The 243,285-nt window shown below is 44.8% G+C and overlaps 2 protein-coding genes across 2 annotated transcripts; both read left to right on the plus strand.

Moving 5' to 3' along the window:
- Positions 1–50,920: 50,920 nt before the first annotated feature.
- On the plus strand, positions 50,921–221,700 carry LOC308171301 (uncharacterized protein; the record flags this gene model as incomplete). Its single annotated transcript, XM_080546134.1, has 6 exons — positions 50,921–51,382; positions 212,489–212,959; positions 216,075–216,359; positions 219,870–219,946; positions 220,516–220,665; positions 221,695–221,700. The coding sequence occupies exons 1-6, from the start codon at positions 50,941–50,943 to the stop codon at positions 221,698–221,700; spliced, it is 1,431 nt and encodes a 476-aa protein (XP_080402260.1). The 5' UTR covers positions 50,921–50,940.
- On the plus strand, positions 93,190–107,739 carry LOC308170881 (neuronal acetylcholine receptor subunit alpha-4-like; the record flags this gene model as incomplete). Its single annotated transcript, XM_080545735.1, has 8 exons — positions 93,190–93,210; positions 94,089–94,238; positions 95,180–95,224; positions 95,341–95,450; positions 104,473–104,689; positions 105,044–105,727; positions 106,334–106,609; positions 107,614–107,739. 8 exons carry the CDS (start codon positions 93,190–93,192, stop codon positions 107,737–107,739), a joined length of 1,629 nt encoding a protein of 542 aa, XP_080401861.1.
- Positions 221,701–243,285: the final 21,585 nt, after the last annotated feature.

Below are 243,285 nucleotides of genomic sequence, written 5' to 3' on the forward strand. Positions count from 1 at the left end.
GCTACCTACGACGTCCTTCCAACACCAGTTAACCTTGGCCAGTGGTATGGTGAAGACCCGGGGTGTGCCCTTTGTTCCACGCCAGCCACCCTCAGGCACATTCTTTCAGGGTGCAAAACTAGTCTCGCCCAAGGACGCTACACGTGGCGTCACAACCAAGTCCTGAAGATCTTTGCATCCACCCTGGAGGACAAACGAGCTGCCACCAACTCCCTACCGCCATCAGCATCCAACCACCAACAGGCAATTACCTTTGTCCGTGAGGGGGCAAAGGTTACCAGGAGCAGCTCGACACCATCTGAGCGAGGCCAGCTACGGTTGGCCCGCGACTGGAAGATGCTGACTGATATTGGACGACAGCTTGTGTTTCCTAAAGAGATCGCCATAACCACCCTGAGACCTGACTTGGTTCTCTGGTCCCCTTCTCAAAAAAAGGTGTACATCATTGAACTAACCGTACCCTGGGAGGACGCAGTGGATGAAGCTTACGAGCGGAAACATCTACGCTATGCTGAGCTCGCCGCCGAAGCACAACACCGCGGCTGGAACACTGAAGTCCGCCCAGTGGAGGTGGGGTGCAGAGGGTTTGTGGCAAGATCTACCACCAGATTGTTTACAGACCTGGGAATCAGAGGCCAAAGCCTGCGTTCAGCCGTCAAAGCTGCATCGGAAGCAGCCGAAAGAAGCAGCCAGTGGCTTTTTATGAGAAGGAAAGATCCCTGCTGGGCCCCGAAGTAGCCAACCAGAAGGTATGCGGTCAGCTTAGGCCTGACTCAGGGAAAAGGACGCCCCTGCCTTGCATAGTCTCATGAGACGTCAGCCATTCTCATGACGAATTAGGATTGACGCAAGTTCGGGGCTGATCCCCCTGAGCTGGCCACCTCTGGCGAGGGTGTATAGTGTGATGGCCGAAACACCCCATGACCTGGAGGAACACTACTGATGATGCGTCCGAAATTAAACCTAATTTTTTTCTAAAAAAAGACGTCAAGTGTGAACACCCCCTTAGAAGGGTTAAGTGTCTGGTTAGAAGGGTTAGGTGTCTGGTTAGAAGGGTTAGGTGTCTGGTTAGAAGGGTTACGTGTCTGGTTAGAAGGGTTAAGTGTCTGGTTAGAAGGGTTAGGTGTCTGGTTAGAAGGGTTAAGTGTCTGGTTAGAAGTGTTAAGTGTCTGGTTAGGGTTAGGTGTCTGGTTAGAAGGGTTAAGTGTCTGGTTAGAAGGGTTAAGTGTCTGGTTAGAAGGGTTAAGTGTCTGGTTAGAAGGGTTGTGTCTGGTTAGAAGGGTTAAGTGTCTGGTTAGAATGACAGGTGGAGGGAGTAGAGAGTTAAGTGTCTGGTTAGGGGTATTGTTGTTGGTATTGTTTGAGAAATATACTCTTCACTGTTTATGCTTCCTTTGTTTCCACTGCACAGATCCACCTCACAGCCCAGCTACCATGTCTGACCCCAGGTCCACACAGTCCCCTGGTTCTGGCTGTGGTTCTCCAGCCCTGGAAAGCACACACGGCCGATGGATGGTGGCAGTGAAGCTGGAAGACTGCAGGAAAACACTCAAACTCAATGTGGCAATTAAAGAGGAGGAGGAGGAGGAGGAAGGAGGAGAAGAGAAGAAAGATGTGATGGTGAAAGAAGAACAGGAAGAAGGAGGAGAGGACGAAGAGAAGAAAGATGTGATGGTGAAAGAAGAACAGGAAGAAGGAGGAGAGGACGAAGAGAAGAAAGATGTGATGGTGAAAGAAGAACAGGAAGAAAGGGGAGAGGAAGAAGAGAAGAAAGATGTGATGGTGAAAGAAGAACAGGAAGAAGGAGGAGAGGAAGAAGAGAAGAAAGATGTGATGGTGAAAGAAGAGGAAGTAGAGGAGGAAGATGTGGTGATGGAAGAGGAGGATGAAGAGCACAAGGATGGTGAAGATGATGAAGTTGATGAGGATGATGAAGATGGTGAGTTCATGCTATGTATTTGGCGAAGGCCAGGTTAATGAGTAGATCAAAGGGCGCTGGCAGATATTTAGGCTGCATTTACACCGCAGGTCCAAGTGACCCCATTCAGATTTTTTTCTCACGTTTTTTCTCATGTGGCACAGATGGGTTATGTAACATGCAGGTGTAAGCAGTAAACAAGCACATTGACTCTGATATTCTCAGATCCCATTCAGGCCTCAATCTCATGCCGGCCTCTATCAGATATGAATCTGATATGTGTCATGTCTACTGCGGTCTCAGCAGGCAGGTCGCATATACAGTGCTGTGAAAAAGTATTTGCCCCCTTCCCAATTCCGTGTGTTTTTGCATGTTTGTCACACTTAAATGTTTCAGATCATCAAACCAATTTTACTATTACACAAAGATAACCTGAGTAAATAGAAAATGCAGTTTTTAAATGATCATTCCATTTATTGAAGTCAAAGAGTTAGGGTTATACAGGTGAATAGTAGCAGGGTTATACAGGTGAATAGTAGCAGGGTTATACAGGTGAATAGTAGCAGGGTTATACACAGGGGTGCACACAACTGGTGCGCCAGTGCGCATGCGTCGCCAAAATGCATGCTGCGCGGCAGATCAGCCGCACGAAGGCGCTCTTGCGCACCAACAGCTGGAACCGCTGGGAGAGGAATTTACTTCCTCAAAATCCAACTGCTGACTGCTGCATCACTGAGGCACCCGACGAGCCGTCAAAATGTCCAAGAAGCCAGCCCCACTAAGTAACTATTTGCCGTCACCTCAGCCGAAGGCCTGACGAGTAATCCATCACAACAGTCGACCGACGACGACCACGGCGACTCCCCTCACGAAAACATTCGGAAAGTATCGTAACTCGTACTTTCATTCCGCGTATCGCACGGTTATCACGCCGCCACGTGAAAATTCAGTCCTGAACGACTCGTCGCTAAAAGGAAAAACAACACCAAGGGACTTCACGTTTCTTTTCTCTGAAGCTTTCAAACGTTCAGACGTTTGTTTTACAGCTTCATTATCGCACCTCGACCCCTGACCCAGGGAATATGGTTGGGAATTCTATTAGAAAAATGGAAAAAAAAGACTTTGTTGCACAATCAAAATAATGAGCTATTTAAAGTGATAGCCTATAACATCCTCTACCATGGTTGAAATTGAGGACAGTGATAACAGCAGTCAAGAGAGCAGTGATGATGATGATTAAGCTTGTAGCATAAATAAATGCTTAGGCTGTAACTTTTTGTTGAAAAGTTGATTTCAGTGTTTACAGAGCAGTGCTTTAAGAGATGTCCGTTTATTTCAGTGTGTTTAAAGAACAGACATTCAGTTAGTGCTTAAAGTGATGTCAGTTGATTTCATTGTATTTAAAGAAGTCTGACAGACTTTCATGCTTAAAGAGCAGTCATTTGAATTTGCATTTGTTTCTTTTGTTTTGCACACAATCATTTGTTTGTTCATCTTTATTTATGACTACATGTCGTTTTGCTAATATAAGTTATCCATGTATCCCTTTTTTATCCATCCTGTGGGACGGGTCGTGACTCGCGAGCTCGGGGAGCACCAAGCAGCATCACTAGGTGCTCCTCTGAGCACTGGCCCCAAAAAGTTATGTGCACCCCTGGTTATACAGGTGATAATAGATGATTCTCTGATGATGGGCGGAGGCCGAGATTTGTTGATTCCCCAAAGTAATTAATTAAAGCTTGCTCAAAGTAGACAATTAAGATACAAGTTTATTCACGGCGCCGGGTGTGTTCAGTCGCAGGCACAGACAGAGAACGCACACAGAATGACATTCACAGTGCCTCCTTATAATCTAGATTCCTGCTGACACAGGAATCAGCTGTACCTTGCAAATCATTATTCTCCTGTCAAACATGTTGTTTACACTAAAGTTAGATGTACGTTCGGCTCGTCTCCATCCCATAACGGGTTGGTCGTCATGGCAATTCAGTTACCTGACTCTGGTCAGCTGACTGGCCGGTCCTAAATATACTGACCTATTGACCCAGTCTCTCCCCTGGCCCCTTAGTCAGGTTTCCCTGCTGCAAGGTATACTGGCCCCACTAGCCGTGGTCTAAATCTGGCTCCGGTCCAGTTACAGAGAAAAGCATGGTCCGTTTGTGCATGACAGAGACAGAGAGAGGTTTGCTCAATCTCAACAGTTTAGATATTACAACTTGATTATAATTACCAATGATACAGTATTTAGAATTTACCTATGCACAATGGAAAAACACATCCTATCAGCTCACTCTTTTTTTTCTCCTCTAATGGACAGTAACTTTAATTATATGTCTTTCTTTCCACATGGCTGAGATCTTACATTCCTCCTCCGGAATTGTCATTAAATGATTTTCCCCACAGACAAATATAAGTCTTTAGTCATGTGGCCTGACAAAACGAACAAACATCTCATTCCACAATTGACTTGGCATGAGTAAAAGGTCACTTTGTGGTTAAACTACTCTGATTAATAATCACCTTCTTTGGATAAAAAAACTTTTGTTGTTTAAAGGAGAAAATATCCAAATAGGTTTCTCATTACTATGTCTAAATACTCATTACAAATGAAGTAGGTATCATTTTCATCATTAAGTCAAATCAAATGTTTTTCCATAGTTTGTTTCACAATTATACATTTTTAACAAATAGGGATATAGTCAATTAGTTTCTTTAGGTGGTGTCTTGTCTTGGTTCTTTGATATCCTAGGTCGATCTTCAACAGAGGGACCTTATGCGTTTCCGGTAGCAATAAGGCACTATCTGATGATGATGGAGCATTCTTCCATTATTGTCTGCTTTAGCCTTGTTGTCCTTTTGTCTTGTTGCTGTGTTATTGAGAGACTCACAGTAGAAATTATTTCATTCACCATCATGATGCTTACTCAAATGTTTTAACAGTGTTATTGAAACTCTAAATCCTCACCCCCTACTTTTCTCTCCCCTATTGTTCGTTGTGCTATGTCCCCATTGTCTGATCTTAAAGGTTTAATCCTGTTGTGGTGAATATGTACAACAATCTTTAACAACCTGACAAACTCCTGCAACTGAGTCTAGTGCGCTATTTGGTTTAAATCCCTGGATGTCACGACGCATGCGAACAAGATTAGTATCAGAGTCTTCAGTTAAAGTAATGTCTGTTTCGTTAGTTATCACCCAGATCATATACATAACCGATATTGTGGCTAGTATCCCCCTGATCCATAATGAGGTCTGGATCACACGGTTTCTCTCGGCACGCATCGTCTGTCCGGTATCTCTTGTCCTAGTTTCAATCTTAATACACAACAACATCAAGAATAGCTGTTAATAGCAGAGATAGTCATCATTATGGTACTGGAATCAGTAATCGTTTGTCATAATACGTGTCCGTTTTCCCCTTTGCTTGGGTCCTATCGTCAGAGTTGAGAGTGGGTTGGGCTTCCCGTGGTCCCCCCAGTCTAGTGAGTTATGCACTTGCCTGCTGAGACCGTTTTAGATACAAAGGTTGCACAATCGTTAAGTACAGTTAGACAGACACTTTAGTTTCTCGTAAATGGGTTAACTCGTCCTTCATCAATGCTCCTAGAGGAAACAAAAGGATTTGTCATTTGAGGTTCATGGGTATCAAACTAGGACGTGGGTTGTGAAAAACCGTGAACCGTCCCTTTAATTTCCAAATCAGTCTTCAATACTTAGTTTAGTCACTGTCAATGTGCAATCTGAGTCAATTCCCATAAGCATATTTTTTAAATGAGGTAGATAGGTTCTATTCTACCCGTATGTTAAAAAATTCTGATCACAATTATTACTGATAGCGTGGATACTTCCCCGTTGGTCTATGTACAGTATAAGCGTATTTTGCATTAAGGTTTAAGTTTGTTGTGAACATTTAAATGTTCTCTCCCTCTCTTATAATCAATATTTCTCAGTCAATCACCCGTTGGTTTTAGTATATTTATCAGAGACATTCTTGAGTCAGTGTGAATGGTTTATCATAAATGTTGCATCAACGTGTAATGCTCGTGCATTCAGCTGTTGGCCGATTAACACTGTTGATTGTGTGAAGTACTGTCATATTCGTATGTGTAATTGCTTTATCAAAGTCTGTAGTCTGTCATGTCATTATCATGTTTCCGCTTTCAAACAGAAAAACAACATCTACATTTACAGTTTACACAGAGAATTATCATTTGTGATTTCCACTTTCTCTCATCTGGTTCAATCGTTCAATATCTTTTTCGCCCCCACTTCTGTTTAGAGTGACCCTTCAGCAGCGACCCCGTTTTAGTCCGTCGCCCAGTTTCTCTGCATTTTCTTGGTTCTGTCAGGAGATAGAATTGGCAAGAGTTGTCATAATGTTCCAGGTGTTGTCCGTTTGGGATTATCCTCCCATCAAAATGTCACATATTCCTCTTTGCTTGTGTGAACATTAACAGTCATTAATGCGTGGTCTATGTCTCTGTTTACTAAGTAAATTCAAATGTTACGTTTGCTGAGTCAATGCAGAATTGTATGATAATTACAATAAGGGACAACTACATTTACATGTATGTGTGTAACACTTTTATGTGTTATCTGCAAGAATGCGTGTCTGTGTCTCTGTGTCACAGAAGCTGCGTCTTGTTTGCAAGAGCAGTTCTATTAATAGTGTAGGTTCACAGTGTTGTCTGCCTCTGGTGCAGCTTTGTGGAGCACAAATGCACTCGTCTCTTACCACTTTTTGAATGTTAGTACTAAGCTATTTCGCTTGTCCTGAAAAATGAAATGGTTATTCATTTCACTCTTTAGTATTTGTTTAAAATATGTTAATCAAAACAAGGATTATTATTACTTAACTCAATGATTTCGCTATAACTATAACTATATAACTATATCACACGACATGCATGTAAGACTTCATTACCCATAATGCTTAGTATCCATTCCATCCGTCTAGTTCTGTGTATTGTGCAAGCTCCAAAGCTTGTGCTTGGGGTTGCTTAAACAATCCCAGAGCGTCCAGTTCCCTTATCCGTTTTTCTATCAATGCTGGGGTCAATGAGAAAATGTCTGGTGTCGATAATTTGAAGTTTTTCGCATCGTCTCCAATACCATCTAGAATCATGTTTGTAAAAAATAAGTTTTGTTTGTCCTCTAATTCCAAATTTGCCTTTTCTTTCCAGGTCTTTTGGAATCTGATTACAAAGTCAGACATTGTTTCATTAGGCTTACGTTTACAGTTAAGAATTTGTGAGATATCACGGTTTTGGCTGGCATGGTCGTTTAGAAATTTGGTTAATTGTTCAATGTGAGTATTCTTGTGTTCCTTATCAAGCCATGGGAAACGTTCTTTTATTGTTTTTCCTTTACATGGTCCATCATTTTGTTCATTTAAAGTTTCGCAAGCATTTATCAAAGTATCAATTCCGACATCTGGCATTAAAGTGATCAGAATGTATCTTAAATCCGTGCCATTCAAATGACCATGTAACAACATTGTTTTATACCAATTTATGAATTCTTTAGGGTTAATCCAGGGTTTGGGTGCGTCTTCTATACTCTTAGATACGTCAGATAACGTTAATGGTTTGTACAGAACTTTCTCTTCTATATTTAGCAACGGTGCCTGCACCTGGACCACGCTGCATGTCACAGCCTGCTCAGCCCGTAATTTTATGGGAGAGACACTCTCTACCTCCCGTTTCTTGCTAGGCCTATCATGTTCCTGCTTTCTGACAATATTACCAGGCCATTGTTTAGACATTATTAACCATGCTTGATAGACTTCTTTCATGTAATCGGTATCCCATGTTGGATCTCTAATTGTTTTGTTTGATATCAAATATTCGTCAATAATCTTCAGTTTATTCTTTTCAAAACTCCCGATACTTGGGAAATTATCGTCACTCCATTCCGCAATCTTTGTTAGAAATGGTTCTGCATAGAATGGTCCTAATTTAAGTAAAATCCATCCTTTTTGTGTCACTGTATTAGTGTATTTTATCGGAATATCAATTATATGTGGATCAATTTTCAATAGTTTCTTAATGGCTTTCCTTTCTGCCCGTGGTAGATCTCTCTCAGATTTATATTTCAAGGTTCGTTTATCACAATTTACCGTCCTAGAAGTTTGATTACCCATTTTTTTCATTAATTAAAATGCACACAATGTTAGTAAAAGGGAATTATTTTATCTAAATTGTCTCGCTAGAGCTTTATAGTTACACAATTCGTGTTCATTACTTCTTGTATACTTTAATTCAGTCTGTTGTATTGCGTTTCATCAAGGTCATTTAAATCCACGTCTCATCTATTCTATCCTGTCTCAATTAGTCAATCTTGTCACTCAAATCTGTTACGCTTTAACATTTAACACAAATACCATATCTGTTCAAATTCTTATCGTCCTACAACTGTCTTTTTACCGCTGTCCTTTATTCCTTCATTATTCTATTTCTCTACAGAATATACCCACATTGCTTGACCTCTTATAAAACACTTTTCTTTAATCACACCTTAATTTACATACCATAACCACTTACGTGTTAATACCTTATTCATTTAACCGTCTTAATCAACATTCTACTTCTGCATAGTTTCAAATCCTGTGCTATAACACAATACCTTATTTCTGTACCTTACAGATAAACATAACTTTGTTGACTCAAGCGTGATCTGCAGTTCACCTTATTTCCTGTCAAATACCTCAATATAAGATCTGTACTGTAACCCTGTCCACAGTATTACCATTACTTGTTTAAATAAAAACCCACAGAATGCCCAATTCCGTTTAATCAATTCTTCTATGAATTAATCAATATCCAGTTTCAGTATATCTCCTCCAGAGTGACACCTAGCAGCTCTGTCCTTTTATAACGTATTATCCTATATGTGAATTAATGACCTTCATGTTTATCAACAGCAGTACTCAAACTTAGTTTAATATTAGTCCTTTAACTTTCAATTTAGTTATTATCCCCCATCATCACATCCATCCCATTTTCTCCTTTTAAGGAAAGAAATTACAGGTTTTTTGTACAGCTGGGAAGATAGTCAATATGGTTAGACATTTCCTACCTTTTGAAGCTGATCCTGTTCGAAAGCGCCAATTGATAATAGATGATTCTCTGATGATGGGCGGAGGCCGAGATTTGTTGATTCCCCAAAGTAATTAATTAAAGCTTGCTCAAAGTAGACAATTAAGATACACGTTTATTCACGGCGCCGGGTGTGTTCAGTCGCAGGCACAGACAGAGAACGCACACAGAATGACATTCACAGTGCCTCCTTATAATCTAGATTCCTGCTGACACAGGAATCAGCTGTACCTTGCAAATCATTATTCATGATTACATCCCATAACGGGTTGGTCGTCATGGCAATTCAGTTACCTGACTCTGGTCAGGTGACTGGCCGGTCCTAAATATACTGACCTATTGACCCAGTCTCTCCCCTGGCCCCTTAGTCAGGTTTCCCTGCTGCAAGGTATACTGGCCCCACTAGCCGTGGTCTAAATCTGGCTCCGGTCCAGTTACAGAGAAAAGCATGGTCCGTTTGTGCATGACAGAGACAGAGAGAGGTTTGCTCAATCTCAACAGTTTAGATATTACAACTTGATTATAATTACCAATGATACAGTATTTAGAATTTACCTATGCACAATGGAAAAACACATCCTATAGAATAAGAGAGAATTATGAGGTGGCCGCCTCCGTCATATTTCTTGCCGCCTCCAGCTCTCGTCAAAACTCTGACGGTCGTATTTTCGACAAGCGTTGCACTCGGTGGATTTCTGTCATTTCTAACTGCAATTGCGGCACTGCGCCCATGTGGTGGCAGGGGCGCTATTTAACCTTAACCCTGGTGGCGCTGTGCTGCAAATAAGCTTAGCTTTGGTGTTTGCTAGCGAAGACCAGCCAGCAACATGTGGAGCTTGCACACTCGTCACTTTGTCAACTGTCAGAATAGTCTTAGGTCGAAACGTTATTTCATATCAAAAATCCTGAAAGTCACATTAGTTGGCTTGCTGTTCCATTATCCAGAATGACAAGTTGAGCCTATACTAGCGTTAGTCAGTGCTCCTTTTAATGTATTATTTGCAAAATGATCAGTTTTTAAGTCTGTCAGGGGTTTCAATTGCTGAAAAGTTGTATTAATCAGACAGTCAACAATAGGTTTTGGATTTTATTTTTTATTTATTTTTTATTAAAAGATTTAACCTTTATTTAACCAGGCAAACATGTAAGAACAAATTCTTATTTGCAAATGCAGCCTGACCAAAAAGCAGTGGCTCTTTGGGGGGGGGGGGGGGAAATGACATGGTACTACTGTCATTAACAAGGACTAACAAACCTTCTCTGTCATAACCTCATTTTGTGGCAGGAAAAACCCTGAGTAGCAATGCTGTTCTTATTTATTTATTTATTTCCAGTTATTGTGCTTATTGTGCTGTTGGTATAGCCTAATGTCTGCTGGAGTGTTCAATAAAAGTGATCAATAGTGAAATGAAAAACTGCCGGTACGCATTCGGTATTCGGACAAATGTTTCCTTAAATTCAGCTTCGGCCAAGAAATTTCAATTGGGTGCATCCCTAATTTAAATGACACAGTTCTATCAAGGATGGAATATTACAGTTTTCCATTACAGGTATCCTAACACTCTGAACACTTCATGTTCCCACAGCGTGTGCAGACTCCAGAGATGTGGTGTTACTTCTGGCACTGCTGAGTCTATGGAAGCAGCACTTGTTCTCATGTTGTTTCTAATCCTGTATATGTTCCTATTCTTACAGGAGAGAGCTCCAACCCAGACTCAGACATGGAGCCCAGCTCCTCCGCATCAGGAAGCCATAAACAACACAGACGGAGGAGGAGGAGCTCAAGACAGAAGAATCACCACTGTTTAGATTGCAGTGAGAGTTTCATTTGTCCAACTCACCTTAAATCACAACCACAGACTCAAGGAGGACAGAAGACTCACTCTTGTCTTCAGTGTGGAAAGAGATTTGGTTATATGAGCAAACTAAAGAGACACCAGAGAATACACACAGGAGAGAAGCCATTCTACTGCTCCCAGTGTGGGCAGAGTTTCAGTCGGGTAGAACACCTAAAGAGACACCAGAGAATACACACAGGAGAGAAGCCATTCTGCTGCTCCCAGTGTGGGCAGAGTTTCCGTAAAGCAGGAAACCTAAAGAGTCACCAGAGAATACACACAGGAGAGAAGCCGTTCTGCTGCTCCCAGTGTGGGAAGGGTTTCAGTTGGGCAGGTGACCTAAAGAAACACCAGAGAATACACACAGGAGAGAAGCCATATCACTGCTCCCAGTGTGGGCAGAGTTTCAGTGAGGCAGGATCCCTAAAGAAACACCAGAGAATACACACAGGAGAGAAGCCATTCTGCTGCTCCCAATGTGGGAAGAGTTTCAGTGAGGCAGGATCCCTTAAGAAACACCAGAGAATACACACAGGAGAGAAGCCATTCTGCTGCTCCCAGTGTGGGAAGAGTTTCAGTCGGGCAGATGAACTAAAGAGCCATCAGAGAATACACACAGGAGAGAAGCCGTTCTGCTGCTCCCAGTGTGGGCAGAGTTTCAGTCAGGCAGGAGACCTAAAGAAACACCAGAGAATACACACAGGAGAGAAGCCATTCTGCTGCTCCCAGTGTGGGAAGGGTTTCAGTCAGGCAGGAGACCTAAAGAAACACCAGAGAATACACACAGGAGAGAAGCCATTCTGCTGCTCCCAGTGTGGGAAGGGTTTCAGTGAGGCAGGAAACCTAAAGAGTCACCAGAGAATACACACAGGAGAGAAGCCATTCTGCTGCTCCCAGTGTGGGAAGGGTTTCAGTCAGGCAGGAGACCTAAAGAAACACCAGAGAATACACACAGGAGAGAAGCCATTCTGCTGCTCCCAGTGTGGGAAGAGTTTCAGTGTGGCAGGACACTTAAAGAGCCATCAGAGAATACACACAGGAGAGAAGCCGTTCTGCTGCTCCCAGTGTGGGCAGAGTTTCAGTAAGGCAGAAAACCTAAAGAGACACCAGAGAATACACACAGGAGAGAAGCCATTCTACTGCTCCCAGTGTGGGAAGGGTTTCAGTCAGGCAGGATCCCTAAAGAAACACCAGAGAACACACACACTAGTTAACACGACTGCTCCCAGTGTGGGAGGAGTTTAAAGGAGGCAGGAGCCCTAAAGAAGAAGGGGGGGGTCTGCTGGCTGCACCATCATATACTGTATGGATATGTACTTGTTGATCGGATCAGGGAGAAGGTTGTGTCATGACATGAGCCTTTTCTAGATTATTTTCTCTCAATGTCTCCCTGTGGGGAACATGACGCGTTCCGACCGGCAGGGGGAGCTAGAGGACAGTTGGTGAAGGGATGAGGGTCCGAGGGGCATCGGCTGATGCCAATCGGGTCCTCATCAGGGTCCGATTGGCATCGGCTGATGCCAATTAGACCCTGATGAGGACCCGATTGGCATCAGCCGATGCCCCTCGGACCCTCATCCCTTCACCAACTGTCCTCTAGCTCCCCCTGCCGGTCGGAACGCGTCATGTTCCCCACACTCCCGTCCTCTCCTCCTACCCTCCCTTCCTCTCCCTCCTTCCTCCCCCCCTCCTCTCTATTTTACAATGTTCATACATTATAATATTATAACAGTTCTATCTTTTTGTTTCTTTTTCTTAATTATTATTCATTTAATTTCACTGAATTACTTTTTAATACTTGAATATTTCTTTCTTTTTGCTTTGAAAACTGATATCCTGTGTTAGACTACCTGTAGTACCACCCCACACCAGTAGGGTACCACCATAAGTGTTGGGCTTGAGTTACCTGGCGAAGCTTCGGTTTTTCTTTCTAGAAATTAGTTTGTCTTGGTAACAGTGGAGTCTGGTACTTTGCACAATAAAATGTTGAGAATTATACAGTTAACTGTGTCTGCTTGTTATTTCATGTCCCTCTCTGACATCGATTGAAGTTCGTTGCTGTAGAGCGCCATCTACTGGTGACAGTGTTGAACCTGTCTGCATGTGGCTCCTGTGATTAAATAAATGGCTGTGTTCGGAATAGCATACTAGCATACTAGCATACTAGATATGACGTAGATTTTGAGTATGTAGTACGTTCCGAACGTACAGTATGCGAGATTTGAGTATGCGAGAAATTTAGTAGGCGAGCAGTTATTTCCGGGAAATTTGAAGTCGGTTTTGATGGACACTATCTCGTCTCCTATTTCCCTAAATGCATTTCGCGTCCAGAATTGCAGAGTTGCGTCCAGGGTTGCCAGATGGGGCGGGTCACCGCCGAATGGGCTACTTGATTTTGAGGTTATAGAAAGTTTAGGCTGTAAATTGTCAATCCCATCTGGCAACCCTGTGCGCTTTCAGCCTCGTCAAACTGCGTCATACAAACTTGTCATACAGCTATTGTTTACATCGTCCGATAGCCTGGGGACCGAAAGCTTGCAATAAACATTGTTTTTTGCACATATTTGAGTGTGCAGATGCTGCTTTTTTGCACTCTATTTGATACTCTTCAGCTGCAGCACCCCAGCTAAGTCTGATCACGGATGAGCGGTGGTATTTTCACTATACTTGGAATTAACATGATGAAATGCATTCTTAGACATGACTACATCGTCATGATTACAAATATGCCACTTGAAATGCATGAAATCCAAGTTTATTTGTGTCTTACACACATGTTCGCCTAGTATTTGACTGTTTGTAGCCCAATCACGAATGATCCCAGTATTGTAGCTTCAGACGGACAAGTTGGTTGTAGTGCTTGTGTGACGGGGTGTATCTTTGCATGAATCACTCTCAGCTGGATGGCTCACGTTCATTTATTCTGTAGAAAACATACAGTGCATCAATTTGTGGACACGGTTGCAGGGTCATCAGGCTAGATTCCAGTCAGTGTTTTCAGATGAACTGAGCATACAGTAGTCACTCATACTACACAAATTATAACAATAATATGAAACAAAAATACAAAATGTGTAGACTACATAAATCCTCACTTGTGTGATCGTATAGTGGTATTTGAACAGTCAAACAATCAATTATATATATATTAACAATAACAATACAATGCATACAAAAACAGCGCAACTGGAATACACGCATGCACACCACGTGCAACACATGGCTGCAACCTGACTGCTAGGTTAGCTGCGAGCGTGGTGCAAACTAGTGAGATGGAAAACCCAACCTCCTACAATACGGTCTACTAACTTTGGCAGAACAACAGACATACAATAGCACAACAATAATAATATTACCTGTAGAAAACATACAGTGCATCAATTTGTGGACACGGTTGCAGGGTCATCAGGCTAGATTCTAAAATGATGTTACACACGGACATTCACGTTAGCGCCATCATTGTTAACAACAGAAAACTCACATTAACAAACTTGTGATATGTTCCAAACTAAAATACTATAAATGGGGAAACTCAAAACAGTTATCTTACTTATCAAACATTCAAATAAAACATAGGTACATTGATAATCTCTCAAACGATATTCGATCTCAGACCCTGTAGAAAACGTGACCTACCCAGTCAATGTTTTCAGATGAACTGAGCAGGATCATGTTGCGTCCCGCGCTATGCACTGTACAGCTGTATTTACATTAAACCCCTAGAGGGCGCAGTTTAGCTCAATTTTAGCTATAATTGAACTGTACTTTCTACTCCGTTACACTTGCCCACGATATGTTATTGCTCATATATATTTATTTTAATCATGTTATTTTACCAACTGTTAAGACAACAATATAGTAAGCTAGTAAGCTAGTAGCAGTATGCCGAGCAGTGTCGACATCGATGGGGGTCTCCAATCGACTCCATTCAAAGTGATTTACGATCCCGCCCCTCTCTCCTGTCCGGACACATTTGAATTTTCACCGTAAGCCCCGGTAAAGCGACGTTATTAACCCGCAAAGAGTGTGCCCCGGGCACCGTATTTGTCCATGAATAACACCGGCTAGGAAGGTGGTAAAAACACAATACTACTTTGCTAACTTCACCATACGGTCATTTTGAGCCATCAACCACCCCGCTGGCACCCCGGGAAGTTATGTTTCGAACCCCGAGAGCATGCATAAATGTCTATCCGGAAAGAGTACACTCTCCTCGGCCGCTGCACGCGCCTCTCCTCGGTAACGCGGAGGAACGAAAAGCTTACAGCACCGTGTATTCCCAGGCGGTCTCCCATCCAGGTACTAACACGGCCCAACCCTGCTTAGCTTCCGAGGTCGGACGAGATCGGGCGTATTTATTTATTTATTTTTCTTTTATTATCAAAAATACATTTCACAGATAATTTTTCAGTTGGTTATTTACATTATTCACAAAACACATACAGATACGATACGTAAATAACACAGTGAGACATGACAGACAGCACAACACAAAATGTGGGACAGACATAGAATAGACAAAAGACGACAACAAAAAAGACCACGTAGCATACCAGGTCTTATCTATGCCTGGCAGCCCTTGGTAAAATCATAAAAATCATAAAATCAACATAACAAATAAACCATACGCAAAATAATCCAAACAAAGAAACAATAAAGAATGCTGCAACAAATAAAGAAATGATAAAACAATAAAGAATGATAAAGCAAAAGATACGACACATAAAAAACACTGTGATTCATGACAGACAGCGCGAAAAGTGGGACAGACACAACCCTAACCCTAACCCTAAACCCTAAACCTAAACCAGAATAGACAAAACCAACATGAGACCAAGTAGCATACCAGGTCTTATCTATGCCTGGCAGCCCTTGGTCAACTCAGAAAAATCATAAAACAAACATAAACACTGACTCAAAACCAAACACAGATACTAATCCTCTATATTAAAACCTAACATCCCTGATCCCGTAATAGTCACCAAAGTGCTATTATTGACAAAGTGTTTACAAAAATCTGCTTTCCCCAGTGTGTGCACTAACCTAACATCCTTTTTAAATAGTGACACAAACAAATCCCACACCCTGGTAACTTTCCCCTCATAATGTGCTCCTACATACAATTGCATACCTTACGTGACTCAACAAAAAAATAACCAAATCTACGTTCACTTCTTTCTTTTTTCCCACCACCCCAAACAATAACAATTCCTTCCATTCAATCTCATTCATGACGGTAACCCCACAGTGTACACTTAACAACCCCTTTACTTTCACAAATAAGACAGACAAACTTGGACATTCAACAAAAAAGTGGTCAAAATGTTCATCCCTCCCTTTACATACATCACATACTGTACTGTCCAGTTAGGATGGGGTGTGTTCAGTGTGCATATTTTAGGCTATAAAATGGGACAAATGTGACATTTTATTTGAAATGTTATTTGAATAATTATTAGTTATTATTAATTATTAATTATTAGTTATTAGTAACATTATTTTGGGTTATGCCTCATAACTGCGTGGGAATTGTTTGAGTATAGAGACCAGTTGTGCGTAGGGATATTGGGGGCTGTGATTAGGTGCTTAAATAGTGGGAGACCGTGCGTAGGGATTCATTGTGTGATGCCAGGACGTGAGGGATGCCACGGTTAGTGTGTTTGATGCGTGCTTTGTGTAACATTTATATGCTTTGTTTTAGTCTTTGAATGTGTCAGAGCTGTGTATTCATGTATGTTTTTGTTGTCTGCATTCGCAGGTTTTACAATCTGTTCAATTTTCACTAAAATAAGAGAAAAACGAATTGAATGGTATCCGTGTCCTTCAGTCCAGCCTTTCGGTCGGCAAGTAGACCGAACAATTGTAAAACCTACGGCCCGGGCGTCAAAGAAATATCTTTGAAAAGATTCCCGAGGTGGTGGAGAAGTAAATTGACAGCCACATTCAGAGAGGAGTTCTCCGCGGGACGAATACAAGCGTCGAGGGAACTCGGAAAAGTGGCTGCAATTAACCGGAGCTAGCTAGCCAGGTGTGCTGTCTGTGAAGCGTGTCTGTGCAGAGCCTACTGGACATGTGACAGTGTCGGCAGCGCGAGACAGCGCGAGAGGACAGCAAGACCAGGAAAGCGGTCGGGTAAGCAACAGCACTGACCAGCGAACTAATTCAAGCTGGATGTTTAGAGACTTGCCTTGCTGGATGTGTATAGAGACTTGCCTTGCTAGCCAGAGTGATTAACGTGGGACTGACCGTGTCGGCTAAAGTGGCTAAAGTGGCTAAGCGGACTCGCGGAGTGATATTCTAACTGTGAGAGGAGGAGGAGACTAGTGCGTCACTGACGAGCACGAGAGGCTCACGGGAGAAGATCCGGAGTTTCAAAATAAGAGTCCCATTTATTCTTGCAGTAACCAGGAAGTAAATATACACAGAGGATCCGGAGTTTCAAAATAAGAGTTCCATTTATTCTGTCAGTAAATAAAGGAAGTAAATATACACAGAAGATCCGGAGTTTCAAAATAAGAGTCCCATTTATTCTGGCAGTAAATAAATGTCAGTTTTGACTGTAAAACGTCACAGTTGAATAAAACGAAAGTAAAAATACTAAGTGAGCAGTTTGAAGGGACTTAAATCTGTTAAAGAAAATAACAGCAGAGTTTGAATAAATATTTTAACATTGATAGCCTGTGAAAAGAGAAGGAAAATGGCTGAAGAGGACCAGTCCGTAGCTCAACTGAAAAAAGACAGAAATTCAGCTAAATCCAACTTTAACCAAAAATCTGCCTTCATGCTCCGCGTTACACCCTCCATGGTCGAGAGCGAATTAAAGGTCCAGTGGCAGGCTTTCTCTAATGAAGCTGAGAAGCTCCTGGAAGCCAATAGTAGCTATGAAGAGGGTCTGCTTGCAGAAGCGGAAGAGGACCCCACCAAACTATCGGAACAACAGACGAGAGACATCGAGAAGGTGAGCAAAGACTGCATGACTAAATTGTCGAAGGTTGGCGATCTCGTAAAACTCCATCTGTGGTCAAGATACGGTGAAAGAAGAGTGTTGTTCGCGATCAGGGAGGCTGAACGAGCTAAAGAAGAGACAGAAGAGGTCCCATTGGGCCAGCTAGACCATGACTGCCATGAGAGACAAGTGCACCATTTAGAGGAGCTCACTACAGGAGCAGAGAAAGAGCTCTCTGTCTGGAGAGACTGGGCCCCTGTCGCTGCTATAGAAGACGTGGAGGGACGGCTGCATCATTTGATGTCCTCAAAGAACAAGCTCAGGCGAGATAGAGACGCCGAGATAGGAAAAGCTCAAAAGGCAACTGAGGAAGAAGACCGCGCCCGCCGCACAATAGCTGAAGGAAAGCGCCAGAGGGCTGAAGAGGAAGAACGCGCCAGACGCGCCCAGCTTATCCTGGCTCAACAGGCGGAGACTGAAGCGCGGGCAGAGCTTGTTAAAGCCCAGCAAAAAGCGTTGGAGGAGACTCAAGCAGGCGCACAGGGTGGAAATGCAGCTACGAGAGGCATTCCAAAAGTGAGGCTGAAGCCTACAAGTCTCCCGACGTTTAGAGGTAGCATTCGGGAATACTACCGCTGGAGGAAGGATTGGGAAAGCCTACAGGAACAAGGCGATCCCTCCGGGTCTCCGGAAGTCAAGAAGTTTCAACTTCTGGAAAGTATAGAGGAGACCATAGTGAAGGATCTCAGGCTCGCGAGCCACAATACTGCCGAAGATGTCTTCAGGGTGCTAGAGAATCGTTTCGGAAACAAGAATGCAATCACCAACCTGATCGTAGCAGAGCTGCAGAAGATTTCTCCAGTCAAAGAGCACCAATTCAGGAAGGTGATTGATCTGATCCGAATCACAGAGAAAGCTCTAGCAGACCTTAAAGATCTTGACAATGAAGTAGCCATCAAAAACCCTCTGGTGACTGGAGCCATTGAAAACAAACTGCCACTCACTTTGAAAAAAGAGTGGCTTACTTTCAAACAAGACCCCCGAAATGGTTTCCAGCCGGAGAGATACTTTGACACCTTCCTGGACTTCCTACAAAAGCAGGAAAGCATCCTCGAACAGTTGGAGCAGATGGAGATCACGGAGATCCCAGAGAAGAATACTGGGAAGAAGTTTGCTTTCACTAGAGCCACTGAGAGAGGCAGCGCTGATGACAATTGTGTTCTGTGCGAAGATAAACACAGAAGTAGGCTGTTCACCTGTAAGAAGTTCAGAGGCCTCGACTTGGCAGCAAGAAAGGCCGCGGTGAAGAAGTCTAGAGCCTGCCGGCTGTGCCTTTCATCACATGGCGCTGACGGAGAGTGTAACCTTAAATTCCTCTGCACCAAGAGAGGCTGCAAAGAAGGAGAGTCGTCAGACCACCATTACCTTCTCTGCCCCAGTAGAGACAGTAAGAAGGATGGTGGGGAAAAGAGAGAAACTCCAAGTAGCGGCGGTGAACGTGCAAGGAGTTTGACCGTTGAACAGGAAGAGGTCTTGTCCCAACTCGCTCCAGAGATTGAGAGAAAAGTCAGGAGAGCCTTCACGAATAAGACAGCAGTTACGAGCTGCACTGAAGCAAAATCCGGGACGCTCCTGGAACCCTGTGGAAGCCTGTGGAACCCTGTGGAAGCCTGTGAACCCAAATGCGGGGGATGTCGTTGTGGAGCGTGCCAGCCGGGTGAAAAAGAGATGACCCTGGCGGAAGAAAAGGAGCTGGAGAGGATAAAGGAGGGTCTGTCCTATGTCGCCAGCGATCACCACAGCGATGCTCCACATTGGGATGCTAGTTACCCTTGGACAGAGGATCCATCCAGTCTACCGAACAACAGAGGAGCTGTGATGGCAACATTCCTAAGAACGGAGAAACGCCTCCTGAAACAGCCGGAGTGGCGAACTGCCTACGGAGAGCAGGTTCACGAGATGGTAAGGAGGGGCGCAGCAGTGAGGCTCACACCAGAGAAGATTCAAGAGTGGAAAGGTCCGGTTTGGTGCGAGAGCCACCTGGTTGCACCCAATCCCCATTCTGTGACAACACCGGTCCGGTTAGTGTGGAACAGTAGCCAATCATACAAAGGTGTCAGCATGAACGACCTTCTGTTAAAGGGGCCAGACGTGTTGAACCCCATCAGGGCTGTGCTCCTGCGGTTTCGGACTGGGGAGCATGCGGCCCTGGGCGACATCACCAAAATGTACAACTCTATGTGGCTGAAGAACCGAGAGATACACCTGCACAGGGTCCTTTGGAGAGACGATCCTGAAGAGGACATCGGGGAGTACGCCATCACGAGGGAGAACATTGGAGACCGTCCTGCTGGTTGCATTGCTCAACTAGCAATGAGGGAGACAGCAGGGCTACCTCAGTTCATTGAAAGGGAGGAAGAGCATCGTGTCTTGGAGAAAGACAGCTACGTCGACGACATCTTGACTTCCCATGATGATCTGAAGATGCTCGACACCATCACAAGTGGAGTGGAGGAGATCTTGAGCGCTGGAGGGTTCTTTCTAAAGCCGTGGGTCCGGTCTGGCCAAGGTGGGAGGAGAAAGGACGACGCCAGAACCTGTGGAGGGGAGAGGCCTGGAGCGACATCCAAAACCCTGGTGCTACCAAATCAGCTGAAACAAGAGGCAGGAGGCGGGAGCTCAGCCAAGGAAACGTGGGACCCTGGGAAGACAGGGTCTTCAACCGAGTGGTCGTGGATCCCCGGTGAGTGCAATGTGGCCGACATCAGCACAAGAGGAGCAGTTCCTGAAAAACTGAGCGAAGATTCTCTGTGGCAGAATGGACCTGGATTCCTGGAGAAGCCTTTTGAGGAGTGGCCCGTGAAATCAGCGGCAGAAGTGGCAGCTGATACTCGAGAAAGTGTGAACAAGCTCAAACGGAAGGCCTTCTCAGGAGCGCTCACCAGGGCCCTGCCTCTCCAGGAGGAGCCAAAACAAGAGAAAAGAAAGGCTCTGGCAAGCTGCCCGGGGTCGTCTTCCACCGGGATGTCAGGAGGATGGTTGTTCTCCTCCCCATTGAGGAACAAGGGACATAGGTAGCCTCCCTAGACTAGTAGCTAGATCGGCTAGGTGGGAGGTGTACTGTCCAGTTAGGATGGGGTGTGTTCAGTGTGCATATTTTAGCCTATAAAATGGGACAAATGTGACATTTTATTTGAAATGTTATTTGAATAATTATTAGTTATTATTAATGATTAATTATTAGTTATTAGTAACATTATTTTGGGTTATGCCTCATAACTGCGTGGGAATTGTTTGAGTATAGAGACCAGTTGTGCGTAGGGATATTGGGGGCTGTGATTAGGTGCTTAAATAGTGGGAGACCGTGCGTAGGGATTCATTGTGTGATGCCAGGACGTGAGGGATGCCACGGTTAGTGTGTTTGATGCGTGCTTTGTATAACATTTATACGCTTTGTTTTAGTCTTTGAATGTGTCAGAGCTGTGTATTTATGTATGTTTTGTTGTCTGCATTCGCAGGTTTTACAATCTATTAAATTTTCATAAAGAATAAGAAAAACGAGTTGAATGGTATCCGTGTCCCTCAGTCCAGCCTTTCTGTCGGCGTCAGTAGACAGAACACACACACACACACACACACACACACACACCACAATAATTTGCAACAAGTGTCTTACGTTTTGAGTTGTTATGTTTAATGAATGAAGCCAGGTGCCGCTGTTGTGCCTTCTTGATGGTGGCTGCTGTGTTGTTCTTCCAGGACAGGTCATCCTGTATGTGCACCCCCAGGAATCGGAGGGCTGAGACTCTCTCCACGCTCTCTCCGTCGATGAGCAGGGGCTGGACCTCAGACTTTTTCCTCCTGAAGTCCACGATGATTTCCTGGGTCTTTGACTTGTTCAGCAGCAGGTTGTTAACCTTGCACAGCTTGCTCAGTTGCTCTACCTCATCCCTGTACGCCGCCTCGTCCCCCCTCCGAGATGCAGCCCACCACGGTGGTGTCGTCTGCAAACTTTACGATGGAGTTGCTGGGGTGGACGGGGGTGAAGTCGTAGGTGTAGAGGTTGTAGAGAATGGGGCTTAGCACGCAGCCCTGGGGGGACCCAGTGCTGAGTCTGAGGGCTGTGGAGGTGTGGGAGCCCACCCGCACCCTCTGGGGGCGGTCGGACAGGAAGTCCTTGATCCATGCACATATAGAGTGTGATAGTCCCAGGTCTAGTAGTTTGGTCACTAGCCTGTCTGGAAGGATAGTGTTGAAGGCAGAGCTGAAGTCCACAAAGAGCAGTCTCGCGTAGCTGTTTCCCCTCTCCAGGTGGGATAGAGTGGCGTGGAGAGTCGTCGCGATGCCGTCCTCTGTGGACCTGTGGGCTCTGTAGGCGAACTGGTATGGATCCAGGTTGGGCGGGAGGCGTGTGACTATGTGGTCCCAGACTAGTTTCTCGAAGCACTTCATGATGATTGGTGTGAGTGCCACCGGGCGGTAGTTGTTTAGGCAGCTCACCGTGCTTTTCTTCGGGACTGGGATGATAGTTGAGGTTTTCAGGCAGGGTGGGATGGTGGCCTGGGACAGGGACTGGTTGAAGATGTTGGTGAAAACCCCGGCCAGCTGGTCGGTGCAGTCCCTCAGCACCCGTCCCAGGACGCCATCCGGCCCAGAGGCTTTCCTGGGGTCCACCGCCTTCAGCACGCGTCTCACTTCATGCTCTGTGAGGGTGAGGCTGCTGAGAGCTGGAGAGAGTGGTGTTTGTGTTGTGGTTACCTCCGTTCGCCCCTCGTCGAACCGGGCGTAGAAGGAGTTCAGCTTTTCCGCCAGCAGGGGGTCGTCCTCTGCGGCTGTGAGCCTGTTGGCTCTGAAGTTTGTCATGTGCTGAACCCCCTGCCACATCTGCCTGGAGTCGTTGCTCAGGAAGCATTCCTCAATCTTCTCTCTGTGGTCTGCCTTGGCCTCCCGGATGCCGCGCTTTAGGTTAGCCCTGGTGGTGCTGTACAGCAGTGTGCCCTTCCCTGCGAAGAAGGCGTTGTCCCTCTCATTGATCAGTTTTTGGACCTTCCCAGTCATCCATGGCTTCGTGTTGGGGTAGACCCGGACCCGTTTGTCCACGGTGACTGAGTTGGTGCAGTTCACTATGTGGTTCAGAACCGACGACGTGAACTGTTCCAGGTCCTCATGCTCATATTCCTGCCATGAGGTGTCATTTAGGCAGATCTGCAGTGGAGCGGACCCTTCTGGCCAGGTTCTGACAGTCTTAGTGGTGATGGGAGCACTTTTCCTCATGGTAGTGTAGGCTGGGATCAGGAGGATTGACACATGGTCAGACATGCCTAGATGAGCTAGCGGTCTAGCCTTGTAAGCACGCTTGATGTTGGTGTATACCTTATCCAGTGTTTTTTCTTAAACACAACAACAACAGGGAAAGCCATCCATGGTGGACTGTCTCACAATATATATATTTTGATATTATATTTTGATATTATTTGATATTATGTGGTATTCTAGTACTTTGAACTCCATACTACATTATGGTGAATAAACATTTTAAGAAAACAAAAGAGAAAGTACTTATTTTTATGTTTTTGTGGTGGGTAGTTTGCTAGCGAAACAACGTCATGTTGACGTACCGTTAACAACAACGCCACGTTGACGTACCGTTAAAGTCAACGTCACGTCGATCCTGTGGTTTGAAGCCTTTCACTTTTTTTGACATGATACATTAAACTGCTCATAACTTTTTAAAATAAAGGGCTATCTCAGTCATTCAACCAGTTATGAATAGCTGAGAACTTCTAATTTATGGAAATATAAAAAATGAAAATGTCAAAATGCCACCATGTGAAGGGTTTTCCCAGGCCGCCACACATATACTATATAGTAGGCTATATACACTGCAAGGGACTACAGATGAAAATTAGCCTTCTGTTCTGGCTAAATCTGGCGTATTTACATAAAATGCATTGTCCCTTTACAAATAAACGAAATAAACTAAACTACAATATAACTTAGACACGTTGTCTTTAAATGGGTCATTTACAAAGGGAGGCCCAGTATTACTAAACTGTTCCTAATATTACTATATTATATATATATACAGTACCGTTCAAAAGTTTGGGGTCACCCAGACAATTTCATTTTCCACATTAACAATGTATAGTGTATTTCTGATTAATTTAATGTTATCTTCATTGAAAAAAACAGTGCTTTTCTTTCAAATATAAGGACATTTCTAAGTGACCCCAAACTTTTGAACGGTAGTGTATATATAATAATATATATTATATTATAATACTATACTATAGTATTACTATACTGTTCCTAATCAAATGTTATATCAACGTTTCAATAAACATTTGAGCTTTTATTGTGACGTTTCCTCCAAAGCGGAAGTTGTTGTAGTAACTACTTCCTGGTCGTGAGGAAGTTGAGCAGCTCGATCATAACAAGGTGAATATCGCATGAGCGCAGGTAAGAAACATGAGCTTCTCTGTAATGCAGCTGTTTCATTCACCTGAAATGTCCGTGATGCTCTAAGTTACATAGCTGCTGTGTGCTGAAGTTGATATGGATGAAATGAACCGCTATGTGAAAGTGTCCGTGTAGGTTCTCTGGTGGAAGTTGCGCGTTCATGCCGTTTGTTGACAGTAAATAAACCTCCTCAGTCTGGACTACTAGGAGAATGACTACAGTTACATGACTGGAGGCTTCACATAGTTACAAGATTGACTTTACACTGGACGAAGACTAACAAGACTGTTATGAGATTGTATTTTTCTGTAGGCCTACTCAGTGTTTCCTCCAGGATTTTTCACATTAGTGGCGGAGTGTTCTTTTTTCGCCGCGTAGCGTATGCAACACGCACTGGCGCTCAATACAAAGACGTAATTTCACCGAAAAATAGAGGGTAGCAACATTTAAAAAAATATGTGCCCTGTTTACCCGTACCTCCGCCGTTCTGTTCGTGGTGATTTGGGAGGCAATAGATTATTTTTGCCCCGCGCATATTGCCCTGTAATTAGACCACGCGACCACAGCTCCGTTGTGTCTCTTATTGTCCCTGAATTTTAGCTGCATGTTTTTCCAGCATGTAAATCCGACTCCCCTTCTTTCCCCCTGCCAATACTGTGTCGTTTGTGACATTTACCAACGTTTATGCTATCAATAGTTCGAAGCTAGCGTTAGATGCGAGGCTGCTCGGGAACATTATTTGTTTCACAAAATAGCCTGATTTAGTTGACCATGAACATCAGAGACTAGACTACATTAATACGAATGTTCATTTAAAATACTCTATAGTGAACACTGGTATAAGAACATGAACCAGAGAACAGCAGTAAATGCAAGAACCCAAGGTCGTCGCTGATGATGTTGCATTTTCGATTAGGATACGCTTACGGGATTAAAGGGACGGGCGACGGGCTAAGAGAGAGGGAAGGGATTTCCAGAAATCCAAATGTCCCGCTAAATTCGGACCAATCACAAAACTGTTTTGCAAGCGCGTCTGAAAGCGGCCTAAACTAGCTTCAATCTGATTTTTTCTGTTCTCCGGTCATAAAGTGGACTGAATCAATTAGTGGCGGAGAAAATGTATTCGTGGCGGCCCGCCACGAATAAATGCATATAGAGGAAACACTGCCTACTGATTGTATCCCTTTCTAATTAATGTCATTTCAGAGTGTTTATTTCAATCTTGCAAGAGGAGCTTCTGTACAGTCAACATGGTGCCGCATCAATATGCCGACGGACCGTTGTGCCGACAGCCCTCCCTGCATGTGAATGCTCTCCGCTTCTCTGTCTAGGTGCATGTGGGAAAACTAGGGTTGGGGTTAGGTGCTACGTCGACTTGGTACATGCTGGCATGTCTAACCCTAACCCTAATCCTATCCCTAACCCTACCCCTAACCCCAACCCTACCCCTAACCCCAACCCTAACCTTAACCGTAGCACCCTAGCACCTAACACTAACCCTAGTTTTCCCACATGTACCGTCTTGTCAGCTCTCGCAGAAATCCGCTAATAAACTGTCGGCATCGTGGTCCGTCGGCACAGCGGGTGGGCCCCAGTCAACATAGGGTTCCAAAGCAGGGGTGGGCATCAATGATCGACGATCGATAATTGATCGATAAGGATCTTGGTCGATCACAAAATATTTTGCTCGATAATCGTTAATATTTGTATTTTTTTATTTTTTAAATAATAATAATAATGGAAATTAGTTTGTCCACGTGTCACCAGATTGCGTTCGTCTCTCACCCCTGAACATGTTAACATGATCATCTTTGAACAAGAACAAGAAGGCCTGCCGCCTACAGTCTCTCGCTGGAGTTTACATTTAAGTTAAGCTGGACGCTCTTAAGGACACTAACGTTTTCAGTCATCCTCCTATTTGTGAGTAACTGTTTTTTTACTGCTCCTATGGTGAGTTACTTATTTTCTATATTTTTATTTATAACGTAAAATGTGTTTTAAAGTTAAACAATTTAGGCTAAGAGGATTTGTTATCTGACTGTAGTGTCTAGTTTGAAAGTGAATGAATGAATGTGTGCAATGGCAACACAAATAAAGTTTTTTCCCCAAGGATTTATTTTTTGTTTTAATGAAAAACGTTTTTTAATTTTTTTTCCAATATTTTTAAATAATTTTTTTTAAATGAAAAAAAAAGCTTATCGATTAATCGATAATTGATCGTTAATTCTTGCGATTATCGAAAAAGAAATTTTGATCGTTTGCCCAGCCCTATTCCAAAGTACAAAGCCCACCTCTCTATGGGGTTGGTTCTTCTTATAGTTTCAACATTCAGTTCTTGTACAACATCACGTGGGTACAGATAACACAGAGCATAACTATTTCACTTTAGCCTTGGAGAGAAGGGAGTGAGAGTCTCTCTTTATCTAGCACCTGCACTTTTAGTCACATACCATTCTTGTTATTCATCCAGTCTTCAGTGAATGATAAGATCATCATTATTGTATAAAAGACATGTTTCTCCCCCGCCAGCTGGTCAGCGCAGTCTGTCAGCACGCGTCCCGCCACACCGTCTGGCTGCTTTGGCCCATTTTTCAAAATCTGTCAGTTATTTACAACTGACTGCATGTTATAAGAGTGTAATAACAGTGTAATAATAAGAAAAACACAAAATCGGAATTAGATTTTACATGTTTTTAGTCAAATAGATACTGTGATTGCACATAGACAACATATTTATCATGTTCAATTTGAAAGTATAATGGCGCTTTTCCATTTGTCGGCCCGGGTCAGCACGGCACGGTACGGCACGGTTCTTTAGCTACCCTTCACGAGCAGGAACTACAGGGCCGAAAGGTACCTTTTTGCCAGGCTGCGTGTGACGTGTGACGCTGCACACCGTTGATTGGTCAATGGAAATCGTCATCCCATGTTCATAGATTTCTTCGCTAACCGCCATCTTTAAATACCACAACAGATTTCGCTCTAGGAAAATGTCACTTACTGTTTCTGTAATAACCTATTAATAAAGATTAGAAAAGTTATGCTAACCATCGTATTATCTTAGTTTAATGTAATTTCAATGCATCATAGAACTTTTATTTACAACAAGTGTTAAAGGAGCACAGTCTAATACTGAGCTACTGAGATGCTAACCCGCGGACTCTGGTTGACACGCCGTGCGTTCTAGTTTGATGTGTGCTGTTGGTTATACACGATCCGTAGTCATTGGTTTGCTGCATAATAAACCTTTATTGCGTTCCTGATTGCCATCTATGGCTTAATCACTGATACAAAACAATAATAATCACAAACTCAGCGCCCTTGCGGTCAAACCTATTTGCCCTTCCGGGGTCAACACCTGACGATAACAACAAATGTACTACCTTATAAAGACCTGCCTCAGGTATTGTGACAGCGCCACCCCATGCCCACACAGTGAATTACAACACATATGACAGGACCATATCTGGCTCTTGCAACAAGCATAACAAAAAAATCGCTATTATGGCGATGTGCTGTGCCTATGCTGTTCCTCAGTCCAGCGGCAGTCAAATGCCGGTAGATTCGTGTCTTGCTCCCTTTAAGGCGTTTCCCTGGTTGCGAGATCTAAACTATTAGAACTGAAAGCGGCAGGTAACAGGCATGTAACATCCATATGCTGTATATATAAATATACAGTATATCTGAGTACACCCTTTAGATTTTTACAAATATTCTGTTATATCCTTTCAGGGGATAACATTATCCTACTGAAACTTTGATATAACTTAAAGTAGTCAGTGTGCTGCATGAATAACAGTATAGATTTATTGTCCTTTGAAAATTACTCAGTACACAGCTGTTAATGTCTAAACAGCTGGCAACAAAAGTGAGTACACCCCATAGTGAACATGTCCTAATTGTGCCCAATGATGTTGTTTTCCCGCCCTGGTGTCATGTGACTCGTTAGTGTTACAAGGATTCAGGTCTAAATGATAAGCAGGGCTGTTAAATTTGGTGTTTTGGGCACAATTCTCTCTGAATGCTGGACAACATGGCACCTCATGGCAAGGAACTCTCTGAGTGGCTGGAAAAAATTATTATTGCGCTTCACTAAGATGGCCTTGGCTATAAGAAGATTGCCAACACCCTGAAAATGAGTTGCAGCACAGTGGCTAAGATCATACAGCGGTTTTCCAGGACAGGTTCCACTCGGAGGCCAGGGTCGACCAAAGAAGTTGAGTCCACGTGCTCAGCGTCATATCCAGAGGTTGGTTTCCAAAAATAGACGTGCGAGTGCTTCCAGCATTGCTGCAGAGGTTGCAGAAGTGGGATGTCAGCCTGTCAGTGCCCAGTGCTCAAATCGGTTTGTATGGCCGTCGCCCCAGACAGAAGCCTCTTCTGAAACCGAAGCATAAGAAAGCCCGCAAACAGTTTGCTGAAGACAATGAATCCAAGAACATGAGTTACTGGAACCATGTCCTGTGGTCTGGATAAAGCAACAAGCCTTCATTGTCTTGACACATGTAACTGCATCAGAAAAAGCCATATATGCCTATATTTATACATACATATTATATTTATGTATTTTACTATTTTATGCCCCATTTTCTGGTCACACATCAAATGATATAGCAACATACTTGATGTGTGTGTGTTTTATCCTAGTAACAGTGAGTGTGTTCATGTCCTCCCTGTTAGGTTGTTGGTAGAGTTACTCCCAGGCTGGTTAGAATGACAGGTGGAGGGAGTAGAGAGTTTAGTGTCTGGTTAGAAGGGTTAGGTGTCTGGTTAGAAGGGTTAGGTGTCTGGTTAGAAGGGTTAGGTGTCTGGTTAGAAGGGTTAGGTGTCTGGTTAGAAGGGTTAGGTGTCTGGTTAGAAGGGTTAAGTGTCTGGTTAGAAGGGTTAAGTGTCTGGTTAGGGGGCGTTCACACTTGACGTCTTTTTTTAGAAAAAAGCGCCGCCTTCAGCGCCTTTTCACCGTCTTTTTACATACAACCCATGGGAAAAAAGCGCAGCCACCGTCTTTTTCCCAGAATGCATTTCGCACCGGCTAGCAGCGGGCAATTTAAATCGTCCATTTTAACTTCCATTGGCTAAAAGCTGTAATTTTGGCAATACAAGTGTTAACATGTCATTTTATGAATTTTTAATATGTTTTCAGGTGTGAAAGTAACCATATACATTCCCAAAATGTGTCCAGTTTATCAAAATAACCTGTTTATATATCTGATCTGACGTTTTTTTCGTCTTCTGTTCGCTAGCTGCGTTCGTAAATTCGCCCTGGAAATCTGATCAGCACTCATGGAATGCCTCTTGTCCAATCAAATTACCTGGTCCCTTTATGACGTTGAACCCAGTGTGCGCTCCGGCGCTCTCAGAGCGAATTTACGAGCGCACCCTGCGTTGCTTATATACCTTCAATGCGGAGAAACTTCGTAACATAATTAGGGATGCACGATATGCATTTTTCCCAACCGATACCGATACCGATATTTACCCGCTTCTCGTGGCCGATAACCGATATGATAACCGATATTTATTATTTTAAAAATCTTTCCTAGCACCAGGGGAGCCCCCCCTCCCAAATTTCATTGTTTGGTACTATATCAATGACAATAAAGACCATTCAGATATAATTTCACAGTTCATAACCTGTAGTTCATGCACACCTGAAGGTAAGAAAGGCTATGTAGTGAGCAAAGATTGATGATTTAATATTCCATAGTGATCTCACCAAATCTAACTTACATCACTATTGTTAACACAACAAAGAGAACACTTCTGACTCTTCAAATGTTCATTTATTATTTCCTCTAACAAACAGAATCTGTTATAGACAGTGCACAATGCTTTTTTTAGCCAAGATCTGGCCTCCTTTTATGAAAACAAAAAAGGCTCACCTAAGCCTTCTCCAAACATGGTTTCAAAAGCCCCGCGGATGGCTGTCGCAGTATGCGAACCGGAGAACTCCTGCGCATGCAGCAGTGTCTTCTTCATATTGAAGTCCTCATCCAGCCACTGGGCCGTCAAACTAAGCATACTGACTGGACTAACGTCAGAAGTCCATATGTCCGTGGTAAAACTTATCTGGCTTACGCTAGTATCGATCAGACTATGGATGTGTGTGGCGACTGTATCATACAGAGCAGGCAGGCACACGTCTGCAAAATAGCGGCGACTTGGGAGTGTATACCGGGGCTCTAAATGTGAAATTAGCTGGCGAAATCCTTTATCTTCTACTACAGAGAAAGGCTGGTCGTCGAGGGCCATCAACTCCATTATTTTTTCATTGATTGCTTGAGCCTTTGAGCTGTCTCTCGAGTGAACTTCCTGCAGTTTTCAAATGCGTGTTCAATAGGCACAGCAGCTTTTTTTTTCGCGGCTAGGCTACTAGGCTACTAGTGTTGATATTCCTTCCATACAGCGTGCTTGCAATGGTGAATCTTAAGGTGACTTATGAGATTCGTTGTGTTGTAACTCGTAGACCTTTGCCCTCCTCTCCGAACTTTTGTCGAACATGTATTGCAAGTTGCAAACGCACTATCTGCCTCAGAAACTGTGAAGAATGTCCACACCGGGGAGCGAATTTGCGGAACCTAGGATGGTAGGGGAAGGTAGGGCAATACCGCTACCTGATTGGTTGGCGAAGCACTCGTGAAGAGCCCCCTCATTGGCTGCCGACTCGCCTTCCCTGCTTCGCCAACCAATCAGGTAGCGGTATTGCCCTACCTTCCCCTACCATCCTAGGTTCCGCAAATTCGCCACCGGGGAAGGCATGTTTATATTTCCGGCTTCATATTATCGGTTAAATATCGGCTAAAATGTTATAAAACCGATAAATACCGATAAACATTAATTTCCCATTATCGGGCCGATAAATATCGGTGCCGATAATATCGTGCATCCCTAAACATAATTATAAGTTGTAAAATTATTTGGGGGGCCAATATCTTTAGCTAGCTAAAGTAACTAGTTTACTTTATTGTTGTCTTAACAGTTGGTAAAAGAACAGGATTAAAACAAAAATATCAGCAATAACATTGTGCTCTGCAGCAAGCACAATTACAACCCAACTGAAGCCACAATACTGGGACCATTCGTGACTGACAGTCAGTCAAATACTAGGTGAATATGTAATAAACTTGGATTTCATGCATTTCAAGTGGCATCTTTGTAATCATTACGATGTAGTCATGTCTAAGAGGCAGACAAGGCTTCCCTTTAACTCCCCGAGGCTACGACTATGCTATGTCCTGTGCCTATGCTGTTCCTCAGTCGAGCGCGCTTCGTCATCCCCCTTCTAAAACCCCTTTCCATCCCTTATGTCATTTTATCAATGAACATTGTAATACTATTACTGTTATTTCAACATTCAAGCCTCTTTCACACACGGAGATTGTATGAGCCCCGCGTCAGTCAGCCTTTCCGTAGAAATACATCGCTCCGTTATATATATATAACGTTACATGTTTTAAGGCTGATCTGTGCATGATAGTGCTGCATTATGTTGATCTATTTATATCGATCTATTCTTGTCAATTCCTTATTACCAGTGGAAAGGGGGAAGGCTAAAACACTTTGCATGGAATAGATAGGACTTTCCGTTCAATGGAGGAAGCATGATACTCGCGAGTTCATCTCGCTTTCCCCCGTTGATGTATTAAACAATCTAAGCAATCTAATCAGAGCAGTTGTTATTATGTAATATTATTGATGGATGTACCATTTTTGATGGAGAGCAGTGAGCGGATGACTGGATGTGAGCATGTATTTGACTAATGCCGATAGATTCGTGTCTAGAAAGGATTTTACAGCGTTCCTTCAAACTATCGTAATTCATGAACTATATGCCCAATCTAAAAAAATCAAACAGTTTCTGAAAGCAGAGAAGTTGCACTTTGTTTACGGATATGTAATAAACTTGGATTTCATGCATTTCAAGTGGCATCTTTGTAATCATTACGATGTAGTCATGTCTAAGAGGCAGACCAGGCTTCCCTTTTACTCCCAGAGGCTACGACTATTACCAAGTCTATCGCTGGGTATATTTACAAGGTGTGTTGTGTTGAACTGGGTATATTTGCAACAGTGTTGCGGAAAATGAAGATTTCTGCCGAATGCTGCTAACACTGGAACCACGTTATGAAACACCAGTAGCAATCACGAGTTCATTCTACAACATTCTACAACATGTGCTACATTGTGCTACATCTTGATGGGTCTGGCGTCTTGGAGTTCTTCTTAGTTCTTGTGTTCTTCAGTCACTGGATCTGTATCCAATACATTTACATCCCACATTCCCAACTAATTCAGTTGAGGTGTGGTCTTGTCAGTTATTATTTAAAGAACAAATGAACTATACAAATGTACAATACATATAATATTATGTTTATTGTTATTTTATAAATAAAATTAACAAATTAACATACAAAACATGTATACATACAAAACATATACAAAAGGCAAGGCAAGGCAAGGCAAGTTTATTTGTATAGCACATTTCATACAACAGGGGCAATTCAAAGTGCTTTACATGCATTATTTAAAAATACAGCAAGAGGAGCATAAGAAAATTTAGGGATGCACGATATTATCGACACCGATATTTATCGGCCCGATATTGAGGAATTAATGTTTATCGGTATCGGTATTTATTATAAAATTAGCCGATATTTAAACCGATAATATGAAGCTGGAAATATTTCTGCTTCCGGTTTCCGGTTTCCGCACTCTGCTTCCGGGTTCCGCGCTCAGGCACGCAGTTTGTATAGACGAGACGCGAGCGAAACATGCCTTCCCCTGTGTGGACATTCTTCACAATTTCTAAGGCAGATGTTGCGTTTGCAATTTGCAATACATGTTCAACAAAAGTTCGGAGAGGAGGGCAAAGGGCAAAGAGTTACAACACAACGAATCTAATAAGTCACCTGAAGAATCACCATTGCAAGCACGCTGTATGGAAGGAATATCAAGCACTCGTAGCAGAACACGTTAGCCCAGCCACGGAAAAAAAATCTGCGGTGCCTATTGAAAACGCATTTGAAAACAGCAGGAAGTTCACTCGAGACAGCTCAAAGGCTCAAGCCATCAATGAAAAAATAATGGAGTTGATGGCCCTCGACGACCAGCCTTTCTCTGTAGTAGAAGATAAAGGATTTCGCCAGCTAATTTCACATTTAGAGCCCCGGTATACACTCCCAAGTCGCCGCTATTTTGCAGACGTGTGCCTGCCGGCTCTGTATGATACAGTCGCCACACACATCCATAGTCTGATCGATACTAGGGTAAGCCAGATAAGTTTTACCACGGACATATGGACTTCTGACGTTAGTCCAGTCAGTATGCTTAGTTTAACGGCCCAGTGGCTGGATGAGGACTTCAATATGAAGAAGACACTGCTGCATGCGCAGGAGTTCTCCGGTTCGCATACTGCGACAGCCATCCGCGGCGCTTTTGAAACCATGTTTGGACAGTGGAATATACCTAAGGAGCGGGTGCACGTTGTGCTGAGGGACAATGCGCGCAATATGGTCAGGGCTTGTGATGAATGTGAAGTTGCAAGCTTGGGCTGTATGGCCCACAGTTTACAACTTGCCGTTAATGAGGCTGTACTGAGCCAGAGAAGTATATCCGACTGTGTTGCGATCGGGAGGAAGATGGTAGGACACTTTAAGCACTCCCAACTCGCCAGACTCAGAAGTGTTCTCTTTGTTGTGTTAACAATAGTGATGTAAGTTAGATTTGGTGAGATCACTATGGAATATTAAATCATCAATCTTTGCTCACTACATAGCCTTTCTTACCTTCAGGTGTGCATGAACTACAGGTTATCAACTGTGAAATGATATCTGAATGGTCTTTATTGTCATTGATATAGTACAGGTACCAAACAACGAAATTTGGGAGGGGGAGCTCCCCTGGTGCTAGGAAAGAAAAAATAAAATAATAATAATAATATCGGTATCGGTATCGGTATCGGCCACGAGAAGCGGGTAAATATCGGTATCGGTTGGGAAAAATGCATATCGTGCATCCCTATAAAAATTACAATGAATAAAAGCAAATATAAGAAGTAAATAGATAAAACATTTAAAAAGACAATAGTTAATGGAAAAAATACATTGATAGAAGTGTTTGTGTTTAATCATAACTGGTGCAAAACATGAAGGTTTTTAGCTTAGATTTAAATATTTTAAGGGTTTGGGCCTGTTTGATTTCTTCAGGGAGTTTGTTCCAGGAGCATGCAGCAGCGTGACTGAAAGCTGCTGCACCGTGTTTTGTTTTTACTCTTGGAATTATTAGCTGATTTGTCTCAGCTGACCTTAGGGACCTTGCGGGAATATAGGGTGGGAGGAGATCTGATATGTATTTTGGTCCAAGACCATTATGTGATTCGTATGTAATTAGGAGGATTTTGAATTCAATTCTCTGAGAGACTGGTAGCCAGTGCAGGGATCTCAGGATTGGTGTAATGTGTTCAAATTTCTTTGTTTTTGTTATGACCCTAGCAGCGGCGTTTTGGATGAGCTGCAATTTACGAACAGCTCCTTTAGATAGGCCTGTTAGTAGACCATTACAATAATCAAGTCTACTCGAAACAAATGCATGGATGAGTTTTTCAAGGTCTTGCTTGGACATGAAACCTCTCATTCTTGTTATGTTTTTCAGGTGATAGTAGGCTGATTTAGTTATTGAGTTTATGTGGCTGTTGAAGTTTAGATCGGAGTCTAGAATTACACCAAGATTTCTGACCTGTTTTTTACTGTGAAGTGAGAGAGAATCAAGTTTTGCACTGACTTTCGATCTTTTGTCAGGTGCACCGAATACAATTATCTCTGTTTTGTCCTTGTTTAGTTGGAGGAAGTTTTGTGTCATCCAGGCGTTTATTTGCTCAATGCAATTACAGAGATTGTCAAATGGGACTATAGTCGTTCGGTGAGAGGGCTATGTAGATTGAGTGTCATCCGCATAGTTGTGGTAGGCAATTTTGTTCTTTTTTATGATGTGTCCCAATGGAAGCATGTAGAGATTGAATAGAAGTGGGCCAAGGATTGACCCTTGGGGAACCCCACATGTCATTTTAATTTGGTCAGATACAAAGTTGCCAATGGAGACATAGTAGCTTCTGTCCTGTAGGTAGGATCTAAACCAGTTTAGGGCAGTGCCCGAAAGTCCTACCCAGGTTTTTAGTCTATCTATTAGAATGTCATGGTCTACAGTGTCAAAGGCAGCACTAAGATCTAGTAGTACCAAAACGGAGCTTTTTCCGGAGTCTGTGTTTACGCGAATGTCATTAAGGACCTTAATAAGGGCCGTTTCAGTGCTATGTAGGGGGCGAAAGCCTGATTGAAAGTCATCAAAGAGATTATTTAGGGTCAAATAATTGCTAAGTTGTTCGTGGGCAACCATTTCAATAATTTTTCCTGTACAGGGAAGGTTTGATTTGGGTCTGTAGTTGTTTAGTACAAATGGGTCTAGGCCGTTCTTTTTTAGTAGAGGCTTAATAACTGCAGTTTTCAGGGCTTCAGGGAAGATTCCTGATGAAAGGGAGGTGTTAATTATTTGTATTAGTTCGCCTGCCATGCAGCTAAATATGTTTTTTAAAAAGCTTGTTGGCAGGACATCAAGGGCACAGGTGGATGGTTTAAGACGTGACATGATTTTATCTAGGGTCTTGTAATCAATGGTGTTAAATTGTGACATGGTTGTTATGTCCCCCCTATTTGGGGTTGTTAATGGGGACATGTTTTTCATGCCTGACACAGAAGACCTAATGCCTTGTCTAATGGTTTCTATTTTATTGTTAAAAAAGGATGCAAGCTCATTGCATTTACTAGTTGAGTGAAATTCCTGAGCAATGGGTGTTGGGGGATTTGTTAGTCTGTCAACAGTTCTGAAAAGCATGCGGGCATTATTGATGTTATTGTTTATGATCTTAGAGAAAAATGATTGCCTGGCACTTCTTATTTCTAAGTTATAGTTCTGAAGATTCTCTTCATAGATATCATAGTGGACTTGAAGGTTTGTTTTTCTCCATCTGCGCTCTGCTTTACGACATTCTCTTTTTTGGGTCTTTACGGATGGGGCCGTTCTCCAGGGAGCTTTTTGCTTACCAGAGATGCATTTGGATCTAATGGGTGCAATATCATCAATGGTTTTTGTGATTTTTAAGTTGAAATCGTGTAGAAGGTCATTTACTGAGGTTGGAATAGAAGTTTGGGGGGGGGGGCTAGGGAAAAGGCCTGTGTGAACAGTGCACTGGTCTTTTCATTGATATATCATTTTGAAATAGTTTTAGACATAGTTTGAATACCAGGAAAGATAGATACGTCAAAGAATATGCAACAGTGGTCAGACAGGGCAATGTCAGTTACAACAACATTTGAAATATCTAGGCCTTTGGTGATGATAAGGTCCAGAGTGGATTATGAGTAGGGAGGTTCACATGTTGTTGAAGTTCAAAAACATCTAACAGAACAGAGAGTTCTTTGGCTTTGTTGTCCTCTGAGTTATCTACATGAATATTGAAATCACCAGCAATGATCAGACCATTAAATTCAGTAGTAATGATGGAGAGAAGCTCTGTAAGTTCATTAAAGAAGCTAGTAGAGTATTGGGGTGGTCTGTATACAATTATAAAAATAATTCGAGTGGAACATTTAAAAACAACTGAAAGATATTCAAATTATAAAAATTCCCCGAAGGATTTCTGTTTGCAGTTAAAACTGTCTCGGAAGAAAGAGGCGATTCCACCACCTTTTTTGTGGGATCTAACGACATCTAAGGTTCTAAAATTGGGGGGTGCTGACTCAATAAGAATTGGTGTCTTGTTATCTTTATCTAACCAGGTCTCAGTGATAAATAAGAAATCTAGTTCATAGGAGCTAATCAAGTCGTTGATTAAGAGAGAATTATTAGCTAAGGATCTGGCATTGAAAAGTGCTAGCTTGAGTGGTTTTGTGTTTGGTCTCTGTGGGCTGTGTGTGGCAGGGTACAGAAATTAAATTTGAGGGGTGTATAAAGCATTCAGACTTGCAATTAACTGTTCTGTTACTGATATGAACAGGGATAGCAAGAGTTGAGAGTCCCAGCTTTATATCAGGAATGTCAATGGTATCAACTCTATGGAAGCAGGGACTGTTAGAGCATCAACTGATTCTGGGTGTCATCCGGGGGATGGGGATGGGTGTTGTAGATAGCATCCTGTGGCGGGGTAGGGCGATGGGTATTGTTGATGAGGCTGGCATTGTTGATGAGGCTGGCGTCACAGGGAGTGTGGGGCCAGGTGTTGTAGAATGGAGAGTTGCCTGAGATGGAGCAGCTTTCGGGGTGAGCTCTACTCCTGTCTTCACCATTTTCTCTAACTTAGCTGAGAAAGGCAGGAACGGCGTGAGTTGGAGGAAGGAGAGCTCAGTGGACTCAGTGGATGAGTGTCTCTAGGAGTTGGGGGTAGAGTGGTTTGGGGGGTCGGGGGCAGAGTGGTTTGGGGGGTCGGGGGCAGGGAGGGTGCTTGCATACCAGGCAGCTAAAGGGACAGCCCCTGCCTACCTGAAGGAAATGGTAACCCCCCAAACCCCTGCCCGCTCACTCCGCTCCTCCACCTCGGCTGGCCGACTGGCCCCACCTCCTCTACACAGCAGTCGGGCTGCCCGATCACGTCTCTTCACAACACTGGCTCCCCGCTGGTGGAATGAGCTCCCCACGGCTGTCAGAACGGCAGAGTCACTACCCATCTTCCGTCGTAGACTGAAGACCCATCTCTTCAGGTTACATCTTAACTGCTCCTCCTGAGACATCTTCTGACCCTCACCACTACGTCTCCTAAAGACACCCGCTTTCCCCTCTTCTGTGTCCCTAAGAACTTCTATTGCCCCCCTTGTACTGTTTCTCAGTTTCTCCAGTAATATAAAAAAAAAATAAAAAAAATAGTAGAAGGCGATAATAGGGAGAAGGTTTTTCCTTCTATCAGTGGCCCCGGGCCCGAACTAGAGTACTCTTCCTGCAACGAATGGTGGACTGCTGATTCACATGCTTAGTATTCAATAGGGATGCACGATATTATCGGCACCGATATTTATCGGCCCGATAATGGGAAATTAATGTTTATCGGTATTTATCGGTTTTATAAAATTTTAGCCGATATTTAACCGATATTTTTATATGAAGCCGGAAATATTTCTGCTTCCGGTTTCCGCGCTCATGCTGCTGCGCCTGCGTACAGGCACGCAGTGTATAGACGAGACGAGATCGAAACATGCCTTCCCCGGTGTGGACATTCTGCAGAGTTTCTGAGGCAGATAGTGCGTTTGCAATTTGCAACACATGTTCGACAAAAGTTCGGAGAGGAGGGCAAAGGTCTACGAGTTACAACACAACGAATCTCATAAGTCACCTTAAGATTCACCATTGCAAGCACGCTGTATGGAAGGAATATCAAGCACTAGGTAGCCTAGCCGCGGTGGTAGCCTAGCCTTCTAAGGTAGCCTAGCCGCGGTGGTAGCCTAGCCTTCAGAAGCAGTAGCCTAGCCGCGGTGGTAGCCTAGCCTTCAGAAGCAGTAGCCTAGCCGCGGTGCCTATTGAACACGCATTTGAAAACTGCAGGAAGACAGCAGACAGCTCAAAGGCTCAAGCAATCAATGAAAAAATAATGGAGTTGATGGCCCTCGACGACCAGCCTTTCTCTGTAGTACAAGATAAAGGATTTCACCAGCTAATTTCACATTTAGAGCCCCGGTATACACTCCCAAGTTGCCGCTATTTTGCAGACGTGTGCCTGCCTGCTCTGTATGATACAGTCGCCACACACATCCATAGTCTGATCGATACTAGCGTAAGCCAGATAAGTTTTACCACGGACATATGGACTTCTGACGTTAGTCCAGTCAGTATGCTTAGTTTGACGGCCCAGTGGCTGGATGAGGACTTCAATATGAAGACACTGCTGCATGCGCAGGAGTTCTCCGGTTCGCATACTGCGACAGCCATCCGCGGGGCTTTTGAAACCATGTTTGGAGAAGGCTTAGGTGAGCCTTTTTTGTTTCATAAAAGAAGGCCAGATCTTGGCTAAAAAAAGCGTTGTGCACTGTCTATAACAGATTCTGTTTGTTAGAGGAAATAATAAATGAACATTTGAAGAGTCAGAAGTGTTCTCTTTGTTGTGTTAACAATAGTGATGTAAGTTAGATTTGGTGAGATCACTATGGCATATTAAATCATCAATCTTTGCTCACTACATAGCCTTTCTTACCTTCAGGTGTGCATGAACTACAGGTTATCAACTGTGAAATTATATCTGTTCTCATATCGGTTATCATATCATGTCCATGTTTGAATGAATGAATGAATGAATGAATGGTCTTTATTGTCATTGATATAGTACAGGTACCAAACAATGAAATTTGGGAGGGGGGGCTCCCCTGGTGCTAGAAAAAAAAAAATATATATATATATATATATATATATATCGGTTATCATATCGGTTATCGGCCACGAGAAGCGGGTAAACATCGGTATCGGTATCGGTTGGGAAAAATGCATATCGTGCATCCCTAGTATTCAAATGTATTGATTGTAAGTCGCTTTGGAATAAGGCGTCTGCTAAATGCCAAAAATGTAAATGTAAATGGAGGGAGGGTGGGGGGAGAGGAAAGGGACTGGACCGTCGCCTTAGTGGGGGTTCAACGAGTTGGCTAATGATTAGTTTTGCCCTGGCGACTGTGGAGCGCAGTTTAGGCAGTTGCGATGGGGAGATTGATAAGTCATCTGCAGCACGCACTAGGGATGGACGGTTTCCAATTATTGAAACCGAAAAACCGTCAAAGACTAAAACCGCGGTTTTCCGGTTAACCGAAAAGGTAAAAAAAAAAAAAAAACGACAATTTCAAATAATTGAGCCCTACTGCTACAATACACTCATGTCGAACACCATTAAAACACCGTAAGCACAGTCGCAACACATTTAGGCTACTTAGTTTCACAAATATAAGTGGAAAGGCAGACTTTTGTAAGCTACACCATACATGAAAACACATGAACACTTAACACACCAGCTCCGCTGATCCAGGGTGCACGCCTGCACGGAAGATCATCTCTTGGAACAGCGTCTTCATTGAATGAACTGCTTTCTCAATATCTTGGTTCTTAGACAAAGTTTCAGCTGCTGCTCAATGTATTTAAATATTTGAATACTGCTCAATAATCACTGAAATATTAGACTTATATTGCAGTGAACATACTTAAAGCTTTTCATAAAAACCACATGCCGCGAGACTGACTCGTCCTGAACTGTCGTAAGTCAATCAACAAAGAATGCCCCATCAAAATAAAAGTGCCCATGGTAGAGCTGTCAAAATAGAGCTTTCAAAATAAATGTACTAATACAGATAGAGATAAATACAGAACTACCTTTGCGTCACTAAGTGACCGCGTATCTTCTGAGTAATTGTAAAAAACCTTTCCTATCTACCAATAACTGAAGGCAACTATCTTTCCCATAGAGTGATTCGTTACCCTTAAATATAATCCCAATTAGATATTAATCCTCAGTTATTCTTCACAACTGACCAAACCTCTCACTCATTGCGCTGCAGATTCAGACTGTATCATTGTTATTTTCACACACGACAAACATGTGACATGTTCCAGTTTTATTCTTTGAACAACATGGAATATACAATAGAATAGAAAACGTAAACAAAAACATCTATAAATATAAATACAAACGAGTGCAAATTGAGTGCAAGCAGGTAAAACAATTGTGCAAAGATATCACTGATCACATTCATTCTAATTCTAATTCACAACCTATGGCTAATAACTAAATAACAAAAACTGGCAGTAACAAAAAATGAGCATAAAAGCTATTAAAGGCTATTAAATAGTCCGTTAATCGAGGTCCTTCGCAAGAAACACGAGCATGTTCACCTTTTCAGGATTCAGCTGCGCTCGGAACGGACTTAGAATTTTGCCTGCTGCGCTGAACACCCGCTCTGAAGGTGAACTTGTGACACACAGTGGCGCTGTGCACAAAGTACACTCTTGATCCGTATAGCTCTTGTTTTATTATATTGTGGTTTAGTAAATACTGCACTTGGAGTTACATTCAATGCATGATTTGTGCTATAGAACATAAATAAAGTTTGATTGATTGATATCAAATCAAATCACATTTTATTTCTATAGCGCATTTCTCACAAAAGTGACCCAATGCGCTTTACAGAGAGCAGCGAAAATGATCTTATTAAATGTAAGCGAGTAATTGTAAAAAAAACTTTCCTATCTACCAATAACTGAAGGCAACTATCTTTCCCATAGAGTGATTCGTTACCCTTAAATATAATCCCAATTAGATATTAATCCTCAGTTATTCTTCACAACTGACCAAACCTCTCACTCATTGTGCGGCAGATTCAGACTGTATCATTTTTATTTTCACACACGACAAACATGTGACATGTTCCAGTTTTATTCTTATTCTATTTTATTCTTCTAAAAAATAAAAAATAAAAAATCCGGTTTCAGACGGTTTTGATAAAAAACCGTTTCTAATTTTAGAAACCCCGGTTTTCGGTTTAACCGAAAAACCGTCCATCCCTAGCACGCACTTCAGCCAGCTGTGATGAGTTTGGAGGGGCCTTTACTGTAGGCTGTGATGAGTCGCAGGACTGTGGGGAGAGTTTATCCACTGTGAGCAGTTCAGCTGCCTGTGCTGAGTCTGAAGAATCCTGCGCTGTAGGCCTTTCAGTTGGTTCAAGAGCGAGGGAAGGGGGAGCAGAGTTTATGAGGTTGAAGAGTATGTTGTTCATCAAATGGTATTCTCCCGATCTGTTTAAGTGGAGGCCATCTCTTTTGAATAGGTCTCTCTGCCTCCAGAATATGTTCCAGTGGTCAATGAATTTCAGCCTTTTAAGTTGGCACGCACCAGAGAGCCACGTGTTAAGGCTTAGGAGCCGGCTGAATTCCAGGTTACCTCTGTCAACAGTGGGTAGCGGTCCACAGATGAATGTCTCAATCTTAAGCTTGTCAAGTCTATTGAAAAGTTCCATGAAATCACGTCTCAAGTCTACTGAGCCCATTTTACGTGAATCGGTTTGTCCCACATGTAATACAAGACGCTTTGTGTCTGGGTTTTTAGACAGTGTTTCTTCCAAATATTTTGTTATTTCTGAGACCGTTAGGTTAGGAAGACAGTGGATATGTAATTTTTTACCTCTTACGTTTCTGATCGCCGAGTCTCCAATCAACAAAGTATCTTTTGGAGGTGAAGTCTGTTTCATCCGCTGCATGTCACACAGAGAAGTAGAAGAAGGAGGGGGTGACCTTGAGCTCGTGTCTGCGGGCCGGGGAGTCACCGGGGGGGGCCGGGGAGTCACATGATTCCCAGGCCTGGGAAATCTTGGCGTGACTTTGATGTTCTTATCTCGGGCCTTGGGAGTCATGCCAGCTCGCTGCTCCGCGGGCCGGTGTCTCAGACTCCTATCTCGGCTCTGTTTAGTCATGCAAGCCCATGGCTCGGGCCTACCTGTTGCTAATGATGCTAACGGTGCTAACGAGGACTTCAGTTGGCTGCTTTTCAGTAGTTTCGGGGGATAATTCATCTGTCCAGTGAATTTTGCAGCTGTCACCTGCCTCGTTAGCTTTGGGAAGTGTGAATTTTGATTTAAATCCTCTTCAAAGGCTTGCGTGGGTGGAGAACCATTAGCGTAGCGATTCTCGAGTGCGGAGAGTCGCCCCTGGAGAGTATATTCCAATAAGTCTACTCTCTTTGAAAGATCCACACAACTTTGACAGATAGCAGGCATGGTAGGAATAACAGCTATATAGAAAAAATGTTAAAACTATAAAAAAGAAGCAAGAAAAAAGCTGGAAAGCAGTGGTATGAGAGGAGCGAGGGAGAAACACGTCTAATCTACTCAGAAGCAGGAAGAAGAGGACTACATACAAATCTACAAAATATATACAAAACATGGCAAATGTACTATATACATATGTATAGGCAACTGTACAAGGACAATAAAGTCTATTATATTCTATACAAATGTACAGTATAATAACAAATTATACACAAATCAGACCAAGCACACACACACCAACATACACCAAAAATGAACACTACCTGATCAGTGAACTCACTACTCTCCAAATTCAATATCAAATAAGGCTTGTTTGAAGCGAAGCCTCACCATGGCTTGCTTTCGGGGGTCAAGACGATCTAATGTGGGTGCCAAACTGAGGAGGTAGTGTTCATTTTCGGTGTATTTGGTCTGTGCTTGGTCTAATCTGTGTATAATTTGAGCCTGGTATGGGGTCAGCTCTCTTGGAGGTTCTGGAGGAGAGGCCTTCCTTTTCCCCCAGCCACTAGACCAGTGGTTCCCAAACTTTTTCAATCAGGCCCCCCTTGGGTAATTGGAAATATTTTCGAGCCCCCCCTAACCCGGTTCCCACCTAGATTGATATAATTAATTGTATAAAGTTGTAAAAACATTACATTTTCTCTTCTAATAATAACAAGACACATACAGTATATCCAACTATAGTTTTATATTTTATTATGGTTTGAAAAGGAACATACCGTATTTTCCGGACTATAAGTCGCGGTTTTTTTCATACTTTGGCTGGTCCTGCGACTTATAGTCAGGTGCGACTTATATATCAATAATTCATAATCTCTGACTGACATGAACTGACATACGGTAATCTCTGACTGACATGAACCAAGGAGTAAATCCGCTAGCGCCTCATACACGATAGAATAGCCATTATACTTGACAATGTGGACATTAAACACGACAATGTGGACATTAAACATGATGTTATGGACCTTATACACAATGTTATGGACGTTAGAAACGATATTAAAGTCATTTATTCCTTCCAGAGGCTGTTTAACGTTGCAATGTTGTACCCGCGAGTAGCATTTTGCTACTTCCGGTAGCGCTTCATACGCGATAGAATAGCCATTATACTCGACAATGTGGACATTAAACAAGACAATGTGGACATTAAACATGATGTTATGGACCTTATACACAATGTTATGGACGTTAGAAACGATATTAAAGTCATTTATTACCTTTTAGAGGCTGTTCAAAGTTTCATTTTTCCTCCGCGACGCCATGTTGTTAGCCCCGCGCTAGCTAGCGGACTTTACACTCGATAATACAAGTATTCCTTAACCTTTCAGAAGAAGTTTCAACGTGAATTATGTCCTTCCTGGGCTTACAAATCCTCTCATGTCTCTTCACAGTGCCAGACTAGAGTCAAGCTCAACAGGGTCTTCTTTCCCCGCTGATTCCGCCAAGCCCGTTCCCTTGAACCATGCGACTTATAGTCCAGTGCGACTTATATGTGGTTTTTTCCTCTTTATGGCCCATTTTTGGCCTGCTGCGACTTATACTCGGGTGCGACTTATAGTCCGGAAAATACGGTAAGTGCTTGGCAAATGATCCTGTGCCACTGAAATATTCAACATATCAACATTAACTAATTTCTACTGCATCACTATTCTTACTCCTCACATTTCTATCACAATTACGATCAGTGACTTGTGTGTGCTTGCTTTGCCTTGCAAATCTTCTCAAAGCGGGGTTGTTGTTTTGAGACTGCCACTCTCAGTTCATTCTCAATGTTCAACTTCGACCTGTATTTGCTTTTGATAGCAGCAACAGCAGAAAAGCCTATCTCACACAGGTACGATGTTGCAAAAGGCAGCAGTATTCCCACAGCTTTCTGTCCAATGAGAGGGTAGTCCTTCTCCACTCCAATCCAAAACCCAGCCAAAGTCGTGGATGTGAACTGCAGCCTCATGGTTGACTCTGAAGTCATGTCGATGTACTGTTCCTCTTCCGCAGTGCTGAACATGGCAGGTGGTGGTGCAACAAATGGATCTCTAATCCAGTCGTATTTGGCACTGTCATCCACAGAGAAGTATTTCTGGAAGCTTTGTTTCAGGGCTGAGATGTGCTCTCTCATACATGGAACCACTGTGCTCTGCAGCTCATTGGTCTCGATGAATGCCTTCAGATTCCCAAATGAGTCGATGTCCCCCTGTTCAAGTCTCCTGCCCCACATGTCCAGTTTCCGTGTGAAAGATTGTATCCTGTCTGCCAGATGTGGAAGGTGTGTGTTGTTGCCCTGCAACTGTAGATTCAATTCATTGAGCTTCTCAAACATGTCGCTTAGGTAGGCCAATTTCATGAGGAAGTCTTCATCATTAAACTTGCTGGCAAGTTCGTTCCCTTCCTCCTCCAAGTAGATTCGGATCTCATCTTTCAGCGATAGCACCCTGGACAGCACCTTTCCGCGAGAGAGCCAACGCGACTCGCTGTGAAATAGCACGGCTGTGTGCTCGGAGCCCATCTCCTCGCACAAAGCGGAAAAAATGCGAGCTTTCAGTGGTCTTGTTTTTATGTAATTGACGGTGGTGATAACATGAGACAAAACGTCATTCAACTCTGGACTCAGCTGCTTTGACGCGAGTGCCTCCCTGTGTATTATGCAGTGAGTCCACACTGCTTTCGGTGCAACGCGCTTGATGAGCGTCTGGAGCCCTCCCCGTTTTCCTGCCATGGCCTGGGCACCGTCGGTGCATATCCCCACACAGTCCTCCCATTTCAGATCGGCTTCACTCAGGTATTTGTCTATGATTTTGAACAGTTCATCAGCTGTTGCTCTGTTTGGGACATAGTTGCAAAATAGCAAATCCTCGCTCAAACCCTCCGCATCAATGTATCTGACATACGCTATTAACAGACAGTCCTTGTTACTATCTGTGGCCTCGTCTACCTGGAGCGCAAAGCGTTGGTCTTTTATTTTCTCAACAAGCTGCTCTTTCATGTCTTCTGAGATGTCATTGATGCGTCTCGCAATAGTGTTGTTTGACAGGGGGATAGCTTTGAGTTTTTGGGCTGTTGCCTCGTCTATCATATGTGAAACCATATCTATTGCAGCAGGGAGTATTAACTCCTCAGCGATGGTGTGTGGTTTTTTAGACTGGGACAGAGGACACACAGTGGTCGTTCCTCCGCACCGACCACATTAGACGTGAAGCCCAGGGAGAGGTATGTATCGTCATACTTTCTTGACTTTGGCTTTGGGACGTTTGTCATGGGCTCCTTCGCTTTTCGTTTAGCTTCTGGCTCTTTCATAAACGTATCCATTGTTGTTGTTGCTGCTAGATAGCTGGAGGAGGGAGTGCGCGCGTCAATGACGTGAATGGAGCGCGCGTCAATGACGTGAATGGAGCCCCCTCGCTGCCTCTTTGTTACAGTTTATGGCCTGCGCTCCATTCAGGTTCTCATTTTTATCATCCAACGCCCACAACACCCCTGATGGTAACCTTAAGCAAGCAGTGTTTGTTTACAGCTCTTGTGTGTGCATTTTTTTCCCCTCCCATTATTTCTGCGCCCCCCCTGCAGTACCCCCGCGCCCCACTAGGGGGTCGCGACCCACAGTTTGGGAACCGCTGCACTAGACTTAGTAGTAGGGTCTGTAGGGACCAGGCAAGTAGGGCTGGGACGACGCGTCGACATAGTCGACGTAATCGACTACGTCAATACGTCGACTACGTCAATACGTCGACTTGCGTAATGTGCGTTGGTGCGTCGCAAAAAAAAAAAATCTAGCTGCAATTGCGGCACTGCGCCGACGTGGTGGCGGGGGCGCTGTTTCACAAATAAGTTAGCTTTCGTTTTTGCTACCGAAATAGCTGATAGTATGTTGACTGCTCAAGGAGAATACATATTTGAAAGTACAGAATGCCTTATATTAATACATACAGAGCCTTATATTGCATTATATTACATTATATTTTGAATGGTCATCTGGTGCCTGAATATTGTGTTTTCCTTTACATAAATAATGACATTTCCACCATAAATTGATGCAGAAAGGGCACAAATTGGTGCATATCAATTCACCAGAATGCAAGAAATTAAGTGTTTGATGTTTAAGGACCCCCAGACAGCCCTGCTTCATGGGTCCCCCCCGTTGTCAAACACCACTGGTACCACCTCCGCCTCATTTTGAGCCAGGAAAAACCCTGATGGCCATGTTGGCATTCAAGTTGGCTAAACATAGCAGTGAGTCTGCCCTGTGTCTGGGGCTGTTTGACAGGGGCAGTTACAGTAGTAGTAGTAGCAGGTTGCCGAATTAAAGGTGTCTGTGTTTAATTGCGGGCCCACAGACAGCCCCCATACATCAGCTGATCATTTAAAGGGGCGGCCGTCTGAGTAATGTGCATGTCACACGCTGCTTTGTTTTATAAGAGCAGCAGCTATTACCCAGAGTGCTTTATAAAGACACTGTTAAACAGAGAGAGACAATACAGCCATTATTTTGGGGGAAATTAAGTGATACATTAATCGAACAGTAAAAATAATAATCATTAGACTAACCGGAAAAATAATCGCTAGATTAATCGTTAGAAAAATAGTCGTTTGGGACAGCCCTACAGGCAAGGACTGGTGTCACTGAGGGAGGCATGTGTAGATGTCACTGAGGGAGGCATGTGGTCTGTGGAAAGTAGACTATCCTCTAGGCCTAGGGAGTCCTCAGTTTGATCCTGTACGGAAAAACCCAACACAGCACTTGAACATTTACGTTTTCCAAGTTTATACATTTCTTAAACACCCGCCTAATCATACGTCCATAACAGGGCCAAATGCTGATAAAATATGAGAGTGGCTGGTAGATTTATTTCAGACACAAAATAATGATTTACTATTGAGTGGCTGGTGAATCTGAACGTTTATCTGTCAGTGGCTGGGGCCTCATTTATAAAAATGTACTTGGACGTCATCTTTGACTTGCACGTAAGCACATTTTTCTAAATGGTCGTAAGCATTATTGCAGGGCTTGACGCTTACCTTTTCCCCAGGTAGCACTGTGCTACCATGTTGAAAAATTTAGTAGCACACCAATAATTTCAGTAGCACAATGAAAATTGTGCAATTTTCGTCAACGACAACAAATGATCATAATCATAACATATCAAAATGATCATAACCGGCTCTTGGCCGTAATAAAAATGGAGACTCACACAATGTAAAGGGGAAGTAAGAATATTAATTTCAGTTGGCCCACGGTTCGGTATGAACCTCGGTTTTTGGGTCACGGTTCACGGTTCGTGTTTTTAATTTTTTGAAATGCTACTATTTATTTACAAACTGTTACTTTATTTTGCTTATACTTATGGAACTTTAACATTTAGACACATTCCATAATATGACTGGTAAATTGTATAATATAAATATATATAAACAAAAAACACTTTCAAATGTAAAAAAATTACATAAACACTTTCAAATGTGACGTGTTGTGGATTGGAACTACGGATCATAAGCTTTCAAATGATGTGTCATACATTGAAATCCGAAAAAATATGAAGTTAGTCATTTGAATGTTGTTAGACGTCAGGCACATATAGGGTTAACCTCTTTGTAATGAAACCGGAAGCACACAGCGCTACGAGAGGACTCGCGTGAAGCATTTCTGCGACACGCGTTTCTGTTCACTGTTTTCATTGACTCATCGCTTATACACATAAGTTTGACTGCGCATGACAGTAGTTCAGCAGTAGTCGCACTGGTGCGATTGAATGTATTTCCAAGTCGTACAGAAATATATTCACTCGCAAATGCGACCAAAACAGTCACACTGTCGGGCCCTGCATTATTGATAAAACCGCGCTTGTTTAAAATTGCGTACGTACTTCCTTCTATAAATAACAAATATACTTGAAATTGAACGCAGGTGAATGAGCCTTGTATTTACGCCCTGTGATAGCGGCTCAATTATAGCGGCTGAATTAAGCCAAGTGCTATAAATAGGCTTAATTGAGGTGTTGTACAGCACCTTTGACGAGTTCACATGTTGGTAGACAAACGAAAGAAGAAAAACTTTACTGAGGAGGAGATCGACAGTCTTTTATCAGAAATAGACGCGCGGTCGCAAACGCTCGCCCCCGAATTCCCCCGATCACATCATGCGGATGAAGGAGGGCTGGGATATACCCGACCGCCTTTATCACGCCTCAATCTAGAATGATTACATCATACAATAACCTATTGGCATATAAAGGAAGACTGAAATACAATCATAAACATCAGTTCCCTTTAAATCTTGAATTAAACTAATTTTCTCGGCTGATAAAAACATCGTTAATTTTATTACGAGCCGTCGCATGAATTACAGTAGGCAGTGCAGCTCACATGCCTGTAATAACTCTGCATAACCAGTAGGTAATGTGCGTTCGTCAAGTCAATACCTGACGTAGAGCTACGATCGTTTCCACGTACGACACGGGTAAGATCAAATTTGATTCAAAGTACTTTCTATAAATGAGGCCCCTGGTCTTTGTCTTTTCATTGGTCCATAGCCCACATACACAGTTTTTCTGCAAGACACATTACTAATAGCCTACTTAACTACTTCTCCTATCTCTGTTGGAGATTCAAAGTTGGAGGTGGTCTCCCTATCCTGATTGTAAGGCTCGAGGAATGCTAGGATGTCCATGTACTTCCACTTCCTCTCCTTGACACCACCCTCAGCACCACTCCTGGCCTTCTCCTGCTCTTCTCTCTTCCCCCTCTTATATTTATCTCGGAGATATTTCCATTTGCTGCTGCATACCTTTCCTATCTAGCGTTAATTTAGCAGTTAACTACCTAGCTGTCAGTGAATGAGTCCATTGTCATTACTTACCAGAAAAACCCAAAGATCTACCGATCTGTTCCCAGATTGAGTCTTTGATGTGAATGTTGCTGTATCTCTTGTGACTCATGTCATACAACTCGGTGTAATGTGAAACAGCAATCACGAGTTGCTCAACTGATACATTGTTTTTCTCCATCTTGATGGGTCTGACGCCTTGTAACACCGGTTGCTAGGAAGTTGGTTACTAGGGAAGGTACACGCGTACCTACTCTCCTCGTCCTGATTGGTCAGCTGTCAGAAAGGCGCTTGACGACACACAGCGCCTTTCTGAAAAGTTAAATAAATTCAACTGAAAAAGGCGGCGGCAGCTGCGCTTTTCTCACGCTTTTTAAAAGGCGGACGTTTTTTCCTTTTCCCATAGGGTTGTATGTAAAAAGACGGTGAAGGCTGTGCTTTTTGAAGTCAAGTTCAGTTCAACTGAAAAAGGCGGCGGCAGCTGCGCTTTTCTCACGCTTTTTAAAAGACGGCTGCTTTTTTTAAAAAGCGGCAGTTTTTTCCCTTTTTCCCATAGGGTTGTATGTAAAAAGGCGCTGAAGGTGCGGAAGGTGAACACCCCCTTAGAAGGGTTAAGTGTCTGGTTAGAAGGGTTAGGTGTCTGGTTAGAAGGGTTAGGTGTCTGGTTAGAAGGGTTAAATGTCTGGTTAGAAGGGTTAAGTGTCTGGTTAGAAGGGTTAGGTGTCTGGTTAGAAGGGTTAAGTGTCTGGTTAGAAGGGTTAAGTGTCTGGTTAGGGTTAGGTGTCTGGTTAGAAGGGTTAAGTGTCTGGTTAGAAGGGTTAAGTGTCTGGTTAGAAGTATTAAGTGTCTGGTTAGAAGGGTTGTGTCTGGTTAGAAGGGTTAAGTGTCTGGTTAGAATGACAGGTGGAGGGAGTAGAGAGTTAAGTGTCTGGTTAGGGGTTGTTGTTGTTGGTATTGTTTGAGAAATATACTCTTCACTGTTTATGCTTCCTTTGTTTCCACTGCACAGATCCACCTCACAGCCCAGCTACCATGTCTGACCCCAGGTCCACACAGTCCCCTGGTTCTGGCTGTGGTTCTGCAGCCCTGGAAAGCACACACGGCCGATGGATGGTGGCAGTGAAGCTGGAAGACTGCAGGAAAACACTCAAACTCAATGTGGCAATTAAAGAGGAGGAGGAGGAAGGAGGAGAAGAGAAGAAAGTGATGGTGAAAGAAGAACAGGAAGAAGGAGGAGAGGACGAAGAGAAGAAAGATGTGATGGTGAAAGAAGAACAGGAAGAAAGGGGAGAGGAAGAAGAGAAGAAAGATGTGATGGTGAAAGAAGAACAGGAAGAAGGAGGAGAGGAAGAAGAGAAGAAAGATGTGATGGTGAAAGAAGAGGAAGTAGAGGAGGAAGATGTGGTGATGGAAGAGGAGGATGAAGAGGACAAGGATGGTGAAGATGATGAAGTTGGTGAGGATGATGAAGATGGTGAGTTCATGCTATGTATTTGGCGAAGGCCAGGTTAATGAGTAGATCAAAGGGCGCTGGCAGATATTTAGGCTGCATTTACACCGCAGGTCCAAGTGACACAATTCAGATTTTTTTCTCACGTTTTTTCTCATGTGGCACAGATTGGTTATGTAACATGCAGGTGTAAGCAGTAAACAAGCACATTGACTCTGATATTCTCAGATCCCATTCAGGCCTAAATCTCATGCCGGCCTCTATCAGATATGAATCTGATATGTGTCATGTCTACTGCGGTCTCAGCAGGCAGGTCGCATATACAGTGCTGTGAAAAAGTATTTGCCCCCTTACCAATTCTGTGTGTTTTTGCATGTTTGTCACGCTTAAATGTTTCAGATCATCAAACCAATTTGACTATTACACAAAGATAACCTGAGTAAATAGAAAATGCAGTTTTTAAATGATCATTCCATTTATTGAAGTCAAAGAGTTAGGGTTATACAGGTGAATAGTAGCAGGGTTATACAGGTGAATAGTAGCAGGGTTATACAGGTGAATAGTAGCAGGGTTATACACAGGGGTGCACACAACTGGTGCGCCAGTGCGCATGCGTCGCCAAAATGCATGCTGCGCGGCAGATCAGCCGCACGAAGGCGCTCTTGCGCACCAACAGCTGGAACCGCTGGGAGAGGAATTTACTTCCTCAAAATCCAACTGCTGACTGCTGCATCACTGAGGCACCCGACGAGCCGTCAAAATATCCAAGAAGCCAGCCCCACTAAGTAACTATTTGCCGTCACCTCAGCCGAAGGCCTGACGAGTAATCCATCACAACAGTCGACCGACGACGACCACGGCGACTCCCCTCACGAAAACTATCGGAAAGTATCGTAACTCGTACTTTCATTCCGCGTATCGCACGGTTATCACGCCGCCACGTGAAAATTCAGTCCCGAACGACTCGTCGCTAAAAGGAAAAACAACACCAAGGGACTTCACGTTTCTTTTCTCTGAAGCTTTCAAACGTTCAGACGTTTGTTTTACAGCTTCATTATCGCACCTCGACCCCTGACCCAAGGAATATGGTTTGGAATTCTATTAGAAAAAAGAAAAAAAAAGACTTTGTTGCACAATCAAAATAATGAGCTATTTAAAGTGATAGCCTATAACATCCTCTACCATGGTTGAAATTGAGGACAGTGATAACAGCAGTCAAGAGAGCAGTGATGATGATGATTAAGCTTGTAGCATAAATAAATGCTTAGGCTGTAACTTTTTGTTGAAAAGTTGATTTCAGTGTTTACAGAACAGAGCAGTGCTTTAAGAGATGTCCGTTTATTTCAGTGTGTTTAAAGAACAGACATTCAGTTAGTGCTTAAAGTGATGTCAGTTGATTTCATTGTATTTAAAGGAGTCTGACAGACTTTCATGCTTAAAGAGCAGTCATTTGAATTTGCATTTGTTTCTTTTGTTTTGCACACAATCATTTGTTTGTTCATCTTTATTTATGACTACATGTCGTTTTGCTAATATAAGTTATCCATGTACCGTATTTTCCGCCCTATAAGGCGCACCGGAGTATAAGGCGCACCTTCAATGAATGGCCTATTTTAGAAATTTTTTTCATATACAAGGCGCACCGGCTTATAAGGCGCACCGGCTTATAAGGCGCATAGAATAGATACTGCAGTCAAACGTTTGACTGGGGTTGCGTTACGCCCAAGCTCCACCTACTGCGTTGCGTCACCTCTCCATCGGTGTTGTGTCAACTTCCCGTTGTCCAAGCTCCACCTGAGCGTTGTCACCATCAACGTTCTACCTGCTCCACTGTCAAAAATATATATTTTTCCACCTCAAGTATCAGCCGTTCGTCATCCATTTTTGCAACAAGCGTCAAGGACCTGCGGTGATTCACAGCTGACTCGCGTGAATAGCAATTCGCAATAGCTGCAACCACGAGATATAGAGTAGTTAGCTACAAGCATTTTCAATCTGCTATTATCTCTATTAGTGGATTAACCGCTGTGGTGATTTAACAGCTGATAAAAATACATCAAGTAGACTACAAACAGAGCAAAACAACACCAGAAAACAACCAATAGGCTATACAATTATAACCAACAACCAATATGTGACAGCTCCTGGTGAAATGTGCAACGTACTTTTTCAGTTTTTACACATGCTTAAACTGCAGATTGTAAGCTTTCAAATGATGTGTCATACATTCAAATCAGAGAAAGATTGAACACGACAGGCGTATTTGAATGTTGGTTCATCTCAAGCGGCTAACAGCTAACAAAACACATCGCTACGAAGGTCTAAACTGTATTTTTAATAACATGACAACATACTGGGAGAACATCGACATGCTAAAAACACATAACTACACATAACTAGATGAACACACAGTTCTTGCTTTTGAACACGAGCTAAAACGAAAGTATGTTTACAAATCAACCCTCCCTTACCGGTAGCCTCCGGCAAACGAGAATAATGAATCCAATACACAAATGATAAGTGTTTAGTGATCGTTAAACTGTTGTTTATTATATCGAGTGGGTACTTTAAAACTTCAAGTTGAAAGCACCAAGAATCTCACTTTGTTCCCTCGGAAACTCTGTTTAGTCTTCTTTATGGGGTCTTGTGGTGTGGGACTGTGAGTAAGCACAACACCGGTGTTTACTGATTACCGTAATGCTGCAAGCGGTGTGAGTGTCCGAATTGAACAGTTGGGTGAGTACGGCATCCATTCAGAGCACATGATAGAATAACAATAGCATGTAGTGCCGAGAGACGGGAGTCGGAGGCGGCGTATTAAATGTCACAGCTAGACGTTTATTGACAGACATGAACCAGTTGTTATCACACACTTAAAACAGGAACTAAAACTCAGTACCACCCACTTAACCCTCCGTACGGAACAATACTCCCAACTATTAGTTCCGGGGGTGAATTATGTTAACCCACCACAAGCATAGCATTCGCGGAGATTCCAAGATGGCGGCCGTCGTTTACTGATTACCGTAATGCTGCAAGCGGTGCGGCTTTGTAGTTTACCAGTCGTACTGAAACATTGTATTATTATAAAAAAAAAAATATTGGTCATGTAATTTTTACATTTTGATCCATATATAAGGCGCACCGGGTTATAAGGCGCACTGTCGTTTTTTTTTTTTTTTTGGGACTTTTAAGTGCGCCTTATAGGGCGGAAAATACGGTATCCCTTTTTTATCCATCCTGTGGGACGGGTCGTGACTCGCGAGCTCGGGGAGCACCAAGCAGCATCACTAGGTGCTCCTCTGAGCACTGGCCCCAAAAAGTTATGTGCACCCCTGGTTATACAGGTGATAATAGATGATTCTCTGATGATGGGCGGAGGCCGAGATTTGTTGATTCCCCAAAGTAATTAATTAAAGCTTGCTCAAAGTAGACAATTAAGATACAAGTTTATTCACGGCGCCGGGTGTGTTCAGTCGCAGGCACAGACAGAGAACGCACACAGAATGACATTCACAGTGCCTCCTTATAATCTAGATTCCTGCTGACACAGGAATCAGCTGTACCTTGCAAATCATTATTCTCCTGTCAAACATGTTGTTTACACTAAAGTTAGATGTACGTTCGGCTCGTCTCCATCCCATAACGGGTTGGTCGTCATGGCAATTCAGTTACCTGACTCTGGTCAGCTGACTGGCCGGTCCTAAATATACTGACCTATTGACCCAGTCTCTCCCCTGGCCCCTTAGTCAGGTTTCCCTGCTGCAAGGTATACTGGCCCCACTAGCCGTGGTCTAAATCTGGCTCCGGTCCAGTTACAGAGAAAAGCATGGTCCGTTTGTGCATGACAGAGACAGAGAGAGGTTTGCTCAATCTCAACAGTTTAGATATTACAACTTGATTATAATTACCAATGATACAGTATTTAGAATTTACCTATGCACAATGGAAAAACACATCCTATCAGCTCACTCTTTTTTTTCTCCTCTAATGGACAGTAACTTTAATTATATCTCTTTCTTTCCACATGGCTGAGATCTTACATTCCTCCTCCGGAATTGTCATTAAATGATTTTCCCCACAGACAAATATAAGTCTTTAGTCATGTGGCCTGACAAAACGAACAAACATCTCATTCCACAATTGACTTGGCATGAGTAAAAGGTCACTTTGTGGTTAAACTACTCTGATTAATAATCACCTTCTTTGGATAAAAAAACTTTTGTTGTTTAAAGGAGAAAATATCCAAATAGGTTTCTCATTACTATGTCTAAATACTCATTACAAATGAAGTAGGTATCATTTCCATCATTAAGTCAAATCAAATGTTTTTCCATAGTTTGTTTCACAATTATACATGTTTAACAAATAGGGATATAGTCAATTAGTTTCTTTAGGTGGTGTCTTGTCTTGGTTCTTTGATATCCTAGGTCGATCTTCAACAGAGGGACCTTATGCGTTTCCGGTAGCAATAAGGCACTATCTGATGATGATGGAGCATTCTTCCATTATTGTCTGCTTTAGCCTTGTTGTCCTTTTGTCTTGTTGCTGTGTTATTGAGAGACTCACAGTAGAAATTATTTCATTCACCATCATGATGCTTACTCAAATGTTTTAACAGTGTTATTGAAACTCTAAATCCTCACCCCCTACTTTTCTCTCCCCTATTGTTCGTTGTGCTATGTCCCCATTGTCTGATCTTAAAGGTTTAATCCTGTTGTGGTGAATATGTACAACAATCTTTAACAACCTGACAAACTCCTGCAACTGAGTCTAGTGCGCTATTTGGTTTAAATCCCTGGATGTCACGACGCATGCGAACAAGATTAGTATCAGAGTCTTCAGTTAAAGTAATGTCTGTTTCGTTAGTTATCACCCAGATCGTATACATAACCGATATTGTGGCTAGTATCCCCCTGATCCATAATGAGGTCTGGATCACACGGTTTCTCTCGGCACGCATCGTCTGTCCGGTATCTCTTGTCCTAGTTTCAATCTTAATACACAACAACATCAAGAATAGCTGTTAATAGCAGAGATAGTCATCATTATGGTACTGGAATCAGTAATCGTTTGTCATAATACGTGTCCGTTTTCCCCTTTGCTTGGGTCCTATCGTCAGAGTTGAGAGTGGGTTGGGCTTCCCGTGGTCCCCCCAGTCTAGTGAGTTATGCACTTGCCTGCTGAGACCGTTTTAGATACAAAGGTTGCACAATCGTTAAGTACAGTTAGACAGACACTTTAGTTTCCCGTAAATGGGTTAACTCGTCCTTCATCAATGCTCCTAGAGGAAACAAAAGGATTTGTCATTTGAGGTTCATGGGTATCAAACTAGGACGTGGGTTGTGAAAAACCGTGAACCGTCCCTTTAATTTCCAAATCAGTCTTCAATACTTAGTTTAGTCACTGTCAATGTGCAATCTGAGTCAATTCCCATAAGCATATTTTTTAAAGGAGGTAGATAGGTTCTATTCTACCCGTATGTTAAAAAATTCTGATCACAATTATTATTGATAGCGTGGATACTTCCCCGTTGGTCTATGTACAGTATAAGCGTATTTTGCATTAAGGTTTAAGTTTGTTGTGAACATTTAAATGTTCTCTCCCTCTCTTATAATCAATATTTCTCAGTCAATCACCCGTTGGTTTTAGTATATTTATCAGAGACATTCTTGAGTCAGTGTGAATGGTTTATCATAAATGTTGCATCAACGTGTAATGCTCGTGCATTCAGCTGTTGGCCGATTAACACTGTTGATTGTGTGAAGTACTGTCATATTCGTATGTGTAATTGCTTTATCAAAGTCTGTAGTCTGTCATGTCATTATCATGTTTCCGCTTTCAAACAGAAAAACAACATCTACATTTACAGTTTACACAGAGAATTATCATTTGTGATTTCCACTTTCTCTCATCTGGTTCAATCGTTCAATATCTTTTTCGCCCCCACTTCTGTTTAGAGTGGCCCTTCAGCAGCGACCCCGTTTTAGTCCGTCGCCCAGTTTCTCTGCATTTTCTTGGTTCTGTCAGGAGATCGAATTGGCAAGAGTTGTCATAATGTTCCAGGTGTTGTCCGTTTGGGATTATCCTCCCATCAAAATGTCACATATTCCTCTTTGCTTGTGTGAACATTAACAGTCATTAATGCGTGGTCTATGTCTCTGTTTACTAAGTAAATTCAAATGTTACGTTTGCTGAGTCAATGCAGAATTGTATGATAATTACAATAAGGGACAACTACATTTACATGTATGTGTGTAACACTTTTATGTGTTATCTGCAAGAATGCGTGTCTGTGTCTCTGTGTCACAGAAGCTGCGTCTTGTTTGCAAGAGCAGTTCTATTAATAGTGTAGGTTCACAGTGTCTGTCTGCCTCTGGTGCAGCTTTGTGGAGCACAAATGCACTCGTCTCTTACCACTTTTTGAATGTTAGTACTAAGCTATTTCGCTTGTCCTGAAAAATGAAATGGTTATTCATTTCACTCTTTAGTATTTGTTTAAAATATGTTAATCAAAACAAGGATTATTATTACTTAACTCAATGATTTCGCTATAACTATAACTATATAACTATATCACACGACATGCATGTAAGACTTCATTACCCATAATGCTTAGTATTCATTCCATCCGTCTAGTTCTGTGTATTGTGCAAGCTCCAAAGCTTGTGCTTGGGGTTGCTTAAACAATCCCAGAGCGTCCAGTTCCCTTATCCGTTTTTCTATCAATGCTGGGGTCAATGAGAAAATGTCTGGTGTCGATAATTTGAAGTTTTTCGCATCGTCTCCAATACCATCTAGAATCATGTTTGTAAAAAATAAGTTTTGTTTGTCCTCTAATTCCAAATTTGCCTTTTCTTTCCAGGTCTTTTGGAATCTGATTACAAAGTCAGACATTGTTTCATTAGGCTTACGTTTACAGTTCAGAATTTGTGAGATATCACGGTTTTGGCTGGCATGGTCGTTTAGAAATTTGGTTAATTGTTCAATGTGAGTATTCTTGTGTTCCTTATCAAGCCATGGGAAACGTTCTTTTATTGTTTTTCCTTTACATGGTCCATCATTTTGTTCATTTATAGTTTCGCAAGCATTTATCAAAGTATCAATTCCGACATCTGGCATTAAAGTGATCAGAATGTATCTTAAATCCGTGCCATTCAAATTACCATGTAACAACATTGTTTTATACCAATTTATGAATTCTTTAGGGTTAATCCAGGGTTTGGGTGCGTCTTCTATAATCTTAGATACGTCAGATAACGTTAATGGTTTGTACAGAACTTTCTCTTCTATATTTAGCAACGGTGCCTGCACCTGGACCACGCTGCATGTCACAGCCTGCTCAGCCCGTAATTTTATGGGAGAGACACTCTCTACCTCCCGTTTCTTGCTAGGCCTATCATGTTCCTGCTTTCTGACAATATTACCAGGCCATTGTTTAGACATTATTAACCATGCTTGATAGACTTCTTTCATGTAATCGGTATCCCATGTTGGATCTCTAATTGTTTTGTTTGATATCAAATATTCGTCAATAATCTTCAGTTTATTCTTTTCAAAACTCCCGATACTTGTGAAATTATCGTCACTCCATTCCGCAATCTTTGTTAGAAATGGTTCTGCATAGAATGGTCCTAATTTAAGTAAAATCCATCCTTTTTGTGTCACTGTATTAGTGTATTTTATCGGAATATCAATTATATGTGGATCAATTTTCAATAGTTTCTTAATGGCTTTCCTTTCTGCCCGTGGTAGATCTCTCTCAGATTTATATTTCAAGGTTCGTTTATCACAATTTACCGTCCTAGAAGTTTGATTACCCATTTTTTTCATTAATTAAAATGCACACAATGTTAGTAAAAGGGAATTATTTTATCTAAATTGTCTCGTTAGAGCTTTATAGTTACACAATTCGTGTTCATTACTTCTTGTTAGTGTTGTTCCGATACCGATACTAGTATCGGCATGGCCACCGATACGCACAAAAATGCTGGTATCGGTATCGGCGAGTACTAACAAATAACACCCGATACCAAACTTGTGATGCGCGTTTTGCACAGGCTGCATTCGTAATTCGCTCTTAGAACGCTGGAGCGCACAGTGGTATCAACGTCATAAAGGGACCAAGCAATTTGATTGGACAAGAGGCATTCCTTGAGTGGTGATCAGATTTCCAGAGCGAATTTACGAACGCACCCACAGCGTCCCGCAACTCGGTGAATGAATTGTCTCCGGTGACGGTGACGGTGTGAAGACACGAGAAACATTCAATTTTTAAAGTTGAGCAAAGTAAATAGGATTTTACAAGTCCCGTTAACAAGTATATCATCACCTGTGATCGGCAAGCATGGCCCCTAAGGATTATGTGGCAGAGAAAGGTACGTTTTGTTTTACCGGCGTTACTCATACAGACAGTGTGTGGTTGAGTTGCTGCTACTGTTCAATGAACAGAACATGCAAAGCGACAGGCACTGCTGGGGATGAAGAGCTATGTAATGTTATACGCGTAACTAATAACTAGCTATCGTTCTTGACTTTTGATTTCAACAATGGTGCCACGTTTGCCCACTTTTCACCAGGGTAACTAATTCTGTTGGCCAATGCATGGTAGCTAAAAAACCAACCCCGTTTCATGAAGCACACACCGGACTGTCAAAGTTATAAAAACCAGTGTCTAGAACTTTTAAGTCTACTTGCGTTTAGCTAGAAACTTTGCTAGGAGTCTCCGACTAGAAGGCTTAAACCCTAGCAGCATTCTTTGCTTGTCAGGCTTCAAAACTACCCGGATGGAATAACTCGGAAGAAGTCCGGGCCAGTCTCCGTGTCAAACCTAGTCGAATATGGAAGTGATTTCACAAATTCATTGAACTGCACTTTGACAAATCGTGTGCCTTCACATATATTAGTACCTGGCCACATTCTTCTTTTGATGGGCGACACCGCCTTCACTCCCCAGTCCCACAGGCCGGCCCTGCTGTTATGATTAGTTACAGAACCAAATGGTACCTTGATTGAGTTGGTTAATAGATTTTTGTTGATACTTTTCACGATACCAAACACCCGATGCCAGACTAAGTGTTAGCAATAATTTTACATCGAGGTGAGTATGCGACTCAAAAAACATGTTTTTTTGTTTTGTTTTTTCAAACGCCGTGGTATCGGATCGGTACTCGGTATCGGCAAGTACTGCACGGTCAGGTATCGGTATCGGTATCGGGATCAAAAAATGGTATCGGAACAACACTACTTCTTGTATACTTTAATTCAGTCTGTTGTATTGCGTTTCATCAAGGTCATTTAAATCCACGTCTCATCTATTCTATCCTGTCTCAATTAGTCAATCTTGTCACTCAAATCTGTTACGCTTTAACATTTAACACAAATACCATATCTGTTCAAATTCTTATCGTCCTACAACTGTCTTTTTACCGCTGTCCTTTATTCCTTCATTATTCTATTTCTCTACAGAATATACCCACATTGCTTGACCTCTTATAAAACACTTTTCTTTAATCACACCTTAATTTACATACCATAACCACTTACGTGTTAATACCTTATTCATTTAACCGTCTTAATCAACATTCTACTTCTGCATAGTTTCAAATCCTGTGCTATAACACAATACCTTATTTCTGTACCTTACAGATAAACATAACTTTGTTGACTCAAGCGTGATCTGCAGTTCACCTTATTTCCTGTCAAATACCTCAATATAAGATCTGTACTGTAACCCTGTCCACAGTATTACCATTACTTGTTTAAATAAAAACCCACAGAATGCCCAATTCCGTTTAATCAATTCTTCTATGAATTAATCAATATCCAGTTTCAGTATATCTCCTCCAGAGTGACACCTAGCAGCTCTGTCCTTTTATAACGTATTATCCTATATGTGAATTAATGACCTTCATGTTTATCAACAGCAGTACTCAAACTTAGTTTAATATTAGTCCTTTAACTTTCAATTTAGTTATTATCCCCCATCATCACATCCATCCCATTTTCTCCTTTTAAGGAAAGAAATTACAGGTTTTTTGTACAGCTGGGAAGATAGTCAATATGGTTAGACATTTCCTACCTTTTGAAGCTGATCCTGTTCGAAAGCGCCAATTGATAATAGATGATTCTCTGATGATGGGCGGAGGCCGAGATTTGTTGATTCCCCAAAGTAATTAATTAAAGCTTGCTCAAAGTAGACAATTAAGATACACGTTTATTCACGGCGCCGGGTGTGTTCAGTCGCAGGCACAGACAGAGAACGCACACAGAATGACATTCACAGTGCCTCCTTATAATCTAGATTCCTGCTGACACAGGAATCAGCTGTACCTTGCAAATCATTATTCATGATTACATCCCATAACGGGTTGGTCGTCATGGCAATTCAGTTACCTGACTCTGGTCAGCTGACTGGCCGGTCCTAAATATACTGACCTATTGACCCAGTCTCTCCCCTGGCCCCTTAGTCAGGTTTCCCTGCTGCAAGGTATACTGGCCCCACTAGCCGTGGTCTAAATCTGGCTCCGGTCCAGTTACAGAGAAAAGCATGGTCAGTTTGTGCATGACAGAGACAGAGAGAGGTTTGCTCAATCTCAACAGTTTAGATATTACAACTTGATTATAATTACCAATGATACAGTATTTAGAATTTACCTATGCACAATGGAAAAACACATCCTATCAACAGGTGAATAGTAGCAGGGTTTCAGGGTTTTTCCTGCATAGAGAATTATGAGGCGGCCGCCTCCGTCATATTTCTTGCCGCCTCCAGCTCTCGTCAAAACTCTGACGGTCGTATTTTCGACAAGCGTTGCACTCGGTGGATTTCTGTCATTTCTAACTGCAATTGCGGCACTGCGCCCATGTGGTGGCAGGGGTGCTATTTAACCTTAACCCTGGTGGCGCTGTGCTGCAAATAAGCTTAGCTTTGGTGTTTGCTAGCGAAGACCAGCCAGCAACATGTGGAGCCCTGGGCTTGCACACTCGTCACTTTGTCAACTGTCAGAATAGTCTTAGGTCGAAACGTTATTTCATATCAAAAATCCTGAAAGTCACATTAGTTGGCTTGCTGTTCCATTATCCAGAATGACAAGTTGAGCCTATACTAGCGTTAGTCAGTGCTCCTTTTAATGTATTATTTGCAAAATGATCAGTTTTTAAGTCTGTCAGGGGTTTCAATTGCTGAAAAGTTGTATTAATCAGACAGTCAACAATAGGTTTTGGATTTTATTTTTTATTTATTTTTTATTAAAAGATTTAACCTTTATTTAACCAGGCAAACATGTAAGAACAAATTCTTATTTGCAAATGCAGCCTGACCAAAAAGCAGTGGCTCTTTGGGGGGGGGGGGGGGGGGGGGGGAAATGACATGGTACTACTGTCATTAACAAGGACTAACAAACCTTCTCTGTCATAACCTCATTTTGTGGCAGGAAAAACCCTGAGTAGCAATGCTGTTCTTATTTATTTATTTATTTCCAGTTATTGTGCTTATTGTGCTGTTGGTATAGCCTAATGTCTGCTGGAGTGTTCAATAAAAGTGATCAATAGTGAAATGAAAAACTGCCGGTACGCATTCGGTATTCAGACAAATGTTTCCTTAAATTCAGCTTCGGCCAAGCAATTTCAATTGGGTGCATCCCTAATTTAAATGACACAGTTCTATCAAGGATGGAATATTACAGTTTTCCATTACAGGTATCCTAACACTCTGAACACTTCATGTTCCCACAGCGTGTGCAGACTCCAGAGATGTGGTGTTACTTCTGGCACTGCTGAGTCTATGGAAGCAGCACTTGTTCTCATGTTGTTTCTAATCCTGTATATGTTCCTATTCTTACAGGAGAGAGCTCCAACCCAGACTCAGACATGGAGCCCAGCTCCTCCGCATCAGGAAGCCATAAACAACACAGACGGAGGAGGAGGAGCTCAAGACAGAAGAATCACCACTGTTTAGATTGCAGTGAGAGTTTCATTTGTCCAACTCACCTTAAATCACAACCACAGACTCAAGGAGGACAGAAGACTCACTCTTGTCTTCAGTGTGGAAAGAGATTTGGTTATATGAGCAAACTAAAGAGACACCAGAGAATACACACAGGAGAGAAGCCATTCTACTGCTCCCAGTGTGGGCAGAGTTTCAGTCGGGTAGAACACCTAAAGAGACACCAGAGAATACACACAGGAGAGAAGCCATTCTGCTGCCAGTGTGGGCAGAGTTTCCGTAAGGCAGGAAACCTAAAGAGTCACCAGAGAATACACACAGGAGAGAAGCCGTTCTGCTGCTCCCAGTGTGGGAAGGGTTTCAGTTGGGCAGGTGACCTAAAGAAACACCAGAGAATACACACAGGAGAGAAGCCATATCACTGCTCCCAGTGTGGGCAGAGTTTCAGTGAGGCAGGATCCCTAAAGAAACACCAGAGAATACACACAGGAGAGAAGCCATTCTGCTGCTCCCAGTGTGGGAAGAGTTTCAGTGAGGCAGGATCCCTTAAGAAACACCAGAGAATACACACAGGAGAGAAGCCATTCTGCTGCTCCCAGTGTGGGAAGAGTTTCAGTCGGGCAGATGAACTAAAGAGCCATCAGAGAATACACACAGGAGAGAAGCCGTTCTGCTGCTCCCAGTGTGGGAAGGGTTTCAGTGAGGCAGGAGACCTAAAGAAACACCAGAGAATACACACAGGAGAGAAGCCGTTCTGCTGCTCCCAGTGTGGGAAGAGTTTCAGTCAGGCAGGAGACCTAAAGAAACACCAGAGAATACACACAGGAGAGAAGCCATTCTGCTGCTCCCAGTGTGGGAAGGGTTTCAGTGAGGCAGGAAACCTAAAGAGTCACCAGAGAATACACACAGGAGAGAAGCCATTCTGCTGCTCCCAGTGTGGGAAGGGTTTCAGTCAGGCAGGAGACCTAAAGAAACACCAGAGAATACACACAGGAGAGAAGCCATTCTGCTGCTCCCAGTGTGGGAAGAGTTTCAGTGTGGCAGGACACTTAAAGAGCCATCAGAGAATACACACAGGAGAGAAGCCGTTCTGCTGCTCCCAGTGTGGGCAGAGTTTCAGTAAGGCAGAAAACCTAAAGAGACACCAGAGAATACACACAGGAGAGAAGCCATTCTGCTGCTCCCAGTGTGGGAAGGGTTTCAGTCAGGCAGGATCCCTAAAGAAACACCAGAGAACACACACACTAGTTAACACGACTGCTCCCAGTGTGGGAGGAGTTTAAAGGAGGCAGGAGCCCTAAAGAAGAAGGGGGGGGTCTGCTGGCTGCACCATCATATACTGTATGGATATGTACTTGTTGATCGGATCAGGGAGAAGGTTGTGTCATGACATGAGCCTTTTCTAGATTATTTTCTCTCAATGTCTCCCGTCCTCTCCTCCTACCCTCCCTTCCTCTCCCTCCTTCCTCCCCCCCCTCCTCTCTATTTTACAATGTTCATACATTATAATATTATAACAGTTCTATCTTTTTGTTTCTTTTTCTTAATTATTATTCATTTAATTTCACTGAATTACTTTTTAATACTTGAATATTTCTTTCTTTTTGCTTTGAAAACTGATATCCTGTGTTAGACTACCTGTAGTACCACCCCACACCAGTAGGGTACCACCATAAGTGTTGGGCTTGAGTTACCTGGCGAAGCTTCGGTTTTTCTTTCTAGAAATTAGTTTGTCTTGGTAACAGTGGAGTCTGGTACTTTGCACAATAAAATGCTGAGAATTATACAGTTAACGGTGTCTGCTTGTTATTTCATGTCCCTCTCTGACATCGATTGAAGTTCGTTGCTGTAGAGCGCCATCTACTGGTGACAGTGTTGAACCTGTCTGCATGTGGCTCCTGTGATTAAATAAATGGCTGTGTTCGGAATAGCATACTAGCATACTACTCATACTAGATATGACGTAGATTTTGAGTATGTAGTACGTTCCGAACGTACAGTATGCGAGATTTGAGTATGCGAGAAATTTAGTAGGCGAGCAGTTATTTCCGGGAAATTTGAAGTCGGTTTTGATGGACACTATCTCGTCTCCTATTTCCCTAAATGCATTTCGCGTCCAGAATTGCAGAGTTGCGTCCAGGATTGCCAGATGGGGCGGGTCACCGCCGAATGGGCTACTTGATTTTGAGGTTATAGAAAGTTTAGGCTGTAAATTGTCAATCCCATCTGGCAACCCTGTGCGCTTTCAGCCTCGTCAAACTGCGTCATACAAACTTGTCATACAGCTATTGTTTACATCGTCCGATAGCCTGGGGACCGAAAGCTTGCAATAAACATTGTTTTTTGCACATATTTGAGTGTGCAGATGCTGCTTTTTTGCACTCTATTTGATACTTATCAGCTGCAGCACCCCAGCTAAGTCTGATCACGGATGAGCGGTGGTATTTTCACTATACTTGGAATTAACATGATGAAATGCATTCTTAGACATGACTACATCGTCATGATTACAAATATGCCACTTGAAATGCATGAAATCCAAGTTTATTTGTGTCTTACACACATGTTCGCCTAGTATTTGACTGTTTGTAGCCCAATCACGAATGATCCCAGTATTGTAGCTTCAGACGGACAAGTTGGTTGTAGTGCTTGTGTGACGGGGTGTATCTTTGCATGAATCACTCTCAGCTGGATGGCTCACGTTCATTTATTCTGTAGAAAACATACAGTGCATCAATTTGTGGACACGGTTGCAGGGTCATCAGGCTAGATTCCAGTCAGTGTTTTCAGATGAACTGAGCATACAGTAGTCACTCATACTACACAAATTATAACAATAATATGAAACAAAAATACAAAATGTGTAGACTACATAAATACTCACTTGTGTGATCGTATAGTGGTATTTGAACAGTCAAACAATCAATTATATATATATTAACAATAACAATACAATGCATACAAAAACAGTGCAACTGGAATACACGCATGCACACCACGTGCAACACATGGCTGCAACCTGACTGCTAGGTTAGCTGCGAGCGTGGTGCAAACTAGTGAGATGGAAAACCCAACCTCCTACAATACGGTCTACTAACTTTGGAAGAACAACAGACATACAATAGCACAACAATAATAATATTACCTGTAGAAAACATACAGTGCATCAATTTGTGGACACGGTTGCAGGGTCATCAGGCTAGATTCTAAAATGATGTTACACACGGACATTCACGTTAGCGCCATCATTGTTAACAACAGAAAACTCACATTAACAAACTTGTGATATGTTCCAAACTAAAATACTATAAATGGGGAAACTCAAAACAGTTATCTTACTTATCAAACATTCAAATAAAACATAGGTACATTGATAATCTCTCAAACGATATTCGATCTCAGACCCTGTAGAAAACGTGACCTACCCAGTCAATGTTTTCAGATGAACTGAGCAGGATCATGTTGCGTCCCGCGCTATGCACTGTACAGCTGTATTTACATTAAACCCCTAGAGGGCGCAGTTTAGCTCAATTTTAGCTATAATTGAACTGTACTTTCTACTCCGTTACACTTGCCCACGATATGTTATTGCTCATATATATTTATTTTAATCATGTTATTTTACCAACTGTTAAGACAACAATATAGTAAGCTAGTAAGCTAGTAGCAGTATGCCGAGCAGTGTCGACATCGATGGGGGTCTCCAATCGACTCCATTCAAAGTGATTTACGATCCCGCCCCTCTCTCCTGTCCGGACACATTTGAATTTTCACCGTAAGCCCCGGTAAAGCGACGTTATTAACCCGCAAAGAGTGTGCCCCGGGCACCGTATTTGTCCATGAATAACACCGGCTAGGAAGGTGGTAAAAACACAATACTACTTTGCTAACTTCACCATACGGTCATTGTGATCCATCAACCACCCCGCTGGCACCCCGGGAAGTTATGTTTCGAACCCCGAGAGCATGCATGAATGTCTATCCGGAAAGAGTACACTCCTCGGCCGCTGCACGCGCCTCTCCTCGGTAACGCGGAGGAACGAAAAGCTTACAGCACCGTGTATTCCCAGGCGGTCTCCCATCCAGGTACTAACACGGCCCAACCCTGCTTAGCTTACGAGGTCGGACGAGATCGGGCGTATTTATTTATTTATTTTTCTTTTATTATCAAAAATACATTTCACAGATAATTTTTTCAGTTGGTTATTTACATTATTCACAAAACACATACAGATACGATACGTAAATAACACAGTGAGACATGACAGACAGCACAACACAAAATGTGGGACAGACATAGAATAGACAAAAGACGACAACAAAAAAGACCACGTAGCATACCAGGTCTTATCTATGCCTGGCAGCCCTTGGTAAAATCATAAAAATCATAAAATCAACATAACAAATAAACCATACGCAAAATAATCCAAACAAAGAAACAATAAAGAATGCTGCAACAAATAAAGAAATGATAAAACAATAAAGAATGATAAAGCAAAAGATACGACACGTAAAAAACACTGTGATTCATGACAGACAGCGCGAAAAGTGGGACAGACACAACCCTAACCCTAACCCTAAACCCTAAACCTAAACCAGAATAGACAAAACCAACATGAGACCAAGTAGCATACCAGGTCTTATCTATGCCTGGCAGCCCTTGGTCAACTCAGAAAAATCATAAAACAAACATAAACACTGACTCAAAACCAAACACAGATACTAATCCTCTATATTAAAACCTAACATCCCTGATCCCGTAATAGTCACCAAAGTGCTATTATTGACAAAGTGTTTACAAAAATCTGCTTTCCCCAGTGTGTGCACTAACCTAACATCCTTTTTAAATAGTGACACAAACAAATCCCACACCCTGGTAACTTTCCCCTCATAATGTGCTCCTACATACAATTGCATACCTTACGTGACTCAAAAAAAAAAAAAAAAATCTACGTTCACTTCTTTCTTTTTTCCCACCACCCCAAACAATAACAATTCCTTCCATTCAATCTCATTCATGACGGTAACCCCACAGTGTACACTTAACAACCCCTTTACTTTCACAAATAAGACAGACAAACTTGGACATTCAACAAAAAAGTGGTCAAAATGTTCATCCCTCCCTTTACATACATCACATACTGTACTGTCCAGTTAGGATGGGGTGTGTTCAGTGTGCATATTTTAGGCTATAAAATGGGACAAATGTGACATTTTATTTGAAATGTTATTTGAATAATTATTAGTTATTATTAATTATTAGTTATTAGTAACATTATTTTGGGTTATGCCTCATAACTGCGTGGGAATTGTTTGAGTATAGAGACCAGTTGTGCGTAGGGATATTGGGGGCTGTGATTAGGTGCTTAAATAGTGGGAGACCGTGCGTAGGGATTCATTGTGTGATGCCAGGACGTGAGGAATGCCACGGTTAGTGTGTTTGATGCGTGCTTTGTGTAACATTTATATGCTTTGTTTTAGTCTTTGAATGTGTCAGAGCTGTGTATTCATGTATGTTTTTGTTGTCTGCATTCGCAGGTTTTACAATCTGTTCAATTTTCACTAAAATAAGAGAAAAACGAATTGAATGGTATCCGTGTCCTTCAGTCCAGCCTTTCGGTCGGCAAGTAGACCGAACAATTGTAAAACCTACGGCCCGGGCGTCAAAGAAATATCTTTGAAAAGATTCCCGAGGTGGTGGAGAAGTAAATTGACAGCCACATTCAGAGAGGAGTTCTCCGCGGGACGAATACAAGCGTCGAGGGAACTCGGAAAAGTGGCTGCAATTAACCGGAGCTAGCTAGCCAGGTGTGCTGTCTGTGAAGCGTGTCTGTGCAGAGCCTACTGGACATGTGACAGTGTCGGCAGCGCGAGACAGCGCGAGAGGACAGCAAGACCAGGAAAGCGGTCGGGTAAGCAACAGCACTGACCAGCGAACTAATTCAAGCTGGATGTTTAGAGACTTGCCTTGCTGGATGTGTATAGAGACTTGCCTTGCTAGCCAGAGTGATTAACGTGGGACTGACCGTGTCGGCTAAAGTGGCTAAAGTGGCTAAGCGGACTCGCGGAGTGATATTCTAACTGTGAGAGGAGGAGGAGACTAGTGCGTCACTGACGAGCACGAGAGGCTCACGGGAGAAGATCCGGAGTTTCAAAATAAGAGTCCCATTTATTCTTGCAGTAACCAGGAAGTAAATATACACAGAGGATCCGGAGTTTCAAAATAAGAGTCCCATTTATTCTGTCAGTAAATAAAGGAAGTAAATATACACAGAAGATCCGGAGTTTCAAAATAAGAGTCCCATTTATTCTGGCAGTAAATAAATGTCAGTTTTGACTGTAAAACGTCACAGTTGAATAAAACGAAAGTAAAAATACTAAGTGAGCAGTTTGAAGGGACTTAAATCTGTTAAAGAAAATAACAGCAGAGTTTGAATAAATATTTTAACATTGATAGCCTGTGAAAAGAGAAGGAAAATGGCTGAAGAGGACCAGTCCGTAGCTCAACTGAAAAAAGACAGAAATTCAGCTAAATCCAACTTTAACCAAAAATCTGCCTTCATGCTCCGCGTTACACCCTCCATGGTCGAGAGCGAATTAAAGGTCCAGTGGCAGGCTTTCTCTAATGAAGCTGAGAAGCTCCTGGAAGCCAATAGTAGCTATGAAGAGAGTCTGCTTGCAGAAGCGGAAGAGGACCCCACCAAACTATCGGAACAACAGACGAGAGACATCGAGAAGGTGAGCAAAGACTGCATGACTAAATTGTCGAAGGTTGGCGATCTCGTAAAACTCCATCTGTGGTCAAGATACGGTGAAAGAAGAGTGTTGTTCGCGATCAGGGAGGCTGAACGAGCTAAAGAAGAGACAGAAGAGGTCCCATTGGGCCAGCTAGACCATGACTGCCATGAGAGACAAGTGCACCATTTAGAGGAGCTTACTACAGGAGCAGAGAAAGAGCTCTCTGTCTGGAGAGACTGGGCCCCTGTCGCTGCTATAGAAGACGTGGAGGGACGGCTGCATCATTTGATGTCCTCAAAGAACAAGCTCAGGCGAGATAGAGACGCCGAGATAGGAAAAGCTCGAAAGGCAACTGAGGAAGAAGACCGCGCCCGCCGCACAACAGCTGAAGGAGAGCACCAGAGGGCTGAAGAGGAAGAACGCGGCAGACGCGCCCAGCTTATCCTGGCTCAACAGGCGGAGACTGAAGCACGGGTTGAGCTTGTTAAAGCCCAGCAAAAAGCGTTGGAGGAGACTGAGGGAGCAGGCGCACGGGGTGGAAATGCAGCTACGAGAGGCATTCCAAAAGTGAGGCTGAAGCCTACAAGTCTCCCGACGTTTAGAGGTAGCATTCGGGAATACTACCGCTGGAGGAAGGATTGGGAAAGCCTACAGGAACAAGGCGATCCCTCTGGGTCTCCGGAAGTTAGGAAGTTTCAACTTCTGGAAAGTATAGAAGAGACCATAGTAAAGGATCTCAGGCTCGCGAGCCACAATACTGCCGAAGATGTCTTCAGGGTGCTAGAGAGTCGTTTCGGAAACAAGAATGCAATCACCAACCTGATCGTAGCAGAGCTGCAGAAGATTTCTCCAGTCAAAGAGCACCAATTCAGGAAGGTGATTGATCTGATCCGAATCACAGAGAAAGCTCTAGTAGACCTTAAAGATCTTGACAATGAAGTAGCCATCAAAAACCCTCTGGTGACTGGAGCCATTGAGAACAAACTGCCACTCACTTTGAAAAAGGAGTGGCTTACTTTCAAAATAGACCCCCGAAATGGTTTCCAGCCGGAGAGATACTTTGACACCTTCCTGGACTTCCTACAAAAGCAGGAAAGCATCCTCGAACAGTTGGAGCAGATGGAGATCACGGAGATCCCAGAGAAGAAGACTGAGAAGAAGTTTGCTTTCACTAGAGCCACTGAGAGAGGCAGCGCTGATGACAATTGTGTTCTGTGCGAAGATAAACACAGAAGTAGGCTGTTCACCTGTAAGAAGTTCAGAGGCCTCGACTTGGCAGCAAGAAAGGCCGCGGTGAAGAAGTCTAGAGCCTGCCGGCTGTGCCTTTCATCACATGGCGCTGACGGAGAGTGTAACCTTAAATTCCTCTGCACCAAGAGAGGCTGCAAAGAAGGAGAGTCGTCAGACCACCATTACCTTCTCTGCCCCAGTAGAGACAGTAAGAGGGATGGTGGGGAAAAGAGAGAAACTCCAAGTAGCGGCGTTGAACGTGCAAGGAGGTTAACCGTTGAACAGGAAGAGGTCTTGTCCCAACTCGCTCCAGAGATTGCGCAAAAAGTCAGGAAAGCCTTCACAAATAAGACAGCAGTTACGAGCTGCACTGAAGCAAAAGCCGGGAAGCTCCTGGAAGAAAATGGAGTAAACGAGTGTCCGGTAATAATGATGCTCCTGAAGGTCACTGCTAACGACGGGCAACAAATTGGTGCTCTGATGGACCTCGCATCAGATACAAATTACATTACCCACGCGGCTGCAAGTAGGCTTGGCCTGAAGAGCGAGAAAATCACGCTAGTGGTGCAGGGCGTCGGAGGGATGACTGTGACAGCCAACACCAGAAGGTACCTCCTGAAGGTGAGGTTCAGGACCCCGGAAGGTGAAAGAGCCCACCAGTTGGTCTGCTACGGCTTAGATGAAATAGCCAAGGTGCACCATGCCATCGAACCACAGCAACTGAAAAGATTCTTCCCCGAGGTCAAGACCCATGAGTTAGTCCGGCCAAGGAGTATTGAGCTCCTCATCAGCCAAAGAGAGGGGCGGCTGGTTCCCTGTCCCGTGAAGGTAGTAGGAGACCTGGTCCTGTGGGAAGGCCTACTTGGAAAGATTGTGAGTGGGGCGCATCCCAATCTGTTTGAAGATGTGGAGACGGTGACCTACGAGTCCAAGACACACTTCGCCCGATCAATGAGAACAGCAGCGGCCAAGTATGAGGAAATCGTCAAGTGTATCGGGTGCTGCGAAGAGACCAGGGAGAGTGGACTGAGGCAGGAAAGCAACTCCAGAGTCCGGAGCTCAATGGCAACCAACAACGAAGTGTTGGAAGACGATCCTGAAGAGGACATCGGGGAGTACGCCATCACGAGGGTGAACATTGGAGACCGTCCTACTGGTTGCATTGCTCAACTGGAAATGAGGGAGACAGCAGAGCTACCTCAGTTCATTGAAAGGGAAGAAGAGCGTCGTGTCTTGGAGAAAGATAGCTACGTCGACGACATCTTGACTTCCCATGATGATCTGGAGATGCTCAACACCATCACGAGTGGAGTGGAGAAGATCTTGAGCGCTGGAGGGTTCTTTCTAAAGCCGTGTGTCCGGTCTGGCCAAGGTGGGAGGAGAAACGACGACGCCAGAACCTGTGGAGGGGAGAGGCCTGGAGCGACATCCAAAACCCTGGTGCTACCGAATCAGCTGAAAGACGAGGATAATAAGGCCCTTGGCATTGGATATCTCGTGGATTCCGACCAGCTCTACGTGATGACATCAGTAAACTTCTCCAAGAGAAAAGGAAAAGTGAGGACAGGCCTCAACCTCAAGGTAGAAGAAGTCCGGAAGAATACACCCAACGGCTTGTCGAGAAGAGAGCTGCTGAGCCAAGTGGCTGCTCTATACCAACCAATTGGCCTGGTGTCCCCGGCCAAACAAAAAGGAAACATCCTTATAAGAAGAGCCTTCGAAGAGGCAGGAGGCGGGAGCTCAGCCAAGGAAACGTGGGACCCGGGGAAGACAGGGTCTCCAACCGAGTGGTCGTGGATCCCCGGTGAGTGCAATGGGGCCGACATCAGCACAAGAGGAGCAGTTCCTGAAAAACTGAGCGAAGATTCTCTGTGGCAGAATGGACCTGGATTCCTGGAGAAGCCTTTTGAGGAGTGGCCCGTGAAATCAGCAGCAGAAGTGGCAGCTGATGCTCGAGAAAGTGTGAACAAGCTCAAACGGAAGGCCTTCTCAGGAGCGCTCACCAGGGCCCTGCCTCTCCAGGAGGAGCCAAAACAAAAGAAAAGAAAGGCTCTGGCAAGCTGCCCGGGGTCGTCCTCCACCGGGATGTCAGGAGGATGGTTGTTCTCCTCCCCATTGAGGAACAAGGGACATTGGTAGCCTCCCTAGACTAGTAGCTAGATCGGCTAGGTGGGAGGTGTACTGTCCAGTTAGGATGGGGTGTTTCAGTGTGCATATTTTAGGCTATAAAATGGGACAAATGTGACATTTTATTTGAAATGTTATTTGAATAATTATTAGTTATTATTAATTATTAATTATTAGTTATTAGTAACATTATTTTGGGTTATGCCTCATAACTGCGTGGGAATTGTTTGAGTATAGAGACCAGTTGTGCGTAGGGATATTGGGGGCTGTGATTAGGTGCTTAAATAGTGGGAGACCGTGCGTAGGGATTCATTGTGTGATGCCAGGACGTGAGGGATGCCACGGTTAGTGTGTTTGATGCGTGCTTTGTGTAACATTTATATGCTTTGTTTTAGTCTTTGAATGTGTCAGAGCTGTGTATTCATGTATGTTTTGGTTGTCTGCATTCGCAGGTTTTACAATCTGTTCAATTTTCACTAAAATAAGAGAAAAACGAATTGAATGGTATCCGTGTCCTTCAGTCCAGCCTTTCGGTCGGCAAGTAGACCGAACACATACCCTACCTACATTCCTATCCATTTGGTGCAATACGACATTTGTGTAAACCCTATTGTGCCTAATCTTAAAATCATTGTGCTCACATTCTACGCTATTATATTTCACACCCAAATTTGCCCATACCTTTCCCACATCAAAACCTTCAAAAACCCTTTCCGACACCTTCTCTGACGCTGGCCTCACCAACCCATCACCCAGTAAATCCATGTATATCCCTTTTGTTTTCACATCCTCAAACTTGACCTCTAAACCTTTCCTTTCTAGTTCTACCCTTAATTCTACCATCCTTTTTTCCTCACCTGCCTCTCCCTGTCCTAACATTAAAGTTTTCCATTCCCTACTTATACTGTCCCTAATTCTATTATACACTCCTGCAATCCCACCTATTCTTATATCCCTATTCACTGCCCTTATTCCCTGCACTATCTCCTGCTCTGTTTTGAAATTGTTCTCTGACACTTAGGGCCGGTTTCACAGACAAGGCTTAAGCCTAATCCTAGACTAAAAAACATCTTCAATGGAGATTTTACATTGAAAGTGTGATTTAGTCCAGGACTAGGCTTAAGCCTTGTCTCTGAAACCGGCCCTAAATGTTTTACCTGTCTAAACCCTGCCTGTTCAAAGTGCTTACTAACTATCATCTTGCTATTATACTTTATCTTCGGGTTAAAAAATATTGGCTGATTTAAAACCTCATCTTTCCCTACACACTTGTACCTTACCTGCTCTAAATATTTCACCCATGCCTCAAACACCTCTCTATAAAACAGTGACATTCCCTCATACCGTGGTTTATTAAAAACCATTAAAAGACCATTCACACCACACCCCCCATACCTGTGCAAATAATCCTCAAAGAAACCCATCCAACAATATTCATCCCTACCATACAAAAACTTTTTCACAATTTTGACCCTAAGTGCCCTTTTCTTCACCTCTATATCTATCAATTTTAACCCCCCATTCTTATAACTATTTATTAACACCCTGTGCCTAATTAGTGCCTGCTTGCTATCCCACAAAAAACTATTTATCACCCCATTCAATTCTTTCGTGACCCACAAAGGTAAATCTAGTGCACTTAAAACATGGTTCACCTTTGATAGGATCAGGCAGTTTATTACCGTCACCTTCCCCCTTAGTTTCAGTTTTCTCCTTCTCCATGAATTCAGTGTTTGTTTCACCCTGTTCAAAATCCCTGTCCATGTTACATCCCTTGCTTCTTTTTCATTCACACCCACATTCACTCCTAGCACTTTTATCATTCCTTTTGCCACTTTCAAAGGTAAATCGCATTCACTCATGTCTACACTACCTACACACAGTATTTCTGACTTCTCTACATTCATTTTGGCCCCTGATGCTTTCCCATATACTTCTAATAACTTGACTACTCTCTTCACACTATCTACGTCCCTAACTGTTATGTTTGTGTCGTCTGCATACTGATGTATTAAACTCCTCCCACCCCCTGGAATATGTATACCCTGAATGTGTCTGTCTGATTTTAACATCGTCGCCAGTGGCTCTGCTGTAATGCTATACAGCAGACTGGACAACGGACAAGCCTGCCTAACTGATCTTTCTAAACTAAAACTATCTGTCAAAACTCCACTACACTTTACCCTACTCTTTGCACAACTATACAGTAACCTAATCCACTGAACTATCCTCTCCCCAAAACCAAACTTCTCTAACGTCCTAAACATAAACTCATGCTCTACTCTATCAAAAGCTTTATTGAAATCTACACTCAACACTATCCCTCCCTCTTCCTTCATGTGTTTCACTGTATCCCTGACTGACCCTATTGTATCCGCTATATCTCTCCCTGGTATGCTATACGCCTGAGTCGATGACACTATGGACCCTACTACTGACTTAATCCTATTGGCTAAAATCTTCGCTAACACTTTGTAATCTGTATTCAATAAACTAATCGCTCTGTAATTCCCTAACTGTAACTTACTACCCTTCTTGTATAATAAAGTAATTAACCCTGTTGCCATCGACTCACTAACCTTCTCTACCCTTTCCATTTCCTTATAAACCATCAACAAAATCTTACTAAGCACTGCACTAAAACACTTGTAGAATTCACCTGGTAAGCCATCAGAGCCCGGGCTTTTGCCATTATTTGAGCTCTGAATGGCTAAGGTGACCTCCCCCTCTGATAAATCCCTATCACACCCTTCCCTGTCACTATCCGCTAACCTATGCTCAACTGTCCCCAAAACTTCTCCTACACTGTCATTGTCTACACTACCTTTTTTGAATAAATTCTCATAATACTCCTGCACTGTCTCCAAAACCCCTACATAGTCCTTCACTATCTCCCCTTTCTCATTCTCTATCTCTTCTTTGTATGTTTTCCCCTGCTTCTGCTTCTCTAACCCTAAAAAGAACGTTGTGCATTTCTCCCCTTCTACTGTATACTGTGCCCTACTCCTAACTATAGCCCCTCTACACTTCTCCTTTTCATACGCTTCTAATTCCCCCCTGATCTCCATGTATTTCCCTACGCTTCTATCTGGGTCCCTGTCTATTTCTTTTAGTTCCTCATCCATCCTCCCTCTCAATACACTTTCTTTTCTCTTTCTATCCTGACCTCGTTTTCTACAATAACTAATGCTTAACTGTTTTACCTGTCTCTTAACACACTCCCACCATTCACACACATTCTCTTCATACATTCCACACTTAATTCGCTCACTAATAGGCCCATTCACCATATCCCTATACTCACTCTCCCCTAATACCCTCGTGTTCAAACACCACACACACACCCCTTTTCCTGTGTGCCTACCCCCTAAGTGAAAAGTGATTGCTGCGTGATCGCTGTACCCCGTGAATTTGTGTTGTATATCCCCTATTTCCTTTTCTATCCCCTGTGACACTAAACATAAATCAATTCTACTCTGCTTCAAAACCCCACTAACTACCTGTCTTCTTGAAAACTCTCTCTTACTTGTGTTCCTAACTCTCCACACATCTATTAAATTTCTCTGCTCTACCATTTCTAATAACCCCCTCCTAGCTGAATCTGTCTTAAAACTATCTACTCTATAAACATCCATCTTAGTGCAAAATACATTAAAGTCACCCACCAAAATACAATTCCCTGTGCTGTGCAAACCCAGTTCTACAAAAAAATCCCTCTTTTCAACCTCTCTATTTGGTGCATACACATTGATTAATCTAAACATAACATTATTTATATTAAATTCTATCCCTATTACTCTACCCTTCCCGTCATTCAAAACCTCTCTTACATTCTCTACCCTATTCTCTTTAATTATTTTTGCTACCCCACATGATTTGTTTGTCCCATTATTTGCAAACAGCATACCCCTCCATTTCCCCTCGATTTCTGTCATTTTGGTGTCTGTCCACTTTGTCTCCTGCAGTATCAGAAAATCAGATGTGAAAGTCACCAGCACCTCCTCCAGCTTCTCCATATTGTTGAGCCCATTGATGTTTATGGAGGAAAGCGTGACCATTGAAAACAAGTGTAGGAGGATAAACATGTTTACTACCATTTTAATTTTATTTCTTGTTTCCCTCCGCTTTCTGCTGCTTTGACTTGCGCTTTAGTTTCCCCTCTAACAGCGCCCTCTTCCTCCCTCCCACTATCGTCAACAGCTCAGACTCGTCTTGCTCCCCGCACCCATCGTCACTGACACTTGTTAACATCTTTTCAGATGTTTTCGGGGGGGGGCTTACGGATACGGCCCCTCGCCATTCCGACTCGTTGTTCATGGGGGTTCCCTCCTTTGATTTGTTGCCTGCCTCTTGTGCTTCTTTCGGGCGCACGACTCTCGGGGGCAAAGGCTCTTGTTGGGAACCTCTCCCCCCGGTCGTCTGTGCGCTCCCTTGCAACTCCGATGCCTGGGTTACCCCCATAAAGCTGTCGAGGCTCGACCCCATGCCCCCCCCCCCCACTCTCTCCTGTCAGTCCCGACCACCTCGTACTCTGAGTTTCTGACACAGTCTGAGCTGTCAACGATACTCCCTCCTCCATCCCCTCTTCCTCCTCTCCCTCGCTCTTCTCTTCCTCTTCTCCCTCTCCCTTCTCTCCCTCTCCCTTCTCTTCCTCTTCCCCATTTCCCCCCTTCCCTTCTTCCTCCCTCTGTCTAAAAACAGTGGATGGACTCGTCACTACTTCCTCTTCCTCCCTACACTTACATTGGGATTCCAGGTCCCCACACCCCCTGCACTTGTTTTCAAAAGTCGCGCATTCCCTCGCATAATGCCCGCTGAGCCCACACCTTCTGCACCTGAACTCGGGACATTCCCGTAGGATGTGCCCTGGCTGCAGACACATCCTACACACCTTCACCTGTTTGTCATGAATCACCCGAAAGAAATCAGACCCATTGTCCGTCTCGAACTTGGTCGAGTACGGCAGTGACTTAACAACATCATTGAATTTCACCTTAACAAAACGTGTACCTTCGCAAATGCTGGTCCCCGGCCACATCCTCCTCTTTATCGGGGAGACCGCTTGCACCCCCCAGTCCGATAGTTTCCGTAAAATGTCCCCGTCTTTGGTGTAGACCGGCAGCCCGATGAAGGAAACCACCATCTCGTCCCCGCACAGCTCCCTCGCCATGACCCTCGTCTCCTTGATCTTGAAGCCGTCGAGCAGCCTCTCTTTCCCCTTCGGATGGCTCATCGTGACTTCGTATTTGTTTAATCTGATGTAGCGACAGCCCACGACGAGCCCGCACACCTCCTTCGTCGCCCGGAGCAGCGCCATCATCGTAACCTTCTCCTCGCCGACCAGTTCCACCGCCACCGTCAACTCCTTGCTGTAGGCCGGCTCCTCTCTCTCCTCTCTCCTCTCTCCCTCTCTCTCCTCTCTCTCCGCATTCGCCCTCGCTTCCGCCGCCTGCTTCTTCCTCGCTATTCTCTCTCTCTCCTCTCTCTCTCCATCTCTCCCTCTCTGTCTCTCCATCTCCTCTCTCTCTCTCTCCTTCTTTCGCCATGCCGGTGTCCGTTTTCTTAGTCGTGTCGTCTGTCGTTCCGAGTTCTTTTACCATGTTTGAGCCGTCCGTGTACAAACAAAACGAAAAAACAAAAATATCCCCCCTAACACCAAGCTGCTGGGGGAATAAACTCTTACACACTGACTCTCCTTTCACTCACACAAACTACGCAAATATTCAAACACCAAACTCTCATGCACACAATAATTTTCGAAACGCTCCCGCTGCTATCCCGCTCTACGACAGGTCGTATTCAGGCTAGTATGGCCGTGAGCAACAGGACCATGACCCTAAGCATCCATATGCCTGTGCCTGGAGCACTCTTGTTCATGGAACTTTATTATATAAGCACTCTATTTGTGGGTAGACTATGCACAAGGTGTCCTGGATGAAGGGAGAAGTTAAAATCGCTCTGAGAGCGCCGGAGCGCACACTGGGTGCAACGTCATAAAGGGACCAGGTAATTTGATTGGACAAGAGGCATTCCATGAGTGCTGATCATATTTCCAGGGCGAATTTACGAACGCAGCTAGCGAACAGAAGGCGCAAAAAATCGTCAGATCAGATATATAAACGTGTTATTTTGGTAAACTGGACACATTTTGGGAATATATGTGGTTACTTTCTCGCCTGAAAACATATTAAAACTTCATAAAATGACATGTTAACACTTGTAAAGCCAAAATTACATATTTTAGCTAATGGAGGTTTAAAATGGAGGTTTAAATTCGCCGCTCCCGGCGGATGCATAATGGTCGGCTGGTTTTCGGATACTACTATACTACAGTATTATTATGAATTTAGTAGGTAGTATGCAGTATATACTCATTGAGTATGCTAGTACGCTATTCCGAACACAGCCAATGTTTATCGGAGGAGAGAGGATGTGATGTCACCATGCCCTGAGCACTTCCTGTGCCCCCCTGAGACCACGCCCACCACTTCCTTATCATCTGTAGATGTTACCTCGATGGCGTTACCATGGAGATGTAATCTGTCAGAATATATCGACATTTATCCTCAAACTGACTCTAATCAAAGTATGGTTGCTTGCTCTACCATGGAGAGGCTTCTATCACGCATGTCTGTGTTTTGATGTTTTCTGTTTCTAAATTTGGGCTGGGGTAGGTCGGAAGGACTTAGAGAGGTTGAAGATGCTTTTGACACTCGTTTCTAGGTGATGGGGATTAGTACCGCTCTCCCGCTGGTCTGCGCTAGAGAGGGTCACTAGTTTAAAGACTTCTGCCAGAGAGTCCAAATGTTAGTTCCTGTAAGGGGTGTCCAATGAATCAGACCTTGGTAGGTGTGAAAGTCCTGTGGGGGGATTTGGGGGATGTGGCTCAATGGAGTTGTTTAGGTTGTTGAGTCTGGTTTTATGGTTATGAGGTAAATGGACAGAGTAGTTAATTTTAGGGACTTGGATTGTTTCCATTACTTAATTAGCAAATAAAGTAAATTAAACTATTAGAAAGTAAGCTTTACTTACCTATTATTGTGAAGAAAAAAAATTTAAAGGTTGAAAAAGGCCAGGAAAATATGTTTTTAATTGATTTTTGTGGACAGAAATGTCTAAGCTAATTCTTGTGGGAAGGTCTGGAATCGGTGGAATCTAAGTAATTGGGACTTTACTAGGCCTCTGAAGGTGTGGGGAGGATGGAAACTAGTTCGGTGGAGGAGGGAATGGGTATCAGTGTCCTTAAAAAACACTTTAATATCCAGTTTACCTGTTAGGGGGAAATTATTTCCTTTGAAGGTTGTGGTGTCTAGGAAATCAATGGAGTTAAAATCAAGGCTATGTTTGAGGGTAATGGATTTGTGGTGGGAATTTAGTATATTAGCGAATTCCTTGAATTCTTCCCTGGAGTAAGGCCAAATGCCCCAGATGTCGTCTAAGTACCGGAGGTAGTAAGATGGTTTGAGGGGGCAGAGGGGGAGGATGGTCCTTTACCATTCTGCCATATAGATGTCTGCCAGGGCTGGGGCAAATTTTTTGCCCATGGCTACTCCCTTGATCTGCAAGTAGGTTTGGCCATTGAAGTTGAAATAATTTTTGGTAAGTGCTATTTCCAGGAGTCTCATAATTTGAAAGTCCCGTCGACCCACTACCGGATTCTCCAATAGGCATTTGCGGACTGCCGCTAACCCTGGTGCAGTTTCGATGTTAGTATATAGGCTGTCTACGTCCATTGAAAAGAGTAGGTCATTGGGGCCCAACTGGGCTGATTTAACTTTGGCTATGAAGTCGTAAGTGTCTTTAACATAGCTAGAGTGAAGAGTAGCTAGGGGGTTAAGGAAATGATCAATATATTCTGAAATACCATAGGTCTCGCTGCCGCAGTCTGAGACTATGGGTCTGCCCGCTGGTATCTCAAGGGGCTTAGGCCACGAGGAAGGGGGTTTATGGATTTTAGGGAGGAGGTAAAAGCATCTGGCTTGTGGATCTACCTCACCGGCCAGGTAGCGTATTTGTTTGTCATTAATGTGGCCTGTGCCGTGTAATTCTGACAGTATGTCAAAGATTTCTAAGGCAGTGTTGGGGAAGATAGGTGCCGCTAGTTTTGTGTAATATTGTGGTAAATTTAATTGTCTTTCGGCTTCAGTGATGTATTGGTCTCTGTCCAAAACGACGACCACTGAGCCTTTATCTGCCGGTTTGATGATTATGTGTGGGTCATTTTGGAGTAATTTGAGGGCTGAGACTTCTTCTGGTAGTAGGTTGGGGGTTTCCCGGAGAAGGGGCATGGAGGAGATGGCTTCGTCATCCGCTTGCCTCAGACAGGATAGTAAATGGGGGAGTTGGGTGTAGGAAGGTTCCCAGGTGGATTTGGGTAGGAACCGGGGGATCTCTACTGTGTTTTCGGGGTCTTTATCAAAGAAGGCTATTAATTCTAGACGCCTGTGGTAGGAGAGAGCCTCCGTTTGTAATCGCGTGCGAGACCTCTTGGTTAAGTCGAGGGTGGGGATAAAGGAGAGGCCCCTTTTGAGTAGGGAAATTTGGGCTGGGGTAGGTCGGAAGGACTTAGAGAGGTTGAAGATGCTTTTGACACTCGTTTCTAGGTGATGGGGATTAGTACCGCTCTCCCGCTGGTCTGCGCTAGAGAGGGTCACTAGTTTAAAGACTTCTGCCAGAGAGTCCAAATGTTAGTTCCTGTAAGGGGTGTCCAATGAATCAGATCTTGGTAGGTGTGAAAGTCCTGTGGGGGGATTTGGGGGATGTGGCTAAGTTTCTCAATGGAGTTGTTTAGGTTGTTGAGTCTGGTTTTATGGTTATGAGGTAAATGGACAGAGTAGTTAATTTTAGGGACTAGGATTGTTTCCATTACTTAATTAGCAAATAAAGTAAATTAAACTATTAGAAAGTAAGCTTTACTTACCTATTATTGTGAATATATTTTTTTCAGAGTTGAAAAAGGCCAGGAAAACATGTTTTTAATCGATTTTTGTGGACAGAAATGTCTAAGCTAATTCTTGTGGGAAGGTCTGGAAGAAAGGGATGCTGCATGGCCTCCAGAGAGACATGTGACCAAAGACATATTACTGAACGGGCCTACCGGGAGATCAGGGGGCCCTTTGCATTTCTTGTCGCAGGGATGCCGGTAGAAAATGTCCTACTGTAACTGGGACAAATGAGATTCCTTATATGAACGTAAAAAAACTATTTTGAATATACTTTTGAATATACTATTTTGAACAATTTTATAGGGGCCCACGTCTTGCAAAAAAAGAGAAGCTTGTGTGGGCTACATAGTTTCTATAGCCTACTCAGATTCTAATGCGAATACAGGCTACATTCCCATTAGATTAATGAGTAGGCTATAGAAACTAGACACTAGAGGGCGCCATTAAAGTTTGTGGTCTTTTACAGATCTTTTATTATCATCATATGAAGATGATAAAAGCCCACAAGGACTACTCCGCGTAATTATCGATTGTGGCCTGCAATCTATGTTTCCAAATGTCTATGTTGTGCTGGGGCTATTTTTGACTCTGCCTGTAACCAATTGCCAAGGGGAGCGGTCATTCTCTGTGCTGTCCAGGATTAAAAACGAATTGCGGACTAAAATGACGCAAAACCGTCTCAAGGCTCTTTCTCTCATGGCAATTGAGAGCGAACTGACCAAATCACTGGACTTTAATGATATCGTGGATGGTTTTGCATGAAGCAGAGCCAGGAAAAAATGTATTGCATAAGGTAAGACTATTTTATGATTAATTTAGTCTTATAAAGCCATCCTGTGGTTGCTATATATGACACCATAGTGTTGCCAATTGTTTTTGGTTGAAAGCGGTGTATTTTGTTACTGTACATGTACTGTTGTTGGCTTCAATTGAGTGTGGCATGCCTGTGTTTTAAATCCTGTGTCGTTGAAATACAGGTGAATTTTTTCTAGTTATTGTGCTGTTGGCTTTGAGTGTTCCTCCGCTGTAAAACCTGTTGAGATGAAGGTAAACGTAGGCTATGTCTTATATGCTGTTGGCATTGTGTTTACTTGCGCTCTAAAAAAAATTTGTGTTTGCGCTGGGGAGGCGGGGGCATTTCTACACGTCCAGGCCCAGGGGCCCATTTTTTCATGATCCGTCTATGCATGTGACAAATTCAAACACTGCTATTGGTTCCTTATGGCCCTGCCTCTTTTTCTAAGTATTGCATCATAACTGGGGATGCATTGTGTGAATGTAAAAGGCCAATAATGGCTAGAGGCAACAAGGTGCCATAGATGGTTAAAGACAGTCACGAGCACATGTCTATGTGACCACAGCGCTTTGAGTTGCATTTCATGTACGAAAGGCGCTATATAAATAAAGCTTTACTTACACAGTCGTGACCACATACTGGCGCAAAGTGCTGCACGAGGCAAGAGACCAGCCTTAGCTAGCTAACTAACAACCACTTTGTACTTCATACATTAGCTAATAGAGTCATCGTTGCTTCTGTAGTCTACAGTTAAAATGCATTTCTTTAGATGTATTAATTACTAACTGGCTAATATTATTGAACATTTAAACATTGCGTTAGAACAGGCGGCCTGTCTAAACTAGCTCGCTAAAATCACAACTGGTGGCAACTGGACTTGAAACCATCTCATGTGGCTCAATTAAAAGCTTATATTCTTTAATTACTTTGACAGTGATTATCTGGCAGCATGTAAGGTCATAAACATCGTGTAGCTAGCTCTATTTCCTCACAGAACGCCTTAGATGTACTTACATAGAAGTGACTTCTTTCAAATCTGATCAACTGTCTGCGATACGAATTGTATCAGGTCATTTGTAGGGCTTCTCACCCCTGAGTATCACTGCGCACGTCATACAATTCTCGTGTCATTCATTGGTTCACAGAATACTGAATTCTATAAATATGTTATTTATTGAATACACGGGCAGCATTTTCGACTCAAAGGAAGTAAAACAAATGTCTTACTATACACTGTACACATACTCATTGTATAGTTATATAGTAGGCTATACAGTTGGGTAGGAGAGAGAACTACTTTTTGGTAGTATAACGGCGCAGTAATCACTACGACCACGGACATTTCGGGGAGAGCTCTACCTCCCCTTTTCGTAATCAAGTCACATGCGATTTGCTCCAATCTAAAATATGTCCACTAGTTGGTATAGTCCGGTTAATATGTGAAAAAATAGTTCACTTTTTCATAAAAGCACAAAACTTGGTACACTTGTACAGTTTGGGGTGCTGAACATTTTCAGACGTGGAGCCCTCGCAAAAACTCCTCCTAGTGGCCATGGCGGGCATTTTCCTTTCCGCCATAGCCCAATTGTGTATTTTGCTTCATATCTCCTGAACCAAACATGATAACACAGAACAAATGATGTATACCCCTATGTTTTGAAGGTCAATGATTAAAATGATACCATACACAACATCATGAAGTGTTCAGGTGGCCATGGCGGGCATTTTCCTTTCCGCCATAGCCGAATAATGTATTTTGCTTCATATCTCCTCAACCAAACATGATAACTTAACACTGAACAAATGATGTCTACCCCCATGTTTTGAAGGTCAAGGATTACAATGATACCATACACAACATCATAGTTGATAAGATGAATTACATACTGTATTCATTACAGTAATTGTCACTCAATATTTAATTTAATGTTTTCTTGTGCTACCCGAATTAAGAAATGAAAGTAATAATCAAATTATGTGGAATGTATATTTTTTTTTATCTTGTTATATGTATTAAGATGTACAGTAGCATTAAACTAGAAGACATGTTTTGATGCTGCTTATGATTGCATTCCGTAGTCCCTCTCTGGTCCGTCTCATCAACATCATTTGTTTTGATGTAGCCAAGATCAATGGGAAATGCCTGTTTTTGTGGAAAAGCACATAACAGAGCTGAACATGGATTCTGGATGGACATACTGCATCTAATTTCCTCTGGATGTTCAAAGGGGAAAGTGAAATGTGTGGTTACTTTTCCCCAGAAATTGATGTTCTGAAGTCAATGTTGTGCTTGTATGAAAGATATGATTTGAATTCACTATGTTGGCTGATAAGGATAATGGAAGGAAGTTTAGACAGTAAAACTACATATGTTACCTATGGTTGCCAGCCAATGCCCTCTTACTACTGAGTCAACTCTCTTTATTTGTGACAACCAGACTAGTGCAGAACACAAGAGGCAGATGGAGAGTAAAACCCAAAGCTGGGTGTATTTATTGATTCCGGGGAATAGGGGCAGAGCTTCTATGAAGCAGGCAGATCAGGAGGGTCAGCAAGCAGGGCAGGCAGGTAGAGAGGGCAGGCAGGGCAGGGCAGTGCAGGCAGAGAGGGCAGGCAAGTTCACTCCAAAGTGCTCTTCAGGTAGCTGCTCCCCTCTCACAGGTAGTAGAGGAAGTCATCAAGGTTCATGTTGGGCTCTCTGTGGATGCTCTGTCCCACCAGGAAAGCAAGCTTGTGGGCATACTGGCAGGGTGCAGGCACTCGGATGATCCCCTGAAATAATTGGGGGAGACAAAATCAACGACAATTTATGCATCAAAAAACAACTTGCATGCCTGAAATGGGAAAACCATATGTAAATACAGTATGTTTGATTTCATAACCAATATGGATACATCAGTAGGTTTAAGATGTGTTTCAATGTGAACTACACCCTGTTCATGCCTGCATTTGAATTACTGACCAAGAGAATAGTTTAAGCAGACTTTTACCCTGTAATTTTGTGCATTTGTTGTTTTCATTATTCTAAAGTAGACATATCCACACACAAAGAATCATGTTATAAAACAATCTCTGAGTAAATATATCTCGCTTTGAATGCCCTGATGTTCCAAACTCCCAAGATCCCCCCCTCTTTCCCCGTCACAACAGACCTCACGTTTTGATAGCTATGATGCAGCTGCACACGAAATAATGAAAGTTCGGGTAAACCTCCCCTTTAAAACTACTACTGGAAAGACAACCCAGCATACCTGCCAGTTGAAGTACATGTGGCAGAGTTTGTAGGTCAGTCGCTGCATGTGGTCAGGCTTCAGTCCACTGCTGTCATACACCACATTGTAGTGGGTTGGGGAGACGCTTCCCTGTCTAACAGCTTGGCTGACAATGAAGAAGTCGTACCTGAAAATGGGAAATTGCAACTGTAGCCACCGTTTTAAGACTGGATAAAGCAGACATAGCACATCTCTGAAAAAACAACATATTTTCTGAATTGCGTATTGAATCAATACGATTCTGGGCGGGTGACCTCAGTGTCGATGACTGTTCCAGGGGGTGGGTTGGCCATCTTGCCGCCAATTTGGGCAAAGAACCTGGAACTGATCCGCTTCTTCACAACCACCACTGTGAGTTTGGGTCTAGGAGGGGAAGAGAGAAAATACGATCAGAATGATTGGTGATTGAATGTGTTAAAGGGAACCCTGGTTATTAAGACACAGTGTTTCCTCTATATGCATTGATTCGTGGCGGGCCGCCACAAATACATTTTCTCCGCCACTAATTGATTCAGGCTGCGCAGCGAGGAATTATGATCGGAGAATAGAAAAAGAAAAAGCAGATTTAAGCTAGATTTAGGCCGCTTTCAGACCTACATTTCGTTCCGATTTTGTTCCGATGTTGCAATTAACCTCGTCGGCAACGCGCTTGCAAAGCAATTTTGTGATTGGTCAGAATTTTGCGGATTTCAGGAAATCCCTCTCCTCTCCCTTCGCCCGTCGCCGGTCCCTTTAATCCCGTATCCTAATCGAAAATGCAACATCAGCGACGACTGTGGGTTATTGCATTTACTGCTGTTCTCTGGTTCATGTGCTTATACCAGTGCTCAGTATACAAGTATTTTAAATGAACATTCGTAATGTAGTCTCTGATGTTCATGGTCAACTAAATCAGCCTATTTTGTGAAACAAATAATGTTCCCGCAAATGGGTTAACCGAGCAGCCTCGCACCTAACGCTAGCATCGAACTATTCATAGCATAAACGTTGGTAAATGTCATAAACGACACAGTATTGGCAGGGGAAAAGAAGGGGAGTCGAATTTTTATTGACAACGGATGCTGGAAAAACATGCAGCTAAAATTCAGGGAACATTTGGACAATAAGAGACACAAGGTGTGGTCGCATGGTCTAATTACAGGGCAATATGCGCGGGGCAAAAATTATCTATAGCCTCTAAAATCACCATGAACAGAACGGCAGAGGTACGGGTAAGCAGGGCTCATGTCGGTGTCATCAAAGGTAAAAGTTGGTTTTCTTTAACTCAGCTGATAGCATTACCTTGCTGTTGGTTGTTTACCGAATGCTCCATCTGACTGTCACACTGTGATTTTACTTGTGTAAACAGTTAATGAGTAACGTTAGACGGTTTTGTGCGTGTACTCTCATGTAGGCTTGCAATACTTTGTATTGATGAGCTGATCTTTCATTGTGACTGTCAGTCGCAAGTTTATATTCTACGGATGTTGTTCAGTGCTGTATGCGCGTTCCCGGTTCCCTGTGTACTTCATATTCGATGAGCTGATGATCTTTCTCTGTGTGTGTGTGTGTGTGTCTTGGGCGTATCTGTCAGTCACATGTATATGTTCAGTGCTGTATGCGCGTTCCGCATGTTCTGCTGCAGCTGTAGGATATCTTGGTATTTGATCACCTTCTATATAAAAATCACCGGTTAGTTTTTTTTTTTTTTATGTTGCCACCCTTTAGTTTTTGGTGAAATTACGTCTTTGTTTTGAGCGCCAGTGCGCGTTTCATGCGCGTGCAATTATTTATTTATTTACCACTCCGCCACTAATGTGAAAAATCCTAGAGGAAACACTGAAGACATGTAGGCCTTAATACGCTCTAATTGCCATCTCGTACTAAAATATGTTGGTAGAAAGACATGAAAAATGTTGATTATGTTAGAAATCCTCAATTAAGGTGTAGGTCCTTAAGGTCCTCTTACGTGTAGTCCTTTCCCATGGTGCTGATTGAGTCCATGATCTGTGGCACTTCGTAGTTGACCACACTCTGCAGCATCCCGTCTCCCACTCCGTCTCTGTAGATAATGATGCGTGAGGGCAGGCACTGGTTGTGCTTCAGCCAGGCCTTCAGTGCACCTGGGAAAGAGAGCCTGCACTTAGGATACTAGGGATCATTCTCATGCTTCTCTGAGGGATTATGTTGAAAAGAAGACTTGGAAGACATTGTTACAATGTGGCAGTCAGTGGTCAATTTTGATATGGTATCTTATTTGAAATGCTTTGTTGTTTCATTGAACTTGCCTTGCAGAGCCACTTTCAAGCCATCCATGATCTCCTGACCACGGCTCTGAACCACACACTTGGAGAACCACCTGGAAAACAAGAGGAATCAGTTGGTACTGGCTACCAACATTGGTGGTAAAGAGCACATTCATAACCCAAGGCCATGCTTCTCCATGCTCATCCACATACCTGGACATGCCCTTGTTGAGACTGGCCACCAGAGCTCCAATGGACCTCTTCCCTGCAGCCATGTCGTGGTAGCAGTCAATGCCCACGATCATCAGCTGCTGGAGCTGTGAAACAGAGGCAGGTGAAGTTACACCTTACAAAGTTTGGTTTAGAACATGCTTCTATTGAGATACATGGGGTGGAACATAAGATTGTGGATGGATATCACATAGGTGTGAAATGTGTGGTTGTAGAAATAGAACACGCTGTAAAAATTGTACCTGCACCCATGTGAGGTAGTCAGTCAGATAAATGTTATCCACATTAAAAAGGGAAAGTTTACCCAAAATTCATGTTCATGTGTATTTCTGGTCAATCCATAATGCATACCGTCTCAAACTATCATAATTTCAAAACGTATCATAGCTATCAAAACTCAAAGTCTATGTTTACTTCCTAAAAAAGCCCCAGAGTTAATATAATCTGGAATCGGGAATCTTGAGCAATTTGGAACATCAGGACTGATGACGGCAATCAAAGCGAGATATCTTGACCGTTTATATATATATATCTTCATCGTTTTTAATGTGTCTATTAAATAATGAAAACAACAAATAATAAAATTCCACTTTAAACTTATCATGAGCATTGGTCTGTATGTGCACAGCCGTTTTTTTATATATTGGGCCCCAACAACATTTGTGACTTTGGGTTTATTTCAATTCACTGTGCGACTTACTGGGATCTCCACACTCCAGAGCTCTCCTCCCATCTTGCAGTTCATCTGCAGGGCAATCTTGGTGGCCACAGTCATGACGACCTGTTGGGCGGGAAAGGGTGCGAGCCAACACACACTGGCTGGGGGTGGGACAGTCCACACACAGGTACTTCTTCACACTGTCATACTTATCCTTCCTGTTGCTGGGGAGGATCACCACCACCTGAGGAGGTAACACACATGCTTTAGTCCTCATTCAACACCTAGAGGTGGTTACCTGGACACAGATTAAGACGATTGCTAGACATGTTATGCTCAGAGACTAACCATCTGGGTGGTCTCTGTAACGTTGTGCTGCAGAGCCCTGAGCAGAGACTCCTGGCGGTCCTCGTACTCCACCCTGTACACAGACCAAAACTGTCAAAGCACTGGGACATCTAACCAATGGGACTTCCACTGATGATACCATGTTCATTTTGAGATAACACCCAAGTATGATTGGCAAAGAATACTCAAGGCTTTGTAAAACACTTGTGGTACAATACTGCAGCTTAAAGTGCTCATTAACTCAAGCTTGGAACCTTAATTCTAGCTGTGCCCATTCACAGCTGGACTCACTGTTGTAATTAACTTAGGTATCATATGTTGCTCCCTGCCACTAGGTGGTGCTATAGCAGTGTGTGTGTGTGTGTGTGTGTGTGTGTGTGTGCCTCCTTCCAGTCTCCTCCAACCCAGAGTGAGAACTCACATAACAGGCCTCTGCATGCGGATGCCCATGGGTGGGGACACCTTATTTAAGCCGTCCAGGAGGGCGTGGGCTACGTCAGCGTTGCGGTGGGTAAGGAACATGATCCAGTTGTCCAGTGGCCGGCTGCTGATCAGGGGGATCCCCCTAATTTCTTTGGACCAGTCTGCTGCCCAAGCGTTGTACTCGTACTGGGAGACAAAAGAAAAAGAAAAAAAAAGTTTTTGAGTTTGTTGCAATCACAGATTATGACATATAATTATGCATATACATGCAAATACATGACCAGCAAACATTCTTGTTTGGAGCTAGATCAGTACATGTTGCAGTAAAACATAAATGTTTAGCAAGAGCTTCAAACTGCAGGTAACAAGTACTGTAATAAGCCACACTGGGGACATCATTTCTGATGTATTCAATACTTTTCCACCCCCCCCCCCCCCTTAGAATGATAAGGTTCTATCTCCGTTTAGGGTAGTTCAGAGATATTGAGCGTCAACGTTTTTACATTCCATTATGTTTTGTGAGATGGAACCTTTGGATTTTATGAATTACTAACTCAAAAATGTCAACATTTAAAAAATAACACCACACAGGCATTAATAAACACCTAATGGATCAGATTATGTAAAAAACTACATTTTGACAAAAATGGAGATAGATCCTTGTAATTCTAACGTCATGTATTGTTGTGACTTAGATGAAGATCAGAACACATTTTATGACCAATTTTTGCAGAAATTCAGGTTCATTCCAAAAGGTTGACATACTTTTTCTTACACCTATAAGGCCTCGTTCACACGGCAGTGAAATGTGACCCAAATCCGACGTTTTTGCCGACATGCGCCTTATTCCAAAGCGTCTGATTTATTCATGACCGGTTGAACAGCACAAGTCACATGAAATCGGACTTTTTAAAATCCGACCTGGGTCGCGTTCAGAGGTGGTATTATATCGGATACATTTTTGATATTTAGCAATGCGCCCGTCGTCTGAACTGTCATGTCACGTTTAATGCGACTTTTATATCACAATTCTGCGCGGGTTCCTTGGCGGTAACTAAGCATAAGCATTTAAGCTAAGCATTTGGCTCTCTTTTTCCTCATCCTTCTTCTTTTGACCATTTTGCTCATATCTTTGCCGGCTTCCGCTGCACAAAAACTTGAAAATGAAACCGGTTGTAACGTTATTCGTCATGTTATCCATGGTTACTTCCGCAAACAGTGCGCTGCGCGTGACATCCTGACGTCATTGTTATTGTCCTTCTGCGCATGCGGGTCTGTTCAGGGCCGTGGAATGTTCACACGGGAGTCAATGTAGGTCAAATAGGTCACATTTTAAAAGTAATGTGAACTGCCAAACAAAAAAATCGGATCTGTGTAAAAAAAACGTAATTGAGCATCAAGACCTGCCGTGTGAACGAAGCCTAAGTGCATCATATCGGACCTACATTTACATTTACATTTTTGGCATTTAGCAGACGCCTTATTCCAAAGCGACTTACAATCAATACATTTGAATACTAAGCAAGTGAATCATCAATCCACCAATCGTAGCAGGAAGAGTAATCCAGCTCAGGCCCGGGGCCATTGATAGAAGGAAAAACCTTCTTCTATCACCTTCTTCTAAACTTTTTTTTTGGGGGGGGGAGAAACAGAGAAACAGTACAAGGGGGCAATAGAAGTTTTTAGGGACACAGTAGAGGGGAAAAGCGGGTGTCTTCAGGAGACGCAGTGCTGAGGGTCAGAAGATGTCTCAGGAGGAGCAGTTAAGGTGTAACCTGAAGAGGTGGGTCTTCAGTCTACGACGGAAGATGGGTAGTGACTGCAGTTCTGACAGCCGTGGGAAGCTCATTCCACCAGCGGGGAGCCAGTGTTGTGAAGAGACGTGATCGGGCAGCACGACTGCTGTGTTGATGTAGAGGTGGTGGGGCTTATCATCTTACCATCCGAGAGGAGGAACAGGAGTCTCCCCGTTCCCACACTAGCAGGCTCAGGAACAGCTTCTTCCCTGCAACTGTTCCTCTGCTGAACCCCCCACCCTCCCTCCACCCCCCAACAAGAGGAACATGATCTCCCAGTATCAGTGTACCCCCCCATACCTCTACTGGCTGCACACTCAGGACTTCAATTGAACTTTTTTGCACTACTGCTTGTTTACACATACCATACTTTATTATGGTCATAATTATTGGTCTCCAATTATACAACTTACATTACATGTAACATACCTCAATACCTATTGCCCTTGTTCAGCTGTACATATCATATTGATATTCATCTCATGTATATATTATACTCATTTATTTATACTCACTGTCTCGCACTGTCTATAATATCATGTCTTTTGCATTAGTTAGGTTGGTTGAACTGTTGGACTCTATGTTGTAACAGTGCCCTCTAGTGGGAAGAGGTAGTCTCAGTGGTGAATGAACCCAAATGATACCATCAATTATATTATTTTTGAGATCTTTTCAAACAACCAAGTCATGATACACACATGATCAAATGTATGAGCCACATGATGTAGCCAAAAGAACACACATCTTGCATCATGCAATTTGAATGTATGGCTCAGGGAGGCTGGTGGAGGTAGACATCGGAGGACGGGCTCAATGTAATGTGATGGGATGGAATAAAGAACCGTTCCCTATTCCGTTCCATTCATTTCAATGAGCCCCATCCTCCGATGTCTACCTCCACCAGCCTCCACTGCTATGGTTATATGACTTCGTTTTCTAGGTCATTCAAGTTCACGTACAGATATTACTGACGGGAAAGGCATCTTGGTATTACCATTATGGGATTACTCTAGTAGAGAACACAGGGATTACGTTGAAGGCCAGAGAAGGATAGATGAGAAGGTAGTGTATGCTCCCTGCATGCAAACTCCAAAGATGAAGAGCTCCATTGTGCTGGTATTGATCCATTATATTTGAGTAAGAGAGGAATATGAAGCAGATGGAGATTGGATGTTGGATGTTGCGGTTGATCAATGGTGGACATAAAATGGGATTGAACCATGAAGCGTGTACTGTGTCGTTAGTAAAACAATCCAAGCAGGTCGCATACACTTTACGATGAATACTGTATGTTTACGTGTAACGTGTAATTGTATGTAAAAATAATGTTTGTTTTTCGTCCTTCTCTCCCTCTTCCCCCCTCCCTCTAAAATCACTCATTTTTCCTTCCCCTCTTCACATCCCTCCATCTTCCATCTTCCTCTAATTTCCGACTGTCTCTCTGTCTCTCTTCCTCCTCTTTGTTTCTCCCCCTAATTCTCATCATTACCCTACTCATCCCAAACAACATCCTTCTACCCTCCTCCCCTCTCCCCCCTCTCCTCCTCCCCTCTCCCACCTCTCCCCCCTCCCCTCCTCCCCCTTCTACCCTCCTCCCCTCTCCCCCTCCCCTACTCCCCCTTTTACCCTCCTCCCCTCTCCCACCTCTCCCCCCTCCCCTACTCCCCCTCCTCCCCCTTCTACCCTCCTCCCCTCTCCCCCTCCTCTACTCCCCCCTCCCCCCCTCTCCCCCCTCCCCTACTCCCCCCTCTCCCCCTCCTCCCCTCTCCCACCTCTCCCCTCCTCCCCTCTCCCACCTCTCCCCCCTCCCCTTCTCCCCTCCTCCCCTCTCCCACCTCTCCCCCCTCCCCTCCTCCCCCTCCTCTCCTCTCCCACCTCTCCCCCCTCCCCTCTCCCACCTCCCCTCCTCCCCTCTCCCACCTCTCCCCTCTCCCACCTCTCCCCCCTCCACTAATCCCCCACCTCTCCCCTCCCCCCCCTCCCCTCCTCCAGAGTGTTCCCACCCCGGGGCCAGGGCCCAGGCGGAGGACAGGCTGTTGAACACTCTCTTCAGCCGCTACAACAAGCTAGCACGGCCCGTGGCTAACACCACTGACGTGGTCAGCGTACGCTTCGGCCTGTCCATCGCTCAGCTCATCGACGTGGTGAGGGACAATGACCCATTGATTTCACTCCTGGGATATTTACATTGACACTTTTGGCATTTAACAGACGCCTTTATCCAAAGCAACTGACAACAAATATATTTGTCTAAGTAAGTGAAACGTCTATCAGTCATCACAAGAAAAAGTAATCTATGTTAGGGCCATAGGCTAGTAATGCTAGAAGAAGTAAGAATTAGGATTACGTAGTAGTAGGAACAGTATTGTTATTGGTGGTTTACTTCTTCTTATTATTATTTTCCTGGCTTTGGTCAAATAGCTCAAAAAGTCCCAGACCCAAAAATGCTATGAATGTGCATGCGACAACTAGAGAGCATCAGTAACTATAGAAAGAATGACCATGATTAGACCATAGGTGGCGCTATAATAACCAAAAGTAAATAATTAACTTGAGAATACTGGCATTTCCACCCCGTTGGATGAGACAGTAAGGCTTCGTTCACACGGCAGTGAAATCCGTTTTTTTTGCCCACATGCGACTCAGGTCTGATTTATTCATGACCGTGTGAACAGCGCAAGTCACATGAAATCTGACTTTTTAAAATCCGACCTGGGTCGCGTTCAGAGGTGGTATTATATTGGATACATATATCTGATATTTAGCAACGCGCCCGCCGTCTGAACTGTCAAGTCGCGTTTAATGCGATTTTTACGTCATTCTAGCAGGGTTGCCAGATGGGATTGATAATTTACAGCCTAACCAGTCTAACCATCCAACCAACCAACCATCCCATCCTACGTTCCCTTATTATAATGAATTAGAATCTGTGGTGCTAATAGTACAGTATGACAGTTGAAACATGTGACCTTTCTTTTCAAGAGGTACCATGAATTTGCACTTTATCAGTCATTTAAGACCGTGATCATACAGTACATATCCCCTTCCAACAGCCAACTCTGTCTCATTGTTCTTTTTCTCCAAGGACGAGAAAAACCAAATGATGACCACAAATGTCTGGGTAAAACAAGTGAGTATCTCTCCATTGAATCATTATGGATACTGTCGACAGTAGCAGTTTTTGGGCAGCGATTTGGTGTCGAGGTGTCTGTTTGTTGCCATACTGTTGCCATACTGCTCTTTCAGGAGTGGTACGACTACAAACTGAGGTGGAACCCTAGAGAATATGAAAACATCACGTCCATGAGGATCCCCTCACAGCTCATCTGGAGACCAGACATCGTTCTGTACAACAAGTACGTTTAGGTTTTCACCCCAAAGTGTCATTATTGATACACTATAGCCCCCAACATCCAGGCTACCCACCACCCTCAAATACATGATAGTATATACATGTCAGGGAAGGCTGGTGGAGGTAGCTGATGCCTCAACCAGCCTCCCCTAATAGACATAAACTCCATCCAAATACCCTAAATACAGAATGCTGTACATATATATACATTCCATCCACATACTAACCATGGAGTTAAGATACTCTACCTCTCCATCTGCATACAATCTCACTCCAATCGAATCATGCTTGTAGCTTGAATGTACAGTACATGTGTGATTCGTTTGGCTCCTGTAGTGGTTTTATATCATGTTATACTGAGAAATGTAAGTCTCTCTAAAGTAAGGGCGGAATCTAGCACTCAAGGAAGGCCCATTTCCTTCCTGTAAGGTATGAGCCAAGATTTGTGGCGCAATGAATCATTCTGACTATGGACAGGGCCCATAACTTATGTAATCACAGATTTGTATAATATGATTGGTTCCCAAGAATGGTGACCTCATGACCAAGGACAGTTCTATAAATATGAGTCCCGCCCATCGTTGGGGGCTTTTTGCTTCCTGCTTGCTTCTTGCTGCTGCGTGTAACAGAGTTGGGAATGTATGTTTAGCTGTGGTGAATGTAGATGAGTTTCGCCGTGCTTTGAGCAGCCCTGGTTGTTGTTGGAGCCCCCCTTTGGAGTTTGGGTGTACTGCAGGTCTGCACGTTCTTTGTCCTTCTCTTGTTGCCGTACTTGCGGTGGTGCGTCAGAACATGGCCGCCACCTCAATGGGTATGTGCGCTATGTAAAATGCTCCTCGTGTTTTGTTGTTTGTATGAAGAATCTTGTAATGTAGGGTGAAGGTGTTGGTGTAGTACTGTGCTGTTTGTTTTTACATGTATTGTGATGATGTGATGTATTGTGATGATGTGAAACAGAACATTTATTGTATGTTGTTTTGAACATGCAGATTCACAAGCAGACCAGAGAAGAATTGTGTTCTATATGTCTTCTCTGCAGGTATGTCGCTCCACATGTTGTTTGTAATTGTTATTTGTAATGTTTGAGGGAAGTTTGTGTTCTTTCTGTGAACAAATTGTCCTGATGTGAAATGTACATAGACGGTGGTGGGAGAACATGGCCGCCACCTCAATGGATTCACAAGCAGACCAGAGAAGAATTGTGTTCTATATGTCTTCTCTGCAGGTCAAATAAACGAATTAAATGAAAGAAGTTTGGCTGTTTGACCATCGTTACACTGGTGCCGTGACACGTCGATCTCAAGATCAGCTGAACGCCGATCTCCGTGGATGCTGCGTGGATGCCAGGTCTTAGTGTGATAGATCAAGTGTGGTCAGAGTATTATAGTAAATGGTCATTCAGTCTGAGGTCTGTGATTATATCAGTTTAAAAAGTGCTTTGATTGTTTTGGTTTTTATGTCCTGCTGTAACTTTATATATTTTTTTAAACATTATTATTATTATTATTTTTTTCATTCAGTAATATTACACAACGCAAGTCTGTACCACTATGGCTCAGAGGCCAGGTTTTAATGATGAGATTTTTGCCAGTCCAGTGTTGCCTATGGGGAGGGGTGCATGGGGGGCATGTCAGAGCAGAGCAGACAGTGCTGTCATAGACATTGACAGTGCTGTCAATAGTAGGGAGGTGGGGTGTTCCCAGTTGTTTACTGACAGTGGTAGAGGCACAGGGTCAGGTCAGGACCCAGGTTGTGCTGCTGTCGGACAGTTTACAGGGGAGGCTCCTCCCACATCCACACCCAGTGTTAATGACACTGAAGCTCTTCATCACCTTTCAGACATGATGGGTCAGCTAGGTGCTCAGATTGGCGAGTCCATTGTAACCAAGTTAATTTCAGCTGGTGTAGTTCACTCAAGTAGTATGAGCAGTGCACACCTCAACTGCACATCGCCTCCAGATCCTGTAACTGATCCTAATGTTGTTAGACAGGAGGTTCCGTGCGTTACTGTGAATGTAACATCAGACAGGGAACCACCAATGTTCCGAGGTGATAGTTCTGATAAGTGTTCAGTCCAGGACTGGATTGACATGTCTAAAGCTTATCTGAGAAAGCAGAAATGTCCAATGCATGAACAGGCTGAGGAGATACTGGCAAGGCTGATGGGTAAGGCAAAGGATGTTGTGAGGGTTGGTTTGCGAAGCGATCAGACACTTGATGTGAAGCAGAACCCTGATCTCATCTATGATATCCTTCTCAAGTACTTCAGTGATGTGTCATCATGCCTCCCGTTGTCAGATTTCTATGCCACTCTACCCAGACCCAATGAGAACCCTGTAGACTACTGGTTGAGGATCAACAAAGCAGCTGATGTAGCTGGTGAGGGCCTTCGCAGACAAGGTAGGAGGATGGAGAACGTGGGTGAAGAGGTAGCACGGATGTTTGTCAGGCATTGCCCGGACTCTGGACTATCCCGTATTCTGGAATGCAAGGCTATTGAGGAGTGGAGCTCACGAGACATACAGTTGAAGATTGATAATTATCAGAGAGAGCTGAGAGCCTCTGGCAGGACCGGTAGTTCTGTGCCATTGAAGAGCCATGCCACCGCCCTCCACACTGTGCAGTCTCATCCAGAGCCTTCGATTCAGTCTGTGTCTGAGCAGTGTTCCACCCAGTACCCCCCTGCTCCTGCCCATAGTCCAGTGTACCACACACAGTGTCCGCCTTCTACCCTCATTCCTTCCCAGGGCCATGCTTTAGGCCAGCTTCCGTACCACTCCTCCGCGACTGCTGTGGCCCAGAACACTCAGCAATCTGAAGACAGGATTCTTGCTCGCATTATGGAGAGGCTGGAGCAGATGATGGGGAAAGTGCAGCAGCGTGACAGTGCTCCTCGTGGCGGAAGATACCAGGGTGGCGCCCGTGAGAAGGCCTGCCGAGTCTGTGATGACAGTAGACACACTACCATCTCACACTGCATGTCAGAGAGGCTGTGCTTTGTCTGTTTAGCCCCAGGTCACACAAAAGTTGAGTGTCCCACCAGGTCGTCCCGAGCACCTCAGCCTCAGGGAAACTAGGTGGCCTGTATTCAGAGGGAGAAAGTATAGGTCGCCAAGTAAACTCCCATTGTGAGGACGAATCTAGTGCTGAGACAGTGTATATAGCTCTCAAAAGCTCAAGTGATAACTCTGAAGATATTGTTTATCAGAATACGCATACAATTAGTGGTAGTGACAGCCTTTTCTACACACCTGTGACAGTTGGTAATACAGTGACTCTAAATGCTATGCTAGACAGTGGGTCTATGGCTTGTACAATGAGTAAGACGGCAGAGGGAAAGCTTAGAGAGGTTGGAGTTGCTACAGAGCATAACCAGTTCAGTTCAAATGTGGTGCTTGTTGGCTGTGGTGGTCGCCGTGTCAAGCCTGAGTCAGCTTTCAACGTGGAAATGGAGGTGTATGGCTGTAGGATTATGGTTCCCACTCTGGTAGTTGAAGGCCAGCATGATGAGTTGATACTAGGCACCAATGTTATTAAATATATCCTCCGGCAGTATAAGCAATGTGATGGCTACTGGAAGGCTGTGTCTACGCCCTGTCCTGCTGGCGATCCAGAATCTGAACAGTTTCTCTCGATGCTCGCTGGTCTGAACCGTTGGCGAGGTGACGTCATACCTGACAAGATAGGCACAGTCAGGTGCAACTCAGCCGTGTGTCTTGAGCCTGGTCGGGAGTACCTGATGTGGGGCAAGCTACCCAAGTCCACTATTGTGTCTCCTGGTAGCGCTGTGATGACAGAGCCCACATCGTGTCGCTCAGCTCCAAGAGGGGTTCTGGTGGCCAGAGTTGTTACTCCTTTGTGGGGAGACGGATGGGTTCCATTGAAGCTGATCAACTCGTCCGACAGGCCCGTCTTGGTAAGACGCAATGCTAAATTGGCCGACGTCTTCTCCTGCATTGCGCTCGAGGACATGGATGAGACCGGACCTGCTGAGGTCCCACTACTCAGTTGCTGTCAAGTAACCCCGTCCAGTGAAAATGCGGCCCGCACTGTTGATGAGGAACTGAAGTACATGGGATTGAGTGGGCTCGACATACACTCCTGTGACGTGTCTGAACAGTGTAGAAGCAAGATGGCTGACCTGGTTGTGCGCTACAAGGACATCTTCTCACGCCATCACCTGGATTGTGGAGAGGCAAAGGGCTTCATACATCGCATTCACCTCTCAGATCACAGGCCATTCCGGCTCCCATTCAGACGAGTGCCCCCCAGTCAGTATCAGAAGTTGCGCCAAGTACTGAGTGAGATGGAGGAGAAAGATATAATCAGGAAGTCAACCAGTGAATATGCATCTCCGTTGGTTCTTGTATGGAAAAAGAACGGAGATCTCCGTATCTGTACAGACTTTCGCTGGCTGAACAAGAGGACCCTGAAGGATGCTCACCCTCTCCCTCACCAGGCCGACTGCTTAGCTGCACTTGGAGGTAACTCCTTGTTTAGTACTATGGATCTAACCTCAGGGTTTTATAACATGCCACTACACGAGGATGACAGAAAGTACTCTGCCTTTACAACACCTATGGGCTTGTATGAGTATAATCGCCTCCCGCAGGGCCTCTGTAATAGTCCTGGGAGCTTCATGCGTATGATGACTAGCATTTTCGGAGACCAGAACTATCTGAGCTTACTGGTTTATCTGGATGATTTATTGGTGTACGCCCCTGATGAGAGGACAGCTCTGGAACGCTTGGAGATGGTGTTCAGTAGACTGCGTGGTCATAACCTGAAATTGGCCCCCAAGAAGTGTTTTTTTCTCCGGAAATCCGTCAAATTCCTCGGCCACATAATTAATGACAACGGTGTGTTGACTGATCCCAGCAAAGTTGAGAGCATCGCAAAGATGACAAGTGCTGACCTGATGGAAGCGGACGGTGTAACCCCCTCACAGAAACGAATCAGATCTTTCTTGGGGATGATCAATTATTACCAGCACTTTGTGCCTAGCTTCTCCGCTATTGCAAAGCCTCTCTTCTCTCTGTTGACGGGCCAGAAGAGAAAAGGGAAGGTGAAACAATCCAAACAAAGGTCACAAAGCAGGAAGTTGAAGGTTACTGACTGGACCCCCGAAACGGAGCAGGCTTTCCAGAAGCTGAAAACGGCGCTGGTTGAGACGGCTGTCCTGGCTCACCCTGATTTCAGCCGTCCCTTCATGCTGTCAACGGACGCGTCCCTTGATGGCATCGGTGCTGTCCTGTCGCAGATCCAAGAGGGTGAAGACCGAGCGAGGCCAATCGCATTCGCCAGCAAGTCCCTCTCTCAGTCTCAGAGAAACTACCCAGCCCATCGGTTGGAATTCCTAGCCTTGAAGTGGAGTGTCTGTGACAAGTTTAGCCATTGGTTGAAGGGGCATGATTTCACTGTTTGGACGGACAATAATCCATTGACTCATATCATGACGAAGCCCAAGCTGGACTGCTGCGAGCAACGATGGGTGGCTAAGTTAGCGAGCTATAACTTCGACATCAAGTACGTGCCAGGCCCACAGAATGTTGTCGCTGATGCCTTGAGTCGTGTGCCTTTCGTCAAGCAGAGAGTCAGTCACAGATTACTTGAAGAGCCCTACAAGAATCTCCTCTCCGAAGTCCAGGATGTGTCGAGTGCTTCTGTACAGGACGCCTTCCGGTCGTCCAATGATAGTGGTGACACTCCACGCCAGGCAGAGAGTTACGCTCAAAGTGTCCCATCACCTCTGCATGTCCACGCTCAGTCTATGGAGATGGATGAAGTGTCTGTTGTTCTACAGTCATATGACGATCTGTGGGAGGTCGGAGCAAGAACGCGTGCTGTAGCAGTCTTGCACCATTTGCCTCAGTTAGTCCCAGGTGGTCAGGACTCACTTCCTGCTTACAGTGAGAAGGAACTCCGGGATGAACAGCTCAGAGACAGAACTCTCTCTCGAGTCTTGTACTATGTGGAGAGACATCGGAGACCCTCCAGGAGAGAGAGAGATAAGGAATCAGTCACAGTCATGAGGTACCTGAAGCACTGGGAGAAACTTGTTGTGAGCAATGGGATACTCTACAGAGTCTCGAGGGATCAAGTCGTGAAGTCAAAACGCCGCCAGTATGTGGTTCCTGAGTCTAAGAAAGTTGAAGTTCTGAGAGGTGTTCATGACCATGCTGGCCATCAAGGTCAGTTCAGGAGTCTTGGCTTGGCCAGACAGAGGTTCTTCTGGCTCAACCTCGACAGAGACGTAAGAGACTACGTCCGTAACTGCCAGCGGTGTATTGTCAGTAAGACTGTTGAACCTGCTGCGAGGGCGCCTTTGCAGAGTATCACATCAACCAGGCCACTTCAGCTGGTTTGCATTGATTTCTGGTCAGCGGAGGACTCAAGGAACAAGTCAGTTGATGTGTTAGTTGTTACTGACCATTTTACAAGAATGGCCCAGGCATTCCCCTGCAAAGATCAGTCAGCCAAACAGGTGGCGAGAGTTCTATGGGACAAGTTCTTCTGCGTCTTTGGGTTCCCAGAACGTATCCACAGCGACCAGGGAGCTAGCTTCGAGAGTCAACTAGTGAGTGAGCTGCTCAGAGTCTCCGGTGTCAGAAAGTCGCACACAACCCCGTATCACCCGATGGGTAACGGTAGTGTGGAACGTTTCAATAGAACTCTCGGTAACATGATCCGAGCGCTTGAACCAGAGGCAAAAATCAACTGGCCGAGGCGTTTGCAAACTCTGACGTTCATGTACAATAGCACAGCGCATGAGTCAACTGGCTATGCACCTTTCTATCTGATGTTTGGGCGTACTCCTCGTCTCCCTGTCGATATACTCTTCCGGACAGTCCTGAATGATCCAGCTGTGGTCAGCTACGACAAGTATGTGATGTCTCTCACGAAGGATCTGAGAGAAGCTATGGTCATAGCCCAGGAACATGTCATAAAAGAACAGCACCGTCACACAGAGCTCTACAACAGACGAGTAAAAGGGCCCACCATTGACGTCGGAGACCGTGTGCTGTTGGCGAACAAGAGAGAGAGAGGAAAGAGAAAGGTGGCTGATCGTTGGGAGTCTACTGTATACACTGTGGTGGATAGGAACTCTGAGACTCACACATATAGGATACAAGACACTGTCACTGGACGAGAGAAGGTAGTCCACCGTAATCTATTGTTGTTGGTGAACTTTCTGCCGGTGTATGATACGAGTGTGATCTCTGACCCAGTTTCATCCCTGTCTGCTGTTCATACATCAAATGAGCCAAGTGATATGTCCGTGTCGGAAGTGGAACAGGATTCCTTGCCTGGGGAAGTGAGTAGAGGAACCGCGTTCGAGTCGGAGAGAGTGGATTCCTGTCCTGGGAGTGAGGGAGGGGAGGTTGAAGACATGGAGTATGGGGGAAGAGCTGTTCGGGAGAGGGATGTTCCCTTGACTGTTCCAGAGCCCAAGGATCCCAAGGGAAGAACCCTGGAGTGGGTCACCCAGTTACCATTCCCTGACCACTCACGGACAGAGGCTACTAACACTGTAGTGTCTTCAGTCTCGTTTGCCCCTCAGAGGGTTCCCGAGCAGATGGCTGAGGAGCAAATGGTAGATCAGTCCATTAACTCTGACTCTAGATTTGTGGTTAGCGCTGATGATTGTACTGATGTTTCTGGTAACACAAATCAGACAGATGATGCTAGTGACACACAGCGTACTGACACTTTAGCTTCTGTCACACAGTGTGAACATCCTAGTACAGTCACACAGGTCAAGTCCAAGTTTGGTCGCCTTATCAAACCGGTTGACAGATTGATATATACTATGTCAGGACAAGACATTATTCAAGACACTAAGTCAAACATTCGAGCTGTTTGCAGGTCAGTGTTCCAGGCTTCCCACAGTTAGATAAGCCGAAGCTCAGTTCAGTGCATGTATACACTGTGCACACTGACATCCTATGACATATAGGTTTGTTCGTTATTCTGATTGTTTCATAAGAGGTTGTGGCCTCTTGAAGGCTAGTAATACACAGTGAAAATAGGGTCTTGTGGGGTGTAGAACGCATCCTACCGCCAGTAGTTGGTTGGAGAGGTAGTTTACCTCTCTTTCCACTTCATCCTTATAGGATACTTTTCAAGTTGGCTGTCCTGTCCTTTGGCGGCCCTATGTAATAGTGTAAAAAGTAAAAAGTAGTATTTAAATGTATAGTTGCTGCTCAAGGTTGGCGAAATTCAGGGGAGGTGGGTGTAACAGAGTTGGGAATGTATGTTTAGCTGTGGTGAATGTAGATGAGTTTCGCCGTGCTTTGAGCAGCCCTGGTTGTTGTTGGAGCCCCCCTTTGGAGTTTGGGTGTACTGCAGGTCTGCACGTTCTTTGTCCTTCTCTTGTTGCCGTACTTGCGGTGGTGCGTCAGAACATGGCCGCCACCTCAATGGGTATGTGCGCTATGTAAAATGCTCCTCGTGTTTTGTTGTTTGTATGAAGAATCTTGTAATGTAGGGTGAAGGTGTTGGTGTAGTACTGTGCTGTTTGTTTTTACATGTATTGTGATGATGTGATGTATTGTGATGATGTGAAACAGAACATTTATTGTATGTTGTTTTGAACATGCAGATTCACAAGCAGACCAGAGAAGAATTGTGTTCTATATGTCTTCTCTGCAGGTATGTCGCTCCACATGTTGTTTGTAATTGTTATTTGTAATGTTTGAGGGAAGTTTGTGTTCTTTCTGTGAACAAATTGTCCTGATGTGAAATGTACATAGACGGTGGTGGGAGAACATGGCCGCCACCTCAATGGATTCACAAGCAGACCAGAGAAGAATTGTGTTCTATATGTCTTCTCTGCAGGTCAAATAAACGAATTAAATGAAAGAAGTTTGGCTGTTTGACCATCGTTACATGCGCTCATGTAAACATTGGCTTAATAAAAGGCCTCTTTGGAGACAATTGATCTAAGCTCTTTGTGCTTTGTAAGTTCTACTAAATCTATTAAGAATCAATTATATCCACAACACTCCCCTCTCTCTCCTCTCCAGTGCCGACGGTGACTTCACTGTCACCCACCTGACCAAGGCCCACCTCTTCCACGACGGCTGGATCAAGTGGGTCCCCCCGGCCATCTACAAGTCCTCCTGCAGCATCGACGTCACCTTCTTCCCCTTCGACCAGCAGAACTGCACCATGAAGTTCGGCTCGTGGACCTACGACAGAGCCAAGATCGACCTGGTCAGCATGGCCAGCAACGTGGACCAGGTGAGTGGGCCAGCCAATGTGTACCAGGGGAGTGGGCCTGCACCGTGGACCAGGTGAGTGGGCCAGCCAATGTGTACCAGGGGAGTGGGCCTGCACCGTGGACCAGGTGAGTGACCAGCACCGTGGACCAGGTGAGAATTCTGCTCTTTTCCCCTGTCATTACATTCCAGGCTGTGACGTTGAGGACACATTGTCTGTTATGGGTCAATATGAACGGAATGCCTTTATCATTTCTCATCTCTCTCTATCTCTCTCTCTCTTGCTTTCTTTCTCTTTTGTTCTCTCTCTCTCTTTCCCTCCCTCCCTTCCTCTCTCTTCCTCCATCTCTCCCTGCCCCTCTTTCTGGACCGCCAGATGAACTACTGGGAGAGCGGCGAGTGGGTGCTCGTCAGCGCCGTGGCCAACTACAACATCAAGAAGTACGAATGTTGCCACGAGGTCTACTCCGACATCACCTACTCCTTCCTCATCCGGAGGCTCCCTCTCTTCTACACCATCAACCTCATCGTCCCCTGCCTCCTCATCTCCTGCCTGACCGTCCTGGTCTTCTACCTGCCCTCCGACTGCGGCGAGAAGATCACCCTGTGCATTTCCGTCCTCCTCTCCCTGACCGTCTTCCTCCTCCTCATCACCGAGATCATCCCCTCCACCTCGCTGGTGATCCCGCTGATCGGCGAGTACCTCCTCTTCACCATGATCTTCGTCACCCTCTCCATCATCATCACCATCTTCGTGCTCAACGTGCACCACCGCTCGCCGCGCACGCACACCATGCCGCGCTGGGTGCGTGCCGTCTTCCTGGAGGTCGTGCCCGGCGTCCTGTGCATACGGCGTCCTCCGGCCGTGGTCAAAGAGGTCAACGGCGGGAAGCTCGTGGAGATGATGCGCACCAGGGTCGGCCGCGGCGGCGGCGCGCGGGGGGGTGGCGTCTGGGGTAGCGGTGTGTGTTCTGGGCCCGTGGCCGGGGACGAGCCCTACTTCTCCCCCTCCACCTCCTCCTCCGCCACCTCCCCCCAGGGTGCCCCCCAGGACAGCTTGGCCCGTTCGTCCTCTCTCTCCCTGGGTCGGCGCACGGAGACGGGTCTGGGCGGGTCACTCTCCTCCAGCCACAGCCAGTACACCATCCTCCTGGAGGAACCCCCACCACCACCCCACTCCTCCTCCTCCTCCTTCTCTTCCACCCGGCCAGGCTGCTCCACACCGCCTCCTCCTCCTCCCCTCCACCCCCACCTCCGTCGCGCCAGGGAGAAGCACCACCACCACCCCCACCCCCACCACCACCCCCACCACCACCACCACTGCCAGGGCAGGCCTAAGCTCCGTTCCCTCAGTGTGCAGTATGGCCTGGGAGAGAGAGAGAGAGGCCCCAGAGCTCTGTCCGCGGTCGCTCTCGCAGCATCCAGTACTGCAGCCTGCACGAGGTGGCCTCCAAGGTAATGCATGGATGCTGGTTCAGGACCCCCAGTTTAGAGGTGTGCGTGTGTGTGTGTGTGTGTGGGTGTGTGTGTGTGTGTGTATGAGTATGTGTGCGTATGTGTTGGAGGGTCAGCAAAGGCAGAAGACAAATATCAGCTTGTCCCCCCAAAAAATCGAAAATGCTCATTCTATTCTATTCAATTCTATTTTCATTGTATTCCATCGCAGAGCTTGAACGGTCAAAGCCTCAGTAAGCCACAGCCTCTCTCCCAGAACCAGCCCCACCCCCTGGGGGAGGAGAGGAGGCAGAGCTGTCCTGTCCTGTGTAGGCGTCACACAGGAGGCGGCGGGGGTCCAGGCCGGGCAGACGGCACCAAGGCTGGAGGCTCCAGCAACTCCGGGGATGCCCAGGGTCTCCTCTCCCTGTCCCCCTCCCTGTGGAAGGCTGTGGAGGGGGTGCAGTACATCGCTGACCACCTCCGAGCCGAGGACATGGACTTCTCTGTAGGTTTTGATTGATTGATTGATTGAGAATGTTTATTTTGATCAATTCATAATACAGATATTAAACATTAAAAACATTAAAAACATTAAAAATGTACACAGTCACAATGCGTAACACCAGGACCGAAAAGGTGTAGGCTGAAGGCATGGCTTATTGCGCCTACCCTTTTTACATGTATGGTTTTTCCCCATGAGTACATAATCAAAACATTGCAACTTTTATAAACAAAATGTCACGCATCTTAACAGAAAACTCAAAAGTACCAAACAAAAAACTATATTAATGCGCCTACCCTTTTTACATTAGGTGGATGAGTGACTGAATAAGAATATGGTTGACTAATAACAGTATGGTGTATGTTTTGTGTTGCACGCTAACATGCTTTGGAAGAGAAATCAATTCGTTCACAACCTTATGGGTTCTGTGCTGTTCTACGTTAAAAAACTAGTTCTAGTGCGAACGTGGGAGCTGGTGTTAGGGGGGGGCGTGTCTGTAATATTAGTGCTCATTTTAAGGCCAGAATTGTTCAGTGTTCACCTGACCGCTATTCAGCCCACCTGAGTGCATGCGAGACAGCGCCCCCTAGCCTAGGACTGTGGTAATTTCACCTGTTACTGCCGACGCAAACTAAACAATACACCTGCGTTTGGACCTGCTTCCGTTATATGCCGGCTGAAAATAGAGCCCAATCATTTTTACTGTCTGTATGAAATGTGTATTTAATGATTGACCATCTATGTCACACACACACACACACACACACACTCACACACACACACACACACACACACACACACACACACACACACCATAAATGATGCCAGTGAGTTCATGATGTGGCTACCTTTTTCAAGGTCACATGACCACTACAACAGAGTTAAAACCGGTTCACATAATAGGAAACATTATGATCATAATAACAGAACTAATAATCAACATTGTCTTGGCTAATTCTCTGACTGGACTGAGACACGGATGTATTGTTGTGTCCATTGCCTTCCAGGTCAAGCAGGAGTGGAAGTATGTCGCCATGGTGATCGACCGCATCTTCCTCTGTGTGTTCATCTTGGTGTGCATCCTGGGGACCGTCGGCCTCTTCCTGCCTCCGTGGCGGGCTGGAATGATCTAGAAACTCCATTCCTTTACTCAGGACTCAAGTTGTAAAAGACAATCAGGGGGGATGGTGGATTTTATCATATGGGGACAATTTTAGCATCCCCACAGTGTCAGTGACTTGGTAAAAATGTCATTGCATGTGTGCGTGCCCCCTCCCTCGCCCACAGTATTTTACTCAATATGCGCAAAACTAAATGTTGAAATAGCAGTAATGCCACGTTCATTGAAAAAATGACATAAGGGATAGAAAGGGGGGAGGGCAGTTTTAGAAGGGGGATGATTTTGACTGTTTTTATTTCAGGGGGGCCATGCCCCCTCATCCCCCCTCAACTTGAGTGCTGCCTTTACGTATCTCTTTGTCTCCTACTGTTCTTCTGCACTGACATTATAGACCTGAACAGATGAAACCATCAGCTGAAAGTCGTCCTCCCTCTTGTCTTCTTCTGTCCTGTGTTTCAGATTCAGATTCATTTATTTATTCAAGGGACAGTGCATATTAATAAAACAAAAATAAATTGGAAATACACCAGAGTTAGCCCGAAAGCTAGTTTTCATCCGCAGTCCCTATGCCATGATGTCTTATAATGAATGAATGAATGAATGAATGAATGAATGAATGAATGAATGAATGAATGAATGAATGAATGAATGGTCTTTATTGTCATTGCTACAGTACAGGTACCAAACAACGAAATTTAGGAGGGGTGGCTCCCCTGGTGTTTAGGAAAGAAAAGAAAAAAACTATACGGCTCCCTGGAGGAAAAAAAGTACATTTAAAAGATAAAATATAGGTAGACCTAGGCACAAAAAAGTAGACAGGACAAGCATTTAGCTTAAGGGCATAACATACATAACATAGGGGGTTAAAAGAGCAAGCAACATATACGCACGATAAGCAGACTAAAAACAAGCAACACAGACTGTACAGGTAAGACATGTTAGCGGTACACAGACAGGCGGTACACATGACATACAGGTATAGGACAGGACATTTCAATGTTGACAGATGTGTGTGTTGATCATCCACTGTTTTAGGTGCTTTCTAAATGATTTAAAGGTGCCTAATTCTTTCCAGGTCAGTTAGCATAAAGAACATGTAGATAGAGAGAGGAGGACGCTGCTGCTTTAGATCATTGGGACACACCTGGACTGGCTGTTGATACACAGGATATATTGAGGTCCATGAGCTATAAATAACAAATAAATGGCCAAAAAGGACATTCTGAAAGTAAGTGAATGTGTAAAAAAAAAAAAAAGGAAAACTAACTTGCCCTCATAGCTGGTGTAACCAGGGAGTAGCTAAAAGGACTGTAGAATTTAGGAAGGGCTGGTTATCTAACTAACTCTGAGCTAAATAGGCAGTGTAGGAGGATACAGGCAGGGGGCGCCAGCAACCCTTTAGACTAGCAGTACTATCGTTAGCATTAGCATTAGCATTAGCATTAGCATTAACATTAGCATTAGCATTAACAGACGACTAAACACACAGCAACGGTATCCCATATGAACAAACACATTTATTTACACAACTGATATATACATCCCCATATATATATACTCCCTCCCCGCCGGCCACACACACACTCAATCACTCACTCACAGTACCTAGCCTGGAAAAGGCTCAGAGTCCCGGACTGAAAGGAGCGCGTTGAGGCCTGGTTGGAGCTCGCATGTGCTTCGAGGAAGGCAGCAGACAAAGGGGGGGGGTGACGTAGCAACGCGAAGGGAAAGGGGCTTCTTCGTGGTCCACGACGAGGTGTGAATGTCTCAGGTCCGGTGGTCCACGGTCGGTCGCAATCCACCTCGTGAAGGCGACCGCTCTGTCCAGCTTGGGTCTCGCTTGGTCCAACGTTCGCAGCCGGCTGCTGGCAAGGCTGGCTAACGGGGACACAGCTAAACGGGCTATCACAGTTGTGAACTCAATAATCACTTGGCGTCTTCAGCTTCAGCACGGTGTGCGTTTTACTGACTCCGCCATCTTAGGTCGACTTCTCGTTACTTCTCTCTCGTTACTCTCTCTCGTTACTCTCATCACTCTGATTCTCGTCACACTGGCGCACAGACCACTTCCGTCGCTATATATACACCACCCGAACCCAGCATCCGGGTCACGGACACACCCCGGATATACCACGTCATCAAACATATACATAAACATTACAATAACAATACATACACTTCACGAAAACGTACATGAATAGTATGGAAAATAATAAAGTAAATAACAGGGGCAAAATAGGGCTGATTTGGGGAAACTAACTGGCTCTAAGTTGTGGGCCTTCATAACAGCCGCCCCATGAAACCCTCGGTTTCATTTAACTAGGGAAGGCACACTGGCTAGGCTGCTCTAAGCAGCGTGAGGTAGGAGGTGATAGTGTCCTTCGTAATTTGAGGGAGCTCAATCAGGCGTGCCACAGGTCGGGTGTAAGTGCGACCACCAACGTCCACGATGGCCGTCCGCACCCTTCCATCCGGACCCGGCAGGACCTTGGTCACTCTGCCTTTCTGCCAGGCGGCGCGTGGAAGGGACTGGTCGATCACCAGTACCACGGCACCTTCGGACAAGTTGTCTCTCTCCCTCGTCCACTTCTGCCTGACTTGCAGGGTCGGCAGGTAGTGCAGTATGAACTGCCTCCAAAACTGGTCCGCGAGCACCTGGCTGTGCCTCCACCATCTTCTTCCGGTGAGCTCTGCAGGGTCGTAGACTACCTGAGGCAGTGCAGAGTCTCGCCGCCCCATCAGCAAGAAGTTGGGCGTAATGGGATCCAGATCTGCTACATCACTGGAGGTATAGCCTAGGGGCCGGGAGTTCAAGATGCCCTCAATCTCTGCTAGTACAGTCCCGAGCACCTCATCGGTAGGCACCTTCTGTCCGAGAATGGTACGTAGGACGTTCTTTACTGAGCGAATCTCCCGCTCCCAGGCTCCCCCGAAGTGTGGAGCATTTGGGGGGTTGAACTCAAACTTCACTTGCTGGGAGGCGAGTCGGTCACGGGCCTCCTCAGTCATCGCAGCGTAGCTCGCCCTCAGCTCGGCCTCACCACCGACGAAGTTGGTGCCTCTGTCCGACCGGAGGGTCTTAGGGGTCCCTCGCCTGGAGGTGAACCTCTTGAAGGACATGAGGAAGCTGTCGCTTGTGAGCTGGTGCAGAACTTCCAGGTGCATTGCTCTCGTCGTCAGGCACGTGTAGATGATGCCCCACCGCTTTTCGGAGGCTCGCCGGTTTCGGACTAGGAGTGGCCCGAAACAGTCGACCCCAGTAGAGTGGAACGGAGCCTGTCTCAGTCGCAGCCGGTCCTCGGGCAGATCGGACATCATGGGCTGCGGCGGCGTGGCTCGCCACCTCTGGCAGTCCGAGCAGGACCTTTGATATCTCCGTACCGCCTCCCGTCCATGGAGTATCCAGAATCTCCGTCGTACCTCCGCGAAGACACGCTCTCCACCCGCGTGCTGCACTTTGTCATCATGGTGCTTGATGACCAATCTGGTGACCTGATGCTTAGTGGGAAGCACGATGGGATGCTTCGTGTCTAGGTCTAGATCTTGAGCGCGGCGCAGTCTGCCACCCACGCGGATGAGAACACCGTCGAGCTCTGGAGCTAAGCCGCGGAGTCTACTGTCCGAGGGGATCGGCTTCCCTTTCTCGAGACACTCCCGCTCTCGGGAGAAGGCATCCTGTTGGGCACTCTGCAGCACCAGGAGCTCCGCCGCGGTGTAATCTTCGGCGCTGAGCGTAGTATCTAGGGGTAGACCGGCCTTGGAGCAGAACATCCTCTTCTGCAGCTCTTCGAGCGTCTCACACTCCTCTCCCGGAGTAGTCTCAGGGTCTACGACCTGGGTGACTCCGCAGAACAACGTCTTACGCAGCTCTTTGTCCTCTCTGTCTTCTGCTAACGCCGGCGTGGCTGGCCACTCTGACTCCCGCTCCTGTAGGAAGTCTGGTCCCGTGTGATACAGGTGGGGCTCAGCCAGATCCTGGAGAGTTGCCCCTCTCGTGATGACGTCAGCAGGGTTCCTCTTGGTGTCTACATAACGCCAGCAGTTCACCTCAGTCAACTCCAGAATCTCTGCGACTCGGGTGCCCACGAACACCTTATACCGACATGAGCTGGACTTCAACCACTGTAGGACGGTAGTGGAGTCTGACCACATGGTGACGCTCATCAGCGGTAGCTGGAGCTCGTCGAGCAGGAACCTTCCCAGTTGCGCGCCGTTCAGGGCAGCACACAGCTCCAGTCTTGGGATGGACTGTTGCTTCTTCGGCGCTACTCGGGAACGTGCCAGGACAAACGAGACGTGGACTTCACCTCCAAGCTCTGCCGCTCTGACGTATGCCACGGACCCGTACGCCATCTCCGAGGCGTCGCAGAATACATGTAACGTGAGGACACTCCTCTCTAGGTCCGTGGAGGGAGGGAAGTAGCTCCGCTGCAGCTTGATGTGCTGAAGAGTGGGAAGTTCCTGCTCCCAGGCCTTCCACTTCTCTTCTAGGTGACGAGGCAGAGGATCGTCCCATCCTCGTTCTTGGGCCCACAGCTCCCGGACAAGTACCTTGGCCATCGTCGTGAAGGGAGCGATATATCCCAGTGGGTCGTACTGGCTCGCTAGAGTGCTGTATATCGTTCTCATCGTGACGCGTTGGGGCTTGGCAGGCTTATTGCGATAGCGTAGAGTGTCGGTCTGGAACTGCCAGATAAGTCCGAGCGTCATCTCCTGAGCATCATCTGGTGAGTGAGAGACCCAAGCCTCGCTGCTGGTCGAGGTGGCCTCCTTCGGGAGGTCTCTGATGACTTGCGGGTCGTTGCTGGCCCACTGGCAGATCTCAAATCCACCCTCCTGGAGATGAGCACGCAGGTCCTGGACTAGCTGACGGGCTTCCGTGGCTGTCTTCGAACTGTGAAGGCAGTTGTCCACGTAAAAACTCTTATGGACGGCGTCAAACACTCCAGGAGGTGCCGTCTCCTGTGCGGCGTGAGTCTGTAGCGCATAGGTGGCGCAACAGGGGCTGCAGGTCGTCCCGAAGGGTAGCACCTCCCACTGGTAGATAGAGGGGTCGGGGTCGCTCGGGTCCTCTCTCCACAGAAACCTCATGAGTGGCTTGTCTTCCTCCAACATCCTGACCTGGTGAAACATTCGCTTAATGTCACCACTGACTGCGATCGGCTGCTGACGGAATCGCACCAGAACTCCCAAGAGGGCTGGGGTCAAGGTTGGACCAGGGAGAAGATAGTGGTTGAGGTTGAGCTTCCCCACCTGGTAGCTACAGTTGAAGACCACTCGGTTCTTCCCGTTGTGGTGAACATTGTGGTGCGGGAGGTACCAAGACTCGGCACTCTGGTTCGCCTCGGCTGGCTCAAGCTTCTTCACCAGACCGGACTCCGTCAGTTTCTTCATCTCCGTTCTGTAAGAAGCAGCAAGGACCTCGTCCTTCCTCATACGCTTCTCAGTGCTGGTCAGACACTGTAGGACGGTTCGAGGGGATACTCGAAACTCCGGCATGGGTTCTCTTCGGAGTAGTGGTGTGACGTATCTCTTCACGCCCTGGACTTCGATACGCACCGTCTTTGCTTTAAGGAGGTCTATGGCGTAGACGTCCTCCTTTGACCGTACGTAGAGCTTCTCATTCTTGTAGGGCGCAACGTCTAACGTCCACAGCTTCTGGACGTTGTCTAGTAGCGCCGCATTCATGGAGTCCACACTGGTGTGAAGGCAGTTGATGGTCTGCACTTCTTCGGTGCGGACATGGAGGGATGACGTAGCTCTCCCGTCTCTATCTCTCCACTCGGTAGCGCCTTGGAGGGCCCACCCAAGCGCAGTCTTAACAGCCATCGGGCAGCCTCGTGGTCCTCTCAGCGGAGGACGGAGCGACACGATCAGTGCAGCGTTGTCCGAGCCGATGAGAAGGGTTGGCTCCGCTCCTTCTATCGGATGTAGGTCTACTCGCCGTAGGTGGGAATATCTTGCGCGTAATCTCTCCAGGGGGTAGTCGTAGCGGGAGAGCGCTAGCTGGTCTGCGGTGAAGACATTCTGAAGCCGATATCTATACGACGGCCGCCCCGCCGGGGAGATAGAGAAGTTGATTCTCGCCCCGGTGACCTCTTTAAGGTCGCGACGTATCGTGCGCAGAGTCAGCTTCTCCTCAGTCCCGTGGAGCCCCAACTGGCGCACTGCCTCCTGGAGGAGGATGGTCCGTTCCGACCCGTCGTCTAGAACGGCGTACGTGTCGTACACAGCGTTGTTGTGGTGCAGTCGGACCTTCACCACCTTCAGTAGGACCTTGGAGCCGCTGCTCTGGGTTGGATCTAGATAGTAGACAGGTGTTTCCTCTTCCGGTGCGCTACCGGACCTAGGGCTTCTGGTGCCCTCCGTGGACCTGGCGAGGGAGACCTCGTGTAGGATGTTGAGGTGAACCTCCTCACAGCGGTTGCACTTTCTCCTCAAGGTGCAGTTCTTAGCCAGATGGTCGCGCCCACAGTTCCAGCACCTCTTGTTCTCCTCGAGCCACCTCTGCTTGGCCTCGGTACTCAGGTTGTCGAAGTCACTGCACTCATTGAACCAGTGCTCGCTGGTGCAGTACGGACATGGCGGTGGACCTCTCCGTCCCTTTGGAGGGGGTTGAGAGGAATCCTTTCCCTCAGGTCGGGCTTTCCTATCTCTCCGAGGCTCCTCCTCCGTGTGCAGCACTCCTACTGGGCGTCCTCTGTTCGAGCTCGGCCTGTCCCAGCGGTCTCCCTTCTCCCTCTCCTTCTTCGGCTCAGCGTAACCCATGGCGTCTACGTTGGTGTCATGCACTTCCTCCAGTAGGAACTCCGCGAAGGCAGCCATGCTCAGACCCAACTTCCCGGGGTTACGAACGCGCTGCTGTCGCCGGAACCTCTCCTGCCGGAAGCGTGGGATCTTGCGGAGCAGCCGCTCTACGTTGGAGGTGCTGTTGATCTCGCTGGCGCCAGCTGGGCCCTGCGTCTTCAGCATCCCAACCAAGGTGTGCACGCGGAGCGCGAAGTCATCTAGCGCCCGTTCATCCTTGATGGGGGCCTGCTGTTCAAGGGCTTGCAGTTCAGCAAGGGCGTGGTTCCAGGGACGACCGTAGCGGGCATCCAAGTCGGCGAGCGCTCTGGTGTAAGGTGTCGGTGCGGAGGCATGGGCCAGAACCATGTTGTGGGCTCTGGGGTTCCTCACATGCTGAAGGAGAATCGCATATTTGTAGGACTCTGAGCAGGAGTCGTCCAAGAGCGTGTCTAGGCAGATGCGTAGTTCCACATACTGGCTCCTGTCCTCGTCCTTGAAGAAGGGGAACTTGGGTCCCTCCACCTGGGGAAACATCCTGTAGTGGATGATCGGGGCTGGAGTGACGGTCTGGGTGTCCGGCCTGCATGCATTTTGGTGCACTGGAGGACCTAGGGGTGTACTACGCTCTTGGGGAATGGCTCCCCTCCCGGGCAGCGACGCTGGCTCCCTCTGGGCCGCGTAGCGGTCGGGTCCCTGGTCCTCTTCCTTCAAGGTGGTCAGCTGGGCCTGTAGTTGGACAGTCATGGCGGGGGTCATGGAGCCATCGGCGGGGGGTTCAGGAGATGGCACTCGAGAGGGCCGTGCGGATGATGCTCTGGAGCTACGGGCCGACGGAGCTCTGCTGATGCACACGTCGCGCATGGTCTGCATCACTTCCGCCATCGTCTCCGCGTGCAGTTGCTTTCTCCCCATCTGCCTCTCCGCCGCGCGTTCCGCCCCCTCCATCTGGAGGCGCTCGCGCTCGAAATGGATGCGTTCCCTCTCTAACACCTCCTGGCGCTGTCTCTCCGCCGCACGTTCCCTCTCTAACGCCTCCTGGCGCTGTCTCTCCGCCGCACGTTCCGCTCCTTCCATCTGGAGGCGCTCGCGCTCGAAATGGATGCGTTCCCTCTCTAACGCCATCTCGGCCTGTTGGCGCATACATTCTGACAGCGCGGCACTACTCCCTCTGGAGTGCATGCTATCCGCCCCCGAGGCAGAACTGCCCACGGAAACCCTGGACCGGGAGGAAGCCACTGAACGGCAGGAGCTAGGTCTCGAGCGCGCCGTACTGGGAGGCAGATCGTTAAGGCTGAGGCCCTCCCTCTTCCGCCCGCAGGCGCTGTCAGACCGGGCCTCTCCTTCCTGTTCTTCCGTTTCTACGGCAAAACCCTGCTGTTCTGCCATCTCATCCTCAGGCTGGTGCTCTTTGATGGCTGTCTCGGTGCTAGCCACCCGCGCGCCGGCGGACACCTCGGCCTCTCCGACCACTGGATCCCGTGGAGTGCGCTCCTCACTACCACTCAGTGAGCTTTCGAGCTCAAGCTCATACTCCTGTAACCTCGGAGGCAACCGCGGGACTCTCTGTGGTCGTGGCTCTGGCTCAGGGGGCGGAGAAGGGGGGGTAACTGTCTGGTCTGGTTGGCTGCGCTCAGCCATGCTATCACTACACAACCTATCCGGCTCGAAGGACCAATTGTAACCAGGGAGTAGCTAAAAGGACTGTAGAATTTAGGAAGGGCTGGTTATCTAACTAACTCTGAGCTAAATAGGCAGTGTAGGAGGATACAGGCAGGGGGCGCCAGCAACCCTTTAGACTAGCAGTACTATCGTTAGCATTAGCATTAGCATTAGCATTAGCATTAGCATTAACATTAGCATTAGCATTAACAGACGACTAAACACACAGCAACGGTATCCCATATGAACAAACACATTTATTTACACAACTGATATATACATCCCCATATATATATACTCCCTCCCCGCCGGCCACACACACACTCAATCACTCACTCACAGTACCTAGCCTGGAAAAGGCTCAGAGTCCCGGACTGAAAGGAGCGCGTTGAGGCCTGGTTGGAGCTCGCATGTGCTTCGAGGAAGGCAGCAGACAAAGGGGGGGGGTGACGTAGCAACGCGAAGGGAAAGGGGCTTCTTCGTGGTCCACGACGAGGTGTGAATGTCTCAGGTCCGGTGGTCCACGGTCGGTCGCAATCCACCTCGTGAAGGCGACCGCTCTGTCCAGCTTGGGTCTCGCTTGGTCCAACGTTCGCAGCCGGCTGCTGGCAAGGCTGGCTAACGGGGACACAGCTAAACGGGCTATCACAGTTGTGAACTCAATAATCACTTGGCGTCTTCAGCTTCAGCACGGTGTGCGTTTTACTGACTCCGCCATCTTAGGTCGACTTCTCGTTACTTCTCTCTCGTTACTCTCTCTCGTTACTCTCATCACTCTGATTCTCGTCACACTGGCGCACAGACCACTTCCGTCGCTATATATACACCACCCGAACCCAGCATCCGGGTCACGGACACACCCCGGATATACCACGTCATCAAACATATACATAAACATTACAATAACAATACATACACTTCACGAAAACCTACATGAATAGTATGGAAAATAATAAAGTAAATAACAGGGGCAAAATAGGGCTGATTTGGGGAAACTAACTGGCTCTAAGTTGTGGGCCTTCATAACAGCTGGTATTGCACTTTTTGGCTGAAATAACCTCAATTAAATCTCTGACACAGTTTTTCCCCATCCCTCCATGCAGAATTATTCCAGATGTGTTTGAGGGGTGTCTTGTCTTGCATGCACAGCCCATTTCAAATCACCCCACAGCATCTCAATAGGATTCAGATCCGGGCTTTCACTTGGCCTTTCCAGAACTCTCCATTTCTTTCTTTTGAGCCGTTCGTTGGTGGATTTACTGGAATGTTTTGGGTCATTGTCATGTTGCATGGTCCACATCTGCTTTAGCTTCAATTTTGCATGGTCTCACATTTTCCTCAAGCACCCTGTGATACAATATAGAATTCATGTTTGGATACTGGATTCTGATTGGCTAGCAACAGTGGTAAATACCCCCAACTCCCTTCAGTTCAGCTCCGACCGCATTTCCAGTATCAATGCGCCTCCCAATCAATCTGATTAAGAACACCTGTGCTGACTCCGCCCACTGTTTAGCCAATAGCAGTCTACCAATCTGGAGTGTCATTCCAAGGCACCAATCACGAACAAGTTGGCTCAAAGGCCAGTGAATTGTGGCCAAGCCTACAATGCAATCGTTAACGTTGTTTATGGGACTATATTCTGTGGCGGAAGGATATATGTATTCTGAAATGATTAATCGTTTAAAGAAGTTGTGGAACAGCAGTCAGTCTTCGTCAAACGAAGAAGTGAGAGAACGTGCTGGTATAGAGATGGTAAGTAAGCACGCAGATCAGAAAGAGAAGATGGAAGTACATCGGCCACGTGTTGAGGAAAAGCCCGGATGACCATCAACGCACAGCCCTCAGATGGACCCCTGAATGATGGACGAAGAAAAAGGGGAAAGCCCCAAAGAAACCTGGAGGAGAACCGTCGAGAGGCAGCGTGACATGCCGGGTCTGAGATCCCGGGAGGCGGCGGCCGCTGTGGCGAGGGACAGAGACCGGTGGCGTCAATTCGTTGGAGGCCCTACTCTTCACACCCGGGGGGTATTCCATCAACGTTGCTAAAGGAAAATCCTGGCTTATTTTTGATAACTTCTCGCGAGACTTATCAGAATATGCATGGGTATTTTTAGGAACTCTCGTGAGACTTGTCAGACTAAACCTGGATTTTCTTTTAGCGATGTTGATGGAATACCCCCCTGAAGAAAAAGGACCTAAGTCAAGTAAGTCAAGAAATGATTAATGATTGTAAATAAATGAATTTAATGTTACAACTTACAACTGTGTATTTTTGAAATAATGTTACATCTGTGTATTTTTTATATTATGTGGTAGCTTTTGTAGAAAAGCAATTAACCATTCGAGGGCAGGGGGTTGTGGAGACATTTACCACTGGTACAGGGTACTCCACAACCCCCTTCCTCTCATGGTAAGTTGCTTACATTTCCACCCCCATGCTTCACAGCTGCTATGAGGTTCTTGTGCTCAAATGCTGTCTTTGGTTTGTACCAAACAAGTCTTCTGTTACTGTGCATAAATACTTCATCCAAAACACATTGTTCCAGAAGTCATGGTGTTTGAAAATGCTTGGACGGCCTGACCTGGCCATGTTGGCAGTTGTTTTAAATGTTCTCCACTTGTAAATTATTTTCAGGACAGTGGAATGGCTGATTTCTAATTGTTTGGATATCTTTATAAATCCCTTCCCAGACTCATACACATCTACAACCCTCTTTCTGCAGGCCTCAGAGAGCTCGATTTATCTCCATGGTGACACCACTCACTTCAACAATCAAGAGCAAACCAAACTAAATGTCTGAGGTTTAAATAAGACAGGCTCCTCCAAAATCCTCTCTAACAATGTTCTAATCATTTACACACAGAGTAGCAATACACAAAGTAGCAATACATGTGGGGGGTGTCTTGTTTTTGCTCACAAGAAAATTGCATTTCCATTAATTCCATTTTACAAATAGATTACATATTTAAGAAAATAATAATTTCTGTTTCATTTGATTAGTTATATTACCTCCATCCATCAATATTGTTCAAATGAAAATCAAATGTCCATATGTTTAAATATGTTGAAAAAGACAATGGTTTTCATGTAGTATCCTGTCTTTTTCACATGACAGCTGCCACTAGAACTGGGATACTTGTCTTAATTAGTGTTCCTACTACTACTACGTAGGAACAGTATTGTTATTGGTTATTAGATTATTAGATTGTTATTGGTTAATTGTTATTGTTATTGTTATACTCCTTATTATTCTTTTTCCCCGCTTTGGTCAAATAGCTTAAAAAGTCCCTGACCGAAAATGCTATAAATGTGCATGCCACAACTAGAGAGCATCAGTAACTATGGCAGAAAGAATGACCATGATTAAACCATAGGTGGCGCTATAATAACCAAAAGTAAATAATTAACTTCAGAATGCTGGCATTTCCACCCCGGATGTATGAAACTTGGTACATATGTGTCTTTCCTCATGGGGAACATATTTGCCTCAAGAACCGATAAGGTCCGCCATGATGGATTTTTCTGAAGGTGCAAAATCTGGCCAAACTTATAAAAATTAACTTAAAATCACCTGTAAGTCTGATTGGTCCAAAATTGCATATGGACATGCATGGTGCATGTCTCTCCTTAGGGTGTTAAAGGATAAGAGATCCATTCCAAGTTGGCGGAGAAAAAATATGACGGTCACTGTTGTGAAGGCCCACAGTTTAGAGCCAGTTTAGTTTCCCCAAACCAGCCCTATCTTGCCCCAGTTATTTCCTTTGTTATTTTCTATACTATTCATATACGTTTCGTGAAGTGTATGTATTGTTATTGTAATGTTTATGTATATGTTTGATGACGTGGTATATCCGGGGTGTGTCCGTGACCCGGATGCTAGGTTCGGTGGTGTATATATAGGAACGGAAGTGCTCAGCAGTGTTGCCACAGTTACTTTGAAAAAGTATTCTGATTACTGATTACTGATTACTCCTTTAAAAAGTAATCTAGTTACTTTACTGATTAGTTGATTTTAAAAGTAACTAAGTTAGATTACTAGTTACTTTTTTAGTTACTATTGGCAGCTGCCTAGGCACCCGACCCCCCCCCCCCGCAACATAAACATGAAAACTGGTTTTGCCAAAACTCACTTTATTTTAACAGTAACTTAAATTGCATAATTAAACTTTAAACAATAACTTAAAACAACAAAATAAAGAGTCTTTCTTTGCCTCACCCAACATAAATACTTGTTTTTAAACAATAAAATAAATATAATCTTTATTTAACAGTAACTAGCAAGGAGTGGTTTCACAAAACCTAAAACCTACCCTGACCATTCAGATATGATCCTAATATAATCCTAATCCTAAACTGGGTGAGTCTTATCAATTTAGTTTATCAATGATCAACATTTATGTTCTTGTCATCCTTTGCTGACACAAACTCAAAATAATCCTTATATTTCCAGCTATTTAACGCATATCTCTGTTCTCGCTCCATTGTGTATGCTACGCTTCTGTTTACACTGTGCAATCAGCGTGGTGATACACGTGAGCGATTCTGCTGCAATCTCGCGATAGTCGAGAGCCGTTTTTTGCGGGCATGGCCTTCCATAGTAACCTCGTGTTGAAAACGTGGGCACTGACGTCACTCCCCAAGACGCGAGAAATGTTTGTTTACTATCGAACATTACAAAGAAATACTGCATTTAGCCTAAGTTATGAGGTAGTAACGCAATAGTAACGCACAGCCACTTGAATAAGTAACTTTAATCCGATTACTGATTTGGAAATAGTATCGCGTTAGAATACTCGTTACTGGGAAAAGTATTCAGATTAGAGTATCGCGTTACTTAGTATCGCGTTACCGGCATCACTGGTGCTCAGTGTGTCAGTGTGTGATGAGAATCAGAACGAGAGAGACCAAACGAGAGAGAGTAACGAGAAGTCAATCTAAGATGGCGGATTCAGTAACACGCACCCCGTGCTGAAGCTGAAGACCAAGAGTGATTATCGAGTTCAGAGCTGTGATAGCCCGTTTAGTTGTGTTCCCGTTAGACAGCCTTGCCAGCAGCCGGCTGTTAACGATTGGACCAAGCGAGACGCCAAACTGGACAGAATCGTCGCCTCCACGAGCGGACTGCGACCGAACGCTGACTCCATCGGAGCTTCGACGTGGACCACCGGACCTGGGCCCTTCACCTCGTCGTGGACCACGAAGAAGGCCCTTTCCCTCCGCGTTGCTACGTCACCCCCCCCCTTTTGTCTGCTACCTTCCTCGACGCACATGCCATCCAACCAGGCCTCAACGCGCACCACAGTCCGGGACTATAAGCCTGTTCAGGCCAGATACTATGAGTGAGTGATTGAGTGTGTGTGTGGCCGGCGGGGAGGGAGTGTATATATCTGGGGATGTATACATCAGTTATGTAAATAAATGTGTTGTTCATATGGGATACCGTTACCGTGTGTTTAGTTGTTTGTATGCTAAGGCTAATGCTAATTCCAATGCTAATGCTAATGCTAATTCAATGCTAATGCTAATGCTAATTCCCATGCTAATGCTAACGATAGTAACTGCTAGTTTTAACGGTTTGCTGGCGCCCCCTGCCTGTATCCTCCTACACTGCCTATTTAGCTCAGAGTTAGTTAGATAACCAGCCCCTTCCTAAATTCTACAGTCCTTTTAGCTACTCCCTGGTTACAATTGGTCCTTCGAGCCGGATAGGTAGTGTAGTGATAGCATGGCTGAGCGCAGCCAACCAGACCAGACAGTTACCCCCCCTTCTCCGCCCCCTGAGCCAGAGCCACGACCACAGAGAGTCCCGCGGTTGCCTCCGAGGTTACAGGAGTATGAGCTTGAGCTCGAAAGCTCACTGAGTGGTAGCGAGGAGCGCACTCCACGGGATACAGTGGTCGGAGAGGCCGAGGTGTCCGCCGGCGCGCGGGTGGCTAGCACTGAGACAGCCCTCAAAGAGCACCAGCCTGAGGATGAGATGGCAGAACCGCAGGGTTTTGCCGTGGAAACGGAAGAGCAGGAAGGAGAGGCCCGGTCCGACAGCGCCTGCGGGCGGAAGAGGGAGGGCCTCAGCCTTAACGATCTGCCTCCCAGTACGGCGCGCTCGAGACCTAGCTCCTGCCGCTCAGTGGCTTCCTCCCGGTCCAGGGTTTCCGTGGGCAGTTCTGCCTCTGGGGCGGATAGCCTGCACTCCAGAGGGAGTAGTGCCGCGCTGTCCGAATGTATGCGCCAACAGGCCGAGGTGGCGTTAGAGCGAGAACGCCTCCAGTTCGAGCGTGAACGAGAGAGGGAACGCATCCATTTCGAGCGCGAGCGCCTCCAGATGGAGGCGGCGGAGAGACAGCGCCAGGAGGCGCTAGAACGTGAACGCTTCCAGATGAACGGAGCGGAACGCGCGGCGGAGAGACAGCGCCAGGAGGCGCTAGAACGTGAACGCTTCCAGATGGAGCGCGACCGCCTCCAGATGGAGAGAGAGCAACTGCGCGCGGAGAAGATGGAGGAAATGCTGCAGACCATGCGCGACGTGTGCATCAGCAGAGCTCCGTCGGCCCGTAGCTCCAGAGCATCCTCCGCACGGCCCTCTCGAGTGCCATCTCCTGAACCCCCCGCCGATGGCTCCATGACCCCCGCCATGACTGTCCAACTACAGGCCCAGCTGACCACCTGGAAGGAAGAGGACCAGGGACCCGACCGCTACGCGGCCCAGAGGGAGCCAGCGTCGCTGCCCGGGAGGGGAACCATCCCCCAAGAGCGTAGCACACCCCTAGGTCCTCCAGTGCACCAAAATGCATGCAGGCCGGACACCCAGACCGTCACTCCAGCCCCGATCATCCACTACAGGATGTTTCCCCAGGTGGAGGGACCCAAGTTCCCCTTCTTCAAGGACGAGGACAGGAGCCAGTATGTGGAACTACGCATCTGCCTAGACACGCTCTTGGACGACTCCTGCTCAGAGTCCTACAAATATGCGATTCTCCTTCAGCATGTGAGGAACCCCAGAGCCCACAACATGGTTCTGGCCCATGCCTCCGCACCGACACCTTACACCAGAGCGCTCGCCGACTTGGATGCCCGCTACGGTCGTCCCTGGAACCACGCCCTTGCTGAACTGCAAGCCCTCGAACAGCAGGCCCCCATCAAGGATGACCGGGCGCTGGATGACTTCGCGCTCCGCGTGCACACCTTGGTTGGAATGCTGAAGACGCAGGGCCCAGCTGGCGCCAGCGAGATCAACAGCACCTCCAACGTAGAGCGGCTGCTCCGCAAGATCCCACGCTTCCGGCAGGAGAGGTTCCGGCGACAGCAGCGCGTTCGTAACCCCGGGAAGTTGGGTCTGAGCATGGCTGCCTTCGTGGAGTTCCTACTGGAGGAAGTGCATGACACCAACGTAGACGCCATGGGTTACGCTGAGCCGAAGAAGGAGAGGGAGAAGGGAGACCGCTGGGACGGGCCGAGCTCGAACAGAGGACGCCCAGTAGGAGTGCTGCACACGGAGGAGGAGCCTCGGAGAGAGAGGAAAGCCCGACCTGAGGGAAAGGATTCCTCTCAACCCCATCAAAAGGGACGGAGAGGTCCACCGCCATGTCCGTACTGCACCAGCGAGCACTGGTTCAATGAGTGCAGTGACTTCAACAACCTGAGTACCGAGGCCAAGCAGAGGTGGCTCGAGGAGAACAAGAGGTGCTGGAACTGTGGGCGCGACCATCTGGCTAAGAACTGCACCTTGAGGAGAAAGTGCAACCGCTGTGAGGAGGTCCACCTCAACATCTTACACGAGGTCTCCCTCGCCAGGTCCACGGAGGGCACCAGAAGCCCTAGGTCCGGTAGCGCACCGGAAGAGGCAACACCTGTCTACTACCTAGACCCAGCCCGGAGCAGCGGCTCCAAGGTCCTACTGAAGGTGGTGAAGGTCCGACTTCACCACAACAACGCTGTGTACGACACGTACGCCGTTCTAGACGACGGGTCGGAACGGACCATCCTTCTCCAGGGGGCAGCGCGCCAGTTGGGGCTCCAAGGGACTGCGGAGAAGCTGACTCTGCGCACGATACGTCGCGACCTTAAAGAGGTCACCGGGGCGAGAATCAACTTCTCCATCTCCCCGGCGGGGCGGCCGTCGGACAGATATCGGCTGAAGAATGTCTTCACCGCAGACCAGCTAGCGCTCTCCCGCTACGACTACCCCCTGGAGAGATTACGCGCAAGATATTCCCACCTACGGCGAGTAGACCTACATCCGATAGAAGGAGCGGAGCCAACCCTTCTCATCGGCTCGGACAACGCTGAACTGATCGTGTCGCTCCGTCCTCCGCTGAGAGGACCACGAGGCTGCCCGATGGCTGTTAAGACTGCGCTTGGGTGGGCCCTCCAAGGCGCTACCGAGGGGAGAGAGAGACGGGAGAGCTACGTCATCCCTCCATGTCCGAACCGAAGAAGCAAACCAACCAACCGGACCGCCTGGAGTGGAATCTATTGCTGCCAGTGCACCTGGAACAGTTAGTACCACAAATGGTTCACCACAGGATGACCAACCAAAGAAGAAGCCTCTGTGGACAGAGCATAAGTCTCTGGATGGGAAGACCTACTTCTACAACACAGAGACTAAACAGTCCTCATGGGAGAAACCAGACGACCTGAAATCTCCTGCTGAGCAACTGTTGTCTAAGTGCCCGTGGAAGGAGTACAAGTCTGACACGGGAAAGCCTTACTACTACAACTCCCAGACTAAGGAGTCCCGGTGGACCAAGCCCAAAGAGCTGGAAGATCTTGAAGCGATGATCAAAGCGGAGGAGAATGGGACGGTAGAAGCTGCAGCTCCTGGCACCGCCCCCGTTCCCACTCTTCAGGTTGATCCTGCTGCTACCATGGCGACCATGATGGACATGGAGGCCATGGCGGCAACAGCTGTTGCCGAGGAACACCTGCAGGTGGCCATGCACCCTCACGTGGCCGAGGTCAGCATTGACGCACCCGTCAACTCCGTCGAGTACACGTCAGCCATGGAAGTCTCAGCCAGTATTGTAGACGCCTCCAAGGAGGAAAGGCCGGAGTTGGCGAAGAAAACGTACAAGTGGAACCCAAAAGAGGAGGCCAAGCAGGCCTTCAAAGAGCTTCTGAAGGAGAAGGGTGTTTCATCCAACGCGTCATGGGAGCAAGCCATGAGAATGATCATCAACGACCCACGCTACAGCGCCCTGCCCAAGCTGAGTGAGAAGAAGCAAGCGTTTAAGGCCTACAAGGCTAAGAAGGAGAAGGAACAAGCCAAGCAGCTCAGGAAGAGGAACTGGGAGGCGCTGAAGAGCATTCTGGACAACATGGCCAACGTCACCTACCGCACCACCTGGTCCGAGGCCCAGCAGTACCTGCTGGACAACCCCACCTTCGCTGAGTACGAGGAGCTGCAGAACATGGACAAGGAAGACGCTCTGATCTGCTTCGAGGAGCACATCCGCGCCCTGGAGAAGGAGGAGAAGCAGAAGACTCTGCTGAGGGAGAGAGACAACTTGTCCGAAGGTGCCGTGGTACTGGTGATCGATCAGTCCCTTCCACGCGCCGCCTGGCAGACAGGCAGAGTGACCAAGGTCCTGCCGGGTCCGGATGGAAGGGTGCGGACGGCCATCGTGGACGTTGGTGGTCGCACTTACACCCGACCTGTGGCACGCCTGATTGAGCTCCCTCAAATTACGAAGGACACTATCACCTCCTACCTCACGCTGCTAGAGCAGCCTAGCCAGTGTGCCTTCCTTAGTTAACTGAAACCGAGGGTTTCATGGGGCGGCTGTTGTGAAGGCCCACAGTTTAGAGCCAGTTTAGTTTCCCCAAACCAGCCCTATCTTGCCCCAGTTATTTCCTTTGTTATTTTCTATACTATTCATATACGTTTCGTGAAGTGTATGTATTGTTATTGTAATGTTTATGTATATGTTTGATGACGTGGTATATCCGGGGTGTGTCCGTGACCCGGATGCTAGGTTCGGTGGTGTATATATAGGAACGGAAGTGCTCAGTGTGTCAGTGTGTGATGAGAATCAGAACGAGAGAGACCAAACGAGAGAGAGTAACGAGAAGTCAATCTAAGATGGCGGATTCAGTAACACGCACCCCGTGCTGAAGCTGAAGACCAAGAGTGATTATCGAGTTCAGAGCTGTGATAGCCCGTTTAGTTGTGTTCCCGTTAGACAGCCTTGCCAGCAGCCGGCTGTTAACGATTGGACCAAGCGAGACGCCAAACTGGACAGAATCGTCGCCTCCACGAGCGGACTGCGACCGAACGCTGACTCCATCGGAGCTTCGACGTGGACCACCGGACCTGGGCCCTTCACCTCGTCGTGGACCACGAAGAAGGCCCTTTCCCTCCGCGTTGCTACGTCACCCCCCCCCTTTTGTCTGCTACCTTCCTCGACGCACATGCCATCCAACCAGGCCTCAACGCGCACCACAGTCCGGGACTATAAGCCTGTTCAGGCCAGATACTATGAGTGAGTGATTGAGTGTGTGTGTGGCCGGCGGGGAGGGAGTGTATATATCTGGGGATGTATACATCAGTTATGTAAATAAATGTGTTGTTCATATGGGATACCGTTACCGTGTGTTTAGTTGTTTGTATGCTAAGGCTAATGCTAATTCCAATGCTAATGCTAATGCTAATTCAATGCTAATGCTAATTCCCATGCTAATGCTAACGATAGTAACTGCTAGTTTTAACGGTTTGCTGGCGCCCCCTGCCTGTATCCTCCTACACTGCCTATTTAGCTCAGAGTTAGTTAGATAACCAGCCCCTTCCTAAATTCTACAGTCCTTTTAGCTACTCCCTGGTTACAGTCACAGTACAATTATAATGTCGTAAAATCAGGATTTATACTGTGTAGACCTGATCACAACAATACTACCAGACTATAACTGTGGTCCTATTAGCAACAATACTGCCAGACTATAACTGTGGTCCTATTAACAACAATACTGCCAGACTAAATTGTGTAAACACTGTTGGGCCCCCTGTGGGGAGCATGCAGCGTCTGGCCAGTAGAGGGAGCTACAGGACTGGTGGAGAGTAGATGAAGACATGATTGAAGACTGGTTGGTGTCAATCATGTCATTGTCATTTGGCATTTAACTTGTGTGTTTTTTTTCTCTTCCGACAATCGGTAGGAAGTGATGGTGAGACCAAGACATAGGCCTACACTATGGACCAGTGATTCAGTAGGAGACATAGGCCTACACTATGCCCCCTCAAACCATCTTACTACCTCCGGTACTTAGACGACATCTGGGGCATTTGGCCTTACTCCAGGGAAGAATTCAAGGAATTCGCTAATCTACTAAATTCCCACCACAAATCCATTACCCTCAAACATAACCTTGATTTTAACTCCATTGATTTCCTAGACACCACAACCTTCAAAGGAAATAATTTCCCCCTAACAGGCAAATTGGATATCAAAGTGTTTTTTAAGGACACTGATACCCATTCTCTCCTCCACCGAACTAGTTTCCATCCTCCCCACACCTTCAGAGGCCTAGTAAAGTCCCAATTACTTAGATTCCACCGCATCTGTACCCAGCACAGAGACTTTGAGATGGCCACCCATACCCTATTTCAGGTCCTCCGGACCAGGGGTTGCACTCGTTCCCTCCTCCGCAAAGCCAAGGATTCTTTCCTAAAAACCCGCCCCCGCCAGGAGGGTACAATCCTACCCCTAGTCACTACTTATAACAGCAGCACAGTCTTAATAAACAACTCCCTTAAAAATAACTTTGTATCAATTTTGTCCAACTTAGACCCCTTCGATAAACACAGGGTGGTATCGGCCTACAGGAGGAACCCTAACCTCCGCGATCTCTTGGTCCGCAGTAAACTCAAACCACTCAATACCCAGCCCGAAAAACACCACCCCCACTTCAAACAATCTAGCTCTATTAAAACCAGATTAACACATTTGACATTTGCCACCCCCTCATCCCTGTCCCTACGGAGCTACAACTGTATTTATGCCATCAAATGCAGACTCTGTGGCATGACCTATGTGGGGGAGACGGGTAACTTCCTGGGCACCCGACTGACTCAACACTTATATAATATAACAAACCACCTCTAATCAAATACATTACTGGTACAACACTTTGGTTTTCATGACATTGGCTTCCTCACCCTGACGGGTCTGGACCACGACCCTACATGGACCCGCCCCCAGAGACAAAGTAGGGAGAGAATCTGGATCGGTCGCCTCCAGACACTCTCTCCATTGGGCCTCAACGAGCATTGAACCAGTGCTGAACCCTACTCTCCCATTGGTTCCATCTATTTACTAGCTCTTCCCTCTTCAATTTCTTCTCTCCACAGACCTACCACCACCATGGCCTGGAAGAACAGGAATGTTAGACCTTCCCCTGACTACTGGCCCCAAACCCCAAAACCTCCTTCCAAAGGTCCATATGACCGCACCTTCCGAAAGGCGTTAGGGTATCCCCAATACCCTAACGCCTTATCCCGACCCTTTCCACAAACAAGACCCCCTTACCCCCCTCCCCCTCCCCATACACACGACCAACACCTACCTCCCAACAGAACAAAACCCCCCCTCCCCCTGATGGACATCACCTTCCCCCCAGGTCCCCCACCTACCCTAATACCCCGTTGGCCCCACAGGGATACTCCGCCACATGGCACTACTGTCCCGCCCCGTCCCACCATACCAGCAGCCCCGACCCCATTGAATGACAGGTATGACAAGCCCTCTCCAAGACCCCCTTACCCCCCTCCCCCTCCCCATACACACGACCAACACCTACCTCCCAACAGAACAAAACCCCCCCTCCCCCTGATGGACATCACCTTCCCCCCAGGTCCCCCACCTACCCTAATACCCCGTTGGCCCCACAGGGATACTCCGCCACATGGCACTACTGTCCTGCCCCGTCCCAACATACCAGCAGCCCCGACCCCATTGAATGACAGGTATGACAAGCCCTCTCCTTACCACCGGCCCCAAACTCCACAACCTCATTCCAAACGACCATATGACCGCACCCTCCGGGGATTCCAAGCCGGTAACCCCGTATTCCATTGACACCTCCCTACCCGTCCTCAATACCCCAAGGTCCCACTCCAACCCATCCCACTAACAAAACCTCTTTACCCCCCTCCCCCTCCCCACACACCCAATCAACACCTACCTCCAAAAGGAAAAAAGAAAAAACCCTCCCCCTAATGAACATCACTTTCCCCCTAGGTCCCCCTCCTACCCTAACACCCCGTAGGACACACAACCCCAGCACCAGTACGGATAAGGGCATCCCCACCCCACCTTCCAACCCTAGTCTTACGGCACTCCACACCCTACATGACCATTACGGGGACAAAACCTCCTGGACCCTCCACCCCACACATGAGACCATTATCCTGGGGGATTCCAACCTCAGGAGACTCCCCCACATCCAGGATAATAAAATTCAGGTGGACACCTACCCAGGAGCCAGACTCGACCACGCTACCGCAATACTCTCAGGGATTCCCCGACCTTACCCGGAGGTCAAAAGAGTAATCTTATCTTTTGGCCTAAACAACAGGGGTAGGAACTCTAGAGAGTTCCTTAAAAAAATCCTTAAGGACATGGTCGTTATAGCAGAGTCAACATTTCCAATGGCCACCATCCTGGTCCCCAAAATTAATTACTCGAACGACTTACCTGAGGACCACAAAATTAGACTGCTTGACCTAAACAACTCCATTGAGGATCTCAGCCACATCCCCAAAATCCCTCCACAGGACTTTCACACCTCCCAAGACCTGATCCATTGGACACCCCTTACAGGGGCCAATATTTGGGCTCTCTGGCGAGGCTTCTTAAACTAGGGGCCCTTTCTAGCATAGACCTAGACGATAACATCACTAACCCCCATCACCCAGTTACGAGGTTTGAAAGCCGGTCCACCTCTAAGCCTTTCAGACCTACCCCAGCACTAATTCCTAAATTATAACTCCCCTGATTCCCCAGACACCACCACCTCCCAAAAAAAACACAAAAAAAGAAAAACCCCAAAAAATGTTTTTTCCCCCCTTCTTCCCCCCCCCCCCCCCTACTTTTCACACACTTACCCCCTAACCTATCACTTATTATTGTTCACCTTTCACTTACTACTCCTTTCTTATTACCTATTACCCATTACTTACTACCTATCACCTGTTACCCATTACTCATTACTTATCACCTATTACCTTTCAATACTTGTAACTCTTACTTACCACTTTTTTCTTTTTACCCTTTACTTACCACCCCTTACTAATTACTTAACACATATTACTTATTATATCATTATCACTATTATTACTATTATTACTATTAGGATTATCAGCATTATTATTATTATTATGATTATTATTATTACTATTGTTATTATTATTAGTAGTAGTAGTAGGACTCTTTACTTATCGCCTCCACTTATTACCCATTACTCATCACTTATTACCCATTACTCATCACTTATTACCCATTACTTATCACTTATCACTTATTACCTCTAGCTTATTACTCAGTACTTATCACCTATATGACCATTATTATTATCATTATTACTAATATTACCATACCATCATCATCACTATTATTACTATTATAATCATTATAATCACCACTGTGATTATTAGTATTATTATTATCCTTATTATTATTATTACTATTATTATTATTATTAATACTATTATTATTGCAGACCCCCGATGACTACGAGTCCCTCCCACATGGTATTGGCTAATACCGAGGTTACATATGATGATCGGGCATACAATCACTTAAGATTTTCTTATCACTAGTGAGGCCCGTTCTGAGTACCCTACTTACACCTCGTATGGCCTACCATTGGAACAGGTGATTCCTTGTCACTAATAATCTCCTAGACCACATACAATTGATCTTATAGAACTTAATGAGAAAAATTATCCTACCTCTCCCATTAACCCCATCTAGTAAGTCTAATTAGCTACTACATTTGTTACTTACTTACCCTATTCTTGGAACACATCCTACAATAACAAAACTTAGAGCTAGAATCGACATAAAACATTTTCCTAACATTACTAACCAGAACTAATTTAACTCACCCTCCCTAACACGTTTAGTATCAGCTCTCAGCAATTCCTCTCCCCCTAAAACCCTTTTCCCGCCGCTAATTTGCATACTTCCCATAATACACTTGGATAAATATTCTGTCAAGGGTTAGGGTTAGGGTTAGCCAAACCAAAATGGCGGCCGGGACCATGAGGCCAAGCCAAAATGGCCGCCGATGCCATGATGCTAAACCAGAATGGCGCCTCCCTCCCTCTCCCTCTCTCTCTCTCTCTCCCTCTCTCTCTCTCTCTCCTTTTCTCTCTCTCTCTCTCTCTCTCTCTCCATCTCTCTCTCTCTTTCTCTCCCTCTCTCCCCCTTTCGTTCTTCCCCCCTCTCTCCTTTTTTCTCTCTCTCTTCTTTTTTTCTCTCTCTCTTTCCCACACTCTCCCTCTCTCCCTTTCTATCTTCCCCCCTCTCTCCTTCTCTCTTTCTCTCCCCTTTTTTTCTCTCTCTCTCTCTCCCCCTCTCTCTCTCTCCCTCTCTCACTCTCCCCCTTCCCTCCTTTTTCTTCCCCCCCTCTCTCTCTTTCTTCTTCTCTCTCTCCTTCTCTCTCGCCTTTGTTTTCTCTCTCTCACTCTCTCCCTCTCCCTCTCCCTCCCTCCCTCTCCCTCTCCCCCTCTCTCTCTCTCTCACTCTCACTCCCTCTTCCTCCCTTCCCTCCCCCCCCCCCCCCCCCCCCCCGACTGGATCAAGTGGGTCCCCCCGGCCATCTACAAGTCCTCCTGCAGCATCGACGTCACCTTCTTCCCCTTCGACCAGCAGAACTGCACCATGAAGTTCGGCTCGTGGACCTACGACAGAGCCAAGATCGACCTGGTCAGCATGGCCAGCAACGTGGACCAGGTGAGTGACCAGCACCATGGACCAGGTGAGAATTCTGCTCTTTTCCCCTGTCATTACATGTGAACGGAATGCCTTTATCATTTCTCATCTCTCTTTCTCTTGCTTTCTTTCTCTTTTATTCTCTCTCTCTCTCTTTCCCTCCCTCCCTTCCTCTCTCTCCCTCTCTTCCTCCCTCTCTCCCTGCCCTCTCTCCGGACCGCAGATGAACTACTGGGAGAGTGGAGAGTGGGTGCTCGTCAGCGCCGTGGCCAACTACAACATCAAGAAGTACGAGTGTTGCCACTCTCCTCCAGCCACAGCCAGTACACCATCCTCCTGGAGGAACCCCCACCACCACCCCACTCCTCCTCCTCCTCCTTCTCTTCCACCCGGCCAGGCTGCTCCACACCGCCTCCTCCTCCTCCCCTCCACCCCCACCCCCACCTCCATCGGCCCAGGGAGAAGCACCACCACCACTGCCAGGGCAGGCCTAAGCTCCGTTCCCTCAGTGTGCAATATGGCCTGGGAGAGAGAGAGGCCCCAGAGCTCTGTCCGCGGTCGCTCTCGCAGCATCCAGTACTGCAGTCTGCACGAGGAGGCCTCCAAGGTAATGCATGGATGCTGGTTCAGGACCCCAGTTTAGAGGTGTGCGTGTGTGTGTGCGTGTGTGTGTGTGTGTGTGTGTGTGTGTGTGTTAGGGCTGGGACGACGCGTCGACTACGTCAATACTTCGACTTGCGTAATGTGCGTCGGTGCGTCGCAAAGTCGCAAAAAAATTCTAACTGCAATTGCGGCACTGCGCCGACGTGGTGGCGGGGGCGCTGTTTCGCAAATAAGTTAGCTTTCGTTTTTGCTAGCGAAATAGCTGATAGTATGTTGACTGCTGAAGGAGAATACATATTTGAAAGTACAGAATGCCTGAGAGCCTTATATTGCATTATATTACATTATATTTTGAATGGTCATCTGGTGCCTGAATATTGTTTTTTTCCTTTACATAAATAATTACATTTCCACCATGAATTGATGCAGAAAGGGCACAAATTGGTGCATATCAATTCACCAGAATGCAAGAAATTAAGTGTTTGATGTTTAAAGGATAAGAGATCCATTCCAAGTTGGCGGAGAAAAAATATGACGATCACAGTACAATTATAATGTCATAAAATCAGGATTTATACTGTGTAGACCTGTTCACAACAATACTACCAGACTATAACTGTGGTCCTATTAACAACAATACTACCAGACTATAACTGTGGTCCTATTAACAACAATACTGCCAGACTACAGACTATAACTGTGGTCCTATTAACAACAATACTGCCAGACTAAATTGTGTAAACACTGTTGGGCCCCCTGTGGGGAGCATGCAGCGTCTGGCCAGTAGAGGGAGCTACAGGACTGGTGGAGAGTAGATGAAGACATGATTGAAGACTGGTTGGTGTCAATCATGTCATTGTCATTTGGCATTTAACTTGTGTGTTTTTTTTCTCTTCCGACAATCGGTAGGAAGTAGTGTTGTTCCGATACCGATACTGGTATCGGCATGGCCACCGATACGCACAAAAATGCTGGTATCGGTATCGGCGAGTACTAACAAATATATAACACCCGATACCAAACTTTCACTATCGCGGAAAAACAAACACGTAACTGTGGTTGTCGAGGAGAGGAGCGGTGGAGCAGCGAGGCTCACCTCAGGTAACCTGCTGTCCCTTCCAGCTGCTCAGAGCCCAAGCTAAGCTATGCTACCGGGGCAACGTTCGGAAAGTCCCCCTGAGAGCGCCGGAGCGCACACTGGGCTCCGACGTCATAAACGGACCGAGGAATCCGATTGGACAAGAGGCGTTCTACGAGTGCCGATCAGTTTCCCAGAGCGACTTTTACCAACGCAGCCCTCAGACATAGACTACGCCACTCCGCTTAAAGCGATACAACCCACAGCCAAGATAGGACACATTTTACAGGAAAAACATATCGACCTTAATCGATATTTATTTCGGTTGCACAGTCTAGCACCGCCACCGGCGTGCTGGAGAGAGTTCAAATAATAATAATAATGTCCGCGCGGCCGCTTCTCCGAGTCCCGCCCAGCTGTTCCCCTTTCGGGATAGTTCTCGGCTCCGTCTCCGCGCCACACCCCCTTTCGGGATCTGCTGTTGTGGCTCTCCGTGTCTCTCTCTCTCTCCGTCTCTCTCTCTCTCTCTCTCTCTCTCTCTCTCTCTCTCTCTCTCTCTCTCTCTCTCTCTCTCTCTCTGTCTGTCTGTCTGTCTGTCTGTCTGTCTCCGTGCGGCAGGTACTTCCTGCCTCCTTCCTTCTCCCGAGGAGAAGTTTTCTCTATGTTTGTTTGAATTGTTTACATATGCAGAACACAGAACACACATGCATTAGTGGTGCAGGAAGGCCTACTGTCACAGCGGAGTGTGTGCGACGCGCTGGCCAATGGGAGAAAGATCATCGGCCACTTCAAGCATTCCCCACTGGCCACTTCACGTCTGCAAACTGTACAGACTGAACTTGGAATGCCCAATTATTATTTATTTTTTTTTCAAACGCTGTGGTATCGGATCGGTACTCGGTATCGGCAAGTACTGCACGGTCAGGTATCGGTATCGGTATCGGGATCAAAAAATGGTATCGGAACAACACTAGTAGGAAGTGATGGTGAGACCAAGACATAGGCCTACACTATGGACCAGTGAAGACATAGGCCTACACTATGGACCAGGACAGCTTGGCCCGTGCGTCCTCTCTCTCCCTGGGTCGGCGCACGGAGACGGAGGCCCCCCTGGTGGGGCTACCGCAGCAGCAGCAGCAGAAGCCTCCGTGTCTGGGCGGGTCACTCTCCTCCAGCCACAGCCAGTACACCATCCTCCTGGAGGAACCCCCACCACCACCCCACTCCTCCTCCTTCTCTTCCACCCGGCCAGGCTGCTCCACACCGCCTCCTCCTCCTCCCCTCCACCCCCATCGCCCCAGGGAAAAGCACCACCACCCCCACCACCACCACCACCACCACCACTGCCAGGGCAGGCAAGTTCACTCCAAAGTGCTCTTCAGGTAGCTGCTCCCCTCTCACAGGTAGTAGAGGAAGTCATCCAGGTTCATGTTGGGCTCTCTGTGGATGCTCTGTCCCACCAGGAAAGCAAGCTTGTGGGCATACTGGCAGGGTGCAGGCACTAGGATGATCCCCTGAAATAATTGGGGGAGACAATCAACGACAATTTATGCATCAAAAAACAACTTGCATGCCTGAAATGGGAAAACCATATGTAAATACAGTATGTTTGATTTCATAACCAATATGGCGGTGGGGGGGGGGACGGCGTCTTGGGTAGCGGGGGGGCCGGGGACGAGCCCTACTTCTCCCCCTCCACCTCCTCCTCCGCCACCTCCCCTCAGGGTGCCCCCCAGGACAGCTTGGCCCGTTCGCCCTCTCTCTCCCTGGGTCGGCGCACGGAGACGGAGGCCCCCCTGGTGGGGCTACCGCAGCAGCAGCAGCAGAAGCCTCCGGGTCTGGGCGGGTCACTCTCCTCCAGCCACAGCCAGTACACCATCCTCCTGGAGGAACCCCCACCACCACCCCACTCCTCCTCCTCCTTCTCTTCCACCCGGCCAGGCTGCTCCACACCGCCTCCTCCTCCTCCTCCTCCCCTCCACCCCCACCTCCCCCATCGCCCCAGGGAAAAGCACCACCACCCCCACCACCACCACTGCCAGGGCAGGCAAGTTCACTCCAAAGTGCTCTTCAGGTAGCTGCTCCCCTCTCACAGGTAGTAGAGGAAGTCATCCAGGTTCATGTTGGGCTCTCTGTGGATGCTCTGTCCCACCAGGAAAGCAAGCTTGTGGGCATACTGGCAGGGTGCAGGCACTCGGATGATCCCCTGAAATAATTGGGGGAGACAATCAACGACAATTTATGCATCAAAAAACTACTTGCATGCCTGAAATGGGAAAACCATATGTAAATACAGTATGTTTGATTTCATAACCAATATGGCGGTGGGGGGGGGGACGGCGTCTGGGGTAGCGGGGGGCCCGGGTCGGGGACGAGCCCTACTTCTCCCCCTCCACCACCTCCCCTCAGGGTGCCCCCCAGGACAGCTTGGCCCGTTCGCCCTCTCTCTCCCTGGGTCGGCGCACGGAGACGGAGGCCCCCCTGGTGGGGCTACCGCAGCAGCAGCAGCAGAAGCCTCCGGGTCTGGGCGGGTCACTCTCCTCCAGCCACAGCCAGTACACCATCCTCCTGGAGGAACCCCCACCACCACCCCACTCCTCCTCCTCCCCCTCCTTCTCTTCCACCCGGCCAGGCTGCTCCACACCGCCTCCTCCTCCTCCTCCTCCCCTCCACCCCCACCTCCCCCATTGCCCCAGGGAAAAGCACCACCACCACTGCCAGGGCAGGCCTAAGCTCCGTTCCCTCAGTGTGCAGTATGGCCTGGGAGAGAGAGAGAGGCCCCAGAGCTCTGTCCGCGGTCGCTCTCGCAGCATCCAGTACTGCAGCCTGCACGAGGAGGCCTCCAAGGTAATGCATGGATGCTGGTTCAGGACCCCAGTTTAGAGGTGTGCGTGTGCGTGTGCGTGTGTGTGTGTGTGTTAGGGCTGGGACGACGCGTCGACTACGTCAATACTTCGACTTGCGTAATGTGCATCGGTGTGTCGCAAAAAAATTCTAACTGCAATTGCGGCACTGCACCGACGTGGTGGCGGGGGCGCTGTTTCGCAAATAAGTTAGCTTTCGTTTTTGCTAGCGAAATAGCTGATGGTATGTTGACTGCTCAAGGAGAATACATATTTGAAAGTACAGAATGCCTGAGAGCCTTATATTGCATTATATTACATTATATTTTGAATGGTCATCTGGTGCCTGAATATTGTTTAATCTTTACATAAATAATGACATTTCCACCATAAATTGATGCAGAAAGGGCACAAATTGGTGCATATCAATTCACCAGAATGCAAGAAATTAAGTTTTTGATGTTTAAGGACCCCCAGACAGCCCTGCTTCATGGGTCCCCCCCGATGTCAAACACCACTGGTACCACCTCCGCCTCATTTTGAGCCAGGAAAAACCCTGATGGCCATGTTGGCATTCAAGTTGGCTAAACATAGCAGTGCAGTGTTTCCTCCAGGAATTTTTACATTAGTGGCGGAGAGCCCTCGATTTTTTTCGCGTGCACGCCGCTCAAAACAACGACCTAATTTCAACCAAAACTAGAGGGAGGATGAAAAAAAAAAAAAAAAGAATATACAGAATATAAACTTGTGATACCGGTTTCCATCCATCAGCTCTGAAGGTTTACGTTACTCACGGATCCAATGTCCTTCCAAACGAGCAGTCTTGGCTCCGTCTCAAACACAACAGGAAAAGTATGTCCAACTTGGCGAAAGTTTCCGAGTATTTCCAACTTGCGCGAGTTCTTCAACTTGCGACAGTTTTTCAGCAGGGATGGTTGAGTCTGCACGGTTCTCATGACGGTTCACATTTAGACCAATCAGGAGTAGCCCTTGTGTCACGTCGTCAACTGAATGTTTAATGTCTTTAATCAGATTTTGGATCAGCGGTTAGAGAGAGATGGGCGTGGATTTAGGTGCACTTTTAGTCAACATCCATTATAGCGCTGATCTAGGATCAGATATATTTTAATCAGCTAAAATGTTCAGAGGTGGATTTTTTTTTGTGTGTGTGTGGACTGAATCAATTAGTGGCGGAGGAAATTCATTTGTGGCGGCCCGCCACCAATAAATGCATATAGAGGAAACACTGGTATTGGCATCTGTGATATCTACTCCGCTAGGTGTAATTCGGAAATCTGTTCATTGTTATTACACGTGTATTATATTCAACAATGCAAGACAGATGGGTAAATGTAACTTAATAGAGGAATTGAAGGGGATTGTTGTTATCCCAACTAGGGATGCACCGAACATTCGGCCACCGAATGTATTCGGCCGAATATCGCAAAATAAAGCACATTCGGTATTCGGCCGAATGTGTGAAAACACCGAATGTTTACCACCGAATAGTGGGCGTGTTTTGATGAAGTTCCAGCGCCATCTAGTGGATCTGGATCTCTCATAAACTGAACACGGACATTTCATTGAGTTAGATTCGTTCATTATTATTTTTGTAGCACTGCATTTTTTCTCTACAGTGTGAACACGAAGTGCAATTTGTTGAAGATATTCAGTGATATAAATATATAGATATATAAATAAACAAAGGACACCTTTTACACCAATTATGAGTGTTTACAGTGAGAGTGTGGGAGAGTTCTTAGATACTCATCTTTTTCGCAGCCATCTTTATTTTATTTATTGTGCTTTGTTGGTATAGACTGATGTCTGCTGGAATGTTCAATAAAAGTAATTTTTTTTCAATCTCAATTTCTTTCTTTGAGAAGCATGAATAAAAAGCAAAATGTATTTAGTTTATGCAATGATAAAATTAAAAACTGCCGATATACATTCGGTATTCGGCCAAGTGTTTCCTTAAATTCGGCTTCGGCCTCGGCCAAGAATTTTCATTTCGGTGCATCCCTAATCCCAACATGATAATCAGTTGACAGCCCATACCATTGTCTTCCGACGGGTTCTTCAACAGACAGTTGGGAAGCCAGAGAGATCTTGGTTGCGCTGACATGAGACAATTGTGTCCATTCGGTACTCTAAGTGGCCTCTCTCATATAAGCCGGAGTGTGTTATGTTCACTCTGCATACACGTTAAATTCCACAACACTCTGGTCTCAGACAGGGTATGTCTGAGTTCAACAGCTTATCCTGTAAGTAGGGCTGGGACGATGCGTCAACGTCCACTACCCCCCACTACCTCTCTCTCTCGCTCTTTCTTTCTGTCTCTATCGCGCTCTCTTTCTCTCGTCTGTTCGTCTGTCTCTCTCTGTCCATCTGTCTCTCTGTTTGTCTGCCTCTCTGTCTGTCTTTCTCTCTCGCTCCTTCTCACTCTATCTGTGCATGTCTATGTTGTTCTTAGGTCGTTCGTCTGTTTCTCAGGGGGGTAGTTGCCAGAGAGACTTGTGTGTGTGTCCGCAGTACAACGTCCCCCTGCCCGGTCACCACCACGATGACTCAGCAGACACTAAACCTTGTCCCTTCTTCTTCTCTCCTCTCCCCTTCCCCTTCCCCCCCCCCCCCACCACCGCCTCTCTCCCAGGTGTGCACCCTGACAAAAGAAGACAACCGCAAGGTGGGGGAGATCCCCGAGGACGAGCAGCTCCATGTGCTGCCCCTCTACAAGGTGTCGCTCACCGACGAGCACGGCAGCGAGGAGGGCCAGCGGCAGAAGATGAAGTCCGGCGCCATCCAGGTGCTGGACAACTTCTGCTGCGCCGTCCGCAAGCTCCCCGAGCCGGAGAAGAAAACCGCGGTCGTCAAAACACACAACTTCCTGGACCCCAACATCGGCGGCGTGGCGGTGGCCCTGGCCCACGGCGCCATCCTGATTGAGTGCGCCCGGTGCGAGCTGCATGCCACCACGCCGCTGAAGAGGCCCGACCGCTCCCACCCCACGCGCATCTCCCTGGTCTTCTACATGCACAAGAACCTGAACCAGCCCGTCCACGGCCTGGCCGTGTGGGAGGCCAAAATGAAGCAAGAAGCGCAAGTACGGGGCGGCGGCAGGCCATGGCAGACACCACGACACAGTTTGCCTTCTATACAACATTTAATCTCCAACAGAGGGACCAGGGGGACATCCTTCCTGACGCTGACCCCCCATCAAAGTGGGATCTGGAGATGGGTGCTGTGGGTGTGGCTACAGGTGTGGAGGAAATAACCCTCCACCAGACCCTCCAGTCTGTTGATGAGGCCAAGGCAGAGCCCCAGGACATCATGACAGCCCCTGAGGTTGTACCACCTCCACAGAGGGAAGGTTGGGAGCCCCAATCTACCCCTCCACAGAGGGATGAGGTGGAGTTTCTTCCAGAGGCCCTCTCCATGGTGAGGACACCTCCCATGACGATTGAGGTGAAGATGCCCAGTGTCCTTGTTGAGAAAATGACCCTCCATCGGACGATGGTGAGGGATGAGGTGGAGCTCCTACCAGAGGTGGAGATTCCCAGTGTCTTCCTCTTTACCCCCAGGGATGAAGACACAAGACCGGAAGTTGCTACCCCTCCACAGAGGGATGAGCTAGAGCTCCTTCCAGAGGCCTTCTCCATGGTGAGGACACCTCCCATGACAGTTGAGGTGAAGATGCCCAGTGTCCTCGTGGAGGAAATGACCCTCCATCGGACTTTCCAGTCTGTTGATGAGGCCAAAGAGGCATGTACCCCTCCACAGAGCGATGAGGTGGACATTCCCAGTGTCCTTGTTGAGGAAAATTATCTACCCTGGATGGAGGCTGTTAGTCAGGAGGTTGAGCCTCCACAACAGCTTGACACTAAAACGTGCTTCTGGAAGGTGGAGCTCCTTCCAGAGGCCCTCTCCATGGTGAGGACATCGCCCATGATGGTTCAGGTGGAGCCTCCTAGTGACCTCTTCGAGGAAGTTGACCTTCTGGATAAGGCAGTGGCCAAAAACACTGTGACCCCGACACAGTTTGTCTTCTTGAAGGCATTTAATCCCCAACCGGGGGACCAGTGTCACCAGCTCCCTGAAACCAACCCCCTATTAAAGTGGGATCTGCTGGAGATTGGCGCTCTGGGTGTTGAGCCTCCACAACAGCTGGGAGTTCGACCGAAAACCTGCCTTGAGGTGAGACCCCAGATTACTACACACAGGGGTAAAAGATGCACTTCATCAGAGGACAAGGGGCAGGATTTAGATCCAGCTACAGGTCCACATTTAACTATCATCTTACAGCAGTCATATTCTAACTGTACAAGCATTGCTTTTTATCCAACTCATTCAGGTTAGTTTCATTGAGCAGATTTTATTTATATAATTATTTTTCAGAGCATGCCCTTTCCATCACCTCCACCAATGATGGCTCCACCAACGACAGCTGCCCTTAAGATGGTTCCCCTCATGAAGCCTTGCTGTCTGTGGGATCCTCCATCTACCACTCCAGGACACATACACTCTAGGAGTGCAGGTACGGTAATTACTGCTGTGGCTTAACTCCTTACACCCAGTCAGTCTGTAATGATTATAATGACTGTGGTGATGATGACGATAATTTGATCATGTTTTTTTTTCAGTCTGTAATGACTGTAATCAGTACTCAAGTTGTAAAAGAAAATCAGGGGGGGATGGTGGATGTTATCATATGGGGACAATTTTAGCATCCCCACAGCGTCAGTGACTTCAGTGTCAGTGACTTGGTAAAAATGTCATTGCATGTGTGCGCGTGCCCCCTCGCCCACAGTATTTTACTCAATATGCGCAAAACTAAATGTTGAAATAGCAGTAATACCACGTTCATTGATAGAATGACATAAGGGATGGAAAGGGGGGATGGCAGTTTTAGAAGGGGGATGATTTTTACTGTTTTTATTTCAGAGGGGATGCCATCCCCCCTCAACTCGAGTGCTGACTGTAATGACCGTGGTGATGTTGACGAACATTTTATCATATTTTTTCCTAGTAACAAATTATGTCCAGTGAGGAGGTCCCCCGAACTTCTGAACCCCAGTGTAATGGCCTCCACGGGTCCAGGACAGGGACCTGGAGCGCTGCTGGACCCAATGGACCCCGTAACAACCATGGCGCCCATCCCCAAGACACTGGAGAGTCAGTACTTATTTGAGCCATTTGTTTTCTCTCTTCTGCGTTGAGTTACATTATGGTTATGACTGCTTTTAACAGACAGAGAGTCATGTGTTTTTTAATGTCTCTACAGCTACCAAGGAGAAGGGCCATGGTCTTCTGGGAAATGTTGTGTGCCATATCAGGAGAGTTGCCAGTTTAGGTAAGACCCTCCCAGCTATTTTAAGACCCGTTTTAGACATTTTCACCTTTGGTTTACTGCTTTCTGTGTAATGCAGAAAACATATATATATTCATTATTTCCTGAACTTAAAATGTGTTCTTTACAGTAACATGCAGCTTGACTGAAGTAACAGTGTAAATGACTTTTTTCTTTCTTTCACAGGCTATTATCCCCAAAGGAGCCTTTTCACTGCTACCCATTATTCAACAAAAAAAAACTAAAACAATTCCCAAAACTTCTCGGCATATCAAATAAAATAAAAAGCATTCCCACCGCTTCTCTCATTCATTCCTTAAATCAGATGGACTTGTGTGTTTTACCATAGTGTCATTTGCTCTCTGAGTTTAGACAAGTATGTTGGAGGTGTACTACATTGAAATGTGCTATGAAGAGCTTTGCATTTTTTTTTACTGATTTATTTGCCCTGCAATCAACTTGTCAGTCAATTGTTGGAATTTGGTATTTTTGCTCTAGGCACAGAGTCACCCATATTCGGCACCCCTAGAGCAATTAGGGGTTAAGTGCCTTGCTCAAGGCCACATGCAAGCTCCCTCCTGAGGCAGGGATCAAACTAGCCAGCCAACTGCTAGCCAGCCTCTCTAACCTCTAGGCTACCTACCAAAGCATTGATCCTTCCCAATGTGAACTGGATCTACTCTGACCAGTGTCAAACATCAAATTGAGCAAACACCGCAACATAAGGTTGAACTAACCCTTATCTTCTTTGCAAGTGGCATAGATTGTTACCAGGGCCGTTACCAAAACGTATAAGAGGAAGTTACTGTAATTTAGCCGCTAACACGCTCGCGACGTTGCAAGCTAAACTCCAAAATGCTAGGTGACAGAGCAATAGACCCAGAATTTTTTTTAAAGGATTTTTAAAATACTTTTATTGACAACAAGAAATGTTTGATGGAAAAAAAAAGAAAAAAACAAACATGAAAAAGCATAATCAAAGTTAGCTCTTTGCGCAACAGCATCCTTACACATAAGGACAAACATGGTTTGAGGAAACATCATTAACACTAGGAAAGCCGTGAGGTGTTAAACAGCACCAGTGAGTACAGAAAAAAATCTACCTTTGCACTCGATCAAATTTCAGGACCCTCCTTTCATGACTTTTCCTAGATATGTGCGTTCTACCACCCAGCATCTTTACATTTTCAAAATCGAGTTAGTATAAAGCGATTTTGCAGTATTTCTGTGTGTGTCTGTGTATTTGCCTTGGGATTCGGCTGCCATCTTTTTCTCCAAGGCTGCAATTCTCTTTGTAGAGTCTCTTTATATCAGCAGAGGTAGCAAGGGGACACACACTGTGCTCAACCTTCAGGCTTCAGTGCTGAATTAGATACAGTATAAGACTGATAAGTATGTAACATAATGTGTTTATATATAGGCTATATATAGCAATAGGGATACATAAGATATGTATATGTACAGACAGTTATGAAAATGATAAACTGTACAGTATGTCTCCCAATCCCTTCAGATTTGTTGGAGCTGAGTTTTTTTTTTCACCCAAGTTCCATGCAATAGTGATAAGATATTATGATATGTGTAGCCTATGTACAGTTATGAATGATACACTGCACAGTATGTACCTATCAAGCTGTGTGGTATTACATAGGTACCGCAGCAAAGTAGTTCATCAACGAATATTTCATTTCATTGAAATATGAAATGAAGTATGTATGTATCGAGGGATATCAACATCTAGTCCTACATAACAGATCTTTTTTGTATATCACTGTAGACCACGTTGTAGTAGTAGCCAATTGCAGAGTGTATTAATTATTTTGTTTGTTTGAATCCTCACTGTGTTCATGTTGTGCAGTGAACAAACAATTGTTGGGAGAATAAACAGTCTCTTGCCGTGAAATGTGTACATCAAATAAAATGATGTCGGCGATGATTATGCCTGTAATCATCAACGATATAACGAACTGATATTTCTGAGTGGGGCAGTCCCAGATATAGTGAAGACAGACAGGAAAGTAAGGAGAAGAAGGGAGAGAGTATTTACAATTGATACTAAGATATTGATAATGTAGGAATAAGTGTGTTCATATGCAAACATATTCAATGGCATGTAATTAGTAGGCAATTGTTTATCACAGATGAATCCTGACAATTGATGGTTGATGCATGGGGGAGGGTCATCTTATTCTCAATGATCTCTTTCTGATCGTTTCCGATCACCACACAAAGGATGCCTCCAACAAGCCCTTCAAACTTCCCACCAGAAAGGTTGTACTCAGTTGTACTCAACTCTCTCAACCACGGCAGTTTCAACCACGGCAGTTTCTCGCGCCTGTCCCGTTGCAGAGTGTATTAATTATTTTGTTTGTTTGAATCCTCAATCCTCACTGTGTTCATGTTGTGCAGTGAACAAACAATTGTTGGGAGAATAAACGGTCTCTTGCCGTGAAATGTGTACATCAAATAAAATGATGTCGGCGATGATTATGCCTGTAATCATCAACGATATAACGAACGGATATTTCTGAGTGGGGCAGTCCCAGATATAGTGAAGACAGACAGGAAAGTAAGGAGAAGAAGGGAGAGAGTATATTGACAATTGATAATAAGATATTGATGTGTATTTCGCTGTCGACCAAAATCGTTTGAAATTACGTGCTTGTGCATTGAATGACACTATGTACAGCGCTGTCAATTTTCAAATAATGCAATAGGCTATATATATGAATGTTCAGTTGTGATATGAAGTAGCCAACAATTCTCATGTCGACCATGATAATAATAGGCTACAACAAGGTTGTACATAGATATACGCAGATTCATATTGGGATAGTTGATTTTGGCACCATTGTATAGTAGCCAATTGCAGAGTATACATTATTTTGTTTGTTTACTGCACATTATAAATGAAATGATGTGTATTAATTATTTTGTTTGTTTGAATCCTCACTGTGTTCATGTTATAATGTTTAGTGAACGAACAATTGTTGGGTGTTTGCCACAAATCGGAATTCTCTTGCCGTGAAATGTGTACTCAATAAGACATGCGCTCTGCGCTGCGGGCTACATTTGATTATGTAATCATCAACGATTGATTAGTAGGCCATTGTTTATCAAAGATGAATCCTGACAATTGAATGCCATTTGAGATCGAGACTCGGTAGCCTAATAGTGATAATGAGTTCAATCTGTAAACAGTTATCATCTCAATAGGACGGCCAATGTAATGCGTTGTTTTTTTGATTTTGCATTCCTTGTTTCGTGGTAAACTAATCTCTTTCTGATCGTCCCGTTCACAAAAACCTAAGGTGCATAAGTCACGTAATATGGTGAAATAAATGTTCATTCAGACAATACAACATATATTGAAAAATATGATGATGAATACATGTGGGATGGAGGTACGGGGATGATATGTGGCATGTCCGCTCGCCAACTAAAGCACTTGGTTATAAACATACTAGGCTCTGTTTCTAACAAGTAGGCACAAACAAAATCACTGTATGGGACAACTCGTTTCTAAGTTACAAACTTCTGAGTTACAATCACTTGATGTTGATGGGGGGAGGGTTGATGGCTCTCGATCGTTTCCGATCAATGAACAAAGACATCGGGTTTCCCCCGCTCCACCACGTCCCAACGGTGTGTTTCTGTAACCATTTTCTCCTCCTTGTTGCATAAAACAAATCAAGACTCGCTCCTCTCAGGAGACCACTATTTATAAATAATAATCCACAGATAGGCACAGTCACAGTGCTACATGAAAATATCTAGCCACACACCACATATCATAGCTCCGCCCTATATGTATTTATCATCATATTTCTCAATATAAAACGGAGGTACGATATATGGCAGATATGGTATATTATGGCAGTTTCTGGCGCCTGTCCCGTTCTGTTGTTCAAAGAATATAATATAAAACGCATCACATGTTTGTCATTGTGTGAAAATGTTTCTGTAGCGAAGAACCTTGGTTCAATCTGGAGCTGATCAACTCCGGACGGCAATAGCACGTTGTGGGTGCAATTGTGCAAGAATAACACTATTTACAGTGCTGTCTTTTATTGCTATATTTATTACTGTTATATATAAATGTGAACATTACAGATACCTGGTCAACACAGCTTGGGATTCCAAGGAAATTACTTGGAACTATGTGTGAAAGGGACAACATTGCAATATATATTACAGTTATTTTTTAATAATGCTAATCAACTTTCATTCGTTAGTAATGAAAACTCCCGCAGTCTCGATCAATCTCCTAGATCAATCTCCTCTCCACTTACGTTACATACATGCATACGTTATTATATATATATATATATATATAACATGCATAACAACTAAGACATGCGCTCTGCGCTGCGGGCAGTGGGGGGAGGGTTGATGGCTCTCGATCGTTTCCGATCAATGAACAAAGACATCGGGTTTCCCCCGCGATGTGTTTCTGTTGCGTGTTCACGCTTCTTGCGTGACATCGCCATCCAGCGATGTTTGTGGGTCAGTACACACTCCCCCATTGTGAATAGTGGTCGTGTGATTCCACACCTCGTCGCGCTTTAGTAGGTAAAAAAACATTGCGCCTCTAGTGTTAATTGTATCTATACAGTTAGACTACAAGCAAACATGTATGTATACATTAATTAATGAATGAATGCTCTTTATTGTCATTGTAAGAGGTACAACGAAATTCAAATGCAAACCCTAGGTGCTAACAAACAAACAGTCTTAAGACAGTAAAAAAAACAAGAATGAGACATAAATAGGGGGGGATATAAATAGAAATAAGTGGTCGGTAGACATCTGAGAATATATCTATAATGTGAACTTCTATACGTATATACACTATATGGCCTATTCACAGGGGAGTATATAGACAGGGGGGAGTTAACATGTAACTGTGTACTTTTATAAACATGGACTAGTAGACTTGTATACAGTATATGATCCTTATCACAAGAATATGATCCTTATCACACGATGGGTACAGTACTTATTATCTACTACGTGGGTGTGCGTGAGAGAGATGGGGGTGGAGAGACTGAACAGGTGAGTTAACTCACTAACTTAGCTCGCCCTGACGCTGACCTCTCCTGTACTTGTATCTTTGTTTGATACTGAAAAAGAGACAGATAATAACGTTAATGTTAATCAAGAATGTAACGTTACTGATATTGTGTTTTGAATGTAGCTGGCTAGTACAAAGTAGCAAGGTAGTTGCAACACAGCCAGCTAAAAAGCTTACGTTAGTGCTAGCTAGCTAGTATTCTAACTAATGATGCTGTTACTCACCCTCATAGTTGTGGAGGTAGCTCGAAATATACATCTTGAATCCCTTTTCTTTTTTGCTAGAATGGGCTACCGAGGAAGCGCTAACGATTCGATGTACGTCATCGACCGTGATTTTTGGGAGATCCTGTAAACAGCGAGTGTAAAAAGCCATCTCTTTCTGTAACAACAAACCAGACCGTTCTTACACCAGTAGACGCACCCGGAAGTTCCGCAGCGCGACGTTAATGCAACCAGCCTATTCTGATTTGCACATCATTGAAAATACAACGGTCGCATTTTGATGACGTTTGACGTGAGTTGTTGTTTTTTGACATTGTTTGCTAACATGCCCGCTCCTGTAACCCAGATGGCTTCCGTTTACGGCTCTGCAGCCAATCATAATGTTTCGTCATCACAGCCAATCATACGGTGATACGTCACCCGTAATGGCAGGACCCCGAACAGACCCGTGTACATTAGTAAAAATATATTGTAACGTGGACTCAAATATGGACCAAATATCAAGATCAATATCTTTCATTGACCTTAGAAATCAGACAGTCATTCATTATGACTCTGAGGCCACTTGAGTCCCTTTACAAAAAAACACTAAAGACACTTGACAGAAAGGCCAATAGCTACCACCATTGCCATATAGTACAAAAGTACAATTTATTTAATTGTGTTAGTTTTAAACGTTTTGCAGATGCTTGCCTAATTGTTAAGGTCTTACATGGGTCAGTTTATAACTCAGAAGGATAGTAACAGCAGGGCAACAAGGGCAACTACTAGAGGAGACTGTGATGTACCATTTAGATGTAGTAAGTTTGGGCAAACAGTCAGAGCCATCCATTACTGGAATACTCTTCCTACTGATCTAAGAGAGTGCAATAACTTTCTAACTTTTAAACTTAAGGGGTGGCTTAAACTCACCAAAATGTGTGATCATGAGTAATCATACTAATTTCAAGCATTGCTCCTAAACTAATTATATTGATCACTTTGTTATGTATCTGTGTATTGTCTTGTTTTGTATTGTATTGCAATGTTGCGTAATTTTTATGTGCTTGCTTATCTTGTATTGTCTTGCTTTGTCTTGTATTGTCATGTAGTGTATTGCCTGTTGTGTCGTTTTGTTGTGCTTGCTGATGTTTTTAATGACACTACACCATTCATTTTGTAATAGCCTGCTCAGGGACTACAGATGGAAACTGTACTCAGGCACATTTACATTGATGTGGAAACTGATGTGTTGATTAATGTGCACTATCCCTGGTAAATAAATAAAAATAAATTCAATGAAGCTTACATATCACCTTGAACCTGAGTGACCCCCTGCTCAGACATGAACCTCAGTCATGGGTTGACCAACAAAACTAACATAAAATGGGCCCATAATGCCACATAATTGTGGCAAGCTAATAAGCAAATGAGTTATAGCTAAACAGCAGGGTAACATCAGTTAACACATGAACAATAACTAGTCACAAACTCTGGTTTGCTAGCTAGCTAGCTGCATTGCATAAACATGCGATAACGTTCGCCACACTATTGTACTAATCCTGTACAATCCCATACAAAAACAGCAAATATGTTTTTTTTTCTTCACATTACACGACAAAATACTGAAGTGCATTCACAGCTCTTTGGAAATGCAGTCATGTAGGATAGATCAGGGTTGCAATTGTTAGAGCAAATTCAATAAAGGCAGCCTGTTTCGTTTCAAGATGTATAAGAAAAAGATATTTAATGTTTTCCTCTATAGAAGGAGAAAGTTTACAGGTTCGTCAGACGCATCTGAAGAGTCAAAGTTTCTCGCAAAGTGAAGATCATTCATTACATGTCAGTATATATGCTCTCAGTTCCCCTCATAAACAAGTCCGCCCTTAGGTGAGGTCTAAACCAATCATTTACAAGGGGTGTGGATCTGAACATTGATGAAGATGAAGGGGATGAAGGTTAGGGGGGAATCTGACCCTCCCTTCCTTACAGTATAACAAAAGTGAGGAGTGGTGACCATAGAGTGAACAATGCCGGGCAATCACTCTGGTGTGACTCAGCATTGTTCTGAGTTTCTAGGGTCAAAGACAGACAAAAGGGTAATTGCATATATTCAAATGTCTGGCACAGGAGGACAAGCAGAGAAAACAGGTTTCATTGTGTGCTTACAACAGGAAATCAGTTTCTATAGCTTGCTCTAGACATTCAATTTACTGTTGTGAAGTTTGAACCTTAAATGTAGAAAAATATCTTATAACATATAATAATTTTCTCTCACATTCCACACTTTTTAAAGATGTAAACTCTTAAAACAAGAACAATTGGTTCAAGACATTTTTGGAGAAAGAATTAAAAAATAATCATCACAACCGAAAAATCCTAAAAATAACAACCAAACTTAAAATTAAACACAGTACATCATACACAATACAAGACAAAAAAGAAAAACACTTCCAACGACCGACGCCTTCTTGATTCTTGCATCTTCAGGGTCAGAGGTTACTAGCACTTGACCCCAGTTGGAGAATTTGCTTGCTCTTCAATCTCTTCCTAATCGGTCGTCGTCTGTCAGTGTCATTGAGGTTCAGGCAGTCGTCTGGTCTCCTTCTATGCTGGACATGGTCTGGGGAGTGGCCCCTAGCACCATTCGAAACATGATGCAGGCACTCACCAGCATCCTCACCAGTACAGGTGTCCACACTTTGGACACTCCCTGGTTGGACCTCCAGACTGTCAGCACTCTCTGTTTTGTTGGTTTCTGGTTCCTTGGCATCTGGACAGCTATCTACTGCCTTCTTGGTTCCAGGTATTGCTGTCATTGCTGGTATTGCAACTGACAATTTTACTGGCATTGTCACTGGCAACGCAATCGGCTCTGGCAACACCTCAGCATCTCGTCGTAGCTCCTCCTTCTCCGGTTCTCTGTTGGCCTGGTACCAACAAGTTGTTCCTCTCCCTGGCAATCCTGGCGGGCCTGACAACCCTCTCTGGTGGCCCTGGTTCATCACCCAAGCATCTGGCTCGATTTTGCGTAGCACGCTGTCTCTGGATTCTGGAAAAGCGGCTTCCACTCTGAAATATATATCACATTCTTGCCGTGGCAAAAATCAAGTGTAGCTGCAGTGATTCAGGGCCACCACTGGTCTGTCTGAGGAGACAGATAACAAAAACTGCAATAGAATTTAATGTCTAGTCAAAACAACATCATAATATCAAAATAGGAAACGGTAGAACATTTTCATGTGATTTGAAATCATAAACAAATGTGTCATGTTTGATGATGTCAAAATATACTTACTGAAAATAATCATCTCAAAACAAGAAACAGGATTAATGTTAATGAGTTAGTGGGAGTTAGTGGTTTGTTTAGCAATCAAATATATGGGCCGGTTTCACAGACAAGGCTTAAGCCTAATCCTGGACTAAAAAGCATCTTCAATGGAGATTTTACATTGAAAGTGTGATTTAGTCCAGGACTAGGCTTAAGCCTTGTCTGTGAAACCGGCCAGTCTCTTATGAGCCTCTGATACGACAGGCCACATGGATCTTTTTTCAAATATATATGTTTTTTTGACAATACATCATGGTCTGAACAATGCATGAATATCAAACAGATCTATATAATTTTGGACAGGTTTATGCAAAAACTCAAATGGAAAATGATCAGTTTTCCCAGAGTTTACACATAAACCCACCTTTTTGAGAATAGAAATAACTCTCAGGGTGGACGTTCACTTCTATATCGGAGGGTTCACAAACCTCAGGTCAAAATGTGTAGTAAGGAAAAAAAGAAACTGTCATTTCTTTCTGTACAAGAAAGCAACTCCCCATGACTTGGGTTAGAAAATATAAAACCTTGCCTAATGCAAAGAAAATTGTTTTTAAAATAGAAAACAGAAACTCAAAAACCGCTAGGGTCTCTTTTCACAACAAGAAAATCCAAACAACTCAACAATTTTCTTAAAAGTGCCGGAAAACAAGACATTCTTAAACTATCAAGATATACATAAACTGGACCTGTACATGGAGAAACAAAAATGATAGACTATTTCCTATTTCTAAAATCCTATTCCTCTGGTCTTGGTTCACTGGGGGCTTCATTTCCTTATTGGCACAACATCCTGCCTAATCTGTGTATCTACCCCCCTTCTCAGCACCCATTGCTCAACTGGGATAGGGATATGCCCAGACACCACAGGTATACTCATTCTAAGGTTGTTTCTCAAACAGACCCCCCATCGACCTATGACATGGTCAATCTGTTCCATTAACAGCTATAATGCCTATCACATATAAAAAGAACAAAATCAAGTTAACAATACCATTTCTAAAAATATCCGGGGAGATAGCTGCTCTCTGGTGGAACCACGTTACCCACTAACAGAGATAACCGCGCAAACTATCAATAGTAGCAATCCCTGGTATCTTCTAAGATTGCATTTCCTTAACCGTCAAAAGTTATCAACTGATTAGAAACGGGAGTTCAAAACTTTTGGCAAAAACTCAATGAAACTCTGTATTGTTATATATGGAAAAAACTCCAGAGCTCTGAATGGGCTCGATTGATTTAATGAGAACCTAAACAAAACAACCTAGGATTCTCTATGATGATTAAGTGGCACTTTTGTTCCCCACTGTTCCAATCTTTTACAGGTAAACAATCCCAATTTATCTCATTCTTTGCTTTCTTTCCTACAGGTGTTTTCTCAAAAGTGTCCAATTGTTATTCTAATCTCATTTAACATGCTAACGCTCAGTGTCCCACATAGCAGGAAAAGATGAATACTTAGACCATAGCCCAATATGTTCAACAGCAGAAAAACCCCATTTGTCTGCCATTATCTTAGCAGGACCAAGAAGTGGTGTCACTCTCTCTGAACGACTTGATTCTATACTAATTTTAAACTCAAATCAAGTTATATTCAAGGGAAAAATATAGATACAAATAGCACTATTAGTTAAAATAGCCTAAAAAAAACACAATACAATTAACAAACAATCTTGTAAGATCAGCACTTCCTTTTGCATATGCACTGAGTCAACAGATAGGGGGAAAAAACTGAAGTATTAACACTGATTAACTAATTAAAACTGGAGTTCAGAACTTTGATCAGCTCAATGAAACTCTATTATCATACATGGAAAATTCAGAACTCCTGGCTGGCTCAATGAATTTTATGGATAAGTACTGAAATGTGTTCCCACCTCCCCACTTTTACACAGAACTAAACCTCTGTGTAATAAAACCAATCCTAGATCAACCTAGGATACCCTGGTTTGGCCCTCTCTGTAAACCAGTAAACAGCAACTGCCTCGGATCCTAGCTGATTTCACCCCTCTGTAAACCAGCCAAACAGCATCGTCACCACAATCAAATGGAACTAGTTACCCACTGTTCACGATCGCTTAGACACCATGGACACACTTGTTAACCATGATCAGAAAGATACACCTATATATATATAATATACACAAAAAGAGCAGTCTTATGATTTCGCCAGGTGCAATTATAGCCACGATAACATGTAAATCGTCTAAAAACGTCACACGCTATGCATCACAAAGTACACCCGGAAACAAAAAAAAAAACAATCAGGTATCTGTCTCCGTTTAAAAACAGTTCCGTATACAAATGAAAATCGACAGGCTTACCGTTGTTCGTGTAGTACGTAGACAGCGTGCTCAGGTCCTGATCATCCGACTCTCAGCCAATCAAAAAAATAGAGGGGACCTCTTACCCGCTTCACTTGCTAGGTGAAACGCGAGAGCCTTGTTCTTCCCCAACTTTTCATAATTGCTTACAACAGGAAATCAGTTTCTATAGCTTGCTCTAGACCAGGGGTGCCCAATACGTCGATCGCGATCGACCGGTCGATCGCAAAGGTAGTATGGGTAGATCCAGTGGCGTACCGCAAAATCCCGAGGCCCACACGCAAGGTGGCGGCGGGGGCCCTTTCGCAACGGAGGTTAACTCAAACGGATGTAGCGGTACATTTATTTTAAGGCTGCATACAGCCTACAGCATAGACCCCAGCATGGTTGGCCTGGACAGCTATCAGCTACAGCGCGCTGGCCGTTTGCTCAGAATCATTCTGACACCCTATGTGTGACTGTGTGTGTGACATGTCCATACACAAACGGCAACAAGAACAGACCGACGTCTAATCTAATTTGATTCATAGATTAATACATATCTCTAATAATAGACCATTCTTACCTTTAACAATGACCAACACGTCCTCTCCTCCTGGCATTCGTCTGTGCGAAGTCCTTCACTATGTAACATAGTATGTTTGTTAAATCCATTTGACGTGCGCGCTGGCTTTCAATGCTGAGAATCGCTAGTCTGGAGAGTCTGTCCTGGGACATGGTGCTTCTCAGATAGCTTTTGATAATTTTCAGTCGTAGGCGGCGTATCAAATGACAAAGCTAAACGTTTAATGAAGGACATGAACGATTGTCAACAACACACTCAAGCAGTAACTGAATAAACAACTCGGGTACCACGCACTTAACTGTCCGTGCGGAACAATACTCCCAACCCACCGTGGGTGAATTATGTCAACCCACCACAGTATCCAATGTTAGGGGGCCCCCTAGAGGCTGGGGGCCCCCCCACGGTGCATCGCTTGCGGGCCCATCCCATACGCCACTGGGTAGATTGCATGGCATTGAACAACCCCCCCCCCCAAAAAAAAGTTCGCCTATCATCCATCCTCACTATGGCTTTTGCCACTTGATTGACGTACAGGTAAGCCAGTCTGCGATCTGATCTTTTCACTTAACACACGGTTCACCACGCATGCGCAGTCAACAGCGCCAACTACAAAATACAAAATACCGGCGAGACTAATTAACTAGTTAGCCTTCCAATTTCTACTATTTACTATTTAGTACTAAAGAAAGGGTATACAAATGAGTGGGGAAGCTGGACCAAGTAAGAAACCAATAACGTACAACTTCCATCCAGAATGGGAGGAGGACTTTTTTTACACGATGTGATATTGGAAGTGCGTCTGTCTGATCTGCAAATCTACGATGGCTATTTCGAAGAAGGGAAATGTGGCAAAAGAGCGAAAACGTACGGCTGTAACGATAGCTTCTTATCGCGTCAGTCGCGTTCTTGTTAAACACAAGAAGTCATTCAAAGACGGCGAAATTGTGAAAAAAGCGTTTCTCGAGGCTGCAGATTGCCTTTTCGATGACAGATCCACAGTGGCTGATGACACCTTGCAACCAGCTCCTACAGCCCTGACTACTAGAAACTAGCTGCCTCCTCCCAGTGCCAGGTCTCCCACTAAGGTAGAGAAATGCATTTATTTCCTCCTTTCAAACTAGGGAATTACCTGTTTTGTATCTGGTTTACTTTTCTGTTTGTTGGATCAGTAGTTGGCTATGGTACTGCAGACTGGCTGTCAGTGTGTGAGTGAGAGAAATTGAGGTGTGCGTGTGTGTGTGTGTGTGTGTGTGTGTGTGTGTGTGTGTGTGTGTGTGTGTGTGTGTGTGTGTGTGTAAGAGAGAGAGAGAGAGAGAGAGAGAGAGAGAGGGAGGGTTTGTGCTATGGCTCCCTATGCAGACTGGCAAATGTGTGTGTGTGTGTTTGTGTGAGTGTTTGTGTGTGTGTGAATGTGTGTGTGTGTCTGTGTGTGTGTGTGTGTGTGTGTGTGTGTGTGAGTGAGAATAGCAAAGAGGGAGGGTTTGTGATGGTCTTCTCCTGTGTGGCTGTGTGACAGAGAGAGAGAAAGTGTATTGTGAGTTTACTATGCAGGCTGGGAACTGTGTGTGTGTGTGTGTGTGTGTGTTTGTAGTACGTGCGTGCGTGCCGTGTACGTTTGCGATGTTGAAACTAGACTGGTAGATATTGGCAGACTGGCTACTTGAAAAGTAGATCTTGGTTCAAAAAAGTGTGGGCACCCCTGCTCTAGACATTCAATTTACTGTTGTGAAGTTTGAACCTTAAATGTAGAAAAATGTCTTATTACATATAATAATTTTCTCTCACACAATGGCACCAAAAAATACCTTTTTGTCATTTACTGGTTGCATTAGCCGTTTTCATTCCTGTGGTTGAAGTCACGAGCTGCCACAGTGTCTTGTGCAATGGCTTGTTTCCACTTCCTGCGAGCAGTGTTTGATGACAGCCCAGTAAAGTAGAACCTCTGGGGACCTTAACCTACAGCACAGCAGACGTAGAACAATGGCCTTTAAATTGTCCAGTTAACCATTTTGGTGTTCTTCAACTCATGGGAAAGTTCAGGCCTCTAATGATATGCAGACCTTAAAGTTATTTTCTTCAGAACATCTGACATGTTTTGATATGTAGGTTTCTTTGATGTCTCTCTAAGCCTGGGGACGTGTCGAGGAGAGTGTGTCACCCTAATTCAGCCACTCTAGAGACAAATGGTCCCTCTTGGTGGATCTTGTTCATTCACACTTCCTGTTACAACTGAAACTGCACATACATGTTTTTGTAACATTTTCTTAATTCTGAGAGTTTGTCATAATTCAGCTTCTATATAGTCACTGCTAAAGAACCTGAGTGTGAAACCTGCTATATAGGTGTACTGGAGATCAACATAACGGATATGGGAGGATTCATTGTATCCTCTGTAGAGAGTTGTGGTTTTTGTCACTCGCTGAGGTGGTTAGATATCCGAGGGGCGTCTTTTCCATGCCTTGAGACAGAGTGTGTGTGTATGCATGCATGCTTACTTAGCAAATGTAAGTGGGTGAGAGACATACAGGTTAGCTCTGGGCTCTTGGTTAGAGTGTGTATTCAGCATGCTGTCAGAACAGGGCCTGGGTCCTCTTCTGACCATCCTTACACTCTCTACCACACTTGCAGGTGAGTCACTTTGGTTTATTGTTTGGATTCTGGTCAGTTTATTGTTGTATCTACAGTGTTACTTCAGTGATGAAGCAGTACATTTGGTTAAGTGTTAACAATGCAGTCATTGTTATTGAGTGATTATTCTGGTTCTATTCAGTGGTTTAGTTATCTCTATGAGTCACACTGTATATGGCTGTCAACCCTGTCAAAATCAAGTCATCAAAATGATAGTTTTAACAATGAAGTTTGAAGCTTAACAATGAAACAAGCTTATATTTTGGGTTTTGATGGGGTACGACAGTTGAACAAAGCTCATAAGTTATATTCTGAATCAATAGCTATACTGTTCATAATTAATTTAATGAACATCCCAAAATGGATGTACCAATCCTAGACTGCCCCTTTAATCTGAAACATACATGTTTAACCCCTTCCTAATGTACTGTTGCTAGTTTTACTATGGGCTGCATTTAAGATGGTCACATATGATGTGGTGTGAAGTGGAAACACATTTTAAGTTAACATCAGAATAGTGGACATGCAAGTCAAGCCAGGCTTATATCTTTAAGCTTATTCTTTTGCATACGTTTTGGCTAAAATTCCTATTTTGCTATTCAGGTGCTGTGGAGATCATCAAGGCCATTAAAGGAGCTTATGTTGAGCTACCCTGTCCCTCGCCTTTTCATTTTAGTGACACAGTTGTTTTTACATGGAGAAAAAATGGAAGGAAGGACATTCTTTGCAGTTATCAGGTGACAGAAAACATCAGTAAAGTCACACAGTGTGAACCACAATACAACGTAACAAGACAACCTGCCAAGATGTATATCACAGAATCAAATAGTGCTGACTCTGATCTATACAACTGCTCAATAGTAAGATTCATACCTCCACCAACCATTGAGACATTCTATGGAGTGAAGTTTCGAGGTAAAGGTAAAAACACTCCTAATCCTTAATCCTCATCATCAGTGTCTTTGAATGAACATATTAAGCCAACCCTGTCTATTTATGGCACCACATATTTATAGCATTACAAGTTAGATGTGAACAGGAATGAGATTATGAGTATGAGTATACAATGGTGAATCTTCTCCTCTGTAGTGGCCCCAGGTGTGGTGGTGGAGAGGCAGGACAGCAGTGATCCTGAGTGCGTCCAGCTGCTCTGCACTCTGCTGGGCCTCCCTCCCCAGCAGGTCAACTTCACCTGGAGCCGACAGGGTCAGGGGTCACCTGAGGTCTTATTTGCTGATCACAGCATCTCCAAGCTGAACAGCTCCCTGATCCTGTGCAGCCCACAGTGGAGTGAGGAAGACACCATCTCCTGCAGTGTTAGCCTCTCAGCCAATCACAGCAGCTTCAGTGAGGTCATCAGATTCCCCCCCTTTAGAGGTGGGTGACACTAAAAATACAATACAATAGAAAAGCTTTATTTTTGAAAAATGTAATACATTTTATTGGGAGAAAATAATGGTAAAACTATAAAACAGACAACCCTTTATACAGCCAGATCTTTTCCATGATAATCTTAGAATCGCAGACATGTGACCTCAGTGATCTTGTTTTAGGGGGTGTCCATAGCACCAACTACCAACAACTCCTTATCTTAATCTGTGTGAGTGTGTCTGTTGGGATTGTGGTCATCGCAGCTGTCATCATCGGTATTTGCAAATGTAAGTGTTGAAGTTGAATGTATTAGCCAACCACTGTCAATGTAAAGCAGCTCAGATTATTGACTCGTTGTGAGTGAACTGGTGCATCTTCTGGTCTTGAACAGTTGAACAGCTTCCACCAGACTAGTTGAACAGCTTACACCAGACTAGTTGAACAGTATACACCAGACTAGTTGAACAGCTTACACCAGACTAGTTGAACAGTATACACCAGACTAGTTGAACAGTATACACCAGACTAGTTGAACAGTATAGGGTTAGGGTTAGGGTTATTACTGGTAATGTGGATTCAACTGGGAAATTACTGGGAAATTAGCTTTGTTGCTTGGATTCACTTTAACTTCCGGAATTAAGAAAACAGAAGTTGTCTCATGCATTTGCACACCTAAAGTGTGTAGGAGAAGTCAGACTTCATACAGTAGAAGAAAGAGACTCCCACACACTGTCTTTGCTTGCAAATGAACAATTTATGAGCGAAATATTTCTGTCACCTCATGCCCGAGGAAGGTATTTGACCAAAAAATGTAAAGCACTTAAACACTAAAGTGTTCTAAATTGTTCACTTGCAGGCAGAGACAGAGAGTGGGAGATTCTTTTTTTTTTTACTTTAAAAAGGAAATGACTACCATCCTGCCAACATTGCTCTTTACACCGGCCTACTATCTGATGTTCATGTCCTTGCTGAAACCTATTTATGGCACATAACCACAAGCTGCCACAGCTACCATTTAAGAACCTTTATTTTCCTTTACATGAAAACTCTAATTTGAGGAGCCATTGATGCCATTCACTTGAAAATTAAAATGAAAATAAAGCATGATATACTGACAGCTCTATATGACAGACATACAGAGACTGTAGTCATTCTCAGATCAGGTTTTACACTTAAAGACCGTGGTCTGCATGCAACAACCATAGAGACCATGTTCCTCTAAACATTTACTCTAGGTAACTACTACATGTACTGACTACATGTCAACATTATCAATCAACACTATGGCATGCATCCAAATCTTCAGGGCATGTTAAATTGGGTGTCAAATTAAAGCAAACAGTCTGTCTTCCATCATAAAAATAGGGATAAGCAAAGGCTTGACTTCTGGTCAAACATAAACAGAAAAACATAAACAAATCTTTAAAGATGTTTAGACAAACATCAAACTTCATTAATGATCAATTATTAACGCCGGTCAACTAATGTCAACACTTTTTTCATTTTTCAGAAATGGTTTAGCTTGTAAGATTAAGAATAACTCTTCAGTCTCTGGTTATCAAACACCTACAGAAAGAGCAAGTGAGGATAATGACAGTTAACAAAAGTAAGAATTATAGGAATAGTAGACTTTTACCTATATTCATTTAGGTGATTAAAACTGGTCATTATGTTACCAAATCAGTGACAGAATGACCAAATTAAATTGGTAACAGAATGACCAAAACCAGATTGGCTACATTCACATTATTGTAGAACTTAAACGTTTTCTTGGGGTGTCCCTGTGGGATAACCCTCTATAACCCTTTAGGATTCAGAATGATTGTAGGTTCTACATAGAAGGACACAGGGAAAGCTGACAGTAGAATGAGTGTAGGTTCTACATAGAAGGACACAGGGAAAGCTGAATGATTGTAGGTTCTACATAGAAGGACACAGGGAAAGCTGACAGTAGAATGAGTGTAGGTTCTACATAGAAGGACACAGGGAAAGCTGAATGATTGTAGGTTCTACATAGAAGGACACAGGGAAAGCTGAATGATTGTAGGTTCTACATAGAAGGACACAGGGAAAGCTGACAGTAGAATGATTGTAGGTTCTACATAGAAGGACACAGGGAAAGCTGACAGTAGAATGATTGTAGGTTCTACATAGAAGGACACAGGGAAAGCTGACAGTAGAATGATTGTAGGTTCTACATAGAAGGACACAGGGAAAGCTGACAGTAGAATGATTGTAGGTTCTACATAGAAGGACACAGGGAAAGCTGACAGTAGCCGTTTACTACCCCTGCATCAACATCCTCATCTCAGACCTCATTGTTGTTCATTGAATTTCCCTTTTAAATGTTATATATACGTTGATAAAATAATATATTATTACCTTAATGAGAATGTTTATTCTCTTCTATTGTAGCCACATCATCATGTACAGAACGACATTAAAATCCAGAAATGATGCATTTCTTTAGGGTACCCATTTGGTCATTCTGTTAAAACTCAAGGTATCATATGGCTAACACCCCACTCTTCTGCAGACATAAGATCAGGTTCCAGGGTCATTCTGTTACTGTGGAAATGGCCACTATCAATCTAGTCCTCTGTAAAACAAGAGACTTACAACTTAGTTGTACTAACATTATACAACGGGTTGATGAAATCAAGCATTGTAATTGGCCAGGAAGCGTTCAAAGCTATGAGTTAGCAACGATAATGTCACAGTGAAATCACCTGTTATGATATTCATAAGCCACAGTAGACTTATTTGATCATGTTCCCTTGACAATGTTTGTCTTTTTGGGAACTGTACTATTTATCGGCACAGTCACAAAGTGCTTTACATAGGCTATAAAAAACATACCGTAATTAAAGAGCAAAAGTAATAGCAGTTTAAAAGAAATAGGTAAACAAGTGAAAATAAAAAAAAGAAACAAATAACAAGTGTACAACAAATAATAACAAGACACAGAAAGACAGGCAGGCTTTTGGGGTTAGCCTGGACAGTCTTGAGCTGTTTTTTAAATGCTTCGACCGAGACCGCTGATCTAAGATCCAAACATTCCAAAGTTTGGGAGCCACGGTTTGGAATGCTCGATCACCTTTGGTTTTTAATCTGGCACAGGGGACAACCAACAAGTAATGTTTCACTTTTATCCAAAGCAACCTACAACAAGTATGTTTGTCTAAAGTAAGTGAATCATCTATACATCAGTCATCATAAGAATCATCATATGTTAGGTTCAGGGGCTATTGGCAGTCACAATGCTAGAAGAAGGAAGGAGGACTTTTTCTCTGGTGTTATGGCTTAATAATAGAATAGAATCCTTAAGTGCTATGCTTTTTGTTTTGCAATGTTTTTTCAATTGGAGAACATTTGAGTCAACCAGAAATTCAAGTTGATTAACAGACTGACATTTACTCTGCAGGTTATAAGAGAGTCTCCAGAGGTGATTCCATCACATACAACAACCAGGTGTACGAGAACTATGGTTTCAGCACACGGACCCAGCAGACGCAGAACACCACACTGGGCACGAGGGAACACTGCGTTTATGAGAACTAGAGAGTCTCAGTCTCCCTCAGACTGTCCTTCTGGTTTTCAGTAGATTCATGTTATACAATAATTTTCCATTTCTAGTTAAAGGCCCATTTAAGTGAAATGTGTCATTTCCATCAAATTAGCATTACCCAAATATGAAACACTGAGATTTGCATTATATTTCCTTGAAATGTTTAGTAGTTTTAAAAGTGTAAGCTGTGTCAGAAACGGTCAACTCTATGTACTCTATGGTCTCAGTGGATCACCTCTCTGTGATCCACTGAGATCACAGAGAGATTTGAGAAATTTCCATTTCTCAAATCTGTGAGCAGCTCTGAAATTCATTGCTTATCAACATTTATGGAAACACACAACTATTGTGGCCACCTTTGCTGCAGTTCACCTCAAACCTGCAAGCAAAAAGGTAGCATCCAGGCCATACACATAGAAACTGCTCTGATAAGGAAATGCCGCCACAGAGACAAACATTACACATAATAGTGGTGAATAGAAAAAAAGTCTCTGTACCGTACATATCTCCAGATGTGGATGCAAAGGTGAATGCAAGAGCATTTAATTAAGAACAGCTACTCACCGACCCAACAAATGCTTGTCTATCTGTTTTGTGACAAAATCAGATATTTTCGATGAATTACATTATGGTATGTGGATTTTAATGAGTTTATTATGGTATGTGGATTTGATTTGATTCATTAGGATCTCCATTAGCTGATGCAAAGCAACAGCTACTCTTCCAGGGGGGGGTATTCCATCAATGTCGCTAAAGGAAAATACAGACTTGTTTTGATTAATAAGTCTCACAAGACATATCAAAAATAAACTTAGATGTTGTGTTCCACACAAAATATATACAAGACATCATCACAAAAACCATTACTTACTCCTACAAACACTTTTTAATATTGGTATGGTTAATAAGGCTTGCAAATTATTTCAACACTATCTATGTGAGAGGTGTCAATGTGTGAAAGATTTTTTTTCCAGATGTTTTACTCAATATTATTGAAAGGTGTGAAAAATGCCAAGCCCATTTTTATGCTGACGATACGATTGTCTACTGTGTAACAGATTCTGTACAACTGACCACTGAAAGACTGCAGTTTGCATGCAATGCTCTTCAAGAAGCACTCTTCAATCTTAAACTGGTTCTAAACGCAAGTAGAACTAAATTTATATTATTTACGAATGCTTCAGTGTCTTTGATCCCCGGAAAAGCGCTATATAAATATGAAATATTATTATTAATTATTAAAAATATTGATCCTGATAGTCTATGTATAACTACAATTAAAAAACCAATACTCTGGCATTGAGAGAGTCTCAGAGTACAAGTATCTTAGTATCTGGAGTGATCATAAACTTAAATCCTGGAAGCTGCTTGTAAGAGTCTCTAGGCACAGAGGGAGGTCGACACAGAGGAACGGCTGCAAATACGTTTTTATTGGCTTATAGCGGCTCAGCAACGTCACTGACGTGCTGAGCGAGACTTTCAAAATAATAAAGAATAAGTGCAGCGCACTGCCGTCACACCCACCGGCTTCCCCTCTCGGGATCCGCTGCGGCGACTTCAAACGGCGCTGACTCCCCTTTCGGGACTCAGCCGGCTCTGCCATTGTTCTGTCGCTTTCTCTCTCTCTCTCGTCTCTCTGTCTCTCTCCAACACCTCGGCAGGTTTTCACCGCCTCCTTCACTCTCCCGGGGGAACAAACACACACAGGTTAAATAGACCAGTAGGATAACGAGTCTGATCACTGACACCTGTCCGTAATCAGACCGTCATCCCTCTCCACCAACAGTCTGGCTCCCTCTGCAGGCCAGAACGCGCCATGCTCCCCACACACCCCCACCGCCAGATCGAGGCCGGGGCACAACCGGCCGATAGCCTACTCCCCCCCCCCCCTGCACGGGAGAGGAAGTCAGCCACGACCATCTGCGCCCCCGGTCTATGGACCACCTGGAAGTTGAAGGGTTGCAACGCGAGGTACCACTGAGTGATCCTCGCGTTGGTATCCTTCATGCGGTGGAGCCACTGTAGGGGGGCATGGTCGGAGTAGAGGGTGAACGAGCGCCCCAGCAGGTAGTACCGGAGGGCGCCGACCACCCACCGAATGGCCAGACACTCCTTCTCCACCTTGCTGTACCTGCCCTCCCGCACCGACAACTTACGGCTCAGGTGCAGCACCGGGCGGTCGCCCCCCTCCACCTGCTGGGTCAGCACCGTCCCCAGCCCTCTATCCGACGTGTCTGTCTGCAGAGAAAAAGGAATATTAAAATTAGGTCTGACATTAAGACTGTCTCTCCACAGTGGGCGTTCTTAATCCCATCGAACGCGACTTGGCACAGTTCAGTCCATTGGACCGGATCTGGGGCCCCCTTGAGGTGAGGTCGGTAAGGGGGCTGGCCACCTCCGAAAAACCTGGCACAAACTGCCGGTAGTAGCTGACCAGTCCCAGGAACCGCCTCACGTCCTTCCGGGTCCTGGGCCGCGGGGCGGCGGTTTTATCCACCTGCGGCCGCACCTCCCCGCCCCCCAGGATGAACCCCAGATACTGGATCTCCCACGCCCGATCACGCACTCCGCCTGCCTCAGCGACTGTAGCACTGTGGCCACTCTCTGTATATGCTGCGGCCAGGTGTCTGCATAGATGACAATGTCATCTAAGTACGCCGCAGCATACGCAGAGTGCGGCCGCAGAACGGTCCATCAGCAGCTGAAAACGTGGCCGGGGCCCCAGACGAGAGAATACAGTTTTTTCCCGGGATACCGGCGATAATGGTATCTGCCAGTATCCCTTCGTGCAATCCAATGTGGTGTAATACTTAGCCGTGCCAAGCCGGTCCAGGAGCTCGTCGATCCGGGGCATAGGGTAGGCATCGAACTTTCACACAGAATTCACCCATCTATAGTCCACACAGAAACGTACAGACCCATCGCGCTTTGCCACCAGCACGATGGGGCTGCACCAGTCGCTGTGCGACTCCTCGACCACGCCCAGTTTTAGCACCTGTCCGTAATCAGACCGTCTTCCCTCTCCACCAACAGTCTGGCTCCCTCTGCAGGCCAGAACGCTCTACGCTCCCCACACTGCTCCAAAGCACTTTTAAGCAATAGGGACCATTGTGTATCTATTTGTACCTGCTTTGTTTGATCCTTGTTGAAATGTGTGTTTATTATTGTTATTGTTATAGGGTCTCCCTCAGTGGTCCCCGAGTTGAAATAAACGCTTGAAAGATATGTTGAATATATGTTTAGTGTTTTTCAGTGTTCCAGTTAAATACTATCTGCAGCTCTGTGTTGAGGGCTGAGGTGATTTCCTTAACTGTTGGTGCAGACATGTAGAGTGTTGAATCATCTGCATACAGACACACAGGCTTTTTTACAAGCAAGTGGGAAATCATTTGTACAAATCAAGGTCCAAGTGAAGAGCCCTGTGGAACCCCACACTGTATATGTCTGCATTTGAGAGGCTTCCGTTAAAGAGAACCTTCTGTGTTCTATTAGTCAGGTAGCTTTCTATTCATGCTAAGGCAGATAGAGAAAAAACACAACACTTGAGTTTTCTTAATAGCAAATTATGATTAATGACATCAAAATAATAAATATTATTACAGTTTTTCTCAATTGCTAAAACACATTTCACAAAACTTACCTCCATTTTCCCAAAACTCTAAACACAACACACTTTTCTAAAGCTACATAAACAAAACCACACCTTCTCTCTTCAAAACTCAAACTTTCACACCAAAACAGCTGCTCAAAGCCTGCAAAAATGTAAACACTATATGCATCATTACAGTCTACAACAAAACAACTGAAAACACAATGTTCATGTTTTTTTTCACAACTGCCAAAGCACATTTTTAGAAACCTTACAGTATCTGTTCTCAGAATATATCACTGTAGAGTATTGGGCATTCATAGATTTGTGTGTTTCATATGAACAGTATGTAAATCTACAGAAAATACAGTATGTACTGTATGTTACGGTACATGTGGGAATACGGTACATGTGGGAAAACTAGGGTTAGGGTTAGGTGCTAGGGTGACTTGGTACATGCTGGCATGTCTAACCCCAACCCTAACCTTAACCCTAACCATAACCCTAACCCTACCCCTAATCCTAAACCTAACCTTAACCCTAGCATTTTTCCCCCCCCAAAACCTAACAAAACACCCCCCCCCCCCCCTCTAGTCAGTTATAATTCGTTGGATTACCCAAAACACACCAGAGTAATAACAGAGGATGGCCAATGCAATCCCTCCTTTTCTGAGGTGGGTCAGACTAAAAAGGTCTGAAACATTTCAGAGAATCAGGCTCCAAAAACACTAAACCTAACCTTAACCCTAGCACCCTAGCACCTAACCCTAACCCTAGTTTTCCCACATGTATCCTACTGTATTCCCACATGTACCGTAACATGTACACTACTGTACTGTATCACAACTCAATGCAAACACTACAGAAGATCCATTACACACAACAATACTCACTGAAAACAATGTTCAAGGTGTGATGTTTTTTTTATGTATTTATGGAACTATACCACACACACACACACACACACACACACACACACACACACCACAATAATTTGCAACAAGTGTCTTACATTTTGAGTTGTTATGTTTAATGAATGAAGCCAGGTGCCGCTGTTGTGCCTTCTTGATGGTGGCTGCTGTGTTGTTCTTCCAGGACAGGTCATCCTGTATGTGCACCCCCAGGAATCGGAGGGCTGAGACTCTCTCCACGCTCTCTCCGTCGATGAGCAGGGGCTGGACCTCAGACTTTTTGCTCCTGAAGTCCACGATGATTTCCTGGGTCTTTGACTTGTTCAGCAGCAGGTTGTTAACCTTGCACAGCTTGCTCAGTTGCTCTACCTCATCCCTGTACGCCGCCTCGTCCCCCCCCGAGATGCAGCCCACCACGGTGGTGTCGTCTGCAAACTTTACGATGGAGTTGCTGGGGTGGACGGGGGTGAAGTCGTAGGTGTAGAGGTTGTAGAGGATGGGGCTTAGCACGCAGCCCTGGGGGGACCCAGTGCTGAGTCTGAGGGCTGTGGAGGTGTGGGAGCCCACCCGCACCCTCTGGGGGCGGTCGGTCAGGAAGTCCTTGATCCATGCACATATAGAGTGTGATAGTCCCAGGTCTAGTAGTTTGGTCACTAGCCTGTCTGGAAGGATGGTGTTGAAGGCAGAGCTGAAGTCCACAAAGAGCAGTCTCGCGTAGCTGTTTCCCCTCTCCAGGTGGGATAGAGTGGCGTGGAGAGTCGTCGCAATGGCGTCCTCTGTGGACCTGTGGGCTCTGTAGGCGAACTGGTATGGATCCAGGTTGGGCGGGAGGCGTGTGAGTATGTGGGCCCGGACTAGTTTCTCGAAGCACTTCATGATGATTGGTGTGAGTGCCACCGGGCGGTAGTCGTTTAGGCAGCTCACCGGGCTTTTCTTCGGGACTGGGATGATAGTTGAGGTTTTCAGGCAGGGTGGGATGGTGGCCTGGGACAGGGACTGGTTGAAGATGTTGGTGAAAACCCCGGCCAGCTGGTCGGCGCAGTCCCTCAGCACCCGTCCCAGGACGCCATCCGGCCCCGAGGCTTTCCTGGGGTCCACCGCCTTCAGCACGCGTCTCACTTCATGCTCTGTGAGGGTGAGGCTGCTGAGAGCTGGAGAGAGGGGTGTTTGTGTTGTGGTTACCTCCGTTCGCCCCTCGTCGAACCGGGCGTAGAAGGAGTTCAGCTTTTCCGCCAGCAGGGGGTCGTCCTCTGCGGCTGTGAGCCTGTTGGCTCTGAAGTTTGTCATGTGCTGAACCCCCTGCCACATCCGCCTGGAGTCGTTGCTCAGGAAGCATTCCTCAATCGTCTCTCTGTGGTCTGCCTTGGCCTCTTTGATGCCGCGCTTTAGGTTAGCCCTGGTGGTGCTGTACAGCGGTGTGCTCTTCCCTGCGAAGAAGGCGTTGTCCCTCTCGTTGATCAGTTTTTGGACCTTCCCAGTCATCCATGGCTTCGTGTTGGGGTAGACCCGGACCCGTTTGTCCACGGTGACTGAGTTGGTGCAGTTCACTATAGCCGCTTTTCCATTGACCGGCCCGGGTCGGGTCAGGTCGGGTCGGGTCGGGTCAGGTCGGGTCACTTTTGATCTGTTCTGTTTCCATTACACAAACCGAACCGGACTAGTAGGAGGAGTCGTCGATAGTAGGCGGAGTTACGCGTCACACGCAGCCTGGCAAAAAGCTTCCGGGTGTACACAGCAGTGATTTTTGGGGAGAGAAAGAGAAAGAGAGAGAGGAAGCTATGTACACATAATAAAGTCATGTTTTTTGAACCCTTAAAACCACTGCCTTCACTTGTCTGCTTTATGAACTGTAGTATCATCATCGGGAAACGCAGACAAGATGCGAATCTACCGGAATTTGACTCATGACACAGCCGGTGTTATTCACAGACAAACACGGTGCCGTTTGCGGGTTAATAACTTCGGTTTACCGGGGGTTAGGATAACAATTCAAACGTGTCCGGAAAGAGGAGAAGCCAGGGAATTCAAAAGTTTTTGAATGGAGTCGATCATCCACTCCTATCACCGTGGACACAGCGCGGAGCGAATTCCCTGTTAAAACCGGCATTTGACTCATGAGTGAATGGTGAAAATGGCTGGACGGCTGCTGGCGAACTCCCGGTTCATCGAGTTTACGGTTAAAAGCATAACTTCTCGGGGTGTCAGCGCGGTGGTTAAGGGCTCAAAATGACCGTAGACAGATGGTGAAGTTAGCAAAGGAGTATTGTGTTTTTTTTACCACCTCCACAGCCGGTGTTATTCACGGACAAACACGGTGCATAATAGCGATTTTTGTGTTGTGCTTGTTGTAAATAAAAGTTATATGATTCATTGAAATGACATTAAACTAAGATAATACGATGGTCAGCATAATTTTCCGAATCTTTATTAATAAGCTATTACAGAAAATGTAGTGACATTTTCCTAGTGAATGTGGTATTTTCAAGATGGCGGTTGTGAAGAAATAATATGGGATGGGACATGGGATGACGATTGTCCATTGACCAATCAACGGTGTGGGACCTGGGACCTGGGACCCTGGGACCCTGCTCGGATGTGGTACCTGGGACCTAGGACTGAAGCGACCCGGACCGACGAATGGAAAAGGGAACCGAAGCGGGCAGACCTAGGTCAGCACCAGGTCGGCACCAGGTCTGCATCGTAGTGGAAAAGCGCCATATGTGGTTCAGAACCGACGACGTGAACTGTTCCAGGTCCTCATGCTCATATTCCTGCCATGGGGTGTCATTTAGGCAGATCTGCAGTGGAGCGGACCCTTCTGGCCAGGTTCTGACAGTCTTAGTGGTGATGGGAGCACTTTTCCCCATGGTAGTGTATGCTGGGATCAGGAGGATTGACACATGGTCAGACATGCCTAGATGAGCTAGCGGTCTAGCCTTGTAAGCACGTTTGGTGTTGGTGTATACCTTGTCCAGTGTTTTTTCTCCTCTTGTTGCACATTTAACATGCTGATAGAACTTGGGTAGTACTGCCTTCAGGTCGACATGATTGAAGTCTCCTGCTATAATGTGAATTGCCTGTGGATCTGTGCTTTGTTGACCACTGATGACGTCATAGCCGCGCCAATGCTAAGCTACCGTCTGCATTCGGTGCAATATAAACGCTTGTAATATACACTGCATTGAATTCCCTCGGTAGGTAAGTGGGTCGGCATTTAACAGTCAAGTATTCCAGGTTTGGGGAACAGTGGCTACTTACAGTTTTCGTGTTTAAGCACCAGCTATCCTTCGTAGATATAATGAGGCCGCCTCCGCGGGTCTTACCGCTGAGCAGCGTGCGGTCTGCGCGGTGTAGGGTCCGTCCTTCCAAGCTAATCGCGGAGTCCAAGATAGTTTCATTTAGCCAGGTTTCAGTGAGAATAATCACACAGCTATCTCCCACGATGTTATTTTTGGCAACCTGTAGTCTCAATTCATCCATCTTATTCGTCAGGGACCTGACGTTGGATAGGAAAATACTCGGCAAAGCAGGTTTGTCTGGGCTCCTCTTTAGCCTAGCTAACAGGCCTGCCCTGCAGCCCCGTCGTTGCTTGCGGTCCTTACGCCGACGTTTGCGCCTCAGGGTAGGGACTGAGTACCAAGGTTCTCCCGGTAAGCGGGCGATCTCGTGATAAATCCTTTGTTGCTTCAGGAACTCCGCTGTTACTGTCTTCTCGATTTGCGTACCAACTTCTAGTAAGTCGTGCCTGCTGTAGGTACTATTTACACAACCGTTCCCTATAAGTACTAAAATAAAAATGTACATACAAATGCACTTAAAAACACTAAAGAACACCAGTTTTGAAGCCACTCCAGCCGCAGCGACTATGCGCGCAGCCATCTTGCTTTTGATATCTTATACTGAATATCACAGGAGAGGGAGGCTGTTATACTGAATATCACAGGAGAGGGAGGCTGTTATACTGAATATCACACGAGAGGGAGTGTGTTATACTGAATATCACACTGGAGGGAGGCTGTTATACTGAATATCACAGGAGAGGGAGTGTGTTATACTGAATATCACACAGAGGGAGGCTGTTATACTGAATATCACACAGAGGGAAGCTGTTATACTGAATATCACACAGAGGGAGTGCTGTTATACTGAATATCACAGGAGAGGGAGTGCTGTTATACGGATATCACAGGAGAGGGAGTGTGTTATACTGAATGTCACATAGAGGGAGGCTGTTATACTGAATATCACACAGAGGGAGGCTGTTATACTGAATATCACACAGAGGGAGGCTGTTATACTGGATATCACAGGAGAGGGAGGCTGTTATACTGAATATCACACAGAGGGAGGCTGTTATACTGAATATCACACAGAGGGAGGCTGTTATACTGAATATCACAGGAGAGGGAGTGTGTTATACTGAATATCACAGGAGAGGGAGGCTGTTATACTGAATATCACACAGAGGGAGGCTGTTATACTGAATATCACACAGAGGGAGGCTGTTATACTGAATATCACACAGAGGGAGGCTGTTATACTGAATATCACAGGAGAGGGAGTGTGTTATACTGAATATCACACAGAGGGAGGCTATTATACTGAATATCACACAGAGGGAGGCTGTTATACTGAATATCACAGGAGAGGGAGTGTGTTATACTGAATATCACACAGAGGGAGTGCTGTTATACTGGATATCACACAGAGGGAGGCTGTTATACTGAATATCACAGGAGAGGGAGTGTGTTATACTGAATATCACACAGAGGGAGGCTGTTATACTGAATATCACACAGAGGGAGGCTGTTATACTGGATATCACACAGAGGGAGGCTGTTATACTGAATATCACACAGAGGGAGGCTGTTATACTGAATATCACACAGAGGGAGGCTGTTATACTGAATATCACACAGAGGGAGTGTATTATACTGAATATCACAGGAGAGGGAGGCTGTTATACTGAATATCACAGGAGAGGGAGTGTGTTATACTGAATATCACACAGAGGGAGGCTGTTATACTGAATATCACACAGAGGGAGGCTGTTATACTGGATATCACACAGAGGGAGGCTGTTATACTGGATATCACACAGAGGGAGGCTGTTATACTGAATATCACACAGAGGGAGGCTGTTATACTGAATATCACACAGAGGGAGTGTGTTATACTGAATATCACAGGAGAGGGAGTGTGTTATACTGAATATCACAGGAGAGGGAGGCTGTTATACTGAATATCACAGGAGAGGGAGTGTGTTATACTGAATATCACACAGAGGGAGTGTGTTATACTGAATATCACAGAGGGAGGCTGTTATACTGAATATCATACAGAGGGAGGCTGTTATACTGAATATCACAGGAGAGGGAGTGTGTTATACTGAATATCACAGGAGAGGGAGTGCTGTTATACTGAATATCACAGGAGAGGGAGTGTGTTATACTGAATATCACAGGAGAGGGAGTGTGTTATACTGAATATCACAGGAGAGGGAGTGTGTTATACTGAATATCAGCACGGCTGTGATTCGGTCGTAGGTACGAGGCCGCAGGCCTCTGTGATATACTGTGATATTCAGTATAACACACGACCTCGAGTGTGATATTGCTTTTATACAACAGAAAATAAACAAAAAATAGTTCCGCAACTGAACTTCAAATGGACGGTTGCCTAGTAACCTGAACACAAACATGTAGTCTAATTAACGGTCATTTAGTAGAACATCTGTGCGGCGGAGTGATACATAGTTAAAAGTCCCAGTGCTGTTATACTGTATATCAGCACTCATGGAATGCCTCTTGTCCAATCAAATTACTTGGTCAGAACTAACTGTTGTACAATGGTCAGTACAGAGCTGCAGCCGCTCATAGGTGGAGCTGCGTTAGTGATACAAGATCATTATTACATAGTTATTCATTACAATCAAATACAATCAGTCAAATGTAGTTAGTTGTTCATAGCAAGCTACAGTGGTGGTTTTCGTAACAACTAGTGGAGTGTTTCCTCCAGGATTTTTTCACATTAGTGGCGGGGTGGTCAGTTTTCGCGAACTGGCTCTCAAAACAAAGACGTAATTTCACCAAAAACTAGAGGATGGCAACATTTTTTTTTTTTAAATTGCGGTTAAGCCATTCAAGCCGAGCAGGTGATTTTATATAGAAGGTGATCAAATACCAAGATATCCTACAGCTGCAGCAGAACATGCGGAACGCGCATACATACAGCACTGAACATAGGTTACCGTATAATATACATGTGACTGACAGACTGACAGGCAAATAAGCATCTCTGACACACAATGGAACAGTGATGACTTTTATAAAAAAAAATATATGTCTATACTGTAGGGACTATTAGTCAATAGAATGTCAAGCAGGGTAGATTTCCTAGGGTTTTCCAAATGATGGCGTGTGGACTTGGATATTAATTGTGTCAAGCTTAGGGCACAACATACAGTACAGGCCAAAACTTTGGACACACCTTCTCATACAATGTGTTTCCTTTATTTTCATGACTATTTACATTGTAGATTCTCACTGAAGGCATCAAAACTATGAATGAACACATGTGGAATGATGTACTTAACAAAAAAGTGTGAAATAACTCTAAATATGTCTTATATTTTAGATTCCTCAAAGTAGCCACCCTTTGCTTTTTTGTTGTTAATTAAATATATTATAATAATATTAAATATATATATATATATATAATAACATATTATTATTAACACATATTATATTTAATATTATTATTATATATTTTATTAACAACAAAAAAGCAAAGGGTGGCTACTTTGAGGAATCTAAAATATAAGACATATTTAGAGTTATTTCACACTTTATTGTTAAATACATAATTCCTGTGTTCATTCATAGTTTTGATGCCTTCAGTGAGAATCTACAATGTACCAAATAGTCATGAAAATAAAGGAAACGCATTGAATGAGAAGGTGTGTCCAAACCTTTGGCCTGTACTGTATATCTTGATGAAAGTGGTTTCCCAATTGGAAAATCGAGTCCCAATTATCATTCTGATACTGTGGTATTGCCCCTTTGCAGAACTTGTCCCATCAGATGTTAGGCTGTAATTTATAGTTTTCCCTGTTTGTGCTTCTTTTGTTTCTAGCTGCAGGTCCTCCTCAGAGCAGCAACCATGTATGAACCAGAGTCCACAGAGTCCCCCGGATCTGGCTGTGGTCCTCCAGACCTGAAAATCACACAGTGGGGTCCAGAGATGGTGGCACTGAAGCTGGAGGAAGAAGATGTAGAGGAGAATGGTGCGATGGTGAAAGAAGAAAATGGAGGAGAAGATGTAATGCAGAAGGGTCTGATGGTGAAAGAAGAGGACGGAGGAGATGAAATGAGGGATGAGGTCAGTACTACAACAACAACAACAACAACAACAACAACAACAACAACAACAAACGTTTTGGAATGAGCTGTCTATGGAGACTTGGAAACCATCTTTTTGGAACATTTTCAAATCACACGTTTGTAATGTCACCTGAATCAATCAGAAGTCACTGGGATCATGTTTTTTTATGTGGATGTGACAACAAAATATATCATATATGTACCAAACAATAGCATTTATTTTAGACAAGACAAAACTTAAACCAAATGATCATTTACAACAGTCTTCATAATTGTCACATAATTTTCTAAGTCAGGTCCTGATATTCTCCAATGTGAGAAATAACTAAGTAAGTAAAATGTATTTATACAGCACCTTTCCCAGACCAAGGGTCACAAAGTGCTTTACATAACAAGGAAGAAACAATAAAACATAATACAAGAGCGAAAGACACCGCAGGTTAAAACAGGCAAACAAGTGAAAATAAAAACAAGTAACAGACAACAGGTGTACAATAACATCAACAGGACACAGAAAGACAGGCCCTTGGGGCTATCCAAAAGCCTGTCTATACAAGACAGTCTTTAGCTGTTTTTTAAAAACCTTGACCAAGCCAGCTGATCTAAGATCCAAGGGCAGAGTATTCCAAAGCCTGGTAGCCAAGATCTTGGCCTCCTCCACCAAGTGATGACAGTAGATTCTGGTTTTGCCCACAGACTTGAATAACCTTGTAATGCCCCATTGGTGAGCCTTGGGGCATCTTTCTCTCTGAGGATGAATAATTAAACCGTTGTTCCCTTTCCTTTCATACCTTCTCTGATGTTTTTGTACAGTTGGCAGTTAGTTAAAAAGTGCAGCTCTGTTTGCACCTCATTGTGTGTGCAGTGGGTGCACAGTCTCTGTTCCCTTGGGAACCGGGTTTGCCTGCTGCTGGCCCTTCTCCATGGCGAGGCTGTGCTCGCTGAGTCTGGACATAGTCATGGATTTCATTAGTTTTGATTCTTTCTCATGAGGTTTCTGTCTGGTGGCTCTGTTTGTGTTTGTGAACAGAGTCCCAGAACCAGCTGGCTGAGGTGGCATCTCCCTAGAGTCTCTCTGTAGGTATGGGCGTTGTTGTGGGATGTGTCAGGGTCGCTTTGTTTTAGGTGGTTATATTATGAAAGCGGCAAGTAACAAGTGTGCGCATCAAAGGTCTAGGCATTAGGCACGGAACATCCATATGCTGTATAAATAAAGTTTGAATGATTGATGTATGTGCGCATTGCGTGCGAACCAATCATTCAGCAAGTCTTGTACTATAAATAACTTACACTTTATAAACCAGTGCTGTGATATTATTTATCGTCTTAGAAACATCTTAGCAAGAGGCACTCCAACAATTATCATAAAGTTTATTATGCATCAGCTCTTTTTATGCAACCTAAATTTACACAGATGAATAACGTATACATGCCATATCTTGGATTCATTGTAGAAAAAAAAAAGAGTTTCTGTCTGATTTCTAGTTTTAGTGCCAGGTTTTTATTCTATTTATCTGCATTCATTCATTCTAGGTTCTAGACTAAATCTAGATATACTTGCAGTAGATATACAGAGTATATAGTATATAGTATTATATATATATTATAATATATATATATATATATATATATATATAGATATTAGCTATATATATTATATGTTATGTTAAGTTATGTTAATTTTATTTATAATGCGCCCCCCATCCAACTTTTACATCGGCCCGGGGCGCAGCCCGGGTAAAGGAACAGATAAAGACAAAGACAAAAGCAATCAGACACAGACGACTTAAACGTAAATCTCAGGCATACAATTCACAACAAATAGGGAGTAGACTAAGGGAATATCATTTAGGAAGAGGTGGGTTTTTAATAGGGATGCACGATATTATCGGCACCGATATTTATCGGCCCGATAATGGGAAATTAATGTTATTAAATATTTATCGGTTTTATTAAATTTTAGCCGATATAGAGCCGATAATATGAAGCCGGAAATATTTCTGGTTCCGGTTGTAGCGCTCATGATGCTGCGCCTGCTTACAGCCACGCAGTGTAGAGACGAGAGCGAAACATGTCTTCCCCGGTGTGGACATTCTTCAAAGTTTCTGAGGCAGATAGTGCGTTTGCAATTTGCAATACATGTTCGACAAAAGTTCGGAGAGGAGGGCAAAGGTCTACGAGTTACAACACAACGAATCTCATAAGTCACCTTAAGATTCACCATTGCAAGCACGCTGCATGGAAGGAATATCAAGCACTAGTAGCAGAAGATAGCCTAGCCGCGAAAAAAAAAGCTGCTGTGCCTATTGAACACGCATTTGAAAACTGCAGGAAGTTTACTCGAGACAGCTCAAAGGCTCAAGCAATCATTAAAAAAATAATGGAGTTTATGGCCCTCGACGACCAGCCTTTCTCTGTAGTAGAAGATAAAGGATTTCGCCAGCTAATTTCACATTTAGAGCCCCAGTATACACTCCCAAGCCGACGCTATTTTGCAGACGTGTGCCTGCCTGCTCTGTATGATACAGTCGCCACACACATCCATAGTCTGATCGATACTAGGGTAAGCCATATAAGTTTTACCACGGACATAATGGACTTCTGACGTTAGTCCAGTCAGTATGCTTAGTTTGATGGCCCAGTGGCTGGATGAGGACTTCAATATGAAGAAGACACTGCTGCATGCGCAGGAGTTCTCCGGTTCGCATACTGCGACAGCCATCCGCGGGGCTTTTGAAACCATGTTTGGACAGTGGAAGATAACTAAGGAGCGGGTGCACGTTGTGCTGAGGGACAATGCGCGCAATATGGCCAAGGCTTGTGAGGAATGTGAAGTTGCAAGCTTGGGCTGTATGGCACACAGTTTACAGCTTGCCGTTAATGAGGCTGTACTGAGCCAGAGAAGTATATCCGACTGTGTTGCGATCGGGAGGAAGATGGTAGGACATAAGCACTCCCAACTCGCCTCCTCCCGTTTGAAAGATTTACAGACACAACTGGGAATGAAAACCACACGGCTCAAACAAGACGTACCAACGCGATGGAACAGCACATTTTATATGCTTAGGAGTTTGTTGGAGCAGAAGCGAGCGCTCGCAGCATATGGAGTAGATTACGTGTTACCTGCGTCTCTAAACGCATACCAATGGGCGCTAGTTGAAAACATGTTGACCATCCTCGATCCGTGCGAACAGGTGACTAGAGATATTAGTTCAGCTACGGCCACAGCAGCAGACGTGATCCCCTCCGTCGAAGCCTTAAAACGTCTGTTAAACAAGGCCGTTGCAACAGACCAGGGAGTGAAAACTTCCAAGAGCACCCTGTTACAAGCAGTAGACCAGCGATTCGGTCACATCCATGAAGAGCCCCTGTATAATCTTGCAACAATCTTGGACCCTAGATACAAGGACCGCTTCTTCAAGCTTGGAACAAAAGTGCAAGCAGCAGACATGTTGCTAGAGAAGATGATCAGCTGTGCAACAGCTGACAAGCCAGCCGAGCCGCAAGCAAAGAAGACAAGGACAGACGGTAACCATTCTTTGCTGGAAATGTACGACGGAATCTTGGAAGAAAACACTGAACCCACAGAAGAGCAGGCGAGGACTCAAACGGAAGGCAGGTAATTTATTCAATTTAATGTTTAGCTTTCAACTTGTTAAAAAATACACCACATCACGATAATGTGACATTACGTAAGGAGGGGCGGATGTTTATGAGGAAGTGGAGAGCTTGGCTAATCTAGCGACATCTGTACTTACAGTATATTGTGATTTTGTTGTCCTTTTAGATGTACCTCTCACAGTCAACGATTCCCAGGACTCAGAACCCAATGGAATACTGGAGAAGCAACAAATCCCGTTTCCCGACCCTGGCCCTGCTTGCAAGGAAGTACCTGTCAGCCCCTTGCACTAGCGTCGACAGCGAACGTTTATTTTCTGCAGCTGCTCATGTGATCGATGAAAAAAGAAACAGACTCGGATGCGAGAGAGCAGAGATGCTTCTTTTTATGAAGAAAAATATTCACCTGATGCCCTCAATGTAGGCTAGCATAGTGTAAAGTAGCCTCAGAGTGGTAGGCCATTGCAAAGGTTCTATGAGGTAGGAATTGTATTCAGTTTGTATATTAGGGAACACCAATGGAAAACGTGTCTATTATTTAGGTGAGAATGTGAATGTAGGCAATACAAGACAAGTTGTTTACAAGGAAAACATGCACTTTTTGTTTTTCCATGTCAGTGCAATTTATTTTGAATTCTTATGCAAAACGTTTGATGGGCTTTATCACAACCTACCTCATCCTCATGCACTAAAAGTAGCATAGCCCAGCCCTTTTCAGTTGCTTTATTAAGCATACTAGTGTAGCCTACTATGTGCCTTGTGTCATTCTGTTTATCTGCAGACTAAGCAGCCATTTGGCACTAGTTTCTGTAAAAGTTCTATAAAACTTTTGGTTCTTTAAAAGTCTTTATTTTTGTATTGACTGATGCACTTTATTCATTTATTTTTTGATATTTTATTTATGCATTTTCAATTTACAGGGATAGACAAGATGCACTTTATTTTTGACACTTTTTTGATCTAATTACTCTTAGGTGAGCCTTTTTTGTTTTCATAAAAGGAGGCCAGATCTTGGCTAAAAAAAGCATTGTGCACTGTCTATAACAGATTCTGTTTGTTAGAGGAAATAATAAATGAACATTTGAAGAGTCAGAAGTGTTCTCTTTGTTGTGTTAACAATAGTGATGTAAGTTAGATTTGGTGAGATCACTATGGAATATTAAATCATCAATCTTTGCTCACTACATAGCCTTTCTTACCTTCAGGTGTGCATGAACTACAGGTTATCAACTGTGAAAATATATATGTTCTCATATCGGTTATCATATCGGTTATCGGCCACGAGAAGCGGGTAAACATCGGTATCGGTTGGAAAAAAATGCATATCGTGCATCCCTAATTAGGATATTAAGAAAAAAAAATATATAGAGAAATTAAATATCAACATTTGTTTATCTATCTAAGTAAGTCTCTCAGAGAGATAAACCTCTGCACCTCCTACAGTACAAGCATCGTACCACCATACAGGATTACGGTCAGATTATCACGGGGAGTGGCTGCACGGATGATGCAGAAGAGGTTGATTATCATTATTTAAAAAAAATATATATATATATGTGACGGGGTGTATCTTTTAATGAATCACTCTCAGCTGGATGGCTCACGTTCATTTATTCTGCAGAACAACAGTGCGTCAATTTCTGTACACGGGACTTGCAGGGTCATCGAGCTACATTCGTCTCAGTGGTTAAGAATGCACTGAGACATATAGTAGTCACTCACACTACACAAATTATAACAATAATATAAAACAAAAATACAAAATGTGTAAACTACATACATCTTCACTTGTGTGATCGTATAGTGGTCTCCATTTGACAATAACAACAAGAAATCATGAACATCCAAATGCATGGAAAAACACAGCGCACTTGGGATACGCATGCGCACCACGTGCAAACATGGCCGCCACCTGACTGCTAGGTAAGCCGCGAGCGTGGTGCAAACTAGCGAGGTGGAAAACCCAACCTCATACAATACAGTCTACTAACAGAACAACAGACATATAATAACACAACAATAATAATATTACCTGCAGAACAACAGTGCATCAATTTCTGCTTCATCAACGGAACGTGCAGGGTCATTGGTCTAATTTCTAAAATGATATTACACACGAACAGTCACATTAGCGTCATCAATGCTAACAACAGAAAACTCATTTTACCAATGCTATGATATGTTCCAAGTAAAATACAATACATGGGGAAACTCAAAACAGCTATCTTAATCATCAAACATTCAAATAAAACATAGGTACATTAATAATCTCTTAAATTATATGCGATCTCAGACCCTGCAGAAAACATGACCTTACCGTCTCAGTGGTTAAGAATGCACTGAGGGAGATCACGTTACGTCCCGTGCAAATGCACTGTCCAGCTATATTTACACAGCATCCGGGTCACGGACACAGCATCCGAGTCACGGACACAGCATCCGGGTCACGGACACACCCCGGGTATACCACGTCATTAAACCCCTAGAAGGCGCAGTTTATACCTATTTTAGCTATAATTGAACTTGCCCTTTTTACTCCGTTACATATATATATTTGAATGAATCACTCACCATCAAGACGACACACACGCACACACACACACACACACACTCTCACGTACGTACCTGCACAAAGGAATTTACATCTTATCCTGTGTTTCATAAATCTATCATAAATACACTTTATACACATTATATACTGTATCATAAATAAAATTGTATTTGTTCCATGTTGTTCCATGAAAATCCGTTGAGGATTACAGACATAATCAAATGTAGGCTACTGCAAGTACTTTGCTGCGATAGCTATAGCGAGACCTACTGTACAGTTTATCATTCATAACTGTCTGTACATAGACATATAATATCCTATCACTACTGTCAGGTTCAGCATTGCCGCCCCTCCTGGTGGGACCAAAGTTGCGAGTGCGCTGATTGATGACATCCAACTCAGCTGCAAAGGGGGCACCAACACGAGTTCTTGGTCTTACTGGTATATCCCAAGAGGCTGAAGGTATAGCTTCAGGCTCAGAAGCATGCCTGTCCAATGTGGGGCGCTGTAAGATCTTATCCCCATTTCCACTGGAAGCAGCAAGTGGTGGTGAGGCTTGCTGTGCAACGGGATTTCCTCCTGTTATGTGTGTTAGTACGGGGGCTAGCATCATTTGCAGGTGTTTTGTCTGCTGATTTTGGCTATCCAACAAAGCTTGTAGCCATGTTGGGGCTCTATCAGGCTCAGTAGGTCCTACTGTAGCTCCTTGTTCTTCTGTCATTTTATTGAGTTGTCTGTTCATGTAATTGTCCTTTTATTTTCGGTGGATTGTCTGTTCCACTTGTCTTGTTCTCATTCATGTAGTTGTCTCTTTGTATTATTTAGTTGTTTATTCATGTAGTTGTCTCTTTGTATTATTTAGTTGTTTATTCATGTAATTGTCCCTTTACTTTTGTTGAGTTGTCTGTTCATGGAATTGTCCGCAGTTGTTGCATTAACTCCTGAATCCAGTCAGCTGGCTAGCTAGCTGTCTCCTGTTAGCCCCGATTAGCTCCCGTTAGCTTTGGCTCCTATTAGCTGTATTATCTTCCGTTAGCTTTGGCCCTTATTAACTTTATTATCTTCCGTTAGCTTTTCCTCTGTCAGGTGGATGTACTCACGGATGATCGCTACTTCTGATACCAGTTGTCGTGTTTTGTCCGTTAGAGTAACTTGCTCGTCTGATGTGCGTGGGTATAATGACTCACACGACAAGGAATTCTCCGTTTCTTGTTCTTTAGTGAACTTCTTCAATACACAATACAAGATACAACTACCGTATTTTCCGGACTATAAGTCGCACCCGAGTATAAGTCGCAGCAGACCAAAAATGGGTCATGAAGAGGAAAAAACCACATATAAGTCGCACTGGACTATAAGTCGCATGGTTCAAGGGAACGGGCTTGGCGGAATCAGCGGGGAAAGAAGACCCTGTTGAGCTTGACTCTAGTCTGGCACTGTGAAGAGACATGAGAGGATTTGTAAGCCCAGGAAGGACATAATTCACGTTAAAACTTCTTCTGAAAGGTTAGAAATACTTAAATTATCGAGTGTAAAGCCAGGGCTAGCTAGCGCGTTGCTAACGAAGGTTAGCAAAATGGCGTCGCGGGAGCAAGCAAACAGGATGGAACAGCCTCTGAAAGGTAATAAATGACTTTAATATCGTGTATAACGTTCATAATAGTGTGTATAACGTTCATAATATAGTGCTTAATGTCCACATTGTCGAGTGTAACGACTATTTATCGTGTATAAGGCCATGACAAAGATAGCTTGGTGAAAAACGGAAGTAGTTAGGATGAAGGGCGGCCTACAAACAATGCAACATTGAACAGCATCTGAAAGGTAATAAATGACTTTAATATCGTGTATAACGTTCATAATATCGTGTATAAGGTCCATAATATCATGTTTAATGTCCACATTGTCGTGTTTAATGTCCACATTGTCGAGTATAATGGCTATTCTATCGCGTATGTGGCGCTAGCGGAAGTAGCAAAATAGCCTCGCGGGGGTAACTTAGCAACATAGAACAGTCTCTGGAAGGAATAAATGACTTTAATATCGTTTATAAAGTCCATAACATTGTGTATAAGGTCCATAACATCATGTTTAATGTCCACATGTCGTGTTTAATGTCCACATTGTCAAGTATAATGGCTATTCTATCGTGTATGAGGCGCTAGCGGAAATTACTCCTTGGTTCATGTCAGTCAGAGATTACCGTATGTCAGTTCATGTCAGTCAGAGATTATGAATGATTGATATATAAGTCGCACCTGACTATAAGTCGCAGGACCAGCCAAAGTATGAAAAAAACCGCGACTTATAGTCCGGAAAATACGGTAATTGTGTCCGAGATGGCAGGTTAATAGATGACGGGAAAACTAGCTCTGGCACAGAACAGCAGCTTTGCTGTCCATACCGATGAGCGTTGTTCCCTTAACTGACTGTTACGTAACCTAGGTAACGAGCTATATCTCTCTCTGGGTGATCATGTGACATACAGTAACCAATCAACAATAACGGTAACATAATGAATGAATGAATGAATGAATGGTCTTTATTGTCATTGCTATAGTACAGGTACCAAACAACGAAATTTGGGAGGGGTGTCTCCCCTGGTGCTAGGAAAGAAAAAAAAAAAAAAAAAAAACAAGAAGGGAAAGGAGCTGGTTTACATAAATAAAGGCTATGTACACTATCCACTATACTATACTGTACAGATAAAACGACTAGGGTTGTCATATTGCACATAGTGTTATTGCACATTCATTTAAAGTGTTGCAGTTTGCAGGCTTGAAATGTACACATTTGTGCCTCAGCACTACACCTGATTTTTTCAATCCAGCAGCTGCCATCAATCCGTCCAGACTGTCCAGGGCCCAGAACCTAGTTCTTTGCTGTGTTCAGGGCCTGGATGGCCCTGGGGTAGAAGCTGAGCTTCAGTCTGTTTGTCCTTGCGGCCTTGGTCCTGTACTGCCTTTTCGAGGGCAGCCGGGCAAAGTGTTCGTACCCAGGGTGGGTTGGGTCTCTGGAGATCTTGGAGGCCTTCCTGAGGCAGCGTGTGTTGTACAGCTCTTCCAGAGAGGGGAGGGGGGCGCCGGTGATCTTCTGGGCTGTTCTCACGACTCTCTGTAGCGCATTCCTCTCTGCGGTTGTGCAGCTGGAGAACCAGTTGCAGATGCAGTAGGTGAGGATGCTCTCCACTGCTCCGCGGTAGAAGGCCACCAGTATCTCCTGCTTGTTGTGTTCCTTCCTGAGGACTCTCAGGAAGTAGAGCCGCTGTTGTGCCTTCTTGATGGTGGCTGCTGTGTTGTTCTTCCAGGACAGGTCATCCTGTATGTGCACCCCCAGGAATCGGAGGGTTGAGACTCTCTCCACGCTCTCTCCGTCGATGAGCAGGGGCTGGACCTCAGATTTTTTCCTTCTGAAGTCCACGATGATTTCCTGGGTCTTTGACTGGTTCAGCAGCAGGTTGTTAACCTTGCACAGCTTGCTCAGCTGCTCTACCTCATCCCTGTACGCCGCCTCGTCCCCCCCCGAGATGCAGCCCACCACGGTGGTGTCGTCTGCAAACTTTACGATGGAGTTGCTGGGGTGGACGGGGGTGAAGTCGTAGGTGTAGAGGTTGTAGAGGATGGGGCTTAGCACGCAGCCCTGGGGGGACCCAGTGCTGAGTCTGAGGGCTGTGGAGGTGTGGGAGCCCTCCCGCACCCTCTGGGGGCGGTCGGACAGGAAGTCCTTGATCTATGCACATATAGAGTGTGATAGTCCCAGGTCTAGTAGTTTGGTCACTAGCCTGTCTGGAAGGATAGTGTTGAAGGCAGAGCTGAAGTCCACAAAGAGCAGTCTCGCGTAGCTGTTTCCCCTCTCCAGGTGGGATAGAGTGCCGTGGAGAGTCGTCGCGATGGCGTCCTCTGTGGACCTGTGGGCTCTGTAGGCGAACTGGTATGGATCCAGGTTGGGCGGGAGGCGTGTGATTATGTGGGCCCGGACTAGTTTCTCGAAGCACTTCATGATGATTGGTGTGAGTGCCACCGGGCAGTAGTCGTTTAGGCAGCTCACCGTGCTTTTCTTCGGGACTGGGACGATAGTTGAGGTTTTCAGGCAGGGTGGGATGGTGGCCTGGGACAGGGACTGGTTGAAGATGTTGGTGAAAACCCCGGCCAGCTGGTCGGTGCAGTCCCTCAGCACCCGTCCCAGGACGCCATCTGGCCCAGAGGCTTTCCTGGGGTCCACCGCCTTCAGCACGCGTCTCACTTCATGCTCTGTGAGGGTGAGGCTGCTGAGAGCTGGAGAGAGTGGTGTTTGTGTTGTGGTTACCTCCGTTCGCCCCTCGTCGAACCGGGCGTAGAAGGAGTTCAGCTTTTCCGCCAGCAGGGGGTCGTCCTCTGCGGCTGTGAGCCTGTTGGCTCTGAAGTTTGTCATGTGCTGAACCCCCTGCCACATCCGCCTGGAGTCGTTGCTCAGGAAGCATTCCTCAATCTTCTCTCTGTGGTCTGCCTTGGCTTCCCGGATGCCGCGCTTTAGGTTAGCCCTGGTGGTGCTGTACAGCAGTGTGCCCTTCCCTGCGAAGAAGGCGTTGTCCCTCTCATTGATCAGTTTTTGGACCTTCCCAGTCATCCATGGCTTCGTGTTGGGGTAGACCCGGACCCGTTTGTCCACGGTGACTGAGTTGGTGCAGTTCACTATGTGGTTCAGAACCGACGACGTGAACTGTTCCAGGTCCTCATGCTCATATTCCTGCCATGAGGTGTCATTTAGGCAGATCTGCAGTGGAGCGGACCCTTCTGGCCAGGTTCTGACAGTCTTAGTGGTGATGGGATCAGGAGGATTGACACATGGTCAGACATGCCTAGATGAGCTAGCGGTCTAGCCTTGTAAGCACGCTTGATGTTGGTGTATACCTTATCCAGTGTTTTTTCTTAAACACAACAACAACAACAACAACAACAACAGGGAAAGCCATCCATGGTGGACTGTCTCACAATATATATATTTTGATATTATATTTTGATATTATTTGATATTATGTGGTATTCTAGTACTTTGAACTCCATACTACATTATGGTGAATAAACATTTTAAGAAAACAAAAGAGAAAGTACTTATTTTTATGTTTTTGTGGTGGGTAGTTTGCTAGCGAAACAACGTCACGTTGACGTACCGTTAACAACAACGTCACGTTGACGTACCGTTAACGTCAACGTCACGTCGATCCAGTGGTTTGAAGCCTTTCACTTTTTTTGACATGATACATTAAAATGCTCATAACTTTTTAAAATAAAGGGCTATCTCAGTCATTCAACCAGTTATGAATAGCTGAGAACTTCTAATTTATGGAAATATAAAAAAATGAAAATGTCAAAATGCCACCATGTGAAGGGTTTTCCCAGGCCGCCACACATATATAGGCTATATACACTGCAAGGGACTACGGATGAAAATTAGCCTTCTGTTCTGGCTAAATCTGGCGTATTTACATAAAATGCATTGTCCCTTTACAAATAAACGAAATAAACTAAACTACAATATAACTTAGACACGTTGTCTTTAAATGGGTCATTTACAAAGGGAGGCCCAGTATTACTAAACTGTTCCTAATATTACTATATTATATATATACACTACCGTTCAAAAGTTTGGGGTCACCCAGACAATTTCATTTTCCACATTAACAATGTATAGAGTGTATTTCTGATTAATTTAATGTTATCTTCATTGAAAAAAACAGTGCTTTTCTTTCAAATATAAGGACATTTCTAAGTGACCCCAAACTTTTGAACGGTAGTGTATATATAATAATATTTATATTATATTATAATACTATACTATAGTATTACTATACTGTTCCTAATCAAATGTTATATCAACGTTTCAATAAACATTTGAGCTTTTATTGTGACGTTTCCGCCAAAGCGGAAGTTGTTGTAGTAACTACTTCCTGGTCGTGAGGAAGTTGAGCAGCTCGATCATAACAAGGTGAATATCGCATGAGCGCAGGTAAGAAACATGAGCGTCTCTGTAATGCAGCGGTTTCATTCACCTGAAATGTCCATGATGCTCTAAGTTACATAGCTGCTGTGTGCTGAAGTTGATATGGATGAAATGAACCGCTATGTGAAAGTGTCCGTGTAGGTTCTCTGGTGGAAGTTGCGCGTTCATTCCGTTTGTTGACAGTAAATAAACCTCCTCAGTCTGGACTACTAGGAGAATGACTACAGTTACATGACTGGAGGCTTCACATAGTTACAAGATTGACTTTACACTGGACGAAGACTAACAAGATTGTTATGAGATTGTATTTTTCTGTAGGCCTACTCAGTGTTTCCTCAAGGATTTTTCACATTAGTGGCGGAGTGTTCTTTTTTCGCGCGCGTAGCGTATGCAACACGCACTGGCGCTCAATACAAAGACGTAATTTCTTTCTTTTTTTAATAATATTTTTTATTCCAGTATAGATGTCATGTACATTGAAAAAGGCATGAATATTTTCTGTTTTTCTCCCTGCCCTCCACCCACCCCTCCCTCTCAAACATGTCTGCATACATATATACATATAGATCTGTCCATCCAGTCACACACACACACACACACACACACACACACACACACACACACACACACACACACACACACACACACACACACACACACACACACACACACATATATAAACAAGTTACCAAAAAAAAACGTTAAGTAAAGAAATAGATAAAAACTAAATTATACGAAATTATATATATATTTTTAAATATATTCATATATACATACATACATACATACGTACATACATAGATACATACACATACACGAACAAATTATAACAATAAAATGTAGAATTTTTGGGGGGGGGAAATAATATCATAAGGAATTCTGCTAGGTTGTATAAATGATGTAGTAGGAGATTGCTGCTTACATAAGTCATATTCAGGCGTCGGATCATGAGCTACAATATATTCATAGGTAAGTTAGTGTCAGTTTTATTTGGAAATGTCATGGTCTCAGAGGCCAAGGCAGACAACAAACTGCTTGGTTACAAAAGCATCAGTTTGTAGGAACTGCTGTCAGGTTCTCAAAATATGTAATGAACGGTTGCCAGTGCAAGTAGAATTTTTTTGTTGAACCTCTAAGCGTGAACTTAATCTTTTCTAACTTTAGGAAGTGCATTATGTCTGTAAGCCACATGGCTATTGAAGGAGGAGTTGGAGATTTCCATCCTAGTAAAATTCTACGCCTTGCCAGCAGTGTAGTAAATGCTACTATATTAGAATCTTTGGTGGTTAGGAGATTGAAATCTTTTGGAACTCCAAATATGGCTATCTGGGGTGAGGGTTCGAGATTAACAGAGAAAACCTCTGTCAGTATCTTAAAGATAGTAGTCCAGAAGGTTACCAGCCTAGGGCATGACCAAAACATATGGGTAAGATTGGCTGGGGATAAAGCACATCGTTCACACTTGTCCTCTACATCAGGATATATTGCTGCGAGTTTAGATTTGCAAAAGTGAAGCCTATGGAAGACTTTGAATTGAATAAGGCCTAATCTGGCACAAGAGGTTGAGGTGTTAATGCGGTCTATCGCTCCATCCCACCACTCGTCAGTGAAGTTTTCATTGAGTTCAGTTTCCCATTTGTTCCTATTTTTGGTTAGAGAGTGTGTGTCGAGACAAGTGAGAGAGTGGTATATATTTGAGATAAGGCCTTTTTGACCTGGTGTGAACGCCATAAGATTTTCCCAGGGTTGGTTGTGTGGCATTTCGGGGTAAGAGGGGTATTGGGTTTTCACAAAGTCTCTGATCTGAAAATAACGAAAGAGATTACTCCCGGGCAAGTCATATTTAGTGCATATCATCTCGAAACTACAAAAAATGTTATTCTCAAAGAGGTTCGAAAAGTTTGTAAGGCCTCTGTCCTTCCAGAGCAAGAAGGCGGAATCCAAAGTGGAGGGAGGGAATAGATGATTTTTATTTATAGGACCATTAATGGAGCTGTCTGCAAACTTAAAGTGGAGACGAAACTGGGCCCAAATCTTAAGGGTAGCTAACACCACTGGGTTGCAGGTAAATTTGGAGAGGGATATAGGCAATTTAGAGTAAATCATTGCAGGAGGGGAGGATATATAGCAAGATTCAGCTTCCAGCAAGCACCAGTCTGTCAAAGGAGAGTGAAGCCAGTAATTTATCTTTTGAATATTGGCAGCCCAGTAATAGTAAATGAAATTAGGCAACGCCAAGCCACCATTGTCACGGCCTCTTTGCAATGTGTGTTTTTTAATCCTGGGCTGTTTGCCTTGCCAAATGAATGTGGAGATGATTTTGTCAAGAGATTTAAAGAATGATTTGGGCAGTAATAATGGGATGCACTGGAAGAGGTATGAGAATTTAGGGAGTATCGTCATCTTTATTGACTGTATCCTGCCTACTAGGGACAGAGGCAGACTGCCCCATCTTTGGAGATCTGATTTTACCTGATCAAGTAGGGGGGAGAAATTGGCAGAAAAGAGAGAGGGGAATGAGTTTGTTATCTGTATACCAAGATATTTAAAGCCTTGAGCTGAGATATTAAATGGTAGTTCGGCTTGTGTGATTTGTTTAGCACTATTGTTGATAGGATAGAATTCACTTTTTCTATAGTTCATTTTGTACCCGGAAAAACCGCCAAACCTCTGAAGGATTGAGATAAAAAAAACAAAGACGTAATTTCACCGAAAAATAGAGGGTGGCAACATTTAAAAAAATATGTGCCCTGTTTACCCGTACCTCCTCCGTTCTGTTCGTGGTGATTTGGGAGGCAATAGATTATTTTTGCCCCGCGCATATTGCCCTGTAATTAGACCACGCGACCACAGCTCCGTTGTGTCTCTTATTGTCCAAATGTTCCCTGAATTTTAGCTGCATGTTTTTCCAGCATGTAAATCCGACTCCCCTTCTTTCCCCCTGCCAATACTGTGTCGTTTGTGACATTTACCAACATTTATGCTATCAATAGTTCGAAGCTAGCGTTAGATGCGAGGCTGCTCGGGAACATTATTTGTTTCACAAAATAGCCTGATTTAGTTGACCATGAACATCAGAGACTAGACTACATTACGAATGTTCATTTAAAATACTCTATAGTGAACACTGGTATAAGAACATGAACCAGAGAACAGCAGTAAATGCAAGAACCCAAGGTCGTCGCTGATGATGTTGCATTTTCGATTAGGATACGCTTACGGGATTAAAGGGACGGGCGACGGGCTAAGAGAGAGGGAAGGGATTTCCAGAAATCCAAATGTCCCGCTAAATTCGGACCAATCACAAAACTGTTTTGCAAGCGCGTCGACGAGGTTAATTGCAACATTGTAACATATTGTAACTTACTACATCCTAAATCGGAACGAAATGTAGGTCTGAAAGCGGCCTAAACTAGCTTCAATCTGATTTTTTTCTGTTCTCCGGTCATAAAGTGGACTGAATCAATTAGTGGCGGAGAAAATGTATTCGTGGCGGCCCGCCACCAATAAATGCATATAGAGGAAACACTGCCTACTGATTGTATCCCTTTCTAACTAATGTCATTTCAGAGTGTTTATTTCAATCTTGCAAGAGGAGCTTCTGTACAGTCAACATGGTGCCGCATCAATATGCCGACGGACCGTTGTGCCGACAGCCCTCCCTGCATGTGAATGCTCTCCGCTTCTCTGTCTAGGTGCATGTGGGAAAACTAGGGTTGGGGTTAGGTGCTACTAGGGATGCTCCGATCTGGATTTTTGGGGCCGATACCGATCACCGATTTTTTTCCTCAAGATCAACCGATACCGATACCGATTTTAAAAAAAATACATAACTGTAGGCCTACTGACTGGATAGCCTACATATTTTTTGCTTTTTAGACAAAAGTTTTGATCCATTAGGCACCAAGCAAACGCAGACCCATTGTTATGGCATAGTAAAGGTCTGGCCTATCACCCAGTTAGGGCCTGAAGCCCAAGTCAGTCGATATGGCTGTATAAAAGACATCATAAACGTGGCCTTCATGGTTTACAAACTGTTACGTCCTCCTATGTTTTCTGTTCAGTTATCTGTCTTCCCCAGGAAAAAAAAAGAAAAAAAGATCGTTTTTTGCGATCGGCCATTTTTGCCGATCACCGATCGAGTCATTTTGAGTGAAATCGGCCGATTTAAATCGGTGGCCGATAAATCGGAGCATCCCTAGGTGCTACGTCGACTTGGTACATGCTGGCATGTCTAACCCTAACCCTAATCCTATCCCTAACCCTACCCCTAACCCCAACCCTACCCCTAACCCCAACCCTAACCTTAACCGTAGCACCCTAGCACCTAACCCTAACCCTAGTTTTCCCACATGTACCGTCGTGTCAGCTCTCGCAGAAATCCGCTAATAAACTGTCGGCATCGTGGTCCGTCGGCACAGCGGGTGGGCCCCAGTCAACATAGGGTTCCAAAGTAGGGGTGGGCATCAATGATCGACGATCGATAATTGATCGATAAGGATCTTGGTCGATCACAAAATATTTTGCTCGATAATCGTTGATATTTTTTATTTTATTTTTTTTAATATAATAATAATAATAATGGAAATTAGTTTGTCCACGTGTCACCAGATTGCGTTCGTCTCTCACCCCTGAACATGTTAACATGATCATCTTTCTGAACAAGAACCAGTAGGCCTGCCGCCTACAGTCTCTCGCTGGAGTTTAAATTTAAGTTAAGCTGGACGCTCTTAAGGACACTAACGTTTTCAGTAGGGATGTCCCGATCCCACTTTTTCACTACCGATACCGATACCGATACCTGGGCTTCGGGTATCGGCGATACCGATACCGATCCGATATTTGTATACATTTTTTGACCCCTGAATAATAACATTATTTTTTTTTCTTTTTTCTTTTCCTAACACCAGGGGAGCCACCCCTCCTAAATTTCGTTGTTTGGTACCTGTACTGTAGCAATGACAATAAAGACCATTCATTCATTCATTCATTCAAATACCTCCCCAGTATATAGTCCACACCAACAACAGTTAAATTAAAGACTGCCAGCCTTTATTAAAGCAACAAAAATAGTACTCTGCAGTACTCAGTGACCAGTACTCAGTAACTGGTTTAAAGTTAAAACTATTTAAACAGCAGCATTCAGCATTGTAGAAAAAATAGTTATGTCTGATAAGTCTTTTTTCAAGTGTAGCCAACTAACAGTAAAAACAAAATGGATGTAATACACAAGTTAAATATAACTTCCCAAATAAATATGTAAAGTATTCCAAATAAATAAGAATAACAGCTGCTTTGACAATTGTAAACACAACAACAACAAAAAACAACAACAACAACAACACACGTTTCTTATGTGCCGTTTCTTTGTAACAAAGCTCTTGAACATTGTTCACTTAAGCATGAGGGAGAGATTCTTCTTCAGGAAGATTAGCTTTTCAGCATTCTGTGCAGTCAACCTGTTCCTTCTGTCATCAATAATAATTGAGGCTGTGCTAAAGAGCCTCTCACTCTCTACACTTGTACAAGGAGCACAGAGAAATTTAGCTGCTGTGGCTGCCAGGGAGGGCAGTCGAGGTTGGTTGACTTTCCAGAAAAGCAAGGGATTGTCTGACCGTGGAATAGGTGCCTCACTGAGGTAGGTATGCACTTGAACTTGTACGCTTGTGGTTATCCCAGGATCAGGTAGGCCTACTGTGCGTTCCTCCAGGATTTCATCAAAGATGTTGGCAAGGCTGCTGCTGCTGGTACTGGTGCCTGTCGCCTCCAACCGTGGAGTCTTGTCTGCTGGCTCAGAGGCTGTAGTTCCCTCCTCCAACACTTCCTCCATCTTCCCTACCTGAATGAATGAATGAATGAATGGATGAATGAATGGACTTTATTGTCATTGCTGCAGTACAGGTACCAAACAACGACATTTAGGAGGGGTGGCTCCCCTGGTGTTAGGAAAGGGGAAAAAAACACTTTTTTTTAAAAATCACAAGAAGGGAAGGAGCTGGTTTACATAAATAAAGGCTATGTACACTATCCACTGTACTATACTGTACAGATAGACGACTAGGGTTGTCATATTGCACAATAGTATTGTTTCACGTTATTTAAAGTGTCACAGTTTGCAGGCTTGAAATGTACATGTTTGTGCCTCAGCACTACACCTGATTTTTTCAGTCCAGCAGCTGCCATACAATACCTCTGCAATACATACCTCTGCCATTAGTGCTGTCTTTGCAAGCCTCACACTGTCTGCATTTGTGAAGTACCTGTATAATAAAATAGCTAATATTAGTCAAATAATTTCCGTAATCAAGTTACTTGTCACACACACACACACACACACACACACACACACACACACACACACAGACACACAGACACACAGACACACACACACACACACACACACACACACACACACACACAACGTTGAATCAGATTAGGCTAAATAAAGTTAACAGAAATTCCCTTACCTGTCTTTGTACCGTGGATCAAGCAGGGTTGCAACCGAGTATAACGGTTCAGACTCCAAGTTGTCAAAACGCCTGTTGAGTGCGTCGAGGAGGGTGCTTTTCATCGTTTTAATCCCCTGGTCAGTGTCGTTTTCCCGACTGAGGACACGTCTCAGGACACACACGATGGGGATGACATCAGCTAGTGATGCCGATGAGGCACTCACCTCTCTTGTCATCTCCTCGAAAGGGGCCAACACCGTGACAGTCCGCTCCAACAGCCCCCACTGGTTTGCTGTTAGCGTCGCTGGCAGGTCATGTTCAGCTACATACGCCGAGAGTGACCGTTTCTGCGCGATGAGGCTTTCAATCATGTAGTGGGTGCTGTTCCACCGAGTCTGAACGTCCTGCTGCAGACGCTTAGGCGGCATGTCCCAGGCCACCGTCCCACCCTGCCTGAAAACCTCAACTATCATCCCAGTCCCGAAGAAAAGCACGGTGAGCTGCCTAAACGACTACCGCCCGGTGGCACTCACACCAATCATCATGAAGTGCTTCGAGAAACTAGTCCGGGCCCACATACTCACACGCCTCCCGCCCAACCTGGATCCATACCAGTTCGCCTACAGAGCCCACAGGTCCACAGAGGACGCCATAGCGACGACTCTCCACGCCACTCTATCCCACCTGGAGAGGGGAAACAGCTACGCGAGACTGCTCTTCGTGGACTTCAGCTCCGCCTTCAACACCATCCTTCCAGACAGGCTAGTGACCAAACTACTAGACCTGGGTCTATCACACTCTATATGTGCGTGGATCAAGGACTTCCTGACCGACCGCCCCCAGAGGGTGCGGGTGGGCCCCCACACCTCCACAGCCCTCAGCCTCAGCACTGGGTCCCCCCAGGGCTGCGTGCTAAGCCCCATCCTCTACAACCTCTACACCCACGACTTCACCCCCGTCCACCCCAGCAACTACATCGTAAAGTTTGCAGACGACACCACCGTGGTGGGATGTATCTCGGGGGGGGACGAGGCGGCGTACAGGGATGAGGTAGAGCAACTGAGCAAGTTGTGCAAGGTTAACAACCTGCTGCTAAACAAGTCAAAGACCCAGGAATTCATCGTAGACTTCAGGAGGAAAAAGTCAGAGATCCAGCCCCTGCTCATCGACGGAGAGAGCGTGGAGAGAGTCTCAACCCTCCGATTCCTGGGACATCACATGCGGGATGACCTGGCCTGGAAGGACAACACAAAAGGCACCATCAAGAGGGCACAACAGCGGCTATACACCCTGAGATGCCTCAGGAAAGAACACAACAAGCAGGAGATACTGGTGGCCTTCTACCGCGGCGCAGTGGAGAGCATCCTCACCTACGGCATCTGCAACTGGTTCTACAGCTGCACAACAGCGGAGAGAAACGCGCTACAGAGAGTCGTGAGAACAGCACAGAAGATCACCGGCGCCCCCCTCCCCTCTCTGGAAGAGCTGTACAACACACGCTGTCTCAGGAAGGCCTCCAAGATCTCCAGGGACCCGACCCACCCTGGGCACGTACACTTTATCAGGCTGCCCTCGAAAAGGAGGTACAGGACCCCGGCCGCTAAGACAAACAGACTGAAGAACTGCTTCTACCACAGGGCCGTCAAGGCCCTGAACACAGCAAAGGCCTAAGTTCTGGGCCCAGGACAGTCTGGACGGATTGTATGGCAGCTAGTGCTGAGGCACAAACATGTACATTTCAAGCCTGCAAACTGTGACACTTTAAATAACGTGAAAAAATACTTTTGTGCAATATGACAACCCTAGTTGACTATCTGTGCAGTATAGTACAGTGGATTGTGTACATAGCCTCTATTTATGTAAACCAGCTCCTTACCTTCTTGTGATTTTATTCTTTTTCTAAAAGTTTTTTTTTTTTTCCTTTCCTAACACCAGGGGAGCCACCCCTCCTAAATTTCGTTGTTTGGTACCTGTACTGTAGCAATGACAATAAAGTCCATTCATTCATATGAAGTTCTAGTTGTAAGTCCTGCAGCCGTGAATATGCCAAAGGCGAGTGCTTGAAATGGCCTACCATTTTCCGCCCGTTAGCCAGTGCGTCACTCACGCTGCGCTGCGACAACAGTCCCTCATGCACAATAAGCTGCATAGTGTGCGCAAAGCATCCCAGACTCGCCACTCCAAGTTGGTCCATGCCCTTCTTCATATTTTTAGCATTGTCTCTTAAAACGACATGGACTTTGCTTTTGTTAATTTTCCATTCGAGCAGCATCTCCTCCATGGCTGCCTTAATGGAATCCCCAGTGTGTGAGCCACGGAACTCACGGGCATGCAGCATCGCTTTCTTGAAAGTAAAATCAGAGTCTATCCAGTGTGCTGTGAGACTCAACAACGACATTGGACACACGTCTGAGCTCCAAATGTCCGTTGTGAAGCTAATAGCATCGACATTCTCCAATAGTTTGGCGAGGAACTCACACACTTCATTGTGCTTTTTCGGGATGGCATTTTCGGTTATATAATGCCGACTGGGCAAAGTATAACGCGGCTCTAGGTGTTCAATTAAACTCCGAAACCCCACATTCTCTACCACCGAAAGTGGTTGGTCGTCGAGCACAATAAACCGAACCAATTTCTCCGTTATTGCTTTTGCAATTTTGCTGTCTGGGGGGAGTTTCTCTCGCCTCTGCATTGACTGTAGCAATGTCTGCTGTTTCAGGGGCTTTTTCTTTGCAGCAGACGCTTGCAGGTAGGCCTGGTGCTGTTCCACATGGTGTTTTTTTAAATGTTTAATTACATTAGTGGTGTTATACCGATTAGCATCGCTGCCACCCCTCGAAACTGTTATTTTGCAAATCTTGCATTCCGCTGATGGACTTTTTTCGTCTTTAAGACTGAAGTATTCCCACACTGCTGACATGACTCTCACAAAGCTACTAGCCAACTGTCATGCACGTGACCACTGGCGACTACTGTTGTCGTCACTTGAGTGACACGCCGGAACGGGCACGCGGATCGGGCACGCGGATCGGAGCCTTTTTTTTTTCTGGTGCGATCTCCGATCCAGCATTCAGGACCAATATCGGGTCGATATCCGATCTCAGTATCGGATTGGGACATCCCTAGTTTTCAGTCATCCTCCTATTTGTGAGTAACTGTTTTTTTACTGCTCCTATGGTGAGTTACTTATTTTCTATATTTTTATTTAAAACGTAAAATGTGTTTTAAAGTTAAACAATTTAGGCTACTCACTGCCTTGTTTAAGAGGATTGTTATCTGACTGTAGTGTCTAGTTTGAAAGTGAATGAATGAATGTGTGCAATGGCAACACCAAAAAAGTTTTTTCCCCAAGGAAAAAAAAATTTGTTTTAATGAAAAACGTTTTTATTTATTTTTTTAAATATATATTTTTTTTTTATGAAAAAAAAAGCTTAGCGATAATTGATCGTTAATTCTTGCGATTATCGGAAAAGAAATTTTGATCGTTTGCCCAGCCCTATTCCAAAGTACAAAGCCCACCTCTCTATGGGGTTGGTTCTTCTTATAGTTTCAACATTCAGTTCTTGTACAACATCACGTGGGTACAGATAACACAGAGCATAACTATTTCACTTTAGCCTTGGAGAGAAGGGAGTGAGAGTCTCTCTTTATCTAGCACCTGCACTTTTAGTCACATACCATTCTTGTTATTCATCCAGTCTTCAGTGAATGATAAGATCATCATTATTGTATAAAAGACATGTTTCTCCCCCGCCAGCTGGTCAGCGCAGTCTGTCAGCACGCGTCCCGCCACACCGTCTGGCTGCTTTGGCCCATTTTTCAAAATCTGTCAGTTATTTACAATTGACTGCATGTTATAAGAGTGTAATAACAGTGTAATAATAAGAAAAACACAAAATCGGAATTAGATTTTACATGTTTTTAGTCAAATAGATACTGTGATTGCACATAGACAACATATTTATCATGTTCAATTTGAAAGTATAATGGCGCTTTTCCATTTGTCGGCCCGGGTCAGCACGGCACGGTACGGCACGGCACGGTTCTTTAGCTACCCTTCACGAGCAGGAACTACAGGGCCGAAAGGTACCTTTTTGCCAGGCTGCGTGTGACGTGTGACGCTGCACACCGTTGATTGGTCAATGGAAATCGTCATCCCATGTTCATAGATTTCTTCGCTAACCGCCATCTTTAAATACCACAACAGATTTCGCTCTAGGAAAATGTCACTTACTGTTTCTGTAATAACCTATTAATAAAGATTAGAAAAGTTATGCTAACCATCGTATTATCTTAGTTTAATGTAATTTCAATGCATCATAGAACTTTTATTTACAACAAGTGTTAAAGGAGCACAGTCTAATACTGAGCTACTGAGATGCTAACCCGCGGACTCTGGTTGACGCGCCGTGCGTTCTAGTTTGATGTGTGCTGTTGGTTATACACGATCCGTAGTCATTGGTTTGCTGCATAATAAACCTTTATTGCGTTCCTGATTGCCATCTATGGCTTAATCACTGATACAAAACAATAATAATCACAAACTCAGCGCCCTTGCGGTCAAACCTATTTGCCCTTCCGGGGTCAACACCTGACGATAACAACAAATGTACTACCTTATAAAGACCTGCCTCAGGTATTGTGACAGCGCCACCCCATGCCCACACAGTGAATTACAACACATATGACAGGACCATAAATGGCTCTTACAACAAGCATAACAAAAAAATCGCTATTATGGCGATGTGCTGTGCCTATGCTGTTCCTCAGTCCAGCGGCAGTCAAATGCCGGTAGATTCGTGTCTTGCTCCCTTTAAGGCGTTTCCCTGGTTGCGAGATCTAAACTATTAGAACTGAAAGCGGCAGGTAACAGGCACGTAACATCCATATGCTGTATATATAAATATACAGTATATCTCAAAAGTGAGTACACCCTTTAGATTTTTACAAATATTCTGTTATATCCTTTCAGGGGATAACATTATCCTACTGAAACTTTGATATAACTTAAAGTAGTCAGTGTGCTGCATGAATAACAGTATAGATTTATTGTCCTTTGACAATTACTCAGTACACAGCTGTAAATGTCTAAACAGCTGGCAACAAAAGTGAGTACACCCCATAGTGAACATGTCCTAATTGTGCCCAATGATGTTGTTTTCCCGCCCTGGTGTCATGTGACTCGTTAGTGTTACAAGGATTCAGGTCTAAATGATAAGCAGGGCTGTTAAATTTGGTGTTTTGGGCACAATTCTCTCTGAATGCTGGACAACATGGCACCTCATGGCAAGGAACTCTCTGAGTGGCTGAAAAAAATGATTATTGCGCTTCACTAAGATGGCCTTGGCTATAAGAAGATTGCCAACACCCTGAAAATGAGTTGCAGCACAGTGGCTAAGATCATACAGCGGTTTTCCAGGACAGGTTCCACTCGGAACAGGCCTCGCCAGGGTCGACCAAAGAAGTTGAGTCCACGTGCTCAGCGTCATATCCAGAGGTTGGTTTCCAAAAATAGACGTGCGAGTGCTTCCAGCATTGCTGCAGAGGTTGCAGAAGTGGGATGTCAGCCTGTCAGTGCCCAGTGCTCAAATCGGTTTGTATGGCCGTCGCCCCAGACAGAAGCCTCTTCTGAAATCGATGCATAAGAAAGCCCGCAAACAGTTTGCTGAAGACAATGAATCCAAGAACATGAGTTACTGGAACCATGTCCTGTGGTCTGGATAAAGCAACAAGCCTTCATTGTCTTGACACATGTAACTGCATCAGAAAAAGCCATATATGCCTATATTTATACATATTATATTTATGTATTTTATGTCAAACTTATCTGGCTTACGCTAGTATCGATCACACTATGGATGTGTGTGGCGACTGTATCATACAGAGCAGGCAGGCACACGTCTGCAAAATAGCGGCGACTTGGGAGTGTATACCGGGGCTCTAAATGTGAAATTAGCTGGCGAAATCCTTTATCTTCTACTACAGAGAAAGGCTGGTTGTCGAGGGCCATCAACTCCATTATTTTTTCATTGATTGCTTGAGCCTTTGAGCTGTCTCTCGAGTGAACTTCCTGCAGTTTTCAAATGCGTGTTCAATAGGCACAGCAGCTTTTTTTCCGCGGCTAGGCTACTAGGCTACTAGTGTTGATATTCCTTCCATACAGCGTGCTTGCAATGGTGAATCTTAAGGTGAGATTCGTTGTGTTGTAACTCGTAGACCTTTGCCCTCCTCTCCGAACTTTTGTCGAACATGTATTGCAAATTGCAAACGCACTCAGAAACTGTGAAGAATGTCCACACCGGGGAGCGAATTTGCGGAACCTAGGATGGTAGGGGAAGGTAGGGCAATACCGCTACCTGATTGGTTGGCTAAGCACTCGTGAAGAGCCCCCTCATTGGCTGCCGACTCGCCTTCCCTGCTTCGCCAACCAATCAGGTAGCGGTATTGCCCTACCTTCCCCTACCATCCTAGGTTCCGCAAATTCGCCACCGGGGAAGGCATGTTTATATTTCCGGCTTCATATTATCGGTTAAATATCGGCTAAAATTTTATAAAACCGATAAATACCGATAAACATTAATTTCCCATTATCGGGCCGATAAATATCGGTGCCGATAATATCGTGCATCCCTAAACATAATTATAAGTTGTAAAATTATTTGGGGGGCCAATATCTTTAGCTAGCTAAAGTAACTTGTTTACTTTATTGTTGTCTTAACAGTTGGTAAAAGAACAGGATTAAAACAAAAATATCAGCAATAACATTGTGCTCTGCAGCAAGCACAATTACAACCCAACTGAAGCCACAATACTGGGACCATTCGTGACTGACAGTCAGTCAAATACTAGGTGAATATGTAATAAACTTGGATTTCATGCATTTCAAGTGGCATCTTTGTAATCATTACGATGTAGTCATGTCTAAGAGGCAGACAAGGCTTCCCTTTAACTCCCCGAGGCTACGACTATGCTATGTCCTGTGCCTATGCTGTTCCTCAGTCGAGCGCGCTTCGTCATCCCCCTTCTAAAACCCCTTTCCATCCCTTATGTCATTTTATCAATGAACATTGTAATACTATTACTGTTATTTCAACATTCAAGCCTCTTTCACACACGGAGATTGTATGAGCCCCGCGTCAGTCAGCCTTTCCGTAGAAATACATCGCTCCGTTATATATATAACGTTACATGTTTTAAGGCTGATCTGTGCATGATAGTGCTGCATTATGTTGATCTATTTATATCGATCTATTCTTGTCAATTCCTTATTACCAGTGGAAAGGGGGAAGGCTAAAACATTTTGAATGGAATAGATAGGACTTTCCGTTCAATGGAGGAAGCATGATACTCGCGAGTTCATCTCTGGCGAAATCCTTTATCTTTATCCCAAGTTGATGTATTAAACAATCTAAGCAATCTAATCAGAGCAGTTGTTATTATGTAATATTATTGATGGATGTGCCATTTTTGATGGAGAGCAGTGAGCGGATGACTGGATGTGAGCATGTATTTGACTAATGCCGATAGATTCGTGTCTAGAAAGGATTTTACAGCGTTCCTTCAAACTATCGTAATTCATGAACTATATGCCCAATCTAAAAAAATCAAACAGTTTCTGAAAGCAGAGAAGTTGCTTACGGATATGTAATAAACTTGGATTTCATGCATTTCAAGTGGCATCTTTGTAATCATTACGATGTAGTCATGTCTAAGAGGCAGACCAGGCTTCCCTTTTACTCCCCGAGGCTACGACTATTACCAAGTCTATCGCTGGGTATATTTACAAGGTGTGTTGTGTTGAACTGGGTATATTTGCAACAGTGTTGCGGAAAATGAAGATTTCTGCCGAATGCTGCTAACACTGGAACCACGTTATGAAACACCAGTAGCAATCACGAGTTCATTCTACAACATTCTACAACATGTGCTACATTGTGCTACATCTTGATGGGTCTGGCGTCTTGGAGTTCTTCTTAGTTCTTGTGTTCTTCGCAGTCACTGGATCTGTATCTAATACATTTACATCCCACATTCCCAACTAATTCAGTTGAGGTGTGGTCTTGTGAGTTATTATTTAAAGAACAAATGAACAATACATATAATATTATGTTTATTGTTATTTTATAAATAAAATTAACAATTAACAATTAACAAATTAACATACAAAACATGTATACATACAAAACATATACAAAAGGCAAGGCAAGGCAAGGCAAGTTTATTTGTATAGCACATTTCATACAACAGGGGCAATTCAAAGTGCTTTACATGCATTATTTAAAATTACAGCAAGAGGAGCATAAGAAAATAAAAATTACAATGAATAAAAGCAAATATAAGAAGTAAATAGATAAAACATTTAAAAAGACAATAGTTAATGGAAAAAAGACATTGATAGAAGTGTTTCTGTTTAATCATAACTGGTGCAAAACATTAAGGTTTTTAGCTTAGATTTAAATATTTTAAGGGTTTGGGCCTGTTTGATTTCTTCAGGGAGTTTGTTCCAGGAGCATGCAGCAGCGTGACTGAAAGCTGCTGCACCGTGTTTTGTTTTTACTCTTGGAATTATTAGCTGATTTGTCTCAGCTGACCTTAGGGACCTTGCGGGAATATAGGGTGGGAGGAGATCTGATATGTATTTTGGTCCAAGACCATTTTGTGATTCGTATGTAATTAGGAGGATTTTGAATTCAATTCTCTGAGAGACTGGTAGCCAGTGCAGGGATCTCAGGATTGGTGTAATGTGTTCAAATTTCTTTGTTTTTGTTATGACCCTAGCAGCGGCGTTTTGGATGAGCTGCAATTTACGAACAGCTCCTTTAGATAGGCCTGTTAGTAGACCATTACAATAATCAAGTCTACTCGAAACAAATGCATGGATGAGTTTTTCAAGGTCTTGCTTGGACATGAAACCTCTCATTCTTGTTATGTTTTTCAGGTGATAGTAGGCTGATTTAGTTATTGAGTTTATGTGGCTGTTGAAGTTTAGATCGGAGTCTAGAATTACACCAAGATTTCTGACCTGTTTTTTACTGTGAAGAGAGAGAGAATCAAGTTTTGCACTGACTTTCGATCTTTTGTCAGGTGCACCGAATACAATTATCTCTGTTTTGTCCTTGTTTAGTTGGAGGAAGTTTTGTGTCATCCAGGCGTTTATTTGCTCAATGCAATTACAGAGATTGTCAATGGGACTATAGTCGTTCGGTGAGAGGGCTATGTAGATTTGAGTGTCATCCGCATAGTTGTGGTAGGCAATTTTGTTATTTTTTATGATGTGTCCCAATGGAAGCATGTAGAGATTGAATAGAAGGGGGCCAAGGATTGACCCTTGGGGAACCCCACATGTCATTTTAATTTGGTCAGATACAAAGTTGCCAATGGAGACATAGTAGCTTCTGTCCTGTAGGTAGGATCTAAACCAGTTTAGGGCAGTGCCCGAAAGTCCTACCCAGGTTTTTAGTCTATCTATTAGAATGTCATGGTCTACAGTGTCAAAGGCAGCACTAAGATCTAGTAGTACCAAAACTGAGATTTTTCCGGAGTCTGTGTTTACGCGAATGTCATTAAGGACCTTAATAAGGGCCGTTTCAGTGCTATGTAGGGGGCGAAAGCCTGATTGAAAGTCATCAAAGAGATCATTTAGGGTCAAATAATTGCTAAGTTGTTCGTGGGCAACCATTTCAATAATTTTTCCTGTACAGGGAAGGTTTGATATGGGTCTGTAGTTGTTTAGTACAAATGGGTCTAGGCCGTTCTTTTTTAGTAGAGGCTTAATAACTGCAGTTTTCAGGGCTTCAGGGAAGATTCCTGATGAAAGGGAGGTGTTAATTATTTGTATTAGTTCGCCTGCCATGCAGCTAAATATGTTTTTTTAAAAGCTTGTTGGCAGGACATCAAGGGCACAGGTGGATGGTTTAAGACGTGACATGATTTTATCTAGGGTCTTGTAATCAATGGTGTTAAATTGTGACATGGTTGTTATGTCCCCCCTATTTGGGGTTGTTAATGGGGACATGTTTTTCATGCCTGACACAGAAGACCTAATGCCTTGTCTAATGGTTTCTATTTTATTGTTAAAAAAGGATGCAAGCTCATTGCATTTACTAGTTGAGTGAAATTCCTGAGCAATGGGTGTTGGGGGATTTGTTAGTCTGTCAACAGTTCTGAAAAGGATGCGGGCATTATTGATGTTATTGTTTATGATCTTAGAGAAAAATGATTGCCTGGCACTTCTTATTTCTAAGTTATAGTTCTGAAGATTCTCTTTATAGATATCATAGTGGACTTGAAGGTTTGTTTTTCTCCATCTGCGCTCTGCTTTACGACATTCTCTTTTTTGGGTCTTTACGGATGGGGCAGTTCTCCAGGGAGCTTTTTGCTTACCAGAGATGCATTTGGATCTAATGGGTGCAATATCATCAATGGTTTTTGTGATTTTTAAGTTGAAATCGTGTAGAAGGTCATTTACTGAGGTTGGAATAGAAGTTTGGGGGGGGGGCTAGGGAAAAGGCCTGTGTGAACAGTGCACTGGTCTTTTCATTGATATATCGTTTTGAAATAGTTTTAGACATAGTTTGAATAACAGGAAAGATAGATACGTCAAAGAATATGCAACAGTGGTCAGACAGGGCAATGTCAGTTACAACAACATTTGAAATATCTAGGCCTTTGGTGATGATAAGGTCCAGAGTGTGACCTCGATTATGAGTAGGGAGGTTCACATGTTGTTGAAGTTCAAAAACATCTAACAGAACAGAGAGTTCTTTGGCTTTGTTGTCCTCTGAGTTATCTACATGAATATTGAAATCACCAGCAATGATCAGACCATTAAATTCAGTAGTAATGATGGAGAGAAGCTCTGTAAGTTCATTAAAGAAGCTAGTAGAGTATTGGGGTGGTCTGTATACAATTATAAAAATAATTCGAGTGGAACATTTAAAAACAACTGAAAGATATTCAAATGATAAAAATTCCCCGAAGGATTTCTGTTTGCAGTTAAAACTGTCTCGGAAGAAAGGCGATTCCATCACCTTTTTTGTGGGATCTAACGACATCTAAGGTTCTAAAATTGGGGGGTGCTGACTCAATAAGAATTGGTGTCTTGTTATCTTTATCTAACCAGGTCTCAGTGATAAATAAGAAATCTAGTTCATAGGAGCTAATCAAGTCGTTGATTAAGAGAGAATTATTAGCTAAGGATCTGGCATTGAAAAGTGCTAGCTTGAGTGGTTTTGTGTTTGGTCTCTGTGTGGGCTGTGTGTGGCAGGGTACAGAAATTAAATTTGAGGGGTGTATAAAGCATTCAGACTTGCAATTAACTGTTCTGTTACTGATATGAACAGGGATAGCAAGAGTTGAGAGTCCCAGCTTTATATCAGGAATGTCAATGGTATCAACTCTATGGAAGCAGGGACTGTTAGAGCATCAACTGATTCTGGGTGTCATCCGGGGGATGGGGATGGGTGTTGTAGATAGCATCCTGTGGCGGGGTAGGGCGATGGGTATTGTTGATGAGGCTGGCATTGTTGATGAGGCTGGCGTCACAGGGAGTGTGGGGCCAGGTGTTGTAGAATGGAGAGTTGCCTGAGATGGAGCAGCTTTCGGGGTGAGCTCTACTCCTGTCTTCACCATTTTCTCTAACTTAGCTGAGAAAGGCAGGAACGGCGTGAGTTGGAGGAAGGAGAGCTCAGTGGACTCAGTGGATGAGTGTCTCTGGGAGTTGGGGGTAGAGTGGTTTGGGGGGTCGGGGGCAGAGTGGTTTGGGGGGTTGGGGGCAGGGAGGGTGCTTGCATACCAGGCAGCTAAAGGGACAGCCCCTGCCTACCTGAAGGAAATGGTAACCCCCCAAACCCCTGCCCGCTCACTCCGCTCCTCCACCTCGGCTGGCCGACTGGCCCCACCTCCTCTACACAGCAGTCGGGCTGCCCGATCACGTCTCTTCACAACACTGGCTCCCCGCTGGTGGAATGAGCTCCCCACGGCTGTCAGAACGGCAGAGTCACTACCCATCTTCCGTCGTAGACTGAAGACCCATCTCTTCAGGTTACATCTTAACTGCTCCTCCTGAGACATCTTCTGACCCTCACCACTACGTCTCCTAAAGACACCCGCTTTCCCCTCTTCTGTGTCCCTAAGAACTTCTATTGCCCCCCTTGTACTGTTTCTCAGTTTCTCCAGTAATATAAAAAATAAAATAAAAGTTTTTGTAGAAGGCGATAATAGGGAGAAGGTTTTTCCTTCTATCAGTGGCCCCTGGGCCCGAGCTAGAGTACTCTTCCTGCAACGAATGGTGGACTGCTGATTCACATGCTTAGTATTCAAATGTATTGATTGTAAGTCGCTTTGGAATAAGGCGTCTGCTAAATGCCAAAAATGTAAATGTAAATGGAGGGAGGGTGGGGGGAGAGGAAAGGGGCTGGACCGTCGCCTTAGTGGGGGTTCAACGAGTTGGCTAATGATTAGTTTTGCCCTGGCGACTGTGGAGCGCAGTTTAGGCAGTTGCGATGGGGAGATTGATAAGTCATCTGCAGCACGCACTTCAGCCAGCTGTGATGAGTTTGGAAGGCCCTTTACTGTAGGCTGTGATGAGTCGCAGGACTGTGGGGAGAGTTTATCCACTGTGAGCAGTTCAGCTGCCTGTGCTGAGTCTGAAGAATCCTGCGCTGTAGGCCTTTCAGTTGGTTCAAGAGCGAGGGAAGGGGGAGCAGAGTTTATGAGGTTGAAGAGTATGTTGTTCATCAAATGGTATTCTCCCGATCTGTTTAAGTGGAGGCCATCTCTTTTGAATAGGTCTCTGCCTCCAGAATATGTTCCAGTGGTCAATGAATTTCAGCCTTTTAAGTTGGCACGCACCAGAGAGCCACGTGTTAAGGCTTAGGAGCCGGCTGAATTCCAGGTTACCTCTGTCAACAGTGGGTAGCGGTCCACAGATGAATGTCTCAATCTTAAGCTTGTCAAGTCTATTGAAAAGTTCCATGAAATCACGTCTCAAGTCTACTGAGCCCATTTTACGTGAATCGGTTTGTCCCACATGTAATACAAGACGCTTTGTGTCTGGGTTTTTAGACAGTGTTTCTTCCAAATATTTTGTTATTTCTGAGACCGTTAGGTTAGGAAGACAGTGGATATGTAATTTTTTACCTCTTACGTTTCTGATCGCCGAGTCTCCAATCAACAAAGTATCTTTTGGAGGTGAAGTCTGTTTCATCCGCTGCATGTCACACAGAGAAGTAGAAGAAGGAGGGGGTGACCTTGAGCTCGTGTCTGCGGGCCGGGGAGTCGCCGGGGGGGGCCGGGGAGTCACGTGATTCCCAGGCCTGGGAAATCTTGGCGTGACTCTGATGTTCTTATCTCGGGCCTTGGGAGTCATGCCAGCTCGCTGCTCCGCGGGCCGGTGTCTCAGACTCCTATCTCGGCTCTGTTTAGTCATGCAAGCCCATGGCTCGGGCCTACCTGTTGCTAATGATGCTAACGGTGCTAACGAGGACTTCAGTTGGCTGCTTTTCAGTAGATAATTCATCTGTCCAGTGAATTTTGCAGCTGTCACCTGCCTCGTTAGCTTTGGGAAGTGTGAATTTTGATTTAAATCCTCTTCAAAGGCGTGCGTGGGTGGAGAACCATTAGCGTAGCGATTCTCGAGTGCGGAGAGTCGCCCCTGGAGAGTATATTCCAATAAGTCTACTCTCTTTGAAAGATCCACACAACTTTGACAGATAGCAGGCATGGTAGGAATAACAGCTATATAAAAAAAATGTTAAAACTATAAAAAAGAAGCAAGAAAAAAGCTGGAAAGCAGTGGTATGAGAGGAGCGAGGGAGAAACACGTCTAATCTACTCAGAAGCAGGAAGAAGAGGACTACCGTATTTTCCGCACTATAAGGCGCACCGGATTATAAGGCGCACCTTCAATGAATGGCCTATTTTAGAACTGTTTTCATATATAGGGCGCACCGGATTATAAGGCGCACTGTTTTTTTTTTTTTTTGACTGGGGTTGCGTTATGCATCCACTAGATGGAGCTGTGCTAAAGGGAATGTCAACAAAACAGTCAGATAAAGTCAAACTTTATTAAGCGTTCTGACAACTCCGTTCACTCCCATGGTAACGTTGTTCAAACGTTAATGTGCATATTAACAATATTAACAATATTAACAATAACATATTAACAATATTAACAATATCTCCCAGCCTTGTTCACTCTTCTCCCAAACGTGGAGGGGAACTTTTCCCTGATTCAGTAAACACGTAGTAAAAGAAACAGTCTGATAGTATTGTCGTTAGGTATACTGTGTCGTCGGAAACGTATCTACTGCCATCGATAATGTTCTCTCTTCTCTTGGGGTTCATAACAACGTAATGATCAGAGTGATCTTAAGTTCAAAATCTAAAGCCTATGATACACGGGCAACTGTGAAGAAAAGGACAGGATGTTATCCTCCGTCTCGTCAGGTTCTCCTCCTTCATTTAAGATGTCTTTGTCTTTGTAGACCTCAAGCTTCACATTCCAAAGGCATGGGTGTTCTACAATGACATGGAGACAGAGGGATGAGATGTTCATTAATTCAATTCAGTCAAACATTCAAACTTTATTTCAGTAAACACGTAGTAAAAGAAACAGTCTGATACCACTAAATCAAACGTTAGTGCATAACTCAACATTGTTCAGTTATGTATAACACGTAAAGCTCACTTTTTCAGTTCATTCCTCGTCCACGAATCCCTTGAATTCTTCTTCTTCAGTGTCCGAATTGAACAGTTGGGCGAGTACGTCATCCAATATGCAATACGATATCCAATCTTTTGGCAGTTGCTGCGAGACGGTAGTTCTTGCGCGGATGGAGAGTTTATGTCTTTTCATAAAACGAAAGCACCAAGAAGGACCGCCTCGAAATTCCTCGATGTTCATGTCCCGTGCTAGCGCTGTTGCCTTCATTCGAACTGTGACTGTAGAGACGCTTCTACTTGCTGCTCTCTGTTCAACAACCCACTGTTCGAGTTTGTCCTCTAACTGTGGCCATCTCGCTTTGTTCCCTCAGAAACTTTGTTTAGTCTTCTTTACTTGGCGCAGGTCATCTTCTTGCTTCCTCCACTTCCGTACCATTGATTCATTAATGTTGAATTCTCTCGCTGCTGCTCTATTCCCATTTTCTACTGCGTGACTGACAGCCTTGAGCTTGAACTCTGCGTCGTAAGTGTGTCTCTTGACAGGAGCCATTTTGTGGTCTTTATACACACAAGTGGTGTGGGACTGTGAGTAAGCACCGGTGTTTACTGATTACCGTAATGCTGCAAGCGGTGCGGCTTTGTAGTTTACCAGTCGTACTGAAACATTTTATTTATTATTTTATTATTAAATTGTTTTTATTGGTCATGTAATTTTTACATTTTGATCCATATATAAGGCGCTCCGGATTATAAGGCGCACTGTCGTTTCTTTTTTTGGGGGGGGGCTTTTAAGTGCGCCTTATAGTGCGGAAAATACGGTACATACAAATCTACAAAATATATACAAAACATGGCAAATGTACTATATACATAATTATGTATAGGCAACTGTACAAGGACAATAAAGTCTATTATATTCTATTCTATTCTATACAAATGTACAGTATAATAACAAATTATACACAAATCAGACCAAGCACACACACACCAACATACACCAAAAATGAACACTACCTGATCAGTGAACTCACTACTCTCCAAATTCAATATCAAATAAGGCTTGTTTGAAGCGAAGCCTCACCATGGCTTGCTTTCGGGGGTCAAGACGATCTAATGTGGGTGCCAAACTGTAGTGTTCATTTTCGGTGTATTTGGTCTGTGCTTGGTCTAATCTGTGTATAATTTGAGCCTGGTATGGGGTCAGCTCTCTTGGAGGTTCTGGAGGAGAGGCCTTCCTTTTCCCCCAGCCACTAGACTTAGTAGTAGGGTCTGTAGGGACCAGGCAAGTAGGGCTGGGACGACGCGTCGTCATAGTCGACGTAATCGACTACGTCAATACGTCGACTTGCGTAATGTGCGTTGGTGCGTCGCAAAAAAAAATCTAGCTGCAATTGCGGCATTGCGCCGACGTGGTGGCGGGGGCGCTGTTTCGCAAATAAGTTAGCTTTCGTTTTTGCTACCGAAATAGCTGATAGTATGTTGACTGCTCAAGGAGAATACATATTTGAAAGTACAGAATGCCTTATATTAATACATACAGAGCCTTATATTGCATTATATTACATTATATTTTGAATGGTCATCTGGTGCCTGAATATTGTGTTTTCCTTTACATAAATAATGACATTTCCACCATAAATTGATGCAGAAAGGGCACAAATTGGTTAGTGTTCTTCCGATACCATTTTTTGATCCCGATACCGATACCTGACCGTGCAGTACTTGCCGATACCGAGTACCGATCCGATACCACGGCGTTTGAAAAAACTAAACAAAAAAACATGTTTTTTGAGCCGCATACTCACCTCGATGTAAAATTATTGCTAACACTTAGTCTGGCACTGCTCAAAACCTTTGTAAAACAGGAAATAATAACAGAGAGTGAATGCTATAGAACTTTTTTTTATTGTCTACCTGGTATGGTGACAAGAAAATCAACCCCTTATAAAACCTGAAATGTGGCTCTCACAGATGCCAATCAGTGCAATAGCCATTATAAAACAGTCGTAGTAGTAGTGCAACAGCAAGTGAACATTTACAAACAAAATAACTTTAAGATATAAAACAGTCGTAGTAGTAGTGCAACAGCAAGTAAACAATTACAAACAAAATAACTTTAAGATGTAAAACAGTCGTAGTAGTAGTGCAACAGCAAGTGAACATTTACAAACAAAATAACTTTAAGATATAAAACAGTCGTAGTAGTAGTGGGGCTCCTCCTCGACGGTCTGGAACCTTTTGTCGACAGCCGCTAGTAGGGTTGCTTTCATTGTTTTTATCCCGCTGTCCTCCTCGGTCTCTCGGGTCAACAGTCGCTTCAGTACCACCACCGTGGGGACGACTTCAGATGCGATGGAGGTGCTAAAGCTGATTTGTTTCGTAATCTCCTCGAATGGAGCCAGGACGATGTTTACTTTTTCAAGTAAAGCCCACTGGTTGGTACTCAGGGCGTGTTTGTTTTTCAGCATGCGTGTTTGTTTTTCCGCGATAGTGAAAAGCTACCACGCCATTGGTTGAGAGCAGCTGCTCTGGGCCAATAGCGTTCCAGCAGAGGAGCATGCCTGGGCATGTCTGGGCATGTCTGTGTTAGGAAGGCTGTGTCAGGCTACTATAGCAGACAAGCTGAGAAAAACGCAACGTGCTGCGTTTGAACAAGAGTTTGGTATCGGGTGTTATTATTTGTTAGTACTCGCCGATACCGATACCAGCATTTTTGTGCGTATTGGTGGCCATGCCGATACTAGTATCGGTATCGGAACAACACTAAAATTGGTGCATATCAATTCACCAGAATGCAAGAAATTAAGTGTTTGATGTTTAAGGACCCCCAGACAGCCCTGCTTCATGGGTCCCCCCCGATGTCAAACACCACTGGTACCACCTCCGCCTCATTTTGAGCCAGGAAAAACCCTGATGGCCATGTTGGCATTCAAGTTGGCTAAACATAGCAGTGAGTCTGCCCTGTGTCTGGGGCTGTTTGACAGGGGCAGTTACAGTAGTAGTAGTAGCAGGTTGCCGAATTAAAGGTGTCTGTGTTTAATTGCGGGCCCACAGACAGCCCCAATACATCAGCTGATCATTTAAAGGGGCGGCCGTCTGAGTAATGTGCATGTCACACGCTGCTTTGTTTTATAAGAGCAGCAGCTATTACCCAGAGTGCTTTATAAAGACACTGTTAAACAGAGAGAGACAATACAGCCATTATTTTGGGGAAAATTAAGTGATACATTAATCGAACAGTAAAAATAATAATCGTTAGACTAATCGTTAAATGACTAACCGGAAAAATAATCGCTAGATTAATCGTTAGAAAAATAGTCGTTTGGGACAGCCCTACAGGCAAGGACTGGTGTCACTGAGGGAGGCATGTGTAGATGTCACTGAGGGAGGCATGTGGTCTGTGGAAAGTAGACTATCCTCTAGGCCTAGGGAGTCCTCAGTTTGATCCTGTACGGAAAAACCCAACACAGCACTTGAACATTTACGTTTTCCAAGTTTATACATTTCTTAAACACCCGCCTAATCATACGTCCATAACAGGGCCAAATGCTGATAAAATATGAGAGTGGCTGGTAGATTTATTTCAGACACAAAATAATGATTTACTATTGAGTGGCTGGTGAATCTGAACGTTTATCTGTCAGTGGCTGGGGCCTCATTTATAAAAATGTACTTGGACGTCATCTTTGACTTGCACGTAAGCACATTTTTCTAAATGGTCGTAAGCATTATTGCAGGGCTTGACGCTTACCTTTTCCCCAGGTAGCACTGTGCTACCATGTTGAAAAATTTAGTAGCACACCAATAATTTCAGTAGCACAATGAAAATTGTGCAATTTTCGTCAACGACAACAAATTATCATAATCATAACATATCAAAATGATCATAACCGGCTCTTGGCCGTAATAAAAATGGAGACTCACACAATGTAAAGGGGAAGTAAGAATATTAATTTCAGTTGGCCCACGGTTCGGTATGAACCTCGGTTTTTGGGTCACGGTTCACGGTTCGTGTTTTTTATTTTTTTAAATGCTACTATTTATTTACAAACTGTTACTTTATTTTGCTTATACTTATGGAACTTTAACATTTAGACACATTCCATAATATGACTGGTAAATTGTATAATATAAATATATATAAACAAAAAACACTTTCAAATGTAAAACAATTACATAAACACTTTCAAATGTGACGTGTTGTGGATTGGAACTACAGATCATAAGCTTTCAAATGATGTGTCATACATTGAAATCCGAAAAAATATGAAGTTAGTCATTTGAATGTTGTTAGACGTCAGGCACATATAGGGTTAACCTCTTTGTAATGAAACCGGAAGCACACAGCGCTACGAGAGGACTCGCGTGAAGCATTTCTGCGACACGCGTTTCTGTTCACTGTTTTCATTCCCTCATCGCTTATACACATAAGTTTGACTGCGCATGACAGTAGTTCAGCAGTAGTCGCACTGGTGCGATTGAATGTATTTCCAAGTCGTACAGAAATATATTCACTCGCAAATGCGACCAAAACAGTCACACTGTCGAGCCCTGCATTATTGATAAAACCGTGCTTGTTTAAAATTGCGTACGTACTTCCTTCTATAAATAACAAATATACTTGAAATTGAACGCAGGTGAATGAGCCTTGTATTTACGCCCTGTGATAGCGGCTCAATTATAGCGGCTGAATTAAGCCAAGTGCTATAAATAGGCTTAATTGAGGTGTTGTACAGCACCTTTGACGAGTTCACATGTTGGTAGACAAACGAAAGAAGAAAAACTTTACTGAGGAGGAGATCGACAGTCTTTTATCAGAAATAGACGCGCGGTCGCAAACGCTCGCCCCCGAATTCCCCCGATCACATCATGCGGATGAAGGAGGGCTGGGATATACCCGACCGCCTTTATCAATCTAGAATGATCATACAATAACCTATTGGCATATAAAGGAAGACTGAAATACAATCATAAACATCAGTTCCCTTTAAATCTTGAATTAAACTAATTTTCTCGGCTGATAAAAACATTGTTAATTTTATTACGAGCCGTCGCATGAATTACAGTAGGCAGTGCAGCTCACATGCCTGTAATAACTCCGCATAACCAGTAGGTAATGTGCGTTCGTCAAGTCAATACCTGACGTAGAGCTACGATCGTTTCCACGTACGACACGGGTAAGATCAAATTTGATTCAAAGTACTTTCTATAAATGAGGCCCCTGGTCTTTGTCTTTTCATTGGTCCATAGCCCACATACACAGTTTTTCTGCAAGACACATTACTAATAGCCTACTTAACTACTTCTCCTATCTCTGTTGGAGATTCAAAGTTGGAGGTGGTCTCCCTATCCTGATTGTAAGGCTCGAGGAATGCTAGAATGTCCATGTACTTCCACTTCCTCTCCTTGACACCACCCTCAGCACCACTCCTGGCCTTCTCCTGCTCTTCTCTCTTCCCCCTCTTATATTTATCTCGTAGATATTTCCATTTGCTGCTGCATACCTTTCCTATCTAGCGTTAATTTAGCAGTTAACTACCTAGCTGTCAGTGAATGAGTCCATTGTCATTACTTACCAGAAAAACCCAAAGATCTACCGATCTCTTCCCAGATTGAGTCTTTGATGTGAATGTTGCTGTATCTCTTGTGACTCATGTCATACAACTCGGTGTAATGTGAAACAGCAATCACGAGTTGCTCAACTGATACATTGTTTTTCTCCATCTTGATGGGTCTGACGCCTTGGAGCACCGGTTGCTAGGAAGTTGGTTACTAGGGAAGGTACACGCGTACCTACTCTCCTCGTCCTGATTGGTCAGCTGTCAGAAAGGCGCTTGACGACACACAGCGCCTTTCTGAAAAGTTAAATAAATTCAACTGAAAAAGGCGGCGGCAGCTGCGCTTTTCTCACGCTTTTTAAAAGGCGGACGTTTTTTCCTTTTCCCATAGGGTTGTATGTAAAAAGACGCTGAAGGTGAACACCCCCTTAGAAGGGTTAAGTGTCTGGTTAGAAGGGTTAGGTGTCTGGTTAGAAGGGTTAAGTGTCTGGTTAGAAGTGTTAAGTGTCTGGTTAGGGTTAGGTGTCTGGTTAGAAGGGTTAAGTGTCTGGTTAGAAGGGTTAAGTGTCTGGTTAGAAGGGTTAAGTGTCTGGTTAGAAGGGTTGTGTCTGGTTAGAAGGGTTAAGTGTCTGGTTAGAATGACAGGTGGAGGGAGTAGAGAGTTAAGTGTCTGGTTAGGGGTTGTTGTTGTTGGTATTGTTTGAGAAATATACTCTTCACTGTTTATGCTTCCTTTGTTTCCACTGCACAGATCCACCTCACAGCCCAGCTACCATGTCTGACCCCAGGTCCACACAGTCCCCTGGTTCTGGCTGTGGTTCTGCAGCCCTGGAAAGCACACACGGCCGATGGATGGTGGCAGTGAAGCTGGAAGACTGCAGGAAAACACTCAAACTCAATGTGGCAATTAAAGAGGAGGAGGAGGAGGAAGGAGGAGAAGAGAAGAAAGATGTGATGGTGAAAGAAGAACAGGAAGAAGGAGGAGAGGACGAAGAGAAGAAAGATGTGATGGTGAAAGAAGAACAGGAAGAAAGGGGAGAGGAAGAAGAGAAGAAAGATGTGATGGTGAAAGAAGAACAGGAAGAAGGAGGAGAGGAAGAAGAGAAGAAAGATGTGATGGTGAAAGAAGAGGAAGTAGAGGAGGAAGATGTGGTGATGGAAGAGGAGGATGAAGAGGACAAGGATGGTGAAGATGATGAAGTTGGTGAGGATGATGAAGATGGTGAGTTCATGCTATGTATTTGGCGAAGGCCAGGTTAATGAGTAGATCAAAGGGCGCTGGCAGATATTTAGGCTGCATTTACACCGCAGGTCCAAGTGACACAATTCAGATTTTTTTCTCACGTTTTTTCTCATGTGGCACAGATGGGTTATGTAACATGCAGGTGTAAGCAGTAAACAAGCACATTGACTCTGATATTCTCAGATCCCATTCAGGCCTCAATCTCATGCCGGCCTCTATCAGATATGAATCTGATATGTGTCATGTCTACTGCGGTCTCAGCAGGCAGGTCGCATATACAGTGCTGTGAAAAAGTATTTGCCCCCTTCCCAATTCCGTGTGTTTTTGCATGTTTGTCACGCTTAAATGTTTCAGATCATCAAACCAATTTTACTATTACACAAAGATAACCTGAGTAAATAGAAAATGCAGTTTTTAAATGATCATTCCATTTATTGAAGTCAAAGAGTTAGGGTTATACAGGTGAATAGTAGCAGGGTTATACAGGTGAATAGTAGCAGGGTTATACAGGTGAATAGTAGCAGGGTTATACACAGGGGTACACACAACTGGTGCGCCAGTGCGCATGCGTCGCCAAAATGCATGCTGCGCGGCAGATCAGCCGCACGAAGGCGCTCTTGCGCACCAACAGCTGGAACCGCTGGGAGAGGAATTTACTTCCTCAAAATCCAACTGCTGACTGCTGCATCACTGAGGCACCCGACGAGCCGTCAAAATATCCAAGAAGCCAGCCCCACTAAGTAACTATTTGCCGTCACCTCAGCCGAAGGCCTGACGAGTAATCCATCACAACAGTCGACCGACGACGACCACGGCGACTCCCCTCACGAAAACATTCGGAAAGTATCGTAACTCGTACTTTCATTCCGCGTATCGCACGGTTATCACGCCGCCACGTGAAAATTCAGTCCCGAACGACTCGTCGCTAAAAGGAAAAACAACACCAAGGGACTTCACGTTTCTTTTCTCTGAAGCTTTCAAACGTTCAGACGTTTGTTTTACAGCTTCATTATCGCACCTCGACCCCTGACCCAGGGAATATGGTTGGGAATTCTATTAGAAAAAAGAAAAAAAAAGACTTTGTTGCACAATCAAAATAATGAGCTATTTAAAGTGATAGCCTATAACATCCAACAACATGCAGCGGGTGCGACGTTCAGCAGAGAGGGTGATCGGCTGTCCCTTGCCCTCCCTCAACTCCCTGCATGACACCAGGGCTCTGAGGAGGGCAAGGAAGATCATGGCTGACCCCTTCCACCCCGGCCACGGCCTCCTCACCCTGCTTCCCTCTGGAAGAAGGTTGCGGCTGCCTAAGGCACTTAAGGCCCGCCACAGGCTCAGCTTCTACCCCTCAGCCGCCAGGCTGTTAAATGACTCTGGCTTCCCCCCCCCCCCCCCGCCCCCAAGTCTGCCCAGGACTGAACTGGACTCAAAAAAAACTCTGCACTGCACTTTACTTTATACCGCACTATCCAATGCACTGTTGTCTGTCCTGTGTTGTTGTTGTGTTGTCCTGTTTTTTGATATGTGAAAAAAGTATAAACGCACTTGCTGTGGTGACGAAGCAAATTCCTATATGTGTAATGCATAGTGGCAATAAACGTTATCTCAATCTCAATCCTCTACCATGGTTGAAATTGAGGACAGTGATAACAGCAGTCAAGAGAGCAGTGATGATGATGATTAAGCTTGTAGCATAAATAAATGCTTAGGCTGTAACTTTTTGTTGAAAAGTTGATTTCAGTGTTTACAGAACAGAGCAGTGCTTTAAGAGATGTCCGTTTATTTCAGTGTGTTTAAAGAACAGACATTCAGTTAGTGCTTAAAGTGATGTCAGTTGATTTCATTGTATTTAAAGGAGTCTGACAGACTTTCATGCTTAAAGAGCAGTCATTTGAATTTGCATTTGTTTCTTTTGTTTTGCACACAATCATTTGTTTGTTCATCTTTATTTATGACTACATGTTGTTTTGCTAATATAAGTTATCCATGTATCCCTTTTTTATCCATCCTGTGGGACGGGTCGTGACTCGCGAGCTCGGGGAGCACCAAGCAGCATCACTAGGTGCTCCTCTGAGAACTGGCCCCAAAAAGTTATGTGCACCCCTGGTTATACAGGTGATAATAGATGATTCTCTGATGATGGGCGGAGGCCGAGATTTGTTGATTCCCCAAAGTAATTAATTAAAGCTTGCTCAAAGTAGACAATTAAGATACAAGTTTATTCACGGCGCCGGGTGTGTTCAGTCGCAGGCACAGACAGAGAACGCACACAGAATGACATTCACAGTGCCTCCTTATAATCTAGATTCCTGCTGACACAGGAATCAGCTGTACCTTGCAAATCATTATTCTCCTGTCAAACATGTTGTTTACACTAAAGTTAGATGTACGTTCGGCCCGTCTCCATCCCATAACGGGTTGGTCGTCATGGCAATTCAGTTACCTGACTCTGGTCAGCTGACTGGCCGGTCCTAAATATACTGACCTATTGACCCAGTCTCTCCCCTGGCCCCTTAGTCAGGTTTCCCTGCTGCAAGGTATACTGGCCCCACTAGCCGTGGTCTACATCTGGCTCCGGTCCAGTTACAGAGAAAAGCATGGTCAGTTTGTGCATGACAGAGACAGAGAGAGGTTTGCTCAATCTCAACAGTTTAGATATTACAACTTGATTATAATTACCAATGATACAGTATTTAGAATTTACCTATGCACAATGAAAAAACACATCCTATCAACAGGTGAATAGTAGCAGGGTTTCAGGGTTTTTCCTGCATAGAGAATTATGAGGCGGCCGCCTCCGTCATATTTCTTGCCGCCTCCAGCTCTCGTCAAAACTCTGACGGTCGTATTTTCGACAAGCGTTGCACTCGGTGGATTTCTGTCATTTCTAACTGCAATTGCGGCACAGTTCTATCAAGGATGGAATATTACAGTTTTCCATTACAGGTATCCTAACACTCTGAACACTTCATGTTCCCACAGCGTGTGCAGACTCCAGAGATGTGGTGTTACTTCTGGCACTGCTGAGTCTATGGAAGCAGCACTTGTTCTCATGTTGTTTCTAATCCTGTATATGTTCCTATTCTTACAGGAGAGAGCTCCAACCCAGACTCAGACATGGAGCCCAGCTCCTCCGCATCAGGAAGCCATAAACAACACAGACGGAGGAGGAGGAGCTCAAGACAGAAGAATCACCACTGTTTAGATTGCAGTGAGAGTTTCATTTGTCCAACTCACCTTAAATCACAACCACAGACTCAAGGAGGACAGAAGACTCACTCTTGTCTTCAGTGTGGAAAGAGATTTGGTTATATGAGCAAACTAAAGATACACCAGAGAATACACACAGGAGAGAAGCCATTCTGCTGCTCCCAGTGTGGGCAGAGTTTCAGTAAGGCAGGAAACCTAAAGAGTCACCAGAGAACACACACAGGAGAGAAGCCATTCTACTGCTCCCAGTGTGGGAAGAGTTTCAGTAAGGCAGGAAACCTAAAGAAACACCAGAGAATACACACAGGAGAGAAGCCATTCTGCTGCTCCCAGTGTGGGCAGAGTTTCAGTGAGGCAGAAAACCTAAAGAGACACCAGAGAATACACACAGGAGAGAAGCCATTCTGCTGCTCCCAGTGTGGGCAGAGTTTCAGTCATGCAGGATCCCTAAAGAGACACCAGAGAATACACACAGGAGAGAAGCCATTCTGCTGCTCCCAGTGTGGGAAGGGCTTCAGTCAGGCAGGAGACCTAAAGACACACCAGAGAATACACACAGGAGAGAAGCCGTTCTGCTGCTCCCAGTGTGGGCAGAGTTAGATGCTATGCTATTGTTAAATGCTATGCAGTGTGGGCAGAGTTAAATGCTATGCTATTGTTGTGCTAGGTGCATTGCCTGACTGTGTCCGCGAATGTTATGCTATTGTTATGCTATGTTGAATGGTGTACTAGTTTTCACTGAATAAATCGCGATTTCTTTCAAAGAAGGTAGCAGGTGTGTTTATGTCCATGTCAAGGAGAAGGTACGACAGTAGTGTGATTAGGACATAAGTTGAGGATATGAGTGTAGTTGTACTTTAGCCTGTGGAGACGCAATAGCATTATATGTGTTTTCATATATAAACGGGTTATTTTGATAAACCGGATACATTTTGTGAATATATATGGTTACTTTCTCTCCTGAAAACATATTAAAACTTCATAAAATGACATATTAACACTTGTAGAGGCAAATTAAAGCTTTTCGCTAATGGGCTGTCAAAACGGAGGTTTCAAAAACACTAGACTGACACGTCACAGTCGCCAGCTGGTCGTGACGCGTGCGCGTGCCAGCTGGTCGTGACGCGTTAGGCCGCACCCCCGGCAGCTTTTGGCAAGCGGCAGGTTTTGGCCTGACAGCTCCGCTCACCATGCTGCCGTGTATCGACCCCACGCGCTGTCTTCCTCCTCCCGCTTGATCTTGTCCGCACCGCCGGGCAGCATGACTCCGTCGGGGAAGGGCGAGTGCGTCAGGCTAGCTTGCGTTAGCGGTTGTAGGCGTACTTCCCTCATAGCTTTGTGTTTCTCTTTTTTTTTATTTTTTTTTTACTTCAGACACCAGTGTAGCGTTGTCACAGACCAGACGGAGGGTTCTTGATTTCCAGCTTTATTCTCAGTTACAAGTTATAACTCTCTTAATATCACACTCAATCTTAACCAACACCCAGCACTCAGTCCTCTCGTCCCACTCTCCCGCTCTCCCTCCTAAGTCCCTCCTCTTCCGCTCCCAGCCCCAGAACCCTCCCTACCCCGGATGAACGTCATCCAACAACAACAACTCTTAAAGCCACAGTAATGTTAACCCACTAAAACTCAGTCCGTTACAATATCTTTATTTTTTAATTCATTCGAAGCGTTCAACTTTCTTTTCTTTTTTCTTCTTCATTGGAGTAGAAATAGAGATTTGTTATGTATGTAGTGCCTAATTATAGTGGGAATTATTTTTGGTAAAGACATAGCATTAATATGCAAAGAGATGAAGATATACACGACGTTTGTTAACAGATTAAATAGATTGAGTAACACAACAGCATGGAGCCTTGAAGCTACACTGAAGCTGCACTGAAGCTACACTGAAGCTGCACTCAGCTACACTGAAGCTACACTGAAGCTACACTGAAGCTGCACACACCACCAGGCCAGAGAGAGCCTCGCATTCTGGTGCAGGGCGTTGGAGACAGGTCCTATATTTACCCCCGTTAGAAACATCAGAGTCGTTTAAAATAAGCAGTGACCAACAGGATCATGTAAATGTTCATGTAACTTTATTTCCAAATATACAAATATAGCAAATAAATTGGCACCCCCCCCCCCCCCCCCCCCCACAACAACAACCATCCTAATCATAATTCAGAACAAAACTAAAGTAAACACACAGTAAGTATCTGGGCAAAATGTAAAAGTATAAGGTTGTCACTTTGTTTTGTTGAGAAGATGATTTGCTGATGTAACATCCGTTGGGGGCTTGGTACAGGGATGACTGATGTACTGACAATTCCTGAACAACATGTTTGTGATTAATAAAACTCACTTCCAATATCCTAACGTGTGGTCTCCGTTTCTCTACAACACCAAACAAACACAACTGACTCCATCTTGTAGATACAGTAAGGCTTTGGAAACACAGCCCCGTTTAAAACATCAGTGTAGTTAATAAGCAGTGACACATAGGATCAAGTCAATGTTCATGCAAACCTTATTTTAAAATACACACAAATACATAAATCTAGTACTCCTAGAACATCAGAATGGACAGTAGAGACAGACAGGAGAGACAGACAGTAGAGACAGACAGGAGAGACAGACAGTAGAGACAGACAGGAGAGACAGACAGGAGAGACAGACAGGAGAGACAGACAGACAGCTACATCCGTCGACGTGTTCTCTTCTAGTTGAAAGGAGACTGCACGTTCCACTTTGGCACTGAAGTCCTGAAACACAAGATGACCCCCTGGATGAATGCTGTCCACCACCTCACCCTAACACTGACCCTAACCCTGGAGTCCTGCAACACAAGACGACCCTCGGATGAGACCTGCCCACCCAGCTCGTGGCTGACATGGATGGTTCATCCACTAGTCACAACTAGTCATACTGGGGATCACAAAACAAGTTGGACTGAAGCATCTGTGAGGTGGTTTGGTGTCCCTTCAAAAGCTAGAATTGATACAAATGATACCAACGGACATCTGCCTAGCAAGCTTGTAAAGATGTCAAGCGTCTGTTTACATTACGTAAATGTACATATCATTAGACCTTTTGCTAGCATATCAGCCCAATAGAGCTCTCAGGTCTTCTGACGCTGGTTTTATGTACAAAAGAAGAGATTTGGTGATTCATTTTATGCACCCAAATTGTGGAATGCACTGCCAGTTTACATTAGGGATGCAACCTCGGCAAATATTTAAGTCAAGACTAAAAACCCATCTTTTTAATATTTCCTTTAAATGACTAAATAATTAAATTATGATTATATAATGATTGGAGCACTTTGAGCTGCAACGTTTGCAGGAAAAGCGCTATACAAAGAACGTTTTTTTCTGATTTTCAAATCAGACCAGAGTGTCTTTTTCAACGGAGCCCTGCTATAGAAATGATACAAGTACATCGGATATAAGCTAAAGCAAACAGGATACCATTTCATAGAAACATGAACACTAGGTGGTAACAAGGAGATAGGTAGGTGCTAGGGATGATGGTAGGTAGTCCACCTGACACTAGTCCCAGTGATCTTAGTGGTATCATTCCTGTGTGTCTGGGCCTGGGTGAAAGGTACACAGAGGTACGATGGTAGCCTAAATGGCATTAGGCCCCGACGTTCGTCTTAATGGTACTGTTCCTCTGTGTCTGGGCCTAGGTGACGACCATTCTGACGAGGACCACGACTTCCTGGCTGACATCCCCGCTGAGTTTGGAGGTGGTCAGGACTTCATAGTGCCAGGTATTCCCAGGCGGTACTACTGTTTATCCTGTTCTCTGTCTGTCTGTCTGTCTGCCTCTCTGTCTGTCTCTCAATCCCCTATCCTCTCTGTCTGTCCCTCTGTCAATCCCCTATTCTCTCTGTCTGTCCCTCAATCCCCTATCCTGTCTGTCTGCCATTCAGTCCCCTGTCTGTCTGTCTCTCAATTCCCTATCCTCTCTGTCTGTCCCTCCCTCAATCCCCTCTGTCTGTCTGTCTGTCTGTCCCTCAAACCCCTGTCCTCTCTGAGGAGTCGGAGTTGTCGCGGCGGGTGAAGACGTGGGAGGACATGATCAGGCCTGAGCTGCTGCTCCTGGCCCCACCAGGCCACCGTAACCGGGGTAACCCCCCCACACACACACACTTTGGCCTGACTCACATTTCACGTTTACCGTCCTTTCGAGAGGAGGCTCCCAGTGACACAGAAAAGACACAGTCACAGAACCAACCCCCCCCCCCCCCCCCCCCCCCCTATGCTCTGCTGGCTATTAGCTAACCTCTAGTCCCCCTGACCCCCCCCTCCCCCCCCCCCCCCTCTCTCCAGGAGGAGCGTCCCACCTTCGACATCCATGACTACGGAGACCGGGTCGTAGCAGCCCTGAGTGAGGTCGGGAACAGGAATTCATTCGCTTCCATAGTCCACGGCCTGGACAACTTTGAGGCCTGCAAGTACATGCTTGCTTCCCTGCAGCTGGTGAGTGTGTGTGAGTGTGTGTGAGTGTGAGTGTGTGAGTGTGAGTGAGTGTGTGAGTGTGAGTGTGTGAGAGTGTGAGTGAGTGTGTTTTCTAAGGGGCTTTATACACCAACAGGGCCGAGCCCAACCATACTGTGCTGGCGCTCTGGTAGTTTCCGTTCACATTGTCCTTTCCACAACTGTTGGATGTGTAGGACAGCTCAGCTCAGCACAGCTCAGCACAGTTCGGCTCAGGACTGGGACTGAGGAGATGAGTGTGTAACCAGGGTGGTAAAGCCTTGCCTTCCTTCCCCCCCCCAGGCCAACGACTACACAGTGGAGGTAGACAGGAAGGACGGTCTGGAGGAGACCGTGGACAGCATGGGGCTCACGCTGCTCAGCAAGACCAGGGCCCACGACCGCTTCAAACACGCCCCCACGGCAGCACCCGCTGACCCCGTCTGACCTCTCCTGAGACTGTGTGTGTGTGTGCGCTTTAAACACACACTTTTTACATGTCCTGTTCTGCTGGCTCTGTCCTAGGTTCTAATAACTATACGTCAATGGAAAGATGCCCGGCTCTTATTAATAATATTTCTTTTTAAAGAAAGTCATGACCAAATGTATTTAGTATAATGTTGTATGTCTGTAGGAAATTGTATTGTTTTGTAAAGAACAAAAGTCTTTATAAGGTGGCCAGATGACTGTATATAATTAAAATGACAATTTATATACATACTGCAAGGATGCCAAGTAAATGAACATACACCACACAATCATTATTCACGACGGTAGTTAAGTACCCTAAGAGTAGGCTGATGGTACAAAGATAGAATCGATTGCCACAGACGTATCGAGAAGTATCCATCCACGTTGTGGTTCAGTCTGATCAGTGAATAACTTAACCGGCCCTCGTTTTCACATTGAGAATATCTCTAGAAGGTCTTCAGTTTAGCCAGTTTAGCCACATTGTCAGTGTTGCTACAGAATTGGCTGTGTTTCATTCCAGAAGGTACTACCTTCCCGCCTCTGGTTCACTCTCCTTCACAGATCTGACAGGCCTGGACGGGTGTAAGCAATGTAGGATAAGCTAGGTACGGCTGCTTTAGCCCAGAGATGCCCAATCTATCAGATCTGTGAAACGGATCAAACGGTGGGTGTGGGGAGCATGCAGCACCTGGCCTGTAGAGGGAGCTACAGGACCGGGGTGGAGGAGAGTGGACGAGGGGTCATCCCATCATCATCCACTCTCCACCCCCAGTCCTGTAGCTCCCTCTAATAGTCCAGACGCCTCCTTCCCTCTTGTTCTCTCCCTCCATCCTTCTCTCTCTCTCGCTCCTTCCCTCCCTCTTGCTCTCTCCCTCCTTCCCCCTCTCGCTCCCTCCCTCCCCTCCCTCCCTCCCTCCCTCCCCCACAGTTAGGGCAGAAGTTTCTAGAACGAAGAGCAACCTCGCTCTCGGGTCGCCAAACCGTTCAGTCCGGTGAGTCCGTGACTCCTCGACACACGTCGTCGTCGTCGTCATAGCAACTTGACGTAGGTCTTCATGTGGTTCCGGATGCTCTCGGCAACCTCTTTGCAGAGGCAGCACTGCTCATCCAAGGCTCAACATGTATTTACAGCAAGAAGGTGAGTCCTAGAACAGTCCAACATGGGACCCACAGACCCAGAGACAGAGGACATCCTCGTGGTGTGACGACTGTATATCTGGGCTATCAGAAGTCACAGACAGGGCTACGTCATCATGACAGCGTGATTTAAAATGACCTCCGCTACATAATAATAATAATAAGGGGTGCACATAACTTTTTGGGGCCAGTGCTCAGAGGAGCACCTAGGGATGCTGCTTGGTGCTCCCCGAGCTCGCGAGTCACGACCCGTCCCACAGGATGGATAAAAAAGGGATACATGGATAACTTATATTAGCAAAACGACATTTATTCATAAATGAAGATGAACAAACAAATGATTGTGTGCAAAACAATAGAAACAAATGCAAAATCAAATGACTGCATGAAAGTCTGTCAGACTCCTTTAAACGCAATGAAATCAACTGACATCTCTTTAAGCACTAACTGAATGTCTGTTCTTTAAACACACTGAAATAAACGGACATCTCTTTAAGCACTGCTCTGTTCTGTAAACACTGAAATCAACTTTTCAACAAAAAGTTACAGCCTAAGCATTTATTTATGCTACTGTAGTGGCCGCTCGCTAGCGGAGCAAAGTATTCCTAATTCACGGCGTTCCAGCCTTGTAACAAAGCATTCTTATATGTTGGTGTTGACTCAATCACCCAGGCTGCTTAGCGGGTGATATGACGGGATATAAGTTGGACAGAGTTGAATGAATGTTTGTTGTTGTCAGTACGCATGCAGAGAGTGAGAATAAAGCACATGATTGTTTTTCTACCGGCAAACCGACTACATCGTCCTGTTATTGCCGTCACTCCTACATTGGTGACCCTGAATTTCTCTCGAACGTTTTCGGAGATCATTGAACATGACAACAAACGCAGTTTCACTCAAGCTGCCCGAGTTTTGGGAACAAAATCCCATTGCATGGTTTGCACAAGCTGAAGCTCAATTCGCCCTCAGAGATGTTACCGTGGATAATACCAAATACTACTACGTGGTAGCAGCTCTTACCAATTCAACGGCAGCGAGAGTGGTGAGTCTTATTGAAAACCCACCGGCACAGCACAAATATGTTACCTTGAAGGCGCACCTCATAGATACGTTTTGTCTGTCTGAATCTGAACGTGCACGCCAGCTCCTCTCTCTCCCTGGGCTCGGTGACACAAAACCCTCCGAACTGATGGACCACATGCTAGCTCTGCTGGGCGACCATCAGCCGTGTTTTCTTTTTAAAGAGCTTTTTTTGCAACAGTTGCCAGACCAGGTTCGTTTTTCTATGGCTAATTCAATCAAAACAGACTTTCGTCAGCTAGCCAAGGAAGCGGATATATTTTTCTCAGCTGGGAAGAGGTGTTTTACAGCCACCATGGATGAGTATGGGTTCCAACCACTGTCCATCTCCGCTACTGCTGTGGTTGTGCTTTTACCATGCAAAATTCGGGAACAAAGCTAAGAAGTGCCTACCACCATGCAACTTCAGTGTGTCGGGAAACGCACAGGCCGCCACTCATTAGCAGCTGTGGGTGCCGGCCATTCTGCAGGCTTGCTGTACGTCACTAACTCCCTCTCTGGCCGCCGGTTTCTATGTGACACGGGGGCCCAGGTGAGCGTGCTGCCTGTATCGGCAATAGACATTAAAACAGCGAAACGAGGGCCCTCCCTGGAGGCTGCCAATGGCAGTGCAATCGCTACCTTCGGCAGGCGCACTGTGGGTTTGTGTTTTGCTGACCAGCGTTTTACCTGGAGTTTTGTGTTGGCCAAAGTGTCTACTCCCCTCTTAGGCGCTGACTTTCTCTGCGCTAACAGCCTCCTGGTGGACGTGGGGAACCGCCGACTCGTCAATGCTGAGACGTTCGGCTCCTTGTCATGTGAGCGCAGTGACGCAGCCACAATGAAGCTGTCCAGTGCTGTCTCGCCGGCTGATGAGTTCTCCCCTCTTCTATTGGAGTTCTCAGACATCACAACACCTACCTTCTCGGCCGCTGCCACCAAACACGGCGTCATGCATTACATCTCCACGGAAGGCCCACCAGTGCATGCCAGGGCCCGTCGCCTCGACCCACACAAGCTCACCATCGCGAAAGAGGAGTTTGCAGCCATGGAGACACTTGGCATCATTCGCCGTTCTGACAGTCCCTGGGCCTCGCCTCTCCATCTCGTTCCCAAGTCCAACGGAGGCTGGCGTCCGTGCGGCGACTACCGGCGCCTAAATGATGTCACCACACCTGACCGTTACCCCGTTCCACACATTCAAGACTTTTCAGCCCATCTAGCGGGCGCGTCTATTTTTTCTAAAGTGGATTTGGTACGGGGATACCACCAGGTGCCAGTTAGCCCTCAGGACGTCCCTAAGACAGCGGTTATAACACCATTCGGACTGTTTGAGTTTTTGAGGATGCCGTTTGGCCTCAAGAATGCCGCCCAAACCTTTCAGAGATTGATGGACGCCATGCTGGGCAACCTGCCTTTTGTGTTTGTCTACCTAGACGATATCTTGATAGCCAGCACGTCCAAGGCAGAGCACCTATCCCACCTCCGTCTCCTCTTCAGTCGCCTCCGGGAACATGGATTAATCATCAACCCAGCAAAGTGCCAGTTTGGACTGCCTGCCATGGATTTCCTCGGCCACCACATCACTACTGCTGGGGCGGTCCCGCTGCCATCAAAGGTGGACGCTGTGCTGCAGCTCCCACGCCCTACCAGCATTAGAGCTTTACAGGAGTTCCTGGGGATGGTGAATTTCTACCATCGATTCATCCCTCAGGCTGCCCACCTAATGCGCCCCCTGCATGGGGCTCTCAAGGGCAAGACCCCTAAGCACATCATTGCATGGTCCGACGAAATGTCAAAGGCGTTCTCAGACACCAAGGAAGCCCTCACGAGCGCGACCATGCTGACTCACCCTGTGCCTGAGGCTTCCGTGGCCTTGACAACTGACGCCTCAGATTATGCCGTCGGAGCCGTTTACGAACAGCTGGTCAAGGGGGTTTGGCAACCCCTGGCATTTTTCAGCCGACAACTCCGCTCCAGTGAGCAAAAATACAGCACCTTTGACCGAGAGCTCCTCGCCCTGTACTTGGCAATCAGGCACTTCCGGTTCCTGCTGGAGGCTCGTCCATTCACGGTTTTTGTGGACCACAAACCGTTGATTTTTGCCATGGCTAAGGTGTCGGAGCCGTGGTCTGCCAGGCAGCAGCGTCATCTGGCTTATATCTCAGAGTTCACTACAGACATTCGGCATGTGGCGGAAAAGGACAACCCCGTAGCTGACTGCCTCTCTCGTGCCACTATCGGGGCTGTCCATCTCGGCATCGACTACGCCCGTATGGCTGCGGATCAGGCTTCGGACCCAGACATCCAGGAATACAGGACTAAAGTTTCTGGCCACCAGTTGGCGGACATCCCCTTCAGCGACGACGGCACGACGCTGCTTTGTGACGTGTCCATGGAGCAGCCGCGCCCAGTGGTTCCACATGCTTGGAGACGGCAAGTTTTCGAGGCCATACATAGCCTCTCACACCCAGGCAGGAAACCTTCGCAGCGCCTGATTGCAGCGAAATTCGTCTGGCCCAGGATGAAGGTTGACATTGGTGGGTGGGTCAAGACCTGCGTGCCATGCCAACGGGCAAAGGTCCATCGTCATGTTAAGGCCCCGCTGGAGCGGTTCACGGTCCCTGAAAGACGCTTCGACCACGTCAACATTGATCTGGTGGGTCCCCTTCCCGCCTCCAGGGGGTACACTCACCTTCTGACGATGGTGGACAGAACCACCCGTTGGCCAGAGGCCGTCCCACTGACGGAGACTACCACAGTTGAGGTGGCCCGCGCATTCATCGGCACCTGGGTCGCCCGGTTTGGGGTCCCCTCAGACCTGTCCTCTGATCGGGGGGCCCAGTTCACTTCTGGCTTATGGACTTCCATTACTCAGCAGCTGGGTGTCTCCCTCCACCGCACTACGGCTTATCACCCACAGGCTAATGGCCTGTGTGAACGTTTTCACCGGTCCATGAAGAATGCTCTTAAAGCCGATCTCCGGGGCGGCGGCTGGGTCGACAGGCTTCCTTGGGTGATGCTGGGACTCCGTACTGCACCTAAAGAGGACCTTCTTTCATCCTCTGCTGAGCTGGTGTACGGCCAACCCCTCCGGGTTCCGGGGGATTTCCTCCCTTGTGCTACGGTCCCCTGGTCAGCACCAGAACAGCGAAGTGCTCTGCTGGACAAGGCCAAGTCGTTCCGGCCGATCCCTACCTCATGCCACGGCGTTCCTAAAGTACGTGTCCCGCCTGATCTGAAGGCATCGGGGTATGTCTTCATCCGCCAAGACGCCCATCGAGCCCCCCTGCAACCGCCCTATGATGGTCCCTACCGGGTCGTGGAGACAGGCGACAAATTCTTTATTATCGACATGGGGGGTAGTAAGGAACGCATCTCGGTGGATCGCCTTAAGCCAGCTCATCTGGACTTGGACCGTCCCGTCGAGGTGGCCCTCCCGCCCCACCGCGGTCGCCCCCCTGTTAAAACAGCCCCGACCCTAGCTCCTGCAGACCCCTTGCCCTGCCTTCTGAGGCCGGCCAAACGTTCGCCTGTGGTTTTTCCCCTGCCTCGGTCTCCTGTGCCTGCTCAAGGGCGCCAGAGTCGCTTTGGGCGAGTTATCAGAGTCCCTGACCGTTTTTTGGGGCCGGTTCTTGTGAATTCTGGGGGGACGTGTGTAGTGACCGCTCGCTAGCGGAGCAAAGTATTCCTAATTCACGGCGTTCCAGCCTTGTAACAAAGCATTCTTATATGTTGGTGTTGACTCAATCACCCAGGCTGCTTAGCGGGTGATATGACGGGATATAAGTGGGACAGAGTTGAATGAATGTTTGTTGTTGTCAGTACGCATGCAGAGAGTGAGAATAAAGCACATGATTGTTTTTCTACCGGCAAACCGACTACATCGTTCTGTTATTGCCGTCACTCCTACACTACAAGCTTAATCATCATCATCACTGCTCTCTTGACTGCTTTTATCACTGTCCTCAATTTCAACCATGGTAGAGGATGTTGTAGGCTAGGGGTCTCCAACCTTTTTTCATCCGAGAGCTACTTTGAAAAAATGTAAGTGGCCGAGAGCTACTCATATCTTATTACTTACATTCATTCACATAACGTATCAAAACACTCTGAAATTCTTCACTAGCATGCTCTGTTTCAAATGTCAATGTGTAAGCTCACTATAGTAGTAGCAGTATATTCTGTATCCATATATCAATGTATCACATCACCTCCATTCACATATCAAAAGCTTATAATTGTATGGTCCACATGTGTGTAATAAGTGCATTCACCTTTTCTAGTTTTTTCAGTCAGAAAACATTAGTATTTTTTTCTTCTTTTGTCTCTTTCAAAAAAATGTGTGCATGTGTGTAATAATGCATTCACTCATTCCTACACTTGAGATGAATGTCACTGCATGGATTCTACAAGAGTTGTGTATGCTGGAGTGTATCCACTTAGGTTCACTCTTATAGAGTCATTTAGATGCTCATCTGTCAGTCTTGTTCAGAAGTAGTAGTAGTATTTCATTACATTCATATCAGAAAAATCTGATTCTCAAAGGTATGTAGAGCCAAATACAACAAATACTTTCAGGGCTGCTTGGTGAATATTCTTATAGTTTTCTGGGTCTACCAGGCTCCAGAAATGTTGTGAATGTTGTTGCGATTGTAGCTGGACATTATTCTGGAGCTTTATAACCTCCATCTCCATTTCTCCAGGCTTGACACTGAACAGTTCAGCTATCTGCTCTCAGTGTTTCCCCTAGGTTTGCTGCCTTGGGGAGGGGGTGGCATGGACTGTGGCATATGTGGTCTTGACTACCTGTCCACTTTCTCACCTGGTTCTTGCTCTCTCTCTTTGGTGTGCCGACAACATCCTGCTCTCTCTCCTTCTCTAAACTCCTCTTTTGCTGTCAACCAAAAGGCAAACATAACAACCAGAGTATTTATAATTTAATAAGAGGTATAAATTGATCCATATCAATTCATAACATAATTCGAATTGAATATTGGTTTGCTGAAAAATAAATGGTATATCCATCTATAGAAAACAGACATTTCCAATGAGTGAGGGTTGTGCCAATGCTTCAATCCACTGTCCATGTACTGTAAATATACCATTGTAGGAGTTGGAGCGTACAAACGAAACGGAGACTTGGTGCCAGTATAAAGCCGACCGTGTCGGCATTTATTGAACTGATGACAAAGCGCCCATAGCAACATACAACACTTCCTTAAATGTTACCTGGAACCCCCATACGTCACACCCCAGTGACCGGCTTTAAGGTGCCCGCACACAATTCCCCATAACCAAACACACAGGTGAATTATGTACATCCTACATCATAGTATTTCCGCTACAGACCTCCCCCCAGAATTCACCATAATTGAGAACAGTCACCATTGCGGGGCCCGGATCACCCGTCCAAAACGGCTCCGTAAAACCGGAGCAGGGACTGACAGTTCAACAGGGGTCTGCTTATGAGGGACAGCAGGTGGTCTTTTAGAGGCTTTGCGGTGGCGTGGGGGCATAGCTGGAGGGCCGAGCCAACCCCACGGGCTGGTCCAGATCCACGTGAGCTGGTTTAAGTCTGTCCACTGAAATGTAATCTGGCTTACCCCCGATGTCCACCAGAAAAGCCTTGTCTCCAGCCTCCAGAACCCGAAACGGTCCGTCATAGGGTGGTTGAAATGGCCCTCGGTGGGCGTCATGGCGGATGAACACGTACTCCGCCGTTCGCAGGCAGGGTGGCATATATGACTGGGGTAGCCCATGCTGTGAGGTGGGTACAGGTGCGAATGCCTTGGCATTATCCAAAAACTCGGCTCGCTGTTTGAGCGCCGACCAAGGGATCGTGGCGTTAGGGACGAAATCCCCAGGAACCCGTAGTGGCTGTCCGTAGACAAGCTCGGCGGATGACGACCGAAGGTCTTCTTTAGGGGCGGTCCTAAGGCCCAACATGACCCACGGCAGCCTGTCGACCCAACCACCGTCCTTGAGGCTAGCCCGAAGGCGTCCTAGCGATTCCCACCCGAGTTGGGGTAGACCACGCCAACTTCTGGAATATGTAGGGGTGTTTTTTAGTTTTTTTCGCAAACACAAACACAATCACTGACACACAAGAATAGGCGCGCGTTCCAGGGCCCACAGGGCAATGCCTGCAGCCGTGCCCGCGGCGAACATTGACCGTTGGCCCGCGGCACACTCAGCGCCGCCGAGTTGCATACAGAGATGGGTAACCTATATCTAATCGTGCACCCCGTGTTACGTCACAAGCTAAAATCCGATGGGGTTGCGGAACGACCTGCGGGGCGGAAGAACAAGATACAGAGAACACCCCTACATATTCCAGAAGTTGGCGTGGTCTACCCCAACTCGGGGCGTGGTCTACCCCAACTCGGGTGGGAATCGTTAGGACGCAGCCCGAAGTGCAGCTTTCATAGAACGATGAAACCGATGATATGATAAAGACTGATAAGAAGCAGACAAACAATAGATTGGGGGTAGCCAATATTTTAAATGTATTTCTCATTAAATTGGAAAAGTAAATGGTTTTCTAATTGCAATACGGGAGTGTATTTCTTAAACATGTATTCACTGGACTGAAATAACTTATTAAAACATTGCAACAAAATGTGCATTTTTGGTACAATAATACAATTTCTGCATTTGTATGACATCACTTGATAACGGTCCCTGAGGTGACTTGTTGAGAGCTTGGTAGAGCTCGCAGCATCTGTACAGGCTACTGCAGAGTCAAAGGCGCGTGCGTGTCCCCCTCCTCCTCCTGAACCCGTGCGGGCTGGCAGAGGAAAAGGCGGGAAAGGACTCGGCAAAGCAGCAAACTTCTAATCCGTGATAACAAGACACTCCTGTGATGTGAGTAAGCATTTCACCACTTTGAGAGGAATTCCTCATATATATTCTATTTGGCAGATTTTGGAGTGCCTGCCTGTGTATTCTAGTTGACATGACATAGATGTTGTTTGTTTAAAACATTTATATTGATCTCTGCAGACTAAGAGAACGGTCGAGGTTATGCTAGCTCGACAGCTTGGTAGAGCTAGCATCTGTACTTAGCTACTGTGCAAAGCAGGGTTGCCAGGTGGGGCGGATTACCGCCGAATGGGCTACTTTTGATCACCGGATATGAATGAATGAATGAATGAATGAATGGTCTTTATTGTCATTGCTACAGTACAGGTACCAAACAACGAAATTTAGGAGGGGTGGCTCCCCTGGTGTTAGGAAAGAAAACAAACTTTTAAAAAAAAACTTTAAAAAAACACAAGAAGGGAAGGAGCTGGTTTACATAAATAAAGGCTATGTACACTATCCACTATACTATACTATACAGATAGACGACTAGGGTTGTCATATTACACATAGTGTTATTGCACATTTATTTAAAGTGTCGCAGTTTGCAGGCTTGAAATGTACATATTTGTGCCTCAGCACTACACCTGATTTTTTCAGTCCAGCAGCTGCCATCAATCCGTCCAGACTGTCCAGGGCCCAGAACCTAGGTCTTTGCTGTGTTCAGGGCCTGGACGGCCCTGGGGTAGAAGCTGTTCTTCAGTCTGTTTGTCCTTGCGGCCATGGTCCTGAACCGCCTTTTCGAGGGCAGCCGGGTAAAGTGTTCGTACCCAGGGTGGGTTGGGTCCCTGGAGATCTTGGAGGCCTTCCTGAGACAGCGTGTGTTGTACAGCTCTTCCAGAGAGGGGAGGGGGGCGCCGGTGATCTTCTGGGCTGTTCTCACGACTCTCTGTAGCGCATTTCTCTCCGCGGTTGTGCAGCTGGAGAACCAGTTGCAGATGCCGTAGGTGAGGATGCTCTCCACTGCGCCGCGGTAGAAGGTCACCAGTATCTCCTGCTTGCTGTGTTCCTTCCTGAGGACTCTCAGGATGTATAGCCGCTGTTGTGCCTTCTTGATGGTGGCTTTTGTGTTGTCCTTCCAGGTCAGGTCATCCTCCATGTGCACCCCCAGGAATCGGAGGGTTGAGACTCTCTCCACGCTCTCTCCGTCGATGAGCAGGGGCTGGATCTCGGACTTTTTCCTCCTGAAGTCTACGATGATTTCCTGGGTCTTTGACTTGTTCAGCAGCAGGTTGTTAACCTTGCACAGCTTGCTCAGTTGCTCTACCTCATCCCTGTACGCCGCCTCGTCCCCCCCCGAGATGCATCCCACCACGGTGGTGTCGTCTGCAAACTTTACGATGGAGTTGCTGGGGTGGACGGGGGTGAAGTCGTAGGTGTAGAGGTTGTAGAGGATGGGGCTTAGCACGCAGCCCTGGGGGGACCCAGTGCTGAGTCTGAGGGCTGTGGAGGTGTGGGGGCCCACCCGCACCCTCTGGGGGCGGTTGGTCAGGAAGTCCTTGATCCATGCACATATAGAGTGTGATAGACCCAGGTCTAGTAGTTTGGTCACTAGCCTGTCTGGAAGGATGGTGTTGAAGGCGGAGCTGAAGTCCACAAAGAGCAGTCTCGCGTAGCTGTTTCCCCTCTCCAGGTGGGATAGAGTGGCGTGGAGAGTCGTCGCGATGGCGTCCTCTGTGGACCTGTGGGCTCTGTAGGCGAACTGGTATGGATCCAGGTTGGGCGGGAGGCGTGTGAGTATGTGGGCCCGGACTAGTTTCTCGAAGCACTTCATGATGATTGGTGTGAGTGCCACCGGGCGGTAGTCGTTTAGGCAGCTCACCATGCTTTTCTTCGGGACTGGGATGATAGTTGAGGTTTTCAGGCAGGGTGGGATGGTGGCCTGGGACAGGGACTGGTTGAAGATGTTGGTGAAAACCCCGGCCAGCTGGTCGGCGCTGTCCCTCAGCACCCGTCCCAGGACGCCATCCGGCCCCGAGGCTTTCCTGGGGTCCACCGCCTTCAGCACGCGTCTCACTTCATGCTCTGTGAGGGTGAGGCTGCTGAGAGCTGGAGAGAGTGGTGTTTGTGTTGTGGTTACCTCCGTTCGCCACTCGTCGAACCGGGCGTAGAAGGAGTTCAGCTTTTCCGCCAGCAGGGGGTCGTCCTCTGCGGCTGTGAGCCTGTTGGCTCTGAAGTTTGTCATGTGCTGAACCCCCTGCCACATCCGCCTGGAGTCGTTGCTCAGGAAGCATTCCTCAATCTTCTCTCTGTGGTCTGCCTTGGCTTCCCGGATGCCGCGCTTTAGGTTAGCCCTGGTGGTGCTGTACAGCAGTGTGCCCTTCCCTGCGAAGAAGGCGTTGTCCCTCTCATTGATCAGTTTTTGGACCTTCCCAGTCATCCATGGCTTCGTGTTGGGGTAGACCCGGACCCGTTTGTCCACGGTGACTGAGTTGGTGCAGTTCACTATGTGGTTCAGAACCGACGACGTGAACTGTTCCAGGTCCTCATGCTCATATTCCTGCCATGAGGTGTCATTTAGGCAGATCTGCAGTGGAGCGGACCCTTCTGGCCAGGTTCTGACAGTCTTAGTGGTGATGGGAGCACTTTTCCTCATGGTAGTGTAGGCTGGGATCAGGAGGATTGACACATGGTCAGACATGCCTAGATGAGCTAGCGGTCTAGCCTTGTAAGCACGCTTGATGTTGGTGTATACCTTATCCAGTGTTTTTTCTTAAACACAACAACAACAACAGGGAAAGCCATCCATGGTGGACTGTCTCACAATATATATATTTTGATATTATATTTTGATATTATTTGATATTGTGGTATTCTAGTACTTTGAACTCCATACTACATTATGGTGAATAAACATTTTAAGAAAACAAAAGAGAAAGTACGTATTTTTATGTTTTTGTGGTGGGTAGTTTGCTAGCGAAATAACGTCACGTTGACGTACCGTTAACAACAACGTCACGTTGACGTACCGTTAACGTCAACGTCACGTCGATCCTGTGGTTTGAAGCCTTTCACTTTTTTTGACATGATACATTAAAATGCTCATAACTTTTTAAAATAAAGGGCTATCTCAGTCATTCAACCAGTTATGAATAGCTGAGAACTTCTAATTTATGGAAATATAAAAAATGAAAATGTCAAAATGCCACCATGTGAAGGGTTCCTTGGCCGCCACACATATATATAGGCTATATACACTGCAAGGGACTACGGATGAAAATTAGCCTTCTGTTCTGGCTAAATCTGGCGTATTTACATAAAATGCATTGTCCCTTTACAAATAAACGAAATAAACTAAACTACAATATAACTTAGACACGTTGTCTTTAAATGGGTCATTTACAAAGGGAGGCCCAGTATTACTAAACTGTTCCTAATATTACTATATTATATATATATATATATATATACACTACCGTTCAAAAGTTTGGGGTCACCCAGACAATTTCATTTTCCACATTAACAATGTATAGAGTGTATTTCTGATTAATTTAATGTTATCTTCATTGAAAAAAAACAGTGCTTTTCTTTCAAATATAAGGACATTTCTAAGTGACCCCAAACTTTTGAACGGTAGTGTATATATAATAATATATATTATATTATAATACTATACTATAGTATTACTATACTGTTCCTAATCAAATGTTATATCAACGTTTCAATAAACATTTGAGCTTTTATTGTGACGTTTCCGCCAAAGCGGAAGTTGTTGTAGTAACTACTTCCTGGTCGTGAGGAAGTTGAGCAGCTCGATCATAACAAGGTGAATATCGCATGAGCGCAGGTAAGAAACATGAGCGTCTCTGTAATGCAGCGGTTTCATTCACCTGAAATGTCCATGATGCTCTAAGTTACATAGCTGCTGTGTGCTGAAGTTGATATGGATGAAATGAACCGCTATGTGAAAGTGTCCGTGTAGGTTCTCTGGTGGAAGTTGCGCGTTCATTCCGTTTGTTGACAGTAAATAAACCTCCTCAGTCTGGACTACTAGGAGAATGACTACAGTTACATGACTGGAGGCTTCACATAGTTACAAGATTGACTTTACACTGGACGAAGACTAACAAGATTGTTATGAGATTGTATTTTTCTGTAGGCCTACTCAGTGTTTCCTCCAGGATTTTTCACATTAGTGGCGGAGTGTTCTTTTTTCGCGCGCGTAGCGTATGCAACACGCACTGGCGCTCAATACAAAGACGTAATTTCTTTCTTTTTTTAATAATATTTTTTATTCCAGTATAGATGTCATGTACATTGAAAAAGGTATGAATATTTTATGTTTTTCTCCCTGCCCTCCACCCACCCCTCCCTCTCAAACATGTCTGCATACATATATACATATAGATCTGTCCATCCAGTCACACACACATATAAACAAGTTACCCAAAAAAAAAACGTTAAGTAAAGAAATAGATAAAAACTAAATTATAAGAAATTATATATATTTTTAAATATATTCATATATACATACATACATACATACATACATACATACATAGATACACACATACATGAACAAATTATAACAATAAAATGTAGAAAAAATTTGGGGGGGAAATAATATCATAAGGAATTCTGCTAGGTTGTATAAATGATGTAGTAGGAGATTGCTGCTTACATAAGTCATATTCAGGCGTCGGATCATGAGCTACAATATATTCATACATAGGTAAGTTAGTGTCAGTTTTATTTGGAAATGTCATGGTCTCAGAGGCCAAGGCAGACAACAAACTGCTTGGTTACAAAAGCATCAGTTTGTAGGAAGTGCTGTCAGGTTCTCAAAATATGTAATGAACGGTTGCCAGTGCAAGTAGATTTTTTTTGTTGAACCTCTAAGCGTGAACTTAATCTTTTCTAACTTTAGGAAGTGCATTATGTCTGTAAGCCACATGGCTATTGAAGGAGGAGTTGGAGATTTCCATCCTAGTAAAATTCTACGCCTTGCCAGCAGTGTAGTAAATGCACTGTAACAATTAAATGCACTGTAACAATTTACAATGTAAATAAATATTAGAATCTTTGGTGGTTAGGAGATTGAAATCTTGTGGAACTCCAAATATGGCTATCTGGGGTGAGGGTTCGAGATTAACAGAGAAAACCTCTGTCAGTATCTTAAAGATAGTAGTCCAGAAGGTTACCAGCCTAGGGCATGACCAAAACATATGGGTAAGATTGGCTGGGGATAAAACACATCGTTCACACTTGTCCTCTACATCAGGATATATTGCTGCGAGTTTAGATTGGCAAAAGTGAAGCCTATGGAAGACTTTGAATTGAATAAGGCCTAATCTGGCACAAGAGGTTGAGGTGTTAATGCGGTCTATCGCTCCATCCCACCACTCGTCAGTGAAGTTTTCATTGAGTTCAGTTTCCCATTTGTTCCTATTTTTGGTTAGAGAGTGTGTGTCGAGACAAGTGAGAGAGTGGTATATATTTGAGATAAGGCCTTTTTGACCTGGTGTGAACGCCATAAGATTTTCTCAGGGTTGGTTGTGTGGCATTTCGGGGTAAGAGGGGTATTGGGTTTTCACAAAGTCTCTGATCTGAAAATAACGAAAGAGATTACTCCGGGGCAAGTCATATTTAGTGCATATCATCTCGAAACTACAAAAAATGTTATTCTCAAAGAGGTTCGAAAAGTTTGGAAGGCCTCTGTCCGTCCAGAGCAAGAAGGCGGAATCCAAAGTGGAGGGAGGGAATAGATGATTTTTATTTATAGGACCATTAATGGAGCTGTCTGCAAACTTAAAGTGGAGACGAAACTGGGCCCAAATCTTAAGGGTAGCTAACACCACTGGGTTGCAGGTAAATTTGGAGAGGGATATAGGCAATTTAGAGTAAATCATTGCAGGAGGGGAGGATATATAGCAAGATTCAGCTTCCAGCAAGCACCAGTCTGTCAAAGGAGAGTGAAGCCAGTAATTTATCTTTTGAATATTGGCAGCCCAGTAATAGTAAATGAAATTAGGCAAAGCCAAGCCACCATTGTCACGGCCTCTTTGCAATGTGTGTTTTTTAATCCTGGGCTGTTTGCCTTGCCAAATGAATGTGGAGATGATTTTGTCAAGAGATTTAAAGAATGATTTGGGCAGGAATAATGGGATGCACTGGAAGAGGTATGAGAATTTAGGGAGTATCGTCATCTTTATTGACTGTATCCTGCCTACTAGGGACAGAGGCAGACTGCCCCATCTTTGGAGATCTGATTTTACCTGATCAAGTAGGGGGGAGAAATTGGCAGAAAAGAGAGAGGGGAATGAGTTTGTTATCTGTATACCAAGATATTTAAAGCCTTGAGCTGAGATATTAAATGGTAGTTCGGCTTGTGTGATTTGTTTAGCACTATTGTTGATAGGATAGAATTCACTTTTTCTATAGTTCATTTTGTACCCGGAAAAACCGCCAAACCTCTGAAGGATTGAGATAAAAAAAACAAAGACGTAATTTCACAGAAAAATAGAGGGTAGCAACATTTAAAAAAATATGTGCCCTGTTTACCCGTACCTCCGCCGTTCTGTTCGTGGTGATTTGGGAGGCAATAGATTATTTTTGCCCTGCGCATATTGCCCTGTAATTAGACCACGCGACCACAGCTCCGTTGTGTCTCTTATTGTCCAAATGTTCCCTGAATTTTAGCTGCATGTTTTTCCAGCATGTAAATCCGACTCCCCTTCTTTCCCCCTGCCAATACTGTGTCGTTTGTGACATTTACCAACGTTTATGCTATCAATAGTTCGAAGCTAGCGTTAGATGCGAGGCTGCTCGGGAACATTATTTGTTTCACAAAATAGCCTGATTTAGTTGACCATGAACATCAGAGACTAGACTACATTACGAATGTTCATTTAAAATACTCTATAGTGAACACTGGTATAAGAACATGAACCAGAGAACAGCAGTAAATGCAAGAACCCAAGGTCGTCGCTGATGATGTTGCATTTTCGATTAGGATACGCTTACGGGATTAAAGGGACGGGCGACGGGCTAAGAGAGAGGGAAGGGATTTCCAGAAATCCAAATGTCCCGCTAAATTCGGACCAATCACAAAACTGTTTTGCAAGCGCGTCGACGAGGTTAATTGCAACATTGTAACATATTGTAACTTACTACATCCTAAATCGGAACGAAATGTAGGTCTGAAAGCGGCCTAAACTAGCTTCAATCTGATTTTTTTCTGTTCTCCGGTCATAAAGTGAACTGAATCAATTAGTGGCGGAGAAAATGTATTCGTGGCGGCCCGCCACAAATAAATGCATATAGAGGAAACACTGCCTACTGATTGTATCCCTTTCTAACTAATGTCATTTCAGAGTGTTTATTTCAATCTTGCAAGAGGAGCTTCTGTACAGTCAACATGGTGCCGCATCAATATGCCGACGGACCGTTGTGCCGACAGCCCTCCCTGCATGTGAATGCTCTCCGCTTCTCTGTCTAGGTGCATGTGGGAAAACTAGGGTTGGGGTTAGGTGCTACTAGGGATGCTCCGATCTGGATTTTTGGGGCCGATACCGATCACCGATTTTTTTCCTCAAGATCAACCGATACCGATACCGATTTTTAAAAAAAATACATAACTGTAGGCCTACTGACTGGATAGCCTACATATTTTTTGCTTTTTAGACAAAAGTTTTGATCCATTAGGCACCAAGCAAACGCAGACCCATTGTTATGGCATAGTAAAGGTCTGGCCTATCACCCAGTTAGGGCCTGAAGCCCAAGTCAGTCGATATGGCTGTATAAAAGACATCATAAACGTGGCCTTCATGGTTTACATACTGTTACGTCCTCCTATGTTTTCTGTTCAGTTATCTGTCTTCCCCAGGAAAAAAAAAAAAAAAAAGATCGGTTTTTGCGATCGGCCATTTTTGCCGATCACCGATCGAGTCATTTTGAGTGAAATCGGCCGATTTAAATCGGTGGCCGATAAATCGGAGCATCCCTAGGTGCTACGTCGACTTGGTACATGCTGGCATGTCTAACCCTAACCCTAATCCTATCCCTAACCCTACCCCTAACCCCAACCCTACCCCTAACCCCAACCCTAACCTTAACCGTAGCACCCTAGCACCTAACCCTAACCCTAGTTTTCCCACATGTACCGTCGTGTCAGCTCTCGCAGAAATCCGCTAATAAACTGTCGGCATCGTGGTCCGTCGGCACAGCGGGTGGGCCCCAGTCAACATAGGGTTCCAAAGTAGGGGTGGGCATCAATGATCGACGATCGATAATTGATCGATAAGGATCTTGGTCGATCACAAAATATTTTGCTCGATAATCGATAATATATATATATTTTTTTTTTTAATATAATAATAATAATGGAAATTAGTTTGTCCACGTGTCACCAGATTGCGTTCGTCTCTCACCCCTGAACATGTTAACATGATCATCTTTCTGAACAAGAACCAGTAGGCCTGCCGCCTACAGTCTCTCGCTGGAGTTTAAATTTAAGTTAAGCTGGATGCTCTTAAGGACACTAAAGAGCGTCTAATCAAGGACCCCAATTGAAATAAGCCAGTGGCTTTCTTGGGTTTAAGCCAGTGGCTTTCTTGGGTTTTTATCCTGTTAGTTGACCTTGTATGTAATATGTACTTTCATGTACCTACTTCTGCAAATCTTCTAATAAAGTTTTCAATCAATCAATCAATCAAACGTTTTCAGTAGGGATGTCCCGATCCCACTTTTTCACTACCGATACCGATACCTGGGCTTCGGGTATCGGCGATACCGATCCGATATTTGTATACATTTTTTGACCCCTGAATAATAACTTTTTTTTTTTTTTTTTTTCTTTTCCTAACACCAGGGGAGCCACCCCTCCTAAATTTCGTTGTTTGGTACCTGTACTGTAGCAATGACAATAAAGACCATTCATTCATTCATTCATTCATTCATTCAAATACCTCCCCAGTATATGTGTGGTGGCCTGGGAAAACCCTTCACATGGTGGCATTTTGACATTTTCATTTTTTTATATTTTCATAAATTAGAAGTTCTCAGCTATTCATAACTGGTTGAATGACTGAGATAGCCCTTTATTTTAAAAAGTTATGAGCATTTTAATGTATCATGTCAAAAAAAGTGAAAGGGGAGAAATGGCTCCGGGTCGGGGGAGGAGCCTATGCAGATCGGCCGGTCTCGTTTGTCTGCTTGTGATGCGGTGTTAGTCTGCCCGCCTCGTCGGTATGCGAGGGACAGATCCATTTGTGTGTCTTCTAGTTAAGATGTTATTACTTTATGCTTATTGTGAGCATCAGTAAACTGGCAATAACACAGGTGGAAGTATCGTCTCTCCTTTCGCTCATGTGTGCGTGCGTTGCTTAACTGAGAATGAGACACGTTCAACGTGACGTTGTTTTGCTAGCAAACTACCCACCACAAAAACATAAAAATAAGTACTTTCTCTTTTGTTTTCTTAAAATGTTTATTCACCATAATGTAGTATGGAGTTCAAAGTACTAGAATACCACATAATATCAAAATCGCCAAAATCGCGATTTCCATCTATTTTTGCTCTTTGCCACAAACGAACGCCAGCGACATCCGACGGGTTTTCCCAGGCCACCACACATATAGTCCACACCAACAACAGTTAAATTAAAGACTGCCAGCCTTTATTAAAGTAACAAAAATAGTACTCTGCAGTACTCAGTGACCAGTACTCAGTAACTGGTTTAAAGTTAAAACTATTTAAACAGCAGCATTCAGCATTGTAGAAAAAATAGTTATGTCTGATAAGTCTTTTTTCAAGTGTAGCCAACTAACAGTAAAAACAAAATGGCTGTAAAACACAAGTTTAATATAACTTCCCAAATAAATATGTAAAGTATTCCAAATAAATAAGAATAACAGCTGCTTTGACAATTGTAAACACAACAACAACAAAAAACAACAACAACAACAACAACACACGTTTCTTATGTGCCGTTTCTTTGTAACAAAGCTCTTGAACATTGTTCACTTAAGCATGAGGGAGAGATTCTTCTTCAGGAAGATTAGCTTTTCAGCATTCTGTGCAGTCAACCTGTTCCTTCTGTCATCAATAATAATTGAGGCTGTGCTAAAGAGCCTCTCACTCTCTACACTTGTACAAGGAGCACAGAGAAATTTAGCTGCTGTGGCTGCCAGGGAGGGCAGTCGAGGTTGGTTGACTTTCCAGAAAAGCAAGGGATTGTCTGACCGTGGAATAGGTGCCTCACTGAGGTAGGTATGCACTTGAACTTGTACGCTTGTGGTTATCCCAGGATCAGGTAGGCCTACTGTTATCCCAGGATCAGGTAGGCCTACTGTTCCTCCAGGATTTCATCAAAGATGTTGGCAAGGCTGCTGCTGCTGGTACTGGTGCCTGTCGCCTCCAACCGTGGAGTCTTGTCTGCTGGCTCAGAGGCTGTAGTTCCCTCCTCCAACACTTCCTCCATCTTCCCTACCTGAATGAATGAATGAATGAATGAATGAATGAATGGATGAATGAATGGACTTTATTGTCATTGCTACAGTACAGGTACCAAACAACGAAATTTAGGAGGGGTGGCTCCCCTGGTGTTAGGAAAGGGGAAAAAAAACACTTTTTTTTAAAAATCACAAGAAGGGAAGGAGCTGGTTTACATAAATAAAGGCTATGTACACTATCCACTGTACTATACTGTACAGATAGACGACTAGGGTTGTCATATTGCACAATAGTATTGTTTCACGTTATTTAAAGTGTCACAGTTTGCAGGCTTGAAATGTACATGTTTGTGCCTCAGCACTACACCTGATTTTTTCAGTCCAGCAGCTGCCATACAATACCTCTGCAATACATACCTCTGCCATTAGTGCTGTCTTTGCAAGCCTCACACTGTCTGCATTTGTGAAGTACCTGTATAATAAAATAGCTAATATTAGTCAAATAATTTCCGTAATCAAGTTACTTGTCACACACACACACACACACACACACACACACACACACACACACACACACACACACACACACACACACACACACACACAGACACACAGACACACAGACACACAGACACACACACACACACACACACACACAACGTTGAATCAGATTAGGCTAAATAAAGTTAACAGAAATTCCCTTACCTGTCTTTGTACCGTGGATCAAGCAGGGTTGCAACCGAGTATAACGGTTCAGACTCCAAGTTGTCAAAACGCCTGTTGAGTGCGTCGAGGAGGGTGCTTTTCATCGTTTTAATCCCCTGGTCAGTGTCGTTTTCCCGACTGAGGACACGTCTCAGGACACACACGATGGGGATGACATCAGCTAGTGATGCCGATGAGGCACTCACCTCTCTTGTCATCTCCTCGAAAGGGGCCAACACCGTGACAGTCCGCTCCAACAGCCCCCACTGGTTTGCTGTTAGCGTCGCTGGCAGGTCATGTTCAGCCACATACGCCGAGAGTGACCGTTTCTGCGCGATGAGGCTTTCAATCATGTAGTGGGTGCTGTTCCACCGAGTCTGAACGTCCTGCTGCAGACGCTTAGGCGGCATGTCCCAGGCCACCGTCCCACCCTGCCTGAAAACCTCAACTATCATCCCAGTCAATTCACTAGTGAACCGTGACGGTTTTCGGTTCATGCTGCGATTTGGCTGCGTTCGTAAATTAGCTCTGAGAGCGCCGCAACAGTTTGAGGAAGCCCCGGATTCCTACAAGTCTGCGGTGTGGGGTCATTTCGCTTTTCCTGTTAAATACGACAATAAGGGGGGGAAAACAGTGGACAGAAATATTACTGTCTGCAAGCTCTGCTTAAAGCGTGCCATATGCAAATGGTTGCACCTCTAACATGAACCAGCATATTCGCCGCTACCACTCAACGATAACACTGACTGGGAGCAGGAAAGCCAGTCAGGTAGCGTCAGTGAGCAGACAGCAGTCTCTCTCTGATGCGTTCGGACAGACGTACACTACCACTTCAGAGAAGCACAAAAAAAATAACCAATGCAGTGGGGATGTTCATTGCAAAGGATTTGCAGCCCTTTTCGGTGGTTGGAGATTTGGGTTTTCGAAATCTGATAAAAACTCTTGAGCCCCGTTACAGTGTCCCCTCCCGTACATCATTCAGCTCCAAAATAATCCCCGGTATTTACCAAACAACGCGCAGAGGCATTGAAGACGATTTTGGCAAAAACACAGAGCTTTGCACTGACTACGGAGGGTTGGACCTCCCGGGCAACGGAGAGTTACCTCACTGTCACGGTCCACTACATGTCACCGGATTGGGAGATGAAGAGCGCAGTACTGCAAACTCGTCCACTATACGAAAGCCATACCAGCGCGCACCTGGCAGAGGAACTAACAAATGCAGTGACTGAGTGGAAGTTGGAGAGGCCAAACATAACAATTCCCGTAACAACAGACAACGCAGCAAATATCGTAAATGCGATCCATGAAGCTGGTGGACTGGGGCCACAGATCGGCTGCTTTGCGCACGTCGTAAATCTCGCCGCCAAGAAGGCAGTGGCAATAACCCCGGTGTCCCGCCTCCTGGGTAAGATCAGACATGCAGTCACTTTCTTCCACAAAAGCACCACAGCCCACCATATTCTGACAATTAAACAAGATATGTTAGACTTACCAAAACACAAATTAATCCACGATGTCGCAACTCGTTGGAATACAACACATGACATGTTGGAACGCTATGTGGAAAGTGTTACTTTTGTAGTGTGAATTTGTTTTCCTCCTGTTTGTATACGGGCTACCAGCTGTCAAGGCTAAAGTGCACTTTTACTTTCGAAAGTGTTTATTTATTTTTGGACATTTGAAAGTGTTTTTTGTTTATATACAATTATATATACATTATATACATAACATATACATGTGTATGTTAAAGTTCCATATTATGTATAAGCAAAATAAAGTAAAGTAACAGTTTGTAAATAAATAGTAGCATTTGTTTCTGAACCGAACCGTACCGAAAACCGTGACTCAAAATACCGAACCGTACCGAACCGTGGGCCAACTGAACCGTTGCACCCCTAGTTGGTACTGCCCATTTTATCAAGTTGCTGTGTGGTGTTGGTTCCCACAAGCTAGCCTCATATTCCTTTGACGAAGGGTTTAAAGCAATGACAG

This window comes from Nansenia antarctica (assembly GCF_963989245.1).
Source record: "Nansenia antarctica genome assembly, chromosome: 15".
In the NCBI taxonomy this organism is placed as follows: Eukaryota; Metazoa; Chordata; class Actinopteri; order Argentiniformes; family Microstomatidae; genus Nansenia; species Nansenia antarctica.